At 43.8% G+C, this 265,000-nt stretch overlaps 1 long non-coding RNA gene across 1 annotated transcript; it reads left to right on the top strand.

Annotated features, from left to right (window-relative positions):
* The first annotated feature begins 59,062 nt into the window (after nucleotides 1–59,062).
* Nucleotides 59,063–213,570, top strand: LOC147017489 (uncharacterized). The gene is made up of 4 exons (XR_015049527.1): nucleotides 59,063–59,168; nucleotides 108,695–108,801; nucleotides 190,358–190,479; nucleotides 212,568–213,570. It is a non-coding gene; the product is annotated as an uncharacterized LOC147017489 (long non-coding RNA).
* The last annotated feature ends 51,430 nt before the right edge of the window (nucleotides 213,571–265,000 follow it).

The following is a 265,000-nucleotide window of genomic DNA, read 5'->3' as shown; positions in this document are numbered from 1 at the left end:
CATCCCAACCAATGATGCAACCAGCAGCCACAGGCTGCACTCGATAGAGAAAGAGGGGGTATTACAGTTAAAAGTGGGGAATTCGTTTTCCAATGCCAGACTTCGCTTTGGATGTTTGCTCATATTGTGTTTGCATATCCTCTACGAGTTTGCAAACAGCTGTTGCTAATAAGTGGGAGTTATTGGCTGCAGCTGCCATCATAGGTTTGAAAGATGTTATGACAGTTGAGTTTATATATTAGGGGAGGACTTTGCATTCATTTTGAATGCTACAAGACTTTGGTACAGGCTTAGAGCCCTGCAGGTCTCTCGGGTCGACACAGATTCTGGTGATGCCCCAATAAAGGTGACACCAGCCAGTCTATTTAGGTCAGTTAATTGGAGTACATGTTCGGTCAATGTGTTTTTGGACTGATGCTTTCAGAGATTTGTATTAAGTTGTTAAAACTGTTTTGGTAGAACAGCTCTGAGGCTGCACGTTCAGTCCAAAATGCTCCAAGCTCTTTGGCCAGCAGCTATAACTGACAAGGGAAGCTTTTATATTTGTATTCCCAGTTGCAAAACAGTTCTGCTCAATCAGCGAATCAGTAGCTAGAGCTCCCATTATGGGTGAAAAACTTGATTGCCAATTAATGAATTTGCCCTCACTGATTACGAAGGTGGTGGAGGGAATCACCCGTGTTTAAATTACGTTTTCACCCCTGTTTGTCTGTCTGTGAGCAGGATATCTCAAATATTTATGGATGGATTAGCACAAAACTTGGTGGACAGGTTGGGTGTGTGACAAGGATGAATTGATTTTATTATGTTGAAGATCTGAATCCACATCCAAGACTTTAAGTGATTCTTCACCATTGAGAGACAGGGCCAAAAAGGCTATATAGCACAGTATCTCAAAACGTCGTTATGACAAAATTTAGTGGGTGTGTTGGGTTGGTGACAAGACCAAGCCGATTATATTTCGGTTTGGGTCCTGTGGCAGATGTGGCCTATCAATGGGATACAAAACGCAAACTGTTGAGCCTGGTGGAGGTATGTGCTTGTGCCGTTCTAGTTCCCTATGCCTTTGCAAGAAGTAGTTCTCCTTCTAAAGGGATTTTCCCAATTATAACTGGCACACAGACTATAAATAACACACTAGAACTTAATTTGATGTTCTGGAGCTCAGCAAATGGGATATAATTATGCTGTGTTTCCATTTACTATTTATGTGCAAAGCTTCCCGAGAGCTCAAAAGTTGCTTTGAATTTAAATCTCATCGAATATGCCATGGCTGGTCATATATGTGCTGCTGTGTGAAAGAATCATGCATGATTATGTCATGGGAAGAGGGGACAGCAATGTCATGGCAGCAACACTGCATTGGCGCATTAAAATATGTAGATATTAAGAATTTGGATTGTAAGCATCTCAAAACCAACCCCATCTCACAAGAATTCCCATTTCGCTTTTGGGTTGTCAATAAAACCTAGTAGGCTCGCTAATGATCTAAAAACATAAGAATACAATGTGTAGAGTTACCACTGTGAAGGTTTACAACATGCTGACGTCTCATGCTTTACTCTTTGTCGGGGAAAAAGTTGCTCTGACGAAGGATAATGCCCGAAATGTTAGCGCCTGGTAATCCTTCATGATGGATAACGAACCATTATTACCTTGCTCCCGTGCAGCGCGAAGCAGGGTTAAGCAATTGGTTCATGTCTGTCCGTCCTGCTGTCTGTCTGTCTCACCTTGGCTCAGAATTTGTCTCGATCGCACAGCGCAGAGAGTAGTGAGATAATTTTTTCTCTGTCTGCCTGTCTGGCAGTCAAACAAAATTGAAAATCATTCTAAACAGGAAACTTACTGTTTTTAAGAGTGACGTAAAGGACACATACAATAACTTACTGTTTTTAAGAACGTCATAAAGTACACATACAACAATTAGTTTTTAAGAACGTCATATAGGACACATACAATAACTTACTGTTTTTAAGAATGTCAGAAAGGACACATACAATAACTTCCTGTTAAGAACATAAAGTGCACATACAATAACTTACTGTTTTTAAGAACATCATAAAGTACACATACAATAACTTACTGTTTTTAAGAACGTCATAAAGGACACATACAATAACTTACTGTTTTTAAGAACGTCATAAAGGACACATACAATAACTTACTATTTTTAAGAGCATCATAAAGGACACATACAATAACTTACTGTTTTTAAGAACGTCATGAAGGACACATACAATAATTAGTTTTTAAGAACGTCATAAAGGACACATACAATAACTTACTGTTTTTAAGAACGTCATAAAGGACACATACACTAACAACGAATAACTAATATGATGTGTTGTACAGGGTGATGCAATAGGCACTGTGGAAAATGGCTGTAAAAACCGGAATTTATTGATACGACTTTTACAATCTTTATTTTATTTAAATTCAATGATATATTAAACACTGCAGGCCACAAATCGCTTTCATAATACCTCCAAGAACCCACAGTTTTGTAGTACAGCAGGCCCACCCCGTAGGTGGGTTTCCGCATCGCGGTTTCGCTCTATCGCGATTGAATTATTGTGGTAAAATGTGCCGATCATGGCATGGGTCCCTAGTTCGATTGTGGTCTGGTGCAGAGGAATACACAACCCTGCATCTCCCTTTCACCTCAGAGCCCCATGCAGCCCTCCATCACAAACTCAGTTGCTCTTTCGATACCTTGTTGCACGGACTGTGATCACATGATTTCGTGTGAATTAGTTTGTTATAGCGTGATGTTGCATGATTTAGTTTTCGCTCGTCTTCTATTTACATTGTGGGGTGTTTGTGACAGTAAATAGTTATGATGAAGAAGAACATGTGAGGTTTTAGTGGAATAAGGCAAATGAAACATGATAAAATGTTATTAAAAGCTTTTAAAGGAAGAAGCAAATTAATTAAATTATGAGGAATGTTGGTTCAATTGGGAGGTAATGAGAAAGGAAGAAATAAAGAATGAACCTAAGAAGCAGAATGAGTTCGTGATTTTTTTTTTTCGAGTGAAAATATTTATGTGTTTGTTTGTTTGTTTTTAAGCAAGTAGGAGGAAATAAGATAAATGTGAGGAGCATTTAAGAGAACACTTGGGATATAGCAGAATGAGGCACATATGTTGAGAGGTTTTCCCTTGTCTTCACATAGAGATGCTTGAAATTCAAGCGTGAGATGGATGCTGTCATTTCACCTTATACAGAGGTCTATAAGAACATGCAGAACAAGGCAAAGCAGACAAAGATCACCTCCTTCTTCAAAAAGTCTGATGACCCTGACCATCCTAAGCCAGTGACATTGACGTCATCTCAATAACCTCGAATGCCCTACATCATCATCATCATCATCATCAACGTAAGTTCAATTTTAAATGTTTTTCATTTTTACTGTATAGTACATAGAGTACGAGTTTAGGCAAAAAAGTCGATAAATTTTAGATTTGGTTCCCCTCACATAAGGTTTTAACTTTGCGCATCATGAGGTTTTTCAAGAATGTAACCCCCGCGAACGGGGAGATTCTGCTGTACTTAAATTTAAACAAGTAAAAAAGACATAAGATGTCATAGCCCCTGTTGCTTTAGTAATTTTGCGACATGGGATGAAAGGGCTAGCCAATATTTATGTACAACTAAAATGGCCGCTGGTCTACCAGTCGGGCATCTTTGATCAAATCGCAAAATAAAGTGAGGTGCATGTGTTTGTCATCATGTACTGTGCTTGTGCCAAGTTTGAACAAAATTGGACCATGCATGTCTGAGAAATGATTGGGGACACATTTAAGTAACAAAATGGCTGCCAGTCGGCCATTTTGGATCTGATCTCGAAAATAAATGACAAGCATATGTAAGCCACCATTTCTCATCTGTGTGCCAAGTTTGAACAACATTGGTAAATGCATCTCCGAGAAATGGTTGAGGACGTGTTCAATACTGGGTATTTGTTTTTTACAAATAAAATGGCCGCTAGTCTACCAGTCGGCCATATTTGATCAGACCACAAAATAAAGTGAGGTACAGGTGTATGCCATAATGTACTGTGCTTGTGCCAAATTTAACCAAAATCGGACCATGCATGGCTGAGAAATAGTTGGGGACACATTTAAGTAACAAAATGGCCTCCAGTTGGCCATCTTGGATCTAATGTTGCAAACAATGATATACATATGTAAGCAGTTATTCCTTATCTGTGTGCCAGGTTTGAACAAGATTGATAAATCCATGTCCGAGAAATGGTTGAGTACGTGTTCAACACCGTTTTTTTTTTTTTTTACAATTAAAATGGCCGCCAGTCGGCCATCTTGGATCTCATCACGAAACAAAATGATGTGCATATGTTTCCCATCATTTGTTGTCTTTGTGCCAAGTACGAATATAATTGGTTCTTACATTACTGAGATATGGTCATGGACACACGCGCACACACAAGCACGTATGCACGGACACGAAAATCGAGACCAAATCCATAAGCCCCCGTTTCGGACTTAATCCAATAGGGGCTAATAAAAGTTCAATGGAGTGGTTTATAAGGGTGGTGTTTGGGATTGCTTCTGGACTACTTCTACACCACTAAATTTTCTGATTATTTTAACAATCGTTAAAAACATTTTATTAAAATGGAAGTCACACTGCATAGGGAATCATGTTATCTGAGCTCTCGAGTATTCTTATGTTTCGCTCACCTGGAACGTAGTTCTGGGGAGCTTGTGGGATGGCGCATCATCAGTCCATCCATCCATAAATAGTTGCAACTTCTTCTCTGAAACTACACACACAATTTTGATGAAACGATACCACAACCTTCATCACCCTATATGTACCAAAGTTTGTTCATGGCATTAAAATAATCGGTCACTAAGATGGTCTTTGGGGATTGCCCCCCAAAAAAGGTATTTCCTTTCATCTCTGAAACTACACACCGAATTTCGATGAAACTTCTCCACAACCTTCATCACCCGTGTGATGTACCAAAGTTTGTTCAGACCATTAAAAAAAATCTGGGTCTAAAGAGTTCGATGGGGGAGGGGTGGGGGTTTGCCCCCCAAAATAGGTATTTGCTCTCTTCTCAGAAACTATGCACACAATTCTGATGAAACTTGACTACAACCTTCATCATCCATGATATTCCACAGGTTGTTGATGACATTCGAAAAATGGTGGTCTAAGGGGGTCTTGACCCCCAAAATAGGTATTTGCTTTCTTCTCAGAAACTACACACACAATTTCAATGAAACTTGACCACGATATTCATCGCCCATGATGTACCAAAGTGTGTTCATGCTATTTGAAAAACAGGGTTGAAGGGAATTTATGGAGGGAGGTGCCCCCCAAAATAGGTATTTGCTATATCATTGGTTCATTGGTACATTTTGCTGAGTCCATCCGATGTTGACTTCCTCCTCAGTATCATTACTCTGACAGGTAAGCGCCCTGGGGTATTACCCCTCTTTTTTTATTCTCTTGTGCCACCAATACAAACCACTAGTTTTATGCTGGAATTTGCAACTACATGTTGTTGTGTCTAGCCAGTTAGGTGATATCCCACTCCTGACCCAGATGTCATGTTCGGTCAGGTTAACACCGACCTGTATGGATAGCCGAACGGTTCTACCTTGGCTGCGAACAGCCGAAATCCTTGGAGATTATGGCATGTGCAGGATGGAAGGTAGCAGACATGCCCACCAAAATGGAGGCACACAGGTTTATCCTCGAACCCACAATGAATAGACAAACCAAGTAATTTAACAAATTACAGTTTAATGAACATGAATCAAAGAGCGATAATGAAAAGTGAGGTAAACTAAAGCCTAATTTTGGATGTCTCCACTCACTCACAAAGACAGACAAGGGGAAAGATAAAAATAACAGAAAATCCCCCTTTTATGCCAGTACTCAGCTTTGTGTGCATAGATGACCTTTTAGGAGCCTCACAGTCATCGAGCTGCGTAGCTACCGCACAGGAAAATGCACCAAAAATGGCACCAAGTCGCTCTCTGCGGTCACATACGTGAGGTGTGGTGTGGACCGTCCTCAATGCCAGGAACCTCGAACTGCCATACAGTTTCTTCTCATGATCGAGATTGCCACATCGCTCCTTTCTCAGCACCACGTCCACTCATACCAAATGGCACCGTCTTTCTCCTTGATCATACAGCAAGGCAATTGCTGAGGCTCTGGGATAAAGCCAAGAGACGTGTTCTTCTTCTTTCCTTCTCAAAAACGTGTAAACTTCACGACCCAGCTGAACAGTCAATGGCTAGCGTCTTGCTCCAGCATGCGAGCAAATTCACATCAGCATGAACAACAAGAATCTGGCAGCTTTCTAGTCATGCAGAGAAGAGCCCAGAGCCTCATGCTTTTCTTCCAACCACCCTCTTGTCTCTCTAATCCCTTCTCCATCTGTCCTCCTTCTCAAAGCCAACAAACTTCGCAACTCAGCTGAACAGACAATGGCCAGCATCCTGTTCCAGCATGCGAGCAAATTCGCACAACATTACAACGAGAATCTGGTAGCTTTCTTGTCGTGCTGAGAAGAGCAAGCAAGAGATGTCCTTCTCTTCCAACCGCCCTCTTGTCTCTCTAGTACCTCCTTCTTCTCTCCTTCTCCTCAAAGTATACAAACTTCATGATTCAGCCGAACAGGCAATGGCCAGCATCCTCTTTCAGCACGTGAGCAAATTCACACAGCACGAACAACAAGAAGTGCACTGCTATTTTGTCGTGTCAAGAGGGACCAGAGCCTCACGCTTTGCTTCCAACCACCCATGTCTCTCCAGCACCTTCTTCTTCTCTGACGTCACCCCTACCAATCATCATCCTCGGGGGCATTGCCTGCCGGTACGAAGCCGGGAAGGCAGGGTTTTTGCCTGTTCAGAAACATTTGGCTCTGTTGTTGTTGTTGTTGTTGTTGTTGTTGTTGTTGTTGTTGTTGTTGTTGTTGTTGTTGTTGTTGTTGTTGTTATTGTTGGTGTAAAAACGTTCTTTTTTGTAGCCGGCTTTGTAAATGCAAAAATGTAGGGAAAGGTCACAGGGGGCAATCACATACTGGGAGAAACTAGTCTTACTTAAACCCGACCTAGTTAACACAGCACCACCCCCCCCCTCCTCCTCCCCCCGGGTGGTGATGTAAACAACTTAAGCTCACAGTTTCCCTACTTAAATTACATCATGATATCTCCTGATTGTCCACGGACCATGTTATACGATACAATCCTATCTTTACGATGAAATTCCTCCATCTACCACAAAAAAAATAACAATATTTGATCTGCCTGCCCCCTACCTGGTTTGGCCAAGAGGGATGACCAGTCGGCACTTTGTGAGTGTCTCCTAAATCCCTTTTGCAATCACAATGGGGAAATTTGGGATAGGCTACAAATTCTGCCGATAAAGCAGTTGTGCCCACATAATTTACCAGCTTCGGTGGTGTAATTGTTAGAGCGTCCGTCTGCTCTGAGTCTGTGAGGTTGATGGGTCGATCCCTGTCTGAGTCATACCAAAGACTTTTAAAATGATATGTGCAGCTTCCTTGCTTGATGCTCAGCACTTAAAAGGATAGAGCATGGACAAACAGTCAAAGGTTGGGAATAATAGCGCAGGCTTTGATGGGCCTAATGGCCTCCTCTTGCATCAAATGTTCCTTGCAAGGCAGGGGTTCCCAAACCCAGGGTCGCGACATGAACTTGAAAACCCCCCATCAAAATCCTGGTAAGGGTGGTTTTTTTGCATCGAAAGAATTTTCTCTGCCAATTTTTTTTTAATCGTAGGTACTGGTACCAAGAAGATATCGGTACCACTTGGGTCGCAAGGTGAATGTGATTTCAAATTTTGGGTCGTGGACAAAAGAGGTTGGGAACCACTGTTGTAAGGGAACGTATTATTATTATAAGTGAGTTGAAAGAGTAATGACTTGCACATGCAAACAAATAAATTCGGTTTTTAAGAAATACCCAAATACATGGCCTTCACTGTCATCCCAACAATCCACACTCGCAAGTACCTCTCGACCCCTCGCTCACATGCAATGAAATAATTAATCATTGTTTCCATCATCCATTGATTAATTGGTGAAATGTTTATTCGAGCTATGACAATGAACTATTTTTAATGGATAGTAAATTCCCACCCCGATAAAGGCGCTGTCACACCTTGAAGTTTTAGCCAGCAATGGCAACGTATAAAAATGTATATAAAACGCTGGCTTACGCTGAACTTTTGATGTTTTTTTAAAAGATTCGGTCGTATTCATAACGTGTTGGTCGTATGCATAACATATAAGTAACGGGCACAGAACGTTTCCTTGTCTTATAGATAACTTATACCAACGAATGCTTAGCCTGTTGTCGGCGTTCACAACCTATGCCCAACGATAGTTTAACTTAGGCATAGCGTGCTGCACGTATCGCCGACGAACTCGTGGCGTTCTTTGTTAAAAACCTGCCGCACGCCGATTTAAATCATAACCGCCGGAGAAATGTAAGTGTCAACATCGCAGTCACACCTTGGCGATCTTGCCAGCGTATGCCGACCTCTGAAAAATGTGTCTAAAACGCTGGCATACGTCGAATACGGTATGGGTAAGTTGTGTATGCGTTAGGAGCACGCTGAAAAACGATGAAGTACGCTGTCATATTCCGTGGTACCTCTCGTACGTCGTGAAATTTCAAGCATGCTGAAAATTTTACGACGTACTCGACGTATGGCTCACAAGTTCCGCATACGCTGGCATAAGTTCTCGGCACGCTCCGCGATCGTTGACACACGTCGGACACACGTTACTTGTAAGTTACTCATAAGTCGAAACACGTCGAGGTAATGTTTAGCATACCTGAAACTTAATTTTTAACCTACGAGTAACGTGCTTTAAACCTATGAGTAGCATGCTTTGAACCTATGTGTAACGTATCTCAAACGCACATTGTCGTATGTAGACGAATTTGATCGACGTCTTCCGGACGACCACAGAACTTACTGAACATGTTTCTAACTTCCATCTACCGTATAATGGCGATTTGGCAGCGTTTAGGGGAATTGGTATATACAAATGGGCTTCACAAGAGGAACCCGTCAGTGTTCCAGACTCCATGTTGAGTAGATGTCAATGTCAGTAGTATCAGTAGTAGTAGTAGTAGTAGTTCCATGTCAGTAGTAGTACGTGAGCGTGATGGGGAAGGTGTGGGTGATGATGGATCCTCGTTGCGTCCACGAATAGGAGACTACTTTGCACCATTGTTCGATGTTCTTTTCGGCTAATTTTTTTTTCTCATTCCCATGATGAACTATTTTTTTTGTTTCAGTTTTTAAAGTATTCAAAACGACTTGGACAAATGCATAATGTACTCGTAATGAACACAGAACGCTTCGATAACTTATAGATAAGTTATACGAACAATTGATTAGCGTGTTTTAGGCGTCCACAACCTATGCCCAACAATAGTCTAACGTATGCATAGCGTGGCAGCGTATCGTCGACGATTACGTGAGGTTTTCTATTCATAGACTGCAACTTCACTTTTAATAAATGGCTGTCACTCGCCTATTGTTTTTGGACGCTGGTGCTCGGCAATTGAAATCGTTTTCATTGAACGAGTTAAATCGCTTCCACAGCACTGCAGTCACGGCACCAACAGCAGCAGGCTCAGTGCCAGCCTCATGCCAGGCTCAAGGGGATCCCTGTAGAAGGTGTACTGCTTGGTTATCCTTGGACCCACTCTGGCTAGCAGCTCGTCGAACATTGCTGGGGGCATTCGCAGGAAGTTGAAGGATGCATGGTCCTCGTTCCGGAGTTCCACCATGAGCTGGTCATATATGCCAAAATTGCGTCGCCTCCCGATCCATGGTCTGATCCAGTTCCTTCTCCTCCGTTCACGTCTTCTTCTCCCGGCTCTATTGGCACGCAAATGGTACCAATTCCCCTAATCGCTGCCAATACGCCATTATACGGTATCTGTAAGTTAGAAACGCGTTCAGTAAGTTCTGTGGTCGTCCTGAAGACATCAAATACGTCTACATACGTATTTGTGCGTAGGACATGCTTTACAAATAATTTTCAAGCACGTTATTCATAGGTTATAAATAAGTCATGGGTACCCTAAACATTACTTTGACGTGTTTCAACGTATGAGGAACTTTCAAGTGATGTGTTGCGAAGTGTGAACAACGTTCGTGTAGCGTGCTTACAAAACGTTACTCATAGGTTAGAAATGTTTCGGGTACGCTAAACATTACCTCGACGTGTTTCGACTTATGAGTAACTTACAAGCAACGTGTGTGAACGATCGCATAACGTGCCTACAACTTATGCCAGCGTAGTGGAACGTGTGAGTCATACGCTGGCATACGTCGTTAAATTTCAAGCATGCAAAAATTGAGGACAACCCAAAAGTACAACGTTTAAAGCCAGCGTACTACGACGTATGGCAGTGTTTTTCAGCGTGCTCTTAACGTATACAAAACGTACCCATAACGTATTTGACGTGTGCCAGCGTTTTAGACAAATTTTTCATAAATCGGCATATGCTGGCTAAATCGTCAAAGTGTGACAGGGGCTTAACACCCGTCCTCCCAAGTTCAATGATCATGAACAAAATGATGAAAAAAAAGAGAGATTGAGATGACAAAGTCATCATTCCTTGTCGGACCAATATTTACCGAGTCCATCGAAAACAGTTTGAGTGAAAATGAAGTAATATTGCTCCATGGGGGTAAATATATCTCAAATATTTTGTGGTTATTGTATAATACATTGTAAATTATTCATTAAGCTCCATTCAGGTCACCTGCATTCTTCTCCAAATCCACACCTTGTTATCCTCCACGTGTCTAAGCTTGGTGTTCACCATCCCACTATTCTCTCATTTGTGGAACCTTGCCCCGATGACTGTTGTCTCGTGCTTTTCCCTCTAATCCATCAAGACGACTGCCCCATCACTAACTACCTCAAGGATATCTCCACACTTTCCTCTGAGCGTTTTTGCACTCACCGACTCTTTCTCCTTTTCAATCCTGCTAGCACCTCCACATTGTATTGTGTATCTGCATTTTTGTCTCTTCGTGTCTCCTTTGCACCTTTGTCACCCTGTTGACCTGTTTAACTTTTCCATAAGCGTGAGAGTGGGAGTTGGAGAGGAGTGGGTTCTGAATAAATCTGCTACTTCACTGACTGCCTGCTGCAATGGCCATTTGGATCTTCAACAGGTTGAATCCTCACCATGGCTTGGATCCATTAATCCGAGAATTAAAAGTCCAAGAAACTAGAATCAGACTGACAGGTTCACAATGTTATCAGTTGGATCAGAATGGAGATTATATATATATATATATATATATATATATATATATATATATATATATATATATATATATCTTCTTCTTCTTCTTTCGGCTGCCCCCGTTAGGGGTCGCCACAGCGGATCATCCGTTATGATCCGCATACTGATTTGGCACAGGTTTTACGCCGGATGCCCTTCCTGACCCAACCCTGGTCACCTCTTACGACACAGGGATGAGGATTGGGTTTCGCCATGATTCCGGGATGCCCCACACCCTCTCATAGCGCGGCCCAGCGCAGAGCTCTCGTCCTCAAGCGATCCTCCTACCCAAGCCTCCGAGTAGCCGGATTACAGGCGCACGCCACTACGCCTGGTATATATATATATATATATATATATATATATATATATATGTATAAAAAATGTATATATGTATATATATATATATATATATATATATATATATATATATATATGTATATATATGTATATATATATATATATATGTATATATATACACATATATATATACATATATATATATATATATACATATATATACATATATACATATATATATATATATACATATATACATATTGTTGTGGTTACCAGATTCGCAAACCACCATTCAGGTCCCTTAGGTGAGGTATCTCGGTAAGTGCATGTGTAGTTAGGCCCAAACCCGTTGTCTAGTGGGAATACATGTCATTTATGCGAGCTGCGACTCTTCAGGATAGCCGTTTTTCTTTTACTATCTTTATTTTGGACCAACCGCCATGATCACAACCACAACATCAACCACCGACCACAACCACCGCTTCACCACAACCGCCACGACCTTCACGCACATCTCACAACCGTAGCATCGCCACCGTTCTTGCCCCGCTGTGGGTACCGGTGTTGGACTCATGCAGAACGCGCGTCGAACAGCGTGTACAAAATCACGGATTTTGTGCTTCAAAAACGGATCAAAAACGACACACGCCCACTTTTTGCCGTCCAATCGGTGAGCGAGGGGCGATTTGGCCCCGCCTCCAGAACGATCGATATATGCAAATTTGTGGATCAAAAAGCCTTCACGCCCACTTTTTCTCGGGCCAATGGGGAGCGAGGTGAAAGGTCAAAGGGAGGGGGTCAAAGGCGAAGTTACGGGGGGATAAAAGGACGGTGTTTGTCAGTCAGAGAGAGTCGCAAACGAGAACGAAAGAAGTCTGGAGCCCGAAGCCTGCAGTGGCTGGAGAAGCTGAAGAGAGTCGGACGAGGGGGTGCTCGCGTCGGTGCCAGGAACTGCACGCCCGAGGGAGGCCGGCAGCGCGACCTGGCCGAGGTGGAGACGCACACCAGGGATAATAAAGATCCTCTATACCCCGAGCATCAGCAACCCCCTCCTGTTTCCCCCCGCGCTGAGATAGTGCGACCAAGGGGGCCCCGTTCCCACCCCCAGCCAGGCACTGTCCACGAGGCCCGCGGGTTGCGGGGCCATCGCCGCTCCGCGTCTCATCACCAGACGGGTAGGCCCGACCCGGTCTCGGCCTCAGGCCTACCTCATTCTTGGGGGATTTCTTTTCCTTGGTTTTGGGTATGTGTTGTCGGCGCCGTCTGTGAAGTAGAATTGTATAAGTGTTGCCGTGTGCTCGGTAGTCGGTATTAGCTCTGCACTGTGTTTTCACTTTTATGTTTGCTTTTTGTGTAAATGGAATTGTGTTTTCTTTTTTTGTGTGCATTTGGTGGAATTGTATTTGTGTGCTTTCCGTTCGTCGCGAATAAATGTGCTTTATTGTTGAACTGTTCTCCCGCTTCGCTTCGTCTTTTCCTCCATTGAATCCCCATCTTGCTTCACGTAAAGGGTTGGTAGTGGGCTGAATACGCCCGATAATTAATCGAACCGTCGAGGTCGACGATAACACCGCTCGGTTATTCTGATAGTACGGAACGGGTCGCTTAAGTGGCCCGTGTCCGAAGTCGACCTGCGGCGAGGTGCGATCGCCCGGTCTACCCTCCGCGTGGGTACTTAGGTAGTTCGAATTTGGCGAGCAACCCTATCCCACGCGGGGGCTGATTGGCTCGATCGCGGTGAGACCGAAAGGTCCACCCGTGACTGGTTCCCGGCGTTAGTCCGAGAGGGTCACGACTGGATTGTCCGTCCGGTGGGCGACGTGCCGCGATTCGAGTTACGTGGCCGTTCGCACGCCGGCGGGCGCGAAGACCGCAACAATATATATATATATATATATATATATATATATATATATATATATATATATATATATACATATATATATACATATATATATACATATATATATACATATATATATACATATATATACACATATATATATACATATATATACATATATATATATACATATATACATATATATATATATATATATATACACATATATATATATATATATATATATATATATATATATATATGTACATACATATATACAGACATATACACAAATATACATAATACACAAATATACATATCCATATATATATATATATATATATATATATATATATATATATATATATATTGTGACGTCCACGGGACTTGAACAGTCCCGCCAACGTAGAATGAGCCGAAACGATGGAGGCGGTTTATTTATTTATAACCCAAACATGGCGGTTCTAATCGCTCTACCGCAAACGGGACGAGGAAGGTGGCACGAGTCACTTTTCACTGAGTTGATGATGTTTATTTGTTTTTATTATTAACCAGAAATAACAAGACTCGGCAAGAAGAGGGATCCGGGGCGATTCGACGGGATGGTGTGGGATCGGGCGTGGGGAAAACACAGACAATTCCAATGAATATACAATTCTCAAACCCTCTAAGGCGCCAAGTACACACACACACACACACACACACACACAAAACGTAGCTACTTCTGGTGGTCAGGCTGAACCGTGGTGTGGACGCAACTGTCCCTGGATCAGCGTCGGACGAGCTGGCCTTGCTCTCGTCAAGGGGGGCAGGAGAAACCGTGGTGCTGTCGACCTCCTGGTCCTGGCCCAAGTCCGCTCACAGCCGCCAGGGAACCAGTTCTGGCGCTAAATTTCGAGCAGGAGAGGAAGGCAGGTCCGCCTGCCGTTCGACCCCGTACTCCGAGTCAGCAGAACCCCAGAGCCGACCAAGGTGAGGCACGAGGCTCAGCAAGGCTCCAACACACGATGAAGAACACGATCGAATCAGCACAACAACAAGTATGCTTCCCGCGCAACAGCCTCCACACCAAAAAAACACGATCTTTTTGTCCCGATCTTCTTCTTCTTCCCTTTTCGACCCCGAACAGAACCTTTTTATCCTCCCGTCCTCGTCACTTCCAATCGAGCCGTTTATTGGCCCACCGCCGTCGCCTTCCGCCAATCGTGATCACGGGGCGGAGCCATCCGCTGCACTGTCCTGTGACGTCACGGCCAGCCTCCAGGGACTACGAAAAGGGGTTTACGCAGACACACTTACCCTATCCCGTGTCCCTATCTAATTACGTGACAATTATCATTTCCTCCTTGAAGAAATGACCATTTACTAGACAACTTGTCACCACTGAATCGCTACTTATTACATCGAGATCCTGGTAAACTCGAACAGCATGGCATACCTAATTAAACATCCTAATTACCCTTTGAATGCATACCCCCCCCCTCAAACGTAACACATATATATATATATATTTTTTTTTTCAAAACACACCTGGGCCACAAGTGTGCCTTGCTGACCGGGTCTTCAGTCGAAGCCCTCATCATCATTCCGTTTCGGCCCTTCAACCTCGATACGGTCAGGCAAAGTGGCCCAGCAGGAGCCCATATGCCTCCACATGCAGCAACTACATTTTGATGCAAACGTACCCCCACCCCCAGTCGGCTACAACACACAGCACAACAACACAACAACAGCTTCCAAGCTCAGAATCCACAGCACCAAGAATATATGTTGTAGCAACTAACGAGCCATCTAACTTTACAACATACACCATTCAACAGCGAAACACACACACACACACACACACACACACACACACACACACACACACACACACACACACACACACACACACACACACACACACACACACACACACACACACACACACACAAAAACCCACACACAACCAACCAACTAGCCTCATGACATACAATGCTCAAATCAACAACCATATTCACATCTCCTCATCTCTTCCACATTCAGTCAATACCCCTTTTGGGGCTGAAAGAACCACCACCCAATCAACCTCAAGCGACACCATTCAACTTGCCTCCATAAACTTCCTCCAGATCCATAGTGAGCTTTTCAAGGTAACTTGCACCACTCTTTCACACAACCTCCTTTCCGTTCCACACACTCCAAGTTGAGCAAGAAATGCATAAAAGGAATTGCCAATATACCCTCTCCCCGCACCTCAAATGGTTGACAAGAAACTTGCCAACCCTTCTCCCGACACTGCACTTCCAACTCATCATACTTTTCTCTCTTCCTCTCGTGCACCTCTATGTTCTCTTCCCAAAGTACTGACAATTCCCCAAAGATGACATGCCGAGTTGTACCTGACCATGTAAAATGTCAGGCTATAACCTTGTCATGCCGATCGTCTTGGGGAATTCCATTTGTGGCTTTAGGACTGCCACCACCTGCCAATCACACACATTTGGCAGACCTCTTGCCTTCACTCTCCTCCTCCTCCTTTTGCCTCTTACCACTTAGCCCAATTTCACAAACAACACCTCTCTCCCACCACTGCCTGCACTCAATTTTACCACTGCCTGCACTCACTGCTCCCTCACCACTGCCTGCACTTAAGGCACTGTCACACCTTGACGATTTAGCCAGCAATGGCAACGTATAAAAATGTATGTAAAACGTTGGCGTACGCTGAAATTTTGATGTTTTTAAAAAAAAATTTTGGCGTATTCATAACGAGTTGGTCGTATGCATAACATATTAGTAACATACACAGAACGTTTCATTGTCTTCTAGATAACTTATACCAACGAATGATTCTCGTGTTGTCGGCGTTCACAACCTATGCCCAACGATAGTCTAACTTAGGCATAGCGCGCTGCACGTATCGCCGATGATCATGTGGCATAGCCTATTAAAAAGCTTCCGCTCACCGATTCAAATCATAACCGCCTGAGAATTGGAAGTGTCAACATCGCAGTCACACCTTGACGATTTAGCCAGCGTATGCCGACCTCTGAAAAATGTGTCTAAAACGCTGGGACAAGTCAAATACGGCATGGGTAAGTTTGGTTTACGTGAAGAGCACGCTGAAAAACGATGAAGTACGCTGTCATACGTCGTAGGACTTCTAGTACGTCGTTAAATTTCAAGCATGCTGAAAATTTTACGACGTACTTGCCGTATGGTTCACACGTTCTGCTACGCTGGGAATAAGTTGTAGGCACGTTATGCGATCGTTGACACACGTCGACACAAGTTCCTTGTAAGTTACTCATAAGTCGAAACACGTCGAGGTAATGTTTAGCGTACCCGAAACTTATTTTCTCCGTCAAGGCACATTTTCTTTTTTTTCTCCTTGGCGCCGTGAAGGCACGTGACGAAATATCTGAAGTTGTTATTGTTGTTATTGTTGTTTTTCTTATTTTTTTTAGTCTCACGAATTTTAAAATATATTCGGACATTTGCTTTTAAGTTTTGACGTTGACGTGACAATATCCTCAAACAGAAAATATTCACAGAGGAGGAACTAAGAATAAGACATGAACAAACTGAAGAGGCAATCGGACGTGACGTAACGGCACGTGACGAAATATCGGAAGTTTTTTTTTTTAATCGCTGCCAATACGCCATTATACGGTAGATGTAAATTAGAAACACGTTCATTAAGTTCTGTAGTCGTCGGGAAGACGTCAATCAAATACGTCTACATACGTCAATATGCGTTGGAGGTACGTTACACATAGGTTCAAAGCACGTTACTCATAGGTTAGAAATAGGTTTTGGGGACGATAATCATTACCTCGTTGTGTTTCGACTTATGAGTAACTTACAAGTAACGTGTGTTGACGTGTGTCAACGATCGCATAATGTGCCTACAACTTATGGCCAGCGTAGCGGAACGTGTGAGTCGTACGCTGGCATACGTCGTAAAATTTCAAGCATGCTAAAATTTGAGGACAACCGCAAAGTACAACAATGAAAGCCAGCGTACTACGACGTATGGCTGTGTTTTTCAGCGTACTCTTAATGTTATCAAAACTTACCCATAACGTATTTGACATGTGTCAGCGTTTTAGACAATTTTTTCATAGGTCGGCATATGCTGGCTAAATCGTCAAGGTGTGACAGCGCCTTAACCTAGGGCGTAGCCAGGCTGAGGCAGACGAGGCAGTTTCCTCGTCGCTCGTTTCCTGAAATATGGTCTGGCCTGAGCCCTCTGGCCATCTGAGCTCCCTGGGGAGTAAACTATCAAAGCTACCTGGCATTGCTCTGAATACTCTTATCACAATACCTAAATAGGACAGTTCACCTCTTTTTCGCCTCATCGCTTTTGGACCTCTGGCTACGCCCTTGTTTACTGCACCCTCACCACTGCATGCACTTTCTGCACCCTCACCACTGCCTGCACTCACTTTCCTCCAACACTACATGCACTCACCACACCCTCAGTACGACCTCCACTTTCCACACTCTCACCACTGCCTGCACGCTCTTCACCCTCACCATGACCTGCATTCTCTGCACCCTCACCACTGCCTGCACTCACTTTCCTCCAACACTACATGCACTCACCACACCCTCAGTACGACCTCCACTTTCCACACTCTCACCACTGCCTGCACGCTCTTCACCCTCACCATGACCTGCATTCTCTGCACCCTCGCCATTGCCTTCACTCGCTACACCCTCCCGACTGTCTGTACTTGCTCCACCCTCCCGACTGTCTGTACTTGCTCCACCCTCACCACTGCATGCACCCCCTGCACCCTAACCACTACCTGTGCTTTCTGCACCCTCACCATTGCGTGTGCTCACTACACCCACACCACTGCCAATCTTCTCTGCAAACTCACTCCACAAACGGAACAAACTTTTCTCGCCAAATTCCTCACATTCTGCAAACTGTTGAACAGTATCTATCCCTTCTTTCAATGAAGTAATAACTCTCCTCATGTGGGCTATTTCCTCACACTTCCTACAACGATGACTACCCACTACTTGCAATATTCCTGAAATGGCCCACATCAAGCATCCATCATGCTGTAATCTTCTTCTCTTCTCCTTATCTCCCTATTACCTCGCTCTCTCTTTCCATTTTTCCCAACCATATCCCCAATTGACTTAACTACTAGACAAAGAAGAAGAAGATGATTTTCAAACAGGCTTTTTGGGGTCTGTCCATTTTGCTTCTCAGCGATACTGTTTAAGAGTTTCATGAGTGTTGTTGGACTTGAAATCGTCTCCAGATGATTGGTTTTATAGGTTTATAAGTTTGTATCTTGATATATATTTTTTGAGGATTTGTATTGTATTAAATCTATGGGGTGTCCATGCCAAGTCCTATACCGACTTCTTGATATCCTGTTGATGGTCATTGATAGCGCCGATGGTCATTCAATCATGTACTCAAGCTGAAGGAATTCTTCAGATATACTTCAGATATAGGTAGTGGACAAAAAAATGGAAACACCAATGTAAAGTCACTTCATAGGTTGTTAGGCCACCACGTGCGGCCAGTACGGCCTGTATGCACTGTGGCATAGAGTCCACCAGCATCTGCAATTCTGCAGTCAGGATGCGGCACCATTCTTCCACGAGAAAGTCAATCAACTCACACCTGTTCGATGGAGATAGAAAACACTGTCTCAGGTGTTGTTCCAGAATACCCATAAATGTTCCATTTGGGTCAGATTTGGTTACTGAGAAAGCCAAGACATGCATAATGTGAGTGTCATACTCATCAAACCATTGGGCAACCACACATGCTCTGTGGTTGGTGGCATTGTCATCCTGAAAGACAACCTGCTGCAACATGGAGTGAGGATGATCATTCAGTACAATTAAGTGGCGATTGATATTGATCTTGCCTTCTCATGGAATAACGGCACAGAAGCCATGTCAGTAAAATGTGCCCCACAACATTACAGAACCACTGGAACCCTTCACTGTTGGAACCAAGCACTCAGGGTTGTAGAGTTTTTTTTTAAGTTGGCATCACATGTGCACTCTTCTGTTTGTCAAGAACATGGTGAAAGATGATTCGTCTGACCATATCACATTTCTCCACTGCTCGGTAGTCAATTGCCTGTGCTCTTTGCACTATTGGAATTGCAAACATGCATTGCAAGTTGTGATGAGCAGTTTGTGCACAGCAACCCCAACTCTGGTATCCCGCTCTGTGCAGTTCTCGGAGGTCGACCGTTTCTTAATAAAACTGACTACTTGCACCACAGGTTTAAATTTACAGTCAGTTGATCTGCAGTTGCTCACCTGCTTTGCCTTGCACTTCAATTCAAATTAATGCACCGATATCACGATCCTTGAGTATGCGCTTTAGCCAACTGTTGCCCTTTGCTGATGATGTCTTTCCCTCGGAGTTCCATGCCGACATCACCTTAGACACCATTGCTCATGAAACATTCGGAAATCGAGCTGCCTTTGTCACTGAAGCCTCTGCCTAGTGCGCCCCAACAATTACCCCTCTTTCAAAAGTCACTGAGATTCCTCTTGAAACCGTGTTTGCCATAATTATAGACAACCAACCATGTGCAGCATTTTCATCCATGACCCTTAGCATGCTGGTATGTTATTTGGTTAATTAACACATGGGCCACACCTGTGTGGAAGCCGTTGCTTTCAATATACTTGGTGTCCCTCATTCACCAAGGTGTTTTCATTTATTTGCCGACAACCTTTATACAGCACTTATAGAAAGTCTACACCCCTTTTCAAAATGTTCACCTTTTGTTGCCTTATAGCCTGCCTGGAATTAAATTGCATTAAAATCAGACTTTTTCTACTTTTATTTACACATCAGAACTCTCAACTTCCAAGTGAAAAACAATTTCTACAAATTTCAGAAAATTAATTAGAAATACAAAAGCTGGAATATCTTGGTTGGATAAGTGTACACTCCCCTGAGAATAGCAATTGCAAATTAGCTGAGGTGTAACCAATCACCTTCAAAATCACACACCAAGTTAATTGGCTTCCATCTGTGTTAAATTCTAGTGATTCTGATTATTTCGGAATAAAATAAACTGTTCCTGTAGGTTTCCTTTGCTGTGGAGTGCATTTCACAGCAAAGACTCAACCATGAAACCAAGGAGCTTCCAAAAGACCTCCGGAAATAAAGTTGTGGAAAGGAATAAATCGGGGGATGGGTATAAAAATATTTCAAAGGCCTTGAATATCACTTGGAGCACAGTCTAAGACAATCATTAATAAGTGGAAGGCATAGAGTACCACCATGACCCTTCCTACATCAGGCTGTCCCTCCAAACTGGATGACCAAGCAAGAAGGAGACTGATCAGAGAGCCACCAAGAAACCATTGGCAAATTTGAAATAGCTACATGCCTTTATGGCAAAAATTTGTCACTGTGTGCATGTGACAACAATATCCCAAGGACTCCACAAGTCTGGCCCGTATAGTAGGGTGGTAAGAAGGAAGCCATTACTCACAAACGCCCACCTTGAGTCCTGTTTGAGGTTGCAAAAAGACCACTCTGGAGATTCTGAAGCCACGTGACAAAAGGTTTTGTGGTCTGACGAAACCAAGATGGAACATTTTGGCCTAAATGCAAAACGTTACTTTTGGTGCAAACCCATCACAGCACATCAGCCAAAGAACAGCATCCCTACCATGAAGCATGGGAGTGGCAGCATCGTGTTATGGGGATGTTTCTCATCAACAGGGACTGGGGCACATGTTCGGATAGAAGAGAAAATGGATGGAGCAAAACACAGAAAGATCCAAGAGGAAAACATGCTGCCCTCTGCAAGAAATCTGAAATTGGGACAGAAATTCACCTTGCAGCATCACGACCCAAAGCACACAGCCAAAGCTACACTGGAGTGGCTAAGGAGCAAAAAGATAAATGTCCTTGAGTGGTCCAGTTAGAGCCCTGACCTAAATCCAATTGAAAATCTGTGGCATGACTTGAAGATTACTGTTCATCAATGCTCCTGACTGAGCTTGAACAGTATTGCAAGTATTGCCCAATCAAGGTGTGCAAAGTTGGTAGAGGCCTGTCCCAACAGACTCTCAGCTGTAATTGCTGTAAAAGGTGCTTCCACCAAGTATTAACTCAGATGGGTGAACACTTATCCAATCAAGATATTCTAGTTCTATATTTTAATTAATTTTTTGATATTTATAAAATTTGTTTTTCTCTTCGAAGTTATGAGTTTGATGTGTAATTATTATAATATTTTTTAAATAAAATAAAATATACCTTGTCGAGGCTCGTATGAGAGCTAACACACAACGCACATCGGGGGGAGGGGGGCATGAGACAAGAGGGGAGGGAGTGGGAAGGACAAAACAGTTGGGAACAGAGACATTAGATCTGTGGAAGGGAGAGGGATGGGATGGGGAAAATGGGGAATAGAAGATGGACATTACAGGGACTTTCAGGACGGAAAGCAGGGAATTTGAAGGAAGTGGGCTTGGGTGGATTATCGGGGGTAGAAAAGATCGAGGATTTGGATGGGAGATGATAAGAGGTGGTGGTGAACTGCTGTTTTGAAGGCCAGGAGGGAAGAATGGGAATGAATAGAGTGAGGGAGTTTATTCCAAAGGCGGGAAAAAAGAGGAATGAAAGAGTGAAGGTGAGCAGTGATTCGTGATTTTGGTAGTTTTACCAGAAGGGGGTTGTTGGCGGACCTTGAGCACCCTGCGGAAATGTGGTGGGGACAAATCGCAGAGAGAGCAGGGGGGGCGAGGCTGGAGAGGAGACGGTAGAAGACAGAAAGACCACCGACCAACCTGCGGTGATTGAGTGAGAGGCCCAAAGACTCAGCCTCATTGTGGGAGATGCCAATGATCCGAAATGCCTTGGTTTCTACAGCATGAAGCCGAGAAAGGTGGGAGGAGGGAGCACAAGCCCAGTGGGGAGAGCGGTACTCCGTCAGCCTGCGGAAAAAAGCTTTGTAAGTGGTCAGGCACTCAGGTGGGCCGAGGAAGGACTTTGCACGACAGAGGATTCCCAGTCGGCGACTGGCTTTGGAGGCCAGGTTAGAAATGTGGCTTTCCCAGGAAAGGTTATGGCAGATAGTGAGACCCAGAAGCTTGAAATAAAGGACTTTTTCCATCGGATTGTTGAGGAAGTGGATGGGGGGGATTGTTGAGGAAGTGGATGGGGGGGATTGTTGAGGAAGTGGATGGGGGGATTGTTGAGGAAGTGGATGGGGGGGATTGTTGAGGAAGTGGATGGGGGGGGGGGGTTCTAAACGGTCCTTTTGAAGAGACATAGTGAGAGTGTGAGATTTGTCCGGATTGAAAGACATGTTCCACGTGTTGGACCAGTTTGTGATTTTACCCAGATCTGCAGTGAGCGAAGAAGCTGCTGCTTGCCGGTCTGAGGGATCACCGATGGTAAGGCAGAGGGTGGAGTCATCAGCAAAGAGATATAGAGGATTTTCCAGAGAGTCGGAGAGATCATTGAGGAAAACTAGAAAAAGAACAGGGCCCAGAACGCTACCTTGAGGAACTCCAGCCTGGACAGGAAGGGGGAATGAAAGAACTCCATTTGGGCCACACGGTGACTGCAACAGGAGAGAAAGTCTGTGACCCATGAGTGGAGATAGCCTTGGATACCATAGGAAGAGAGTTTGGTGAGCAGGTCAGGGTGCCAGACTGTGTCAAAAGCACGTGATATGTCCAGGGGTACGGCTCGGATTTCCTGTCTGGCATTGAGGACCTCCATCCACTGTTGGGAGAGCAGAAGCAGCATATCCAGGGTAGAGTGACCTGGTCTGCAACCAAATTCATGATCAGAAATCAAGCCATTGGTGAAGAGGAAGGATTTGATGTCTGAAGCGATGATGGATTCTATAACCTTGCTGATGATTGGGAGAAGGCCGATTGGTCTGTAGTTGCAGGGATCTGTTTTTGCACCTTTTTTGTGCAGGGCAGTGATGTTTGCTGATTTCCAAGCAGATGGCAGATGACCTTGATCAAATGAGAGGGTGAGCAAGAGCAGAAGAGCAGGCTTTGAGGACACGTGGGCTGATGCCGTCTGGACCGGTTGCAGAATCTGAGTCAAATTTGACAGCAAGCTCTCCACCTTGTCAGGAGAAAAGGACACAGAGTCCAGGGACAGTTGGGTGTGACTGGGTAAGGTGGGTCGAGAAAGTGATGGGTTTTGGACACAAGATTTAGATGTAAACACCGAGTTTAGGCATTCAGCTTTTTCACGTGTGGTATCAGCAGTGCGGCCATTTGAGGCCAGGGAGGGGATGGAGGGGGAACATAAACCAGAAATAGATTTGAGTAGACGCCACCAGGATTTTGAGGAGGGAGAGAGGTTTGAGAGTTCAGACTTGAGATGAGAAAGATGTTGTTTTCTGGCTCTCCTGAGGGTGGATACACACTTGTTCCGAGCTTTATGGAAGGAACTGAGATTGCCCTGAGTTGGGTTTTGCTTTCCATGAGGCAAAGGCAAGTTGTTTCAGGACAACTGCCTCACCACAAGCTGCAGTGAACCAAGGGTAGCAGGAAGGGTCGGACAACTGAACACGAGAGGGGATAAATCTGTGCATGGAGGAGAGCAAGTTTCTTTGAAAGAATTCCCAGGATGAGTTGATGTTGGAGAAAGTAGCGATAGGAGACCAGTCTAGAAGTTTGAGGGCTGCTTGGAGACCCTGCCAGTCGGCTTGAGTGAAATGCCAGACTCCACGGCGGTGAGGTGGTTCTCTGATAATAGCCAGAGAGATGTTCACTTTGACAAGGACATGGTCAGAAGAACCGATTGAAGCGGAGGATGAGCAGCAGATATTGTCAGGGAAATTTTTCAAAATCAGATCTCGAAGAGATGGAGTACTATTCGTTGAGATCCGGGTAGGGAAGTTGACCGATTGAGTCAGTCCCAATGAGTCGCAGAAAGCTTTTGCTGAGGTGCCATGACAGGTGAGAGAGGTACCCACACCCAGCCAACTGGCATGATGACAATTGAAGTCACCACATTTGAGGAAGAGAGAGTTTGGAAGAGAAGATAGAAGTTGGTCCATGCTTTCGGATAGTGAGGTGTAGATGGAGTCATCATTGTTAGGTGGACGATACAGTACACATGTAAACATGAGGTTGGAGTGGAGGGGAAGCCATAGCCAGAGGTATTCCTGGGGGTGTGGGGGAGTGAGGCAGTGCATGGAGAGTGAGGAATAGAGTCTTTGATGAAGACAGCAACTCCTCCACCAGGACAAGGCTCTGGTCTGTCATACCGGAGGAGGGAGTAACCAGGGAGAGATACTTGGGAGTCAGACACGTCTTGGGGGAGGAAAGTTTCTGTTAGGCAGATTATGTCTGGTTTGTCAGTGGCAACCTGTATGGAAAGATCTGAAAGGTTTGTGCGAAGGCCCTGGATATTTGAGGTCCACAATGTTCATGAAGAGGGAGGGGAGGAGGCTTTGGGTGCAGGGGGTGAGGGGGGAGGGGGAGGGTAGGACAAGGGATGAGGAGGGTAGGTAAGGAGGGTTGTTGAAAGAGTGTGGGGGATTGCATAATAGCTCGGGGAGGGGGCCAGATGAGGAGGGGAAAAGGCTCTGTGGTACTGGGGGAGAGGGGGACAAGAGAGGAGGAAGAAGGCAGTTGAGGATTTGAGGAGGTGGAGTGAAGAGATGGAGGTGAGAGAGCAGTGGAAGGAGGCAGCTTTGTGGATGAGAGGGTGGGGGCAACTTTGACAAGGATGAGTGAGGGGATGAATGGTGTGAGAAAGGTGAGGGGGGAGTTTTTGAGAGAGGTGAGAAGGAGGCTTGGAGGGAGAAGAGTGGGATGGTTGCTTTGAGAGTGAAGGGCGAGAGGGGTGAGTTGGCACTGAAGTTGGAAAAAAAGAATGGTTGATGGAAAGCAAACATTCATAGCAAACTGGGGTTTTTAAAAGTTTTAGGTCAGAGATGCGATTTAACACAATTATTGATAAATGCAATAAAGGCGAATCCAGAGAATGGAAGGAAGAAACGCTCTAACAGTTGGATTTCTTCGGTAAGGTATGAAGGAAAGGTCGAATTGAGAGCAGTCTGTTTAAATAGTAGAAGAGTAGTGCATTATGATGCATTAAAGGGTACTACAGTGTGAAAGAGGAAGATGAAGCATTATAAGCGATCATTTTATTATTGTTATTAATGTTTGAGAGAGTTTTCAACAGATTAGGTCATGGAAGTGTTGAAGAAAAAAATCGAGGAAGAAGAAGAAGAGGAGAAGAAGAGATGATGAAGAAGAAGAAGAGGAAGAGGATGAAGAAGATTCGAGAGTCATGAGTGAGGAAGGAGAAAGGTGGGGTTTTTTTGTTTTTTTTATTCAAGATAAGAAATAGAGTGATTAGTTGGGAGGGATGGGGGACATGAGGAAAGTGGGGAGGATAGAAATTGAAGGTAATGGGGAGAAAAAACAAAACATGATTGTACACCGAGGGGAACCGGTAGGCCTCGAGCCTCAAGGGTAGGCCTCAAGCGTCTGGTAAGACAAAGTCGACAAAATCTCACTAAATAGCACGATTTTTGAAATAAAACCGAACTACGAACACACAGTAACATGTAAGCGAGAGAATAAACAGTTAAAACGGGACAGATAACGACTGGAAACTTAACTTTGAGATCGTCAGCAGAGAACCCTGAAGGAGACCTGCCAACGCTCCAAACCCAGAACCGGAAGTGATGTGGTGGGAAGGTGGGAAATTATTGGTGGGAAAACTCTGATTTGATGCAATTTAATTCCAGGCGAGACGGCAACAAAAGGTGAAAATTTTGAAATGGGGTGTAGACTTTCTATAAGTACTGCACATGTCACTATTTTCTTATCCTCCCTTCTCTTCCTTTTCTCCATTTATATTTTGCCATTTCTCCCACACCCCTCTGTCCCAGTGCATAAACAAATCGGTCGATGTCCTTTCACTCCATTCTCCCTTTCGTTTTTCATCCAAAACTTGAATGTAGCAAAGAGCTGGTATGACAGGAAAGGAAATTGAGTGAAGCCAAATAATTTATTTTTCATGGCACTGGCAGGTGTGCTATAAAATAATATGCTTATTGTACAATAGTTATAGCTGCACTGACTCAAATGCTCAGTTTGTCGAAAGTTGCTGGGTTACCTTTCTTCACATGTCATGACATAAAGGATACACCTCATTTAAACATGGTCACAAAAGAGAAACAATTTCTTCACTTTGCCTGCTGTTAATTAAAGCTTAATTGCATTGCAGTGTTATTACATTCAAGCGCCCTTGATGTCAAGTTCCTCAAGGGGCAAGAGATGCAGTGTGTTTAAACAAAAGGAAAAAGTTAAGCTTTCCTTTTGCTTGCTTTATCATCACAGCATCACGTTAATGCTACTTTGTTCATTTTTTAAAAAACAATTCTTTCTCATGTTCATTTGCATAATGCATGGACATCTCAAAAATACAGAAGAAGTTTCTGGCATTGAGAATCAACAGTGTTTTGACACCACCAAACCACTATTCGATATTATCGCAAATGCTGGAATATTAAAGTTATTCATCATCTTGTGCAGCGTTAATGCCACATGCCCGAGACGTATAACAGGGGCAGTGAATATCCACAGATGGGCTCAAATATGTCATTAACCCAGGGCAAATTATACAGAAATATAATTAATGCACATTAAATAACACTCGTCTGTGCATTGTCCCAGACAGATAACAGCAAAGTTAGAAGTGTGCAGCAAAGGTGGCCATTTCAAAAGCAATCAGTCATTTTCGTTTTAATTTTCTGTTCAGAGAAATCTGGGTTCGAAGAGGAGCTGAAGAACAATGGGAAGCAGGTTCACAGGCCAATAAAACATAAGAGAGAAGCAGGAAGACAAAGACATCCTATATGAGCGGATGAGTGGCAGAAAGGAAAGTGGTGGGAAGGGGTCAGTTAGACTGGGTTGAGTGTCGGATAAAGTATGAGGTAGCCATTGGCAGCACTCTGGAGTGAGTGGCATGAGACAATAGACACAAATATTCAATTCCACAGACGAAGGAGCACAGGGGTGAAGGAATGGAGGTGAGCATTTAGCTTAGAATTAGGTGGGTAATCTGGAAGTACGCATGTGACTCTTGCAATACGACGATACGATTTGAAATGATGGAGTTAGTGTTACCTGCTTGAGGGATTTGTGGAGGTCACAAAATAATATGAGGCTTGTTTTGAAATGGCGGAATATACGAGGGGTATTCAAAATGTTCCGCGTACGAGATACAAATAGTCCAAAACCCGACAAGGTATTTTTTTTATAACTCATTATATCAACATTCCTCTATTAATGCAAGTTGCACGTATTATGTCCACACCGAGTAATACCGAGGCTGGACGGATGGACCGAAACTAGCTCTTACTCCCTTACACTGCGTTTGAATAATGGCGGCCTCGCGTGCGCATGCGTTGGGATCGCAGAAGGACACAATGATCTGAACTCTTATAAAATGGGGCTTTATTTCCAAACAAATAAATAAACAGGGGGTGATGAAATCACGACGGAGGAGTACGCCGGCAGATTTTGGGCGTGGGGAGAAGAAAGGGGGAATGGGGGACGAGGACAAGGTGAGGCCTTGCAAGATATCTCAAAATGTTGTGGACGGATTCGGATGAAATTTGGTGGACAGGTTGGGTGCTTGACAAGGACGAACTTGATTACATTTTGATGAGATCTGGATTCGGATTCGGCAAGACGAATTTTTCATGTGATTCTTCACCATTGAGAAATGGAGCCAAAAACGATATGTAGCATGATATTTCAAAAAATTTAATGGGCCCGATATGTTTTCGTGGATCAGGCATTACGTGGCAGAGGTGCGCACTCTACCAAGTGCCCTTCTAGTTTTGCGATGTTTTAATGGTTAAACATTACTTGCAAGCCTTTTCACAAGATCTCCAAGTTGCGCTGAAGTCAGTGCATGCAGTGTGCTAATTACTGTTATTCTCAATGAAGTGACTTTCTTGAGTTCCAAAGTCTGAATCCAGGAATAAAAAGCCTGGTTAGTTCATAAAGGCTGTAATTATCCACACAGGAGGGGGTTTTGTCATTAAATATAAATGTGACTTTCATTATGTGCAAAATATGGCCACGTTGGTGCGTTTTGGGATGGATCACATTGAAGTCAAACAGTGATGCCACTTCAATTGTATACTAATTACTACAAACCAGGCACTTACTGGGCAATTAGTCCCTTCATCATCTTAATTATTTAGTTTCAAAAAATTCCGTTCTTGTCGACCTTACGTTTGGAACAGGCCTTTGAATTTACAGCCGTTCTTCAATAGGCCTAGTGTGGAAGCCATGCCAGTGAGACAATGGGCTAGCAAGATAGCCGAGAGGTGTGCACTCAAGTCGGTGTGCTATCTAGCATTGGTTTGAATCTTGAGCCAGCTGTAAACTATCATGCTGGTGTTTCACATGCATTAGTCTGTGTGTTCTCCATCGGAAGGACGTCAAGCCATGTTTCAGCAATGGTCGCTGGTGGACATTTTAGATACCATGATATCTTTCGTGAGAATAGGTGAGTTATCGAAGATACCATGAACAAATTACAAATTCCACCTTAATTTGAACTTCAGGCCTTTCCAGCCGGTTCATGAAAGACAGAGCAACTACGTTATCAGGCCAACCCCACAAAAAATGGTAATAATTATGGCCGTTGAAGAAGTAGGAGTATGCCAGTGAGACAATGCCTCGAGCAAACAATATTAGCAACCCTCCTCATTAGCAAAGACAAAGCTATTCTAGAGGCTTTAACTGGTGAAATGACTGGTTGTTGATTCGTGAGGTTTTATTTGAATGAGAAATTTCCCCATACATTTTCTTGGCACAAAGCTTGTTTTCATATCGTTCACTTTTCTTCATTGTCAAACTGGCAAACAGAAGTTGACCTTCAATCTCACAAGCTACTGTTTCCCCGAATCCACACTTCTTGTTATTTCTGTGTTTCGGGATGTGGATTTTGCGTGATGCTGTCTTTTCAGAGGGAGCACTTTCGTGCCCATCTCGAGTCGACCAGAACGCATTAAGAATCAATCATAAAGTATGGACTGGCATCACATGTAGATCAGATAATGGTGGAACAGGCAGATGACCTCATACCTGAAGGTCATTCACGAACTGGGTGGATTTTTACAAACAATCCGACAGTGACGTAGTGATTCTCCCGAGATAAGCTCGATTTCCAGAAGCCTTGAATCAATGTCTTTAATATTGCTGCCTTCGTGTGGATTTGAGCCCATGTGGATTTTGATGCCAGTCTTGGATCCTTGCCAGTTACCCACCATTGTGCCAGCGATGATGGGTTTAACCTGTGGTCCTCAGGCTTGGCTCGATTCAGTCAATAGGTAAAAGATGTTGGTTTTGTTGATCATTAAAATATGTTTTCCTCGAGATCGTATCTACTGGTACATATTACAGGTGTATGCAAAGGGTGGTGGAGCAAGGGGTTGTATATTGAGATAAAGTAAAATGATGACCCCGGCACCCATTTTTATGCACATGGACCCCCAGCAAATTATTTTACTCAAGCACATACACTCAACATATATCATATATTTTATAGGTTTTGGGTTTTGGAATATGTCTGACCTTACCTGTATAAAATGTCGTGTATATAATGCACTCCCAACAAGAGAATTCTCGACAATACAATAGCATTTAATTACTATGGGAATAGCCTGGTATTGGCTTTACCAGTTAAAATGGTTTGCTTAAGATCTTAGGGTCTTGAGTTCAATCCCCTGTCAAACCATTGAATTTACACCAGGCAGGTTTACTGAGCCTGCCATCCTTTTGAGGTCGGCAAAATGAGTACCAGCTTACTGGTAACAGGGGGCATTGTATCAGCGGCATAGCCATGCCCCCACAAAACGATGCAGCCAAGCAGCCACAGGTGCATACAAATAAATAAAACTATGTGAATCAAACATGGCACTGAATAAGATTTGGAGATCTCATGGGTAATGCGAGTGACAAAAATGCAGATAATGCACACACACATACAGCGTTTGCCTGGTGTTGGCTTCATGGTTAGGTTGGTGGGCTTGGGATCCTAGCATCCTGAGTTCAAATCCCACTCGGCTGTTGAATTAATACCAGGTGGGGTTGACTCTGCCTGTCATTCTTCCGAGGTTGGCAAAAATGAGTGCCAGTTTGCTGGTACACTGTGTCGGAATGGTGACCTGTCCAGGATTGTACCCAATAGCCAAGGAGACTGCTTAGGCAGCACCAACGCTCTGAAACAGAGCATGGTCCCAATGGATGGATATGCCGTGTGCAGATGGAGACACGAGACAACACCGAACTTGACTTCAGAAAAAAACACAACCAATGACTTTAAGGGAAGTGACGGAACTTCTCGGTGCTCTCTGGGTGCAGGTGACATCAACGTGACGTCGCTTTTCTGTCAACAGTTAGCAGGGCGATTAAGAAGAAATTTCCCTCTTTGCCACTGCCCCCCAACAGGATTGCAAACCACATGATTTGACCATACTCTATCCTCAAGCTGTTGAGCATTAAGAAGTCAAAAGTTTTCAGTATGACTTGGCCAGGGTCCGATTCAAATTTCCGACTTCCCAGACTCTCACCATCATCCCTCGTTTGATCTCCTCAAAGTAATGTGTGTATATATCCACCTGAAGGCAGGAGCATTTAAAGACACGTAGTCCACGCATCTAGCAGCTGTGATTGCTCTCAGCAGAATTGCTTTGTCAATAAAAACCCAGTTGGCTCATTTATGACCTGCAGAGATGACATAATATTCTAGTTTTCCATGGACCGATTTCAGTGATAGAGGTCCAACGATTTTCCTTTTTTCGAACATGGCTGCCACACCACGTGACCCATGACGTCACAATTATCATTTAACGATTCTATATGAGTCGTTGCACCGATGGTGAAAATTTTGTCTCTATTAGATAAGCAGTTGCAGAGAAAACAGAGAAAACTAGAAGGGCACTCGGTAGAGCACATACTTCCGCCACGTAATGCCTGATCCATGAAAACATATTGCGCCCAATACATTTTGAAATATCATGTTATATATCGTTTTTGGCCCGATCTCTCAATGTTGAAGAATAACTTTAAAAACCAAATAATTCGCGTATCCAGATGCGGAGTTGGATCTTCACCAAAAAGGAAACAATTTGTCGTGGTCAGACACCCAACCTGTCCACAACGTGTCATCCGTATCCGTCCACAACTTTTTGAGATATCGTGCTATATATTAGTTTAGCCCCATCTCTCAATGGTGAAGAATCGCTCAGAAAATTATCAGATCCGGCTCTGGATTCGGATCTTCACCAAAATTGAATCAATTCTTCCTTGTCACATACCCAACCTGCCCACCAAATTTCATTCAGATCCATCGAAAACCTTTTGAGATATACTCCACACAGACAGACAGACAAACAGACAAACAAACAACAACAAGAAGACGTCACGCATTGCACAATACTTGCAAAATCCATAAAACAAATTTGACCTCAAAAATAATTGGTGGTTGAATTCAATGAGAAAATATACAAATCCTCTTCAAATTTCAAGTCAATCGGATGAAAATTGACAATTTTAGAAATTCGGCCTATGTTGTCCTTTTGGCCTATGTTGACCTTTTGGTCGAAGTTGACCTCATAAACATTTGGCTGGTTGAATTCAGTGACCTGAAATATAAATCCTCTTCAAATTTCAAGTCAATCCCATGAACATTGAGGATTTTAGAAAGACCACCTTAGTTGTTGACCTTGGGCATATGTTGACCTTTTCATTGATGTTGACCTCAAAAACAATTGACTGGTTGAATTCAGTGTCCTGAAATATAATTCCTCTTCAAATTTCAAGTCAATCGGATGAAAATTGAGGATTTTAGAAACACCACCTTTGTTGTTGACCTTGGGCCTATGCTGACCTTTTGGTCCATGTGGACCTCAAAAATAATTGGTTGATTGAATTCATTGACCTTAAATATAAATCCTCTTCAAATTTCAAGTCAATCAGATGAAAATTGAGGTTTTTAGAAATCTCACCTATGTTGTTGACCTTTGGCCTATGTTGACCTTTTGATCTTTTGACCCCAAAACAATAGGCTCCTTCCTAATGACAAACTCTCCCATGTGCTGAAGTTTCGTGAGGATCGGTTTAAAATTGTGACCTGTACGCGATAAGCAGACAGACAAAGAGACAGACAATAACAAAACCAACTGACCAATATACTTGAAAAATCTTCGATTTTGCAACTCACAAACAGACAGACAGAAAGAGAGGAGTGAAAACATAACCTCCTTCCACCTTCGGTGGCGGAAGTAATTTGCATGGATGTACAGTCGGTACGGACGGACGTACGGAAGGACAACCCGAAAACATAATACCACCGGAGACTTCGTCAGCGGAGGTAGAACACCGATCGCTTCTCACGGGATGGGAGGGGATTAGGGAGCGCACGCCTGCCACACAACCCCCCCCCCCATGGATCCACCTCTGCTAATTAATTGTATTCAGGGCCGGATTTAGGCATGGGCAAGCTGGGCAGTTGCCCCAGGGGCTCCACAACCAGGGAGCCTCCACAAATTTCATGAAAAAAATATTGTAAGGAAAAATATATTTGTGAGTGCCTGAATGGTAGTTGGTAGTTAGTGGAACAGATATAAGATATTCATCTTATTTCATTCTCTATTTTATATAGAAGTTCAGATTCTTTGTTCTTGAAAAATATATTTCATGGATGACTGTAAATATGTCTTGTCACCTTTTTAGTATTCTAAGGTAGGGTGGGCCTCCACGACAGAAGGTTGCCCAGGGACCACCACATGTCTAAATCCGGCCCTGATTGTATTTCTCAGTGATTGCTGATTTGAGCCGAGAGGCTTGGGTCACAGGGAAGTTTTGGACGGGCACGAAAATACCACCTATATGAAGAGGAGGTACTAAACCCCCTATAAAACCGATTAGTAAATAAAACACATCAAGGCATATTTATTTGAGTTTCCAATCGAAGCAATACGATCAATGGCTTTTGGCACTTAATGAAATTCGGTAGGTCATCTCAATTTTTCTTTATTCTCGTATTCCCAAGCTCACCGTAACTAACAAAAACAAAGTTAGCATATAGGGCCAATCAATCCAGCAAGCACGCATTTCTGCGAACGCGTGATGGCAGAAACCATTGTGTGTAATACACAGACAGATGGTGAGATTACCTTTCCATCATGATGCAGACCATACCCAGGAAAGCAAACCCTGAGACAAATCGGGCAGCCAGCTGCACACATAGCCCATCAGACCAAATATTGTGAATTTTTAGATGTGAAGGGCTGGTTAACTTCCAGAGGATTGCGGGTGGTGAAACGAAAACTCACACCATTATGTTTTATATGAGGATGTCAACAGTAATGTATACAAAAGATTTGGAAAAACGAATTGGTGTAAGTTAATAAATCATGGCAGGTGACAGATGATGATGTCAATGAAATGGACGTTCTAAGCTATGGGTTTGCAGTGACTTTTATGGTATAGATAAACAAATTTGGCATTTCTGATTTGAACAAAATGGATTCCATATCAATTATTTGCTGATACACGAAGTATAATGGAAAGGACCATTGCACCATGTAAGGTTCCAAATGACATCGGCAGTGCCTTTATTACGTCCACAACCGAAGGTGGACAGAGGTTATGTTTTCATCCTTGTCTGTTTGTCTGTCTGTCTGTGAGCAAGATATCTCAAAAGGTTATGGATAGATTCGGACACAACGTGGTGGACAGGTTGCGTGTGTGATAAAGATGAATCGGTTAGATTTTCGGGAAGATCTAATTCCGACGACTAGAATTTTTAAAGGGATTTTTCACCATTGAGAGATTTTTTTCACGAAAAACGATATGCAGCAGGATATCCCAAAAAGTGGAAGACGGGTTCGGACAAAACTTGGTGGACACGTTGGTTGTGTGATAAGGAAGAATTGATTCAATTTTGGTGAAGATCCGAATCCTGATACGGATCTGATCATTTTTAAGTGATTCTTCACCATTGAGAGATACGGCTAAACTTATATATTGTCGTGTCCAAGGGGGGTTAACCCCTACCTGGACGGATAGCCAAACGGTTTTCTCCCTTGGAGGCTTGCAGCCGAGATTCTCAGAGATTATTGGCACGCGTGGGATAGGAGGGAGGCAAAGACGCGTAGCCGATGGAAGCACGAGGGTTTATACTCGAACCTACAACAAATAGACAGACACAACAACTTAAATAAATATGGGTGTTTTATGAAAATAAGTCATATATTTACAATGGTAAATAATTCAAAATCTGATCATAAAAACAGAATGCGAGATAAACTTAATATAATTTTGAGGCACCTCCACACACAAGGGGACAGAATAAATAAAAGAAAATTCCTCCCTTTCTCCCGGCACTTATCTGTGTACCCATAAATGAGTTTCTGAAGCATGGGGTTTGCCAAACCACGTCGTCACTGCATGGGAAAACGTGCCCAAAATGGTGCCCAGACACACTCTGGGCAGGAAACATACAGTTAGCAATTCAGGCAGTGATACTCACCACCGGGGCTCAAAAACCACCGTGCAGCTCCTTTTCACGATGACACATGCCGACGCCGCTCCTCTGCAAAATGGCGCCACCTCCTTCCTCTGTGACACTACATGAGGCTTGGAGGCACGGTTTCACACAATCCCGCCAAACAGTCAATGGCCAGGCCAGCGTCTTGCGTGGGCAAATCTGCCTGAGCACCAACACGAGAATTGTGCAGCCTTCTTCATCGTGTCAGAGGAAGCCAGCCATAATGTCCTTCTCTTCCACCCGCCGATCCTGCCTCACTTGCTTCTGTCCTGCTCCTTCCTCATGTCCCAACTGCGATCCTAACTCCCCTCCTCCCTGGTGTCATGCCCATCAATCCTCCACTGGTTTGCAAGTTGTCATTCCTGGAGGCTGGGTTTTCTCCTGCTTGGAAATGTCCGGCTCGGTTGTTGTTTTAAGGACGTCAATCCTTTTTATCGCTGGTCTTGGAAATGCAAAGACATAGGAAAAGGTTAGAGGGGGAAATCACATACTTGGATACATTATCCTTAATCCCTACCTAATTAGCACAGCACCACCCCCCATGTGGTGACACGTAACACTTAAGCTTAGTCTCCCTACTGAATTTACATCAAGATGTCTCCTACACGTCCACGGACCAAGCTACTCCATACTATCCTACCTTTTCTTTGAAATTCCTCCATCTACCCCACAAACATAACAATATAGCACTATATCTCAAAAAGTTGTGGACAGATTCGTATGAGACTTGGGGGACAGGTTGGGTGTGTTACCAAGACGAATTGATTCGATTTTGGTGAAGATCCCAATCCGGATCTGGATACGAGATTTATTTAATTTTAAAAGTGAATCTTCACCTTTGAGAGATCGAGCCAAAAACGATGTATATCATGATATTTCAAAAATGTATTGGGCCCGATATGTTCTCGTGGATCAGGCATTATGTTGGGGAGGTATGCGCTCTGCCGACTGCTCTTCTCGTTTTTATTGTTTTTCTCACATTCAGAAAAGTTTTTGTTTACTGCCTTTGAAACGTTCCAGTGCTTTTATAAATGCTATGCCTCGAGTTTTCGACTGATAAACCTAAACTATGAGGGGTAGATAGTCCAAAGGTGAGGTGGACTTTTTATTTTCGAAAATCAAAAAGTACAGACTCGTTGAAACCTCACCTGTTTCTAAAGGTGTACTTCTGCCGACAGGTACACGCTTCTCCCATCGATTGGACAGGGGTATACGAAGGAATGTTATCAAAAGTGGGGGGGGGACCCAAGTCGCAAATAGGTTACAATCACTACCACATCCACCAGAGGGCTGTCCTGCTAGGGAGCTCTGGGGCATGCCCCTTCCCCCAGAATTTATGCCGAGTAGTCATGTGCCGAACTCAAGTGGTGCCATTCTGTCTTTTCAATGTGAACGGCTTTCATTATATACTGTGTTCCTACCAATTATTTATTAATCGTAAATAGCGTATTATAAATTAGGAATCTTCAACTTTTTCAAAGAGACTGCATGTTTACATTCGTGGGCAGTTGAAAAGTGGGGGGGGGGCAACATGGTAGTACCCGTCCACACACACTTTTGAAAGTGGGGGGACCCCCCCATCCTGCTTATTGTGCTATTGTGTGGTAGCACCTTGATACCATCTGTGGGGACATCTTTGGGACTGGTACCCAGTCTTTCCAGGACACGTGCTTTGACGTCTGCACAATTTGTAAACTTAATGTCACTCGGATCAGTCAGATGTAATCCGAGTGGACCAAATAGATGAAAATATTATCTGAGTGGTCAAAAGAAATGAGAGTTTGCAGCTGTATCCATCTTGTCCACCCCCTGTGTCCTCCCCTTGCCCTCATTCATCCCTCCCATCTCATATTTCTCCAAGTCTCCCTCTATTTTGTCTCTCAACCATGCTGTCTTTCTACTGCTCTTTTTGGTATGTTACATCCTGATCTGCTCTGTGTTCTCGCTCCTCCACGAGCCTCGACAATGTGTACAAAAAATATTTGCAAGGTCACAAATCTGAACTGTATGGGCCTACAAGATGATTTACAACCTCCCAAGCCATCTCCATTAGAGTAGCCATTATCGCATTTGTCGTATGTGGATGAGCATGATCGTGCATTGAGTGATGTCACAAGCTGAGACAGCACACCCGTCCATCGTCTGTGTTTTGCTTGTCTCGCGTCACTTTATCATAAGTAACTGCGCATTGATGGTTTTTCCACGTTTTAAAAAATGACACCTGAATTAATCCATAAACTTCTACCTTACAAGGAACTTAACGATAAACTTAGACAGTTTCACAGCACACATAAATTAATTATATTGATCACCACATTGGTTTTACTCAGAATGTTTTTTTTTTTAATTATTATTTTTTTTACCAGTGTTGATGTCACTTTCTGTATCACTTACTTAGGAAGACAATGTAATTGCACAAAATTTCAGCATTGAGCTATTATTTTTACATCTTCTGTATTAAAAGTCCACATCATCCTTGAACCTCCCTCGTATATAAATATATAAACCACTTGCTGTGACCAGAGAGAGAGAGAGAGAGAGCGAGAGAGAGAGAGAGAGAGAGAGAGAGAGAGAGAGAGAGAGAGAGAGAGAGAGAGAGAGAGAGAGAGAGAGAGAGCGAGAGAGAGAGAAAAAAAAAAAACCGCATGCTGCTGGCCACCAATTACTGGCCTGTGCACACCGCACATTCCCATTAATATCAGCATTAGATGAGACATTCTCTGACGCGCCATTTTCCAGTTATTATCTGCTCAGTGTGCTGCACCGGATGATGGATGTGCCTGGACCACGCTGGGCGCCACAAGCTATTCCTCATTTGTCCATGCGTGCGCTACCTTGGCAGCCCTGCCACGCACTCATTAGGCCCGAGTTTCAGCCAGGTGGTTTTGGGGTGTGCGCTTTGGTCCAGAGAATGTGTGGGAACTGCTCGGCCGTCTTCCCAATTGAGGAACTGACTCATGTAATGAAGAGGGAAAGAAGAGGATATGGTAATTGCCTTTATAAAGAGTGTATCTCTATAGATCTTGCCCTGATCTTTTGCCATTTGTAGGAATTGGGAATTTTTAATTTTTTTTTGGACAGAGTGAACCAAGACTGCTGTTTTCAGTGTAAAGGTTCTTCCCAGCAATTTGCAGTACAGTAGAAACGCTCTGGACTAAAACATCGGGAAATGCTCTTGGGTTGTAAAGAGCCTTCCAATCATTAAGTATGCAAGTCATCATTGCCAACATCGAGAAGGAAAAGAGTTGGGCTGGAAAGGATATGTGGTGCGAAGAGGTGAAGCGGCTGAGGGGGTTATTTCCAAGGAGCGGTTATTTCCCCTTTCATGGCAGTGAAATTTTATAAACATAACCAAAAATTTGTACATTCTAAGATACTGAATGTTTTCAAAACAAATGTTTTCTTGATGTTTTTTTGTTTTTAAACATCTAATTACCCCATTCACTTGTGTGATCTGAGTGGACCAAATGGATGAAAATATTATCTGAGTGGTTCAAAGAAAAAGCAGGGTTAAGCAATTGGTTCATGTCTGTCTTTCCATCCGTCTGTCTGCCTTCACAGTTTCTGATTGTCAGTTTTTGATCGAGGAACAGCTTTGTAGATCGAATGTTATATTTTTAACATCAATAGGAACATGACTAGGAAGACAAGTCTGTCGTTTCACCGTACCTTGGCTCTTAATTAGTCCCGGTCGCACATGTGCAGAGAGGCGTGAGATAATTTTTCTATTCTGTCTGCCTGGGTGGTGGTATAACAAAATTGAAAATCATTCTAAACAGGAAACATACTGTTTTTAAGGATTTCATAACCCTAACAGGCATGAAGAACTAATATGGGTGATGGATTGGGTGATGTAATAGACTCTGCAGAAAATGGCAGTAAATTCCTGAATTAATTTGTTAATATGCCTTTTACAATCTTTATTTTATTTAAATTTTATTATATACTTGAACACTGTTGGACACAAATTGCCTTATAAATACTTCTTAACTTCCAAGAACCTCCAGTTTTACAATACTTGGATATGTTCATATGGTTGTGTATAAGAGTGGTGTTTGGTAATGCTTCTGGACCACTTCAATCGCACTAAAATTTTGGATTTTTTTCACGATAGTTAAAATCATCATTTTATTAGGATTGTAGGTGCATTGTATGGGATATTGTGTTCTATGAACTCTCTAGTTCCTGAATATGTTTTGGACTTTACATTGTATTCACATGTTGTAATAAGTAAAGTATAAACTCAAATTTAAAGATAAACTTGTATTTGGCCATGCCCTACTCTCCAATACAGAGTTATGGTATATCTGCTGTGATTACCTCATGACACTGGGATGCTTTGGACTTCGCACTAAGATTCGTGACTGTACTGTGAAGATGACTGGTGCATGTGGGTTATGGCTAACGCAGCACAGGCGTGGTTCTCATTGGCACAATGTTTGACTCTGAGTTACATCATGTCAGTCAACCAATGAGAAACATCCGATGTTTCATGAGTCAAAAGTGCTTTAAATGGGAAATCATTTGTTATTCGCTGTCGTGTACTTTGAACAGTAGCTGTTGCCAATCAAATGTGATGAGATTACGGATATGATTTTTCATGTACCGTCGATGGAAACCTCAAGGTCGACAAACCTTAGTTGTCCCACAATGAAATTCGATCAAAAACTTCGATGAGCTAAATTATTTTGTGAAAGCGGTATTTTTTTGCTCTTATTGGGTGAAACAATCTGTACGCTATTCGAGTTTACAAAAAACGGTAGATTACTGCCAAAAGCAGGAGAGTTGGCAACTATGGCAAGTAGGAAATGTGGAAAGGGTAAAGCTGAGAAAATAATTTTGAGTAATGGAAAGGAAAAGGCAACGATATATCTGTAAACACAAAGCGACCAGGGGAAGTGTAAACCGCAGCAATCGCCCATGACTTACCCTTGGCTCATGATCCAATGATGGCCATATTTTTTTCGGACCATCATATGACCTTGAACTTCAACATTTATGGATTTAGGGAAAATAAATGAAAATGTGTCTTCATCGGCAATCTAGCCACAAAACTCAACATCATGAAAATCAGAGGAAAATTATTGAAGTTATGATCAAAATGGTGTTTTTTGTTAATTAGGTCACAATCCAAAAAAGGTCAAGGACACCAATACAATATCAGGTGCACAACTTCAGTAAAGGTACACCATTATAATGCAAGAATATCTTGCACGGTTAAGTGGTCTTTGTGATTCCGCATTGGCAAAATTGAGCGATGACAAAAGAAAGGCATTTTTTTCAGACTGCCATATAACCTTGACCTTTAACCCAGAAGGGTATGATGTAAATTAAGTTTAAATGCACCTTGCTCGAGGCTATCTAGAGAAGGCAATTTTGTTCTGATCTGACAAACCTCAGTCAAATTTTGGTGAAAAATGTTAAAATGTCTATAATTGGGTCATGACCTTAAAATTTTGTCAGCATCAAAAAATGGCAAAGCGGCATGCTTTGTATTACTTTTATTGAGGCAACATTTCATTCCAAAAGTCCTCGGACATTGGCATAAAGCCGCTGTCACACCTTGACGATTTAGCCAGCGTATGCCGATTTATGAAAAAATTGTCTAAAACGCTGGCACACGTCGAATACGTTATGGGTACGTTTTGTATACGTGAAAAGCACGCTGAAAAACACTGCCATACGTCGTAGTACGCTGGCTTTAAACGTTGCACTTTTGGGTTGTCCTCAAATTTTGCATGCTTGAAATTTTATGACGTATGCCAGCGTATGACTCGCACGTTCCGCTACGCTGGCCATAAGTTGTAGGCACGTTATGCGATCGTTGACACACGTCGACACACGTTACTTGTAAGTTACTCATAAGTCGAAACACGTCGAGATAATGTTTAGCTTACCTGAAATTTATTTCTTACCTATGAGTAACGTTTTGTAAGCACACTACACGAACGGTATTCACACTTCGCAACACGTTACTTGAAAGTTCCTCATACGTCAAAACACGTCAAAGTAATGTTCAGGGTACCATTGGCTTATTTATAACCTATGAGTAACGTGCTTGGGAATTATTTGTAAAGCATGTCCTTCGCCCAAATACGTATGTATACGTATTTGACGTCTTCTGGACGACCACAGAACTTACTGAACGCGTTTCTAACTAACAGATACCGTATAATGGCGTATTGGCAGCGATTAGGGGAATTGGTATATAAAAAGGGGCTTCGCAGGAGGAACCTGTCTTTTTTTTAGACTTTGTGGTGAGTACATGTCCATGTCATTCCGAGAGATGGAGGATACGGCAAGGCTGAGACGCCAATACCAACCTGTCCTCGAACATCAACATGACCTCATCGAGTTGACACTGCACCAGTTGCGTGCCAATAGAGCCGGGAGAAGAAAACGTGAACGAAGGAGAAGGAACTGGGTCAGACCATGGATCGGGAGGCGACGCCATTACGACATATATGACCAGCTCATGGTGGAACTCCGGAACGAGGACCATGCATCCTTCATCAACTTCCTGCGAATGCCCCCAGCGATGTTCGACGAGCTGCTAGCCAGAGTGGGTCCAAGGATAACCAAGCAGTACACCTTCTACAGGGATCCGCTTGAGCCTGGCACTGAGCCTGCTGCTGTTGGTGCCGTGACTGCAGTGCTGTGGAAGCGATTTAACTCATTCAATGGAAACTATTTCAATTGCCGTGCACCAGCATCCAAAAACAATAGGCGAGTGACAGGCATTTATTAAAACTGAAGTTGCAGCCTATGAATAGAAAACCTCACGTAATCGTCGACGATACGCTGCCACGCTATGCATACGTTAGACTATCGTTGGGCATAGGTTGTGGACGCCTAAAATACGCTAATCAATTGTTCGTATAACTTATCTATAAGTTATCGAAGCGTTCTGTGTTCATTACGAGTACATTATGCATTTGTCCAAGTCGTTTTGAATACTTTAAAAACTGAAACAAAAAATAGTTCATCGTGGGAATGAGAAAAAAAAATTAGCCGAAAAGAACATCGAACAATGGTGCAAAGTAGTCTCCTATTCGTGGACGCAACGAGGATCCATCATCACCCACATCCTCCCCATCATGCTCACCTACTACTGCTGACATGGATCTACTACTACTGAAACGCTCACCTCATACTACTACGACTGATACTACTGACATTGACATCTACTCAACATGGAGTCTGGAACACTGACGGGTTCCTCTTGTGAAGCCCATTTGTATATACCAATTCCCCTAAACGCTGCCAAATCGCCATTATACGGTAGATTTAAGTTAGAAACACGTTCAGTAAGTTCTGTGGTCGTCCGGAAGACGTCAATCAAATTCGTCTGCATACGACAATGTGCGTTTGAGATACGTTACACATAGGTTCAAAGCACACTACTCATAGATTCAAAGCACGTTACTAATAGGTTAAAAATTAAGTTTTGGGTATGCTAAACATTACCTCGATGTGTTTCGACTTATGAGTAACTTACAAGTAACGTGTGTCCGACGTTTGTCAATGATCGCGGAGCGTGCCGAGAACTTATGCCATCGTATTCGGAACTTGTGAGCCATACGTCGAGTACGTCGTAAAATTTTCAGCATGCTTGAAATTTCACGACGTACTAGACGTACCACGGAATATGACAGCGTACTTCCTCGTTTTTCAGCGTGCTCCTAACGTATACACAACTTACCCATCCCGTATTCGACGTGTGCCAGCGTTTTAGACACTTTTTTCATAGGTCAGCATATGCTGGCTAAATCGTCAAGGTGTGACTGCGATGTTGACACTTCCAATTTTCAGGCGGTTATGATTTAAATCGGCGTGCGGCAGGTTTTTAACAGGCTACGCCACGAGTTCGTCGGCGATACGTGCAGCGCGCTATGCCTAAGTTAAACTATCGTTGGGCATAGGTTGTGAACGCCGACAACAGGCTAAGCATTCGTTGGGATAAGTTATCTATAAGACAACGAAACGTTCTGTGCCCGTTACTAATATGTTATGCATATGACCAACACGTTATGAATACGACCAAAACTTAAAAAAAAAACCCATAACTTCAGCGTACGCCAACGGTTTACATACATTTTATACGTTGCCATTGCTGGCTAAAACGTCAAGGTGTGACCGCCTTAAGAAAGGGAGAAAAAAACAAATGGTGGTTTAATACTCCTAAGGGTGTAAGATATTGGCCTTTAACCCAGAGAGGTATGAGGTAAAAAAAATATATGAATGTGCCCTGCTCTGGGCTATTTAATGAGGGCAATTTTGTTCCGATCGGAAAAAAACTATAGTTGAGTTATGGTGAAACATGTTAAAATATCTCTAATTCGGTCATGACCTTAAAATTAGGTGATGGTCAAAAATAGGCTAACTCTGCATACTTTCTATTCACATTATTGATGCAAAATTTCATTCCAAAAGCCACAGTAGGCTCCAAGATACAGCTTGGAAATTGATACGGTTTGGAAACTGATAAAGTTTGGAAATTGGGAGTGCTGAGATTGCAAGAAGAAGAAAAAATTCTAAATAGTGGTCTAGTACTCATCGGGGTCTAAGAAACTCTGTGGTGCCATTTAAAATTGGGGGCGTCAATTCTAGAAAGAGATTTTTTTTTTGTCCTTTGTGCCCATGACCTGACCCTGGGTACTTCCAACACGGATGCAAAATTTGGTTGAAATCGGGCCAGCCTTTTTTTTATTCTATGATCTTCAGATATACATACATACATACAGGGAATGTACATACATACACACGTACATACAGATGCACATACACATACATACATATGTACATACACATACATACAGAGAATGTACATACATACACACGTACATACAGATGCACATACACATACACATACATACATAGAGATGTACTTACACCTACATTCAGATGTACAAATACACAGACGTATATAGAATTGCCTTATTTAACATAGTATAACACTTAGCTTGGTTGCTGTTTTGCATTTGTATATGGTCCATACCTGTTTTGTATACAAGGTCCAGGATTACAGATGAGTGAGGTCTCAAGGACATAAATGCCACGTCCTGACAGTGGGGCAGTTGGAAAACGGATGGATGCAACTAGCTTGGGAATGGAGGAACAGAAAAAGAGGACGAATGAGGAAACATAGTAACCTGCAAGTAAGAAGGTTAGATGGATGGGGAAAAAGGGAGGGTGGGGACGGAGGTTAATGGGGATAGAAAAGATCATGGGGTGGGCTGGAGGATGATGAGGTCGTGGCACATGACCGACTTTTCATCTCGGAAGAGACGAGTTGGATTGAACTAACTCAGGAAGGTGGCTCTACAAGCGGGAGAAAAGAAGAACAAAGAAGTGTCAGTGAGCAGTAAGCCAAGATTTTGGCAGTTTAACAAAGTGGAGGCAACTGGAAGAACATATGCTACCTGGAGGGTCAGTGCTGGCTGAAAGAGGAGAGGGAGTAAGATCATAGAAGAGGCAGTAAAAATTGAGGGACAACCAACCTGTCTGTGTTGAGAGAGGAGTAGCTCTCGTGAGATGAAAATCATGGTGAAAGCTTCAGAATACACAGAATCCAGGAGAGACAGGTGTGAATTGGGGCACGAGCCCGGATGGCAAAGCAATGACCTATGGTCTTATATGTTGTGAAAATCAAATTTTATAACAAAGGACTTGGTGTAAAGAAGAATGCCTAATCTCCAACTCACTTTGGAGAGCAATTTTGATACATGTTCTACCTGGGAGGGATCATTGCTGATGGTGAGATTCTGTTGTCCAAGAGAATGAACCTCTTCCAGTTGCTGTTTATGGAAATAGAAAGATAGGTTCATTAGCTGATCCTTCTGGAAAGACAAGGTGAGATTTTCCTGGATTGAATGACATGTTCCATTTGTCAGACCAGCATCTGATCATTTCCAGGTCAGCAGAGAGTGAAGCAGTTGCTGTCATCCTATTGTTTGAATGGGGTTCCATATACAGTACAATGTGAAGTCATCTGCAAAGAGGAAAACGAGGTTATCTATGGCAGTGGAAAGGTCATATATGTAAATGAAGAACAAAACTGGGCTCAAGATACTGGGCCATCATTTCAGGCTCCACTAGGAGAGGAGATTAAAGGATTTTGCGAATGAAGCAGAGCTGGTGTAAGTTTGGCTAAAATTGAAGGGTAAGAAACAGGTAAGCACCTCAAAAAGTTATACACAGGTAGAGAGAATTTAAATAAATTATGGCATAATCACAGTCTCATATCACGTTTATATGATGAAATTTTCTTCTGTGTATTGCGATAGAGAAGCAAAACTAATTTGCAAAGCTTATTGTGTATCATTGCAGAATGGCTTTGTCTTTACTTGAGTTTGCAGAATGTCCCTCTCTCTGCTCGTACGAAGTTATCAGGGTGCTTGTTTTTCCTTTCGTCAATCTTAAGACTGCGTTCAGCTCTTCTCCTCAATAGGTAGCTTCCATGCACAGTTTTACCATGATGGTATTATTCCCGTGTGTGTATATAACATATTTGTGGCGTATGCTTACACATTGTGTAAGCATACAAACCGTGCTTCACCTTTGTCTCAGGTCACTCACCTGCATTAGATTTTTTTTTTCTTTATTATGTATATTTTCAATGTTTTCCGACAGTTCTGTGATTTTTCTTGGTGTATCGGCTTCAATGTCCGTCGGCACACAAAATTACCGTGCTTCCCCATTTTCTCGGGTCACTCACCTGCATTTTTTTCATGTATTTATATTTTCATTGCTGGATGTTTGACGACGGTAGTTGATGCAGTCCTGGCAATCACTCTTCCCTTTCCAGAGAGGGACAATAAGGCCCCTCTTACAGTCAGTTGGGATGATGCCTGTGTTCCAGGCAGAGCACAGAACTGCATGCTATATCAGTGTACAGCATTTCCACCAGCCTGCATTTCCACAAATGAAGATGGATCACCAATGGTTAAAGGGTCAGCAATAGGGGTAGTAACACACTTGACATCTAAGTCAACATCTGGTGGATCAGACTGGTACTACCGCTCAAACTAAACGGCCCAGCGGGCCTTCACTTCGGACTCCTCTGTCAAGAGCCTCCCACCCTCTTCTCTTACTGCAGTACTCTGAGGGATGTGTTTGGAGGAAAACAATGCCCAAATTCCCCTGTAAGCGGGACGAGAATCACTTAACCACAGGTTTTGCTCTACCCCCCTCACAGAATCCTCGCACATAGGCCTCCTTGTCCACCCTCAGTGCACGTGCAGTTTTATGCCTCAACTCCCGAAACAGCTCAGCTCTGCCATTAAGCCTGGTCCTTTGACTGTGGTCAATGGTATCCAGTGTCCCTTGAGAGACAAAATTATTCTTCGCCCGATGGTGAGTTACAAGACATCCACCGGCAACATCAAGGATGGTTGTCTTGAAGGCGCTCCACAACTCTTCAGGATTCCCCAAAGCACTCAGACCCTCAAAATCCCCACTCAGCCTGTTTGCAAACTCCTCAGCTACCCTCTCATCCTGGAGCTTGCCAACATCCAGCCTTGGCTGGGATAGTTCCATTCTCCCAAATTTAAGCTGCAACTTCAGAGTTTCTGCCACAAGGATGTGGTTGCTATTGAGGAACTGAGCACTCCGGTAGACCCTGCCGTTCTGGATCATCCTCCAGCGACCATCAACAAGCACATGGTGAATCTCCTTTGCCACACCACCAGTGTTGGAATACCAAGTCCAGCCACAAGCCTGTGGGTGCTGATACCATGATCTCGTCACCCTAAGTCCATGATTTCTTGCAAAGCCAAGGAACTTGGTACTCATCTGGTTCACAGTTCCAGAACCATGGGGACCAACCCATGTGACATATCCATCCCTATCAGTTCCCTTCGATGCATTGAAATCTCCCAAGACTAGAAGAGTGTCTTGCCTGGGGCAATGATCAACCACAGACGCGAGCGTGGCATGGAATGTGTCCTTAACGGTGAGATCACTTGCCTAAGTCAGAGCATATCCAGAGATAAAGGAAACAGCAAGGAGTGACGAATCCTGAGTCTCATAATACGCTGCTTGACCGGTCTTACCTCAATTATCATTGGAGTCATCTTATTGGATACAGCTACAGCAACTACTTGGGCATGGTAACCATCAGAGCGACCAGACCAATAGTAGGTGTAGCCACCCACGATAATCTCACTGCAATCCAGTTTTCGAACCTCAGAGAGTGCTGCAATACCTATGTCCAAACTCTTGAGCTCAGATGATAACAGAGACAGGTGATCATCGTCTCTTAAGGATAGGACATTCCAAGCACCCACCACAAGGGACCACCTCAGGTTAACCCAAGGAGACCGCCGTCTGGTGGACGACACCTCAGCTCCACCCCAACACACATTAACACAATCTGACCCTGGAAGGATACTCAGTGGTTTTCCTCCTATCATCAAAGAATGAGGGCCACGAAGGCTTTGCCCCAATCCCATCATCCAGTGAGCTGCCCTGCGAAGGGCAGCTACACAGGAGGTACTCCCAAGGAGTGAGTTTTCAATTTTCTTTTCTTGTGTCTTGCAGAATGAAGGGTTTTATGGTGGCGGGAGTGCAAATCCTGCCCCAACCTCCTAAAAAAACTTAACCCAAATGCAGGAATACATCCGGAGGCACAGTGGGGTACGAGAAATGGATGGCCGTTGGCTCACAAGGAGCTCCTTCGCCCTTTGACAAGTTTTGTTTTTAATCCTGATGGGTGTTTATATCATACACCCTCCTCACCAGAAAACCTGCTGGGAGCGACGGTTTCATCGCTGACATCCCGATCATGAAACAGGTTCGTACAGGTTTACATGGTACCTGTAGCAAGCTACAGAGCTGATCTGGCCTGACAATATCAGTAAGTCATGAAGTCAGTGGTTAGAAAGATACATATGTATATGTGTATATATATATATATATATATATATATATATATATATATATATATATATATATATATATATATATATATATATATATATATATATATATATATATATATATACACACTTCGGTGACTCCTCAAATTTCTACACTTTCTGCTATCCTCAGCACAAATTTTATGAATCATGCATTGCTTTATTCCACTATTCTGCCTCCATTGTGCATGCAATCCAGATTACACTGAGTTACATTCTGCTGAGGCTACACTGCAAAATCGGTGCCACCTTCTAAAGAAATGAATGGAAAACGATTATTTCGTTTTAAATTATGTTTAGAATATTTAGCAGATTGCAGCTCATTATTTCACTCGTACAAAATTTACGTCGTCTTCTCATAAAATTTATTAAAGTGGACAAACCGCTTCGAACTGTTATTCTTTGTAGAAGAGATGCTGTTATTTACCATGACAACAATGTTAAATATTTAAAGCAACATCTTTTCGAAGAAATGAAGAAAGATAAATCTTGTGAATTTTTTTTCTTTTGCATTTGATGGAAATGCATCTCTCTTTAATAACATATATTTTTTTTCCTTTTTTGCCACGTTTTTGTCTTTTTTTAATAATACAGTTTGTATCCAAACATGCGGCCCTCCTTGTGTGCAGAGAATGTGAAACGTAGTCAGCCCGCTGTGCTATAACTTCCATCTCAAGGCCATAATGATCTAGACAAAACATTGTGTAATAAATATGTAAATGTTTTGCCTGCACCTGGCCATGGCTGTGTGGGAACCGTGGCAAACGCAGGTTGCCTTATGATTGCCTTCGAGTTATGTTTCACTGTCTTTCCAAATATGAATACACTAAGAAGCAGAAGGAAATGAAACTTTTTGAAAATGTATCGTATTTATGACGTGGGGTCGTGTGCAGAGACCATATCTATTTATATAATGTTTATATCTCCAAGTTGATGCCATCATGTGAGATGTTATTTGTGACGTCAGGGTGCAGAGCCAGAAGCATGCCTCCGCTTATCCACAGACAACTCATTGTCTCACCATGCAAACGACACCATTTTCGAGCCTTTTGACCGATTTTTATGAGACACAATTACGGTTGTAGGACAATCTGTAAAAACGTTTAGATATAAATGGAGGTAGTTTGGCGGCATCAAGGCAAGCAATGAAATCTCGACATGGGGCAAGCAATAGGGCCATCATGCCTGTGCTTTGTCCACCACCCCTTTTCCCCCCACTTCCCAACTCACCCAAACCAGCCCCCCCACCAGCTCCATCACTCCTTGCTCCAACCCCATCACCAAATACATGAACACACTCACTCTCCACGACACCAACTCCACCCACACCACAAACCCAATCCGATCTGACATCCACTCAATAAGAAAGAGGAAGGCAAATGGTGGGGAGAGAGCAGGGACGAAGTTGTGCAGCACAAACAGGACATCAACATTCATAACACATGGGGATAAAAAAAAATTAGGAGGAAGGAAAAATGGCAGATAGGTCAACAGAGTGGCTGCTCTAGGCTGGTGATGTAATGGTTAGAGTGTCTGTTCTGAGTCCGGGAGGTCATTGGGTCGGACATCAGTGGTTCAAACCCTGGCCAAGTGATACCAAAGACTTAAAATTGGTACATACTGCTTTCTTGGTTGATTTTCAGCATTTTAAAATGATAGTGCACGGACAAATAACCATAAGTTGGTAATAATAGCATAGCTATGCTTTGATGGGCCCAATGTCCTCCTCCTGCATCGAAGTTCCTTGTAAGGGAACACACGTCATTATTTATCGGTGAGGGCTGTGTTAACATAGACAACATTGTGAGGTTTGACAACACACACAGCTCAGACAATCAGTATCTCAGCATACTTAAACATCGTAACATGCACACAACACCCACAGAACACCCAATCCAGTCTCCGTCAGTCACATAGCATAGCTTCGTCTATCTTGCCCTAAAATCAATCTGTGGCTCCACCCCGAATGCCTTCAGTGGCAGCAGCTATGTTGTTCCTCAATTATGGATTTGGATATTAATTTACCTTTTTTTCATTTACAAACTAAGTAATCACTCAATGTATGCATATACTGATGCAAGTTAACTTTGCAGTTTGGGATAGTTGAAACATTGACAGGGTTGTGACATCTTACAACTTCAAAGGGGTTATTTGAAAAAAAAATGACATCAGAAGGCCCAACTTACCTGGAGTGTTCTTGCTCAAGGATCATCCACTGCTGATTTAATTTTTCGACACTCTAACATCATGAGAAGTAGAGTTAATGCAATCTGGATCAAAGATGCAATTTTTCACCTGAAAATGTGAGGAATGTTTTGTTCGGTCGTTGCATGGGAGTCATCCGTATGACAAACATCAGTGTACCTTCCTTTATGGCAAGGTATAATGAAGAATGGCAATAGCAACATTTTTTTTTAATGAAATCAGCAAGATGTTCATTAAGGTATGTAGTATGTTGATCACTGTGGGAAGTAAAGAGAAGCTGATGTTTCACATTTTAACTGTTCTTCAAAGTAAACAAGCCTGATGTTGGCTTAACGTTTAGGTTGCCGGCTTTAGATCCTTGGGTCTTGAATTCACAGCCCTGTCGGGCTGTTGAATTAACATCAGGTAGGGTTGACTCAGCCTGTCATCCTTCTGAGGGTGGAAAAATGAGTACCAGCATGTTGGTAACAGGGGCATTGCATCAGCAGCACAGCTTTACCTCCAGGAAATGATGCAGCCAAGCAGCCACAGGCTGCATGTGAATGAATACAAATAAATCGAAGTAAACAAAAGGTTAATGCCTGACATGTGTCAGCTTCTTGCTTCCCATGGCAGTAGGCACACCTCAACCAACCTCCTGTTGATTTCATCCATTGTTTTGCTTGTCCGCTACCGTACATCGACACGCCTCCTCCAGAAAGACTAGGTCTTCATTCTTCAACACCAAAAAGTACCTGTGATCAGATTTAGTCAAAAGGCAGTCTTTCAGTGGCCTGATCTTATCTGCTTATTATTTTCAGAGGAACTTACACTTCCACTTTATGGAAGTTTCCATGAGATTTTCATGTCTTTACAAGATGCTTCATGTCCCATGACTGGCTTCCAAAAGGTATTGAGCAATAACGAAGCTTGTTGACAGGTTGTCAATAATCTTTTGCAGACGTGACAGAATTATTCATCGGTGCTGAAGCACCGTACAAAGCACAATACGGAGGATGTCATCTGAATTGGCATCCTGATATCCCTCTGCTGAGAGTAGATGCATTGGAAGTTTGCTGGATGTTAAATGGGTGATAAACCGCCACCTGTTTGCCAGAAACTTCTTGAACACCTCCAGTCAGCAACCTCGAGCATCAGTGGCTGGCCATTGAAACCACTCCATCTTCTCAAACGTATACACTTTAATCGAGAACCCTGTTGTCACAGATTGAACGACCAAGAAGGTCCGTATATCTGTCATAAGAGCCTATTTCCCCTGATCCCACTTTCCTAAAGGGGAAAAAGTTGAGGGGCAAGAAGTAATCTATATAGTTCAGGACTATCGTCAGTCCTGAAAATATGTTGATCACTGAGATACAGATACGGTGGCACTTCTCGAGAGTTTGTTTTATGAAAAATGGCGTGCTAAATTTACTGGTTTGTGGTGTCAACTCAGGTGACAACTTGGCAAGTAAATAAAAAACCCTCAACTAATGAACAATTTGAGTGGCAGGATAACTCCGTTTTTGGTCTGCTCACCTTTGAGTTGTATAGTTTGCATCAGATTTCTGATGATGTCAGACTTGGTAAGACAAAAGGCAAATTTCAAAATTGCAAATTACTAGATATGATATTTATTGGATATGATCAGTTTGCATCCTTACCATGACAGGTGCCATGAATTAGAAATGTAACCAGTATACAGTACCTCCGAATAATGATTGTGTTGGCAGTCATGTTTTGTCTTTATTGATCCCTGATTGCCTGTGAAAACATACATGTGATTTGGCAGATGCGTTTCCACCAATAGTGGCCAATATATCACTTCATTCACAGAAATTGAGGAATTCATCGTTTCATTTGCCACTAAATATCATCATCATCATCATCATCATCTGCATGGTGTTGGCTTAATGCTTAGGGTTGCTGGCTTAAGATCTTAAGATCTTTGGATCTTGAGTTCCAGCCCCTGTCGTGCCTTTGAATTAATACCAGGCAGGTTGATTCAGCCTGTCACTCTTCTGTGGTTGGCAAAATGAGTACCAACTTGCTGGCAACAGGGGGAATTCCATCAGTGGCACAGCAGTGCCCCCAGAAAATAAAGTAGCCAAAGGCTGCATACAAATAAGTAAAATATAATAATCATCATCATCATCATGGCATCCTCGATGGAAGTCAACAGATGACTCAATGGACTCACTCTGATGCAGATTCCCCCAATGGAACTTATGTTGGTGTGCTTTGAGTGCAGGATGGTAACCAGAATGGAGTCTGGCTGGTGTTGCTCAGGAAAAGAGTGGAAGAGTGTGTTCTGATGTGTAAGGATCATAGAGTGTGTTAGTTGAGTATTTTATTGTTCTGTTGCTGCAAAGCTGTGCTGGTGATGTGATCGTGAATGCTTTTCCAGGATGTTGTGTTTGAGGGTTGAGGTGGCAGGTTTGAGAATATGTAATTGTAGTAATTTGCTAGTGAGGTCTTTCCGTGTCTGGGAAGAGGTGGGTAATTGAGCAAGTGGTGACATGGGTGTTCTGGTATCTGTGTGGCATCACTGAAGTGTGTGACTGATGTCAAAGTGTTGTTGGAGAAGTTTTTATGTATCTGTGTGAAAGTGGTCTATGTAGGTGAGTTGATTCGAGCCTGTGATGATCCTGAGTATTTGTTTTTGATATGGTAGGAGCCAAACTGGAGTTGGCGTAGTTGCTCGTGCTTCATTGTGGTTCGGGCTTCATTGTGGTTAGGGCTATTGAAGCTTCATTGCTTCAATAAATTGTGGTTAGGGATTATTTTTGTTGACCAAAACTAATGTTAGTTAGTGATTTTAGTGTGTTGATTTTGGATGACTTTGGCTATGGTTTGTTTGTATATGTTGAGTGAAAGTTACGTGAGGGTCACATGAGGGTCAAATCTGATTCCAAGTATTGTTGGATTTTTTTTTAATGCAAAGTTATTAGTTATACATTGTGATTGATGGATTCGAGCTTGTCCAGGGTGAGAAGAGTGATTGTTTATTGAGTTGGCAAGACATTGATTTTGTTCAGTGAGTGCCAGCATTGGTATTATCCATCCATTGGGACCATACTGCATACAGAGTGTTTGGTGCTGGCAAAGCAGTCACCTGGGCTATTGGGCACAATCCTGGATGGGTCACCACTCTGACACGGGATAATGGAATGGCTCAATCACCCCAGCAAGCTGGTACTCATTTTGCTGACCTCAGAAGGATGACAGGCTGAGTCAACCCCACCTGGTATTAATTCAAAGGCAAAGCGTAGCCTGGTGTTGGCTCAGTGGTTAGGGTGGTGGGTTGGGATCCTTGGGTCCTGAGTTCAAGCCCCATCGGCCGCTGAATTAATGCACCAGGGGTTTGACTCAGCCTGTCATCCTTCCGAGGTCAGCGAAATGAGTACCAGTTCCAGTGTGTGTACTGGTAGAGGGGCACTGCATCAGCGACACAGTCGCACTTCAAGAAATGATAGCTACCCTGGCAGCTAAGCTGCCATACGACCACAAAGGCCAAACAGGATTTGAACTCGGGACTCTAGGATCCCAAGCCTGCCACACGAACCATTAAGCCAACACCAGGCATGGGTTGGTATTTATGGTACGTACAGTATTGTTGCAGTAAGTGAGTGGTTGCATTTTTGGTATTTTTTTGTGTTGCTATGGAACACAAAAATGTTTTGTGTTACCTGTGCAGTTGAGGGTTGTCACGTGGGTTGGGGGTTCTGGCATGTCACGGAGGAAAAGGTTTAAAAGTGCTGGGAAAGAACGGCTCTCTCAAAGAGACCATTTTAGGGGGTGTTGTAGTACTAAGCATTGTTGAGTGCAATGCATGTGCTTGTCTGCCAGAGAGCGAAAATTTGTCATTGTCCAAGTGCGTTGGAAGAATCTTTTGGATGAGTTCGTGTCTGAGTACTGTATCGAAAGCTTTGTTAATGTCGATGGTGGTGAGTGGGGTGCATTTTGGGGATTTGGAGTAATTTAATCCATATAGAGTGAACTGCTTTAAAGCGGTGAGATATGTAGTAGTGGAGTGGAGAGGTCTGACCCCTTGTTGATGGCGGGCCAGGGGGATATGAAGGTTGATTAGGGAGAGAATGAGGTGCTCAAGCATTTTAACCACACAGCACAGTAATGATATGGTGCAGTGAAAGGAAAGGATGGAATCTTAGTTCGATTTTACAATTGGAATGATTATGGCCTGTTTCTGAATGCTGGAGACAATGCTGTGAAGTCATAAATGGGTTGGAAAATGCTTGGTGAGCACTTGGAAGGTGTGTCCACTGAGATGTTTTGAGGTGTTTGCTGGATACGTGGTTTGGACTTGTTGCAGATGAGTTTTTAAGCTACATCATTACCTCTGCCACTTTAGGTGAAAGTGGTTATGTTTTCACCTGTTTGTTTGTCTGTCTATTTGTTTGTGTGCAGGATATCTCAAAAAGTTGTTTTGAATGAAATTTTGAAATTTTGTGAGCAGGTTGGATATGTGACAGTAACGAACTGATTAGATTTCGGTGAAGATCTGGATCTGGATCTGACTACTAGAATTTTTTAAGCGATTCTTCACCATTGAGAGATAGGGCCAAAACCGATAAATAGCACGATATCTCAAAAATTCGGATGAAACTTGGTGGACACGTTGGGTGTGTGACAAGAACGAATTGATTCGATTTTGGTGAACATCCAGATCCGGATACGAGAATTTTTTTCAGTGATTTGTCACTATTAAGATATCAGGCCAAAAACTATATATATATATATATATATATATATATATATATATATATATATATATATATATATATATATATATATATATACATATACATATACATATATATATATATATATATATATATATATATATATATAAATACATACATACATATATGACGATGTTGTGGACGGGTTATGACAAAACTTGGTGGATGAGTTGGGTAGGTGACAATTATAGGCCGATTAGATTTTGGTGTGCGATAAGGACGAATGGTCCAGATACAGATCCAGCCTATGAGTGCGATACAAAACATAAACTGTTCAGCCTGGTGGAGGTATGTTCTCTACTGAATGCCGTTCTAGTTTTGCATATTTGTTTAGTTACGAGAAACATCTTCTCCCTTCAGGAGCAATGTGGTTGTGCCCTTGAGCTGACTGGGTACTACCAACACGTATGTAAAATTTGTTGGAGATCAGGCCAGTCCTGTTTTTTCTATGATTTTCAGATGTACATGCACACTTACAGAGAATTTCCTTATTACATATAGTAGGATACATCTGTTGATGCGCAAGTGGGTGTGTAGCTTATGTATGAGTAGTTTCATGAGGGGTTTGGCTTGTTGTTTGTTGGTGGGGATGGATGCTGTATCAGTTAGTGCTTTGTGGGTTGGGGTTTGAGTGGTGCTGGATGCAGGAATTTATTTAGTTGTTTGCAAAGTTGATGGATTTGGTTTTGAAATCAATGTAGTCTATATATTGTTGCCAGTTTTGTCGCTTTTGTTGTTATGTTAGCAGGGTTATGTTATTAGCGTGGGGGATGCGGTTGTGTGTGTGTGCGTGCGTGCATGCGTGTCCAGACCAATACTTTTTTTCACCATTTGAGCTTTTGTCATCATATTTCCAACAAACCTTTATTACGAGAAGAGAGAGAGGGGGAGAGAGGGAGTGGGAGAGAGAGGAGGAGGAGGAGGAATGAGGGGGAGAAAGAAGAGGGAGGGCAGAGTGAGGAGAGAGAGGAGGGGGGAGAGAGGAAGGGGGAGAGAAAGGAGGGGGCGAGGAATGGGGCAATGAAGGCAAAATAACCCAGGGTTGCTGGACAATATCCTGTCCCTTTTCTCACCCCTTGCCCTGCTTCCTCCCACCCACTTCCCTCTTTCCTGTCACCCCATCCCCTCCTTCCAGACTCCCACCTAACCCCTTCCACTTCCTCCTCTGACCCCACCATTTCCCTCCCTCTTCCCTCTTCAACCTTTCCCTCCCTCTTCCCATCCCATGTTCTTCCCTATAGACCCCCATCCCATCCCACCCCTCCCTCCTCCCTCCTCCACCCATTCCCTCACTCCTCACAACTCCCCTCCCTCTGCATTCCAACCTCACTCATTCCCCTGCCTCATCCCACCTCTACCTTTTCCCTCCCTCCTCCCACCCCGTCTTCTCCCTCCTCCCACCCCGTCTCCTCCCTCCTCCCACCCCGTCTCCTCCCTCCTCCCACCCCATCTGCCTCCTCCCACCTCCACCCTTTCCCTCTCTCCTCCCACCCCTTCTCCTCTCTCCTCCCACCACTTCCCCTCCCCCTCCCTCCTCACTCTTTCCAGACTCCAAGCCCACCCTACCCATTCCCCATCCCTCCTCCCACCTCCACCCTTTCTGTCCCGCCTCCCACCCCTTCTCCTCTCTACTCCCACCACTTCCCCTGCCTCCTCCCACCTCCACCCTTTCCCTCCCTCCTCCCACCCCTTCTCCTCTCTCCTCCCACCACTTCCCCTACCTCCCACCCCACTCCCTCCAGACTCCAAGCCCACCCCACCCATTCCCCTCCCTCCTCCCACCTCCACCCTTTCTGTCGAGCCCTCCTCCCACCCCTTCTCCTTTCTCCTCCCACCCCACTCCCTCCAGACTCAAAACCCACCCACCCCACCCATTCCCCTCCCTCCTCCCACCTCCACCCTTTCCCTCTCTCCTCTCACAAAGGTACCCCATGTTGCCCAGGATCTAACGTACATCGATTGGGCTCCCACAATTAACCACATATTTAGAGACAAACATTTCATTTATCAAGCTGCAAAATATTGAACAGAAATGTCAACAAACTGAACACATTAGTGTGATGATTTTGGGTAAGACACCATTGAAAGTTTTTCCATCAAAGGCCAGAACAAAGAAATTGTTTTGCGTTCAAACTCTTGAGCAGCCATTATTTAGTCAACCATGTAAAAAAGATATTCAAATTTTGTTTTGGTGTCAGACAATGGGAATGCACTCTCGAAACAACTACATAGGTGTACGGATCAAACTCACTTGTTTTTAACTTTTCGCAGGGTGATATTTCAATAAGTTAGCTCAGGCAGTAACCTTTTTTCAACAAACTCTTCCTTCACCATTGAGAATTACGTGTTAGATGAGCAATAAAATTGCCTTGAAAGCGATGTATAGGTTGTGTTTGTACTATTTTAGCTTTTGGAATAAGATGTCACATGATTTCTTCGCCAATCTTAAGACCCTGTCACACCTTGACAATTTAGCCAGCGTATGCCTGACGTATGCAAAATTTGGCTAAAATGCTGGCACACGTCGAATACGTTATGGGTAAGTTTGTATACGTTAAGAGCACTCTGGCATAGGTCGTAGTACGCTGGCATACGTCTTTGTATGCTGGCATACGGCGTAGTACGCCGAGGTGTTAGACAAATTTTCCATGCCTGAAATTTTTCGACATGCCAGCGTATGTTCCGCATAATGCTGGCAATAAGTTGTAGGCACGTTACGCGATCATTGACACACGTCGACACACGTTACTTGTAAGTTACTCATAAGTCGAAACACGTCAAGGTAATGTTTAGCGTACCCGAAACTTATTTCTAACCTATGAGTAACGTGTTGTAGGCACGTTACGCGATCGTTGACACACGTCGACACACGTTACTTGTACGTTACTCATAAGTCGAAACACGTCAATGTAATGGTTTGCGTCAGTGTTCCAGACTCCCTGTTTTTTTGTTTTGTTTTTTTGGTATGACGGTGATGGTAACACTTCAATTTCTAGTGCGGTTATAATATAATATAATTAATAGGCTGCCGCTCAACGATTTAAATCATAACTGCACTAGAAATCGAAGTGTCAACATCACCGTCATTCCAAAGAAACCCCCCCCCCCAAAAAAAACCAGGGAGTCTGGAACACTGACGCTAACCATTACATTGACATGTTTCGACTTGTGAGTAACGTACAAGTAACGTGTGTCAACGATCGCGTAACGTGCCTACAACTTATGCCAGCGTATGCGGAATCTGTGTCATACGTCGAGTACGTCGAGAAATTTTCAACATGCTGAAAATTTCTCGACGTACTCGGCGTATGACGACGTATGCCAGCATACTACGACGTATGCCAGCGTGCTATTAACGTATACAAAACTTACCCATAACGTATTCGATGTATGCCAGCTTGGTTCTGCAAATTTTTCATACGTCGGCATACGCTGGCTAAAACGTCAAGGTGTGACAACGGCTTCACACTTCGATGTCTAGGGCGGTTATGATTTGAATCGTCGAGTCGCAGCCTATGAATAGCCTACGCCACATGATCGTCGGCGATACGCTGCCACGCGCTATGCATAAGTTAGACTATCATTGGGCATAGGTTGTGAACGCCGACAACACGCTCAGCATTCGTTGGTATAAGTTATCTATATGTGATTAAAACGTTCTGTGTACGTTACTAATACGTTTACATACGTCCAACACATTATTATACGCCCAAATTTTTTTTTTAAACATCAATAGTTCAGCGTACGCCAGCGTTTTACATACATTTTGAGACCTTGCCATACGCTGGCTAAAACGTCAATGTGTGACAGGGCCTTTACTGATCATTGTAACAGTTATTTTTCACATCTGAAACCATATTTGATGATCAGAGCTCACCATCTCACCAATTCTGTCGGTGTCCGTCACTATTAGCCTTGGGAGCTCAGTAGGAGTAAGTTCACAAGCACGCTAGTAAATCCCCAACGCCGCTTCACAGAATATGAAGATGGGAGCTTAGCTTTCCTTAAATACATACGCTTACACACTTCGTTATAAGAATCGGTAATTTCTTAACATTTTAATATATCATTCTAGATTTTGACACTGATTTAGTCCACAAGATCAGATCCTGAAATCCGAAATCATATTTCGATTATCCACTTTAATTTGTCTGTGAGAGTAGATCGTTTTTCCAAGGCAAGGCACATTTAGTCGGCTGAATCAAAATGGTGGCTAAGACCCCGACAAGGTGAAGTTGGGCTGATCAAGGATTTGCCTTTCAACAAGGTAAGCCATTAATTTTCTTCTAAAAGGGTGTTTAAATTTACTGAAATACCCAGTTTTCATTCATGAACTCCCTTGGCGTCCCTTCGTGTGCATGCAAAGTTTTGGGCCGCCAGGTTTCATGGTTTTGGAGGAGACACGACATACTGACTGAATGATTAACAGACACACACTAACATTTATTATATGTATAGATTTGAGCTGACACACTGACAGTGTGTCTGTCCAGGTCATAACCTTCTTACCAACGGAACTTTTGTCTTCAAATTTCCAACAAACCTTTATTATCACAATAAGAACACCAATTAATGAATCTAGAAGCACCTGCTCCCAACAGGAGCCATCAAGGGGGTCATGTTATTATATTTATGCCTATTTTACTCCAAGGGATCCCAGGATTACACACCCAAAAAATGGTTGCCATCGGTTCAGCCGTTTTTGCGGTACCTGGGAACAAACAGACAGACAGACGTGAATTACAGTAAGATTAACATTTTTTTTAGCTGTTGTTTTCATCAAGTTCAGTTCAAGTTTAAAGCGGACATGGACGAGCTTTGCATTCTTGGGATGCTTTTTAGTTCTATTAAGGTTGTAAATTTGCTTCAAGTGTTCAGCAGTATTTATTACGAAGTGTGTGATGAATATTTACGAAGTGTGTGTCTTTTGCGGATGAGGTTAGTGCATTCTTCAAACAATAATGTGAATTGAACAAGTTAATCATGATTCGATACTCGTACATGTAGTAATTCTCACTTTTCCACATTGACCTTGTACGCCATTTTACGAGTACTGCAAGATGGTACAGAGGTAGTGCATTTTCCTAAAGCTGTCTGATGTGAGTTCTATTCCCAACCAGACTATAAACTTGGATATTTGGAATTTAGAATTTTAATGAATTTGTTTTCCTGAATATGGCAGATTGGACTGTTAATACATACAGTATTAGAATTCACAACCAAGTATACATATTTAAATCAAGTCATATATATATATATATATATATATATATATATATATATATATATATATATATATATATATATATATATATATATATATAAACAAAAACATAAACAAAAGCAATTCATATAAATAACATATGGACACTTAGCAAATCAAAAATGAATCACATTTAACATCTCCGAATGATAAAATATATATATATATATATATATATATATATATATATATATATATATATATATATATATATATATATATATATATATAATATAAAGTAACATAGCTTTCACAAATCCTCGACAAAACATCTAATATAACTCCCCTTTCCCTTCTGCCTTTACCTACTTGTTAAAACATCTTATCAAAAAGGGATTGATGTGTTTTGAAACCTGCTCATTCTGTGTTTCTCAGTTTGGTATCTGCAAGTATTATGAAGCTGCACTTTTGTGAGCACTATCGCATGGAGAGACCATATGAGGATGGTCTCTGAGAATTATCCTTATATCTCTTTTGTATGTTCTTGAGATAATTTGTTTGCTTGCCAAAATCCCGAGGACCTAATGGGAGCAGCACACTTAAGCATTCATCACATGTACAATTTGTAGATGGAGACAAGTTTGGGGCACTTTGAACTTTTTAAATCTACTCAGCACAGGTACTCTTCTTCCACTCTTTGAAGTGGAACAGATAGACAAAGGGAGATTGTGTCAAATTATCCTGGATCAAAATTTCCTGCATCTCCTTCTCCTTCACAGCATTCTCTCCAAATCTGAGATCAGGTGGTTTGGGAGAGGTTCGCTTGAAGCAGATCTGCATCTGTTTTCACTTCATCTGTCTCAGAATGAGAGAATTCTCGTTGACCTATTTCTTGAGATCATCCACAATTTCTTGAGAGTATTAGCTGATGCGAAGGTAATTGACATACTTCCAACTTTGCAGTTCTCAAGAAACCACGACATCATTGGTCATAGCAAGGAAAACAAGTGAACCAATCTATGTGCCTTGTGGAACATCACAGGATAAGGATTCCAAATTGGATAATTAACTCTGATACTTTACTCTGCCATCTATCAATAAAAAGTTTACGACCCATGGCAGGAGTTCTCTTATGACTCCAGGATTAAAGAGTTTGGTTGCAGAAATTGTATGCACTATGGGATTGAAAGCCGTGGAAATGCCTGTGTGAGCAAGATCTTCGACAATATCTAGTTTATCAGAGCCTTTATAAAATTCATGCAGCATTTCCAAGAAGCAATGTGTGGGTGAAGACCCCTTAAAACCCCTATACTGACAACGGGCAATGTGAGGCGATATATCTTCATGTCAATTTAGCAACGAATCTCCCATATACCTTTGTGCACTGAGATTTTAAGGAGATGGGAATCAACATCTCCTGAACATCTCAGTGTGCAAAGGTATAATTTTCTCAAGAAATTAAATCTCTTACCTGTCTCCCTCCTCCAAATCCTGGTGGCATCTGTTTAATTCTGTGCCTGCTGTATTTCCCCCTCGATCCTCTCCCTTATTGCAAAAGACCACACTGCTGACATGACACATGACAAGGCTGAATGCCTAAACTCCGTGTTTGCTTCTAAATCTTGTTTCACAAACCCATCGCTTTCTGTAACCACCTTACCCAGTCGCACCCAACTGTTCCTGGACTCTGTGTCCTTTTCTCCTGACCAGGTGGAGAGATTGCTGTCAAACCTCGACTCTGACTCTGCAATCGGTCCAGACGGCATCAGCCCACGTGTCCTCAAAGCCTGCTCTTCTGCTCTTGCTCACCCTCTCTCTGTTCTATACACCCTCTCATTTGCTCAATGTCATCTGACATCTGCTTGGAAATCAGCAAACATTACCGCTCTGCATAAAAAGGTGAAAAAGCATCTGTGCAACAACTGTCCAATCAGCCTTCTCCTTATCATTAGCAAGGTCAAGGAATCCATCATCACATACAATATTAAATCCTTCCTCTTCTCCAATGGCCTGATTTCCGACCATCATTTTGGATTGAGACCAGGTCACTCGACCCTGGACATGCTACTTCTGCTCTCCCAACAAAGAATAGAGATGCTCAATGCCAGAGGTCAGAGACATGAGATCAGAGCCATCTCCCTCGACATGTCGCATGCTTTCAATGTGGTTTGGCACCCTGCCATGCTCACCAAACTCTCTTCCGATGGTATCCAAGGCAATCTTCACTCATGGCTCACAGACTTCCTCTTGTTGCAATCAATGTGTGTCCCTTTCTGAAATTCTTTCATCCCCTCTTCCTGTCCAGGCTGGAGTTCCTCAAGGTAGCATTCTGGGCCCTGTTCTTTTTCTGGTTTTCATCAATGATCCTTCCGACTCTCTGGAAAATCATCTTTATCTCTTTGCTGATGACTCCACCCTCTGCCGTACCATCTGTCATCCCTCAGATCAGCAAGCAGCAGCCTCTTCATTCCCTGCAGATCTGGATAAATCACAAACTGGTCCAATACTTAGAACATGTCTTTCAATTCTGACAAATCTCACACTCTCACTATGTCTCTCTGAAAGGACTGTCTAGAAAACCCCCCATCTACTTTCTCAACAATCCTCTTGAAGAAGTCCTTTCATTCAAGCTTCTGGGTCTCACTATCTGCCATGATCTTTCCTGGGAAAGTCACATTTCCAAGCTGGCCTCCAAAGCCAATCTCTGACTGGGCATCCTCCACTGTACAACGTCCTTCCTTGGCACACCTGAGTTCCTGACCACATACAAAGCTTTCATCTGCAGCCTGATAGAGTACTGCTCTCCCCTCTGGGCTGATGCTACTGCCTCTCACCTTTCTCGGCTTCACGCTGTGGAAACCATGTCAATTAGGATCATTGGTATCTCCCGTGATGAGGCTTAATCTTTGGTTCTCTCACTCTCTCTCTCACTGCAGGCAGGGCGGTGGTCTTTCTGTCTTCTACCATCTCCTCTCCGGCCTCGCTCCCCTGCTCTAACTGAAGTATCTCCTCCCCCCCCCCCACAATATTTCCGCATGGCACTCAAGCTTCACCAGCAACCCCCTTCTGGTAAAACTACCAAATCAAGAATCATTGCTCACCTTCACTCTTTCATTCCTCTATTTTCCTGCCTTTGGAACAAACTCCCACACTCTTCAATCCCCCTCTTCCCTCCAAATCATAAAACCAGCTGTTCACCATCATCTCATCTTTTCCCATCCAAAATCTTGATCTTTTCTCGCCCCGTTAATCCACCCCAAAACCGCCTCCTTCAATTTCCCTGCTTTCCTTCCTGAAAGTCCCTGTCGTGTGAGGACCTGAAAGTCCCTGGAGTGTAAGGACTTGAAAGTCCCGTAGCATCCATCTTGTTTACCCTGTGTTCCCTGCCCCATCCCTCTCCCTTCCACAGATCTCCCAATGTCTCTGTTCCCCACTGTTTTGTGCTTCCCTCTCCCACCCCTCTTGTCTCCTGCTCCCATTGTTCTACATTCTATGTGTTGGCTCTCATACGAGCCTCGACTTTGAATAAAAAAGACATGCCAATAACAGTAGGTTTTTCCTTTGGTGCAGGACATCTGCATCCTTCCAGACTTGAAGAAGTTTTCTTTCTCTCGGAGATGTATTAAATATGTCAGTAACAGGAATACTGAGTTTGCATGCAAACTCCTTGATTACTCTGTTGGGTAATTCGTCACGACTGATGGCCTTTCTCATGTTGGTTATGCTCAGCTCACGGTACATTTCACACACTTCTACCTGAAGCGGCTCTTTACGAGGAAGGTACTGCATGTGGAAGTTCCTATGCATCAATAGGTAGTCAACCTTGAGACATGGAAATAATTGGTCATTAGCAGCGTTATCTATTTCCTCATCAGTACCTTTGGCTAGTGATGGCACAGTGAATAGAAAAAAGGCACCTGGAGGTCATTGGCAAGAAGTTGGATGCCACAGTGCCACTTTGAAGGGTCAGTGGTTCGTAAGTCTTGAAGTGAATTGTCATGAAGGTTCGCCTTTGCTTGAAGGTTCTTCTTGTTTGCCAGATTCCGAGGATGGCACCATTGGGTCATAAAACCACGAGCAAATTTTGCTTGCTGATGATGTTCTATAGACCCTTCACTTCAGCCATCATCCAGGATTTATCAACAATGGATCGGTGCTTCATAGGGAGGTTCGGAGGACATTGCATCACAAAGTACACCTTCCCTTGTTTGAACATTAAGTTTGGTTTCCCATCTGATAACTTTAGTTGGCAGATATGAAAGATCCCACGGTATCATTTATGAAGAGTAGATGAGTTATTGCCGGCACTCTGAATAAATTAATATTTTCTGACTTGACTATGGCTGGAAATGCAAAGGCAAACTACCCAGCGTAATCCTTGCTGTGGGACCGCTTCAGCAGCACTGAACTATCGAAGATGAGGAAGCGGAGGAGGGGGTTTTGAGGAGGAGGAAGAGGAGGAGGAAGATGAAGTGAAGATGGGGAGGAATGTTTGGAGGGGGAGGATGAGGAGGGTTTGGAGGGGGAGAAATGTAAAGAGGAGAAAGGTTTACAGGAGGAGGAAGGTTTGGAGGACGAAGAGGGTGAGGATGAGGAGGAAGGTGTGAAGTAGGAAACCCTTGTCTGGTTAAGTACCAGCAGGGGGCATTTCACACCAGAGCATATTGTTCTTCGAACTGGACTTAAACCCGGCTGTCACATCTGCAGTCAGATAAGGGACATTAAACCACAGTATCTTTCAATTGAAGTAATCTATTTTGCATGCTGTAACCTTGTTTAATTCTTAATTGAGAAGGGGAGGGGGGGGGTGTTGGAGCATGGTGGGCAAAATGGCATTTCCCTCTGTCTTGATTTCTGATATCTGAAACCATTGAGGTTGTGGAGTACAATGTAATTTAAAAGACATGAATGCAAATATCTATTGAGCTCATTGTTCCTTCCTGAATACTCTAATATTCTTCTGTCGTTCAGTAATGTCAGGTCAGGTGAGATCTGTGACCTGCTACAGGTATCATGTAAACCTGTACGAACCTGTTCCATGGTCGGGTTGTCGGCGACTAAACCGTCTCCCCCACCAGGTTTTCTGATGAGGAGGGTGTTTGGATATGGACACCCAGCAGGATTAAAAACAAAACCTGTCAAAGGGCGGAGGAGCTCCTTGTGAGCCAACGGCCATCCATATCTAGTGCCCAACTGTGTCTGCGGACGTCCTCCTGCAGTTGGGTTACTTTTTTATTCGGAGGTTGGTGGCAGGATTTGCACTCCGGCCACCGTAAAACCCTTCATTCCGCAAAACACAAAAATGCAAAAAAATCTGAAAACCCTCTCTGTGGGAGTACCTCCTGTGCAGCTTCCCTTCGCAGGGCAGCTCACCGGATGACGAGATTGGGGCAAAGCCTTCGGGACCCCCAATCTTTGATGATAGGAGGGAAACCACGGGGTAACATCCCTGGGTCAGATTGCGGGAGAGTGTGTCGGAGTGGTGCTGAGGTGTCGTCCACCAGACGGCGGTCTCCTTGGGTTAACCTGAGGCGGTCCCTTCGGGTGGGTGCCTGGAATGTCCTATCCCTAAGAGAGGATGATCACCTGCCTCTGTTATCATCTAAGCTAAAGCGTTTGGTCATCGGGATTGCAGCTCTCTCTGAGGTTCGGAGACCGGATTGCGGCGAGATAATGGTGGGTGGTTACACCTACTATTGGTCTGGTCGCTCTGATGGTTACCATACCCAAGGAGTTGCAGTAACGGTGTCCAATAAGCAGACTCCAATGACAATTGAGGTAACACCGGTCAACGAGCGTATTATGAGATTAAGGATTCGTCACTCCTTCGGTGTCATTTCCCTGGTCGCTGTTTATGCTCCGACTGAGGCGAGTGATCTCACCGTGAAGGATGCATTCTACGCCACGCTCAAGTCTGTGGTTGATCAGTGCCCCAGACGAGATACACTTCTCGTCTTGGGGGATTTCAATGTATCGACTGGAACTGATAGGGATGGTTATGAGGTGTGTGTTGGTCCCCATGGGTCAGGAACTATGAACCAGAATAGCACTAAGTTCCTTGACTTTGCAATAAGTCATGGACTTAGGGTGGCTGGTTCATGGTTTCAGCGCCCACAAGCTCATCGCTGGACTTGGTATTCCAACGCTGGCGGTGTGGCAAAGGAGATTGACCATGTCCTCATTGACGGTCGTTGGAGGATGATCCAGAACTGCAGGGTCTACCGGAGTGCTCAGTTCCTCAATACTGACCACAGGCTTGTTGTAGCAACTCTAAAGCTGCACCTTAAATCCTGGAGAATGGTTCCCATCCCAGCCGAGGCTGGGATGAGAGAGTAGCTGAGGAGTTTGCGAACAGGCTGAGTGGACACTTGGGGGGTCTGGGTGCTTTGGGGGGTCCTGAAGAGTTGTGGAATGCCTTCAAGACCACCGTCCTTGATGTTGCCGGTGGATGTCTTGGAACTCACCGCAGGGCAAAGAAGAATTTTGTCTCTCAAGGGACACTGGATACCATTGACCAGAGTCGCAGGGCCAGGCTGAATGGCAGAGCTGAGCTGTTCAGGGAGCTGAGGCGTAAAACTGTACGTGCACTGAGGGTGGACAAGAAGGCCTATGTGCGAGGAATCTGTGAGGGGGTAGAGCATCACCTGTGGACAGGTGATTCTCGTCCTGCTTACAGGGGAATTCGAGCATTGCGTTCATCCAAGCCCATCCTTCGGAGCACTGCAGTTAGAGCAGAGAGTGGTAGGCTCTTGACAGAGGAGTCTGAAGTGAAGGCCCGCTGGGCCGGTTACTTTGAGCGGTTGTCCCAGGCTGATCCCCCAGCTGTCGAGTTGGACGTCAAGGGTATTACAATCCCTGTTGCTGACCCTCGAATCAACTGTGGTCCACCTTCGCTTGTGGAAACACGGGCTGCGGTGAACCGTTTGAAACGGGGCAAAGCTCTAGGGATCTGTGGCATCCATGCTGAACTTCTCAAGGCTGGTGGAAATGCTGCACTCGTGTCGTTGCATGCAGGTTTGTGCTCGGCCTGGAACACAGGCATCATCCCAACTGATTGGAAGAGGGGATTGTTGTTCCTCTCTGGAACGGGAAGGGTATTCGCCAAGACTGCAACAACTACCGAGGGGTGACGCTGCTCTCAGTACCGGGCAAGGTCTTTCCTCGGATAATTCTTGATAGGGTTCGCCACCATCTGCTTGAGCACCAGCGTCCAGAGCAGTCAGGCTTTATACCAAAGAGGTCAAGGATTGACCGTATCCTTGCTCTTCGTGTCCTCACCGAACGCAGACGAGAGTTTCGGCAGGGGCTGCTTGCTGCCTATGTTGATCTCTGTAAAGCGTTCGATTCAGTGAATCGGGATGTCCTCTGGAGGATTCTTGGTCTTCGTGCGGTTCCACCAAAACTGATCGATCTGATGTCTGAACTCTTCTCTGGTACTGAGAGTGCTGTGAAGTGTGGTGGTACCATCTCTGACTTATTTCCAGTTGTTACTGGAGTTCGTCAGGGGTGTGTACTGGCCCCCACACTTTTCAGCACTTGTATGGACTGGATTTTAGGGAGGATTTCGGAGAGATCGAGCTGCGGTGCATCGTTTGGGAATGTCAAGATCTCGGACTTTGATTTTGCAGCTGATGCAGTCATCTTTGCAGAGACTTTAGATATCCTTTTGGGGGCCCTCGAGGTGCTGAATGAGGAGTCGGAGCCGCTGGGATTACGGGTTTCTTGGGTCAAAACTAAGATCCAGGCTTTCGGTGACATCTTGGATGCTGCTGTCCTGTCTGTGTCTGTTTGTGGTGAGGATGTTGAGGTCGTGGAGAGATTCACTTACCTTGGCAGTGATATTCATGTCTCTGCTGGCTGTGAGTCAGAGGTCAATAGACGTCTGGGTCGGACCTGGGGAGTCATGGATTCACTGGATCATGGGGTGTGGCGCTGCCGGTACCTGTGCGGGAGGACGAAAGTCCGAGTCTTCAGGTCCTTGGTCCTTGCAGTCTTGCTCTATGGATGCGAGACTTGGACTCTGACCAAGGATCTGAGACGGAGACTTAATTCCTTTGGTACCAGGTCTCTTCGGAGAATCCTTGGCTATCGCTGGTTGAATTTTGAGTCCAACGAGCGGTTGCTGAGAGAGACTCGGATGAGATTTGTTACCTGCATAGTCCGTGAGCGTCAGTTGCGGCTGTATGGACATGTGGCTCATTTTCCTGACGCTGATCCTGCTCACCAGATTCTCTCAGCCAGTGAGTCTCAGGAGTGGAGGAGGCCAGTGGGCCGACCACGTGCCTCGTGGTTGCAGCAGGTTGACCAGCATCTCAAGGAGATGGGGATGGGCCTGGCATCTGCCTGGGGGATGGCCAGACGGAGGCCCCTGGAGTACCGGTGGAAAGTGGACGCCGCGACGCGCTGTTCTGGCACATGCTCCCATACCTGACCTGACCTGTTCACTCAGCCTCTTGTAGTGGGGCAACTTAGCATAACAATTGTGCATTTTGTGAGGAAAGCACCAAATTTGGCACACTAGTAGCCTATCATATTATGAACAGATTTGGATATTGGGCCATCTCAAATTCAGCTGCTGATGGCTGTGGCAGCCATTTTCCACTGCCATCAAAAATTTTGAGATGGCCCAATATCCAAATCTGTTCATTATATGATACGCTACTTGTCTGCCAAATTTGGTGCTTTCCTCACAAAATGCACAATTGTTATGCTATATTTAGCTGAGTTGCCCCTCTATTATAGCTGTGTATCTTGGCACGTGATTTGCGGAGTCAATCGATAACTGATGTAATTAATTAAGTGTTTTAAGCTGTGGTGGTGATTCCTATAAATTTATAAATATAACAGTATTACTGTAGTAAATTCAGTGATGAAGAAATCTCTCATTCTTCCATTAGTCTTCAATATAAGTTTATAAATATTTATTTATTTATTTATGTAGGCCTGGTGTTGGCTGAACAGTTAGGGTGACTAACTTGAGGTCCTAGGTTCTTGAGTTCAAGCCACTGTCAGGCTGTTGAATTAACACCAAGTAGGGTTGATTTAGCCCATCGTTCTCCAAGGTTAGCAAAATGAGTGCCAGTCTACTGGGGTAATTACCATTTGGGGTAACCTGTGTTGGAGTGGTGACTTGTCCAGGACTGTACTCCTTGCCAATGAAACTGCCTCAGCACAAAAGGAATGATATATATAGCATGCTTACACATTGTGTGAGCATACAAACCATGTTTTCCCCATTGTTCGGGTCGCTCACGTGCATTTTTTTCATTTTTTTTTCATTTATTTATATTTTCATCTATGGATGTTGTCCAACGATTCTGTGATTTTGTTCTGGTGTACTGGCTTCGATGTCCATTGCATCGCAAAATCTTCAATATCACTCAATCAACCGGTCAGTGGTTAGAAAGAATTGTATATTCAAGATATATATTGTAATGCAGCATTATTCCTTGGGAGCACAGCTCCATCACTGATGCACTGCCCACTGAAGGTTGAGGCAGGAATGTTTGTAATTTTTTCAGGGTGATGGTGATAACTCGCCTATACTCAACATTAAAAGATATTGTGAGATCTTTATCATCCACAAGCTCATGCCAGCAGATGGGTCCCCAGCTTAATGTCCATCTAATTACATACAGTGCACTTTGTGATGCAATTTCCTGCCTTCCCAAGCACCAATCCACCAGTTTATAGCCAGGTCAGGATTCACACCCAGACAGACATCTCAAAGCTCAGTGTGCTATTTCCACACTATCCTGTCAAGACATCATATATCTATGAATTTTGAAAAATATATGTTGGCGTGTCTTTGAGCAAACGTGTGAACATTATTGGCCAATCAGTGAAGTCCTTCCAGAGAGCCAACTAGTATGGTCGATATGAGTGGCAACACTCATACAGAGAGCTCGTCTGACGACATGATTAGGAGCTCAGAGCATGCTTTACCTTGCAAGACTTTCATTGATTTTATTCACGAGTCACACAACATGTCAATATTAAAGAGTGACTTTTGCTCTACACCAACAAGAGCATTGAGTGAAGTGGATTTCGTTTGTTTGGCTGAACAACCATGGCGACAACAAACGAATCCTCTCTTCTGTTTGTATCCGACGCCATCTTAAAGCCGTGATAGCTCGACACCAATAAATCTTTCGTTCCTCAACCAACCACTGGAGAGACGATAGAAGGAGTAACCATCAACCAGACTTCATTTACCACATGTCATTGAGTTTTAAATGTATTTATTTTACTCTGGTTTAAACACCATCATTACCTGGTTTAAACTGCATCGTCACAAGCAGTACACTGAAAGGAATTATCATCACAAGCAGTATAAATACATTAGCTCAACTTGACAGAATGCTAGAAGAAAAAATCTTTTTTAACAAAGAGTTATGTTTCAGCTCTCAGAGAGATACCAGGGCAAGATGGTTGAGAAAGCCAACACAGAACTTACTACAACAGATGAATAACTGGTTTTTTCTGCCTTTCAGGGCTTTATCAAAATCTCTGTTGTTCCCCTGGCTTTCACTGAATGAGAAAGAGCAGCTTTTCACCTTTAATAAATTGAAAGTTGAGTCTGATGCTTCATTATCTTTTTCATATTAATTGTAGAAATATTTAATTCCTCTTTCTCCAGATCTCTTCCACTTCTAATTCTATTCTCTCTTTGTATTTTTAAACTTAATGTTTGCTAACTGTCTCATTAATTTTTTTTTCCTTACTTTCATTCTTGAACAGGATGTTTTGGATATAAATGGGTGTTTTTTTTAGCCCATCTCCCACTGGTCTTGCAATTGTGTGTGTGTGTGTGTGTGTGTGTGTGTGTGTGTGTGTGTGTGTGTGTGTGTGTATGTGTGTGTGCGCGTGTGCGCGTGCGTGTGCAAGTTGCTGTTGATGGCTACTATCTCCACACATGGGTGGGTTTCATGAGAAAGAGCCGAGACCTGCCAAGTCTGCCGCCCACAACTTTTGGAGATATCCTGTACACAAACAGACAAACAAACAGACAGACAGATAAACAGACAGAAAGGGGTGAAAACATAACCTCCTTCACCTTCAGTGGCAGAGGTAACAAGCAAAAAGCAAAGATGGAGTCATCATGAGGAACCTGGATAGGATTCAGGTTTCAGCTGATACTCTCCCTCAATCCATTCCAGGCACAGCCAAATGAGCCTTCTTCAAAAAAACAAAAAGTAAAAAGAACCCTGATTCAAAAAAATTCATAATTCTGGTTGCCACTCCATGCATTTAATCAGGTTGAAATTTAACACATATATCCCCCATCACTACGAGATCACAGTTGGGAAGTTTCACATCAATTGATAACGTGGTTCAAGAGAAATGATTTTTTTCAAAGATATTCACTCAATCCAATATGGCTGCCAGACAATGTGACATCAATTATTCGTAAATCCTGGTATCCCCAATGCTTGGAGAACCTTTGTGTGAAGTTTCCGCTCGATCTGTCCAGCCATTCTGGAGAAGGTTTTTTTTTAATAGGTTTCAGGGTAAATTCAATATGGCTGCCAAACCATGTGACTTATGATGTGATATGTGTGAACCTTTTGTTTCTTGTGGATAGGCGGTCATATGTGTGAAGTTTTGCCTCGATCTGTGTAGCCGTTTCAGAGAACATTTTTAAAGGTTAATTTTTTTAAACAATATGGCTGCCGAATCACGTGACCGATGACGTCATCATTTTTTTTCTTTGGACCAATTTATCCTGACTTCTACTTATACTACTACTACTACTACTACAACTACGACCACTACGACTACTACAACTACGAATACGCATCCAACTTGGGGATGTCGCGACCCCACAACTGCCAGTCTTCTGCCTTCTGCTGACATTCATGTGGGCTAAGACTAAACTCGTTGGCTCACTGGCGTAACCAAGAAAGTCTTGGGCGTCCTCGAGGACGGTGCCAGGTTGGATCGGGTCAGTGACTATGGTAAAGATTGGTGGCAAATTCCAGGGAAATATGAGCCGGTACATGTTCATTTAAACAGCGGATGTGTCGAAACAGAGAATAGCGTCTCCTTGCAATGTCGAGTGTGATGGGGCATCGGCTTGTGATCTCACAAATAGTCTTGTTTGAAACTCAGTCATGTCATCATACCCCAAGGATGTGACGTTGACATCGTGTGTGGAAAGCTTGTAAAGTGTCTCATTCCTTTTTCAATAGTCCATGTCTCACAACTATGGAGGAGAAGAGGTAGGACGCTTGTTCTGTAAATGCGGAGCTTTTATGGTAAACTAAGCTGGTGCTGTTTCCAGACAGCATCGACTTGCCCCATGACAGAGCCAGCCATGCTGATTCGTCTACGTGCATCAGAGCTGCATTATCCAGATGAGTGAATGTTGTAGTCCAGGTAGGTGAAATGGTTCACTGACAACACAACTACACCAGAGATAGGTACTGGCAGGGGAAATGGACCAATGGCAACATTCTGCATTTTGTTTTTTTTCCCATGATGGCTTAAGGCCTAGGCTTTTAGCAACCAATTCAAAGTGGTTGAACACAGCCAGCCAGTAAACAGGGTCTCATAAATAGGGCAGCATCATCTACATAAAGTAGCTCAGTGATGATTTCTCAACTGACATCGATTCCAAGCTGATTTGTACTCCTTGACATTATCCAGTCCATGGCACAGCAGAAGAGGGAGGAAACAAGGATGCAACCCTGACAAACTCCAGAAGACAGTGGGGTAAGGTGATGATAAGTTGGTGTCTACTCTAATGTGGGCTGTTGTATGTTCAGAGAAGTCCCGGATTAGGTTGAGAAGTGATTATGGAACTCCATTGCCCTCAACGACTTGCATCGGGATGCTCGGTCAACAGAGTCAAATGCAGCCTTCATGTCGATATATACCACATTTAATGGATGCTGAGATTCCCGATGAAGTTCTGCAAGAATACGGAGGGCTAGTCTGGCATCCATTGTAGACATGTTTCGGGTGAAACCAAATTGCTGGGGATGTCTACGTTGTCGCATGAGGGGGTGAATACGGTTCAAGAGAACATGAGCAAAAACCTTTCCAGGGACTGAGAGCAAGGTGATCGGGTGATAGCTACTGCAGTTGGAGCGGGGGCCTTTATCTTTGTCGATGGGAATTATTAGCCATTTTTCCACTCGGCTGGAACATGTCCAGAATTCCAGACATTTATAAAAAGCCAGTGTAATACGTCACAAATTGGAGTCTCCACAGATTTCAGCAGTTCTGTGGTGATGTTATCACACCCAGGAGCTCGACCATTTTTGAGTTTCCTGACTGTGCGTCGGACCTCAAACAAAGATGGAGGATCCATATGCATCGCGACATCATCGACAGCTATGGATGCCTCTTCCTCCAAGTTGGGGAAGTGTGCACGGGGGGGGGGCGTGGGGGGGGAGGTTGGGCACCTGATCAAAATGTTCTTTCCAGCAGTTGAGAGTTTCCTCATTCGTATGGTAAGGGGTTCCGCTTGCCTTCATGATCGGAATGCTGCTTTTGTTTTTATTTGAATTTTAACCAATATGCATGTGCTGGATTGACCGGAAGGCAGGACGAAGGTTGGTTGTGGAGTTTTCTGCAGTGTAATTTAATCCTAGATGATCCTCAAAATTTTCATCCTGATCAGATATAATTATGACATCATTACGAAGGCACCTATGACATCATTAAAGCACAATTATTCGCCATGAGGAGTACATGAGAAGTACAACTGATCATTCTGAAATTTTCAGAGATTAATGTCACTGATCCTGCGATGGTCACGCATTGAAGTTTCGTAAAATTTGGTCGACTGAAAAGGCCCACATAGGCCAATTGTCCAGTTTAAGCAAATTTTCTAAAATCCTCAAATTTCATCCGATTGACTTGAAATTTGAACAGTATTTGCACATCCGGTCAATGAATTCAACCACCTATTATTTATGCAGTTATGATTGGCCAAAAGGCCAATTTGGGCCAAAATTGGGCCGAATTTTCTAAAATCCTCAATTTTCATCCGATTGACTTAAAATTTGAAGACCATTTGCATATGCGGTCGCTGAACTCAACCATCTATTAATTTTGAGGTCCACATCGGTCGAATTTATAAAATCCTGAAATTTTATCCAATTAACTTGAAATTTGAAGAGCATTTGCATATCAGGTCAATTAATTCAACTACCTTCTAATTTTGATGCAAACAAATAAAAATAAGCTAAAAGATCAAAATAGGCCAAAAGGCCAATTTGGGCCAAATTTTCTAAAATCCTCAATTTTCATCTGATTGACTTGAAATTTGAAGAGCATTTCATTGTCAGGTCGCTGAATTCAAGTACCAATTAATTTTAAGGTCAAAAAGCCAACACAGGCCTAATTTCTAAAATTGATAGATAGGGTCAAAAACTAAATTTATTAATATATCTCAAAAAGTTGTGGATGAGTTATGACAAAACAAGGTGGATGAGTTGGATAGGTGACAAGAACAAGTGGATTGGATTTTGGTTCAGATCCAGCCCATCAGTGGGATACAAAACGTGTACTCTTCCACCTGGCAGAGGTATACGCTTTACCGAGTGCCACTCCACTTTGTGCTGTTTTGCCAAGTTGTCACTGAGTGATTTTTAATTTGTTTGTTCGTCAATCACCTACAAATCACAATTCTAAACCGATTGTCATGAAACTTCACTAAGATGTCGAGGTAGTCTCAATTGATGCGGGCATCCCTTGCGGGCACCTTGCGTCTGCCTTGAAAATTCTATCGCCGCCGCAGCGACGCCCTAAGGTCACCGTGCGACATCAAATCAAAGACCGTACGGCACCCCCACGTTTTCGTTCTCCACAATTTATAAATACGCCGTGCAGCTCCCCGAAAAGTAAAAACATATGTGACTGCTACATTGTGTGACCATGGAAATACTGCGGCCGCTGTATAATTGCTGGTGGCCGCATATTTTGGAGACCCCACGGCCGCCGTGGCAAATGTGACCTTTGCCTTAGTTGTAATCTAAAGTGTTTCTTTATTTCCAGCTAATTCGCATTTTATTCCATTCATTAATTTTGATGCATATTCTACATATTTATATGATTATTATTTCTCTGTACATTTAATTAGTAAGTTTTATGAAACACTTTTATTATTATAAACTTGACAAATATCAGTCTTCGGACTGCCTTGTCTAGTGCTTTGATGTTCCCAATAAATGAAAATGATGATGGTGATCCATCCATCCATTAGGACCATACTCTGTACAGAGCGTTGGTGCTACATCAGCAGTCTCCTTCAGCAAGGTCAGATCCTTGGCTGTTGGGCACAAATCTGGATAGGTCGCCACTCCAACACAGTAGGTGGCACTCATTTTGTCAAACTCGGAAGGATGACAGGCCGAGTTAACCCCACCTGGTATTAATTCAAGCTGTTAGGGTTTGAACTCAGGACCCTAGGATCCCAAGCCTACCACCCCAATCATTAAGCCAACACCAGGCATGATGATGATGATGATGATGATGATGATGATGATGATGATGATGATGATGATGATGTTTGTGTCTGTAATATGTTGATTCCAATTATTATTTTTTTGCCAGATTCTAATTTTACAGCCACTTCCTGAAAATGAGCCACTTTCATAAGTGCTGGGTTGTCCATTCGTGTGAAATTACACCTGTATAAGGATCATCACATAATAAATTAATCAGGCAGCAAGAATGACCCAAAACCTGGGCTTTTGTGTGTGCAATCAAACAGAAACTTGAGATTGCATAAAGCAAAACAAAACACTGAAAGGCTCTCAAATTGCACAGTGGAAGGGGTAATCAAAGTGTAATGGTGAGCTCCTGAACAGCAAAAGGAATTCCAAAGATTACATAATGCCTTGTAAATTTTCATTGAAAATGTTTTTTTTTTTTACTTAAATTTCTCATGGTCTGGAGAATGGTCAGAGATTAGTGCAGAGAGAAAGAGAAACAAGGAAAGAGCTTTTTAGTTGAGTCTACAAAGACAGTGTTGGTGAGGTGGAGATGCACATTCTGATTAAAATAATGGTTGCTGTCATACCTACTGAAGCTGCTCAGTGTTATGAAAGCCTTTAAATCATTGCATGGTGGTGTCAACACAGGCACTTTGCTCACCACTCAAATAACGTAGATATGTATGTATGTATTTATTTATTTATTTAAATGATCCCTTTAAATCACTTTTTGCCCTTGGTATGCAAAGTTTGTGACCACTTTCAGACTTCATGAATGAAAAGGCTCACATGTGACGTGATGAGATTGCACCTGCAGTACAGATAGTTTAATTTGTTAGGACCTTAGCAAAAAAATTTACATGCATTTTGTTGATTATTTTAGAACCATCCAACAGGGCACAGTTGTACAATGTATGTTTTTACTTGGGATGCAATCTCCCTCTCACCACTCATTTAACTGATCATGGTCCACCACAGGACGAATGCCTTCCTCAGTACACATTGAAGGGTGCTTGGTATACTCGCCATACTTGCCAGGTGTGGGTTGGAGAGAGCGAGCAGCCATAGCAATTGAACACAACAGGCAGTTCCAAATTAAACTAGTCTTCAACCACTTGGCTCAACAGCAAAGTGGGCCAAAAATATTTCATTTCAATCTTCTGTTTGGGGTGTTTATAATGATGAGCTAAGACAGATGAAACGAAGAAATTTGTAAGCTTCATTGTTATCAACTCAAGAACACTTTCTGTGTTCTCAAGAACAAAATATCAACTTAAGAACAATTTCACTTGCTTTGACATGTCAGAATGTCAAAACAAGTGAAATTTATTTAAAATTATGTTCTTCATTATCCACCTGAATCGACAAGCACCCAGAAGGATGTGACATAATTTGACCTTTAAAACCCGAAAAACTTGCATCACACTATGGAAGAGCAGAGTGATGTGGTGGTGGTGGTGGGGGGGGGATGTGGTGGGAGTGGGATGAAGGGGTGACGAGGGATCAACAGAGAAAATGGCACAAAGGGAAAACAGTGGTACAAAACCAAATTGATGCACTTCGCGAAAAAGAGAGAAATTGTAGGAGAATGACGAGAACAAGGTCTCAGCAGGTTCAGTAAAGCTCCAAAGTGGAAATGGGATGGATCATGTGGGAGTAGTGGACAGCAGACTTTGATGTCCTTGATGGGAAGAGCTCGAGACATTGGACTCAAGAACACAGTTCCACTGACGAGAAAAGATTCCCATTGAATACTCAACCCAGGCAACTGTTGGTTTTAAAATGCCACTTAACTTTTTCCAAAACAAATAAAACGTGAGCAATGTCTTCAAAACATCAAAATCTTTTTTTATTTCTTGAGTATGAGGCTTTCCAAAAGGTGACCAATCATTGCTCAAGGCTCATGCTGAAGGCTGAATGCACATTGCTTGCCAGCTTTGACCCTCCAAGTGCTGAATACACGTTCTATAAATCCTTTGCTCTTTGTTAAAGAGTAGTCCTTCATGTCTGCAGTGATAGCATCCTGCCACTTCCCAGCACCTAGGGAATGAGCTCACTGGAATGCCTTCAGACCAGTTTTTAGTTGTAGGTGCAGTGACCATTCACTAGAATGAGGGTGGAGGGGGGGGGGGGTGAGTGAGGACTATGCAGGAAGTCTTTGATTGTGGTTTGTTGTGAGTTCTTTTTTTCCTTTGATTTCTTTGATGTTGTTTGTTTGCATTTCTAAGCACCTCTGGACCATGTAGACTTATGGTTTTACTCGCTTTATGTAAGTCAGGTGTAAAAAAGCAGTTGTTTCCTTATTTATTTATTTTTCGTCAAGATATCAAATAGGAAGTGGTGACTTGTTTGAACAAATAACCTTTGAGATGAATTTTAATGAGATACTTTTTCCTGTTTATTTTTATATGTTCATATTATTTTATCAAAATTAATTTCGAAGGCTATTTAAGTTAATAGGTTTGCTGTACCACCCCATGGTGCACCCAAAATAACAATTACAAAGTATGGACGGTTTGCACATTGACATAGGACATTGAAGTACAAGCATAGATGAGAAAGGTTGAAGAGATTTTTTTAATCATTGCAGCAATGTAACTCATTCATCATGAGGTGAAACATTTTGCTGGCCGAGGGGGGTCGGGGGGGGAGGGAGAGGGGTGTAGCTGTATCAGATCAAAGGTGAAATGAAAATGCAAGATAGGGCACCCAAAATTAGAACTTGAATTCAATCAGAATTGGCAAGATCTTGAGCTTCATTTGTGCATACATTCATGTCACATTATGGTTAAAATCAAAATACAATTATTTATTTTCCATAAACTATGGAATCATACAAAACACAAAAATATGGTATGTGCTGCTTCCTTGCTTGACCTTCAGCATTTAAAAGGATAAGAGCACGGACAATCCCCTTTCGTTGGTATCCATACCATTTTTAAGTCTGGTATTGCTAGGCCAGGATTTAAACCACCAGCCTCTCCAACTTGGAGTGGACACTACTATTACACCATCAAGCTTTCATGACACCACCAAAAAAACCAATATATATATATATTCATTCTTAACAGACAAAGTTTCAGGCACCAAATATTTTAAAGGACTAATATATAATAAACTGCTTTTTCTTCAAGATAAAAAAAATAACCCAGCTACTTTAACCACAGATACTCCAGTTGCTCTCACTAACAAGCCAGTAAGAAGTGATTCAATTTCCCAATTTTGGAAGAGAATTTTAGATGCTAATACTAACATAAAAATTATACAAGTCAATCTGTACAGCCATATGGTATGAAATAAACAGGACGTTCATTGATTGAGGTATGCTAACCACCATGAGCAGCAAGAAGAAGCTGACGTTTCGGGTGTTAACCCTTCGTCACTCAGCTTCTCCTTGCTTCCCATGGTGGTTATCACACCTCAATCAACATCCTGTTAATTTCATCCATCATTCTGCATGTATGCTGATGCAAATTGATGCTATCCTTCACTTGCAAGACCAGTTTTTCAAATCTACATTCTACGACCATATTGTTGTGCCTACAGGTTGATGCAGAGGTCGCACCCTTACCTTTCAGTAGTCTAACTTTGGTTCGATTCCTGTCCCGAATATGCATTTTTCAGATCGGTGTTTCACAGGAAAAATGTTGTATTGCAAAGCATGTTGCCCCTCAAAATATCTATTAAGCTGAGTATCCCAATTGGTAGCATGAGTTGTTGGATGTTAAAGATCCCATGGTATCTTTGGATAAAGGGTGTGCAAGTTACCCTTTATCCTTGAAAATGCTCTGCCTGAACCTACAAGGGGCATTTATTGCATCAGTTGTATCATCACACCTTGAACTGATGTGACCTGCAAGCTGAACCCTTAAATGAGCACATGTGATAACTTGTATAAAGTCTCATAAATGTCATAAGAGCAATGAAACTAGCAAGAAGGAGATCTGGGAAAAAGAGGTTGGAACGAGGGTTGTGTTAGGGGGCAAGATATGCAGGTGAGGCATTTATGGACAGATATGATTTGTATAATAACTGTAAAACTAGTTCAGTGAAACATAGACCAAACAGGTGATTTATTGTTTCAAGTTATCAAGTGATCAGCTTTTTATGAATAAAATAGTTTAAAAGTTGAATCTGATGTAAATCTGACACCAGCTTATAAAAAAAATTCCTACAAAGATTACTTTTCTGGGTGAAGATGTCATTGATGGCTGAAATTAAAAGCAAACTTTCACTCTCAAAAACATTCTGTTTTAAAAGTTTAAACCAGAATTTTCGAATCATACAAGCTTTCTTTGTGCAGCACGTCATTCTTCCTCTCATTTATTATTATGGGTCCTCTCATGTCATGTATGAACATATAATAAGGTACAACAGTGATTCTACACAATTTACAAGGAATTAAGGAACAGGAGGAGGCCATTCGGCCCATCATGCCTGTGCTACAACAATAGCAGAATTAATCAATCCGTCAATACCCCTTCCCTTCGTGTGTAGCCTTTTTTTGTTGTTGGGCTGCTACACTGGTGCTCATTTCGCCGACATGGAAGGGTGACAGGCTGAGTCAACCCCCTGGTGTTAATTCAGTGGGAAATGGGGCTTGAACTCAGGACCCTAGGATCCCAAGACAGCACCCAAACCACTAAGACAACACTAGGCTAAGATTGTTCCCCCACCATCTCCTCTCCTACTTCAAATGGCTGCACAGCTGACACCACACATGAAAAGGCTGAATGCCTAAACTCGGTGTTTGCTTCTAAATATTGTGTCCCAAACCTTATCGCTTTATACACCCACCTTACCCAGTCCTCGACTCAGATTGACCTTGACATTCAACTCAGAGGGGAATGATGTAAATGAAGCGTAAATGCCCCTTCCTCGAGGCTATCTAGAGAGGGCAATTTTGTTCCGATCAGACAAACTTAAGTCGAGTTATGGTGAAATGTGTTAAAATATCTATAATTTTGTCATAACCTTAAAATTAGGTCAAGGTCAAAAATTAGAAACATCAAAATTTTTCCATCGTTCCTTTGTCATACTCCCTCTCATGTGACCTTTAATTGCGATCAAACGTAACAGTGGGAATTGACATCAATGTAGTCGAAGGCATATCTATTGACCCATTCGTGTCAAATTCCATTAAAAGAAACAGTATACTGTCCTGCTCTATAATATGTGTATCCCTCTCTACTATTCCCCTCAATTCGTTCATGTCTCCTACATGGCATTCTGGTACATTTAATAATCACTTTAACTCGAGTGTATGCAAGTAACTGATTAATTGTGAAGCAAATCAAGTTAACTAAAATCTCTCTCTCTCTCTCTCTCTCTCTCTCTCTCTCTCTCTCTCTCTCTCTCTCTCTCTCTCTCTCTCTCTCTCTCTCTCTCTCTCTCTCTCTCTCTCTCTCTCTCTCTCTCTCTCTCTCTCTCTCTCTCTCTCTCTCTCTCTCTCTCTCTCTCTCTCTCTCTCTCTGTCTGTCTCTGTCTCTGTCTCTCTCTCTCTCTCTCTCTCTCTCTCTCTCTCTCTGTCTCTGTCTCTGTCTCTGTCTCTGTCTCTGTCTCTGTCTCTGTCTCTGTCTCTGTCTCTGTCTCTGTCTCTGTCTCTGTCTCTGTCTCTCGCTCTCTCACAAAAGGAAATATTCCTTTCCACTTGAAGCAGTGAGGATAGTTTTTCATAGAAATTTGGAAATAGTGATCCAAAATATTGTCATGTGAATTATGACTGAGAGCTCAAGGTGAACAGTTAAACTGTTCATGTGAATTATGAACAGGTGAACAGTCAAAACCAGTTAAACTCCTTCCAGGGATGAAGACCTGTAAAAAAAAAATATATATATATCCATCGTAAAAGGTACACACACACACACACACACACACACACACACACACACACACACACACACACACACACACACACACACACACACACACACACACACACGTAAGTTATGAACTTAAGGTGCATATCAAGGGAGGAAATCTCTTGCGGTACAGCGTGCAGTGATTGATGACCCATACACATTCCCCACCCCTGTATCTGTTGTCTTGTGTTTCCCATCTCCAAGTACCTATCTAACTTCCTTATAAAAGCAATCATCACTTGAACCTTAAATACTTTCCGAAAATAAGTGACATTTATTAGTGCATTTTTTGAAGAGCGTCAAGACGTGAGGAAAAACTTATAACACAGATTTGACCAAAACATAAAAGGACAAAGAGAATATTGTGGAAAGGCAGGACACACCAACAGCAAGGTAGAGGGACATGCAGAGGGATCCTTGGTGGAAGAATGGGTATGAGAGAATTTGATCAAGGGAAAGTGGAAGAGGTCACTTGGGGTGAAAAAGATGTGTACAAGCTGAAACAGATCAATAGCAGGAAAGGGAAATCAAAGAGGAAACTGAAATAGGACAAAATAAGGAAAAAGAAGATGAGGGAGAGGGGAGAAAACACAATAAATTTGAAAGGAAGAGGTGTGCTTGGATATGGTTAATGTGGGTATAAAAAAATGAATATGGAGGGAGGTGACCTCAAGTGGTGGTTAACAGTTATCTCGAAGCTCCGGAGGGAAGAATGGGAATGAGCACACTGGGGAAGTTGGTTCTACAAGATGCATGAGATATGAGTGGAGGTGAGTGGTGAGCTTGGATTTTGAGTTTCACCAGAAGTGGGTAACTGGCAGAGCTTGTTACTCTATAGAAACCTGGGAGGAGGGGGGTTGAGCAAGGAAAATAAACCTGGAGGGGGGGCAGAGCAAAGGGAGGACAGAGATGGCAAGACCAGAGAGGAGGCAGGAGAAGACAGCGAGGCCACTGACCTGTCTGCAATGTGAGATGAACAGGCCCAGATACTTATTTTCATCGTGGGAGATTTAAAGATATTGAGAGTGTTGATTTCGACAGCATCAAGCAGTCCTCAATTGAGCTGTGGATGAAGGCTTTGTTAGTTGACAAAAGTTCAAATTTTTCAAGAAATACTTTGCACAATGTGGATGCCCAGTCATTGGTTCCTTTTGGAGGATGACTTAGATATATGGTTTGCCCAAGAAAAATTGTGGCTGTTGATGAGGCCCAAATGTTTGAGTGTTTAATTTCTTCTAGAGGTTTGTTAAGGAATTAGACAAAATGATTTGGCAGTCTTTTTGGAGAATAACAATGATAGTCAGGTCAAGCCAGATTAGATGTATGACTTGCTGCAGGTACCACATAAACCTGTATGTTTTCTCTCTCTCTCTCTCTCTCTCTCTCTCTCTCTCTCTCTCTCTCTCTCTCTCTCTCTCTCTCTCTCTCTCTCTCTCTCTCTCTCTCTCTCTCTCTCTCTCTCTCTCTCTCTCTCTCTCTCTCTCTCTCTCTCTCTCTCTCTCTCTCTCTCTCTCTCTCTCTCTCTCTCTCTCTCTCTCTCTCTCTCTCTCTCTCTCTCTCTCTCTCTCTCTCTCTCTCTCTCTCTCTCTCTCTCTCTCTCTCTCTCTCTCTCTCTCTCTCTCTCTCTCTCTCTCTCTCTCTCTCCAACAGGGTTCAAACAGCTCAGGACCCTAGGATCCCAAGTCAGCCACCCTAACCGCTAAGCCAACACCAGGCTTAAGCTGCACTAACCTGTTTCATGGTCGGGTTGTTGGTGACTAAACTGTCTCCCCAACCAGGTTTTCTGGTGAGGAGGGTGTATGGATATGGACACCCAGTAGGATTAAAAACAAAACTTGTCAAAGGGTGGAAGAGCACCTTGTGACCCAACGGCCATCCATTTCTAGTGCCCAACAGTGTCTGCAAACATCCGCCTGCTGTTGGGTTACTTTTTTCAGGAGGTTGGTGGCAGGATTTGCACTCCGGCCACCAAAAAACCCCTCACTCTGCAAAAATACTAAAAACGCAAAGAAAACTGAAAACCCACTCTGCGGGAGTAGCTCCTGTGTAGCTGCCATTCGCAAGGCAGCTCACTGGATGATCTAATTGGGGCAAAGCCTTTGGGGCTCCCACTCTTTGACGATAGGAGGAAAAACATGTGGCAACCTTCCCGGGTTGGATTGCGGTAGTGTGTGTTGGGGTGGTACTGAGGTGTCGTCCACCAGATGGCGGTCTCCTTGGAGTTAATCTGAGGTGGTCCATTTGGTTGGGTACCTGGAATGCCTATCCTTAAGAGATGATGATCACCTGTCTCTGTTATCATCTGAGCTAAGGCATTTTTGATTTTTGCTGGACTGGATTCTGTGGACATCGCTGGACTCGATTCTGGGGAGGATGTCGGAGAGATCAAGCTGCGGTGCATCGTTTGGGAATGTCAGGACCTTTAGCCTTGATTTAGCAGATGATAGTCATCTTTGTGGAGACTCTGAATATCCTTTTGGGGGCCCTTGAGGTGCTGAATGAGGAGTCAGAGCCACTGGGATTATGGGTTTCCTGGGACAAAACTAAGATCCAGGCTTTCATTGACATCTTGGAAGCTGCTATTTTGTGTGTACCTGTTTGTGGTGAGGATGTTGAAGTTATGGAGAGATTTGCTTCCCTTGGCAGTGATATTCAAGTCTCTGCTCACTGTGAGCCAGAGGTCAATCGACATCTGGGTTGGGCCTGGGGAGTCATGGAATCACTGGATCATGGGGTGTGGTGCTGTCATTATCTGTGGAGGAGGACGAAACTCTGAGGCTTCAGGTCCTGGGTGCTCAAAGTCTTGCTCTATGGATGTGAGACTTGGACTCTGACCAAGGATCGGAGATGGAGACTTAATTCCTTTGATACCAGGTCTCTATGGAGAATCATTGGCTATCGCTGGTCAGACATTGTATTCAACGAGCGGTTGCTGAGAGAGACTCAAATGAGATTTGTTACCTGCATAGTCCGTGAGCATCAACTGTGGCTGAATGGACTTGTGGCTCATTTTCCTGATGCTGATCCTGCTCACCAGATTCTCTCGGTGAGGGAGCCTCGTTAGTGAAGGGGGACAATGGGCTGACCACGTGCCTTGTGGTTGCAGCAGGTTGATCAGCATCTCAAGGAGTTGGGGATGGGCCAGGCATCTGCCTGGGTGGGGGGGTGGGGTGGCCAGATGGAGGCCCTGGAGTTCCGGCAAAAAGTGGATGCAACGATGCTCTGCTCCGGCACATGCTCCCATACCTGACCTGACCTGAGAATGATAGTGTCAGATGACAAATGCAGATGAGATGAGATAAATTCATATATAAGTAAAGCAGGCTTTTGTGGAAGAATTCCCAGGTGGCATTAATATCAGAAGAGATGGAGATGGAAGAACTGTCCTGAACAGTCCACAATGAGGCAAAATTATATGTACACCTTTTATATCATGGGCAAGTCAGTGGCCTCTGTGTTTTTGGGGGGTTTCTTTTTACTGCCTGTCCTTTTGCTTATCTTCCTCTGCTCTCTCTCATCCCTCCAACCCTCTCCACAAATTGCAGGATGTATGCATTCTTCCAGTTACCCCAACTTGGTTGTTGTTCCAAAATCCAAACTCAACACATCAACTCTTTTATTCCTCGCTTCTCCCATTTATGGAACCACCTTCCAATGGCTGTTCTGTCTGACTGTTCCCTCCAGAACTTCAAGCAGGTAATGCACCACCATCTCATGAAATGTCACCACCTCGTCCTTACCCATAATTTGAATTACCCACCTCAACCCATCCTAACCCAACCCTATACTTGCAGGTTGTAGTGTTTCCTTCCCTCCCCTCTCTCCTTTATTCTTGTTTGTCCATTCCTTTGCTTATTATGTCCAAGAGTTGTGCTACTGCTCTGTTGTCACTTCATACCCTCCACCACCTTGCTTCTCCATGAAACACGATTTTTTTAGACAAAGCAAAAAAAACCAAAAAGGAAGGAGATCTGATAAGCTGAATAATTCCAGAATATTATAGTCCCATCCACATTAAAAATATATATATTTCATGCATTTCAACCCTTTCGTGTATTGTAGAATTAACAATAGAATCTACTTCTATTCTACTATTTACTAAATAGAGCTTGTGTGGCTATAGCTATGTCAGCAATACTCACTCATTGATTGATTGCAGCACTGACCAATCGGGTGTGCCCAGTTTTCCCTTCATTCGTCGATTGGTCTCGGCCCTGAGATGATTACAATATTGATGATTACAGCATGGTGTCTTTATCACACGCTTTCATCACCTTGTGATTCCTTGACAATTTTATGTTTCTTTGACTCCCCGGACACAAAGCGGCCATCCGTGTTCAGTGGGCCAACATGGGTACTCCCGCCCGGAGGGTGAGGGTGCCCGCAAGTAAAGAACTGTGTTTAACTTTTATCAATAAAGTCTAAATTTGGGTTCTTAATTGTGTGCAGGACATATATATATATATATATATATATATATATATATATATATATATATATATATATATATATATATATATATATATATATATATATATTTGCAGTCCCAACGATTTAGCTGATATACAAACCCAAACCACACTGTTTTGCTTTTCTAAAATGCAGTCATTATCTTATTCTCTTTCCTTCGATGCAAAGGAAGGTTTCACCGTTGAAAATTTAATGGAGTTTGCTGCAACCAATGTAGAGTTATAGCTCAAATAAAATGACCATAAAAATTTATTTCAGCCATTGTGAAAAATAGCGGGGGCCATAAAATAGAGGAGGGGGTAAGGCTGCACCATATTCTTCTGGAGGTGGTCTTTTTAACTGTACTCTTGATGGCTCATTCTTTTTCTTCAACGGCCTTTTCATTCACACCGATTCTGAAACTTCAAAAAATTCTGAAAATCCTCCTGCAAAATATCTGCTCACAGTGAGATAAAGGGCCATTGAAATAGCACAGTGCAAAAATGATGGAATTATCCACACTCTCACCCTCCACCACCAACACCCCTCCACACTCATCGGTCCCATACTTTTTCCCTTTGATACTCTTAAGGATCCCATTTCCTCCCAATCCTATCATCTCTCTCTCTCTCTCTCTCTCTCTCTCTCTCTCTCTCTCTCTCTCTCTCTCTCTCTCTCTCTCTCTCTCTCTCTCTCTCTCTCTCTCTCTCTCTCTCTCTCTGCCTCTGCCTCTGTCTCTGCCTCTGCCTCTGCCTCTGCCTCTGCCTCTGCCTCTGCCTCTGCCTCTGCCTCTGCCTCTCTCTCTCTCTCTCTCTCTCTCTCTCTCTCTCTCTCTCTCTCTCTCTCTCTCTCTCTCTCTCTCTCTCTCTCTCTCTCTCTCTCTCTCTCTCTCTCTCTCTCTCTCTCTCTCTCTCTCTCTCTCTCTCTCTCTCTCTCTCTCTCTCTCTCTCTCTCTCTCTCTCTCTCTCTCTCTCTCTCTCTCTCTCTCTCTCTCTCTCTCTCTCTCTCTCTCTCTCTCTCTCTCTCTCTCTCTCTCTCTCTCTCTCTCTCTCTCTCTCTCTCTCTCTCTCTCTCTCTCTCTCTCTCTCTCTCTCTCTCTCTCTCTCTCTCTCTCTCTCTCTCTCTCTCTCTCTCTCTCTCTCTCTCTCTCTCTCTCTCTCTCTCTCTCTCTCTCTCTCTCTCTCTCTCTCTCTCTTCCCATAGCCTCTGTTTTCTCCCCCTTTATTATCTCAAAAATATTTTCGCAATTTATTACCAACTCCTTGATAATGATATCAATAATAATAATTATTATTAGTACAACGAATCGCTGGGTATACTCTACCATTCAAAACTTTTAGAACACCCCATTTTTCCAGTTTTTACTGAAATTTAAGCAGTTTAATGTTTCTATGTACTCTGAAATTAAAGCACAGAACAAATAAACAATTGCAGATAAAACAGAAATCATGGAATCGTTTTGTTGAACAAAATTTAATCTAAATTTTTGACTCATCAAAGAAGCCACCTTTTGCAGATAAAACAGCCGAACATACTCGTGGCATTCTTTCCACAATGGAAATCAAATATTGTTGAGAAAGTTCTTCCCAACACTTGCAGAAGTTCCCACAAATGTGTTGCACTTGTAGGTTGCTTTGCTTTCACCCTTCTGTCCAGTTCATCCCAAACCAGCTCGATGGGGTTTAAGTCTGGAGGCTGTGCTGGCCATTCCATGAGTTGAAGCCTACCGTCTTGTTCTTTTCTTCTAAGGTAGTTCTGACATAGCCTGCAGGTATGTTTTGGGTCGTTATCTTGCTGGAGGATGAACCCCTAAGGCCGAAGTCACATTTGCCACGGCGGCCGTGGGGTCTACAAAATCTACGGCCACGAGCAATTATACGGCGGCCGCAGTATTTCCACGGTCACACAATGTAGCAGTCACATATGTTTTTCTTTTTCGAGTAGCCGCATGGTGTATTTATAAATTGTGGAGACAGAAAACGTGGGGGTGCCATCCGGTCTTTGATTTGATGTCGCACAGTGACCTTAGGGCGTCCCTGCGGCTGCCATAGAATTTTCAAGGCAGACGGAAGGTGCCCGCAAGGCGAGCACAACGCGACCGCAGGGGGACCACTGGGGGGGGGGGGTCCTAAGGCGAATGTGCAGCCAGACGAACGGTAACGAGTGGGTTCTTTTTTTACCAGTTCTTTTGTTTCGGCTTGTCGAATTGCTATGGCGAACGTAGAAATTTAAAAAGTTATAACTCCGCATTATAATTCCACGGCGACCCCTACGGCCTGTAAAAGATAGCCAAACGGCGTAGGGCCACCCTGAGGCGACCGCAGAAACTCTGTGGCCGCCACACGTTTCAGTCAATTCAGAGGGCGTACGGCCGCCGTATCCTCGCCGTCGAGCAAATGTGACTTAGGCCTAACCAACTCGGCATCGACCAGAGGGTATTGCATTGCACTGCAAAATGCTGTGGTAGCTCTTTTGGTTCAGGGTGCCAGTCATTCTGTGCAAGTGGCCGACTCTGGATCCAGTAAAAGAGCCCCATCACGCTTCCTCCTCCATGTTTGACAGTTGGTGTCACACACTGATGAACCATCCTTTCACCGACTCGACGGTGTACAAAAACCCTGTGTGATGAACCGAAGATTTCAAATTTTGATTCATCGGTCCATGAGACCTTCCAGTTTTCAGTAGTCCACTGGTGGTGCTTCATGGCCCAGGCAATCCTTTACTTCGACCCGTGTTAAGCTGTGCTTGAAGGTGCTGTCCTGTGAGCCACCGATCACACAAGCTGTTGACTCTCAGAAACTTGTCTTCTGATTGTGTTGTCCCTTTGGGTCTGCCAGACCTCTTCCTGTCAGAGTTTCCTCCAGTTTCCAAGTGACTTTTGATGGTGTAGGAAACTGTACTCACTGACACCTTGGCCTCTTTGTAATATCTCGAAAAGAAACACCTACACTTTTAAGGGTTATAATGGACTGTCTGTCAGGTCAGGTCAGGTATGGGAGAATGTGCCAGAGCAGCGCGTCGCTGCGTCCACTTTCCGCTGGTACTCCAGGGGCCTCCGTCTGGCCATCCCCCAGGCAGATGCCAGGCCCATCCCCATCTCCTTGAGATGAAGGTCAACCTGCTGCAACCATGAGGCACGTGGTCGGCCCATTGGCCTCCTCCACTCATGAGACTCCCTCGCTGAGAGAATCTGGTGAGCAGGATCAGCGTCAGGAAAACAAGCCACATGTCCATACAGCCGCAACTGATGCTCACGGACTATGCAGGTAACAAATCTCATTCGAGTCTCTCTCAGCAACCGCTCATTGGACACAAAATCCGACCAGCGATAGTCAAGGATGCTCCGAAGAGACCTGGTACCAAAGGAATTAAGTCTCCGTCTCAGATCCTTGGTCAGAGTCCAAGTCTCGCATCCATAGAGCAAGACTGGAAGTACCAAGGACCTGAAGACTCGGACTTTCGTCCTCCCACACAGGTACCGGCAGCGCCACACCCCACGATCCAGTGAATCCATGACTCCCCAGGCCCGACCCAGACGTCCATTGACCTCTGACTCACAGCCACAGAGACATGAATATCACTGCCAAGGAAAGTGAATCTCTCCACGACCTCAACATCCTCACCACAAACAGACACAGACAGGACAGCAGCATCCAAGATGTCACCGAAAGCCTGGATCTTAGTTTTGACCCAAGAAACCCGTAATCCCAGCGGCTCCGACTCCTCATTCAGCACCTCGAGGGCCCCCAAAAGGATATCTAAAGTCTCCGCAAAGATGACTGCATCATCTGCAAAATCAAGGTCCGAGATCTTGACATTCCCAAACGATGCACCGCAGCTTGATCTCTCCGACATCCTCCCTAAAATCCAGTTCATACAAGTGCTGAAAAGTGTGGGGGCCAGTACACACCCCTGACGAACTCCAGTAACAACTGGAAATAAGTCAGAGATGGTACCACCACACTTCACAGCACTCTCAGTACCAGAGTAGAGTTCAGACATCAGATCGATCAGTTTTGGTGGCACCCCACGAAGACCAAGAATCCTCCAGAGGACATCCCGATTCACTGAATCAAACGTTTTACAGAGATCAACATAGGCTGCAAGCAGCCCCTGCCGAAACTCTCGTCTGCGTTCGGTGAGGACACGGAGGGCAAGGATACGGTCAATCGTTGACCTCTTTGGTGTAAAGCCTGACTGCTCTGGACGCTGGTGCTCAAGCAGATGGTGGTGAACCCTATCAAGAATTATCCGAGCAAAGACCTTGCCCGGCACTGAGAGCAGCGTCACCCCCTCGGTAGTTGTTGCAGTCTTGGCGATCATTCTTCCCTTTCCAGAGAGGAACAACAAGGCCCCTCTTCCAGTCAGTTGGGATGATGCCTGTGTTCCAGGCAGAGCACAAAACTGCATGCAATGACACGAGTGCAGCATTTCCACCAGCCTTGAGAAGTTCGGCATGGATGCCACAGATCCCTGGAGCTTTGCCCCGTTTCAACTGGTTCACCACAGCCCGTGTTTCCACAAGCGAATGTGGACCACAGTTGATTCGAGGGTCAGCAACTGGGATTGTAACACCCTTGACGTCCAACTCGACAGCTGGGGGATCAGCCTGGTACAACCGCTCAAAGTAACCGGTCCAGCGGGCCTTCATTTCAGACTCCTCTGTCAAGAGCCTACCACTCTCTGCTTTAACTGCAGTGCTCCGAGGGATGGGCTTGGATGAACGCAATGCGCAAATTCCCCTGTAAGTGGGACGAGAATCACCTGTCCACAGGTGATGCTCTACCCCCTCACAGATTCCTTGCACATAGGCCTCCTTGTCCACCATCAGTGCACGTACAGTTTCATGCCTCAGCTCCCTGAACAGCTCAGCTCTGCCATTCAGCCTGGCCCTGTGACTCTGGTCAATGGTATCCAGTGTCCCTTGAGAGACAAAATTCTTCTTTGCCCTGCGGTGAGTTCCAAGACATCCACCGGCAACATCAAGGACGGTGCTCTTGAAGGCAGTACACAACTCTGCAGGACCCCCCAAAGCGCCCAGACCCCCCAAGTGTCCACTCAGCCTGTTCGCAAACTCCTCAGCTACTCTCTCATCCCTGAGCTTGCCAACATCCAGCCTCGGCTGGGATGGTACCATTCTCCAGGATTTAAGGTGCAGCTTTGGAGTTGCTACAACAAGCCTGTGTTCAGTATTGAGGAACTGAGCGCTCTGGTAGACCCTGCAGTTCTGGATCATTCTCCAACGACCGTCAATGAGGACATGGTCAATCTCCTTTGCCACACCGCCAGCGTTAGAATACCAAGTCCAGCGATGAGCTTGTGGGCGCTGAAACCACGAACCAGCCACCCTAAGTCCATGACTTCTTGCAAAGTCAAGGAACTTAGTGCTATTCTGGTTCATAGTTCCTGACCCATGGGGACCAACACACACCTCATAACCATCCCTATCAGTTCCAGTCGATGCATTGAAATCCCCCAAGACTAGAAGTGTATCTCGTCTGTGGCACTGATCAACCACAGACTCGAGTGTGGCGTAGAATGTGTCCTTCACGGTGAGATCACTCGCCTCAGTCGGAGCATAAACAGCGACCAGGGAAATGACACCTAAGGAGTGACGAATCCTTAATCTCATAATACGCTCGTTGACCGGTGTTACCTCAATTATCATTGGGGTCAGCCTATTGAACACAGCTACAGCAACTCCTTGGGTATGGTAACCATCAGAGCGACCAGACCAATAGTAGGTGTAACCACCCACCATTATCTCGCCGCAATCCGGTCTCCGAACCTCAGAGAGAGCTGCAATCCCGATGTCCAAACGCTTGAGCTCAGATGATAACAGAGACAGGTGATCATCCTCTCTTCGGGATAGGACATTCCAGGCACCCACCCAAAGGGAGCGCCTCAGGTTAACCCAAGGAGACCGCCGTCTGGTGGACGACACCTCAGCACCACTCCGACACACTCTCCCGTAATCTGACCCAGGGATGTTACCCCGTGGTTTCCCTCCTATCATCAAAGATTGGGGGTCCTGAAGGCTTTGCCCCAATCCCTTCATCCAGTGAGCTGCCCTGCGAAGTGAAGCTGCACAGGAGGTACTCCCACGGAGTGGGTTTTCGGATTTTTTTGCGTTTTTGTGTTTTGCGGAATGAAGGGTTTTACGGTGGCCGGAGTGCAAATCCTGCCACCAACCTCCTAATAAAAAAGTAACCCAACTGCAGGAGGACGTCCGCAGACACAGTTGGGCACTAGATATGGATGGCCGTTGGCTCACAAGGAGCTCCTCCACCCTTTGACAGGTTTTGTTTTTAATCCTGCTGGGTGTCCATATCCAAACACCCTCCTCACCAGAAAACCTGGTGGGGGAAACGGTTTAGTCGCTGACAACCCGACCATGGAACAGGTTAGTACAGGTTTACATGGTACCTGTAGCAGGTCACAGATCGAACCTGACCTGACATAACTGTCTGTCTTCGGTGGTTAATTGTCTTTTTCTCGCCTTTATGATAGCAATATACTACTTCCTGCAGTGCAATATTGTCCAAATAATGCTTCAGAGGGTGTCGCAACACGGTCTGTTCCAACACATACAGATAGAGGGTTTGTAACTAATCAAAAAAATTTGGGACACCTGTAGGAATTGTTTGTATCAACTTTCAAGGCTTAATTTACTTCCATTGCTGCAGAACAGCTGCAGTTGCCAACACATTACTTGTTCCCTGAAAAGGGCCTTTTTTAACAACTCTGAAATTTACATTATTTTGCAGTTGTTGGGAACTTAAACTTTTGTTTTTTTTTAACCTCTGGCAGTTTATCACTTAGCTTTGTACCATTTCAAGTTATTCACTGGACTTGAACTGCTTAAATTTCAGTAAAGATTAAAAAATGGTGGTGTTCTAAAACTCTTGACCAGGAGAGTATTGCAATGCTTCTGAACACCCGGATATGTCAGCTCTGGGAGGTGTATGTTAAATGTGTAGCTAATTGTGTGCCAAATGAGCCGTTTCTTCTCAACCATTTCGTTGGAGTGCTTGCTTGAGTGCTTTAGCCACTTGGCGAGTGCTCTCAAAGCTGCTTGGTTGTTCGTTTTGGTAAAAGTACCCGTGCTCTCAATGGAACATCGATTCGACAGATGTACGTTTCCACCTGTGTTGGGTTGTGTGATGCCGTGCAGTTGGTGCCTCGGGAGGTGTCTCATCCGCAAAAATGTGCAATTTATTTTTCAAGGATATTGCTTTGTTTAACCTATTGTGTGATCTCCTTATATAATCCACCGCTCAGTTCGATACATATATATAAAAACAATAAGGTCCATCCGACCACGTGTTTGCCGTGATCTGGTTGTGAAGGCATCAAGCATAGATTGTCATTTTGTGTTCTGTGCCTTGATATATTTTTCAGTTGAATTTTGCTAATTTCCCACAAGAAGAATTCCTTTTTCCAAGAACTCTGTTTAAAGGTAAATCTTTGTGTTTGTTGTTTTGATGTATTTTAAGTGTGTGTGTGTGTGTGTGTGTGTGTGTGTGTGTGTGTGTGTGTGTGTGTGTGTGTGTGTGTGTGTGTGTGTGTGTGTGTGTGTGTGTGTGTGTGTGTGTGTGTGTGTCATTGATTGGTATCTACATGTATGAGCTTCAGAGTGTGGAATGGAGTCCTCCCAGGGCAGGCTCAAAGTATCCACCTTCATTTTGTTCATGGGTCACGATTCACAGACGAAGCTGTGAAGTTTTCTGTTTTCAAAGTTTTGTGCCGAGGGCTCTCTTCAGGATCGTTACTGAGCCCCGGACCACTTCCAACTGCAGTTCGTTTGGCGTGATATTCCCAGGGATGGTTTTTAATATCTCTGTGAGGTTCTTCTTCATCATTCCCATGAGGTTCTTCGTCATCACTGGTACAACGTTGACATTCTTCAGCTTCCAGGATCTTTTCACTTCGTGCTTGAGGTCTTGGTATTTGGTCATTTTCTTGATTTCTGCATCGTTAGTCCAAAATCACTGGTATTTACACCTCAATTAGCAATGCCTTCTTCTCTCTTTTTTTTTTGTAGCTAAGTATGATATCTCGTCACAATGCTTTGTTTTCGATTTTGACGCCCAATGGGATCATTAGGTCATACGTGAGCGGTACTTCCATGTTTTCAGTGATTGCTTTTGGTTCATGTTCCCACAAATTTTCTGGAACTGGAATATTAAAGTTTTTTGCAGATTTGCCAGTAGATTACTTTTCAAACTCTGTTGTGTCGTTGTGTGTACAGCTGTTCTGACGTATTTATTTATTTTTTTTCGTATTCAGTCATTAAGCATCACATATTCTCTTTGCTAACCTGACCTCCACCCCTCACCTGTCTTTTTTTTTCTTCCGTCCCCCACCCATCTCTCTCACTCTGTAGCCTCCTCACTCCCCCTCCTTATAAAATGCAGCACTCTCCTCTCACACCTCTGTCTCTCTCTCTCTCACTCTGTTGCCTCCTCACTCCCCCTCCTAATAAAATGCAGCACTCATCTCTCACATCTCTCCCCTCTCTCTCTCTCTCTCTCTCTCTCTCTCTCTCTCTCTCTCTCTCTCTCTCTCTCTCTCTCTCTCTCTCTCTCTCTCTCTCTCTCTCTCTCTCTCTGTCTCTTTCCCTCTCTTTCCCTCTCTTTCCCTCTCTTTCCCTCTCTTTCCCTCTCTTTCCCTCTCTTTCCCTCTCTTTCCCTCTCTTTCCCTCTCTTTCCCTCTCTTTCCCTCTCTTTCCCTCTCTCTCTCTTTCCCTCTCTCTCTCACACACACACACACACACATGCACCTTCCCTCCCGCAGTGAATAGCAATGTTTTGTGAGGTGTCGCTCTCTCACCTCCCCCCAAGCTCCCCCTTCTTCATCCTCTCTGCCTTCCCTCCCCCTTTACACCCTACACCTGCCTCCCCTCCCCCCCACACTTAATTGGGTTGTATTTGCTCGTTGGTAAAATAATACACAAACTCCTTTCGGAAAAAAATATATATTTCAATACCATGGATACATACTCCATTTGCACTATTTCTTCCAGAAGCATCAATTGCATGGTTTTATACAGTGTGTACATGTAAAAGTGATGTTTATCCTAGTTACAGTATTTATATCTGATTGTACATAAATATATCTGTTCAACACGATATATGAATAAAAACACAAATCAAAGAATTTCTTGTGAACTCAAACTATAAATCATATATTATGTACGGAGCACAGTCATGCAAATTGTTCGAGATATTCTTGAAGGAATGGTTCAGAAGTCATCACCGGCCTCATCTTTGGCAGAACTGTCATCACTCTCGACAGATGTTCGCTGATTGTCATATGTACTGAGTTTGCATATGTCCGTACACTTGAGGCTATTGGCCATGCAGACCCCTCTTGCTCGTTCGCCCATTTCAGGGAGCACCTGGAAGGCTTACAGCTTTTAGGACAAGTACAAGCCAGTAGCTCCAGCACAGCTCGAGTTGCTGGTTGTCCATCCATCCAGTCTACTGCCAGCTGCACATGTCCATCCTGGGTCTCACAGCACCAGCCTCTCCTGATGGAACTAGATACCTCTGGGTTCTTCTGCAGACTCCACTGGGCACTTATTTCCATCACATTTGAAAGTTCATTGTCGCCATTATATTTATCAATTCCACCTTCTAATTCCCACCTTTTCTATTGACATTCTTTTTCAGGAGTTAAGCAACTGGTGCATAATTTTTATACCATTAGATAAGGAATTTAATATTCTTGCCAACAAGACACAAAGCTTTGGTGAAAATACTAACAAGTACAGTATACATTCTTTATACACCATAAACTGACTGTGACCCGATACATTTTAGTACTTAGATACATGTGACCCGATACAACCTCAGAAGTAGAGTTGTATATTGAGTGATAAAACAGAGAAGGCAGAGAGCTACAGGCTGCTATCACACATTTTCCATCTGGAGCAACCCTGGCCTTGCTAAAAAAAAAAAAACATCACAATTTGCCTCGCTCCCTCTGACTGATACTAATGATGAAAAGTTTGTGGTCTGGTTCAAGGGCTACATGCTTAGAATGGCTTCCACATACTTGGATTGTTCATGTGTGGTCCTGACCCACTGCTGGTACGCATGGTAATCGCTAGTGATTCCAGATAGGTTTTTGCATCTTCCATTCACCATTTGTAACTTCCCAACGTATGTCTTTTCCGATTGAGCTTACAGGTCTATTGGTTTGTGCAGAGCTTTATTTAACTTTTCCAGCTGTAACATATTTCAGGAAATTGCTCGACTCTGTTGGAATGATATCATCTGTGTTGTCAATATGGTCAACAGTTAGGGAGCCATTTGAGATGACCAGGCTTCTCATAAGTGTTGAGAATTACATGTCATAAATATCTGGCAACTTATGACAAATTATCTTCAGTCTCAAGCAGAAATGCCTGCTGCACTTGCTCTTTGCAACTTCATATCTAAGCTGTAAGTAAACCAAGTGTGCGGTAAACTTGCCTGTGATATTTTGGGAGCAAAAGGCTATCTTATCTCCAAAGGTGGGCTCCAATTTTGCTTTCAACTTCTCACTTCAACACATGGAGTTGGGAAAAGATGTGTTTTCTAAATATGAAAAGTACAGCACACATGTCATTGAGTTTAATAATTCTGTCACACACAACTTCCCTTGAAATTCTGTTGCACAACTAGTTGAATGTTTTCTTCTACTCGTGTGATTTCTCTCATTCTTCTTGATGTAGCTTTGATTTACTGTCTACACTTCTCCAATGCTGGGGGTCTTGAAAATAATTTTTCCGACAGCTTGCATGAAAATGCGCTTCTGCTACAAACAGGTCAAAGTCTCATAGTCTTGTCAACATCTTTTCATTCTTCTTCTTTTCGGAATATTTAAGAACTGTTCTCCATCCATCTGTCATTAAATTTGATGTTGACTGTTGTCGAACATCCTGACCTTTTTATTCCAATGCTCTCTTCTTCATAACAAAATTTGCAGTTTTTTTTGCAACCAACACAGTTTTACTGTCACTTGATTGCTTCCGACCCAAATGTGATTCATTTGAGCATCCTGATCTTGGTTCAGACCTGGGCAGTCAATCAAGATTCTTTGTGAAGCACCAATCGTAGTCTCAATATCCATACATGATCATCGCTGAACTCATTTGGTAAAAGCTCACATGCAGACTCCATTCAAGTCTTAGAACCAACAGGTTCTGACAATCACAATGACGCATCTCATGGAGATTATGCAATCTCTTGGCCGGATCTTTTACATTGGATAAAAAAGTAAATGTGTCACATTTTGAAACGTCATAATGCACGATACATATGGACCGCTTCTTTAAGGTGGAACCTCTGGTTTCTTCTCCCTTCCATTTTCTAGTTTTCCTCTTCGGTTCTTGCTCCATTATGTCATTGCTATTGTGCACTTGCAAGAAAAAACAGACAAACATTTGAAAAAGTACTTACTCTTGGAAGTTTCTAATTCCTGGTTACATTCTGAAATGTCAGTTTGATGTGTCATCTACAGCATCCAATGGCTGAAAAATCTTTCTTTAATGATATATCTTGCTTTTTGGGATCCACTTAGTCACATATCTGAAGAAAAAATTGAAAATCAGAAAATTAATTTTATTTAGAAGTGATGATCTCTTCCAAAGAAGAGGCCGGCTTTTCGAGGGCCATCATGGCAGCCATAGGCATTATGTTTTAAGCTAATTGGTTCTACTTATTCAAATTTCAGAGTAACAAATTGGGTATCAATGTAGTTATTTATCATGATGCAAATTAGCTAATTAACATAATGACATTGGGTATTAAAGGGAAAAGACATAACCTCCATTTTTGTACCAGTTTTGTTATCCTACCTTAATTATTTAGCGAGATATGCTCGATTTACTGATCTAGGTTCATTTTTATCTAAGTTATCCTACCAGCCCGGATGGTCGAGCGTTTTTTTTCCCCCTTATTAGGAGGCAGACACGTTGATCCCCGGAGATTATAATACGCACGGGGAGGACAGGGTGCAATGGCGGAGCAACGGATGCACAAACTAAATGTGCAGGAGGGTTTATACTCGAACCTCATGACAAATACACAGACACAGCTATTTAAAATTAACACGGTATTTAATGACAACAGAAATATTTACAAGGGTAATTATAAATGTAATAATTAAAAATGCATGAGGTAAATTAAACTCTAAGTCGAGGCACCTCTAATCACAGGCTTAAATACAGATAAAGGGGAAATGAAAGAAAAGCAAATCCTCCCTTTATTCTAGCACTTAGCTTGGTCCAGAGATGGTCTTTATGGAACATAGAATCGAGGAGCTTCTATTTGTACATGTCGACATGTGCAAAATGGCGCCAAGTCGTTCTCTCGCAGCAGGAACGTTCGCTCGGCAATTTGTTCGCGATCATCCTCACCAAGGCTCACTGATCGTATTCAACATCAAGGCTCAGAGCCCCATGCAGCTTCTTTGTCGATCATCCTCACTAATGCCGTGGCTTTGCAGAATTGCATCATCCCCTTCGGTGACACACACGAGGCCTTGAGGTTCGTCCCACAAGATCAGCCAAAAGTCGTTGGCCAGCTCCTTGCTTAGTACATGAGCCAAATCGCCTCAGCATGAATACGAAAATCGTGCTGTCTTCTTCGTGCATCAAAGGAAAGCCATTTCGTCTTGCCGTGAGGAGAGTGGCAAGATCCTCCATCCTAGCTATGGTCCTACCACGACTGTGTGCCTCCCTCACTCCGCACTCATGCGTTCCTCCTCCAAACTCTGTCTGACGTCACACCGAACCCCCGTTTCCTCCTCCAGTGCATGGCTTGCTCGTACAAAATCCAGGAAGGCGGGGCATTCACCCTTGCGGCACGTTTGGCTTGCTTCTGACATCACATCCATCAGGCATCAGCTTCGTGGGAGTGAATTCACCCGCCATCACCCATGGAGGCGGGGCTTCTTCCTACTTAGTGATGTTATAAAAACGCACTTTTTCCATGGTTTGTAATGGAAATACAGAGGGAAAAGTCACAGGTGCAATTACATTCTGGAGGAACTTATCCTTGATCCCTATGGAACTGAAACTGCAGGTCACCCCCCGTGTGGTGACACATAACACTTATGCTCACAGTCTCCCTACTTAATTACATTGAGATATCTCCTACACATCCACGGACCAAACAACTCTATTCAATCCTAACTCTCCTATTAAATTCCTCCATCTACCCTCACAACCATAACAATACTTTAGTCCTGAATCGTTCTTCCATCCTTCATATTGTTACGAATTCGCGCCCGCCGGCGTACAAACGACCGCTTTCCACTAATAGTAGCCGCTCGCCCACCGGACGGACAATTCAGCCGTGACCTTCCGGAGCAATGCCGGAACCCTGTCACGGGTGGGTCTTCAACCCCACCATGGCCTAACCAATTTTCTACCCGCGCAGAATAGGGTCAATTGCCGAATCTCGACATACCTAAGTACCCACGCGGATAGCCTACCGGGAGACCGTACCTCGGCGCAGGTCGGCTTGGACACGAACCGCCCAAGCGGTTCATTCCGTTCTGCAGTGATAACCGAGCGGGTATTATCGCCCGACTTCGCCGGATCCGATTCTATTTAACGGGTATTTAAAATCCAACTAATATTCCGATATGCAATATGGTATTCCATTAGGGGGAAAAGATACGTCAAACGGGTTACATTCACACAAGCACATTTATTATTCCCAGCACATATACAGTCATGCACGTATGCATTCAATAAAGCGAAAGCACTTCAACTGACTATAAGCAATTTATGTACAGCCACTAAAACAGTTTTACTTCGCAAGGACACGGCGCCACCAACATTCATTCGAAAGCAAAACCCAAGGAAAATAAAAGACTACCCCCACAGACAGAAGAGTCAGACAGGGTCCGTAGACCTTTATGGCGTGGGACTTGGCAGACCGAACGAATCCCACGAGACCATTGCAGGTTACCTGCACCCTCGTCATGCGATGGTGGGCAAGCTTTCTCCGGCGCGCCTTGCACGAACGCGCAGGTCCACGCGACACAGCTGGCAGAGCGGCGCCTCCAGTCCGCGTCCCTCCGCGACGCCCGGACTCTCCACCGACTGCAAGCTCCAACGAGCGGGTCACTCTACGGACCGCTTCTCCAAGACCCAGACGGGCAGAAGACCACGAACCGCCGACTGACACTGACACTCTGACCGACCGCCCCCGACCTCTCAGCGGCGCCTCCGTGCGCCCTTTTATTTCCCCGGCGCCCGCCCCTCCCTTCGTGGCGCGGGGGGGGGGGACATTCCAACAGAGATCGGCTGGATCAGTTGTTGTTTCCGATCCGTCATTCTTGTTTACCAGAGAAATCAGGGCGGGAGTTGAGTTCCAACCGTCATTCTTCTTTATCAGAGAAATCGGGCCGGGAGTTGAGTTCCAACCGTCATTCTTGTTTACCAGAGAAATCGGGGTGGGAGTTGTTTCCAACCATCATTCTCGTTTACCAGATAAATCGGGGCGGGAGTTGTTTTCGTTCCCCTTTTGTATTTGTGGAGATGTTGACGGTTGCTGGCAGAGTGGTGAGGATGGCATGGTTGTTGAGAGGCAGGTGTGGTTGTGATTGGTCCAAAATAACGATAGGAAAAGAAAAATACTATCTCAAAGAATCACAGCCCTGTGACACGAATTATCCCATTAAACAATGGTGGGGAAATCTAACTGAACACAGACTTACCGGAATAACTGAACTAAGGACCTTTATGGTGTTCTGCGAATTTCCACAGCCGTAACAATATTTATAATTTTGTTAATTTTTGAGAGATTATTTTCTGCTTTATTTCCTTCTTTTCCCACTTTCTCAACTCTCGAAAGGCTGTTTGTAGTAGTTGCAGAACCTCAAAAGTTCCTGGGAATATGGGACTCTTGAAATTATGCAATCTCCCCCAGAATATCTGCATGCATCTGCAGAAACCCTGAGAAACAGCGGCCATCGGTGCACGCTAAAATATATCGTGTGTGCAAGATAAGGGTTATTAGGTAAAATGGCTTGCACAGCCTCTAAAATAAGTCAAATATATGTGAAAAAGTATAAGCCTGGTGTTGGCGCAGTGGTTAGGGCAGCGGCTTGGGATCCAAGAGGTCCGGAGTTCAAGCCCCGTTGGGCCACTGAATTAATACACCAGGGGTTGACTCGGCCTGTCATCCTTCCGAGGTCGGCGAAATGAGTACCTGTATACTGGGCCGGTGTATACCCCGGTTAAAATAGGTGTACCATATCCCTGTGTCGTAAGAGGCGACCAGAGTTGCGTCAGGAAGGGCATCCGGTGTAAAACATGTGCCAAATCACTATGCGGATCATACGGATGATCCGCTGTGGCGACCCCTAACCGGAGCAGCCGAAAGAAGAAGATGTGAAAAAGTACCTGAGAGAAAGGGGTGTGCCTCTAGATAACAAAAGAGTTGTATAACTTTCCCAGCTTGCCAACAGAGTTGAGATATTACATCTGCCTGTACTCCAGACTCCATATGATGTTAACCAGTGCGAGGCCAGAATGTGCAAGGTTGTTTAAATGACTGTGGCAAAGGAAGACTCCACAATAAAGATCCTTTGCTCAATTGTCCACGCCATATTCAAAATTAAAAGTACGACTGATGTTTGCATTTTTCCTCCAAACGATGTTTCATACAAGCCTGCATTATCAATTATTTTATATTAAATAATAAAAATTTCACATAACTTTAATCAGGTTGCAATTTTTTTATGAAACACCTTGTATTTCTCTTAATCCCTATATTTTAGTGATTATAATTTACATCCAGGAATACAGCAATTATGGTTAACCATTATGATTATATTTATTCCCCTCGCTGGAGGAGAGGAAATTACATTTGGGTCCGTTTGTTTTTGTTTGTTTGTTTGTCCACACAGAACTTTAGTCGCTTGTCTCCACTTGTTGCTTGCGCTTGTCAGATTGAGACAAAATTTTCACGACAGGAGCGACGACTTGTGTGGAATGTTTTAATCACAATTATGACACCATAGGTCACGTGATGTGGCAGCCATGTTGGAAAAACAGAAAAACTTTGGACCTCTGTATCTCTGAAACCAGACAAAGGAAAAAGTTGAAACTTGGCAAATGGCAAGTACTCCTCATGGGGAATAAGTGTATATTCTATGATGTCATGATTGCACATGTAAAATGCTACATCTGTTCCGAATTAAAATTTGTGATGGTCAACGAGGGTTAAAATGGTCCACAGAAGAAAAAAAAATGATGACGTCATCGGTCACGTGATTCGGCAGCAATATTATTTTATAAAAATAAACCTTCAAAAATCTTTTTCTCTGAAGTGGCTGAACAGATTGAGGCAAAACTTTACAAGTATGACCGCCTTTCCATGAGGAACAAGAGGTTCACACATGTGATGTCATCGGTCACATGGTTTGGTAGCCATATTGTATTTACCCGAAAAGCTAGAAAAAATCTTCTTCTCCAGAACGGCTAGACAGATCAAGGGGAAGCTTCAAACGAATGTTCCCCAAGCCGTGGGTGTACAAGTTTGTTTAGGAATAATTGATAGGTCACATGGTTTGGTAGCCATATTGGATATAAGAAAAATATTAAACAAGATTTTCTCTGGAACTGCATAATCAATCGACCTGAAACTTCACAATTGTGATTGAGTCGTGATGGGGGGATACATGTTTTAAATTTCAACTTGATTGGACGCATGGTCTGGCAGACAAAATTATTTTATTTTTATGATTAAAGTTATTTATGATTTTTTTTTGATTTTTTTTTTTTTTTTTGAATAAGGCTCACTTGGCTGTGCCTGGGGGTAGAGGAGTAGCAGCTGTTTGAGGGTAGAGAAGTAGCAGCTGAAATGCGAATCCGATTCAGGTGCCTCCTGATGACTTCATTTTTGCTTTTTGCTTCTTTGGGCTCCTGATTACTCCAATGCAGGACTGTCCGGATTTGGTCTTCCATTTGATTTTAATTGAATAAATTTTAATACATGCTGAATTCAATTGAATAAAAATGAAAAATACATCATGGGTCAGGGTCAGGTGTCTAATCAAAGCAGGGTTGCATCAAAGCGGAAGATCTTGGTACCTGGTCATCACTTCCAGCAGTTATAAAGTGGTAATTCTAATTATGTCTCATAAATTACGTAACACATCAGTACACAAACGTCTCACAAAATACACCACACAAAATGACACAAACACCACAGAAAACAAGTCCTGCTGAAGGTCTGCAATCTCTGAATGCTCTTTTTCTTATTTACCAATGATTTATTTCCTCCCCTCCCCAACTCTTCTGGTTCCGGGTTTTGAGCGTCGACAGGTCTCGTTCGGGGCTCTCCACTGACGATCTCAAAGTTAAGTTTCCAGTCGTTATCTGTCCCGTTTTAATTGTTTATTCTCCCACTTACATGTTACTGTGTGTTCCAACTTCAGTTTTGTTTCAAAAATCATGCTATTTTGTGAGATTTTGTCGACTTTGTCTTACCGGACGCTTGAGGCCTACCCTTGAGGCTTGAGGCCTACTGCTTCCCCTCGGTGTACGATCGTGTTGTATTTTTTCTCCCCATTACCTTCAATTTCTATCTTCCCCACTTTCTTAACGTCCCCCATCCCTCCCAACTAATCACTCTATTTCTTAGCTTAAATTTTTTTAAAAACAACAAAAAAAAAAACGCTACCTTTCTCCTTCCTCACTCATGACCCTCGATTCTTCTTCTTCCTCTTCTTCTTCTTCATCTCCTCTTCTTCTTCTCCTCTTCTTCTTCTTTCTCGATTTTTTTTTTTCTGCAACACTTCCATGACCTAATCTGTTGAAAACTCTCTCAAACATTAATAATAATAATAAAAACGATCTCTTATAATGCTTCCTCTTCCTCTTTCACACATGTGGTACTCTTTACTGTATCATAATGCACTACTCTTTGACTATTTAAACAGACTGCTCTCAATTCGACTTTTCCTTCATACCTTGCCTAAAAAAATCCAACTGTTATAGCGTTTCTTCTCTCCATTCTCTGAATTCGCCTTTATTGCATCCATCAAGAAACGTGTTAAATCACATCTCTGACATAAAACTTTCAAAAACCCCAGTTTGCTATGAATGTTCACTTTCCATCAAACATACTGTTTTTTTTCCAACTTCAGTGCCAACTTACTCCTCTCACCCCTCACTCTTAAAGCAACCATTCCACTCTTCTCCCTCCATGCCTCCTTCTCACCTCTCTCAAAAACTCCTCCTCACCTTTCTCCCACCATTTATCCCCTCACTCATCCTTCTCAAAGTTGCCCCCCCCTCTCATCCACAAAGCTGTCTCCTTCCACTGCCCTCTCACCTCCATCTCTTCACTCCACCTCCTCAAATCCTCAACTGCCTTCTTCCCCCTCTCTTTGCCCCCCTCTCCCCCAGTACCACAGAGCCGTTTCTCTTCCTCATCCGGCTCCCTCCCCTAGCTATTCTGCAATCCCCCACACTCTTTCAACAACCCTCCTTACCTACCCCCTCGTCCCTTGTCCTACCCCCCCTCCCTCCCACCCCCTGCACCCAAAGCCTCCTCCCCTCCCTCTTCATTAAAAGTGTAGACCTCAAATATCCGGGGCCTTCGCTCAAACCTTTCAGATCTTTCCATACAGGTTGCCACTGACAAAAAAGAGATAATCTGCCGAACAGAAAGTTTCCTCTCCCAAGACTCCTACGTATCTCTCCCTGGTAACTCGACATGTGCAAAATGTCGACAAGTGCAAAATGGCGCCAAATCATTCTCTCGCAGCGGGAACGTTCGCTCGTGTCTGACTCCCAAGTATCTCTCCCTGGTTACTCCCTCCTACGGTATGACAGACCTGAGACTCGTCCTGGTGGAGGAGTTGCTCTCTTCATCAAAGATTCCTCACTCTCCATGCACTGCCCTCACTCCCCCACACCCCCAGGAATACCTCTGGCTATGGCTTCCCTCCACTCCAACCTCATGTTTATATGTGTATTGTACTGTGCACCTAACAGTGATGACTCCATCTTCACCTCACTATCTGAAAACATGGACCAACTTCTATCTTCTCATCCAAACTCTCTCTTCCTCTTATGTGGTGACTTCAATTGTCATCATGCCAGTTGTCGAGGTGTGGGTACCTCTCTCACCTGTCATGGCACCTCAGCAAAAGCTTTCTGCGACTCATTGGGACTGACTCAATCGGTCAACTTCCCTACCCGGATCTCAACCAATGGTACTCCATCTCTTCTGGATCTGATTTTGACAAATTTCCCTGACAATATCTGCTGCTCCTCCTCCGCTCCAATCAGTTCTTCTGACCATGTCCTTATCAAAGTGAACATCTCTCTGGCTATTATCAGAGAACCACCTCACCGCCGTCAAGTCTGGCATTTCACTCAAGCCGACTGGCAGGGTCTCCAAGCAGCCCTCAAACTTATAGACTGGTCACCTATCGGTACTTTCTCCAACATCAACTCATTCTGGGAATTCTTTTAAAGAAACTTGCTCTCCTTCATGCACAGATTTATTCCCTCTCGTCTTCAGTTGTGCTCCCCTTCCTCCCGTCCTTGGTTCACTGAAGCTTGTGGTGAGGCAGTTCTCCTGAAACAAGTTTTCGTTGCCTAATGGAAAGCAAACCAAACTGAGGGCAATCTCAGTGCCTTCCATAAAGCTCGGAACAAGTGTGTATCTACCCTCAGGAGAGCCAGAAAATAACATCTTTCTCATCTCAAGTCTGAACTCTCAAACCTCTCTCCATCCTCAAAATCCTGGTGGCGTTTGATCAGATCTGTTTCTAGTGTATGTTCCCCCTCCATCCCCTCCCTTACCTCAAAAGGCCGCACTGCTGATACCGCACGTGAAAAGGCTGAATGCCTAAACTCGGTGTTTGCAGCTAAATCTTGTGTCCAAAACCCATCACTTTCTCTGCCCACCTTACCCAGTCACACCCAACTGTCCCTGGACTCTGTGTGCTTTTCTCCTGACAAGGTGGAGAGCTTGCTGTCAAACCTCAACTCAGATTCTGCAAGCAGTCCAGACGGCATCAGCCCACGTGTCCTCAAAGCCTGCTCTTCTGCTCTTGCTCACCCTCTCTCTGTTCTATTCACCCTCTCATTTGCTCAAGGTCATCTGATATCTACTTGGAAATCAGAAAATATCACTGCCCTGCACAAGAATGGTGCAAAAACAGATCTCCGCAAATACAGACCAATCAGCCTTCTCCCAATCATCAGCAAGGTTATGGAATCCATCATCACTTCAGACATTTAATACTTTCTCTTCTCCAATGGCTTGATTTCCAATCATCAATTTGGTTTCAGACCAGGTCACTCTACCCTGGATATGCTGCTTCTGCTCTCCCATCAATGGATGGAGGTCCTCAATGCCAGACAGGAAATCCGAGCCGTATCCCTGGACATATCATGTGCTTTTGACAGTCTGGCACCCTGTCCTACTCACCAAACTCTCTTCCTATGGTATCCAAGGCCATCTCCACTCATGGCTCGCAGACTTCCTCTCCTGTCACAGTCACCGTGTGGCCCTAAATGGAGTTCTTTCATCCCCCCTTCCTGTCTAGACTGGAGTTCCTCAAGGTAGCATTCTGGGCCCTGTTCTTTTTCTGGTTTTCATCAATGATCTCTCCGACTCTCTGGAAAATCCTCTATATCTCTTTGCTGATGACTCCACCCTCTGCTGTACCATCTGTCATCCCTCAGACCGGCAAGCAGCAGCTTCTTCGCTCACAGCTGATCTGGATAAAATCACAACCTGATCCAACACGTGGAACATGTCTTTCAATCCGGACAAATCTCACACTCTCACTATGTCTCTTCGAAAGGACCATTTAGAACCCCCCCCCCCCCTCATCCACTTTCTCAACAATCCTCAGGAAGAAGTCCTTTCTTTCAAGCTTCTGGGTCTCACTATCTGCCATGACCTTTCCTGGGAAAGCCACATTTCAAACCTCGCCTCCAAAGCCAGTCGCCGACTGGGTTTCCTCCATCGTGCAAAGTCCTTCCTCGGCCCACCTGAGCTCCTGACCACTTACAAAGCTTTTGTCCGCAGCCTGTTGGAGTAGTGCTCTCCCCTCTGGGCTGGTGCTCCTGCATCCCACCTTTCTCGGCTTCACGCTGTAGAAACCAAGGCATTTCGGATCATTGGCATCTCCCGCAATGAGGCTGAGTCTTTGGGCCTCTCACTCAATCACTGCAGGTTGGTCGGTGGTCTTTCTGTCTTCTACTATCTCCTCTCCAGCCTCGCCCCCCTGCTCTCTCTCTCTCTGCGATTGCTCCCCACCACATTTCCGCAGGGAGCTCAAGGTCCGCCAAAAACCCCCTTCTGTTAAAACTAGCAAAATCACGAATCACTGCTCACCTTCACTCTTTCATTCCTCTTTTGTCCCGCCTTTGGAATAAACTCCCTCACTCTATTCATTCCCATTCTTCCCTCCAGGCCTTCAAAACAGCTGTTCATCACCACCTCTTATCATCGCCCATCCAAATCCTCGATCTTTTCTACCCCCGATAATCCACCCAAGCCCACCTCCTGCAAATTGCCTGCTTTCCTTCCTGAAAGTCCCTGCAATGTCCATCTTCTATTCCCCATGTTCCCCCGTCCCATCCCTCTCCCTTCCACAGATCTCCTTATGTCCCTGTTTCCCACTGTTTTGTCCTTCCCACTCCCTCCCCTCCTGTCCCATGCTCCCCTTTTTGTGCGTTGTGTGTTAGCTCTCATACGAACCTCGACAAGGTATACAAAAAATAAACAACCCCAGTTCTTCAGACTCCTCTAAACGCCCATCCCCCTCCCGTCTCAAGTCTTCAACCGGCTCCTTACTCTGCAAGTCTTGAACTCCACCAATCACAAGTCCTCAATCGCCCCCTAAAGCCTCAATACCCCTCTCTGAACTCGCTGCCCCACCCCCTCCACCTCAACTATCTGTCCTCCCCTCCTTCTTTATTCCCATCCTTCAGAGCAAGAGGGCATTCTTACATCATTACATATTATTTCTTCATTCCCTCATTGAAATGCCTGAATAGTTAATTCTTTCTCCTCCCTATCCATCTTCGTATTATGCCATTACAAAGTTCGCCTCTTTCTACCTCCTCACAACCTGCTTTTCCACCTTGCCAACTTCTATTTGCACCCTCATGGACTCTCTCCAGGTTCCCATTGACAATTTCGTGAGATATGTCCCATGGAATTTCCGGGGAATGGCCACTTTCAATTGATTGTGTGTACCGTAGCAAAAATTGTGTTAATAAATTATCCTAATTTAATTATCTTCTGAATGATGCATAAATACATCATAATGATAAAATAATGACGAAACAACATTTAATTCACAATTTTGTGGGATTTATGTGAAGGGGGAGGGGAAGGGAGAGACAGACAACCGTGACAAGCGTATTGTTATTATAAAGCATGTCTATTAATTATGGATGAATATGTTGGTTGTGGATTATCGACAGAGTGAATGAAGATAACAGAGCGCAGTGAAGTTATCAGAAAGGGACTGAACTTGGCAGCTGAGACTGTGCAAGCAAGGCGAATGAGGGTGACAACCAGCAGGTAGTTGTCCGAGCGAACTTGTGCATGCACAGATGAAGGAACTGTGTCAAAACCAACCTATTCATACTACTGATACCCATTCTCCAATTACGCTATGGAAGGAAGTTTGGAGACAGAAATTGCTATTGTGCCAATGAAGACTGTCACCAATTAATGCAATGACTTGTGTATCTATAACTTGAGGCAAGATGAGTGCAAGTGTGTCATAAGGTTTTGAGTCCCACATGAATCAGTACGTGTCTTTAAAATGTTTCCTGCCTTTACAGAAAAACTTCTGTCACAGTAACGATGCAAGACCAATCTTCATTGGACTGCTTCTGCATCCTCAAGTGTCACTCGCATGAATCCATATCAATGACTTTTACATTATCAGGTTTTTACTTCAGTTTACTTCTTTAATCACTTTTTATTTTGTTTCGATTGATTGAACCTTTAATTTGTGAAACATTTAGCTGCTGTAACTTCTCTGTGCTGCTTTTTATTTCTTTTTTTGTTTTTAAAAAATTTTTTGAATACCAAGTCGAGGCTCGTGTAAGAGCTAATACGCTGAAACATATAACAAGGCAGGAGACAAGAGGAGTGGGAGAGAGAAGCACAAAACAGTAGGGAACAGAGACAATAGGAGATCTGTGGAAGGGAGAGGGATGGGGGGTACACGGGGTAAACCAGATGGTACTACAGGGACTTTCAGGAAGGAAAACAGGGAATTTGAAGGAGGTGGGTTTGCGGTGCATTAACGGGGGTAGTAAAGATCAAGATTTTGGATGGGGGAAGAAATGAGATGGTTTTGAAATTTTTTTATAACAGAGCAAACAAAAGCTGTTGTGGGGTTTCTTGCGCCACTTGGAAAATAGTGCAGTGACTTCCATTGTTCCTTGACATTCATTTCCATCATTCTCCAGAAAGTTCTGATGTATATATATATATATATATATATATATATATATATATATATATATATATATATATATATATATATATATATATATATATACACACACACACACACACACACACACACACACACACACACACACACACACACACACACACACACACACACACACACCTCATGCATACTTATGCAGACAGTATTGAACATGAACTGAAAGTGAACAATTTGAGAGTGCCAGGAGCGATCATTTACATTGATAGGTGCTTTTGTCCTGCAAAAGAGAATATTACAGGGTGGACATGGACATTGACTGATGTCTGCATTTCCACTTTTCCGTGACGCTGCTTTTGTCGAAAGCAATTTGACTACTGATAATGCTTAACTTTTTGTTCGAAACTTGTAGTAGACTTCACTCCACTGAAGATAAATAACATTTCCTGGTAGTAGGGACTTCTCTGTCATTCGTAATTGTCAAAAAGGTCTGAACTTTGGAGGAAGGTTAGGGGGAGAAGTGTCGTGTGGGGTTGTTCTGAGTTGATAGCTCAAGTGCATATATCAGATTTCGCTGCAGCAACCAGATTTTTGAGTTCCAATGGGCAAAACAATAATCAGGGAGAAACTCCACTCTGAAAACGAGCACTTTTTGTCATCGTAAGGGTGATGAAATGTTGATATCATAATCATACAGCTTGTATGAGTGGACACGAAAAGTTCATATCTCGTAAATGCCCCTCGTGACTGTGCATAAAGTATGTATCAGAACTATTTAGAGAATGATGGGAATGAATGTCAAGGAACAATGTAAGTCACTGCACTATTTTCCGAGTGGTGCAAGAAACCTCACAACAGCTTTTGGTTGCTCTGTTTTGAAATTCATGTTTTCACCCATGCTACAAAGTAGCTACTGGGTAAACACGCACATAACTTAATGCATTGACACGAAAGTGTTCCAAGCTCTTAACCCAAAGAAAAAAAGCAGAAACTTCTGCACACATGATCAAGAGTTAATCCAAATATAACTTCTTTGTAGTCAATTAGGGTGAAAGATCAGGACTTGTGGTACGCTTCTGATAATATCGACATTCAGTATCTGTTTGGTAATTCCTCACAAACTCTGGATTATTTTGCTGAAACATGAAAATTGAATTTCTTACATACATTAGAGAATTTATTGCATGTTACATTTCTATGGTCAACTGAGACTGCATAAAATTGAACAATTTATTTGTGGGTGTCCTCCCACCTTCTCCCTCCATCCCTCTCCCCTAGATGCATTATCTTCATACCCTTTGGATAGCTTGCAGTGTTACGAAGAAAAAAAAAAATCAGCAGAAACAAAAACTTTTTGAGATATCCAGTACACAAACAGACGAACAGACAGACAAACAGACAGAAAAGGGTGAAAACGTAACCTCCTTCACCTTCGGTGGAGGAGATAACTAGAACAGCACTCGTGGAGTGCATGCCTCCACCAGGCTGAACAGTTTACGTTTTGTATTCCACCGATAGGCCGGATCTGGATCTGGACCTGAACCAAAATCGAATCGGCTTGTTCTTGTCACCTAACCACCTCATTCACCTTGTTTCGTCTGAATCCTTCCACAACTTTTTGAAATATCGAACTATATAGCCTATCGTTTTTGGCCCCATCTCTCAAAGGTGAAGAATCACTTAGAAAAAAATAATACAAAATTCTCGTATCCCGATCCAGATCCGGATCTTCACCAAAATCAAATTGATCTACCCATGTCACACACCGGACCTGTCCGGCATGTTTCGTCAATAGCTTTTTGAGATATCGTGCTATATATCGTTTTTAGTCCTGTCATTCAATGGTGAAGACTCACTTAAAAATACTAGTCGTCGGATCTGGATCCGGACCAAAATCAAATCATTTCCTTCTTCTCACACACCAAACCTGTTCACCAAATTTTGTCTGAATCCATCACAGCTTTTTGAGATATCCTGTTCACAGACAGGCAAACAGACAAACATACAGACAAAGAGACAGAGGTGAAAACATAACATCTGCCCACCTTTGGATAAACAGAGCATGTTCTAAAATGCTGTCATCTGCACCAAACTCGGTGAAGAGGCAGCTTGAATTTGTGAGACACTTCACAAACACAAAATAAGGAAATGAGGAGAGAAAAGGAGAGATCTACAGAACTCTTTCAGCTTACTGACTGCCTGATTCAACAAACGACATCATCAGGTGGGCACCATCATCAAAGTTTCATCTCATAAATCCCAGAACCGCTCTGAACTGTGAGACCACAACCTCAGTTGTGTCTGAAAGTAACCCTCAATAAGGAGGAATGAGGAGGATGGGGTGGAGGTTAGAGAGAGAGAGAGAGAGAGAGAGAGAGAGGATGTGAGAGAGAGAGAGAGAGAGAGAGAGAGAGAGAGAGAGAGAGAGAGAGAGAGAGAGAGAGAGAATGAGAGAATGAGAGAATGAGAGAATGAGAGAATGAGAGAATGAGAGAATGAGAGAATGAGAGAATGAGAGAATGAGAGAATGAGAGAATGAGAATATTGGGAATAAAGAGCAGAAAAACATTTAATGTAATTAATTTACCATGACTATAAAAGTTAGCATAAACTGGAATTGCCTCGTGATAATAAACCATTATTTCTGGAGAGATACGAAGAATTCCTTCAGTTTACCAATGGCCTGATTCAAAGGTGATCCAGATCATCCCCTGAGCAACATTCATCATTGAGGTTTCGATCTTTCAATCCCAGAACCGCTCCAAAACTTTGGTTATCCAAAGTGCACCCAATAAGGCAGGGAGAGAGAGAGAGAGAGAGAGAGAGAGATAGACAGACAGAGACAGACAGACACAGAGAGAGAGAGAGAGAGACAGACAGACAGAGAGACACACAGAAGACAGAGAGACAGAGAGAATGTTTGCACAAGACAGCAATACTGGATGTTAGAATCAACATCAGAGATGGTAAATTAACTTCCATCTCCATAATGAATTTGACAGGTGTCAGAGACATGAGTCTATCTTAATGCGCTCACAAAAGACACTAGAGGGATCTTGCTGAAGACAGGCCCTGAAATCTTTGCACTGTTAGCGGGTGAGCATGGGGAGTTTTATCACACAAAGGAAAGCAGACAAAGTTGGGAAAGGTTTGTTCTGCAGCCACTAAGGCAAGCCACAGCGATTTTTGAACCATTTGCTCTTATTCTGCATCAGCGCCTGACCTGGAAATGGCTACCATGACAACTGGGAAATGGCTACTGTGGTGTTCGTGACAGGTTTAAGGGAGATGCAATTTAACCTCATACACATCGTGGTAAAAAAAAAAGGCAGAAGTGAGAGTTAAGTTGGACATGTGCTTTTCTGCCATTGACGAGTTAAAGAGTTTGAGGTATCTTTTTCCTTAACTGTCAATTACTTTTAAAATGTCTGAATTAATCAATAGTGCAAGAACCAAAATGCCAAATTAATCAATGCCACAATGAAGGCTCCTGGTAAAGGAAAGACTCATGCAATCTGTTTTCAGTTTTCCTATTCACTTTTGGCATTAATGGTGGTCCAATATAATTTGAGGCTTGGAGGACAGATCGAAAATGGATTCTGACACAGGCAATTCCGTGTCTTCACGATAAGGGAACTAAAGTTATGAACATTCATTGTTTGGGAATGATTGTGATCAATGTAAGGCTAACTTGTGTAGTTCCTACATGGTGATGTTTTACCAAGCTGAGTGTCCCTGCCATCCCAGTGCAAATGTGGTCAAAAAAGCCTTTCCTATTGGTACAGTTCAGTGATAGACTCGTTCTCACAATGTGACTGAATTAAAGGAAACGGAATTCACAATGTAAATGAAAGAAAACGGAATGCAAAATGTGAATGAAAGGAAACGACAATTTCGTGGACATGTTTTGGATACATATATGATTTGTTTCGAAGTAATATTCATGCTGAGCAGAATCAGAATGCTTGTGGGGAACTATACAAGTCAGCCATACATTGTTCATACTCCCTCCTCTAAAACCCGGTGGTGCCTTGTAAAGTATGTCTCTGGAGCATGCTCCATCTCCATCCATTCCTCCTTCAAATGGCATCACAGCCGGCTCCGCTCGTGAGAATGCCGAATGCCTCAATTCTGCATTTGCGTCCAAATCTCGTGTCCCCAACCCCTCGCTCTCTCGTACCCACAATATGCAATCGCACCCATCTGCTCCTGGATTCTGTGTCTTTTACACCTGAGAAGGTGAAGGAGTTTCTGGGAAACCTTGACTGATTCTGCAGCTAGACCAGATGGCATCAGCTCATGCATCCTAAAAACTTGCTCTGCTGCTCTTGCACTTCCTCTTTCTGCTCTTTTCACCTTTTCATTTGCCCTAGATTATCATCCATCTGCTTAGAAATCAGCCAACATCACTGCATTACATAAAAAGGTGCAAAAACCGATCCCCTTAACTACAGACTCATCAGCTCACTTCCAATCATCAGCAAGGTCATGCAATCGATCATCACAGTTGACATAAACTCATTCCTATTCTCCAACAACCCCATCTCAGATCAACAATTTAGATTCAGACCATGTCACTTCACCTTGGACATGCTGCTTCTACCCTCCTAAAAATAGATGGAGGTCCTCAATATCAGATGTGAGATCATAGGGCAGTCTCTGCAGACGTATCTCATGCTTTTGATGCAGTCTGGCATCCTGCCTTCCTCTACAAACTCTCTACTTATGGCATCCAAGACCAACATCACTCTTGGGTTACTGACTTCCTCGACTCTCATAGCCAACATGTGGCTCTCAACGGAATCCTTTCATCTCCACTTGCTGTTAAGACTGGAGTCTCCCAAAGCAGTGTTCTGGGCCCAGTCTTATTCCTTATCTTCATCAAAGATCTCTCTGACTCTCTGGGAAGGCATTGTAGAGAAATCAAATGGAACTAGAAACAGCAATAAGAGATTGCAGACCATTGCTAGGACTTGTTTTGTGTGGTGTTTTTGTAGTTTTGTGTTGTGTGTTTTGTTTGGTGTTTGTGTACTGGTGTGTTACATAACTAGAAAGAGACAAAATTTGAACTGTCACTTTATAACTGCTGGTGGTAATGGTGTCACAGTGGTGATGGTGGTGGTGATGGTGATGGTATAAGCTGGTGTCACAGTGATGACCGGATACAAAGACGTCCTGCTTTGATGCAACCCTGCTTCGATTGAACACATGACCCTAACCCATGACATTTTTCATTATTATTCACTTGAATTTAGAATGGGATTAAAATAAATTCAATTCAAAACAAATGGAAGACCAAAAAGGTACAGTCATACATTGGAGTCATCAGATGGAACCCGAACAAGCAAAAAGCAAAGGTGAAGTCATCAGGGGGAACCTGGATCGGATTCACATTTCAACTGTAACTCCTCCACCCTCAAACCCATCCAGGCACAGCCAAAGTGAGCCTTATTAAAAAAAAATCAATCAAAAAAGCAAAAATAACCCAGCTCAAAAAAATAAAATAATTCTGGCTGCCAGACCATGTGTCAGATCAAGCTGAAATTTAAGACCTTTATTCCGCATCACTACTACATCATAACTGTGAAGTTTCATGTCGATTGTTTCAGCAGTTCCAGAAAAAACATTGTTTAATACTTTTCAATCCAATATGGCTGCCAAATCATGTGACCCATAAATTATTCCAAAACAAACTTGTACAACTAAGGTTTGGGGGATAATTTGTGTGAAGTTTCCCTCAATTTGTCCAGCTGTTCTGGAGAAGATGGTTTTCATAGGTTTTTGGGGTAAATCCAATTTGGCTACCAAACCCTGTAACCTATGACATCATACATGTGAACCTTTTGATCCTCATGGATAGGTTTGTAAAACATACGTGTAATGTTTCTCCTCGATCTGTTAGGCCACTTTAGAGAGGAAGATTTTTGATGGTTTAAAAAAGAACACAACAAAAAAAACAATATGGCTGCCAAATCATATGATCGATGACATCATCAAATTTTTTTCTGTGGATCATTTTATCCCTAGATAACCCTCAAAAATTATCATACAGATCAAATGTAGCATTCTACATTTGCAATTATGATGTCATAATGAAGGCACCTATGATGTCATAACAAAATCACACTCATTCCACATGAGGAGTACTTGCCATGTGCCAAGTTTAAATTTTTTTCATGGTGCAGTTTCAGAGATACAGAGGTCCAAAGTTTTTCCATTTTTCCAACATGTCTGCCACACCACATGACCTCTGATGTCATGATTATGATGAAGACATTCCAGATGAGTAGTCGAACCGAAGGTCAAAATTTTGTCTCAATCCGACAAGCAGTTTCAGAGAAAAACACAAAAGTTATGTGCAGACAAACAGACAGACAAACAGGTCAGGTCAAGTCAGGTATGGGAGCATGTGCCAGAGGAGCATGTCACTGCGTCCACTTTCCGTCAGTACCTAAGGAGCCTCCATCTGGCCATCCCCCAGGCAGATGTCTGGCCCATCCGCAACTCATTGAGATGCTGATCAACCTGCTGCAACCACGAGGCTCATGGTCAGTCCGTTGGCCTCCTCCACTCACGAGGCTCCCACGCTGAGCAAATCTGGTGAGCAGTATCAGCGTCAGGAAAATGAGCCATGTGTCCAAACAGCTGCAGCTGACGCTCACGGACCATGCAGGTAACAAATCTCATTTGAGTCTCTCTCAGCAACCGCTCGTTGGACAGAAAGACTGACCTACAATAGCCAAGAATTCTTCGAAGAGACTTGGTATGAAAGGAATTAAGTCTCCATCTCAGATCCTTGGTCACAGTCCAAGTCTTACATCCATAGAGCAAGACTGGAAGCACCAAGGACCTGAAAACTGGGACTTTCAACCTCCTCCACAAGTTCCGACAGTGCCACACCCCATGATCCAGTGAATCCATTATTCCATTGACACATTGACAAGAGTCATGGATGCAGTGAATCCATGACTCAATGACTCTGACTCCCCAGACCCGACCCAGACGTCTATTGACCTCTGGCTCACAGCCAGCAGAGACATTAATATCACTGCCAAGGTAAGTGAATCTCTCCCTGACATCAACATCCTCACCACAAACATGTACAGACAAGAAAGCAGCATCCAAGATGGCATGGAAAGCCTGGATCTGATCTGGATCTGACACAGGAAACCCGTAATCCCACTGGTTCAGACTCCTCATTGAGCACCTCGAGAGCCCCCAAAAGGATATCCAGAGTATCTGCAATGATGACTGCGTCATCTGCGAAATCAAAGTCAGAGATCTTGACATTCCCAAACGACGCAGCTTGATCTCTCCAATATCCTTCCCAGAATCCAGTCCATTCAAGTACTGAAAAGTGTGTGGGGGGGGGGGGGAGTACTCACCCCTGAAAAACTCCAGTAAAAACTGGAATATGTCAGAGATGGGATCACCACATCTCACAGAACTCTCAATACCAGAGTAAAATCCATACATCAGATTGATCAGTTTTGGTGGCACCCCACGAAGACCAAGAATCCTCCAGAGGGCATCTCCATTGACTGAATTGAATGTTTTACAGAGATCAATAAAGGATGCAAACAGTCCCTGCCAAAACTTTCATCTGCGTTTGGTGAGGACCCGAAGAGCAATGATACGGTCAATCGTTGACCTCTTTGGTGTAAAGCCTGACTGCTCTGGGCGCTGGTGCTCAAGCAGATGATGACGCACCCTATTAAGAATTATCTGAGCAAAGACCTTGTCCAGCACTGAGAGCAGCATCACCCCTTGGTTGTTGTTGCTGTCTTGGCGGTCACCCTTCCCTTTCCAGAGAGGGACAAACAAGGCCCCACTTCTTAGTCAATTGGGATGATGCCTGTATTCCAGCAGAGCACAGAACTGCATGCAATGACATGAGTACATCATTTCCACAGCCTTGAGAAGTTCAGCATGGATGCCACAGATCCCAGAAACTTTACCACATTTCAACCGGTTCACCGCAGCCTTTGTTTCCACAAACGAAGGTGGATGACATTAGATTGGCGGGTCAGTAATGGGGATTGTAATACCCCTGACATCCAACTCAACAGCTGGTGGATCAGCCTGGTACAGCCACTCAAAGTAACCATCCCCACTGTCCTTCACTTCGGACTCCTCTGTCAAGAGCACACCACCCTCCTCTCTAACTGCAGTACACCGAGAGATGGGCTTGGAGGAAAGCAATGTGTGAATTCCCCTGCAAGCAGGATGAGAATCACCTGACCACAGGTGATGCTCTACCCACTCACAGATTCTTCGCACATAGACATCATTGTCCACCCTCAGGGCACGTGCAGTTTTACCCTTCAACTCCCTGAACAGCTCAGCTCTGCCATTAAGCCTGGCCCTGCGACTCTGGTCAATGGTATACAGGGTCCCTTGAGATACAAAATTATTGTTCACCCTACGGTGAGTTCCAAGACATCCACAGGCAAAATCAAGGATGGTGGTCTTGACGGCACTCACAACTCTTCAGGATTCCCCAAAACACCCAGACCCCCAAAATCCCCACTCAGCCTGTTAACAAACTCATCAGTTACCCTCTCATCCTTGAGCTTGCCAACATCCTGCCGAGGCTGGGATGGTACTATTCTCCCGGATTTAAGCTGCAATTTCAGAGTTGCTACTATAAGCCTGTGATCGGTATTGAAGAAGTGAGCACTCTGGTGGACCCTGCAATTCTGGATCATCCTCCTCTTCAGAACAACCACTCCAATAATAGATGTAACTTCCTGCCATGATCTCATCACTATCTCGTCTCCAAAGAGAGTGCTGCAATACCGATGTTCAAATGCTTGAGCTCAGATAACACTGAACAACAAATTTCAAAAAAATTGTTTTACTGGAGATGTGTAAAGTGATTAAGACTAATTTGGGTACGCTGATTTCAAAAATCATAACCGTTTTGCTGTATCACGTCAGGATTTTCAGGAACAGAAATATTCCCATTGCCTAGAAGTCAGGATTTCAATGAAATTTACATATGTCTTTAACATGTCTATTTCGTACAATTGTTGTTAACTTGTGTTATATTTCTTTCTTTCAGATAAAGATGAGTAGGCGTTCCTGTACCAATCATCCTGACAACTTCTGTTATGTCTGTGGTCGGTATACCAAAAAAGATCAACAGCGAAGTATATCTACAGCAGTGAAAATGAAGGCCGCCTACTTTCACTACTTCGGGTGCAAGGTGGGGGACCAAGAACAGAGCTGGGCACCACACATCTGCTGCACAAGCTGTCACACAACCTTGACTCAGTGGTTGGTGGGCAAGCGCGCGAGCATGCCATTTGCGGTGCCCATGATATGGCGTGAGCCGCAGAATCATCATGATGATTGTTATTTCTGCTGCACAAGCATCGCCGGCTTCAACAAGAAGAATAAAGGTCACATCAAGTACGCTAACTGCGTCTCTGCTCGTAAACCTGTGCCTCATGATGACGAGAACCCCGTTCCAACACCTCCAGCTGATCAGAACATAGCTGTAAGCAGTGGTGAAGAGGATGGTGATGATGAACCTTTTGAACCCGACACTCAAGAATCACACCTTCTGAACCAGGGAGACTTAAATGATCTTGTAAGAGATCTCTCGCTGTCAAAGGCGAAGGCAGAGCTGCTTGGATCAAGGCTGCAGCAGTGGAATCTACTTGAACCTAACACCAAGATATCCTTGTTCAGAGCACGTCACAGAGACATGGCTGAGTTCTTTGAGATGGAAGACACGATGACATTCTGCAGTGACATCAACGGTCTGTTGAAAGAACTTGGGTGTGATCACGATCCTGCAGACTGGCGCCTCTTCATCGACTCGGGGAAGAACAGCTTGAAGGCTGTTTTGCTCCACAATGGCAACGAGAAACCATCAGTCCCACTGGCTCACGCGTTCGGCATGACAGAGACCTATGAGACTATGCGGCAGCTGCTTGATTCCATCAAGAACAATGACTTCAACTGGCACATCTGCGGAGACTTGAAAGTGGTGGCGCTGTTGTTAGGGCTGCAGTCAGGCTACACGAAATACATGTGCTTCCTTTGTCTCTGGGATAGCAGAGACGACAAGAATCACTGGACGAAGAAAGATTGGGAAGAGCAAAAAGAGCATGTACCTGGTCGACACAACGTGAAGCATGTCGCCCTTGTCGACCCAGCCAAGGTTTTCCTTCCACCACTCCACATAAAGCTCGGCTTGATGAAAAGTTTTGTACGGGCAATGGATCTGAATGGGCGTGGGTTTGATCTGAATGGGCGTGGTTCCTCAAGGAAAAGTTTGGCAACACCTTGTCGGAGGCCAAGATCAAGGCTGGTGTCTTTGTTGGACCGCAAATCCGACAGATTATGAAGGACGAAACTTTTCCGACAACTCTAAACCCCAAAGAGCTGGCAGCGTGGAGGAGCTTCAAAGCTGTGACGGACAACTTCTTGGGGAACGAGCGCGCGGACAACTATGAATAAATAGTGCAGCAGCTGCAGGAGTCCTTCAGGAAACTTGGCTCCAGGATGTCCCTGAAAATCCATTTCCTACACCAGCACCTGAACTTCTTCCCTGACAACTTGGGAGCAGTCTCGGATGAGCACGGCGATCGATTCCACCAAGAGATTTCACTCATGGAGACGCGTTACCAAGGGCGGCACAACCCGAACATGATGGGCGATTTCTGCTGGTTCCTGCATCGTGAAACTGACACAGAGCAGCACAAACGCAAAGCCAAATGCCTAAAGCATTTTTAATTACATTCTAGTGGAGTTTTTCTGTAATTTCTATAATTTTGAAGCATTCATGATGAAATAAATGAATAAATGAATTTTTGTAAATTTCATTGAAATCCTGACTTCTAGGCAATGGGAATATTTCTGTTACTGAAAATCCTGACGTGATACAGCAAAACGGTTATGATTTTTGAAATCAGCGTACCCAAATTAGTATAAATCACTTTACACATCTCCAGTAAAATTTTTTTGTTGTTCAGTGTAATAACAGAGACAGGTGATCATCCTCTATTTGGGATAGGACATTCGTGGCACCCACCTCATGGGACTGCCTCAAGTTAACCCAAGGAGACCGCTGTCTGGTGGATGACACCTCAGCACCACCCTGACACACACTACCGCAATCTGGCCATGTAGGGTTACCCCGTGGTTTTCCTCCTATCATCAAAGAGTGGGGGTCTCAAAGGCTTTGCCCCAATACCGTCATCCGGTGAGCTGCCCTGTGAAGGGTATCTGCACATGTCGTACTCCCATGGAGTGGGTTTTCAGATATCTTTGCGTTTTTCTTGGATTTTGCAGTGGCTGGTGTGTAAATCCTGCCACCAACCTCTTAAAAAATGTAACCCAACTGTAACATGATGTCCGCAGACACAGTCGGGCACTCAATATGGATGGCTGTTGGCTCACAAGGAGTTCCTCCACCCTTTGACAGACAGACAGATAGACAGAAAAACAAACAAACAAATGGACCCAAACACAATACCCTCTCCTCCGGCGAGGGTAATAATAATTATGCTTAATGGACACATATGCAACAATAATCACAATAAAATTAGTACAATTCCTCATGTTAATACCTATTGATATTGTTTAGGAAATCCACGCTGCAGTTTATTTTACAATCACAAAACAACTTCTTATTCGTGAATGCACTAACTCATGCAACACGGCGGAATGTTGCAGTTTTTTAAAAATCAGAGCACCTATCCCAAGGATGAAATGGAACTACCCCAGCGGTGTTAAAAACTGAAAATAACTCAACAAAAGGCGAAAAGGCTTGAAAATCACTCAAAATTAACTTTTTTCATGACACAAGTAGCAGAACCAGAAAAGGGTCCTCGGCCGATCACATGTGCTGGGGTATGTTCCATTACCAATCAGCTTGTAGAGAGCTCACCAAGTGAGTCAAGCACTGAAGCAAGCACTCCAACGAAACCGTTGACAAGGAATGGTAGGCAATAGCAAGGTAATGGGACACACCCCTGGATCAGCTTTTTGTGTGAGTTTGTGTTTACGACTGGTGGTGTTAGGGAGATATTAGGTGGGGGGGAGGAGGAGGTAATAAAACATTGAAATTTTTCTGGATTTTTTGCAAAGGAGGATAAAGCAACATCGGCTAAACGAGTGTGAAAATAACACAGAGGCCTCTCAGTCGTAATACAATTGAGGGTTCTGAGGCGTCACTGGTAACACCCTCTCCCACCACCATCGGAGCGGAGCTGAATGGCACACATCCACAAAGAGAATTGTGTCACCTCACCTTTAGAACTCCTGGTGGGGGTCAAATGAAGAGCGCTACTGTGTTTGCCATAGGACCCATAGTCCCCTTGGCAAGTTTAGTTGGTTGAGATTGCAAAAGTAACGACCGAATACATCGACGTTGAACAGCCGGACGTTAAATTGTGTATTTTAGTGTGATGACAGATTGACAGTTGGGCCACTATTGCATTTTGCATGGGGCCCCCAAATGACTAACACCTCTTCTGGGTGTGTTTCATTAGCAATCAGCTTGCGGAGTGCTCACCAAGTGGCTCGCTTGCTTTTAAGTACTCAAGCAAGCACTCCAACAAAACCGTTGATAATAAGGAACGGCTGGCTTGGCAAGCTACAGCAAGTTGATTGCTCATGGAACACCCCCCTCCCTCCCCCCCCCCGATGGATAGGGTGAAGGCTGCAACTAAGCAGTCTCTACCAGAACTTCGGAAAGCCGTGCAGGGTAGGAATGTTTAGAGACATCTGATCATGAATGTCACCAGATGACGGTCACCACTTGACGGAACTGGATAACTGGTGATAATATTTTTCAATTCCTATAGGTGTGAGGACCAGCATCTGCTTGCCAATACACCGCCCACGCATAAGTATGTCCAATCTCCTCCAAATTTCCCTCTGGACAAGTATGAAACAATGTTAACGAACCTAAGGAAGATGGTTATGTATCAAATAAAAGTCACAATTTGGTCATCAGGGTGTTGGTGGCAATATCGCATGTCATACTTGAAACAATGGCTGGGCCAAATCACATATGAGGCCCAAAGATATGTTCTAAACAATCCATAAACAGTCCAAATATAATCTGAGAGCTGGAAAAATTGGACAGGCAATGGGATTCATCATTCAATCGTAAATACTCATTTAAGCAGCTTTGTTAGCTAAAGATCATCGCTGCTTACCTGGGCTTAGCAAGTCGAGACATCGATCTCATCCAGTCGTCTGTGGGGGATGCGATAAGCATAAAACGCCCTAAGCACCTCGGGTTTTCTCCAAACTTCTTCCATTTTAGTAGGGACTGTTTCAAAATGTTATTGTCCGTTGGACAGAATTGATTGAATCGTTTGTGGTTGTCGTAATTTTTCTGTCCAGAAGGTGTGCTCCACGAAGCGGTATGAGCTCGCATATGTGAATATCTACATACACATTCTTGCCGCCAAGTAGAACACCGACATTCTCAGGTTGGTTGGCAAGAACGAGCTGTTGTTTTTTGTCACTATATCAGAACCTCATCCACCAAACATCACAAAAATGCTGAAAGAGCGAAAAAAATGCATTGCAAGTAGATTCTATATAAGATTCAAGACTTGTCTCTCATAGGATACCATCCGCAAATGAAAGAAGATAATATGGTTGCAAGCAATTATAAGGGAACACTGGGAACAGAAACACTAGTGAGCATGTATGTGGTTTATATTTTCTATCTGGTGTGTCAAATTATTCCATTGGATCTCGTTCATCATTACTCATTGCTCAGCAGTGACTCAATATACCTTCATTATGTGCACCAAATGTTATCACCTGAAACCTTATTATGTTTCGGTCAGTGACAAAGGAATGCCAAGGAAGGCTGTTGTTCTTTCGAATCGTGTTGACCCAAAAGGAAAATATTGTGCAATATACTTTGCTGTTCCAGGAGAAGCATGGCTCTTTGGAATATCTATTTTTCGCTTGACCACTTTGAACCAATTTGCACTTGTAATCGTAATAGTGCTCGGCGAAATTTGTTTTTGAAACTTGATGAAAGCCAATTTAGCAGAAATTAAAGTACCCTTCTCATGGTTACACCTGAAAATGGAGAATAATATAAGCTTGAAGCGATTTGAGTGCTTTTATGAACTCCATTAAAATATCGAGAGTGATGACCAGGGGCAGGTGTGAGTAGATATCTCCTTGCGTCAGGCCTGGCCATCTTGCAGGGTCTTAACTGCACCCACGCGTATCTGGCAATGAATATACACCCCTTGTCGTCTTTAAGCTTCACATCATATCACTGTCTTGCCTTAAGGCAGTGGTTTTTCACAGAGCTAAGAACAAATACCAGTTATCATTTACTTGCTTTTTTGTCCAGGTTGATAATATATTCTAGTTCTTCTTGTCAACAAACCCTAATCCAACAAGAGAGGATATATATATATATATATATATATATATATATATATATATATATATATATATATATATATATATATATATATATATATATTTACGATTGTAGGGAGAGATGGAGGAATTTAATAAGGAATATAGCATTGTGTGGAGTTGCTTGGTCTTTGTGGGTGTGGAGGAGGCATCTTGATGTAATGTGAACTTAAGTGTTACGTGTCACCACATGAGGAGGTGGTGTCATTTTAATTAGCTCGGGTTTAGAAAAAGTTTCTCAGTCTGTGATTGCCCTCTGTGATTTGTTTTTATGTTCTCATATTTCAAGATCAGCAATAAAGGAGAGGAACACATCCTAAAACTTCCGGGTTTGGACTTCCGGTTCCGGGTTTAGAGCGTCGACAGGTCTCCTTCAGGGCTCTCTGCTGACGATCTTAAAGATAAGTTTCCAGTCGTTATCTGTCCTGTTTTACCTGTTTATTTTCTCACTTACATGTTACTGTGTGTTCCTAGTTCGGATTTGTTTCAAAAATCGTGCTATTTTGTGAGATTTCGTCTAAGGGGTCTTACCGGGTGCTTGAGGCCTACCCTTGAGGCTTGAGGCCTACCCTTGAGGCTTGAGGCCTACCTGTTCCCCTCGGTGTACGATCAAAAATGGTGTACGTTTTTTCTCCCCATTACCTTCAATTTCTAGCTTCCCCACTTTCCTAACGTCCCCCATCTCTGCCAACCAAACACTATTTCTTATCTTAAATTACAAAACAAAAACAAAAATAAACAAACAAACAAAAAGACAAGCAGTCATAGACTGGTACTTACGAAATCGTCAACTTGACCTCTGACCTTGTCTAATAAAAGCTGTCTCTAGAGAAGGTAGCGAAGCAAACCAGAAGTTTCTACGATGATTCTGTACCAAACCTCTCATAAAACATCCGATTTTTACCAGAATTTCGACAACCGAGTGTTAAGCATACTTATCCGTTACCAAAATTGAAGACAGGATTGAAATTTACTTTAAAACGAGCGCGTAATGCCGTGTGTTACAATCCCCCTCATGAGCATAATCTTCAGTTAAGCTTCAGATACGACACCCGACATAAATCTCATAAAACATCCGATTTTTACCAGAATTTCGATAACCGAGTATTAAGCATATTTAGCCATTACCAAAAGTGAAAACAGGATTGAAATTGACTTTAAAACGAGCGTGTAATGCCGTGTGTTACAATCCCGCTCATTAGCATAATCTTCAGTTAAGCCTCAGACACGACACCCGACATAAATCTCATAAAACATCCGATTTTTACCAGAATTTCGACAACTGAGTGTTAAGCATACTTAACCGTTACCAAACGTGAAAACAGAATTGCGATCTGAGTTAAAACAAACTCGTAACTCGTAAACAGTGTTCGAGAACCCTCACGACTCTCCGAGTCCCGCTGCCCTCCGGACATTACTGACCGAAGCAAAAATCTCCATTTCTCCACGCAATTATTTAATATTATTTTATCAAAGTCACAAAACCGTAATATTCGGCCATCCACCAACAATCTTTACATAATCCGACGGCTTAGCGAGTCAGGCAAGCGACGATAACCTTTATTGGGATAAAAAATGACTTTTAAACACCATCTTTATCGAAAACACCATCAGCGCGTTGCACCACATGACGAGCCGTGACGCAGCGAGTGAAATATTTTTTATACAATCTTAAAATGTCTCCAAATCATCCTATTTTACTAGAATTTCGACAACCTAGTGTTAAGCGTCATAAGGGATCGCAAAAACCTAAGACAAAATTAAAATCGAAGTTCAAACGAACTCGTAACGTCGACCGAAGCAAAAATACTCCATTTCTCCACATGAATTTACGGAATTATGTTTGACCTCACTGTGACCTTGACCTTTGACCGATTTTGACCAAAATCTAATCAGCATGAGCAATCACCCTCCTGAATCACGTGGTCTAATTTGACATTCGTAGTTTCTTCCGTTCTCGAGTTATCATGCCTACAAGCAAACAAACAAACACACAAACAGAGGACGGAAGTCATCAATATACTGACAAAATCTTTAGATTTCGTAAGTAAAAACACTACCTTTCTCCTTCCTCACTCAAGACTCTTGATTCCTCTTCTTCTCCTTCATCTCCTCTTCCTCTTCTTCCTCGATTTTTTTTCTACAACACTTCCATGACCGAATCTGTTGAAAACTCTCTCAAACATTAATCTATAATTCCAGCAATGTGTGTGTGTGTGTGTCTGTCTGCAACCGCCGTTTCTCGACAACCACTGGTCCGATCTGTTTAAAACTTGCCAGGAATATTGCCGGGGACCCGTGGATGTGCCTTTTCAATGTTTGATATCAATCGGACGAGCGGTTCCCAAGTTACGGCCATTTTATTGCTTTACTTTAAAACGGCGGTTTTAAAATGCTTTAAAACAGCTTTAAAATGCTTTAAAACAGGATGCTTTAAAACAGCATCCAAAGGCCATTTTATTGCTTTTTTCAGTGTTGGAAGGGTGTATATATCGCAGCTGAAGTGTCGTTCCACCTTATCATGCCATTTTATCCCAAAGATAGCTAAGAATAATGATAACAGCAAATTCAGAATAATAATAATAATAGCACAATAATTGGCAGTAATAAAAATATTAACGTGACACAATGACCAATGTCTGTCAACCAATAATGACCAATAACGTCTGTCAACCAATGACAGGACACGGTGCTATGACGTGACGAATGACGTCACGATTAATGTTTATTTTTTAAATTTTTTTAATTTTTTTTTTTTGCACGATTGACGTCACAATTCTTCTTCTTCGTTTGGTATGATGTCACAATCGACGCTGGGGACCTGAGTATGTGCTTTTTCAAGGTTTGATATCGTTCTTCATTCCCTGCTTTCCTTCTATTCCTGAAAGTCCCTGTAATATCCATCTTCTGTTCCCCATGTTCCCCACCCCATCCCTCTCCCTTCCACAGATCTCCTCATGTCTCTGTTCTCCACTGTTTTGTCCTTCCTACTCCCTCCCCTCTTGTTGCATGACCCCTTGATGTGCGTTGTGTGTTCGCTCTCACACGAGCCTCGACAAGGTAAAAAAACAATAAAAACAACAACAAGCGAACAGAAAGCCCCACCTTCAAAGGGTGACAACAGGTGAAGTCATGCCCCTGAGGCTGATGATTGATGGGCATGACGTCGGAAGCTAGTCGAGCAGGCAGAAGCCGCGCCTTCCCTGGTTTCGAGCGAGCAGGCTACGCCCCGGAGGCTGAGGATATTTTGGCGTGATAATGAGGAAGGTTGGATTGCGCTTTTTGGGAGAGGGGAGAGGAGAGAGGAGATTGGGACTATACTCTGTGCAGAGCATTGGTGCTGCTTTAGCATTCTCCTTGGCTGTTGGGCACAATCCCGTCCAGGTCACCACTCCAACACAGTATAACTGTATGCTGGCACTCATTTTGCTGACCTCGGAAGGATGACAGGCCGAGTTAACCCCACCTGGTATTAATTTAATAGCTGAGCAGGATTTGAACTCAGGACCCTAGGATCCAAAGGCCACCACCCTAACCATTAAGCCAACACCAGGCATACTAAATAGAGAGCCGTGAGCCAGCTGTACATTTTTTGGAGAGCCGTGATTGAAGAGGAAGGGTTGCGGATTTGGAGAGGCAAGAGTGGAGGGTGAGCGCACCCCGAGGAGGATGGCATGATCCTTGTATTCTTGTTTATGTGATTTAGCTCACGCGATGAAGCAAGACGCTGGCCTTTGGCTCTTGTTTGGAACGGTGAGGACGATCGGCGCACGAAGCCACTGCATTGTGTCTCTGAGCTTTGGTGTGGAGTGCCGCTCATGGATTGCCTGGTGTGCATTTGTCCCGCTATGAGAAAAGCACAATTTTGTGCACGTCTGCACGTGCGAATAGAAGCATCTCGATTCCAAGTTTCACAAAGACCAGCTCTGGGCCAAGCTAAGTAAAAGAATACTCGAAAGCAAGAGTTATCTTTTTATTTTATTTTCCCTTTGTCTGTATTTAAGTCTGTGTGAAGAGGCGCCTCGTCTGTAGGATTTATTGATTTAATTATTATTATCATTACCCTTTCGAATTATTGTCCTTTGTAAATATTTGTTTATTTCCATTAAATGTATTCCCTTTAAGAAGCTGTTTCCATATATTTGTAGTGGGGTTCGAGTATAAACCCCCCTTGTGCTGTCCTGGTGCAGCGCCCCTGTGCTGTGCTCCTCTGCCCCTCTGCCATTGCACCTCCTTCCTATGTGCGCATTAATCTCTGAGTCTCAGCTGTAGGCCTTTAAGGGAGAAGCTTTGCCATCTTTCCAGGTAGAGGTTACATCACCTGGACATGACAATATCCATATATAATGACAAAAAGTCATTGGTTGGCAAATATTGTACAGGCTTCAATGGTCTCTTTCTATTTTGAAGATCCTTGGAAGGTATGTCATCTATTATATATTGTGAACGTTGGTGTCTGTCCATGCGTTCGTCTGTCTCCCATTTCCACCAGCCGCTTCTCACGCTGAATTGAAATGCTCAACATTCAATTTTGAAACGATGGGAGAACAGGCATGAGCAATGTTGATACCTAATTTTATTTCGCAACCAAGATATTTTGCCCTCTTTTTAGACAAATGCAACCTCTGCCACCATTTGTTGCACCACCATTTTGTGGTGGGTGGAGTAAGTAGCTCAGAGCTTTGGCTCTGAGCGAAACCAAGAGTGCAACACAATTCACTTTTTTTGAAGTCCATGAAATATGATTTCAATTCGTAAATTAACTGAAACTTTCCCGTCACTCAGACGGATACTTTTGCTAGCTTTCACCCATGTTCCTGGTCTTGGCTTAATGGTTAGGGTGGTGGGCTTTGGATCCAAGGGTCCTGAGTTCAAATCCCGCTCAGCTGTTGAATTAATACCAGGTGAGGTTAACTCGGTCTGTCATCCTTCTGAGGTCGGAAAAATGAGTGCCAGCATGCCGTATACTGTGTCGGAGTGGCGACCCGTCCAGGATTGTGCCCAATAGCCAAGGAGACTGCTTCGACAGCACCAATGCTCTGCACAGAGTATGGTCCCAATCTCCTCTTCCTCCTTTCACCCATCACTTGTGATGGGTACTCTTCCTCATGTATATATTGTCATTCAGCAGCTGATTACACATTCTGGACTTGTCAATGGAATATATCCTTCAAGACTTGAAAATCGCAGTCTCAGCCTGTGGATCTGGAAGTGAATGTTCCCTTTCAAAGGTGGACTGATCTATAAATTGAGAATTAAATTCTCTTCCCGGTATTGGCTGCAGTACAATCATACGGAGATGTAGGGGGTAGCTCCACTATCAAGCTTTGCCTTATTGACGAATCCGATGCAACTGTTTAGCCAGAAAACCTTTTTGCACACACACACACACACACACACACACACACACACACACACACACACACACACACACACACACACACACACACACACACACACACACACAGAGAATCATACAAATGCCATCATAGTCACAGAATGTCTGGTTCTCACGCCATTCTGGTGGAAGTGCACAGGACGAACCCCCAAAACAAGGCATCAGGTTTCTCATGCTCCCTATGGTTCAGGCGGTGAACGAGCTGAGTGGTGCCAGATGTGTATAGCAAGAGCATTCTCTCTAGAGCCAGCTGTGCAGTCTGTTTTCTGGGGATAATTAACACGCAGTGTCTTTGACACATGTCCAGCAGAGCCGTTGCTTGAAGTTTGGACAGCTTGCTGTTACCGTGCCTCGCAATTACAGACGACTGTCGATGTGTCTCTTCTGACCACTAGACAGCTCATTAATAGCCAGCTGCTTACTGCTTATACAAGCATAATGGATCCTGAGTTTAGGCTTGGTGAGCGCATATACTGACCTGATTCTGCGTGAGGTTTTTGACCTGTATGGAATACTCACAGGACATTTTCGTCCTTGATTTGAACTGCTGACCTTGCACTTTCAGGGCATACGATCACAGTGAGACTTGTGCAAATACATTTGTTGTTGAGGGATGCTGCCATGCCATCGACTTCAGATAAAGAGAAAAACTTTCAGAAAGTATAGGTTTGTTTTGTTTCGATTTTATTTTATTTTTTTACACCTGTCATATATTATTCCAATTGTGGTATTTCCTGGAAATATATTATTTTGAGACAGGATCCTGCTGAAATTATGGGTTCCTTCGATGAGTTGGTGGGAGGTTCAACTTCTTTAACTTTTAAGTCTAACTAGAAGGCACAATATCTACTTGGCTGACCAGAAAGCAAAGCTGACCTCCAAAGTCAACTGAGACTGGGAATCCTCTGTCATACAGAGTAATTTCTTGCTAAATCATAGCTACTCACAGTTTACAAGGCTGTTGTCATAGCTCAATGGAGTATTGCTCTCTGCTATGAGTTCGATCCTCGACTTCGCATGTCTTTCTTGGATTCTGTATCATGTAAAACTTAATACTGTTGCGAGACCATGATCCATACCCATGATCATTTCCACCTCCATTAACCCTACCTCACTCTCCGTTTTCTGGCATGGTTTCCCCTCTCGCTCCTCATTCATTCCATTGCTTGTGTCCACCTATTGCCTGACTGCCTCACTGTCAATGCATTGCCTTTTTTTGCTCTGTCTCTTTGCTCTTCCATGCGCCTAAATATGTGTAAACACATCGTGTTTGCTTTGCGTGAAGGACACCAAGGGATCTTTCTGTCCAACTGCAAATTATCCAGATCAGTCTCCATTGTAACATCTCATTGGTGTAGCATCCTGCCTGCGAGGCTCCTGAGTGATGATCAGGCTTGGAATCAAACCAAGACTCGACAGCTCAAGGGCAAGTGCGCTCCTTCTGAGAAGTTCTGAAAACCCCTATTGGGTGTTGATTCCATGATCAAAAATTATGGAGTCATCAAAATAATACGAGAAGTAGTTTAGCTGCATTATACAAATTTTTTTTTAATATGAATGGACAGTAGAAAATGGAATGTCGTTTTAAATTGATCACATTAGCTTGTGTGAGTTGGAGTGTATGAGACAAAGAGGTATTCCCGATAAGAGCACGTGAGTGATGGAGAAATTGGCCAGAGGACTGGAGAGTATGGAAAGGTTAGTGCATGCAATGAGTTTTTATCATTTATCAGGTGTTTAAAATGTGAGGCCATCGTAGGTTAAAGAGGGCAAATGTCCGAGGTTACTGAACCAACGAGATCTTTATACGAAAAAGGAAAAACGACGTTTAAATTGACCTATAAATTGAAGGCGAGTGAAGGCATCTCAATCGTCTTGTGCTTCGAGTGGAATGTCAAACATATGACATTTGGAGTCACTTCAAATCAGAAAGCAAATGCTGGAAATGCTCATTGATTCCAAATGGCAGAGTCTGCTTAGTAAAAATTTACAGTGTGGGTCAACGGGGCCAGGGAGCTCTATATTGCTTTGGAGTGATGCAGATCTCTTCGACATTCATTGCAAGCACATCAAATGGTCTCGGTCATTATTTGAAAGTTAGCTCTTGCTTTGCTGCCAAGGTTAAATTCTGTGTGCAAGTAATCAGATTTAGGTAACCTTTTGTGCAATTAAGCATAATTATAATTTGCTGAATTGTCAGTGTCGGTTAAGGTTGGCGCTCCTCGACCTGCAAACTTTCCTGGTCTGTTCGATATTCTCGGATTCCTTATTGCAGGGACTGTAATACCATCCACAAGCATCCACACCTGGGTATTCTTGAATACTTTGGTAAAAACTTTTTAAATGCAATACTTCTCCCCACAAATTACTTCATGCTTAAATCCGTGAACCAGTGCTCATTCATTGCTCGAAGGGCGTTTAGGGCCCTTGTTATCTCTGCCACGGAAGGTGAAGGAGGAGATCTTTTTACCCCTTTCTGTCTGCTTGTTACTTGCAAAATCGAAGATTTTTCAAGTATCTTGGTTGGTCGCATGCGTTTTTGTGTCTCTCTGTCTATTTGTCTGTTTATCGCCTCGAGATCACAATTTTAAACAGATCTTCACGAATCTTCACCACGTAGTAGAGTTTGTCATAAGGAAGGAGCCTATTGTTTTTGAGGTAAAAAGGTCAAAAGGTCAACATAGGACAAAAGTCAACAACTTTGGTGAGATTTCTAAAATCCTCAATTTTCATCCGATTGATTTAAAATTTGAAGAGGATTTATATTTCAGGTCACTGAATTCAACGAGCAATTATTTTCGAGGTCAACATGGACCAAAAGGTCAACATAGGCCCAAGGTCAACAACTAGGGTGGTATTTCTAAAATACTCAAGTTTCATCCGATTGACTTGAAATTTGAATAGGATTTATATTTCAGATCAATGAATTCAACCAGCCAATTATTTTTGAGGTCAACATGGACCAAAAGGTCAACGTAGACCCAAGGTCAACAACTAAGGTGGTGTTTCTAAAATCCTCAATTTTCAACCCATTGACTTGAAATTTGAAGATGATTTGCATATCAGGTCATTGAATTAAACCAGCCAATTATTTTGGGGTCCAAAGGTCAACATAGGCCAAAGGTACACAACTTTGTTGAGATTTCTAAAATCTTCAATTTTCATCCAATTGACTTGAAATTTGAAAATAATTTATATTTCAGGTCAACTTGAACCAAAAGGTCAACAACAAAGATGGTATTTCTAAAATCTTCAATTTTCATCCGATTGACATGAAATTTGAAGAGGATTTTCATCTGAGGTCACTGAATTCAACTAGCCAATTGTTACTATGGTCAACATGGACCAAAAGGTCAGCATCGGCCCAAGTTCAACAAATAAGGTGGTATTTCTAAAATCCTCAATTTTCGTCCGATTGACTTGAAATTTGAACAGGATTTATATTTTAGGTCACTGAATTCAACTAGCCAATTGTTTATGAGGTCAACTTCGCCCAAAAGGTCAACATAGGCCAAAAGGACAACATATGCCAGGCATGAACTGATTAGGACATGAACTGATTATATTTTGGTGAAGATCTGAATCCGAATCTGGATACGAGAATATTTTAATTTTTATTAAGTGATTCTTCACCATTGAGAGATAGGGCCAAAAATGATATATAGCACGATATCTCAAAAAGTTGTGGGCAGATTGGGATGAAACTTGGTGAACATGTTGTGTGTGTGACAAGGAAGAATGATTCAATTTTGGTGAAGATCCTAATCCGGATCTGGATACGAGAATTATTTAATTTTTTAAGTGATTCTTCACCATTGAGAGATTGGGCCCGAGATGTTCTGGTGGATCAGGCATTACATGGCGGAGGTACGCGCTCTACCGAGTGCCCTTCTAGTTTTGTTCAAGGAAATGTCTAAATACATATTTGGACCTTCTCGCCTGTTGTACTCTCAAGTCTCAACCAAGATTTATTACCTCCCATGCCAAAGGTAGACGGAGGTTATGTTTTCAATACTGTTTGTTTGTTTGTTTTTGATTGTTTATTTGTCTGTCTATGAACATGATATTTTAAAAGTTATGGATTGTTTCTGACGAAACTTACTGGACAGATTGGGTGTGTGACAAGGACGAATTGATCAGATTTTGGTGAGGATTCGGATCCACATCCGGATCCTGAAATTTTTAAGGGATTCTTCACAATTGGGAAATGTTGGGTAAGTGACAATAACAAGCTGATTCGATTTTGTTTCAAGTCCGGATGCAGGTCTGGCCTCCTATCAGTGGGATACAAAATGTAACTATTCAGTCTGATGGAGGTATGCGCCCTACCGAGAGTCATTCTAGTTTGACTCTGCTGCGGGGCATACTTCTCACATAACAAATTCCCCCTTTTTAAATCACAATTTCTCCATTCATCAATTTATAGAGTTTACATTATTACTGTATTTTAACGTGAGCTTCAAAATTATGGGAATAAGTAAAATCCTGTGGAACTCTGAAGGGCTACTTCATCAACATGTCTTCTCTTACCACGTGACGCTTCTTTGAAAGGATTTGTAATATGTAACAGATCTGGCATGGCGGAGAAAATGGGGCACAGATTGGCATAATTATTTCAGAGTGCATGTTAGAATAACTGGAATGAAATCTATGTAATTAAATAAAAAGTATTGGGCACTTGTTTAAAAAGATGTAGATGCCTCGCGCAAGTGTTCATCTCGATGCTGTGCCTTTCCCCCTGTCTGCATCCAAGAACCTCCCCGCGATGCTATCTGTCCTATGATGGTCTTTTGCTTCTGAGTTACAGCTAATTAGTGTGGCCCCGATCATGACCGTAGGTTTAGCGGAGGGACATGAGACAGGGCCCAGACCACCAGACAGCCCCATTTGTGGGCACCATCGGGCTCCAGGTCAATGGACAGATCACACGTAATGTGGGATATCCCCCAACTTTCCATGCCAATTAGAGAGGGCCATCGACCATGGCCTTATGGTCGCATCAGCCAAGGGATATGCACCACAAAGGGGGTGTGGGGGAGGGGGTGAGAAGGGAGGCTTGTCAGAGATGGGGTCCTATGTGGCCCACAGAACTCAATATGAGCCTGCACACTGCACTGGCTGTGGGTGTGTTGGAACCTATTCTTCTCCGCAGGTCCTACCTGCTCACCTGCATGCTGATCCTCATGGTGCTGCTACTCGCTGGGCTCTCCTTTGTGCTTCTTGCCTGCTGTGTTATGATTCCTGGCCGATCCTGCATAGTTTTATGGAGCAGGGTGGTTCGCTTTACAGTTTATGGCATGAATGCTGGCATGAACAGGTGCAGCTGGGGAGACAAGCATGGCACCGCGAGGCTGGATCAACCGATACTCACCCTGCATGCCCAAGCATCAGGCGGGAAGTAGGTTTTATCTTCTCTCTGTCTCATCATTCCCAAGTGAAAGAAATGAGTTATCTGTTTAAGTCTTTCAAGGTCCCGAATGTGCACCATAGTATTGGTTCACGAGTCAGTAATTGGTTCACGAGTCAGTAAGTGACCACTATATTCGTTATGGGTGTCTGTCTGTCTGTCCCGAGCATTGCTCCATGGGTTTTGATCCGATCTTGATAAAATTAGGGTGCGAGGTTTCCATCATGATTTAGTTGTGTTTTCCGGAGAATGGGCTTGCTGTGTCCATTATGGACGGAGCCACGCCCAAAAAAACATGTGTTTTTAGGGGGTAGCAGGTTTCAAGTTACATCTTGTCCGAGGGGGTTTGTCAAATGTGGCAGGGGTCTCGGTATTTGGTGAGCCCAATGACTCCTCCATAGCCCCACGGAGCTCGATTTTTCATTTTCGTCCCAAGGTCAAGGTTACAAGGTCACGAACTTAGAAAATGTCAAAAAAATCAATAAATTGGCATCGATCTCCTAGGGTTTTCAACTGTTTCGAATGAAAGTTGGTATGCAAGTCGTGCTCTTTGAGTACTACAACTTTCATCATTTACGTTTTTCCCGATTCCCGCCACTTTGCATCCCCTCGAAGGTCAAAAAATAAAAACGGCGAACCGTGTACATTGCTCGTGAACCATCGCCGTCTCCAGACTTGTTTATTTATATAATTACTTTAGTCTGTATTTGCCACTCCTCGACATGCTCTTCTTCTTTCCTTCCCATTTTTTGGGGAATAAATTCCTTCTTAATGTGAACCTACAGTATGTTGTCATTGACAGTGGGTTCCATAGTGAATAACAAATTTGCAAATATACTCATTAGATAGCCACAGACAGTTTGGGGTTCACACTTAAGCTTTTCAAAGGCTAATTGCTTGACGGTTCGCTCGGCCAATTCTATCAGGAAAATTTGCCACAGTTGTGCGTTTTAAACGCCGATTTTTAAACGTCGGACGCGAAGACCTTTTCACAGTATCCTTAAAGAATCGCGACCATAATAATATAATTTATTCTGCTGTAGTTGATTCATTTTGACTTTCCTCAATACCTTAGCACCATACTATCCATCAGGCAACTCTTCGGCATGTCCAAATCGAAACTCCAGATGCCTCAGTTTGTTGGCTCGCACCCAACCCCCACCTGTGTATGCACTCCATCTCAGATGAAAATTTCAATCTTATATCAATCCTCATTTTCAAGTTCATGATATTAAACTCTTGCCAGTTGTGCAACATTAGAATGTCTCCAATGTACTCAACCTATGTTGTCCTTTGTATATCCATCAGATCATGATTAATGTAAAAAATACCTCAAAATAATTATATTGTAACCGTGCTCTGTGGTGTAATATTCAGTGTCGACTTTGAATATGGGAGGTCGGCAGTTCGAACCCCGGCTGAGTGATACCAAATACTTTTAAAAGGGTATGTGCTGATGCCCCCAAGATTAAAAAGGATAGAGCACAGATAAAGAATCATAAGTTGGCAATACAAGCTCAGGCTTTGAGGAGCCTCATGACCTCTTCTTGCATCAAAGTTCATTGCAAGGGATTTTATCTTTATTTATCCATCCATCCATTGGGACCATCCTCTGTGCAAATCGTTGGTGCTGCCTAAGCAGTCTCCTAGGCTATTGGGTACAATCCTAGACAGGTCACCATTCCAACACAGGATACCAGCAAGCTGGCACTCATTTTGCCAACCTCAGAAGGATGACAGGCAGCGTCAACCCCATCTGGTATTAATTCAACAGCCAAGTGGGATTTGAACTCAGGATCACTCACATCCCAAGCCCACCACCCTAACCGTTAAGCCAACACCAGGCATAATCTTTATTTACGACATACAGTATTTATATTGTGATCACGAAAGTTACATCAAGCCATCATCTCACACGCTCATTGTCGAGCTATGATGGCTGAGCATGATTTATGTGATTTTGGATTCCATATAGTTAAATATTTTATTTATAGTTGCAGCTCTGTACATGTAAGTTCTAGGTTGCCTGAATTCTTAGACAGAATAATTTCTGTTGGCATTCAAGCAATTCCTTAAGACATGCATCAGAATGCGTGCGCGCATTCAGGATGTGTTGAACCTGAAAAAGGCTTAATAAGTCTCACTTGTAAGCCATCTCTGATTTTTACAACCACCAGTTCCAAAATAACCAGCACATGTATGAAGCAACAACACATACACGATGCATTTACATAGGTCTCTGTAATAGTGCAAATAACTTACATAGGCTTGCTCATTAGAACAAATAATATATGTAGGCCTTGCTATTAATACAATAGCTCGCCTACTGTCATAAATAATTTACATAAAAGTCTGCACATAATTACAAATCCTTCAAATAGGTCCGCCCACTGCTCGGATTGATTTACATTGGCCAGTCCATTAGTGTGAGTAATTTACATAGGACCACCCACTGGTATGGTTCATTTGCATAGGCCCTCTCACAAAATCTAATTATTACAAAACATATGGTACAATGTTTATAATCGAGCAAGTATACTCTCGTGTTATAATCAAAGCATTGGGACAGCACACACAAACAATAAATGGATTGCATGCATTTTTCCACAATGAAAGGCAGCATGCTCTTTATTAAGGTTTCTTATTGTGACATTTTGGACAATGCCACACTGTGATGCAAAGGTGACAACTCTTGATCTACAAGAATTGACAACACATCTTTCACTTCTGCAGTGTCTGATAAGGATTGGTTCAAGGTACACCACATCAACAATCTATGGGGTCCTCTGTACGGTTTTGAAAAAGAAAAGGGTCAAAATCAATCAGGTACAACCCACCATTAAACTTGCACTTAGTCTGAAGGAGGATTTATACAATATTACACGTGATATTGACCAACATTTGGTTAAAAAAAAAACTTTTGGTGAGAACAATGCCCTGTTCGAAATTGATGCTCTTTCAGAAATCAATAAACATTAATGAATTGTGGCGACAATTAATGACATGTCTTGTCGAGGAATAGTGTGTGGTTGGTGTTGTATATTTCTTCCCAAAAATCGCCTTCGCCACCCCTTCCTGAAAAAAAAAATATATATATATATACATACAGTATCTATACTATGACAGCCGTTTGTCTGTCTGTTTGTGTGTGTGTCACCATTTTTCTCAGAGATGGCTGAACAGATCTTTATCAAACTTTCAGAGGTTTATTGGTGAGTGCCACGAAGTGTTTTAGGCAAAAAAAAAATGTTTTTGAAATTTTGAAAAAAAAAGTTCGATTTTGTTTGGATTTTTTGTTATTGCTCTCTAGTCTATAATGCCAAAGTCTTTTTGATTAATGACAGTTATGTTCAAGTACACATACACATTAGTAAATAAAAAACAATTACCAGACATTTAAATACAAATAAACCTCTTCTGAAAGTGGTCAAAGTTGGCGTTGCATCTTCTTCTACTTCTTCTACTTCTTCTTCTTCTTCTTCTTCTTCTTCTTCTTCTTCTTCTTCTTCTTCTTCTTCTTGAAATGAGCCATACTTCTAGATCTGGAGAAAACTTAACCTACAAACATCAACGGCACATTCACGAGCATCCATTTGAGGAATAACATCTAATTCCACTTCTAAGCTAGCACTTTTCCAATATGCTTCGCAACCAATAATCTACAGGGTGTTTACAAAGTCCCGTTATGCCCTCCGCAGAACCTGATAAGTGAATATAATGAACACAAGATGTTGACATGTAAACAATGAAGACAAAACTTTATTGTCATAAAAAACAAAATAACAACATTAACATGAATATATATATATATATGAAATGTACCGGGTAGATGATGATTATTGGGGAGTGGGGGCGGGGGGGTGGTGTAGTGGGACTTTGTAACCACCCTGGACAGTACAGTACATTTCTCTATGTGTGAAGTTGATTTTGCAATCTCCCAGTTTGGGGTCTCATGGATGACAGTCACAATTCCACGGGGTTTCAACAAATCTCACGGGAGTGCGAGATAAACAAGTCGCAATTCCACGGGGTTTCTGCAAATCCCATGCGATTGCAAGTTGGACAGGCGACCGTTACGGGCCATTTTAATATAATTATATTGTGCCTAAGCTTCTGCAGCTATGTGAAAGGTAATATTAAATGACCCCTGACCCCATTCCTTAGTGGATGTAGCGAAGTGTCTTAGTCCCCCACAAAATATAGACCGGGCAACGCTGCTTGTTCGTACACAGTATAATAATAAAAAAAATTAATCATTAAAATAAATATATTTCCCCATTTTTTATTGAGCACCATTGGGATATTCTTGAGCATGCCACATTCTTCTCATCCCCACTCCTCCCCTCATTCCCCCGATTAAATTTCGTCATTTCAATGGCATGGTGTTAGTGTGACGCAGCATGATGACCTGAATGGCCTCCTCCTGCATCTAGTTTCCTTGTACTTCCTTGTTAATGTAATCAAGATGGGACAATTTACTAAGCTGTCTGAATGAGGGACCAGGACATTTCAACAAAACTGTTTTTTACCGTTTCTTTTATTTCAAATTCTTACAATATCCCTCAATTTACAGTACATTACATGATGGCACTATAATCTTCATGTGTATACAGTGCTGTAATATTTGTATTCCTACATGTCAGCCATCGAGACGAAGTACCATTTATAGTGCTTGCTAGCATTGGGTAATCATGCAAACTAAGTACATGAGATTCAGGAAAAAAAAACCCTGATGTAATCACTTTGATCTTATCCGATCACTTGTTATCAATACTGTTTGTCTGAGTGACATGATTGGTGATAACACAATGTCATTTAAACTATCTTTTTATGATCTGCATGCAGTATTCCATATTCTTAATTTCTTCTCCCATATACACTACTGACCTCTAGCTGCTTCTCTCTATGACAATGAATAGGGCGCACAAGGTTGTGGATCATCGGCAGCATGGGACGTCGAGAGTTCTACTCAGTGTCACACAGACTGGGACAAATGTTCTCTTTGTCAGGAGGACACATCAGAAATACTCCATTGTCTAGCAAATTCAACACATGGTAGTAGATATGGCAGGTTACACGAGCATAGCTGACAACCTCTTAGATTTCAGTAAGCTTGATTGTTTGCCGAAAACAATACAGTAGTCATGATTGGATGATGGTGAGGGCATGGAGGCAACATTCCGGCAGCAGAAGGCTGGATATCATGATTCATGCAGACTGTATTTTAACAAAACCAAACTACAATGGGCAGATAAAAGAAAATCATCTGGTGCTAACAGTGCTGACGTTTTAAAGAAGAACACTCATACGAGCATTGGAAAAGGTCCATCTGCTCATCTGCTGCTGCAACATGTTTTTTTGTGGTGAATCGGCAGCTGGAGACTCATTGTGTGAAGCATCAACATTTGAGCTTGATTTTCGTGTCAGACAGTTTGCTCTCAAGTTGCAGGATAACCTACTGCTCATGAAACTGAGTGCTGGTGACTTGATTGCACAAGAGGGCAAGTACCATATATCAAGTGCTTGGTCTCTCTGTACAACAGAGCGCATGGAACAAAGTCACTTGAAGAATGAGATGTCAATATTATTAACCATGACATCACATTTTCTGCACTGGTGTACGATATTGAAGAAACCCGCATGGACAAGCTTGTGGCACCAGTTTTCAAAATGACACAGCTGGGAAATCTGTACAACAACAGATTGAAATATCTTGGAGCTTAAATTACCAAACGTGTTCACTCAACGAAGCTGAAGAATGGAATCTTCACCTACTTTCCTGACATGGAAGCCCACAAGCGAGGCCATGATGTGAAACTCATTAGCAACCAAGATGTTGTCTCTGTTTAGAAAAAAAAAAACATGAGCATAATGTGGACAGTGGTGGTGTTCATCTCATTCGGGCTGCAAAAATTGTCTGTTGGGACATGTTCAAAATGAAAATGAGATAGAGGACTGGCCAACGTCACTGGAGCACTTTGTGATCTTGCTGTATGACCATACGAGCAGTACTCCATCAAGATCGCAAACAACTCTTCACTCAGAAGTGTAGAACACTGGATTGCCTTCCCTCAACAAAGGCAGCACTCATACAGCAAATGAAGAGGGCTGCATACTCGGCGAGTAACTGCTGGACCCAAATGATGACTGCTACTGCAAAGCTTCCACCTCCAAGTGAGCGGGGTGGAAGAAGAAGCAAGATCAATGTGAATGGGACATACGCTGGACAACTCTTCCAGAAGCTACAAAAGCTTATCGAGGACTGATGTGATGCAGCTACGAGAAGGGCTGACACGGGACAGTGAAAATGCTTCAAGGTAGCTCTCCAGTACACTGCCCTGTGTGGTTGGGGTGGAGAATATGTGCTACAACCTGATACATGAAAACTAAAACAATATGTTTTATGGGAAATGTTCCATGGAAAACCCATAATTTTGTTTACAATTTGGATTACCTTGCGCATACACACATTCTTCCAGTGAAAAAGGACATTGTTCGCTCTTTAAAAATCAAATAGATCTTTAGCATTATCTTGTGTTATTACTGCTCAGCAGTATGATTGTAAATGAAGCGTAAAATGCAATGAAATTAAGTTTTGATGCCTCAACTCTTTGTAGTAAGATGCAGTAAACGCAACAATGCCGCTCAATGGAGTACATACCTCCACCAAGCTGAACCGTTTATAATTTGTATCCCACTGAGAGGCCGGATCTGCATCAGGACCTGAACCAGAATCGAATCGGCTTGTTCTTGTCACCTACCCAACTTATCCACCAAGTTTTGAAATAATCCGTCCACAACTTTTTGAAATATCGTGCTCACAGACGTACAGACAGATAAACAGACAACCAACAACCAGGAGTGAAAACACAACCTGGGTCCATCTTCGGTGGCAGAGGGAACGAGAATGGAATTGTGGCCATTTTGAGAAATGGTGGCCATTTCCCTCACAGGAATGATCTGTGATGGCCTAAAGTTGAAATCTTCCTTGAGAGATGCCCTATCTGTGTGTCAAATTTGATGCTTGTATCACCAAAGCAACAATGCTTTCAAATGTCTGCTGAGCTATACACATTTTTGTAATACAGTAAATATTCATTCCACAATTGGCACATTGTCAAATTCAAACCACAACGAGGTGTCACAAAACTTCCTTTTCTGAGAACACAGTCAAATGGTTCCCAGCAACCCTGAGAGCTTAAATGGTGGACCGTTGTGAAAAGATGCTTTGAAGGTCACTTTTGTGATTAATGCCCAAGTAATATCAACGCGATAGACCTCAGGTCTTATCTCCTTTCCAATAATCTAATATCTGGCCATCAGTTTTGCTTCCTGCTTGGCTACTTGAACCATGAACATGTTGGTTATTTTAATGCAACAATGTATAGATGTAAGTACTGAATCTCAAAAGAGGGATTCGGTCCATCTCTGGACTTCTCTGGAGCTTTTGGTCCTGCCTGGCACCCAGCCTTTCTTTCCAGTCTGATAACAGTATTCAGGAGCACATCCGAGAATGGGTATTCATTCTTCTCTGCAAAGTGCAACAACAAGTTGCTATCGATGGCATTCTGTCTCGAGAATTTCCTTTTGTGGCTTCTTCTTATGTGTTTGTATGCAGCACAAGGCTGCGGGGTAGCATCACTGGCTGAGGGTGTGGCTGTGCCACTGATACAATGCCCTCTGCTGGTTAGGGCAGGAACTTGGAATTTCGTCATGGTGCCAGCGATAGCTTGCCTACTCTTCGCGAAGGACACCATGCAATCATTAATGTCCACCAACAAATGTCAGGAGAAGGGATTCACATTTAACGTCCATCCGTGGGACGGCACGCACATTGTTGAATCATCCTGCCTGTAAAACACCAGGATAACAATTTATAGCTGGGTCAGGATTCAAACCTAAGCTATACAGCTTTGAGGTGGGTGTGCGTATCTCGAGGACATCCTGTCAGCCCCTTTTGTGGCTGGTGTCCTTTAATGGAGGAAAATCTCATGCGTTGACTCTGTCCCTCTGGAAGAACCCTCCAGTTTACCTCTCTGGCTAACCCCAGGAAGAGGTGTACTCCCTGGAGAACCTCGGTCTCACAATCTGTTACAAAATCCACATATCCAAACTTCTTCTTTCATGTAGTCCGATCGTCAGCGATTCAAAATGTAAAACCAGCAGATCTCAACCCTTCTTGGGCCTGCTGATGAAACTGTGCGAGAGTGTTGCAACTTCCTCCCAACTAGTGGATGGGACACTCTTCCACCAAGTATTCCGCGGTTTGTGGCTCTCCACAATCGCAGCTTGCTGTGTCAGACAAGTTACAGATATGCAAGCCTTAAAGTGTCCGATGACTGTATGCAGTCTGTTCACGTGGCCCCACTCCTTTCTTGGAAGTCTGCAGCCAGCTGGAGAGGTTGAATTTGGTGGCAGTTGCTGCACTCGCCTTCAGGTTGCCTCCTTTTCCTCTCTGCGCGGAGCCACTGTTGTCTGCTCTCTGAGCTGTCGGCCTCGATGTAAGACTGGGCTGCTCTGCTGAAAGGTTTCTAATGCTTGAGTCATTGAGTTTGCAGTGGTTCATGCATCTTGTTGAAGAGGGGATGGACTTCAGTCAGAAGCTTTAAGTGCAGCATCACATACTGATGATAAAGTGTACATATCCATACTTGTTTCTTTCAAGGACAAAGTCATTAAATTTTGGTGAACATCCGATGTATAAACTGCATCTTAACTTGCTTCAAAGACTGGTCGACTTCTCCGTATTCCCTATAGAGCTAAGTCCATTCTGAGCCACTCAGACCACCTTAGGCCTTCGTCCGAAGTATCATGGAGTATGGGTACCCACTCTGAGTTGGTACAGCTCCTTCCCATCATGCTCTCCTGGAAGTGATCGAGCCCAAGGCTCCATGTTTTAGATATATCTCACAGGATGCTGAGTGCCAATGTCTGCTCATGCACCACGGGATGGTTGATTGGCTCTGTTTTCTATACATCCTCACTTCTTGCCTCAATGCCCAACTACCATCATCCTTTCCTCCTTGCCCAGGTTGCATGTGACCTTCCAGAATCCCACACTTGGTTAATTTCCCCAATTCTATCCTAAACGCTCACCTCCGTGCATTACTTATAAATCCTCCATTATCTCATCGTTGGAATCAAATTGATTGATGTCTTGTCTCGTATCCTTTTCTCCGGTCCTTAACTAGTGCTGCTCATTGCACTTCATCCTTCCTCCCAATCCTATCTCTGCTTTCTCCTGCTGCTGACCTTGACCTTTCTTTTTCTGCCACTCACCCACTCATGCGTGATGTCTTCATCTTCTTCTTCTCCTTTGATCCTTTGTCAGCCGCTCTCTCTCTCATTTAGATACTAAATAAGTCAAAATTTACATTAAAAAAACCAAAAATGGCATTTCCAACATTCAAGGTGTATAATCAAGGTCCATAACGACGTGCAGTACCTTTATGCCATACAGGAGCTATGGTTTTGCTAAGAGAAGAAAGCGGCAAGTGTGGAACAGATATTCTTTAAAATGGTTCACTAAATCCGGTGCCAGTGTCAGTTATCTTTTTTTTTTTCCCCTTGAAAGCCTTCCCTTTTCTCCAGTAGTACTTTTCTGGGATTACAATGATCCTGACTTCATCCATTAGAGATTGTTCTTTAATCTCCCAGAGACTCAAACACCTTCTCTACAGATGTGCTTTGTGCCCTCTCGACTTTCACACTGATAGTTTGAACATACACCCCCCCACCCCAACCTCAGAGTTCAGGAGCCATGAGATCATAATGCTGATCTCTTGAGACCCCCCCCCCCCTATTACCATCTTCTATGATGGCCCTTGAGTACACATCCCACATTTGGTCGACGTTGCACAAAAGCTGGCAGAGGACTTGGCAAACAAACAAGGTCGTTAAAGCATCGATTTTCCAGATGGCACGTCTTCGTAACTCTCAAAGTACATTTTTACAGTCTAGCTACAGCGATGCGTGTCACTTGTATGTAACATGCGGATGTTGAACAATGGAATGTTGGAGGTCACTCAGTGCTTTTGGCAAAGCGTGCAATTTTGGTTTGAAAGCATTCATGCCATCGTAGTTATAACACAATGGAACACGCTTTCATTCATGCAAATAGGCACTCTAATGTGTGGGAACAGGACCCATCCACCCCCTCGCCCACCACTACCCTCGGTTTGAGAAGGTTCAGAGAGCCCACAAAGTCATCAGGGTCACAAGTTGATTGAATGCTGACCAGTGCGAGATCTTAAATATGATGCTGCAAAGCCTTGGTGAACCAACTGATTGTCTCATCGACATGAGGGTTTCATGATGGGCCACCGTGAGCACACATTAATATTTGAGAGGTATACCCTCGGAAGTTTAGCTCCGGCTAAAAGTAAAATGGAGATTAAAGATTAGCAAAAAGTGAATCCACTCATAAAGAATTTTGAAATTTCTGATATAATCTGGACCTTTTTTTTATTTTTATTATTATTATTCCTTACAACCGCAGAGTGTACATTGGATGGGATTACAGAATTGCTTTGCTATGGATTTTTGTGTCTCCTTGAAATACAAGATTCCGTGATGCTTTTGAATGAAGGTGACTCACAGTGGCATTATGTTAGGTTATGGTAGGCCCACATACAACTGAAAATGGCATGGGCAGACAAAAAGAACTCGAGTTTGATTTATGCCCTTATGTGCACGATGTGTGGATTGATTCGGAATTGTGCGTTCCGTTGTTTTCTTCACACCGAACTGTCTCCACCAGAATATTGCATCCGCCACCGAAGGTGGATGGACGTCATGTTTTCACCCCTGTCTGTCTGTTTGTCTGTGAGCAGGATATCTCAAAAAAGTTGTGGACGGATTCGGACGAAATTTGGTGGAAAGGTTAGGTGTGTGACGGGGACGAATTGATCAGACGTTGGTGAAGATCCCGAAACAGATTGAGACTATCGGTGGGATACAAAACTTAAACTGTTCAGCCTGGCGGAGCGGGTATGCACAAAACCGGTTGTCATTGTAGTATGTTAATATAATCTAACTTGTGCTATTTCATGAGTTACGTTTTAACTTTAGTTGTGTTATATGATCTAACTTGTGCTGTTTCATGAGTTATGTTCTAACTTTAGTTGTGTTATATGATCTAACTTGTGCTATTTCATGAGTTACGTTTTAACTTTAGTTGTGTTATATGATCTAACTTGTGCTGTTTCATGAGTTATGTTCTAACTTTAGTTGTGTTATATGATCTAACTTGTGCTGTTTCATGAGTTGTTTTAACTTTAGTTGTGTTATATGATCTAACTTGTGCTGTTTCATGAGTTATGTTCTAACTTTAGTTGGGTTATATAATCTAACTTGTGCTTTTTCATGAGTTATGTTCGAACTTTAGTTGTGCTATATGATCTAACTTGTGCTGTTTCATGAGTTGTTTTAACTTTAGTTGTGTTATATGATCGAACTTGTGCTGTTTCATGAGTTATGTTCTAACTTTAGTTGGGTTATATAATCTAACTTGCGCTATTTCATTAGTTATGTTTTAACTTTAATTGTGTTCTATGATCTAACTTGTGCTTTTTCATGAGTTATGTTCGAACTTTAGTTGTGTTATATGATATAACTTGTGCTGTTTCATGAGTTATGTTCGAACTTTAGTTGTGTTATATGATCTAACTTGTGCTGTTTCATGAGTTATGTTCTAACTTTAGTTGTGTTATATGATCTAACTTTTGATGTTTCATGAGTTATGTTCGAACTTTAGTCGTGTTATATGATCTAACTTGTGCTGTTTCATGAGTTGTTTTAACTTTAGTTGTGTTATATGATCTAACTTGTGCTGTTTCATGAGTTATGTTCTAACTTTAGTTGTGTTATATGATCTAACTTGTGCTGTTTCATGAGTTATATACTAACTTTAGTTGTGTTCTATGATCGAACTTGTGCTGTTTCATGAGTTATGTTCGAACTTTAGTTGTGTTATATGATCTAACTTGTGCTGTTTCATGAGTTGTTTTAACTTTAGTTGTGTTATATGATCTAACTTGTGCTGTTTCATGAGTTATGTTCTAACTTTAGTTGTGTTATATGATCTAACTTGTGCTGTTTCATGAGTTGTTTTAACTTTAGTTGTGTTATATGATCTAACTTGTGCTGTTTCATGAGTTATATACTAACTTTAGTTGTGTTATATGATCTAACTTGTGCTTTTTCATGAGTTATGTTCGAACTTTAGTTGTGTTATATGATATAACTTGTGCTGTTTCATGAGTTATGTTCGAACTTTAGTTGTGTTATATGATCTAACTTGTGCTGTTTCATGAGTTATGTTCTAACTTTAGTTGTGTTATATGATCTAACTTGTGCTGTTTCATGAGTTGTTTTAACTTTAGTTGTGTTCTATGATCTAACTTGTGCTGTTTCATGAGTTATATACTAACTTTAGTTGTGTTATATGATCTAACTTGTGCTTTTTCATGAGTTATGTTCGAACTTTAGTTGTGTTATATGATCTAACTTGTGCTGTTTCATGAGTTATGTTCGAACTTTAGTTGTGTTATATGATCTAACTTTTGCTGTTTCATGAGTTGTTTTAACTTTAGTTGTGTTATATGATCTAACTTGTGCTGCTTCATGAGTTATGTTCTAACTTTAGTTGTGTTATATGATCTAACTTGTGCTGTTTCATGGGTTATATACTAACTTTAGTTGTGTTCTATGATCGAACTTGTGCTGTTTCATGAGTTATGTTCTAACTTTAGTTGTGTTCTATGATCGAACTTGTGCTGTTTCATGAGTTATGTTCTAACTTTAGTTGTGTTCTATGATCGAACTTGTGCTGTTTCATGAGTTATGTTCTAACTTTAGTTGTGTTATATGATCTAACTTGTGCTGTTTCATGAGTTGTTTTAACTTTAGTTGTGTTATATGATCTAACTTGTGCTGTTTCCTGAGTTATATACTAACTTTAGTTGTGTTCTACGATCTAACTTGTGCTGTTTCATGAGTTGTGTTCGAACTTTAGTTGTGTTATATGATATAACTTGTGCTGTTTCATGAGTTGCTTTAACTTTAGTTGTGTTATATGATCTAACTTGTGCTGTTTCATGAGTTATGTTCTAACTTTAGTTGTGTTATATGATCTAACTTGTGCTGTTTCATGAGTTGTTTTAACTTTAGTTGTGTTATATGATCTAACTTGTGCTGTTTCATGAGTTGTTTTAACTTTAGTTGTGTTATATGATCTAACTTGTGCTGTTTCATGAGTTATGTTCTAACTTTAGTTGGGTTATATAATCTAACTTGCGCTATTTCATTAGTTATGTTTTAACTTTAGTTGTGTTCTATGATCTAACTTGTGCTGTTTCATGAGTTATGTTCGAACTTTAGTTGTGTTATATGATCTAACTTGTGCTGTTTCATGAGTTGTTTGAACTTTAGTTGTGTTATATGATCTACCTTGTGCTGTTTCATGAATTATGTTTGAACTTTAGTTGTGTTCTATGATCTAATGTGTGCTGTTTCATTAGTGATGTTTTAACTTTAGTTGTGTTATATAATCTAACTTGGGTTGTTTCATTACCTCCACCACCAAAGGTGAAGGGGGTTATCTTTATACCCATCTCTGTATTGTCAGGTCAGGCCAGATTAGATCTGTGACTTACCATGTAACCATGTAAACCATACAGATACCATGTAAACCTGTACTAGCCTGTTTCATGGTTTGGAGGTCAGTGACTAAACCATTCCCCCACCAGATTTTCTGGACATCCTCCTGCAATTGGGTTACTTTTTTAGGAGGTTGGTGGCAGGATTTGCACTGCGGCCACCGTAAAACCCTTCACTCCACAAAGCACAAGAAAAACACAAAGAAATCTGAAAACCCACTCAGTGGGACAACCTCCTGTGCAGCTGCCCTCCGGAGGGCAGCTCACCGGATGACCAGATTGTGGCAAAGCCTTCAGGACCCCCACTCTTTGATAACAGAACAAAAACCATGGGGTAACTTTCCCAGTTCAGATTGCGGTAATGGGTGTCGGCGGTCAGACAGCCACCACCAGATGGCGGTCTCCTTGGGATTAAGTGAGGTGGTCCCTTCGGGTGGGTGCCTGGAATGTCCTATCCCAAAGAGAGGATGATCACCTGTCACTGTTATCATCTGAGCTCAAGCATTTGAACATCCCTCATTGCAGCACGCTCTCAGGTTTGGAGACCGGATAGTGGCGAGATCATGGCGGGTGGCTCCACCTACGATTGGTCTGGTCGCTCTGATGTTTACCATACCCAAGGAGTTGCTGTGGCTGTGTCCAATAAGCTGACTCCAATGATAATTAAGTTAACACCGGTCAACGGGCATATTATGAGACTAAGGATTCGTCACTCCTTAGGTGTCATTTCCCTGGCCTCTATATATTCTCCGGCTGAGGTGAGTGATCTCACCTTGAAAGATTCATTCCATGCGATGTTCGAGTCTGTGGTTGATCAGTGCCCCAGGCAAAATACCCCAGGCGGATGGTTATGAGACATGTTGGTCCACATGGGTCTGGAACTGTGAACCAGAATAGCACGAAGTTCCTTGACTTTGCAAGAAATCATGAACTTAGGTTGGCTGCTTCATGGTTTCAGTGCCCAGGGGTTCATCACTGGAGTTCATATTCCAATGCTGGCGGTGTGGCAAAGGAGATTTTCAAAGCCTTCAGGTGTTTCAAGGTGGTTTTTTTTATATCTCAACTAGATATATTAAACACAACCACCTGGAGTGGCAAGTGTTTCAAGACCATGTGCTTGTTGATGGTCACAGGAGGATGATCCAGATCTGCAGGTTCCACCGGAGTGCTCACCTCTCCAATACCGACCACAGGCTTATGGGAGAAACTCTGAAATTGCAGCTTAAATACGGAAGAATGGTAGCATCCCAGCGTAGGCAGGATCTTAGCAAGCTCAAGGATGAGAGGATAGCTGATGAGTTTGTGAACAGGCTGAGTGGGGATTTGGGGGTCTGGGTGCTTTGGGGAATCCTGAAGAGTTGTGGAGTGCTTTCAATACCACAATCCTTGATTTTGCCGGTGAATGTCTTGGAACTCACCATCAGGTGAAGGAGAATTTTGTCTTTAAAGGGACAATGGATGTCATTGACGAGAGTCGCAGGGCCAGGCTTAATGGCAGAGCTGAGCTGTTCAGGTGGTTGAGGCATAGAACTGAATGTGTGCGAAGGGAGGACAAGGAGGCCTATGTGCAAGGCATCTGTAAGAAGGTAGAGCACCACCTGTGGTCAAGTGATTCTCATCGTGATTACAGGGGAATTGACACATTGTATTCCTTCAAGCCCGTCGCTTGGTGTACTGCAGTTCGAGTGGAGGGTGGTGGGCTCTTTAACAGAGGAGTCCGAACTGAAGGCTCGCTCGGCCGGTTACTTTGTGCACTTGTACCGGACTGATCTACCATCTGTTGAGTTGGATGTCAGGGGTATTACTACCCCTATTGCTGACCCTCCAATCAACTGTGTTCCATCTTCTTTTGTGGAAACACAGGCTGCAGTGAACCGGTTGAAATGGAGTAAATCTCCTGGGGTCTGTGCCATCCTTGCTGAACTTCTCATGACTGGTGGCAATGCTGTACTCTTGTCATTGCATGCAGTTCTGTGTTCTGCCTGGAACACAGGCATCATCCCAACTGACTGGAAGAGCAGCCTTGTTGTCCCTCTGTGGAAAGAGAAGGGTGATCGCCAGGGGTGTAACAACGACTGAGGGGTGACGCTACTCTCAGTGCCGGGCAAGGTCTTTGCTTGGATAATTATTGATGGGGGTTTCCAACATCTGCTTGAGCACCAGCACCCAGAGCAGTCAGGCTTTACCCCAAAGACGTCAACGATTGACTATCCTTGCCCTTCGGGTCCTCACCGAATGCAGATGAGAGTTTCAGCAGGAGCTGCTTGCAGCCTGTGTTGATCTCTGCAAATCATTCAAATCAGTGAATCGGGATGCCCTCTGGAGGATTCTTGGTCTTCTCGGGGTACCACCAAAACTGATAAATCTGATGTCTGAACTATACTCTGGTACTGTGAGTACTGTGAGATGTGGTGATACCACCTCCGACTTATTTTCCAGTTGTTACTGGGGGTATGTCAGAGGGATCAAGCTGCGGTGCATCGTTTGGGAATGTCGAGGTCTCTGACCTTGATTTTACAGATGATGCAGTCATCTTTGCGGAGAATCTTGGATGCCCTTTTGGGGGCCCTCACGATGTTGAATGAGGAGTCGGGGCCATTGGGATTATGAGTTCCCAGGATCAAAACTAAGATCCAGGCTTTCAATGACATATTGGATGCTGCTATCTTGTCTGTACCTGCTTGTGGTTAGGATGTTGAGGTCACAGAGAGATTAACTTACATTTGCAGTGATATTCATGTCTCTGCTGACTTTGAGCCAGAGGTTAATAGACATCTGTGTTGGGCCTGGGGAGTCATTAATTCACTGGATCGTGGGGTGTGGCACTGTCTTTACCTGTTCAGGAGGATGAAAGTCCAAGTCTTCAGGTCCTTGGTACTTCCAGTCTTGCTCTTTGGATGTGAGACTCGGACTCTGACCAGGGATCTGAGACAGAGACTGAAATTCCGATGGTACCAGGTCTCTTTGGAGAATCCTTGGCTCTCGCTAGTCGGGCTTTGTGTCCAACGAGCAGTTGTTGAGAGAGACTCAAATGAGATTTGTTACCTGCATAGTCCGTGAGCGTCAGCTGCGGCTGGAAGAACATGTGCCTCATTTTCGTGAGTGGAGGAGGCCAATGGGCCAACCATGTTCTTCGTGGTTGCAGCAGGTTAATGGGCATCTCAAGGAGATGGGGAAGGGCCAGGCATTTGCCTGGGGGATGGCCAGACGGAGGCACCTGGAGTACCAGAGGAAAGTGGACGCAACGACGCGCTGCTCCGGTGGATGCCCCCATGCCTGACCTGACCTCTCTTTATTTGTTTGTCTGTTTTTTTGTCTTTGTGCAGGATATCTCAAAAAATTGTTGATGAATTCGAGCAAAACTTGGTGGACACGTTGGGTGTGTGACAATGAAGAATTGATTCAAATTTGGTGAAGATACAGATCCGGATCCGATAATTTTTTAACTGATTCTTCGCCATTGCGAGATCGTGCTAAACGAATATTTAGCACCATATCTCAAAAAATTGTGGACGGATTTGGATGGAACTTGGTGTACCGGTTGGCTGTGTGACCATGACGAATTAGTTTGATTTTGGTGGAGATCAGAATCCGGATCTAGACACGAAAATTATTTATTTTTTAAAGAGATTCTTCACGATTGAGAGGTAGGGCCAAAACGAGATGTAGCATAGTACTGTATTGTATAATATTTCAAAAATATATTGGGCCTGATATGTTCTCGTGGATCAGGCATTACGTTGCGGAGGTTTGTGCTCTACCAAAGGCCTTCCAGTGAATTATGTTTTAACTTTAGTTGCGTTGTATAATCTAACTTGTGCTGTGTCTTTGCCTATTCAGGTTCCTCCTGATGGCTCCAATACTGTGCTTGGTCTTTCATTTGATTGCTATCTTTTGAAACATTGCGAATGAAATTTAAAACTTCACAATAGACAAACTTAAATGCTTCATATCTTTGACAAAGCCAAATCTAGGATTTTAAGAGTCACGGGGGTGACGGGAGGGGAGGGGGTGACGGAGGGAGGAAAAAGAGACTGAGTTTACGTGTCATACTAAAATGGAGGCAATCCTCAGTATGTATGTATGCACTGTATATATATATATATATATATATATATATATATATATATATATATATATATATATATATATATATATATATATATATATATATATATATATATATATATATATATATATATATATATATACATATATACATATTGTTGTGGTTACCAAATTCGCAAACCACCATTCAGGTCCCTTAGGTGAGGTATCTCGGTAAGTGCATGTGTAGTTAGGCCCAAACCCGTTGTCTAGTGGGAATACATGTCATTTATACGTGCTGCGACTCTTCAGGATAGCCGTTTTTCTTTTACTATCTTTATTTTGGACCAACCGCCAGGATTACCATCACAATTACAACCACAACCACCGCTTCACCACAACCGCCACGACCTTCCCGTCACACCTCGCCACCGTAGCATCGCCACCGTTCTTGCCCCGCTGTGGGTACCGGTGTTGGACTCATGCAGAACGCGCGTCGAACAGCGTGTACAAAATCACGGATTTTGTGCTTCAAAAAACGGATCAAAAACGACACACGCCCACTTTTTGCCGTCCAATCGGTGAGCGAGGGGCGAATTGGCCCCGCCCCCAGGGCGATCGATATATGCAAATTTGTGGATCAAAAAGCCTTCACGCCCACTTTTTCTCGGGCCAATGGGGAGCGAGGTGAAAGGTCAAAGGGAGGGGGTCAAAGGCGAAGTTACGGGGGGATAAAAGGACGGTGTTCGTCAGTCAGAGGAGAGTCGCAAAGGAGAACGAGAAGCAGAACGAGAACGAGGGAGAGTCGCAAACGAGAACGAAAGAAGTCTGGAGCCCGAAGCCTGCAGTGGCTGGAGAAGCTGAAGAGAGTCGGACGAGGGGGTGCTCGCGTCGGTGCCAGGAGCTGCACGCCCGAGGGAGGCCGGCAGCGCGACCTGGCCGAGGTGGAGACGCACACCAGGGATAATAAAGATCCTCTATACCCCGAGCATCAGCAACCCCCTCCTGTTTCCCCCCGCGCTGAGATAGTGCGACCAAGGGGGCCCCCGTTCCCACCCCCTGCCAGGCACTGTCCACGAGGCCCGCGGGTTGCGGGGCCATCGCCGCTCCGCGTCTCATCACCAGACGGGTAGGCCCGACCCGGTCTCGGCCTCAGGCCTGCCCCATTCTTGGGGGATTTCTTTTCCTTGGTTTTGGGTATGTGTTGTCGGCGCCGTCTGTGAAGTAGAATTGTATAAGTGTTGCCGTGTGCTCGGTAGTCGGTATTAGCTCTGCACTGTGTTTTCACTTTTATGTTTGCTTTTTGTGTAAATGGAAGTGTGTTTTCTTTTTTGTGTGCATTTGGTGGAATTGTATTTGTGTGCTTCCCGTGTGCCGAGAATAAATGTGCTTTATTGTTGAACTGTTTCCCGCTTCGCTTCGTCATTTCTTTCTTTGAATCCCCATCTTGCTTCACGTAAAGGGTTGGTAGTGGGCTGAATACGCCCGATAATTAATCGAACCGTCGAGGTCGACGATAACACCGCTCGGTTATTCTGATAGTACGGAACGGGTCGCTTAAGTGGCCCGTGTCCGAAGTCGACCTGCGGCGAGGTGCGATCGCCCGGTCTACCCTCCGCGTGGGTACTTAGGTAGTTCGAATTTGGCGAGCAACCCTATCCCACGCGGGGGCTGATTGGCTCGATCGCGGTGAGACCGAAAGGTCCACCCGTGACTGGTTCCCGGCGTTAGTCCGAGAGGGTCACGACTGGATTGTCCGTCCGGTGGGCGACGTGCCGCGATTCGAGTTACGTGGCCGTTCGCACGCCGGCGGGCGCGAAGACCGCAACACTGGTGTCAGGAGTGGGATACAAATTCATCGCCCTCCTCGCGGCACTGGTATCGGAGAACAGGAAAACGGGCTCTCCTGTCTCCGGCTAAATTTACGGGAATCGGTCCAGGGGTGAGAGAGGAGACCCCCGATTCCCTCCAAATTACGAGCGAGCAAATTGGCCCTTCGCGAGAGGCGGGATGGCGTCTCGGGGCGGGCGGGAGCCGGGGGTATTAGAAATGTATATGTGTAATAATGTGGAGTCCATGGTCCAGGATGGAATCCCCGAGCAGGAAATGTTGATTGTGCAGGAGCGCGGACTCGCCCAGCTGAACCCGGGGCCCGGGGTGGGTGCGGCGGCGGCCGCGGTGTATGACACCTCCCCCCCCCCTCTCCACCAAGACCCTTCCCCAACCCTTGCCGGGGCGGCTCAGCTGAGTGCATCCGACGTGGCCCGGCTGTGCGCCATGCTGGCGGCAATGAACGAAAAAATGGATGCAAACACAAATGAAATGAAAAACGAAATGAATGAAGTGAAAACGACGATGGATGCGAATGCACAACAAATGAACGAAAAGATGGATACAAAGGTGAGCGGAGTGGAAACAAACGTGAGGGGGGAAGTGAGGGGGCTGCGGGGTGAGACGCAGAACATGGGCCGAAGCCTGCAGGCGGGCATGAAGGCCGTGACAAAGGAAATAATAATAGTGGAGACAAGGGAGGTAAAGGGTGAAGAGTTGGCAGTGACGGTAGCCGGGAAGGGAACCATAGAGGAGAGACTACACGAGGAAGACGGGGTAAGTGACGCACACACACACACAGAGGTAGTGGAGGCACCGCGGGTTAGTGCCCCCGCGTGTGTGGGTGAGGCACCGTGTGTGGAAGAGACCGCGTGTGTGAGTGCCCCCGCGTGTATGAGTGAGGCACGGTGTGTGGATGAGGCACCGCGGTTGAGTGCCCCCGCGTGTATGAGTGAGGGACGTTGTGTGGAAGAGACCGCGTGTGTGTGTCGCCGTGTGTATGAGTGAGGTACCGCGGGTGAGTGCCCCCGCGTGTATGAGTGAGGCACGGTGTGTGGATGAGGCACAGCGGTTGAGTGCCCTCGCGTGTGTGGGTGAGGCACCGCGGGTGAGTGCCCCCGCGCGAGTGAATGGAGCACCACGTGTGAGTAGTATGGTTTGTGTGAGTAGTGAGGCACGCGTGAGTGAACGGCCGTGTGCAAGGTCGTTGTGTGCAAGGGAGACCGTGTGTGTGAGAGAGCGGTATGTGAGGGAGATGTCGGTTGGCATGCGGGAGCACGCAGCCGCGTCTCCCCGTGTGAATGTGATGGAGTGGACTGTGTGCGTCGTAACACGCAGGTATGCGTGTGTGGAATGGCGACGACGAAGGCGACAGAAGAAAGAAAGCCGGGTAGCGGCTGTAGCTATTTCGGGGACCGTGCCGGGTTCACCCAGCAGTGAGCACGCGGTTCGTGCTGTGCAACGCACGAGACCGCCACGTGCTCGCTTGCGGGAGTGAAGTCCCGGTCCGGAAACGCACGCGGTGGATTTGCCGATCCCGCGGACGGACAAAGTTTAGGCAGGTAAATGGATTTGGACCGGACGGGTTCTCCACGCGATCGTGTGTGTTAAGCTCCAATGGGCAAAGCACACGTGTTCGCGTGGGGAACCCCTCGAGACGTGGGGCTTGTGTTTTTTTTTATGCGCACGGTGACGTCATGGCTGCACGTGGGGTTGGAATCCGGCAGGAGGGGTATCTCTGCCGAATGGTACCGTCCAAGGAGGGACGAGGTACACGTGCAGCTGCATGACGTCACGGGCAGGTGCGAAATGCGCGAGTTGCCGCGCGGGTGCTGCGTATAAAAAAAAAAAAAAAAAAAAAAAAGAGACAAGCCTCACTTTCGGGTGCACAGGATTCCTGGGTAAGGGGTGGAGGACCCCCTTAACCTGGGCACAGGATGGAAACTAGTTAGGGGGAAGGGTTAGCTTAGTTAGACCGACTTCATGGGGCAGGGGTAAGTCCTCATGGAGTCCGTGGAATGGATTAGTTAGAGGGATTGTAGCCAGATTTAGGTGGGGAAATAAAATGATTTATTTTGGAGACAGTGACAGACTTGTGGATGTGTTGAGGGGACGTAGCTTAGCTACGTAGTGTTAAAAGGAACGTGCTATAGTATAAGGGACGACGTGGGAGCACGAGTTAGTTAGGGGATGTAGTTAGAAGGATGGCAGAGTTCAGTGGTGTGTGTGTTGAAGAGAGTCGGTGAGTGAAGTGGAAGCATGTGCTTGGTGAGTGAGTGAGGCCAGCGGGTCTGTGTGTATGGAGCGAATGGGGAATGCATGGTGCGATGAGTGATTGGGGGGAGGAGTGACTCCCGCCCAAGGGACCCCCGGGGTCAGTGTAGAGTGAGTTAGCTGGGTTAGTCAAATTGAAAAATGGAGGTCGTTTTGTTGTTGGTGGGAAAGTAGGCTCGAGACCCATTTGGAGGGGTGCAGGAGCCCTGTTGACAGGCTTGGGAGCGTGGCTGCGAAAGGTGAGTATCGCTGAGTGGGTACCCCGGGCACCAGGCTAGTCGGCCGCGGTAGGCCAAGGGCCCATGGGGGGCCGGGATAGAGTAGTGGGCACGGGTGCGCCTGCTTGGTGCGGGGGCCCGGGGCGCCATTAGCCGCGTGGGCAGTGTAGTGGGCACGGGTGACCCTCGGAAAGGGGCCCGGGAGGCTGGCCTGCCACGTGTGGGTTTCAGGGAGGTGCCATGGGGGCACTCCCGGTGTTAGGGAGCTGGTAGGCTCGGAGGCAGTGTAGTGCCCGGGGGTGCCATAGCGGGAGATTCGGCAGAGGGTCGTGCCTGCCAAAGGGAGCCACGTGTCCCAGCCAGGAGACCGTGTGAGGGCACGGAGAGAAAATTGGGGGGCGAGGCCCGAAATTGTGAGGACACCAACACAGGCGACGGGAATCTGGGTTGTTAGAACCAATAGTTTAAGCGAGAGGCGCTTGTTGAAAGCCCCGGGGTAGTTTAGCAGTTAAATGGTTAGGGTAGATTAGGAGATGTACCCCTCCGCACCATCCATCCCCTCGCTGTCGTTGGGGGCCGCTGGACCCACTTTGGGTTTGATCGCCGAACTCTGGGGAGGCCATTCTGAGGCTTCGTTGGGCCTCGACACAGGACGTTAGCTCTCCCTTATTCCCCTCCGGGAAGGGAACGTAGGGGTTGGGAGTAGGCTTGGTGACAGAATAGGTTAGCCGAACAAGGACGATAAAGGGGGTTAGGGGACGATTTATAGTGGGGAAGTAAAAATAAAAACAATAAAAAAATAAGTTGGGGCTAAATTGGGGTTTGACAAATTAAGGGAGTGGGTATGTACAGTGACAGGCAAAGGCGATAGGTGGGAGGGAGACAGGAAGGTAGGTCCGAGCCCGCCTTCCAAGTGGCCAGCACCACCGCACTCCCTCCACCAACCTCCACTGAACGGCAAAGGCTAGCCAACTCCATCGGCTGGCCGTGTTTTTCTTCAAGGCGGAGGCCGGCCAACTTCATCGGCAGCTGTGTGCTGCAAGGCCTGGGCCGGCCAGTTCATCTGCTGGCTGTTTTTCTTCGAGGCCTGTGCCGGCCAGTTCTTCTGCGGGCTGTGTTTGCCTGCAGCGGCCTTCTTCTGCGGGCTGTGTTTGCCTGCTGCCTTTGCCATGCCATGCCCACTGCCCACGTTCACCGGCCCCGTTCAATTTTTGCTTTGCCCCCCTGTTCATTTCCATGTGCGCCAGGATCCGCAAGGCAACAGTTTGCAAGCTGCAAGAACTGCCCTGTTGGCAGCTACAACACGGGCCTGCAGTGGCGGCCCGTGCACCGTGTTTGTGTTCATGCATCCATTCGTTGTGCTCATTGCGTGTGCCACTTGAGCTGGCACGGAGACTGCGTTTGTGCAGCCCAAGCACCGTTGTGGTTCACTGAGTTCAGTTCAAAAGGGAAGGCCTTGGACTGCGTGTGAGCAGCCAGCCACGTTCCCTGTCACCTGCATTGTTTGAGCCAGAGACTGCATGCGGGCAGCCTGGCTCCCTGCTAACTGCTTTCTTTTGCAGAGTTCAATGATCCTGGGCCATGGTTTAGTGTAAAATTTGTAAGTTAAGGTAAGATGTTCTGTAAATATGAGTGCGCCCCCGGCATGTTTGTCTTAGCGCCGGCAATTTTATTTAAGTCGTCCGTGTGAGTGAGTTTGTTTAGATAGTTACGCAGCCCTTAGGTTATTTATTTTGGGGACACGAATACCATGAATGTCGCACTCAGGGATCCGTAGGTAAAATGTACTAGGGGAAAACTACACATGATGGCACACGAAAATTTGACGACTCGGGACGAGTCTGTAAAAAGGGGAGGGGGTAGTGTTGTGGTTACCAAATTCGCAAACCACCATTCAGGTCCCTTAGGTGAGGTATCTCGGTAAGTGCATGTGTAGTTAGGCCCAAACCCGTTGTCTAGTGGGAATACATGTCATTTATACGTGCTGCGACTCTTCAGGATAGCCGTTTTTCTTTTACTATCTTTATTTTGGACCAACCGCCAGGATTACCATCACAATTACAACCACAACCACCGCTTCACCACAACCGCCACGACCTTCCCGTCACACCTCGCCACCGTAGCATCGCCACCGTTCTTGCCCCGCTGTGGGTACCGGTGTTGGACTCATGCAGAACGCGCGTCGAACAGCGTGTACAAAATCACGGATTTTGTGCTTCAAAAACGGATCAAAAACGACACACGCCCACTTTTTGCCGTCCAATCGGTGAGCGAGGGGCGAATTGGCCCCGCCCCCAGGGCGATCGATATATGCAAATTTGTGGATCAAAAAGCCTTCACGCCCACTTTTTCTCGGGCCAATGGGGAGCGAGGTGAAAGGTCAAAGGGAGGGGGTCAAAGGCGAAGTTACGGGGGGATAAAAGGACGGTGTTCGTCAGTCAGAGGAGAGTCGCAAAGGAGAACGAGAAGCAGAACGAGAACGAGAACGAGAACGAGGGAGAGTCGCAAACGAGAACGAAAGAAGTCTGGAGCCCGAAGCCTGCAGTGGCTGGAGAAGCTGAAGAGAGTCGGACGAGGGGGTGCTCGCGTCGGTGCCAGGAGCTGCACGCCCGAGGGAGGCCGGCAGCGCGACCTGGCCGAGGTGGAGACGCACACCAGGGATAATAAAGATCCTCTATACCCCGAGCATCAGCAACCCCCTCCTGTTTCCCCCCGCGCTGAGATAGTGCGACCAAGGGGGCCCCGTTCCCACCCCCTGCCAGGCACTGTCCACGAGGCCCGCGGGTTGCGGGGCCATCGCCGCTCCGCGTCTCATCACCAGACGGGTAGGCCCGACCCGGTCTCGGCCTCAGGCCTGCCCCATTCTTGGGGGATTTCTTTTCCTTGGTTTTGGGTATGTGTTGTCGGCGCCGTCTGTGAAGTAGAATTGTATAAGTGTTGCCGTGTGCTCGGTAGTCGGTATTAGCTCTGCACTGTGTTTTCACTTTTATGTTTGCTTTTTGTGTAAATGGAAGTGTGTTTTCTTTTTTGTGTGCATTTGGTGGAATTGTATTTGTGTGCTTCCCGTGTGCCGAGAATAAATGTGCTTTATTGTTGAACTGTTTCCCGCTTCGCTTCGTCATTTCTTTCTTTGAATCCCCATCTTGCTTCACGTAAAGGGTTGGTAGTGGGCTGAATACGCCCGATAATTAATCGAACCGTCGAGGTCGACGATAACACCGCTCGGTTATTCTGATAGTACGGAACGGGTCGCTTAAGTGGCCCGTGTCCGAAGTCGACCTGCGGCGAGGTGCGATCGCCCGGTCTACCCTCCGCGTGGGTACTTAGGTAGTTCGAATTTGGCGAGCAACCCTATCCCACGCGGGGGCTGATTGGCTCGATCGCGGTGAGACCGAAAGGTCCACCCGTGACTGGTTCCCGGCGTTAGTCCGAGAGGGTCACGACTGGATTGTCCGTCCGGTGGGCGACGTGCCGCGATTCGAGTTACGTGGCCGTTCGCACGCCGGCGGGCGCGAAGACCGCAACACTGGTGTCAGGAGTGGGATACAAATTCATCGCCCTCCTCGCGGCACTGGTATCGGAGAACAGGAAAACGGGCTCTCCTGTCTCCGGCTAAATTTACGGGAATCGGTCCAGGGGTGAGAGAGGAGACCCCCGATTCCCTCCAAATTACGAGCGAGCAAATTGGCCCTTCGCGAGAGGCGGGATGGCGTCTCGGGGCGGGCGGGAGCCGGGGGTATTAGAAATGTATATGTGTAATAATGTGGAGTCCATGGTCCAGGATGGAATCCCCGAGCAGGAAATGTTGATTGTGCAGGAGCGCGGACTCGCCCAGCTGAACCCGGGGCCCGGGGTGGGTGCGGCGGCGGCCGCGGTGTATGACACCTCCCCCCCCCCTCTCCACCAAGACCCTTCCCCAACCCTTGCCGGGGCGGCTCAGCTGAGTGCATCCGACGTGGCCCGGCTGTGCGCCATGCTGGCGGCAATGAACGAAAAAATGGATGCAAACACAAATGAAATGAAAAACGAAATGAATGAAGTGAAAACGACGATGGATGCGAATGCACAACAAATGAACGAAAAGATGGATACAAAGGTGAGCGGAGTGGAAACAAACGTGAGGGGGGAAGTGAGGGGGCTGCGGGGTGAGACGCAGAACATGGGCCGAAGCCTGCAGGCGGGCATGAAGGCCGTGACAAAGGAAATAATAATAGTGGAGACAAGGGAGGTAAAGGGTGAAGAGTTGGCAGTGACGGTAGCCGGGAAGGGAACCATAGAGGAGAGACTACACGAGGAAGACGGGGTAAGTGACGCACACACACACACAGAGGTAGTGGAGGCACCGCGGGTTAGTGCCCCCGCGTGTGTGGGTGAGGCACCGTGTGTGGAAGAGACCGCGTGTGTGAGTGCCCCCGCGTGTATGAGTGAGGCACGGTGTGTGGATGAGGCACCGCGGTTGAGTGCCCCCGCGTGTATGAGTGAGGGACGTTGTGTGGAAGAGACCGCGTGTGTGTGTCGCCGTGTGTATGAGTGAGGTACCGCGGGTGAGTGCCCCCGCGTGTATGAGTGAGGCACGGTGTGTGGATGAGGCACAGCGGTTGAGTGCCCTCGCGTGTGTGGGTGAGGCACCGCGGGTGAGTGCCCCCGCGCGAGTGAATGGAGCACCACGTGTGAGTAGTATGGTTTGTGTGAGTAGTGAGGCACGCGTGAGTGAACGGCCGTGTGCAAGGTCGTTGTGTGCAAGGGAGACCGTGTGTGTGAGAGAGCGGTATGTGAGGGAGATGTCGGTTGGCATGCGGGAGCACGCAGCCGCGTCTCCCCGTGTGAATGTGATGGAGTGGACTGTGTGCGTCGTAACACGCAGGTATGCGTGTGTGGAATGGCGACGACGAAGGCGACAGAAGAAAGAAAGCCGGGTAGCGGCTGTAGCTATTTCGGGGACCGTGCCGGGTTCACCCAGCAGTGAGCACGCGGTTCGTGCTGTGCAACGCACGAGACCGCCACGTGCTCGCTTGCGGGAGTGAAGTCCCGGTCCGGAAACGCACGCGGTGGATTTGCCGATCCCGCGGACGGACAAAGTTTAGGCAGGTAAATGGATTTGGACCGGACGGGTTCTCCACGCGATCGTGTGTGTTAAGCTCCAATGGGCAAAGCACACGTGTTCGCGTGGGGAACCCCTCGAGACGTGGGGCTTGTGTTTTTTTTTTATGCGCACGGTGACGTCATGGCTGCACGTGGGGTTGGAATCCGGCAGGAGGGGTATCTCTGCCGAATGGTACCGTCCAAGGAGGGACGAGGTACACGTGCAGCTGCATGACGTCACGGGCAGGTGCGAAATGCGCGAGTTGCCGCGCGGGTGCTGCGTATAAAAAAAAAAAAAAAAAAAAAAAGAGACAAGCCTCACTTTCGGGTGCACAGGATTCCTGGGTAAGGGGTGGAGGACCCCCTTAACCTGGGCACAGGATGGAAACTAGTTAGGGGGAAGGGTTAGCTTAGTTAGACCGACTTCATGGGGCAGGGGTAAGTCCTCATGGAGTCCGTGGAATGGATTAGTTAGAGGGATTGTAGCCAGATTTAGGTGGGGAAATAAAATGATTTATTTTGGAGACAGTGACAGACTTGTGGATGTGTTGAGGGGACGTAGCTTAGCTACGTAGTGTTAAAAGGAACGTGCTATAGTATAAGGGACGACGTGGGAGCACGAGTTAGTTAGGGGATGTAGTTAGAAGGATGGCAGAGTTCAGTGGTGTGTGTGTTGAAGAGAGTCGGTGAGTGAAGTGGAAGCATGTGCTTGGTGAGTGAGTGAGGCCAGCGGGTCTGTGTGTATGGAGCGAATGGGGAATGCATGGTGCGATGAGTGATTGGGGGGAGGAGTGACTCCCGCCCAAGGGACCCCCGGGGTCAGTGTAGAGTGAGTTAGCTGGGTTAGTCAAATTGAAAAATGGAGGTCGTTTTGTTGTTGGTGGGAAAGTAGGCTCGAGACCCATTTGGAGGGGTGCAGGAGCCCTGTTGACAGGCTTGGGAGCGTGGCTGCGAAAGGTGAGTATCGCTGAGTGGGTACCCCGGGCACCAGGCTAGTCGGCCGCGGTAGGCCAAGGGCCCACGGGGCGCCGGGATAGAGTAGTGGGCACGGGTGCGCCTGCTTGGTGCGGGGGCCCGGGGCGCCATTAGCCGCGTGGGCAGTGTAGTGGGCACGGGTGACCCTCGGAAAGGGGCCCGGGAGGCTGGCCTGCCACGTGTGCGTTTCAGGGGAGGTGCCATGGGGGGCACTCCCCGGTGTTAGGGAGCTGGTAGGCTCGGAGGCAGTGTAGTGCCCGGGGGTGCCATAGCGGGAGATTCGGCAGAGGGTCGTGCCTGCCAAAGGGAGCCACGTGTCCCAGCCAGGAGACCGTGTGAGGGCACGGAGAGAAAATTGGGGGGCGAGGCCCGAAATTGTGAGGACACCAACACAGGCGACGGGAATCTGGGTTGTTAGAACCAATAGTTTAAGCGAGAGGCGCTTGTTGAAAGCCCCGGGGTAGTTTAGCAGTTAAATGGTTAGGGTAGATTAGGAGATGTACCCCTCCGCACCATCCATCCCCTCGCTGTCGTTGGGGGCCGCTGGACCCACTTTGGGTTTGATCGCCGAACTCTGGGGAGGCCATTCTGAGGCTTCGTTGGGCCTCGACACAGGACGTTAGCTCTCCCTTATTCCCCTCCGGGAAGGGAACGTAGGGGTTGGGAGTAGGCTTGGTGACAGAATAGGTTAGCCGAACAAGGACGATAAAGGGGGTTAGGGGACGATTTATAGTGGGGAAGTAAAAATAAAAACAATAAAAAAATAAGTTGGGGCTAAATTGGGGTTTGACAAATTAAGGGAGTGGGTATGTACAGTGACAGGCAAAGGCGATAGGTGGGAGGGAGACAGGAAGGTAGGTCCGAGCCCGCCTTCCAAGTGGCCAGCACCACCGCACTCCCTCCACCAACCTCCACTGAACGGCAAAGGCTAGCCAACTCCATCGGCTGGCCGTGTTTTTCTTCAAGGCGGAGGCCGGCCAACTTCATCGGCAGCTGTGTGCTGCAAGGCCTGGGCCGGCCAGTTCATCTGCTGGCTGTTTTTCTTCGAGGCCTGTGCCGGCCAGTTCTTCTGCGGGCTGTGTTTGCCTGCAGCGGCCTTCTTCTGCGGGCTGTGTTTGCCTGCTGCCTTTGCCATGCCATGCCCACTGCCCACGTTCACCGGCCCCGTTCAATTTTTGCTTTGCCCCCCCCTGTTCATTTCCATGTGCGCCAGGATCCGCAAGGCAACAGTTTGCAAGCTGCAAGAACTGCCCTGTTGGCAGCTACAACACGGGCCTGCAGTGGCGGCCCGTGCACCGTGTTTGTGTTCATGCATCCATTCGTTGTGCTCATTGCGTGTGCCACTTGAGCTGGCACGGAGACTGCGTTTGTGCAGCCCAAGCACCGTTGTGGTTCACTGAGTTCAGTTCAAAAGGGAAGGCCTTGGACTGCGTGTGAGCAGCCAGCCACGTTCCCTGTCACCTGCATTGTTTGAGCCAGAGACTGCATGCGGGCAGCCTGGCTCCCTGCTAACTGCTTTCTTTTGCAGAGTTCAATGATCCTGGGCCATGGTTTAGTGTAAAATTTGTAAGTTAAGGTAAGATGTTCTGTAAATATGAGTGCGCCCCCGGCATGTTTGTCTTAGCGCCGGCAATTTTATTTAAGTCGTCCGTGTGAGTGAGTTTGTTTAGATAGTTACGCAGCCCTTAGGTTATTTATTTTGGGGACACGAATACCATGAATGTCGCACTCAGGGATCCGTAGGTAAAATGTACTAGGGGAAAACTACACATGATGGCACACGAAAATTTGACGACTCGGGACGAGTCTGTAAAAAGGGGAGGGGGTAGTGTTGTGGTTACCAAATTCGCAAACCACCATTCAGGTCCCTTAGGTGAGGTATCTCGGTAAGTGCATGTGTAGTTAGGCCCAAACCCGTTGTCTAGTGGGAATACATGTCATTTATACGTGCTGCGACTCTTCAGGATAGCCGTTTTTCTTTTACTATCTTTATTTTGGACCAACCGCCAGGATTACCATCACAATTACAACCACAACCACCGCTTCACCACAACCGCCACGACCTTCCCGTCACACCTCGCCACCGTAGCATCGCCACCGTTCTTGCCCCGCTGTGGGTACCGGTGTTGGACTCATGCAGAACGCGCGTCGAACAGCGTGTACAAAATCACGGATTTTGTGCTTCAAAAACGGATCAAAAACGACACACGCCCACTTTTTGCCGTCCAATCGGTGAGCGAGGGGCGAATTGGCCCCGCCCCCAGGGCGATCGATATATGCAAATTTGTGGATCAAAAAGCCTTCACGCCCACTTTTTCTCGGGCCAATGGGGAGCGAGGTGAAAGGTCAAAGGGAGGGGGTCAAAGGCGAAGTTACGGGGGGATAAAAGGACGGTGTTCGTCAGTCAGAGGAGAGTCGCAAAGGAGAACGAGAAGCAGAACGAGAACGAGGGAGAGTCGCAAACGAGAACGAAAGAAGTCTGGAGCCCGAAGCCTGCAGTGGCTGGAGAAGCTGAAGAGAGTCGGACGAGGGGGTGCTCGCGTCGGTGCCAGGAGCTGCACGCCCGAGGGAGGCCAGCAGCGCGACCTGGCCGAGGTGGAGACGCACACCAGGGATAATAAAGATCCTCTATACCCCGAGCATCAGCAACCCCCTCCTGTTTCCCCCCGCGCTGAGATAGTGCGACCAAGGGGGCCCCGTTCCCACCCCCTGCCAGGCACTGTCCACGAGGCCCGCGGGTTGCGGGGCCATCGCCGCTCCGCGTCTCATCACCAGACGGGTAGGCCCGACCCGGTCTCGGCCTCAGGCCTGCCCCATTCTTGGGGGATTTCTTTTCCTTGGTTTTGGGTATGTGTTGTCGGCGCCGTCTGTGAAGTAGAATTGTATAAGTGTTGCCGTGTGCTCGGTAGTCGGTATTAGCTCTGCACTGTGTTTTCACTTTTATGTTTGCTTTTTGTGTAAATGGAAGTGTGTTTTCTTTTTTGTGTGCATTTGGTGGAATTGTATTTGTGTGCTTCCCGTGTGCCGAGAATAAATGTGCTTTATTGTTGAACTGTTTCCCGCTTCGCTTCGTCATTTCTTTCTTTGAATCCCCATCTTGCTTCACGTAAAGGGTTGGTAGTGGGCTGAATACGCCCGATAATTAATCGAACCGTCGAGGTCGACGATAACACCGCTCGGTTATTCTGATAGTACGGAACGGGTCGCTTAAGTGGCCCGTGTCCGAAGTCGACCTGCGGCGAGGTGCGATCACCCGGTCTACCCTCCGCGTGGGTACTTAGGTAGTTCGAATTTGGCGAGCAACCCTATCCCACGCGGGGGCTGATTGGCTCGATCGCGGTGAGACCGAAAGGTCCACCCTTGACTGGTTCCCGGCGTTAGTCCGAGAGGGTCACGACTGGATTGTCCGTCCGGTGGGCGACGTGCCGCGATTCGAGTTACGTGGCCGTTCGCACGCCGGCGGGCGCGAAGACCGCAACAATATATATACATACATATATACACACATACATACATACATATTCCTGATACGTGAAACATCCTGCAACGCATGCCATGCATACCGCAACCCATGTATGTTACGTCTGATCATTATAAAATCGAAAATGGCTGAGCCAGTCTCCACCAAATTTTGCATACATTCTCTGGATATCAAGGGTCAGGTTACGAGTACAAAATAATCCATCCTGACCCCCCCCCCCCCACCACCAGGTAAGAATAGGAGATGATTTGCGATTTTCGCGTGGACACAGAGAATAGTGCAAGTCTTTCATTCACTGACCCCTGCGGGAGGGAGTGGGTATTGACCTTTTTTCTCGACCCCGGAGGAAACACATTCCTATTCCTAAAAGGAGACGCGTCCATCCATCCGTCCATCCGTCCATCACGCGAAGAAGAAAGAGGACCTCGCGCAGAGAGACGATATTGACACCATACTCCCGGTGGTAGTGGCCATTACGAGTTCTTTAAAACGTTTGAAAAACTCTCTCGTACCATTGATGTGGAGTGACAAATGAACATCTCTGCTCATATTTAATGGTTGAAATCAAAAGGATGTTGATCGACGTTTGCAAACTGCCCTGGAAAGCAAGGAGAAGCTGACGTTTTGGGCATTAACGTTTCGTCAGAACAAAAGTCTCTGCTCATAATCTTGGAGTTAATGTTAGAATCCTTTTTTTTTAATAGGAAGGCTTAGTTGGAGAATTAAGGTATAATAATGTATGCTTGTTTTCCAGAAATGTTTGCGTGGGAAATGCAAATCCCCTGGAAAGCAATGGAAAGAGGTGAAAAGGTTGGGTGGGAAAAGAAAAGAGATCTGGACTGGAGGAAGAGGGTAATGTACGCCGAAAGAGGGTGACATTGCATGCATTTTGATTTTTATCTGTTCGTGACCATAGATTCCTGGTGAGTGAAATACCCCACAACCCACGCCTACAGAAGACAGACTTTTTGGAACGCCGACCGCATTTTCCATCCAATCATGTAACTTTGTTTAAAACTTCTCCATGGGTAGGTGCTCCTATTTTGAAAGTTTTGTGTCAATCGGTCAAGCAGTTGTGGAGAAAACGAATTTAAATGGGAATAAAGGTGAAAAAGTGAGGGCCTCGGTCGACGATCAATAACATGGTCAAGGATTGAATAACTTGCATACGTGCTTCAGGAACGAACAGTAGTGGATGCCTATCACTGGTGGAAATTAAATGATAAATGTATTTTGAACCAAAAAATGGAATTAGTATAATCAGAACACAACAGAAACAGATGCACAAAGTCTGCTGCTCTCCCATTCTGTCAGTGTTGACCTCTCCCATTCAGATTTTGCTCCCTCCGCTCTTTTATCCATCCGCTCATTCCCTTGTCCCGATGCTCCCCTCCTTTGTCCATCCTGGTCGCACACACCTTTCCAGAAATCTCCTTCTTGCGAATCTCCCAAAAATCCAGACTCGATGGTCTCCAACAATCTTCTCCCGCTCGCGGAACCTCCATTCTCATTCTGTTCCATCCCAATCTTCCCTTCCGGGCTTCAAATTGGCGGTGTATCACTATGTCAAGTCATCTTTCATCCCTTCCTATGATCTTTTCTTTCCTTATTAGTCCTTCCCATATACAGTACTTGCAAGATGCTATGTTTCTTTCCTTATTTTCTGTCATCCTCATATTTGTTAATCCCCAGTTGTCCCACTGCTGCCTCTTGCACGTATTGTCCCACTGTCGGTGTTGACCTTCAACTCATGACCATCACGTTTCTCTTCCATGACCCAAGGCTTTTTATCCAAGAACACTAAGGAAGTCATAATCGGTGTATTTCACACATTTCCATTGCAATTGTCATTTTTCACTTTCTTAGCACCGAGGGTGTGGATTGATAAACTTGCTGCAACATGATCTGCTATCACTAGCTAAGTGTGTGTATCACTAGCTACCAAGATTGGGGAATCCTGTGTTATCACTCATTATATTCATTGCTGTTCCCTTAATTTTTGTGAATCATCAAAATCAATTTGATTTGTAAATGATGCTGAAACATGATTGTGGTTCAATGCTGTGGAAGCATCTACTTAAAGCAGAGTGACTGGATGAATTCCCAATGGACCTCAATTTGAAAAGGTAGTGAAACGAGTAAATCAGAACATTTGACCTTCTCCCCCAGAATTCTCCCCCAGTCTGAGCTTCTCATTTTTTATTGAGAGGATTGAGGCTCATGGAAATAGCAAGGTAGAGCTGACAGTGGGAAAAAATATCAAGGGAATGAATGAATAGGAAAAGGGGAAAGGGTGGAATGGGAGGAAATGCTGAAACCAGCAAGGTTAATGTGGGTAATAAAAACCATGTGTTTGAATTGCGGATGACAAGAGATTGCAGTGCACTGCTTCGTTTTAAGTGCTGGAGGGAAGAGTGAGACAGAACAATCACTAGGAGGTGGTGATATAGATGAGAGAAGCAAGGAATAAAGAGTGAAAAAAGTGTGCGGTCAGCCTGGATTTTGGGAGTTCAATCATGAGGTTACTGGAATACTGCATTCATCTTGGAGTAGATGGGGAGGGTCGGAGGACTGAAAGAGCAGAGGGAGTGATATTGATGAATAGACAGTAGAACAACCCCTGTGTTTCATCCTCATCATAAGCCTGGTGTTGGCTTAGCAGTTAGGGCGGCTGACTTACGATCCTAGGGTCCTGAGTTTGAGCCCTGTTGGCCACTGAATTAATACCAGATGGGGTTGACTCAGCCTGTCATCCTTCTGAGGTCAGCAAAATGAGTACCAGTGTACTGGTAATATGGACACTGCAGTGGCATAGCAGCGTCCCTAAGCAATTATGCAACCAGCAGCCAGAAGGCTGCACTCAAAAGAGCGAGAGAGCCTCATCATGGGAGATTCCAATAATTTTGAGTACTTTAAATTCCACAAAATCCAGGAGACACAGATGTGATGCTGGGATGCCAGCCTAGAGCAGAGAGCAGCACTCCATTTAGCTACAGATGAAGGATTTTATAGACTGGGTAGCTCTGCTTTCCCATGGGAAGATTTTTATAAACAGAGGATGTCCGGTCTGTGGCTGGCTTTGGAAGCCAGCTTTGCTTGTGGGTCAGCCCAGGAAAGGTCATGGCTGATGGTGAAGCTTAGAGTTTAAAGATATTGAAGATTAGGTAATAGGTACTAGATTAGTTTCACAATCCTTTCAGAGTGATATCCTCGAGTAGGTGGATTCTGAGATTTTTACAGGATTGAAGGACATGTTCCCTTTGTCTAGTCATCTACAGATTAGCAGAGGCACAGAGAGAGATGCAGCTGTTGTCTGCCTAGCATAGGAATGGGGTGCTGTACGATATAATATTGGATCATCTGCAAAAGGAAGAGAAGGGTTTTGCAGAGCATCAGGCGGGTCATTTATATAGAAGAGGAACAAGTCCGGGCCCAAAACACTGCTTTGGGGAACCCCAGCCACCACTGGGAGAGGGGTTGAGAGGATTCCATCGAGGGCAACACATTTACTGTGTGTATTGGACGTCAGAAATCCAGGAAGATCGTGGAAATGAGAAAACATGATTACTCATACCAAGCTGGAATCCCAATGGTCATGACTGTTTGACGACCAGTGCCTTAATTTTTTTAATCTATATTATTGAAAGGATTCTGTATTTCCTCCATCACATTGACTTGGATAACCCGTATCATGCCCACCCAACATGCATTTGATTGAAGGTGACAGTGTCACCCCACAAAAGTTTACTAAACAGATTTCTGATTATTTTCTCAAAAGAATCAGTTGGAGTGAAGTTTTCCATGATGGAATATCCATGAACAGGGAAATGAACTGATCAGTCCACAGGCCAGATGAAATAACCTCCAACCGGAGCTCCATAGTCCAATGAACGACAAGTTTCCCTCGGGTGGACATGGGCAAACACAATGGCTCAAATCAATTTGGCTGAATAAGTCAACAATGTTATAATTGCCTTTTTGTTCTCTGAAAAGTTAAAACTCGCCGAATGATAACTCAACATCTTCAAAGCCCTACAAATTCATGATATACAATACGTGCTCCACATCAGTCTCACGGAGACGTGTCAACTTGTTTTTTCGGGAAATGGCAAATATTTCTATGAAAATAGAAATAAAGTACAAATTACATTTTAACATCAACGGGTCATCTTCATATTACTTACAAAGAAATGCCAGAATGTTTTACCTACTCCTCTTCCACCATTCTCAGACAGACATCCCTAACCCTCCCCTTCTCACTGATTCTCTCTTCTTCCTTTCTTTGTCTCATTGTAAATCTACCACCTCTCCAGCTCCTGTCCACCTTAGGCTGTCCATCGATGTCCAACGATGACAAGACAATGACTACATCATGTGCCGATGGACCTTTCCAATGAAATGAATCGACTCGGTTGAAGGATAATAATGCATACTCTGCACAAGGCTCGGAAGTGACTGTCAATTATTGACTGGATCTTGAAAGATGGCCACACAAAAATCGTGACCGCTTCGTAAAACCGAAAGAACTGACGGTTTACCGAAAACACCCCTGCGTCACCGATAACACCGTGGTCACCAGGGTTGCCTATTTCTAGATGAGTATCTCCTCCTGTTTGTTGGGATTCAGCAAATTCTCCTGACTTTTTTTTCTTTTCTGCAGATTTTGTACTGACATTCGTGTGCGTTATTGCATGAGACAGGTAGCCTTTGCTGAATCTCACACTTCAGCTCTTCTGAAGCCTCGGTGCATGTGCAGGTGACAGTGAGAATTTTCATGCGGTTTGGGAGTGCTGCGGGAGCTCTGAGCGGCTGCCATGCCTGCCGCAGTGCTCATTGCTTACCGAGAAGCTAGCGAGCGACAAAGTTCCTCCCCAGCTGTAGGCCGTCGGATAAGGTAGTCGTGATGTGCTAATAGGGAGCCATTCTCAGTTTAAAAGTTTCTCAGGTTTCAGCAGAAACTGAGCACAAGATGCAATCATGTGATAAATAGTTCCAACAGTTCTTTTTCTTGCATGTTTCACTTTCTATACAATGCGTCAATGTTAAAAAGTGTTTCTTTAATTGATCGATGCAAACTACAAACAAGTGGCATTTACTTTAGTGGATATGCAATTGCTCGTTTGGATCTATTGTGTGTAACTGTAGTTATTCCTGGGAACGTGTATTTTGTTAATAGCGAAGGAGCTGCTTCCCAGACAAGAACTGCACTCTGATATAGCAAGCACTGTAACCTGGTGAGGCTTGTGGAAAAGCTAGAGCAGAATGAAATGGAACAAAATGGAAAGGGGGAAACACCAACAGCAGAGCAGAAGTGATCAAGGGGAGGGAGAGAAGAGCACATGGAGGTGAACAAGCTGCGCACAAGCTGAGTGAAGCACAGCAAGAAGAGGACGGAGGAATCGGGGATGAAACGGAAAAGGAACAAACCAACTGACAACGAACAAACGAAAAGAAGTGAGGGATGGGTGGGGGGGTCACAACACCCTGGAAAAGGAGAGTGCTCAGGAATGGGATAATTTGGAGTTGAAGAGATCATGTGTATGGATGGGGGGATGACCTGAGGTAGTGTTGAACAGCTGCCTTGAAGACCTGGGGAGAAGAATGGGACTGAATAGACTGGGGAAGTTGATTCCACAGGTGAGAGAAAAGAGGAACAAATGAGTGGAGGTGAACAGTGAGGCTGGATTTACGGATTTTATCAAGAAGAGGTTCACTGGCAGACTGTGTATGCCTTGCAGAAGCCTGGGAAGGATAGAGCTAACAGAGGGGAGAGGGTGCAAGACCAAAAAGGAGGCAGTATAAAATAGAGGCAACGAACCGGTCTGCAATGGGAAAGTAGTGGGCCTCGACTCTCAGGTTCAACGCAGGAGGTTCCAAAGATTTTTAGGAGCTTGCGTTCCGTGTCATCAAGAAGGGCAAAGTGTGAGGCAGGAGTGCCAACCCAAAGGCGAGGGCAGTGCTCCATCAAGCTGCAAATGAAGGCCTTGTATGCAAGTTGTCAAAAGTTCAGATTGGCTAAGGAAAGACCTTGTATTATGGAGGATGCTCAGGTGGTGGCTGGATTTGAAGGCCATCTTGGAAACCAAGGGTGTGCCCAAGAAAGATCATAGTTGGTGGTTCTGCCCAGAAGTTTGAGTTACTTCACCTCTTCAAGTTCTTTGTTTAGGAAGTAGATAGGACAGTTTGCCAGGCAGTGTCAAGGGATAGCCCAGAAGATGAAAACAGTTCAGGCAGGAATTTGTAATTCATTCAGGGTGCCAGTATTAACTCACCTGCTCTTCATGGAAGACACCGCAGGATCTTTAATATCCACCAATTAATTCTGGTAGACAGGACTCACAGTTTAACATCCATCCGAGGGACGACACACATTGATTCCGTGCGCTGCAGGCAAAACACCAGGATGACGGTTTATAGCTGGATCGGCATTCAAATCCAGGGTAGACAGCACGTAGGTGAGTATGTACACCTCGAGACTATCATGCCAGCCTGTCTATTATTTCTCACACACAAATACACCTAGGTAGGGGGAGAGTGGAGTGGGAACACATGAAAATGGCGAACTCGAAACAAAAAAAAAAGATTCTGAATGCCTAAACAAATGAATCATTGACAGCAATGTGAAGTCTGTCCTCCTATTTGGATGTGAATCATGGAAAATCACCAAAGAAATATCATTCAAACTGGAGTCTTTCATCAACATCAGCAAGAAGAAAATGTTGAAAATCTTCTGGCCTGACATGGCTCGAAAGAAAGAGGTTGAAAGGTTAACAGGGAGGAACAACATCACGGAAGCAATCAAAATTAGGAGGTGGAGATGGATCGGTCACGTGTTGCACAAGGAGGATCAATACACACTGAAAAGAATAATATGCTGGGCACCTGACGGAAAGAGAAGGATTGGACTGCCAAAAGATACACCTAGCGACATACCATCGAGAAAAAAAAAATGAAAGGAATAAAGGTCACCTGGAATAAAATTGGAACGTGCGCCAAGACCGACGAAAGTGGTGACAGTTCATAAGAGGCTCCATATGCCAGATGCCATGATTGGATAATAAGCAAGCATAAGCAAACAAATGAATAAATACATACAGTATGGCTTAAAGGTTCAATAATAATATGAGATGATAAAATGTATTACATAATATAATGAGCATTTTGCTGATTTGATTACATTTTTGTGTTGTCTCGTAAAAGGATGTTTACGTCGTGCAGCACACTTGGACAACATTTTTTTGGCTTTTACGTGAACACATGCAATGGCGTTATATACCCTGTGATCACATTTTTGTATGGTTAATTCAGGAGGAAGTTCAGTCTTCTTCTGGAGGTGATGAGGTTAGCATTTGAATTGTATCCCATAATTTGAATCCCTTGTGCCATGTTCGTTTATTCTTTGAGCCCTCGTGTCTTTCTCCATCGTCATCATATCGAGTAAAGCCATGACCATTCACCCATGATGGACTGTGATTGGAATAAATGGCTTAGTTGGTACAGTCATCTTGAGATGCTGGAAAGTTGCTTCCAACCTTGCTTTTCCACCTGGGTTTTGTAACCCGGGTTGGCACAATATAATGGGGGGGGAAAAAAGGGAGAACCAATGAGGTATATTGTGCATAATCACCTCCGCCGGAGAAGGTGGATTGAGGTGATGTATTCACCTCTGTTTGTTTGTTTGTCTGTCTGACTGTGAGCAGCATATCTCGAAAGGTTGTGGACGGATTTGGACGAAACTTGGTGGAGACGTTGGGTGTGTGACGACAAGAACAAGCTTATTAGATTTTGGTTCATGTCTGGACCAGATTTGACCTTTCAGTGAGATACAAAAAGTAAACTGTTCAGTCTGGCAGTATGCGCTCTACCGAGTGATGTTCTAGTTGTTTCTTGTGATCCAATCTTTTCTGGCCAAATCACAATCTCTCTTCCTCATCCAATCAAAGGTCTTACATATAGGAGTGGTTCTAATGAAGTGACACTTTATAAAAAAAAAAAAATTAGCCGTGAAGAGGCATCAACCATGCCATTGCCCATGTCATGGAGAATTTTAGTGTCCATTGGTAATGGGAGCATGTAATCAAGACTTCACCCCCAGCATCTGCTTATATTAAAGTGTGTAAAGGTAATTTTTGCCGGTGCCATGCTTTTAGATTAACGATTCATAATATCATGCATACTTGAAATGTTTAAGCTGTCATTCCTGCCAAACATTGTTCATTCCATTTCAATAATTTTGTGTCTTTCATTGAATTTTGAATTTTGCTCAAAACTGCATGCACTGTACTCGTATTTGAGAAGGTCCAGTTTCAAAAGTGAAAACACTATCAACAGGTATGGCTGACCAGAAGGCAAGGCTAAGGTCCTGGAACACGATGCCTGCATCAAGTTAGATCTCACCATCTGCATATTGCAGTCACATGATAGCTCCATCCCAATTGGGAGAGTACTTAGCACAACAGTCTGTGCTTGTACAGTCCTGGGAGCATGAAGACCACTTGATGGTCGACATGGAGGACCTGAGCTTTGCCTGCTGGCCAACTATACTAGTTAGTGTAGTGGTTCATTGATTTTTGACACATTGTGTCATATGTCTGATTTATAATATCAACATATAATTCTTAACCTTGTTAATTTATTATCCAAGCTGCCTTTTTTTTTTTCCGGCATGCAACACCGGTGTGACTTGAATTGCACTAATATGAGCAAATTAGACATAATGATGACATATCTGTTGATTGAATACCATTGATTTTGTCCTTCATTTGGAGCTAGAACAAAAAGGCTCGACAAATATTGATTATGAAGGCGAATGCCACTGTCCCAGATGCATCTTCGCTTCGCGACCTTATGAACCTTTCAAAGTGGCACTTGGACTTTGTTTTCAAAATTTCCATTCAAATTATTTTTACAGGAATTCAAATGTTCGAATTGATTTAATAATTGAAATCTGACGTCGGGTAATTGATAAAGCCAGGACCCAGTAAAGAATGTGCATTCATGTCACTGTGAGTGGATACGAGCAGAAGGTTAAGCAATAATTGAGGGCCATTATTCTCGAAGCCTTTTGCAATTAAAATGATATGATTAATAATTGCTTCAAAATATTGCAAAATTGCAAGTCAAAATAAATGATTTATCCGCTGATTTACAGGAATGATAATATATCACTTGCCTGGGCCATGTAATTATGACTGTGGATATTTCCTTTTTTATTGTATAAAAATAATAATAACATGGTCGAAGGCTCATAATGGAGCTGCCACGCACGCACACGCACACGCACACACACACAAACACACACACACACACACACACACACACACACACACACTGATGAGACGAGTACTGAACTTGGGGGAAGTACCGTCACTTCCCGGGATGCTCTGGGTACCAGCAATGTCATAACAATGGAGAGCGACGTCACAACAATTGTGCCACTTTTCTCACTGCACTCAATGGGACATTTCCTCAGGAGGAATTGCCACCTCCCCATGGATGCCAACCGATGGGGATTGTCCATACTCAATCGTGTAAAAATTCTGATCGTCAAGCAAGGAGGCAGCACATAAAGTCCCATTTTTGAAGGCTTTGGTCTGACTCAGACAGGGTTCTAACTGCCAACCTCTCAGACTCAAGCGGATGCTCAAGCCATGATGACACCAATTTTGGTCAAAGCATGTGTGGGTATACTGATGTGTCCAGATGAATGTGTGGACTCCCTTTATGCACCTTCTGCCCTGTGTTTCCAGTTTTACCATTCCCACCTTGAGGGTCGAACTCCCATCCCATTGTACTTGTCCTTTGTGTCAGAGTTGTTTACCATATTTCTATCGGATCTCATGATAAATCGTTGGAGATTGTTGTAATGGATAACCCCACAGCCCTTACTATTCAAGTGTCCCCTTATAAAGACTAAACCTCATCTCAAACTTCTTAAAGTGTTTTTTACTCCTCTCTGCTTCCTCTCTGAATGACTGAATTCACAGCCACGTTCAAGATCTCACCTCATTCATGACATCATATTATCCAATATTTTCTATCATTTCTATGAAAATTTGCATTTGTTATAAGAAGTCGAGGATCCTGTAAGTGATAGAACACAGAACAGAGTGAAACATCACAGAGCAAGGAGAACATAGTGTAAAGGGGGGTAAACACACCAAGAGTAGGATAAAGGGACACAATAGAGGGACTCTTTGAATAAGAATTGGCATGAAGACGAATGAGGTCGTGGGAAGGGATGGGAGGAGGACACATGGTGTAAAGAAGCTGTGAAAACAAGCTCAAGCACAGCAAGAAGAGGAATGGAAATCTGGCAATGGACCAGCAATGGGGGGGGGAGCATGCGGGAGAGGGGAGAAAGTAAAAAAAACTGAAAATTAAGGGGTGTGCTCAGGGATGGTTATTGAGGGTAGAAAAGATCATGAGTATGGATGGGGGTTGACCTGAGGCGGAGTTGGACAGGTCGCTTGATGCAGAGAAGCAAATAATGTGTTTGAACAAATAGTAAATAGGTTCTACAGGTGGGAGAAAAGAGGAATAAATGAGTGGAGGTAAGCAGTACGCCTGGATTTTGGGAATTCATAAGAAGCAGGTTACTGACAGAAAATATAGTTTACCTTGCTTGAAGCTCAGCATTTACAAAGGTGAAACCTGAGATGACAGAGCAAAGAAAGGGCAGAGGGTCAGGTCAGGTCAGGTACGAGAGCATGCAACAGAGCAGCGTATCGCTTCGTCCACTTTCCACCGGTACTCCAGGGGCCTCCGTCTGGCCATCCTCCAGGCAAATGCCTGGCCGATCCCCATCTCCTTGAGATGCCAATCAACCTGCTGCAACCACGAGGCACGTGGTCAGCCTATTGGCCTCCTCCACTCACGAGGCTCCCTCACTGAGAAAATCTGGTGAGCAGGATCAGCATCAGGAAAACGAGCCACATGTCCCTACAGCTGCAGCTGTCGCTCACGGACTATGCAGGTAACAAATCTCATTTGAGTCTCTCTCAGCAACCGCTTATTGGGCACAAAGTCCGACCAGCGATAGTCAAGGATTCTCCGAAAGAACCTGGTACCAAAGAAATTAAGTCTCCATCTCAGATCCCTGGTCAGAGTCCAAGTCTCACATCCATAGACCAAGACTGGAAGCACCAAGGACCTGAAGACTTGGACTTTCGTCCTCCCGCGCAGGTACCGGCAGTGTCACACTCCATGATTCAGTGAATCCATGACTCCCCAGGTCCGACCTCGATGTCTATTGACCTCTGACTCACAGCCAGCAGAGACATGAATATCACTGCCAAGGTAAGTGGATCTCTCCGTGACCTCAACATTCTCGCAACAAACAGGTACAGACAGGACAGGAACATCCAAGATGTCATTGAAAGCCTGGATCTTAGTTTTGATTCAGGAAACCTGTAATGCCAGTGACTCAGACTCCTCATTCAGCACCTCGAGGGCCCCCAAAGGGATATCTAAAGTCTCCACAAAGATGACTGCATCATCTGTGAAATCAAGGTCAGAAATCTTGACATTCCCAAACAATGCACCGCAGCTTGATCTCTCCAACATCCTCTGCAGAATCCTGTCCATACAAGTGCTGAAAAGTGTGGGGGCCAGGACACACCCCTGACAAACTCCACCAACAACTGGAAATAAGTTTGAGATGGTATCGCTACATTTCACAGCACTCTCAGGACCAGAGTAGAGTTCAGACATCAGATTGATCAGTTTTGGTGGCACCTCACGAAGACCAAGAATCCTCCAGAGGGCATCCCGATTCACTGAATCCAACGCTTTACAGAGATACATATAGGCTGCATGTAATCACCCCCTATATATATATATATATATATATATATATATATATATATATATATATATATATATATATATATATATATATATATATATATATATATATATATATATATAGACATATTCCAAGTGATTGATCAGCGTGTGATTTTTTTTTTTCAAGGTCTGAAGAGAGGGAAGAGGATGCAGCCTGCCTGTCTGAAGGATGAAGGATGTCACGGCACAGGATAGAGTCATCAGCAAATAGATAAAAAGTATTTTCCAGAGAGTCAGAGAGATCACTGATGAAGTTCAGGAATAGGAATGGACCCAGGACACTGCCTCGGGGGACTCCAGCCGAGAGAGAGAGAGAGAGGGAGAGAATGAAAGGATGAAAGGATTCCATTGAGTGCCACACATTTGCAATGACAGTAGAGGAAGTCAGGAAGCCATGTGTGGAGTTGCCCTTGGATGCCAAAGGCAGAGAGTTTGGAGAGCAAGGCAAGATGCCAGACTGTATCAAAAACATGATATGTCCAGACAAACGGCCCTGATCTTGTGTCTGACATTGAGGATCTCCATCCATTGTTGCATGAGTAGAAGCAGCATGTCAGAAGTGGAGTGACCTGGTCTGAAACCAAATTGTGGATCTTGTGGTGTATTGGCAGGGAGCGTTGAGGGGGCTTGGAGGAGTTGTGATGGTAGTCACGTGTCTGCAGGGCATATAGCTGTTCACGTCCGCTAGAGGATCGTAGTAGTGTACATCCGGACATGCAATAAACAGAGTTACGGCAACCCTCACGACTCTACGTGCCTCACTGCTCTTCGTACATTACATTGGCGACGAGGCTTTTTCGGATCGACGTGTGCGGAGTGCCTGTTTTCCTCGGCATTGACTTTGAGTTGGTGCCCGGACAATTAGATTGTCAGGCGCTCGGAGTGCCGGGAGAATTAGCGCAGCTCGCGCAGGACGAGTTCGACCACCTGGCGAGGAGCCCAGGGAAGCGCATCGCGAGTTTCGCCGCACGGGTGAAACGTCTCGCCGTCGCCTGCGAATTCACGTCGAGTGAACGGCAGGCCGGGCTCGGAGATCGTTTTATTTCTGGTTTGCAAGCCTCGGAAATGGTTTCTGCAATGCCACGGCTAAAGGACGAGGACATTACATTCAACTCAGAAGCAGCGTCGGCCGTCGCACAGACTCTGAGGGATGTCCGGAGCCTCGATGGCCAGAGCGCGACAGGTGATCCGGAGGTCCGCGCAGTGTACCAAGCGCGCACGGCCGCACGCACAGTCTTCGGTGCGGGTCGTGACCGAACGTTGCAATGCGGTCAGTCGAACGGCGGTCTGAACACTCAGGGACATCTACGGTGTGTGCCAAGTGTCATTGGCCATCATACCGGTCATGGATGGCGGTGTGTGAAGTGACCCCAACGCCCTGGGTCGAGACCTACAGCCGGTACGAGGTTTTGTGGATGGAACGCCGATCGTGTTCTGAGTTGAGACCGCAGCGGCGGTGTCGATCATAAGCGAGCGCACCGCTCGTGCACTCCCCGGTCTCTGCCTTTTCAGGTCTACCCTCGCATTGCACACGTGTACTGGTGAAGCGCTACCAGCGGTTGGCAGGGCACACGTCTTGGTCGCCCATCAAGGTCAGCGGGTTGCGCTCTCGCTGTTCGTCGTGCAAGGGGAGGGCTCGCCCTGTTGGGTCGGAGCTGGTTGGCCCGCATTCAACTGGACGGGACGGCGCCAGCCAGTGGCCTTGGACGTCCCGTGCCGAGCCGATTAGAGGGTCGGTGGGAGGAGGTTCCTGTTTCGGAGTTTGTACCTCCAGCTGCACCTGTGTCTCCTTCGGGCCCCGTACCTCTGTTTGTGCCCAGGCCTCCCTCGAGACCCGAGGGCGAGGTCCCGGCGGCAGGGGCCGCGGCGATACAACATGGGTTTCCATTCATTGCTTCCTGCAACTACGATATACGGTTCCGGAGCAACGGGGGGGCAAGCCAGCTGCGACGGGCTCTCGCGCTTGCGCTGCACTCATGATACAGTGCATACCTGTGTCGTTCAGGCGATTTCAATGGGGGATTGGAGCAAGCCGGTCACATTCAAGAAGTTCGCGGAACGTGACCATCGACGGTGGCCTCTTCGACGTTCAGATGAGGACCTGCATGCAAGTCGCCTCAACGTCGTTAAAACCAAGAGGCTTGCTCACAGCGTGGTTCATGATTTGTTAATTGTTGTGTGTTTGATTCTCGCAGCACGAGTGATTGAGCATGAATTTATTAAAACAAATGCCGACAGTCCGCGTGTGAGCAAAATGTGTTTGATTGGGGTCAATGCTTTCTTTGATGTGAAGAGCTTGCGGACGATCGTTGCGAATAAAGGCATCTTCCAGATCCTGGTCTTCGATGACAGTCCGCAGTTCGCTGCAGTCGCATGTGTTGGGATTATACTGTGGGAACGCGCTGTACGTAAAGGGAAGTTTGCATCTGCGCAAACGATATTCCTGTTGCTTTATGACGTTGCTGTGCATCCAGGCTACGCTGATCATCCATTCGGACGTGCATTGAGATCTCGACTGGATTTGGTGCGTGGTTTTGTTATGGAATTGGTGGTACTGCAGCCGGCTAATTGCCGGTTCGACTTGCACGTGGAACGACGGCGCTGTTCAGCGTCGCCCCCTCCCGTTCATCTCGCGGGGGGCCTAGTGTTATCTCGCCAAGGCCGCCCTCCCCACTGCTCCCGCCAGCGCCGGCACCCTCGCATCTGGCGGACTCAGCGTGTTTACCTGTTTCTGTCCGTGGGGGACGAGCGATCTTGGCGGCCGCGCAGGGGGTTCGTCTGAGCGTGTCACCTCGACCGAGTCAGGGGACTTGTAGGTGGGCTGTCTGGTGGCGTCTCTGCTGCATAGTTATACTGTGCTCCCTGACTTCCCTCTTTATGTCTTTGCATCGGCCATTGTTATTAGGGTCTGTTAACACCATTGACTTCGTCGGGCGACTCAGTACTCGATCACTCAGTCCACTGAGTTTGGATTCCACCTCACTCGCGAGGTGATGGGGATGGAAGAGTGAATTATGTACCAGCTTAAAACAACGGCATTATTGAAGCAGATTGTGAAGATGAAGCACGTTTTCTTTTGTGCCGTCTCATCTGGGTTTGTTTCTCAGCCCGACAATCACCCCGGGGTTAGGTCGAGTGCCGTGGTATTTGGAGGGTTTTACATGGTTGATGTCATTTTTGTTCCTCTTTGCTTTTGTGTCGTAGTATTCTTTGCCATTTCTGCTTGTCGTTATAATTGTCATTTTATAATCGTACTTTTAGGAGGGAGGAGTGTGGTGTATTGGCAGGGAGCGTTGAGGGGGCGTAGAGGAGTTGTGATGGTAGTCATGTGTCTGCAGGGCATATAGCTGTTCGCGTCCGCTAGAGGCTCGTAGTAGTGTACATCCAGACAAGTAATAAACAGAGTTACGGCAACCCTCACGACTCTACGTGCCTCTCTGGTCTCCGAACATTACAGATCTGAGATGAGGTTGTTGGAGAAAAGGAAGGTTTTCATTTCAACTTCGATGATGGATTCCATGACTTTGCTGATGATTGGAAGTAAGCTGATGGGCCTGTAGTTGAGGGGATGAGTTTTTGCACCTTTTTATGAAGTGCGGTGATGTTGGTGGATTCACAAGTAGATGGAACATGACCTAATGCAAATGGCAGGGTGTGTGTGTATGAGAGAGAGAGAGAGAGAGAGAGAGACAGACACAGACACAGACACAGACACAGACACAGACACAGACACAGACACAGACACAGACACAGACACAGACACCTGCAGAGCAAGTTTTTAGGACATGTGCACTGATGTTGTCCAGTCTGGCAGCAGAGTCAGAGTCGAGGATTGAAAGAACCTTCTACTTCTCCACCTTCTTAGGTGCAAAAGATACAGAATCCAGGAACAGTTGGGTATGACAGGGAGGGATAGGTATAGAGAGTGAGGGGTTGGGGATACAAGATTTGGAAGCAAACACAGAATTGCACATTCAGCCTTCTCACAAGGGTAGTTGGCTGTGATGCCACTTCAAGGTGGAGGAGGTATGGAAGGGGAGCATACCCCAGAGACAGATTTAACAATGTGCCACCAGGTTTTAGAGGAGGGCGACAAGTTTGAAAGTTATTTTCTGAGATGTTGTTTCTGTGCTCTCTTAGGAGTGGACACACACACTTGTGGAATTTTTGGAAAGCACCGAGATTGCCTTAGGCTGGATTTGCCTTCCAGGAGGAGAAGACAAGTTGTTTCAAAGCAACTGCCTCATCACAGGAATCGGTGTACCATGGGCGGGAAGATGTGTAGGATAACTGATGATGAGATGGGATGAATCAATGCAAGAGAGAGATCAGGTTTCTGTGGAAGATTTCCCAGGCTGAGTTAACATCAGGGGCAGTAGATATGCGAGACCAGTCCTGAAGTGAAATGGATGCTTGCATTCCCTGAGAATCTGCTTGAGTGAACTGAAAGTCCCTGTAATGTCCATCTTGTATACCCCGTGTTCCCCACTGTTTTGTCCTTCCCTCTCCTGTCCTTCTTGTCTCCTGCCCCACCTTGCTGTGTGTTGTGTGTTGGCTCTCATAGGAGCCTCGACAATGAGTACAAAAAAAAAACTGCCAGACTCACCAGAGCTGAGCCAGCTCTCTGAAAATAGGCAGAGAGATGTTGACTTTCACAAGCACATGATCAAAAGATTGCCAGCAATATTGTGAAAAATATTGTATTAAATAACACCAGTGTGACATCATCGGCCACACTTCAGACACTTTTTGAGAGCCATACCCCACCAATTCAGTGGCCTGTAGAAAAAGTTATATCACAATCTGGAGTGATACTTACCCTAGAAATGTTCAAGTAGGGTTGCCCTTGCAGAATATGCCACCAAACCTTGTATGTGATGTGGATTGAGCGAGACCTTTTTCACAGGCCTTGCTTCTGTTCAAGTTGATAAAAGTTTGGATTTGCCAAGAAAAGACTGCGTGACCGAGGTATAATTAGCAACTGACTTTGGAGGCCAAATTGCATATAAAGTTTGCCCAAGAAAGTTCATGGGTGACAACTTCTTGAGGAGGTTTGTTAAGGCAGTAGATGGTTCACCAGACAGTCCTGTTGGAGAGATATAACGAGACTATAGGATGTTCCTTGGTTTAAAGAAGCATTCTAAGTGACATACCAGCAACTGTTTCTGTCATGAGCTACATAAAGGGAACAGGTTGTGGCCTGCCTGACTGAATGATGAAAGATGACACAGCAGAGGGCAGTCATCAACAAATAGCTGAGCAGGGTTTTGCAGTGAATCGGAAAGAGCGTTGATGAAGATGAGGAACAGGACTGGGTCAAAAACTGCCTTACGGCTTCGTCAGGGAAAAGGACACGAGAGGATACTGCTGAAAACTACAAGCTGAAAACTGAAAACTGAAAACATGTGCTGACTACAAGCGTCAAGAAAGAACTATGTGCTGACCATGAAATGAGGTGGTCTTACATGCCATAAGCAGAGTTTGGACATCAAGGTGGGGTGCTCGACTGTGTCAAATGCCCAAGATCTTGTGTATGAGATTGAGGACTTGCATCATGATGTTCAGGATGGAGTGACCTGGTCTAAATCTAAACTGATGGTCTGATATCATGCCATTGAACAAACGGAAGGATTTGATGTCAACTGTGATGATGACTTCCATGGCTTTGCTTACATAATTGGGAGTACAGTAAGGTCTGTCTTTAGGAGTATCTGTTTTTGCACCATGTTTGTGTGTTGCAGTGAGGTTGGATGATTTCCAAGTAGATGAGAAAATTACAGTGCAAACACAAACACAAATTGCAGGAGGATGAGTAAGAGTGGTAGAGCAGGTTTTTAGGACATGTGTTGATGTCGTCCAGGCCTGTTGTTGAATTTGAGTTGAGGGTTGCCAGTAACCTCTCCACTTTCTCACATGAGAAAGACACAGAGTCCAGAGTCATTGTATATGAGAGGGTAAAGGAGTTTTGGGTGGTTACAGGGAGTGCTGGGTTTGGTAACCAAAATTTGGGAGCAAACACGGAATTAGGGCATTCAGTCTTTTCATGAACAGAGTCGGCTGTGGTGAAATTTGAAGTGAGGGAATGGATCGAGGGAGAGTACACAACAGAGACTGACCTGACAAGGGTGTGTGGTGGCAGGGTGTGGGATGAGCGGAGAGAGGAGAGGACAGGACGGGGTGGGAGATTGGAGTGGGTGGGATATGGGGGTGAGGTGTGCAGAGGGGGAACATTGGGGGACACAGAATGGGGGATATATAACACGGGTGGTAGCAGAAGAATCAGGAGCGGATGTGAGGGGAATCATGAAGGAGATAATGTTGGGAAGGGGACTGATGTGAAAGGGTTTATCTCCATAATTCCACAGTCATTACAAAACTGGTTTTAGTTGACAATTCCAAGGGTAGATCAACAAAAAGTGACAACAGGATTGGAATTGTGGGAAGGATGTCTTCAGGTATGAAGAAAGATAGCACTATATGAATTTGATGGGAGATGGGAAATGGGTTTGTGAGCTAACCAAGAATAAAACAGGAGGGAACAGAAGATGAAGAAGCAATTGAAAGACAAACTTGGAAATGAGAGTGTAGGAAGATTAAACCTTTTAGAATTGTCATTTAACAGAAGCTAAGAAAAGAGGAAATGGTTTTGAGGCAGAGGTGTCAAAAAGGACGAGTTTAAAGAAAGATACATTTCGCAAGGAGTGAGTAAGGAAACAACCTCTGTGAAACAAGATGGACCATCAAAACGTCAGGTGATGGTTTTTTTTGTTTGTTAATTTTTACTAAATGTATAAAGGAGTTAGAGCGAGGATGGGAATTGTGATTGAGAGGTGATTGGAGGAGTTATGACAAGTGGGTGTGTGAATTGGGGGGGGGGTGGGGGGGAAGGCATCAAAGACAAATCCAGAACAGTTTGATTAACTTTGGAAGCAGGTCACTCAAGGAAGAGAATAAAAGCTGTCACCACCAGAAACTGGCATTAACATGAAGCACTCTCTCATCTTCTCCTTCAGTGTGTATAACCTGTTTCTTTGTCTGTTCCTTCCTATGAGAGATTGATGGATGTATTTGTGGAGGAATAGTGTATAGACATGAGGGTATGTCAGAGATTGAGATAAGGATGGCCAACTTGATGTATGGGCATCTTTAGCAGCAGAATGTTCAGAGGAGCAAATTCCTTTGAGTTCTGTGATGTAGTACAGGGTGGGCCAAAAGTCACTGAAGGTTTTGTTTTCTTTTTTATAACTTTTTTATTTTTGATTAATTTGTCTTTTTTTTTTGCTTTTTTTTTACAGATTAAAAAAAAAGACCAGGGAGATTCATTATGAGTAAATTTGCTAATTAATTACCAGCCCATGAAAATTGTTGAATTATATGACTCCAGTGGGAATTTCAAACTCAAAGAAAATTTCGCAATCATTTTAATGTTCGAGAACAACCATTGGAAAACATGATTCGGAATATTTCAAGATGCCACAGACACTATGGGAATTTAAAAACAACACTTCCGAGGAAATTGCAGCGATTGATCAAGGAGTTTTGTCCTCTGTAATGGATCACGTTTTGGAAAGATTAAGACTTTGCGAAGAAGCCAATGGGTGCCATTCGCAGGAGGTTATTTTTCACAATTAATCTAAAAAAAAAAAAACAAATCCCATGAATTAAACAACCATTTGCAATTTATTTTGTTAATTTTTATTTAAAAATAAAAAAGTTATAAAAGAAAGAAAACCTTCAGTGACTTTTGGCCCACCCCGTATAAACCTGGATTTTCCAACACATTTTTCAAACCTAACATCAGGGGAGTTTTCAGTACAAAAGATAGAGTGGTGCCCACTCCCAAAAAATAAACCAAAAGCTTGGCCAGCATGAATCGCCAACACATTTGGAGCCATTTTATCAGATTTAGCCAAACAGCCCCCTTTGTGATTTTAATAGTGTTGCTTTATCATAATTTTCATCAAAAACATTGCATGTGATTGTTTTATGACCTCATGACCCATTTTATTCAGTCATTTTTTTTGGTGGCACTTGGCTCCAGAGCAGCTGGGAAACGTGATCACAGAATGCCAGCAAATAGCAAAAATTTTAATGGGTCAACTTATGTTTATCATTACCAGATTCACAAAATGCCAGACCAACCAAATCCATGAAATGCCGACGCAGATACTGTCTGATAAGACCCTGTTGGCTGATTAAAACCGAAGTTTCTCACTGGTTGAAAAACTACAACCTGCTACTTATATATCCATCATCAGAATATCCTTGTGCCAACAAAAACAACAACAACAACAACCAGATGCACCAGCCTGGAGCAGCCATTGTCATACTCATACACTATTGTGAGTGTGCTTCAAAACTATCAAGCAATCGCACCACCCTGCTTCTAGTCTATATGCAGCCTTTGAAAGCAGGGATATTGTTCTATCAGTTTAGTCAAGTATATCACTCACAAATTAGTTTAAAATAACATAGTGTGACAGCACGAGTAATTTTGCCGAGGCTGAGTGAACCGAGGTTGAGGCTGTTTATTCCTGATATGTGAAACACCCTGCACACACCTACAGAAAACAGACTTTTTGGAACACTGGCCACATTTTCCATCCAATCATCATGTCACTGTTTTCAAAAAAAAATCTCCATGGGTTGGCGCTCCAATGGTGAGTCTCCAATCAATCACTCAAACGGTTGTGGAGAAAATGAATTTAAAAGAGAAAAAAGTGAAAAGTGAGGGCAGAAGAAAAAACAATTAAGCTTTTGTATATTCCAACTATTAAGGAGTTATTTTCCAATGGGAAAAACTAAAAGTGAAAAACTAAGCCAACTAAAAGTGTTCAAATAATAGAAACTGTTTTATTGTGAAAAAATATTCAAAACATGTAGAAGTTGAACACTGCTTGAAGGTATAAATACTTTATATTTCATCAATGTATGAGTATAAGGCCACAGATTGTTGTTTCATGCCAACAACTGGAAACATACTTGTGCCTGTAAGTATGTAAAGTCCCACATCACTGTGCCTGTCTGTCATGAAAAGTCAATATGCCTTCCTGTTTTGATGCTTGGATGCAGTATGGGGGCTTGTCTTATTGGCATCGTTCACCCTTTAATCAGTTTATTCTGTATCCTAATGTCCTCTGTTCTGGCCTTCATATTTATGTCCCCAGCTGCTGCTCTCTTTTTGAGGGGGGTTTTACCTGTCAAATGCAGGAGTGTTGCAATGGGAATATATGAATATTGTGTTATGTGGAATGGAGAGTGGAGATCAGGAGCAAGATCGATGTGTCCTTGTATGGTCCTTGTGATCCTCAAGTATAGCATGGTCCTTGTGATTCGCAAAGCAAAGATTTACTCTTGTAAACAGGGAAAATGTTAGAGTAAGCCATCTTGTTGAACTGCTGCTTTGGTATCTATTATCGGAGGAGAGAGCATTTGTAATTTGTAGACAGTATGGTAATGGATAATGCCAGGTGAGGAATTGCGGCCACAAAGAGGGTGCAATGGAAGTGATTTGCTATTCAACACCACCGAGCACGCACTATTCGGCTGGCGTTTACAAGCCGTGGCAGCATAGTCAGCTGTAGGGTCTTGGAGAGGGGTGGGATGCCGGGGCACGTGGCACTGACACCAGAAGCGGTGGCCAATGATGGCCCGCCGTATGCTGCCGTTGGGCCAGATGACCTGATGTGCAGAAAGATGGGGCCTCTGTGGAAAAACTATAGATAGTGCCAGTCGTAGGTGGAGTGGAACTTGGTGAGAAGAATATTTCACTGTATACATATACTGTATATATATATATATATATATATATATATATATATATATATATATATATATATATATATATATATATATATATATATATATATATTGTTACGGCTGTGGAAATTCGCAGAACACCATATAGGTCCTTAGTTCAGTTATGCCGATAAGTCCGTGTTCAGTTAGATTTCCCCACCGTTGTTTAGTGGGATTTATCCGTGTGGACAGGGATGTGATCTTTGAGTTAGCCGTTTTTCTTTACTATCATTATTTTGGACCAACCACAACGCCACCCACCAACCATCATGCCAACCACCAACCACCTTCTCCATGCCACCCACTAACCACCACATCAACCACCAACCACCCTCTCCACACCGCCTTCATAACGGCATCTGCCCACCATCTCCTAAACCGCATCTCCCCCAATAGACCAACCCGAATAACATCGCCTCACCTTCATCCCCGAAGCGACGCCATCTTTGCACCAGCCGTGGCGAGTCCGCATCGAACGGCATCGCTGCAGGCACATGCGGGGGGTTGCTCGCCGCGCAAGTTTGGTGATCTCGCGCACGTCCGCTCACCGAGCAAGTTTGGTGATCTCGCGCACGTCCGCTCTGTGGAAGCTTCGCCTTGGAATTCGGATCAAAAGAGAGAAAGGAGCGGGGACTGTGGGGGTCGAAGGTCGAAGAGCCGAGGTCAGATCTCGTCTCTCAAGCCCTATAAAAGGCCGAGCGGAGCGCCAGTTCGCAGTCGTCAGTCGGTGGAGTCAGTCGGTGAAGTCTGAAGTCTGGAGAACACAGTCGGGGGAGAAGTCCAGGAGAGCGGAGGACATGCGAGCTGAGAGGGTGGCCAAACCTGCTATGCCGCGCAGACCTACGCGTTCGTGTGGAGAGAGCCGGACAGAACTCGCCAGCCAGCGCCAAACGGTCTGAGGTGATCGGGCTTCGGGACAGTCCAAGCATCGCTGAGGAACGGACGGGTTCTTACAAAGAGCATCAACTTTGGAAGAGCATCAAGACACGTTCGTTCCTCTCGACGCATCGCCGGCTGAGGCCCGAATCACCCGGCCGCTTGGCAAGGCCTGGGCTCAACTGCAGCTATGCTAGCTACCATGGGGATGGGACGTCGCGGGTCGCCCCTTCGAGGCACCACGAGGGTGGAGGTAACTTGCAACGGTCTCGTGGGACTCCTTCGGTCCGCCAAGCTCCACTTTATAAAGGCCTACAGGTCCAGTCTGACCCCGTTGTCTTTGCGGGGGTCTTTCCTTGTTTATTTGTGTGAATGTTGTGGCGCCGTGTCCCGCAAGTAGAACTGTTGTTAAGTGCTTGTGAATAATAAATAATTAATAGACGGTTGTAGTGCTTTGTCTTGCTCGCGTCTTGTCCCATCCCACCAATTCATTGCATGATTGATTGTATACGTGTAAAAAAATTAATGTGCTTGTTTAAATGTCACCCGTTCGTTGTGTCCTCTTTCCCCAATTGAACTGCTATCTTGCCTTCGGAATAATTACGGGCTTTTTGATAGCCGATAAAAGAATCGAGTCCAGCGAGGTCTCGCGATAATACCCCGCTCGGTTATCCCAGAACGGAACGAACTGCTTAAGCGGTTAGTGTCCAAGCAGACCTCGCTGAGGTATGGTCTCTCGGTAGGCTGCCCACACGAATAATTAGGTATATCGACAATTCGGCGATTGACCCTGTCGCGTGTGGGTGGAATATTGACTAGGCCGTGGTGTGCGCTTGGAGCACACTCGGCGTTGTTCCGGAAAGTCGCGACTGAATTGTCCGTTCGGTGGGCGAGACGGCCGCCATTGGCTAAAGCGGCTGTCCGCACGCCGGCGGGCGAGAATTCGTAACAATATATATAAATATATATGTATATGTATAAATATTGTTACGGATTTCAGAATCCGGTCTGATGAATGCATTCACACATCCAGGTCCTCAGACAGTTATTTCCTTAAATGCATGTTCAGATTAGCCCCATCCCCATGTCTAATGGGATTTTAAATGCAATGCGTTGAGAAGGGTGAAGAATAGATCCCCTCTCTTGTGGGAAGCTTTTTCCTTTACGACAGACAAGTTTACACACATTTCTTTCGCGAGCTCTGACACCCGCCCTTATTTTTCCTCAGCAATGTTTATGCACATATTTCCTTCATCAGGGCCGATGCCTGCCCTTTTTTGAGTGCATGGGTTGTCATGGTAAAGGTGCGCAAGTGGGGCGGGGTGAGCTTGGGGGGGGGGGACTCTGCTCCCGCCGAGACGGGCCACAGATATAAAAATAATTGGAGGTCCGTACAGAAGGAGAAGAAAGTAAGAGGGGAAGCGCGCGAGAAGAGAAGCGAGCAAGAAGCAGACAAACGAGCCAAATAGAAAGCGAGAGCTGAAGCGAGCGAGGGAAGAAGCAAGCCAGAGAGGAAGCGTGCAAGCGAGCGTGTGGTGTGCATGTGGGTGTGAGCAGCGCCAACAACGAGTGAGGCACGGGTCGATCACCAACGAGTAAGGCGCGAGTCAGTCAGCGATGGACCGTGTGGGTCACTGGACATCACCAGTTTTGTGAAGTGTGAGGAGCTGCCCGTGTCACAGCACCAGGGTCTAAACCCGTGACAGACTATCTCGGTGCCTCCCCCCCCCCCAGACATCGACTGGCATACAAGGCTATTGGCGAGTGGGTGCACGGCATGGCTGGGTGCTGGCGGTGGACGGGACACGCACGCGCACATTTCAGGACGTTTTTACTTCACGGACAACTACTCTCTGGTGAGCGAGATGACTCTTCCCCCCCCCCCCCTGAATGATTGGCTGAGTACCCTTGTCTGTGTCTCCTTGTCAGTAAGTCAACCTCAGATAAGCATCTTCTCTCTGTCTCTTTCCTGTCATTTTGATTGATTTTGCCTGATTAACTGTTCATTTCGATTGCTTTGGAATTTATTCATTTATTTACCTCAGAAAATAAAAAGTTATTTTCATTTATATATTTTGTTATTAATAAATAATTTGTTGACTTCCAACCTGTCCATGTTTGTCCTTCCTTCCATTGGTCTAGCATTGTCCGAACCTAGATAGAATGGGAGGTAATTACCACAGATTTGACCAAAAATCGTCGGCATGCACCAGCGGTTAAAACGCTCGGCCGCCCTCATTAAAACCTAATGAAGATATAAGATTGGTGCTTTGCCGAGGGCGCGCTCCATGCTCAGGTAACCACGTCACCTCTAGCTAAACGGCATAATTAGAGGGTGGACACTGGAACACGTGGTTAACTGGGTGGCGTTCGTGGTTCATAAACACCCACCGTGCCACAATGTTAATTGTGAGCGGTGGTCCCAGGTCCGACTCTTCCGAGAACAACTGGGATTAATCCCCCTGAGTGACAAACTGGTGTCTCGGTACCCTTGAACGCAACAATATATATATATATATATATATATATATATATATATATATATATATATATATATATATATATATATATATATATATATATATATATATATATATATATCCTGATGGACTGACTAATTCCTTGTCATGGAGATTAAACCAGGCCTGTTGGAGTGGTGCTCTGCACCATCCTTCCATTATCATGCCTGTGCCTTTTTCCGAGGTCAGCCATGCCACCGGGTGTTTTACACCATCGTCCTGCACATCATAAGGATTGTACCTTGTTCAGGCTTCGCCTGTTTTCCCCATTGTTGGAATGATTCGGTTTTCATTTGCATCTAGCGGGGATAGGATTATTTATTTCATTCCTTGTATATAAGCTGCATATTCCCCCTCTCCCTATATGTGTCTGTTGTGTCGCTTGGTTCGTTCTGTCCCACACATCGCATCGACCTCTATTCCCTGTATCTCTTATTTTATTAAAACTAAACCCTTGTAAAGGTAAGAGTCATTTCCCCATCTTTCACTGAACATGCACATTCTGCCTCCAAATTTGGCTTAATTGGGAATAACCTTGGGGAATTCTAAGGTGAATCCGAGCGCATGGTAATTCTTATTTGAATGCAGTTGAGCTTGCTACATTTCAGCTGTGCGTGGGATCAAAGATCCCGGCACCAAGGTAGGTCACATTCATGAGCCTCAGATGTGACTATCTATCTTGTATACATATATATGTATATATATATATATATATATATATATATATATATATATATATATATATATATATATATATATACATATATATATATATATATATATATATATATATATACATATATATATATATATATATATATATATATATATATATATATATATATATATATATATATATACATATATATATATACATATATATATATATATACATATATATATATATATATATATATATATATATATATATATATATATATATATATATATATATATGTATGTATATATATATATATATATATATATGTATATATATATATATATATATATATGTATATATATATATATATACATATATATATATATATACATATATATACATACATATATATATATATATATATATATATATATATATATATATATATATATATATATATATATATATATATATATATATATATATATATATATATATATATATATATATATATATATATATATATATATATATATATATATATATATATATGTATATATATATATATATATATATACATATATATATATATATATATATATATATATATATATATATATATATATATATATACATATATATATATATATATATATATATATATATATATATATATATATATATATATATATATATGTATATATATATATATATATATATATACATATATATATATATATATATATACATATATATACATATATATACATATACATATATATATATATATATACATATATACATATATATATATATACATATATTAATATTTCGGCACGCCCCTTTCTTTGTTCCACCATCAGATTTTTGTTACTGCATGAAATGAAACAAGATTTGGCACATATACTAATGATATTATTGTCTTCCTTAAGAGGCCCCTCAAAATTCGTTTTGATGCATTTTCACAAACTCCAACGGATTCCATTCAAATTCGGTACGATTATAGCTTTTGGTCCAACTTAGGTCATTGGCTATAAAAAATTTTTCCATAATACTTCCAATATTCGAAAAAATCGATAAATCGATATCCCTTATGGGATTTTCCATTCAAATCCACTCAAGTTTCAGGCCTACGGGGGACGCAAATTTCCACTTTGCCCCGGGCGCTGTTTACCTCCGCCACGCCAAGCTGTGAGGGTTTGGGTTAGGGTTAGGGTTAGCTACCCTAACACTAACCCTAACCCTAACCCTAACCCTAACAGCTAACCCTAACCCTAACCGCTAACCCTAACCGCTAACCCTAACCCTAACTGCAACCCTAACCCTAACCGCTAACCCTAACCCCTAACAGCTATTCAGGAAATTTGCAAGAAAGCCCCGGCAACACCGGGCATTACTACTAACATATATATATATATATATATATATATATATATATATATATATATATATATATATATATATATATATATATATATATATATATATATATATATATATATATTAGCGGGGTATATACTTACACATTGTAAGCAAGAATGAACCATGCTTCTTTGTTTGTCTCAAGCGGCTTACCTGCATTTTTTTTTTTTTTAGTTTATTTATATTTTCATTGATGAATGATTTCCAACAGTTCTTTGATTTTTCTCACTGTATTGGCTTCGATGTCCATTGGCACACAAAATTACCTTGCTTCACCATTGTTTCACTTCACTCACCTACATTTACTTTTTCAGTTTTTTTTAATTTATTTATTTTCATTTATTTATGTTTTCATCTACAGATGCTTTCCAACACTTCTGTGATTTTTCCTGGTCTAAAGGCTTTGATGTCCATCAGTGCTCAAAATTGCAGCTTTCTATGTCACCTGGAAGATACCGAACATTAATATCAGTGAGTGAGTCAGTGAGTGTTTAGAAAGAGCTTGATATATTACGTATGTTATATATATTTTGCATGTCAATAGATGTATACAAATAAATATTAATGTGTGTGTGTGTGTGTGTGTGTATGTGTCAGTCGGTGTGTTGTCTCCTCCATAACTCCAAAACCATAAAACCTAGCAGCCTGAAACTTTGCCCGCATACAAAGAAAACTCTAAGGAAGTGCAAGAATAAAAAGTGGGTGTTTGAGTTAATTAAAACACCCCTTTTGAAGATAATTAACGGCCTTAATTAATTATATCCTTAATCAGGCCATCCTCAGTCACCGCTCTCGATGTGGTCTTAAGGCACATCCTTGGTAACATCGCTGGGGTCTGAAACCACCATGTTTTTTGGCCTGCTAAACCTTGCCTTGACTTGGAACAGGCCGCAACGATTTCTGAACAATAATATGTTTTTTCACTTTCATCACTCATATTATTTATCGAATGCGTGTTCATCATAGCTATGAATCGCTGGGTACATTACAATGATTATAAACTCCCAGAGACGTCAGCGTTTATAACTTTATTTCATTTCCACACATGCGAATCTCATCACCATGAGAATCTCTTAATCTAAGCATAATTACAAAATTTAAGCTCCACAATCGAACTTACAAGCACTTCTGACTCCTAGAAAAGTATGCATTTGTCCGATTCAGACATATTTGACATTTTGGGGATCTCCGGGAGGTGTTATATTTTTACAGGACACCATTTTGTTTTATCTTTTTGTGCGATCTCCTTTAATATAATACACCACTCACTTCGACATCGGCACATATATAAAAACAATAAAGTCCATCCGACCAGATGTTTGCCATGGGCTGTGAAGGCATACAGCCATGGTGTGTGTGTGTGTGTGTGTGTGTGTGTGTGTGTGTGTGTGTGTGTGTGTGTGTGTGCGTGCGTGCGTGCGTGCGTGCGTCTCTCTCTCTCTCTCTCTCTCTCTCTCTCTCTCTCTCTCTCTCTCTCTCTCTCTCTCTCTCTCTCTCTCTCTCTCTCTCTCTCTCTCTCTCTCTCTCTCTCTCTCCCCCTCACTCCCACAGTGTGTAGCAACATTTGGTGAAGTGTCGCTATCCCCACCTCCCCCCCCTTTCTCGCTCTTCACTCACCCTTCCTAGCTCCCCCTTCTTCAACCTCTCTGCCTCCCCCACCGCCTCCTCTCCCTCTCCCTCCCTCATTCTCCCCCACCCCCCTCCATTGTCCCCATCAATGAAACGATGGGTTGTATTTGCTAGTGTCTAACATATGAAGCTCTTTCTAACCACTCATTGACTGAATGACTTTTATTATTGTTCAGACTGTCTGGGTGATGTAGAAAGCTGAAATTTTGCGAGCAGATGGATACGAAGCCGATGCACTGGAAAAATTCACAGAACCATCAGAACGCATCTGTAAATGAAAGAAAAAATGAAAATAAATAAATGAAAAAAAAGCAGGTGAGCAACTTGAGACAATGGGGAAGCAAAGTAGTTTCGCATATCAACAGACATTGAAGCCCATACACTGGGAAAATCACAGAACTGTAAGAAAGCATCCAAAAATGAAAAAAAATTCAAAATATTTAAAAAATGCAGTTGAGCGATCCCAGAGAATGGGGAAGCACAATTCGTTATTACTTCTAATGTGTAAACATACCTTGAGAGTATATATATATATATATATATATATATATATATATATATATATATATATATATATATATATATATATATATATATATATATACATACACCACTACTCAAATGATTAATGTTTTATACATTTTTAAATTTTGGGTTGCATGCACTAGCCCAGAGACAAAGTAACTTCCTCGCGTTGGAATCACCATCATACCTTCAGTAGTTATTGAGGTAGGTCAGGCTACAGTTTTACATTGTTTCGAGAGGGGAAGAAGCAGATGAAGAAGTACAAATTGGCGTTTTAGCCGATGTGGTACTTTAGCGATGCCTTCTGGCATCTTTTTAAGTCTTAGTAGTTCAGAAAATGCTCGAGAATAAAAAGTATTGCTTTTAAATGCTTATGACTTCACTCTATAGTAGTTTATAACCATATAATTGCATACACATTTTAATGGGCAGCCGTTTCTTTCTCCGTATCATCCTTCTAGATGGAGTACTACTATACTCCATGATAAAGCTCTTAAAGCTCTTTCTAACCACCAGCTGTACTAACTGATATAAATGTTTAGTACCTTCTAATTGGGGAAGAAAGCTGAAATTTTGTACATTGATGCAACTCAAAGCCAATATCTCAGGAAAAAAAATCAAAAAACAGGTGGAAAATTCTGTAAACGGAAATATTCAAGAATAAATGTCAGCCGATGCAGGCTTTGTCTGCTCACTGCAAGTCACGTGATCCAAGACAATGGAGAATACACCAGAACTGGTTGCTAGGCAATGGTAACAAGATTGCGGCAGTTGGGATTATACATTTTTAAAGGAAAAAGTTGCAAAAAACACAGGGAAAAAGCCAATTATTTGTGAAGTCCCCAAGCCAAGGCTTGCAGTTAGACATGGAGGAACCGATGATATACCTATTGACCCCTGTTCTATACAGCACCGGGAGAGCTGATGGATTTCTCGGAAAGACAGACAAATCAAAATGTTTCCAGTATCTGAACAAAGAGTGTGAAGATGCTCCAGTACCATCAGTGGAGTCTACACTTGTGGTCCATGATGGGAATGCTTACTTCCACGACATGAAGGAGATACCAGCTAATTTCAGTCTGATTTGCCCCAATATTTTTTGACATTATATCATAGACAACAGACGAGGTATTGGCATAGATGTGTATGCAGTACTGTCAGTTCCAATGATTTGATGGAATTGGCAGTACTGTATCCATCTGGATCAAAAGCCCAGAGAGCGATGTGTTCTTCATCCTGCTGCACCATGCATGCCCTCACGTTGGAAAATGTCATTCTCTTCGATGCTGGCATGGGAAACAAGCAAAGACTGATCAACATCACTGAGCTCACAGAGGGATACACACAGCAACACTGCACAGCATTCATGTGCATCCACACCGACACTGGATGTGACACAACCAGCACCTTCAAGGGACTAGGAAAGATCAAACCCATGAAAACTCTCCAGAAAACTCCAACGTTTGCAGCTGTACTGTGCAGGTTGGGAGAAACGTGGGACGTGGCAGTAGACCAAATTGATAAACTGGAGGTGTTCACTTGTGCCATCTATGGTGGCACTCAAGTGCGTACGTTCAATGGACTGACATATCTGCATAAAGGAGCAATGTGCCAAGGAGGACCAACTCAACCCTTCAAAGAATGTGGATCTGGGAACACTATCACCATGTCGAAGAAGTCTAGAGCAGCACATAACGCAGGTGAACTATCAGATTAGAATCTGGAAGAGGGCTCATGATCACTAAACTGGATATTCCAGATGGAACGGTTGGCCATGGATGGGAGATGAGGGATGGCAAGCTAGAGCCACTGTTGTATGCAGAAAATGTTCCGCCACAACAACGCATCGATATTATCGATGAACAATGAGATTCTGACAATGTGAACTCGGATAACTCGGATGCAGAACTGCCAGATATCCCATATCAGATTGGTGGAGAGAGCATTGACAGTGATCAAGATCGGCAATGTTCAACAGTGAATAAACACTGTGCCCGTTCATTATATTGAATACATTATCCAGTCGATCTTTCTTGGTGGTAGCTTGTTCATTTGTTAATGTGCATGTACATGCTGTCAGGCTGGTTTCACACTTCATAATGTTCGTTATGTTTATGACCATATGTTACATCAAAGAAGCATAAAATATAGAATTGGTACTTGAGTTGTTCATGTGTTGAATCCCACGAATGTATGCTCGCTGCTTTGCTTCCTTCTATTAATTATCGAGTGCCATTTTTGAATTTGCCATAACTTTTTCAGTTTATGTTACAGAATGATAATTGTAGTATAAAATATTAGGAGTATGGACACAGTTTTTTTTTTTTGTATTCCTTGTCGAGTGAGGGCTAACACACAATGCACAACAAGGGGGGACATGGGACAAGAGGGGCAGGAGTGTGAAGGACAAAACAGTGGGGAACAGAGACATTTGGAGATCTGTGGAAGGGAGAAGGATGGGGCAGGGAACATGGGGAATACAAGATGGACATTACAGGGACTTTCAGGAAGGAAAGCAGGGAATTTGAAGGAGGTGGGCTTGGGTGGATTATCGGGGGTAGAAAAGATCGAGGATTTGGATGGGGGATGAGAAGAGGTGGTGGTGAACAGCTGTTTTGAAGGCCTGGAGGGAAGAATGGGATTGAATAGAGTGAGGGAGTTTATTCCAAAGGTGAGGAAAATAGTGGGGGCTGATTACAGCAATTTTTGAGAGGAATCGTGCAAATGATGATACAAGCATCAAATTTGGCACATTTGTTCTCCAGGGAATTCTAATGAAATCTGCCTGTACTGATTGGCCATTTGAAAATCCAAATTTTGAAAAATTTGAAAAAAAATTAAAAACTTCAAAAAAGTCAAGATCACAAATCAATGTTGGATGCTGACTGAGATTGGTGAATGTTTCAGAAACATCATCAAAGACGTTCCAAATCTGCCATGCAGTTTTCTTCCCTTTACCGCGGAAGGCAGACACGACGTCACATCCAGTGAACGCATGGAAGTATGGGATTCCTCTCGCTTTCTCAGGCCCATATGCAGAAGCTACCTCATGGACTGGAATCCATCGCACATTGGCTCCTTGGCCAAAGGCAATCCACATGTTCTCAAGAGCTAGTTCCTGTAAGGATGGCAGTACAGATATTGCTATGACTAGTACGTCCGTGTCATTAGCCTTAATGATAATGGACTTGCTACCATCCGCCGTTACATCCCTGGCGTGTACAAATATTCGAGTGTCAGCTTCTTCATGACAACATGGAGACACAGCATCCAGTGACTTCCTTGTGTTGCTAATGGCATCTTCTCCTTTTGTGACAATGACTGTGCTTGTCGTCTGTGCTTCACACATCTTTTCCGCAAGGAAGTGAAACAGCTCAGTCTTGTTGTTATCATCTCGAAGAAAGCTTCTCCAGTTACTTGGGGTCTTACTGGTTCCTGTCACTCTTCTTCTGATTCCTTGCCTCCTTTTCAACCTTGCCTCAGACTTCAGACTTTACTTCTTGTACACATCAAACACTACGTCCACCCTCTCGTACCTGGCACCATAGGATTCCACCTTTTGGGATGATGTCTTCTTTAGCATAGTCATCAAATATCTTTGAAGTGTGTGGAGGTAGGGCATTGATAAGTGCTGAGCCATCAATGATGACTGCATCTCCCATTGGTTCTCTGTCTGGGATGTTCACTTGTGCTTTAAGAATTTCAGCCAGCTGTGACTTCAAATTTTTTTGAAGTTTTTTTTTTTTTCTTTAAATTTTTCAAAATTTGGATTTTCAAATGGCCAATCGGGCAGATTTGATCAGAAAGCCCTGCAGAACAGAAACGCCAAATTTTATGCTTGTATCTTAATTTGCAAAATTTTTCTACTTTCTACTACACTAAAAAGGAGGAATGAAAGAGTGACGGTGAGCAGTGATTCGTGATTTTGGTAGTTTTACCAGAGGGGGCTTGTTGGTGGATCTTGAGCGCCTGGCGGAAATGTGGTGGAGACAAATCACAGAGAGAGCAAAGTGTGCGAGGCTGGAGAGGAGACGGTAGAAGACAGAAAAACCACCGACCAGCCTGCAGTGAGAGATTGAGAGGCCCAAAGACTCAGCCTCATTGCGGGAGATGCCGATGATCCGAAATGCCCTGGTTTCTACAGCGTGAAGCCGATAAAGGTGGGAGGCAGGAGCACCAGCCCAGAGGGGAGAGCAGCACTCCATCAGACTGTGGAAGAAAGCTTTGTAAGTGGTCAGGAGCTCAGGTGGGCCGAGGAAGGACTTTGCACGATGGAGGATTCCCAGTCGGCGACTGGCTTTGGAGGTGAGGTTTGAAATGTGGCTTTCCCAGGAAAGGTCATGGCAGATAGTGAGACCCAGAAGCTTGAAAGACATGTTCCACGTGTTTGACCAGTTTGTGATTTTACCCAGATCTGCAGTGAGCGAAGAAGCTGCTGCTTGCTGGTCTGAGGGATGACCGATAGTACGGCAGAGGGTGGAGTCATCAGCCAAGAGATATAGAGGATTTTCCAGAGAGTCTGAGAGATCATTGATGAAAACCAGAAAAAGAACAGGGCCCAGAACACTACCTTGAGGAACTCCAGCCTGGACAGGAAGAGGGGATGAAAGAACTCCATTTAGGGACACACGGTGACTGCGACAGGAGAGGAAGCCTGCGAGTCATCAGTGGAGATGGCCTTGGATAGCATAGGAAGAGAGTTTGGTGAGCAGGGCAGGGTGCCAGACTGTGTCAAAAGCACATGATATGTCCAGTGATATGGCTCTGATTTCATGTCTGTCATTGAGGACTTCCATACATTGTTGGGAGAGCAGAAGCAGCATTTCCAGGGTAGATTGACCTGGTCTGAAACCAAATTGATGATTGGAAATCAAGCCATTGGAGAAGAGAAAGTATTAAATGTCTGAAGCGATGATGGATTCCATAACCTTGCTGATGATTGGGAGAAGGCTGATTGGTCTGTATTTGCAGAGATCTGTTTTTGTACCTTTTTATGCAGGGCAGTGATGTTTCCTAATTTACAAGCAGATGGCAGATGACCTTGAGCAAATGAGAGGGTGAATAGAACAGAGAGAGGGTGAGCAAGAGCAGAAGAGCAGGCTTTGAGGACACGTGGGCTGATGCCGTCTGGACTGCTTGCAGAATCTGAGTTGAGGTTTGACAGCAAGCTCTCCACCTTGTCAGGAGAAAAGGACACAGAGTCCAGGGACAGTTGGGTGTGACTGGGTAAGGTGGGTGGAGAAAGTGATGGGTTTTGGACACAAGATTTATCTGCAAACACCGAGTTTAGGCGTTCAGCCTTTTCACGTGCGGGAGCAGCAGTGCGACCATTTGAGGTAAGGGAGGGGATGGAGGGGGAACATACACCAGAAACAGATTTGATTAGACGCCACCAGGATTTTGAGGAGGGAGAGAGGTTTGAGAGTTCAGACTTGACATTAGAAAGATGTTATTTTCTGGCTCTCCTGAGGGTAGATACACACTTGTTCCAAGCTTTATGGAAGGAACTGAGATTGCCCTCAGTTGGGTTTGCTTTCCATGAGGCAAAGGCAAGTTGTTTCAGGACAACTGCCTCGCCACAAGCTTCAGTGAACCAAGGATGGGAGGAAGGGTCGGACAACTGAAGACGAGAGGGGATAAATCTGTGCATGAGGGAGAGCAAGTTTCTTTGAAAGAATTCCCAGGAAGAGTAAATGTTGGAGAAAGTAGCGAGAGGAGACCAGTCAAAGGTTTGATGGCTGCTTGGAGACCCTGCCAGTCGGCTTGAGTGACATGCCAGAGTCGATGGCGGTGAGGTGGTTCTCTGATAATAGCCAGAGAGATGTCCACTTTGACAAGGACGTGTTCAGAAGAACTGATTGGAGCGGAGGAAGAGCAGCAGATATTGTCAGGGAAATTTGTCAATTTCAGATCCAGAAGAGATGGAGTACCATTGGTTGGGATCCGGCTCGGGAAGTTGACCGATTGAGTCAGTCCCAATGAGTCGCAGAAAGCTTTTGCTGAAGTGCCATGACAGGTGAGAGAGGTACCCACACCGAGCCAACTGGCATGATGACAATTGAAGTCACCACATATGAGGAAGAGAGAGTTTGGAGGAGAAGATTGAAGTTGGTCCATGTTTTCGGATAGTGAGGTGTAGATGGAGTCATCACTGTTTGGTGGACGGTACAGCACACATATAAACATGAGGTGGGAGTGGAGGGGAAGCCATAGCCAGAGGTATTCCTGGGGGTGTGGGGGAGTGAGAGCAGTGCATGGAGAGTGAGGAATAGAATCTTTGATGAAGAGAGTAACACCTCCACTAGGACGAGGCTCAGGTCTGTCATACCGGAGGAGTGAGTTACCGGGGAGAGATTCTTGGGAGTCAGACACGTCTTGGGGGAGGAAAGTTTCTGTTAGGCAAATTATGTCTGGTTTGTCAGTGGCAACCTGTATGGAAAGATTTGAAAGGTTTGAGCGAAGGCCCCGGATATTTGAGCTCCACACTGTGAATGAAAATGGAGGGGAGGAGGCTTTGGGTGCAGGGGGTGGGAGGGTAGGGGGAGGGTAGGACAAGGGACGAGGGGGGAGGTAAGGAGGGTTGTTTAAGGAGTGTGGGGGATTGCAGAATAGCTAGGGGAGGGGCCGGATGAGGAGGAGAAAAGGTGCTGGGGGAGAGGGGGTACAAGAGAGGGGGAAGAAGGCAGTTGAGGATTTGAGGAGGTGGAGTGAAGAGTTGGAGGTGAGAGGGTAGTGGAAGGAGGCAGCTTTGTGGATGGGAGGGGGCAACTTTGAGAAGGATGAGTGAGGGTGGTGAATGGTCGGAGAAAGATGAGCAGGGAGTTTTTGAGAGAGGTGAGAGGGAGGCTTTGAGGGAGAAGAGTGTGATGGTTGCTTTGAGAGTGAGGGGTGAGAGGGGTGAGTTGGCACTGAAATTGGAAAAAAAAGAATGGTTGATGGAAAGTGAACATTCATAGCAAACTGGGGTTTTAAAAAGTTTTAGGTCAGAGATGCGATTTTAGGTCAGAGTTTTAGGTCAGTTTATTTCAATATATGACTTGGATGAATGAATTCTCACATATGCAGTTCAAATAAAAGTAAATGCAGAAATGTTATCATTTTTGTGATGCACCGGATATGTATGCAGGATGCGGGCAAATATAGTCCAAGACCTCATATGAAATAGTTATGAAACATGATAATATTGATTTTAGAAGAACCAAAAGAAGCTGAACTTTCATTTGGTACTTCGTTCGTATGTATTTCTGCTGTAATGACCCCACATATTACCAAAGTATGAAAGATGGAAATGGAGTGTGACGAGAATCAAACATAGTAGCGTTTTGAGGGTACCTCTAAATATTGAGCCAAGATGACAAGAGTTCATCCCAACTTATGCAACGTTAACATTTGATTTCATGTTCAGGATACTCTAGGCCTCTAGTGCATCAGAGAAACAGTGTCAGAGGTTTATGGGGGGCAGGGGATGCAAGGACAACTGTAGTAGCCCATGACCTACTATCTTTCTTTCCACTTGTATCACTTCCTTAAGCACCTTGGGGGAGGGGGGCACAAAGTTATGTTTTGCCCCTGGATGCCAGACACCCTCAGTATGCCACTGGTTTGAGCAAAGGGCAAAAGTGAATACAGGCTTTACCACCCACACACATCATTAGAACACTAGATCACGACATTTACAACACAGGAAGGAGCAGTAACCCAATGATGATGACATGGCCTTCTTTGTTTCTTTTTTTTGTCTGCAATGTCGAGGCTCGAATGAGAGCTAACACGTATAATGGAGAACAAGGTAAGCAGGAGACAAGAGGAGCGGGAAAGGGAAGGAAAAAAACAGTGTGGAACAGAGACAGGCGACGATCTGTGGAAGGGGGACGGATGGGGGCAGTATACACAGGGTAAACAAGATGGACACGACAGGGATTCCATGTTTCAACACCAAAAGGGGTTCCATGTTTCCACACATGATCGGAGGTGGGTCACTAGTGGTCTATAAAAACGGACGCATGCACCAGCTGGTTCTCTTGGCTTGATAAAGTTTGTGGATGACAAGCGACACATTGCCTGAGGTGGACCCTGCTCATTCCTGTTTATAAAAAATTGGAGAGGAGTTTATTTCTAATAATTGGTTGGTTGTTGTTGTTGTTGTTGGTGTGTGTTGTTCAATGCATAATCCCAACCATATGCACCTCAAGTCACATACTGTCGTACCCCTCTATTCACGGATTCTCTATTCGCGGACACTGTGCATTCGCGGGTCATAAAGTGTGACCTGCCTCGACGTTTGTGCTTCGTGTATTTGCATTTTTTTTTTTACACTTAAGTACGGGTCTCCGATATCCACCTGGGAAATATGAAATCGGCCAACATCACAGCCTTACATAAAAAAAGGTGCAAAAATGGATCCCCTGAACTACAGCCCAATTAGCTTATTGTACTTCCAATCATCAGCAAGGTCATGGAATCCATCATCACAGTCGACATAAAATAATTCCTTTTCTACAACAGCCTCATTTCAGATCATCAATTTGGATTCAGACTTGGTCACTCTACCTTGGACATGCTGCTTCTACTCGCAAAACAATGGTGGAGATCCTCAACATCAGACATGAGATCACGGCCGTCTCTCCAAACATACAGTATCTCGAGCTTTTGATACAGCCAGGCATCCTGCCTTGCTCTCCAAACTGTCTGCTTCTGGAATCCAAGGGCAACTCCACTCTTGGATTACTGACTTCCTTCACTCTCATAGACAATGTGTGGCTCTCAACGGAACCCTTTCTTCTCTCCCTGTCAAGGCTGGAGTACCCCAACACAGTGTTCTAAGCCCAATATTATTCCTAATCTTTAGCAGTGATCTCACTGACTCTCTGAAAAATCCTCTTTATCTCTTTGCTGATGACTCCACTCTCTGCCGTGACATTTATCATCCTTCTGACAGACAAGCAGCAGCCTCTTCCCTCTCCTCAGACCTTGACCACATCACAAACTGGTCAAACACAATTTTGCTTATGTATCCATATTGTCCACCCTTTGTGTTCTCCTTTACCCCTCATCGTTATCTGCATCCCTTGTTTGTCCATCTCCAACTACCTTCTCCCTCCGCCCTGCTGTTGGTGTTTCCCCTTTCTCCTGTTATTCCTTTTGTTATTGGTTCACGGGCACCAGCAGTGACCACTATTTTCGTTGTGTCTGTGTGTCTGTGTGTCTGTCTGTCTTTGTTTGTTTGTCTGTTTGTGACGTTTGATGCGATCTTGATGAAACTTGGACACAAGCTAGATATCATGGTCTGGTTGTGTCTTTTTATATGAGGGGCATCCCACGCCCCTTGTGGGTGGAGCCACGCCCACTTGAATATTTTTGTTTTCATTTTTTTCTCGCAATTTCATTTCCTAGAAGCTGTGCATAATGTCCATCAGTACAACATATAAAAATCCGATTTCATTTGGTCAATTTTGACGTTAGCGATAAGTTTTTACGGTAGGGCTTCCTCAAAAGCTTCCACGAACTCAATTGTACTTATCGTGGCATTGTTCATTAATGCCCGCGAACCATTGTCGCCTCCCGGCTAGTGTTGTGTCCTGATTTGTTCTGTGTAATCACTCTTTCACAAGCCGAGACCAAGTAAAAACAAAACAAAAAAACTAGAATTGCCACTTTATAACTGCTGACAGTGATGACCGGGTACCAAGATGTCCGGATTTGATACAACCCTGCTCTCATACAACATGAGATTGATGAGTTACGGACTAAGTAACATGAAGTGTTCAATCTAATTGTTACGTATGCAGTTAGCTCTTTTTCCTCGGGGACATCGGCGGTATCAATTGAATTGTTTTTTCAATTACCTGAACACAAAGTAATAAATGTGTGGGAAATGTCACCATGGGTCCACAGGGTAAACTGGAACTCCCCTGAGTAATACGAAGCCCCCCACACATCTCTCTTATATGCGGGATTAATGAGTTATGGACCAATTAACATGCCACATTCAATCTATTAATTACTTCGGCAGTTAGCACTTTTACCTGAATACAGTCAGTATCAATTGAATTGGTGTTTAAATAACCTGAACACAAAATAATAAATGTTGACAATAATAAAAAAAATGGGGCAGAGGGCAAAGCAGGATTACCCTGAGTCTAATGAGGTCCCACACATTTCTCTATGACACGGGATTCACAAATTATGGACCAAGGAACAGGCCACGTTCCATCTATTTATTATGCACACAGTTGACCATTTTTCCTGGGGCCATCATTAGTATCAATTGAATTGCTACTCCTATACCCTCAAACGTATGCAGGCACAGCCAAGTGAGCCTTGTGCATAATAATAATAATAATAATAATAATAATAATAATAATAATAATAATAATAAATTCTTGAAGTTCTCAGTTTCAAATAATTAAATAATTCTGGCTGCCAGCAATTGTGGCTGAGCAAGATAAAATGTAAAACCTATTTTCCGCATGTCTGCTGGATCATAATTTTGAATTTTCACAATGATTAATACAGCAGTTCCAGAGAAGACATTATTTAATATTTTACTTTAATCCAACATGGTTGCCAAACCATGTGACCTATGTCAAAAGGAGCTGAGAACTTTTTGTTCATCATAGATAGGTGGTTACACCTGTAAAGTTTTGCCTCGATCTGTTCAACCGATTCAGAGAAGACTTTTTAATTTTTTTAATTTTCAATCCAATATGGATGATGAATCACATGACCTATGAAATCATTCGCTTATATTCTGCCTTTAATGAGGCAGGGAATCATGCTTGTTAATTTTTGTGTAAATTGGATAAGATGTATTTTTCTATCCAAGATGGCCACCAAACCACATTAATTGTGATGTCATAATTTTTACCCTATATGCAGCATGGCATTAGATGACAGTTGCAAAGCTTTGCTTCAATAGGATATGTGGTCCCAGAGAAAACATTATTTAATATTATTCTTAAATACAATATGGCTGCCAAACCATGTGACCGAGCAATTATTCATTAACAAACGTATATCTGCTATTCTTGGAGAATGTTACTGAAGTTTCCCCTCGATCTGACCAGTTTTTCTGGAGAAGATTTTTGCAGGTTTTCAGGTAAATTCAATATGGTCACCAAACCATGTGACCTATCAATTAGAAATTAACAAACTTGTAAAAGGATGTCATGGGGAACGTGTATGTAAAGTTTCGCCTCAATCTGTCCAGCTGTTCTGGAGAAGATTTATTTATTTATTTATTCAAAACAATATGGCTGTGTCCTCCATGTCAAATTTTCACTGGGATACCACTTCACAGATGACCATGAAAAATCGCACTTCACCATAGCGAGTTCTTGCCATGTGCCAAGTTTTCATTTTTTCCTTTGTTTCAATTTTGGAGATACAGAGGTCCAAAGTTTTTCGGTTTTTCAAAGATGGTGCCCGTACCACGTGATCTATGACATCATAATTATCACCGAAGTATTCTTCGAAAAATGATACATACGATCGTGAAAATTCTGTGTCGATTGGACGAACGGTTGCCGAGAAAATGAATTTTAAATAAAAAAAAACCCCCGAAAATTGCCGGCGGAAGAATCTACATATTAATACTGAAGGACCAATTTTGTGCTCTTCCTAGCGGTCGCGTCACGTTTTTCTCGGTACTGTGACCTGGACTGAAAGAAACTTCGTACCTGTAAGAGTGCATCGCACATAGTGGCAATAGTCAAACTTCAACTCTGAAGCAGAATAAACACTTTTCGTTTTACATTCGTTTACATGGCGACGTGTGACGTCACCGCTGAGAGGCGTCAGGACATCATGACATCATCGGTCATTCGCTGACGTCATTACGTCTGTCGTCGACAGACCGTTACCGCTGAGAGGTGTAATTCCACTCCTCGAAAATAGCGTCTGCAATGTAAAACCCTCTTCTGCACATGCTGACTACCTCAGAATGTGAATTTCACACAAAAATGTAACAAGAAACATTGTATCTTCTATATATTAATACTGAAGGACCAATTTTGTGCTCCTCCGAACGGTCGGGTCACGTTTTTCTCGGTACTGTGACCTGGACTGAAAGAAACTTCATACCTGTAAGAGTGCATAGCACATAGTGGCAAGAGTCAACCTTCAACTCTGAAGCAGAATAAACACTTTTCGTTGAGACGGGGGCGAGGAGTGAAGAGGAGGGGGCGGGGATGAAGAAACGGAGGCAGAGAGTGAAGAGGTGGGGGTGGGGGATGAAGAGACGGGGGTGAGGAGTGAAGAAGCGGGGGTGGGGGATGAAGAGACGGAGGCAGAGAGTGAAGAGGCGGGGGTGGGGGATGAAGAGACGGGGGTGAGGAGTGAAGAGGCGGGGGCAGGGGATGAAGAGACGGGGGCAGGGAGTGAAGAGGCGGGGGCAAGGTAAGCAAATTTTTGGGCGGGGGTAAGCAAATTGAAAGCGGGAGATGGGGGGAAATGGGGTGGGGGTTGTGTGAAGAAGTTGAGTGGGCGGGGTCTGGGGTGAATTAGGCGGGGTTGAGTGTGAGGGGGTGGATAGGGGCGGAGGCCCAGGGGCAAGTGGGGCGGGGAATCAAGAGACGGGGGACGGGGAGTGAAGAGGCAGTGGCAGGGCTGGGTAATTAAATTTTTGGGCGGGGGTAAGCAAATTGAAGGCGGGGGGTGGGAGGCGGGGGGGAATGCGGCAGGGGCGGGGGATGAGTAGGAGGGGGCAAGCACGCCCTGTCCAGTCCATGTCCCTCGAGTATGGGTGAGCTGGTGAGGATGGTTGAATGAACGGAATCCGTCTGTGATGGGGTTTTTGCTAGTAATAATAATAAACAGAAAGAAAACAATAGGTTATCCAGCCTTGTAGGCTTGGTACCCTAATTATATTTTTTCAAAACATTGCCTCGACATTCATGGATCCCGACATTCACAGCATTTTTCAGAAACGTACGCCCCACGAATAGTGGGGTCCGACGGTACATGTGTGACTTTTGATGTTGAGAAAAGGAAGATATGTCATATATTTATGCTTGCTGGACCTATGAACACGTTTAATACCACTCACAAGTTGATGTGTTTTGTCAACAAAGTGAAACCCACTACCACCAACACCACCACCACCCTCGGGGACTCCATCTTGAAAGACTGTGAACCACAATGGGTCGCATGGGAGCCCTTGTTGCCCCGGGGTGCTTTGCAATTGCAAGGGTTGCATGGCCCTAACACCGCCACTGCTTAGACCAAAGGTTCCCAATTGGTGGTACACATGGTATTTCCTTGTGATACCTGACAGACAAAATAATTTCAGTTATTTTCATATATTAGTCTCTTTTATAGATTTGTGATTCTTTGATTTATGGTGACAAATCATATTCGAATACTTGCATCTTACAAGACTGCCCTTTGCTTATAATGAAAATAGATTACAGAATTTTAATTGCTGTATATTTCCCTCACTATTATATTTGACAAACGATAGGGGCAATACCCCTGGCCACCCACCTGCTAGTGGCTGGATAAGATAACCAGGGAACCACTGCTAGGCACGGTTGCCCCCCAAAATATGTAATGGAGAAGAAAGTAAATGCTGATGGATATTTTTTTAATGCTGTGAACAAACTTTGGTATATTACGGGTGATAAAGGTTGAGGTCAAGTTTCATCGAAATTGGGTGTGTGGTTTCAGAGAAGAAAGCATATACATATTTTGGGGGGACTGGGACACCTCCTTACCCCCCCCCCCAGAACGTCTTTGACCCCAATTTTTTAATGGTGTGAACAATCTTTGGTACATCACGGGTGGTGAAGGTTTTGGTGAAGTTTCATAGGAATTGTGTGTGTCGCTTTTGAGGAGAAAGCAAATATCTATTTTGGGGGGGAACCCCCCTTACACCCTGATTTTTCTAATGTCACGAACAAAGTTTCGTGCATCATGGGTGATGAAGATTGTAGTCAAGTTTCATCGGAATTCTCTGTCGTTTCCGAGAAGAAAGCAAATACCTCTTAAGGGGGGGGGGGTTCCCCCACCCTCGTAAACTCCCTCAGACCCTGGTTTTTTATACCATGAACAAACTTTGGTACATCATGGGTGATGAAGGTTGTGGTCAAGTTTCATCATAATTGCATGTGAAATTTCTGAGAAGAAAGCAAATACCTATTATGGGGGGCATGGGGGGCTGACAATACCTGACTATGGGGGCAACCCCTATAGACCCCCTTCGGGACCGATTTTTTTTTTTAATGCCATGAAAAAGCTTTGGTACATACTATGTTATGAACGTTGTGGTAAAGTTTCATCGAAATCGTATTTGTAGCATCAGAGAAGAAGCTTCAAGTATTTGCGGACAGATGGATGTTCTTCCTGAATTGAATGCAAAGCTAGTTTGAAACCCATTTCAATTTGATGACCTGATGGAGCTACCTGGTCCTGTTGAGGAGTCTCATTGATCATGGCAAAAGACACATTTCTGAAATAGCAATGAATTCTGACTAAGTAACTCCTTTTGCAGTGATTTTGCAAACGTTAGGTCTCCCCCAGCTGACCCCACAAGGTGGAATAATTGAAGAGCCTTGAAATGGTCGTAATAAAATTAACTGGGCTCGAGCTCAGAGTCTTTTGCCATATACAGTCTTCGATAAATCTCAGCAAAGGAATTTGTAGTCTGCGGATCAGGCACACTGAGCACTTTGTCCGTGTCATGAATGTGATCAGAGAAAATATTGACAGTGAAATGCCTTTTTGTTTGACAGGTGATTATGAATCGTAATCAGTGTATTAATGTTACAAAGCGCCGTTTGCATTGACATTGATTTCAACTTGTACCATCACGCATCGAGGCTTCTGTGGAATGTATTATCTTTTTCCCACAATTCTCGATTCACTCATGGATGGCAGATGTGAGCTGCTTAATAACCACACTCCAGTTGATCTGACAAATATTTTAAAGAAGTCTCTCTGCAATTGCGTGTTCAACAGATCAAAAATGAGCAAAGGGAAAATAGTGCAGCTCCAATAATTGTAATGAGAGTGACTCAGGAAAGGATTATAGGAACAGGCTTTGGGCAACTTACTTCGAGTGATGTCTCCCTTCCTGCATGCTCTGCATGTCTGTGCCTCATGTACCTACCTGAGTATAAGATTTGTTTAACACTTCCATGTGCAAATTGGACTGAAATTTCATGGCCTGGTTGAAGTTCTTTATCTTAAAAACAACAAAAAGAGCAATCAGAGATTGCAGACTCTCACCACGACTTGTTTTGTGTGGTGTTTGTGTACTGGTGTGGTATGTAATTAATAAGGGACACAATTAGAACTGCCACTTTATAACTGCTGGTAGTAATGACCGGGTACCAAGACATCCCACTTTGATGCAACCCCGCTTCGAATGGACACCTGACCCTGACCCATGACGTTTTTAAAATTATGATTCAAATTAATTTGGAATGAGATTACAAGCCGGGAGCATTATTGAACAATGCCACGATAGGTACAATTGAGTTAGTGGAAGCTTTTGAGGAAGCCCTACCGTAAAAACCTATCTCTTCCGTCAAAATTGACCACATCAAATCGGATTTTTTTATATGTTGTACTTATGGACATTACGCACAGCTTTGAGGAAATGAAATTGCGAGAAAAAAAATCGAGAAAAAAGAAAAAATAAATAAAAAGTTCAAGTGGGCGTGGCTTCGCCCACAAGGGGCGTGGGACGCCCCTCATACAAAAAGACACAACTAGACCATGATATCTAGCTTGTGTCTAAGTTTCATCAAGAATGCATCAAGTGTCATGGAGCTTTGCTCTGCAGATAGTCACAAACAGACAGACAGACAGACACACAGGCACACAGACACACAGACACAACGAAAATAGTGGTCACTGCTGGCGCCCGCAAACCAAAAGTAAATTCGACTCAAATCAAATGAAAGACCAAATCGGTACAATCCTGCATTGGACTCATCAGAAGGAACCCAAACAAGCAAAAAGCAAAGATGAAGTCATCAGAAAGAACCTGGATAGGATTCACATTTCATCTGCTTCTCCTCCACCTTCAAACCCATCCAGGCACAGCCAAATGAGCCTTGTTCAAAAAAACAAAAAAAGAACCCAGACCAAAAAATTAAATTATTCTGGCTGCCAGACCATGTATCCGATCAAGTTGAAATTTAAAACATGTATTCCCCATCACTACAACATTGTAAATGTGAAGTTTCACATCGATTGATTAAGTGGTTCCTGAGAAAACATTATTTAATATTTTTCTTCAATCCATTATGGCTGCCAAACCAGGTGACCTATGAATTATTCCTAACAAGGTGTAAACCCATGGCTTGGGGGACATTTGTGTGAAGTTCCCCATCAATATGTCCAGCCGTTCTGGAGAAGAAGATTTTTTTGTAGGTTTTTTGGTAAATCCAATATGTCTGCCAAACCATGTGACCTATGACATCATATATGTGAACATTTTGTTCTTCATGGATAGGCGACCAAACATGTAAAGTTTCACCTCAATCTGTTTAGCCCCTTCAGAGAAGAAGATTTTTGAAGGTTTTTTTTCTTTTAAACAATATGGCTACCAGTGACATCATCAATTTTTTTTCTGTGGACCATTTTATCCTAAGATGACCCTCAAAATTTTTTGCACTGCTCAGAAGTAGCGTTCTACATATGCAATTATGACATCATAAAAATTATACTCATTCTCCATGAGGAGTACTTGCCGTGTGCCAAGTTTCCATTTTTTTCCTTGGTGTGGTTTCAGAGTGCAGAGGTCCAAAGTTTTTGGGTTTTTCCAACATGGCTGCTACACCACGTGACCTACAACGTCAATTATTATTAAAACATTCCACATGAGTATTTGTTCCAATGTTGAAAATTTCGTCTTAATCCGACAAGCAGTTGCGGAGAAAAACACTAAAGTTCTGTGTGGACAAGCAATCAAACAAGCAGCAAACAGACAAATGGACCCAAATATCGTTTTCCTTTGGAGAGGGTAATGAGTGAGGAATGTTGAGCAGTCAGTCATCACAAAGATACCGAGTCATGGATAAATGTCGCAGTGGCTTCACATGCTATTTTACCTTGTTCCCTCCTATCATATATGGTCCACATAACATACCTAACAATAATATTCTAGTTGACTCCACGATGAGTTTGAAAACTATCTTTATCTCTGCTCTTTCCATGCTTTGTCTCTCCCCCCCCCCCCAAGGTTCTGCAGGACACACAGAGGCCACCATCAACCCCCTTCTGGTGAAACTACCAAAATCCAAGATCACTGCTCACCTCCACTCATTCATTTCTCTTTTTTTGACACCTATGGAACTGTGGAAGAAAATAATTATATTAATGTACTCTCAATTTATAATGGTGGGTGGCGCTTTATAAATGTAATTTTGATGCTATAAGTCGAATTGGCTGTCAGTTATGCTTTTGCACTGATCAGATTACCCAAGAGTCTTTTGACCTAAATGTTGATAAAAGGAATGTCTTGCGATGGAACAAAGTGACCTGGTTGATAACACCAACTTTTGCCGTAATTATGTCATTCGCTTTTCACCGAGTGGACACGTATTGCAGTTGGAGTTATTTTGCCTCATGCTTATCAGCCCCCTCCACTCCCACAAAAGCATATAAATGCCAGGAAATGTAATCTTAGCTTAGTGCAAATCATTGTGGATGTGTACCATCTCAGTGGTTTGGACTCCATGGTACCATGTTAATAAAAATTATCTGATCAAATGTACTTCCCATTGTGGACAGTGAATTAATTGTTTCAAACAGATTGAGGGACAGGATTTACATCGAGTCAGTTAACTACAAAATTCTACAACAATTTGGTGCCGTGACTCGAATGTACTAAATCCCTGGAGTAAGTCCATGGTCCGGAGGGATGGCGAATGCCAATGAGATGCCATCCCTGATGGTGGGGCTGTTCTTAACGGGTAACGTACTTCGAACAAAGGAAAGTACATGTCACATAATTCTTATTGGAGGCCTGGGAGGATCCTGCAGTCACAGACCACTTCAGCCGTCGGGGCTGAACAGAGATCAATGGATCTCTTGACGGGAAGCTCGGGTCTTCGCCGTACCTTGAGTGAGTTTGGTACTCTGCTCACTCTGCTGTACTGGGTACAGCAGTGGCATTGGGGAAAGGCCAATCCCCTCTGGCCAAAGGGAGGGGGGTTGGAATACCACCTCCGCGAGGGGTTCGAGACCCAGCTCGCTGTGTAGTGTGATTGTTTTGTGGATTGAGGTTATTAAGTGCATACTATATGGTATTTATGACCTGGTAATGGTTTGAAAGATGGGGAATGCTGTTGGATGAATGTTTGTTGAGTTACGTGTTTAGATTCTGGTTTGTTCATTGTACTCACTGGAAGTTTGCTTGCTGTGAAATTGTTGCATTGTATTGTGTGGAGGTGTTACGGATTCGTAAGGAGTTACCTCTTTGGACGGATTTGTGAATGCAATGTGATTGGAAAGGTTGAGTTTTGTGTTAAGAACGCAAGTTGAGTGTTCCAACCTGGAACTCTTGTATATTTGTATTCACATCTGATTCGTATGCACACTGATTTTTATTGATCTGCATGTGGTGCTGAGTGAGTGTTGAGGTGGAGCGTGTGTGGGTCCAGTGGATTTCCCTGGAATAAAATGTGCTCTATTGTGTATTGTGAACTGTGAAGCTTATGGGAATGCATGAGTATGGAAAATGGAGATAGAGATTGGTCATCACCATAGATTGTGAAGACTCTGGATATGGTGAGGTGCACACACCGAATCCAGAGGAAAACGATGACGACTGACTCTTCATGCGTTGTTGATTCATTGTGCGGGGCAGATGTCATTGAGAGTGTTTTGGGACCGGATCGAGAGGTGTGTGTGTGAATTCAATCTTGGTGAAAATCTGAATTGGAAGCGATTGTGAGCTCAATAAGGAACTGAAGATTACTGTATGATGTCATACATGAATGTCTTGTTAGAAATGATATTGTAACAATTAAAGAAACTTCAGGCAGGGAGTGAGAGCAGCCTGGCTGTTCGTGGTTTGGTGCTGATAAAAACCAGTCACGTATCTCCCTGAATGGGCTTTCTCACTGTTTGATAACTTTGTATGCTATTTTGGCTTTGAACACTGTACGTTACATACATAATAAATGGATGGTCTCCTCGGAGTATCATTTGAATACCTGTTATAATAATAATAATAATAATAATAATTAAAAATGATGATGCATGCATGATAGTCTTGGGGTAACATGTTAAGTCTCGAGGCCACTTTGGCTTGTGGCCATTTTGACTTGGTGCTGATAACGCGAAGGTCGCGAGATCTCTCCCTGTACGGGTCAACACTCTCCACTGAGACTGTGTTTGAATCTCAGCTTAGCTATAGAGGCTCGCTATCGCCGGCATTATGAGGATTTATAATTACTCAGCCCGGCAAGCTGAGTGAAAGCAGCTGTTCACACTGCTGGTAGAGATTTATGGGTACTGAACCCTCCATTCAATTCATATGCAGATTCAAAGGGGGGCGGGGGGGCGGGGGGGCTATTGTGTCGAAATGCACATGCCGTTGGCAATGAAGGTAGAGAAATTTTTCCAAAATTCGATTTGATTCGTACTTAAAATGTGATCAAAATGTAGAAATGTGATTTGGAATGATTTTAAAGTGATTTGATGATGTTTAGCACATTGGGCGATTCACAGATGATGCATGATCCCTCGGATGGACATTAAACTAGGCGTGCTGTCTTCATTAGTCTGTGAATGTTAAAGTTAATAAATGACATTGGTTTATGAATGTTAAAGACAAATTCCTGCCAAAACTACCGCTGGGAAGGCAATGGCAAACAACCCAGTGTAACCCTTTGATCGATTCAGGCAGACAAAATTTGGTAAGGACCAATTTTGACCGCAGGCAGGCAAAACCAATCAGGCAGGCAAAAAAAATTCAGGCAGGCAAAAAAAACAGTTGGCAAAATTCATTGCATATATGAATGAAATCATGTTACCTCTTAGAATGATTGATCTTCTAACCTGGTGCACAGTGTACAGACTGGCTGCTAGTGTACAGACTGGCTGTCCGGTGCTTCTTAAACAACATTCCAAAACTTTGCCTGCCAAGGTCGAGCTTTCTGTATGGGAAGCGGACAGAAAAACATGTCTGTTGTCTTTATATGGGCCTCTATCTCTCAGGGTAAATTCATTAGATTTAATTGGACAATTTTATTTATTGTCACAATGATAGACCATAAAGCTGTTTAAGCGAGATTGGAAGGAATGTACTCAAAGGTGGAGTTTGAGAAGCACCAGCTGAGTGAGGTGCAGGGCACAGTAACACCAAACAAACTGGAGAAACTATTGCAAGACATGCGAGCCAACCGAGTCGCTACAAAAGGAAAACTGAATGCTCCGATGGAGGTCAAAGGGGAGTTGAATTCGTATGAGATGGAACCGCGGCGTCAGATGGACTTTTTGCGAATGTGGTTCGCTGTAAGTCTCTGCTTGGCAGTGCAACACATCACCCCAACTTGGACTTGGTAGTCATCAGGGAGCAGACAGAGGGAGAGTACAGCTCTCTTTAGCATGAGGCTGCAGAGGTACTGGTGGAGCTTTACCAGCTGGGAGTTAAATGCTATTCGCCTGATGACTCAACTTTGACAAATGATTTGCACAATTTTTGTACACCTGTTTAAAAACGGAGGTTTAAACTGTATTTATTTATTTTGATAAGAGAAATGGATAAGATGGACAATGTCAGAGATTTAAAATGTTGATGGAATTCTGAATAGTGATGAGAGAGGTTGGTTAAACATTATTTTTCCAAGATATTTCAGCTCCATTGACCATGAAAGAAATGGATGCTCATCAGGTTAATTAAACGACGTTAGCATTTGGTATTGTTTAAACTGTTTGGAGAAATTTTGGAACCATGTTGTCAAGCTTTTGATCCCAAATGAACGCTCTGCAGCCAAAGTGTCGTCTGCAGCTGGGCAACTCGAATGATGCCATACCGACAACAATGACAGTGGAACTCTCACCATGGGGGGTTTGCAGAGCTGAGAGCCTGAGAAAGACTTCCAAAAGAATCATCCTGTGACGACAATGATAGCCGTGCTACTCTTGTTTAATTACTCCTGTGAATTAATGTAAGAATGTGCAACCTAGCTTTGAATTATTTTGGGAATCTATTTTGTGAATTATAATAACCTAGCCACACCAGTGTGCTTTGACCTGTATGGTCGTGATGGGGATACTCTTATGGTCAAAAGGACCAACAAGTGACACGTGTGGTAATGTCTACATGTAAACATGGGAAACAGTTGGTAACTCGTGGAGGTTGTGTATGGCAACTGTGTTAATTACTTTCAGACTAAGCTCATTTAAAAAAAAGGAACTCATTGAGAACGAACCATCATGTTTCTTTTAGTTATAATTAATATAAACTTTTGTTTTGAGATTACAAATTAAGAAACCTTTCATCATATAAGTCTCGTAATCCTAACTTAAATGTATTGGGGTCTTCAAGTGACAGAGTAATGATTGGTTACATCACAGTAAGGTTATTATTAACTTGTATTTATTGATTAATATATTGTCAATCACTGTACATATGGACCTTGTTGATCTGTTAATTGATGATAGGGAAAAGTTACTGAGAATTGAATCAAGATAATATATTAAGTTGAGGTACTTACATAATATTGGAGGAGGGTCTGCGTAATTAAATTGATCGACAGATTGGTCAACATTACATATTAGGAATCATAAGTTAACTGCAAGGCAAAATCAAGTTATGAGGGAAAACAGCATGGTATTTACATAACCATAATGCAAAATGACTGGAAGAGTGGCTAGACCAACAGCAATTATGATATCAATTAAATGGAATTAGGAATTGTACCATGTATTGTAACTGTATTGCTCTCACTGATTAGGATCTGGTACTGACCTGACTGTAATTTGAGTAAAATGCCTCTACAATTTGTAGAAAGACAAACAAACGATAAACAAGAATTATGCGGAGTATGAAGACATGACCATGTGAAATGTCTGTTAAATCGGTCAGAATATAAGAATTATATTATTGAAAAGAGTGCAATGATGCAACAAGCCAATTTAAATATTACCTGTGTTATCTGTCTTCTCATTAATGAGACAGGTGCATGATTTTGATTAGGTGGTACTTCTTGTACGTTTACTTAAGTAAGTTGAGGTATTTGTAACACTGACTTGACCTTCTTTCATCAGTACGGAAGTGCTAAGTTAGCTGGAAATAAATAAATAAATAATGGCAGTTGCTCTGGAACTACTTGTGAATGAAACTGTGAATTGCTTAGCAGATATGAATGTTAAAATGGTAACTGTGCAAAATCGACTTGAAAGAAGTAGCTCTAACTTTCATAATTATTGCACAGATGATGGAATATTTTTGGTGAAAAGAATTATTGATTACAAATTGGAACCCTGATAAAGACTGTTGCCTTTCTACATGGAAAATAGCAAATGAGATGAATGTTTTTAAGTGTACATATGACTGAGATTTTTGTATATTTTAGCATGTCGTTTAGGTGCGAAAAAAAAATAATAAGGAAAGGGACAAAATATTGATATAACATATAATGCAAGTTGAATGCTTCTGTAAGAACCTTTGTCAGTCTTGTTGAAATACATGAGCCCATGACGTTTATGGATTGGCATGTTTAATCGATGCTTAACCTTAATTTTGTTTGTTTCGGAGTGTTGAGAGAAGTTGAACTATGTAGTGTACAATTTCGTCTAATGAAGCTTTGGTTGAACTTCCACCGAAAGATTGGATGATGGGGGAACCCAGATTTGGGTGATTGGGTATTCAACACGTGATCATGAAACTACCCCCTTCCTGAAGAGATAAGATGAGCATGTTAGAGAGAAAAAATGAAAAAAAACCCACTGAAGAGAAGGTTGGACAAGTCAAACCACAACAAGGCAAAGTCTTAACGTTGCCATTGCATGGTGCCAGGCAGGCCAGGCCAGCCTGGAGGAATGTCCTCAACCACACTCACAAATTGTTGCTCTGCAAATACATCGTGAACTTGCCGTGGTTGCTTCAATGCACGACGAAGGCCCTGAAGGTCCACATGGCGAGTCATCTGCAATATGTGTTCAATGGTGCGGGTGGGGCTCGTGCAGCCATCGCGGCTGCCTCCAACATGCACAGCTCGCTTGGTGAATCAAACCTGATTGCACAAACTGCTGCTACAAGGCCCCAAACTCTGCTGGGGCTGGATCTCTGGGTCACCTCTCAAGTCCTTTTCATCTCCTTCAACCCAGTGTCGGGCCCAAGCTCGTACCTGCCAAGATATACCTTCTCTGCAGCTCAAGGAGTGCCTCGACTGTGTTTCCCGTTGGGTGTTGCTCTATCTACACCCTGGCCTGCTTATCTTCTGACTTCAGGTAGCATGTCTTTTCGATTTGTGACACATGATGATGAACAGGCCATGAATTAAAAGAAAACACACTCACTAACCCGGCTAGGACACTATTGAAATGGTCGTTATCCAGCATTCTTCTGATATGAGCACTCGCTGCCATTGTTGATTGAACGTGTGTAACGGATATCTTTTCTCTTCCAAGAACAGGATATGGTGATCATGTGTAATATAATTATTCAAATTTTCCTGATAAGGAAAAAGGGGGCAATTGTGGAAGAAAATAATTATATTAATGTACTCTCAATTTGTAATGGTTGCTGGTGTTTTATAAATTCAATTTTTATGCTATAAGTCAAATTGGCTGTCAGTTATGCTTCCCTTTACCCCAAGAGTATTTTGACCAAAATGTTGATAAAAGGAATGTCTTGCTATGGAACAAAGTGACCTGGTTGATAACACCAACTTTTGCCATGATGTCATTCACTTTTGATCTAGTAGACACGTATTGCAGTTGGAGTTCTTTTGCCTAATGCTTATCAGCCCCCCTCCACTCCCACAAAAGCATATAAATGCCAGGAAATGTAATCTTAGCTTAGTGCAAATCATTGTAGATGTGTACCATCTCAGTGGTTTGGACTCCATGGTACCATGTTAATAAAAATTATCTGATTAAATGTACTTCCCGTTGTGGACAGTGAATTAATTGTTTCAAACAGATTGAGTAACAGGATTTACATCGAGTTGGTTAACTACAAAATTCTACAACAAAACCAACTTCCACCTCTTTTCAATCTCATTCTTCCCTCTAGGTCTTCAAGACAGCTTTTCAACACTATCTTAGATTGTCTCCAATCAAAAACCAGGAAATTTATGATCTGTCTACCCTCGTTAACACCCCCCCACCCCAATCCCTCCTCCTTCCAAATTTCCAGTTTGTCCTCCTGAGAGTTTCCTTCTGCATCCATCTTGTCCACCCCATGCATCCTCTCCAGCTGTCCCTCTTTCATCCGCACATCCATTGATTGTCCGCCTGCCCTTATCTTGGCCTTGAACTCTGCTGTACATGTTTCCCCCTTCTCTCAACTGTTACTTTTGTCCTGTTGCATCCTGATCAATTCACTGTACTCACACTACATGTTGTAACTATATACACACAAAAAAAACATCTTTCGTTAATGCTTTCATTCAATTTCCCTCATTGAAATGAAACGATCACAAATCGTATTCCTGTGTTATAATCTCCTCTCACATGCCCTTGCTAGTGTTGAGTAAATCATCTGAAACTTACACCTGTGTATAGAAGTCCAACCGGCTCTGTGTTACTGCAATGAAATAAATAAATAAAATTACAAGGTGATCTAAGAGGAAGAAACCAATTTTAAACTCCAGAAATGCCTGCAGTTTAACATTGTACCATTGTATGAACCATCAGCCATCCATTACTACTCCAATAACAAAATATATTTTAAACGCATTTGATCCTTGGAAAACCTAAAACATGTTTAGCACATGAGGTTGAGAACTTTTAAAATGCCCTTCATGTCATACATTGCTCAGAATGAACTGTTCAGTAAGAACAAGCAGAAACAGGATGGCCTCGAAATGCACGCTTCGGTCGAGCCATAATGAATGAGAACCAATTCCTCTACTCCGTATGCCCTGCAGAATGGCCTTTACACATTAAACAGCTACACATCAGGTACTAATAGTCTCTATAAATGTATTGTAGAAAGTGTAGAACCTCCACCTGATTCAAGGTGATTTTCCACAAAGTTAGAAAAACATTTTCGATTCTATGGTGTCCTTTGTTATTTATTTTAGACAGGTGAGTGCATGTCATGCTTATTCCACTGAGGATTATTTCATCTTCAGAATACAGCATTAAGGTCTAATGACAATACTATCAAATGCTCCAGTGTGCTGAGAACCTTCAAGGAAGGTCACTCTTGCACTGGCACATACTTAGACATAAAGTAGAAATTCCAACAAAGCAACATGCCCTTTGCAGCCTGATGAAGAGGACACTCATGTGTTGAGAATACTAAGGAAATCCAATGATGAAAAAGATTCAGCAGAAACATTTGTGATACATTATCCGTTACCATCATATTATAATATTGCCAAACCAACACTGTGCACCTCTATTTCTAATCCAGCAGGGACCTCCATAACCCAATTTACAAGGGAATACTTGTCTTTGTGAAGACTACAGTAGTCCTTTGCATCATCAGACAAGTTCAACTGGAGCAAAATCAATGGCACGTCATCGCACATCGCCATGCTACCCACCTAAAGCAAAGATGAAAGATGGCACAAATTTACACCGAGAATGACCCAATATCAAATTTTGAGTTAAAAAAAGAAAATTCTTCCCGTTTTGAGCCCTGTGACCCAAGGTCCCCACCCTCTGAGGCATGAAAAGGGGGGTCAAACGCAAAAGAATCATGACATATTTCATGCGTCCTCCAATGTTGATAGCATATGCAAAGTTTCATTTTAAAAAGTTTTAAAATGTGCCACTAATTGCATTTTTTTGGTGTTTGTCCTTTTGACCCCACTCCAGGAGGCGAGGCCAAAATGAATCTGCTCTTGCACCTTCATGCCGTGTGGTGATCTTAAGCACCAAGTTTGATGAATTTTGGCCGAACCGTTTAGAACAGACAGACAGACAGACAGAGATAGATGGAGCCAATTACAACGATCCCCCAGTTTTTTTTCCCCAAAAGGCATGGGGATAAAAATGGATTTTATCAACTGCAATCTGCTTTTTAACATACTTTATCAGCTTTCATTTAGTAAAATCCATTCATACAATTTACACCCTGACTGCATTTTGGCTCTTCTGTTGCAAAAAAAGAGACATGGAATAATATTGGTAGAGTATTGACGTAATAAACAAGCTAGAATGGCACTCGGTAGAGCACATACTTCCACCAGGCTGAACAGTTTACGTATTGTATCCCATCGATAGGCCGGATCTGCATCCGGACCATTCGTCCTTGTCACACACCAAAATACAATTGGCTTGGTCTTGTCACCTACCCAACTCATCCACCAAGTTTTGTCATAATCCGAGCACAACATTTTGAAAAATCATTCTAAACAGTATTCAATTTTTGGCCCAATCCATCAATGGTGAAGAATCACTTAAAAATAACTAGAAGGTCACTCGATGGAACGCATATCTCCGCCACGTAATGCCTGATCAACGAGAAGATATCGGGCCCAATACATTTTTTGTAATATCATGCTATGCAGTACAATTTCGTTCTTGGCCCTATCGCTCAATGGTGAAGAATCACTATAAAAATTAAATAATTCTCATATCCAGATTTGGATCTTCATCAAAATCGAATCAATTCGTCCTTGCCACACACCCAACCTGTCCACTAAGTTTCGTTCAAATCCGTCCACAACTTTTTGAGATATCTTGCTATAAATCAGTTTAGTCCGATCTCTCAATGGTGAAAAATCACTGAAAATTCCAGTAGTCGGATCCGGATCCGGATCCTCATCAAAACCTAATCAGTTCGCCCGTGTCACACACCGAAGCTGTCCACAAAATTTCATCTGGATCTGTCTGCAACTTTTTGAAATATCCTGTCGACAAATAGACAGACAAACAGGGTAGAAAACATAACCTCCATCCACCTTTGGTGGTGGATGTAAGAATATGGAAGGAGATTGAGGTAATAAGGGGGGAAAACAAACCTGGGAGAAGGTACGGACACATAGCGGTCGTGCGGCACATGCATTCATCTACCTGCTTTCTCATTCAAACCATCCCGATACGTCTTTTCTGGCTACTTCGAGGTATTTATTCAACTCATTTTAATTGATTAACTGTCCTTTCTCCAAATACTTTTCCTGGAAAATCATTCCACATACCAACTACACTGTTGACAAATTCCTGTCTCGCCAACGGTTTTCACACACTTTTCCTTGATCTCTTATACTTTTTCTTTTCTTTCCTCTCTTTTACTCTTTATTTCGCCTTCTTTATCTATCTGTCCAGGGAGAAATGAATTATTGCAGAAATTTTTTTTCTGGAAGGCTCACTTGGCTGCACCTGGATGGGTTTGAGGATAATGGAGTCATGGCTGAAACCAGAATCCTATCCAGGTTCCTCCTGATGACTCCATCTTTGCTCTTTACTTATTCGGGTTCCAACTGATAATTCCTGCGCAGTATTTGGTCTTCCGTTTCATGACGTTTGTGGCATATCCTGATGCTACATGGACTATGCGTCCCTGCTGATGGGTCTTTGGTGGCTTGCGTCTTTTGCTGTGTTTGAGCCTGGGGAGCAACTGCTGAAATCTATTTATCCAGGTTCTTCCTGGCATCTTTGTTCCTTTCACACTTCATTTTACTTTTTCACATTTCTTATTATTCATTCTAATTGTTGCTTTTTCTTTTCTTCTCTCTTTTACACTTTATTTCTCTTTTTTTATCTGTCTGTCAAGGGAAAAGTGAATTTTTGCAGAAATTCCTGTGTAATGCTCTCTTGGCTGTGCCTGGATGGGTTTGAGGGTTGTTGAGTAGTGGCTGAAACCAGAATGCTATCCAGATTCCTCCTGATGATTCCATCTTTGCTCTTTACTTATTCAGGTTCCCACTGATGACTCCTGCGCAGCATTTGGTCTTCCGTTTGATTTTCTTGATCTTTAAGCTATGCCACCTCGAGTGCTACTGCCACCAATATTCCAAAAATTTTACTTAAACTGTATTTACTTTGTCAATTCACTTTAATATCTGAAATACTTTGATCATACCCCCCCCACCCCACCATAATTTTCGCTTTTCGAATGTAAACAGCCATGCTCTTTCTAATCTCTCCCCACAACACAGAACTGACAGCTCTGTTGCTCTTGTGGTAATCCAAGGTGTGGGTGCTGAGGACCATGTAATTACCATAAAGCAATCTCAAATACAGCTGAAAAAGGCAATCATTTTGGATCAACATCAGAATAGGTTTGATTTTGAGATAACTAGCCGGTTGGCCACACTTTCACCCAAAAAATTACAATACAACAGCTAATGAGGGAATAATCTTTAAATATTACCATATTGTCATGCTGATTTGATAAGAACAACCCCCTGATGATATTAGCTGCATGCAACATGGCTGTTTGTACCTCAAGGCATTTACCACCATCTGTGGTCTGGTTGTAGACAGGTTTGGTTTCATTTTACTCCTGCTGCTGGTGGGACAGCCATCTGTCTTAAGAATTGGAAAAACCAGTATATCTCTTTGAGTGGTGACATCTTCATCCCTCTGAATGAAATGTTGTTGTTTTTATTTATTTCAGTGGGGTGAGAATCTCGTTTGGACCTCCAGAATGTTTTAGAGCCATGGGCTTCATAATCAAATAATGATCTCAGGGACCATTAAAAATAAATTAAGAGGAGATAAAAAGGTGGCAAAGTTGATTGTGATGCAGCCAGCAGATGGGATCACACTCTGCCACAAATGAATATTTACCATAAAAATCCCTTATTTCTGATCCATTGGTTATTTATTCCTACAATAGGTTGGGACCATCTATTTACTCCCGCAAATATTGCAGTAATTGAACCCGGTACCCCCAAACCCTTAGCCATACACAACATGGCAGTGCACACCACTTTAGAACCCCTCCCTACACACTCCTTTACCTCCATTATATGAAGAGTGCATTGGAACTATGTCTCCACCTTACCACAATACCTGCAATGATTCATTAATTTTGCTGGTTGCATCACGACTGTGGTATGGAAATGCTGTCGATGCAGACACCCTGTAGATAAAGACAAATAATTTGAATTTGGCAGGGATATCGGCACACAATGGTCGACCTTTTTTCAAAAGGGCATTGTATGATCTTTAGTGTCCACAATTGAATGCAAATGAATGAGACAGAAATATTACATTGCAAAGAGCATTATGACAGCCAAGGCTAGGCAAAAAGTGCTTCTTTCCAATCACAGGACAGAGTACCAGGTAGGTTGGGAATTACATTTACAAAATCAATTTCAAATTCAAGATCCAGGCTCATTGAAGAATGAGGTTAGAACATGAAAAGGCAACAATGTCACTGTAGAGTGTATAGCAATGGGGCCACAGTTGTATGGAGAGAGAGAGAGAGAGAGAGAGAGAGAGAGAGAGAGAGAGAGAGAGAGAGAGAGAGAGAGAGAGAGAGAGAGAGAGAGAGAGAGAGAGAGAGAGAGAGAGAGAGAGAGAGAGAGAGAGAGAGAGAGAGAGAGAGAGAGAGAGAGAGAGAGAGAGAGAGAGAGAGAGAGAGAGAGAGAGAGAGAGAGAGAGAGAGAGAGAGAGAGAGAGAGAGAGAGAGAGAGAGAGAGAGAGAGAGAGAGAGAGAGAGAGAGAGAGAGAGAGAGAGAGAGAGAGAGAGAGAGAGAGAGAGAGAGAGAGAGAGAGAGAGAGAGAGAGAGAGAGAGAGAGAGAGAGAGAGAGAGAGAGAGAGAGAGAGAGAGAGAGAGAGAGAGAGAGAGAGAGAGAGAGATATATATATATATATATATATATATATGGGTAACCTGCAAGTAATAGAGTTGGCCTCGGTAGGGTTAATGGAGGTTAAGAAAAAGATTTTGGATGAGCATAGGAGATGACATGAGATGGTCATGTACTGCTTACTTGAAGCCCCGGAGATAATAATGGGATTGAACAGCCTCAGGAGAGTGGTTCAACAAATGGGAGAAAAGATCAAAGCTTTCCCTGGATTTGGGGAGTTTAACCAGAATGGGGTTACTGGAAGAACAACTGCATCCTGGACGAGTTTTAGAGGATCAGCAGGCTGAGATAGCAAAGGGAGCAATATGGGTGGGGGGGGGGGGGAAATTATATATATATATATATATATATATATATATATATATATATATATATATATATATATATATATATATATATATATATATGTGTGTGCAGAGAGGCCACCAACCTGTCTGTGATGTGACAACAACAGGTCGACCTTGTGCTTTGGCCACACCACAGAAGATACTGATAATGAATGTTAAGAGCTTCAGATTCCACAGAAACCAAGAGGGACAGATGTGGTGCTGGGGTGCCAGCAAAAAGGAGAGAGCATTGTTCCATTGAACAATGTACAAATAAGGCCTTGTACGCTGTATATAGTTCTGAATTTTGAAGGTATAGCTTGAAATGACCAAGGTTGCCTCGTCTGCAGACTGCTTTGGAGGTCATCTTTGCTATATTTTACATATTTAATGAAACTACCACTTTCCCTGATCAATGTATCATTTAACAATGCTGTGCACTATCCACAAGTGTTTGATCGGTAACAAACATGCATTGTCAAATGCATGCACGCAAACCTACCATAAATGTTATGCTACCCCTTCCACCATTACCTCCATCACCACCATCCCAAGCAACATGATTCATATTTTTTCCACTCCAATCAAATTTTGAAATAGTTTCTTGGTTTTTGAAAGTGAAAGTTCCAATATAGAGCTGACTTAAAGGTCCACAGAATAAAATAAAAAATAATGTTTGGTTGAATGAATAGATATGGCTTCACTTAACACTAAATCGTTCTTTTCTTGAATAAATATCTTGAAACGAAGATTTCAATGTTTTCTGGTGTCCTTTTTCTGCTTGATTGGTCCGCTCCCCCCAAAACGGCAATCACATATTGCATAACCCACCACGTCATCTCGACCTTTGGTTCATACCACTGATCTAAATTAACTGGATCACTAGTTTGCTAAAAAAACTGGTCACCGGCTGCCATCTTGGTACTCACCGCAACATGAAAAAGCCATATTGTAAAATAAATAAAAACTCAGTTTATATAAAAACCTGCTCATCTTTGATTTTTTTTCCCCCACGTTGTTTATTACAGAACTTTCGGTCAGTCGTGAGTTCCAATATGGTGGCCGTGTGGTTTCATCAGCAAACGCACTCTCATCGGCCAGTAGTTCCTCCATGTTCTAGAGTTCAGTGGTTCATACATGTACAGTCTGACAGCACCTTCTGCAAAATGAATTTGACACTCGTCTTAATCTGAGGATTATTATCAGAAAATTATTCGTCAAACTGATGTGTCTGCAGATCCATTGCATGCTGAGAATTTTCCCCTTGATTGCGTCATGGCAGTTTTCTGGAAATTGTTCGTTGCAGAACCTGCTTTTTTGCTTTTTTAACTGTAATACCTCAAAAAATTATGAGCATTAAAAAACATGTTCAGGTCTTTGTTTATTACTTTTAAAAAAAATCTATGTAATCTCATCAAAAAAAATTATTTAGCTTTTCTGATTTTGTGGACCTTGAAAACTCAACTCAGATTCAGGCATACCCAAGTACCCCAACCCCAAGCTAAAGGTTTGAGGGTGACCTCCACACAGAGGTGGTTTTTCAGGAATTAAACGTGGGTTGAATTATGAATGGTGATGAGGGAAGGGTGGAGGACTGGTTTATGAATGGTGGCTGGAGAGGGGAAGGCTTTGAAGGAATATGAAATGGTTTGTCTGTTATTACTTTTTTAAATTGTGAAAATTTTTGAACAAGAAAGTTAATTGCATGACTGTTGGTGACATGAATGTGACATGTTAGTTGATTAGGGGTTGGAATTATAAAAGGATGTACATTTTAAGTTATATTAAGTTAACACTGACCTGTAAGAATTGGAATGGTGAATCAAATATAAGTAAACTCAACCAGAGATGAAAGGCATCTCCATACTTGCAGAAAAGTGCCTTTCTTCAAAGAGACTTTTCTCTGCGCATAATTCGCTTTGAAGAAGGTGCATAAACATTTGCGAGTATGCATTATCAGGAAACTGACAATTCCTTTAAAATCCCAGCTTCAATGGATACATCAGGGTTGTTCAGGCTTTCAGAGGAAAAGAAAATGTCACATCCCAATATTACAACATGCTCTCAGTACCTCCCTCTCTCCTCCCCCCACTCCTCACCCCTCACAACACCTCTGACTGCCTTTCTCTGCATATGTCCGAAATAGTTGACCTGTAACATATTTTCACATCTACCAAGCAAAATTGCAGTGTAAAGTTCTGTTGTGGAATCAAAATTGTTCTTAAATTATACTTGAATTGTCAAAATTTAGATGTGTGTCTGTCTCTCCCTCTCCCTCTCCCTCTCCCTCTCCCTCTCCCTCTCCCTCTCCCTCTCCCTCTCTCTCTCTCTCTCTCTCTCTCTCTCTCTATCTCTCTCTCTCTCTCTCTCTCTCTCTCTCTATCTCTCTCTCTCTCTCTCTCTCTCTCTCTTCCCTCTCTCCCCCCTGCTGGCTGTGTGGTCTTTGTGAGCTGTGATCTGCCCTGTTTTTCACCTTTCTATCCCCTTCCGCATCTTTTTTCACCTCCCTTCCTTTGTTTCCTTCTACGCATCGTTATTTGTGCTCCCGCCCTCCCCTCTTCGTTAGACCTCGCGCCCTCCCCTCTTCGTTAGACCTCGCGCCCTCCCCTCTTCGTTAGACCTCGCGCTTCGGCCTTCCCTCGCGCCGTCGTCACCCCACCCCACCCATCAGTCCTTGTTATTTCACAGTTTGCCCTTCGGTTCATCTCTTCCCCTCCCCTTCCCTCCACATCCCCCTGTTTTCTCCTCACATACCTTTTTCCCTGAGATAGAGAGAGAAAGAGCCCACAGCTTCTTGTGGATTGCTTTTTGTTGGCGGCCCGTCCCGGCCCTTCAACTGATCGTTTTTCCCTCACTGTAGCTGTGTTTATTTCCATTGGAAACCTGTCTCGGCTCGTATTTAATTACTGCACGAGAGCAATCACCCTTCCTCCCCCCTCCTAAACATGACTTCGTATTCCCGTTACTCGGCATTTGAAGCATCAACAAGAAAACATGTCGTCATCTGTGTCCCGCCCGACGACGTCAGCGTCGAGGATCTCGTTATCGCTACGGGAAACATTGGTACTGTCGGTACTGGCAAAGTTCGTGCAGCCTCGCGAATGAACAAACGTGTGGTAATCTTCGTGTCTGAGACAGAACTGGTTCACGAAATCGGATCGACTGGACTATCAACAGATGACGGACATTTCGTGCTCGTCTCCCCTCTCGACACTCCGGCCGTGAAGGTCATGATCTCGAACGCTCCTCCTTTCCTGAAGAATCAGACGCTGATCTCCGAACTATCTCGTTATGGTTCTGTGGTTTCTCAGAACACCATGTTACCTTTACGTGGCCAGGACGATCGGACGAAGCATGTGATGTCTTTTCGGAGACAAGCTCATGTGGTACTTTCTCCCTCGAACGCTGAAAGAACCTTGAACATCGTTTTAAAACTCAAAATTGATAATCATTATTACCAAGTCTACGTAACCACTGACACCTTAAAATGTTTCGAATGTGGTAATTTCGGACATTTGAAACGATCTTGCCCAAAGGCGACTTCGTCAAACGATGAAACAAACCTCGTCAACAAGAATACGTCTTCTTCTTCTTCCTCGACCGTGAAGGAAGCGAATCCCGTGTCCGGTAATAAGGCCCAGGCCTCCCAACCCGATAGTCTAAACAGCAAAACGAATGTTTGGGATGGATTCACCATCGTCTCATCAAGGAAGAGAAAGACTTTACCTGATGGTCGTTTAACCCAGAAGAAAGGAGCATTTACAAACGAGGAATCTGTCGGTAATGTTCCCGCAGTTGTGACTGATGTCACTCCACAAGGCCTACCCGGAATGGACCTGGAATAGACCCGGAATGGGCCCGCGATGGACCCTGAATGGACCGGGACTCCGGTACCTACGGAATGGACTCGGAATGGACCCGGATCCCGGTACCTACGGAATGGACCCGGAATGGACCCGGACCCCGGTACCTACGGAATGGACCCGGTACCTGCGGCCAACAAGTTCAGCCTACTTGCCGGTGAGGACAGAGACGTCTCCCTTACAGAGACAGCTTTACCTGATATAGCAGTAAACAAAACTGTTTCACTCGTTAAAAACTCTCCTATTGGAAAGTCCATTGACGGTGATACACAGACCACTAGTGATGATCCTGCTGTCACTTCGGTAAATGTTAACCCTGAATCCTTGTCAGCAGGAAATAGTGAAACAAATGTTAACCCTGTTACTGCTCCCAGTCCATCACGTGGTAAAGCTGGAAACGCAGGAAACGTTAAAATGGATGTTTTACGAGAGACCCCCAAAGTACTGTATACCTCCACGCCGTTGGAGGTCGATAACGGTCGAGGGAAGCGATATCGCTACATCCGCTGATGGTCTGCTGATCAGCGGATCCATCCTGCCTTAAACGGAAAGGATCCGCTGATCCATTTCCGTTTCATCAAATCTCCCGATTATTTCCATGACTTCACCAGGAGATGTTTGTTCCCACAATGGAAGAGCACATAGACATGGTAACCAGTACAGATCCGTGTATCAATACTGACGACAGTATTGATATGCAGGACTGGACAAGCTTGTGTGACTCGGAAACTAAAACTGACTCTGACGAATCTGACCTGGAGGAAGCAAACAGGAACAGTCAGGTGGAAACGGTGGCGAAGCTGACCAGTCACGGTCCTACCCCCCCCCCCACCCCCCTGAACAAATAAGACTCTTCTTGCAAAATACATACAGGAAACGCAATATAAACCTGACGGAATACTTTCCAGATCTACCGTCCTTCCTTGAGTGTGCTCAGGCTATCGTACGTAAGCCTGACTTATTCGGTTTCCACCAGACACACTGTCACCGCTTAAAAAAACTGATTGCCAAGGCGAAAAGGGATCCTAATCAATTATCCCACCTCTGATCTTATTCTTCGAAGCTATTATTTTCCTCATGGCCAGTTTCAAGATTGGAACAAAGAATGTTAATGGTGGTGGGAGTCCGCTCCGCAAGATCCAAATTAAACAGTTGGTAGAGGTCAACGGTCTCGACATAGCTTTGTTACAAGAGACCCATGCTGTCCGATCTGTTCAGGCTCAGTGGCAACTATTTATGGACAAGGAATGTTTCTTCAGTAACAACTCCACGTCGAAGGCAGGCATCATGTTTGTCTTAGGGAAACATTTCCATCCGTCCTGCCTTAAATGTATGAGTATTATTGATGGACACCTTGCCTCCGTGACCTTCTCTATTGATCAGGTCAAGTCCACAATTCTTAATGTGTACGCTCCAAGCAAAAATGACGAGCGGATCTCCTTTTTTGCCGAACTGAGAAAATTCCTGCAAACACTGGATTTGCAGACTTGTCTAATTATTGGTGGCGATTTTAACTTCTGTTAATGCTTTATTTGACCGGAACGGGCTGGAACCCCAACCATGTACCACAAAACATTTTGCAAACATCATTGCGAAATATAATCTTCATGATGCTTGGCGCGTGCAGCACCCTTCTGATCGGTCTTACACATGGTGTCGTTGTTTAAACAACCACATCTCACTTGCGAGGCTTGATCGCATCTATGTAAATTCTCATTTATTACATGGAGTTTATAAATCCGATATCGTGCCTTCTGGTTTCTCCGACCATTCCTTAGCTCGAGTCTTTATTCAACTCTCTAAACCATGTCCAGGGAGCTCTCATTGGAAATTCAATAACAGTTTACTAGAAAACCTCATCTTCATTCAGGCCTTTGAATCCTTCTGGACGGCTCTCCTAGAACAGAAGTTAAGCTGTCCTGTTAACCCGTTGATATGGTGGGATTTAGTAAAAACCCAAATTAATGGTTTCTGTCAACAATATCAGTTTTTCTCAGCAAGGGCTGACCATGAAGTTAAGAAAATATTACAGTTGGAGATTTTACAACTCCAACGGGTCATCGCACAAAATAATAGTAACATACAAAAAACCTTAACTGAGAAACATTCCTTATTAAAGGAAATAACCGAGAGGAATGCACGTGGTGCCTTAGTTCGGATGAGGGTGCGACACCTGAATGAGGCAGACGTACCAACCAAGTACTTCTTTTCCTTAGAGAAATGTCTTCCCAGTAAACAGCTTTCTCAGCTGCGATTAGCAGATTCATCCATTACCTTTTTCACAATCAGAAATCAAACTTTTTGTGAAGATATACGTTTCGAAAATATATTCAATGGAACAAATAAATCCTGTCAGTGTCGCTTCGATCTCCGTAGGCCTGCCAGTGTTGTGTGCAGATGGTCGTTCCCAACTGGAAAGACCCATTACTTTGGATGAACTTGGCACTGCCCTGCATGGCCTTGCCATTGGGAAAGCACCTGGATTGGATAGACTTACAACCGAATTTTACAAGAAGTTTTGGCACTTATTGGGTCCAGAACTCATTAACACCTTGAACGCAAGCTGCCAGCTTAGAGAGCTACCTCGGAGTTGCCGGTGAGCTCTTCTTACCCTCATCCCCAAAAAGGGAGGCATGCTGCGTTTTGAAAATTGGCGTCCTATCTCCCTGTTATGTACGGACTATAAGATATTTTCAAAAGCCCTGGCATCATGACTTACTCCTCATTTATCCTCATTGTTGAAGAAAGACCAATGTTAATGTGTCCCAAAACGTTCCAACTATGACAACATCTCCCTTGTGAGAGACATCATTGAAATGTGCAAGGAAAACCCAAAAGATTTAGGACTTCTTCTCCTTGATCAGGAGAAAGCCTTTGACCGTGTTGACCATCGGTACCTTTTCGAAGTACTTGAGCAGTTTGGACTTGGATCAACCTTCATCTCTTATATTAAAATACTATACAAAAATATTTATAGTGTGCTTAAGATAAACAATGAACTTGTTGCACCTTTGTCTATTAACAAGGGAATTAGACAAGGTTGCTCTCTCCATCGAACCCTGATTTATTTGCGCTGTAGACTAACAGGGGTTAGTCTGTCCCAGCTTGAACGGCCCATCAAGGTACTGGCATACGCTGATGACGTGTGTGTATTCGTACAAGATATCAATGACGTTAACATCGTTCGTTATTGTTTATCCTTATTCAAAAAGGCTTCTTCAGCCAAAGTAAATTGGAAACAAAATGAGCACCCTTTGGCTCGGTCCGTTGTGCTTCTTGGCGCCAATATTTCCTGCTCCACTGTCATTGGCCAATGATGGTGTGAAATACCTTGGAGTGTTCTTAGGTAATAATACCATAGTAGCAAAAAATTGGGCAGGTCTGCTCGAGTTTGTTGAGGGTAAACTGCAAAAATGGAAAGGTCTGATCACACAACTGTCATATCGTGGAAGGGTATTGGTCATCAACACACTGGTGGCCTCCACCTTATGGCACAGGTTCTTCGTGCTGCATCCTCCAGCAGTGTTGCTTCAACAGCTCCAGAAGTGCTTCGTGTCCTTTTTCTGGGACGGAAAACACGGGCTGCGACCTGGGGTCCTCAGTTTACCACTGACAGATGGAGGACAAGGCCTGGTCGACATAAAGAGCCGGCTAATGGCCTTTCGACTCTCGGTTGCTCTTCACATGTTGTACATGCGACCCTCTCCACCATGGGTCAACGTCGCTCGTCACCTTTTGCAACAGGCTGGGAGGCTCGGCTATGACCACTCTCCTTTCCTGATGGACCTTTCCAAAATCGACACATCCCCCCTCTCTGGTTTCTATCAGAGCATGCTAAATGCGTGGCAAGCTCTGACAATAACAAGAGCTACACATTCTTACCCGAAACAGATGTTTCTGGAAGAACCTTTGTTCAACAAATCCCTTTTCCATGATATGCCAGCTGATAGGTGTTTTATTCAACGCTTTACCGACAAGGGCGTTAAATCTGTCACAGATCTTCTCAGCCCAAACGGCAGCTGGATCGGAGCTGATGCATTGGCAAGACTGGTCGGTGTGCGATCCTCTCGAATCGTGGCACGCATATTATGTAGTATGCTTCGGACATGCACACAGCTTGCACCTGCTTGGGAGCAGGACCACCAAAGCAATGAACAAAATACACATCGAATACCTTCTCTCTCTACCTTTACTGAACTCGTATGTGCTTTTTCTCTTGCCAGCCCTCTTCCTTGTCCCCCTTTTAACGTAGGCTTCAATGGCCTTCCCAAACAAAAAGACCTTTATTTGGGTTGTGTAAAATTTATTTCGCAATGGCAAATAACACAGCAGAAGGTTCGATGGAGAGACCTCTTTACATTGTTCTCCCCCTTATTTTCCTAACTGGAAAGGTTTTTATCACCCTCCTGTACCACCACGACATGGTGACCTCCAATGGAGACTAGTACACTGGATCCTTCCTTCTAATCACTTATTACACCGTTTTTCAAATCTGCTTGTAGATTAATGTCCTTTTTGTAAGGAATCTGAAAACCTTTTTCACATCTATGTTGAATGCCAACGGTTGGCACCTTTATTTATTTTACTTCAGAATTGTTTTGTGAGGTTTGGTTTGATTTTAACACTTGTGTGTTCATCTACCGATTGGATATCCCACACAAAAATTCCAATTCTGTGTTTGCCAATTTCCTGCTTGCTCAGCCAAAGATTGCAGTATATAAATCAAGGAAAAGAAAACTTGACAGTGTTGGAGTAAATGATGAAGATGCTTTGTTCTTGTTCCAAAACCTTGTAATAAGTCAAGTTAAATTGGATTTTGCTTTCTTTTCAGTAACTGGAAGATTACCATAGTTCAAATCAAAATGGTGTATAAAAGAAGTTATTTGCAAAGTCCGAGAGGGAATGTTTATCCTTTTGAGAAATGTTTTGAATATAATCCACCCGATTCATCCTTTCCTTTCTTCAGAAATTGTTTCTTGGTTTTCCTTCTTTCTATGAAATTAAAATGTAACTCCCATTTGGGGGCTTTATTTTCTATTTTTATAATAAAAAGATACAAAAGTCAAGTATCTCTCTATCTCTATCTCTATCTCTATCTCTATCTCTATCTCTATCTCTATCTCTATCTCTCTCCTTCCACTTTGCACAGCTGTTGCTCGCTTGGCACGTGTGTGCAATCGCGAAGACCTGTTGCTCAGTTCCTGGCGGTACGCGCGGAGCCTGTGTTGCTTTCTCCTTTCCCTCTTCTCATCGTCTAAATGTTTTAGTTTTTGTTTTCTCTTGACCCCCTTTCTCCTTGTTTTCTCTTTTCCATTGAGCGAGAGAGAGAAAGAGAGCGCGCACGGTAGGTGGAGTTCGGGTTTCTCAGAACCCCTCCCAGTTTTGAGGCCTGGTTTCCATCCGACGTGTTTTGTTAGTTTTTGCCATCGCTTTGGCTCCTTTAAATGATTCTTGGACCGCGTCCATATTATTATCATTAGTATTATTATTATTTTCCTCCATTCGCCAGCGTCGCTTGTGTATTGGTTTTTATTATTATTATTATTATTATTATTATTATTATATATATATATTTTTTTTAATACCCCGAGGCATTGAGTGTTATTGCGCCTAAATCATGGCGACCGTTGAGCTGTTAGAGTCTTTAAGTCGGAAAAATGGGTTTTCGTGTACGCCACCACCCGAAATCTCAGTTGAAAAAGTTGTTTTGTGTGTCGGAAAATTAATCGGCATGCATCGTGTAATAGCTGCATCGAGAATGAATCAGCGTGTGGTTATCTTCGTCGCTAAAGAGGAAATGGTGGCGCAGCTTGTGGAGTCAGGACTGACTGTGGAGCCAGATATATTCCTCTTCATATCACCCCTCGATGTTCCATCGATGAAGGTACTCCTGTCAAATATTCCTCCCTTCATAAAAAACGAGCAGGTGAAGGCTGCTTTAGAACAGTATGGCACTGTGGTTTCAAAAATAACTTTCATTCCTGTTCGCTTTAAGGACCACAGTACAAAACATATTCTTTCCTTTCGACGTCAACTATTTATTATTCCGAAGCCAAACATTCGTGAGCTTGACGTGATGTTAAAAATTGAACATGAAAAGTTTACTTACCGCATCTTTGCCTCATCTCAGACTTTAGTGTGTTACAAATGTGGACAGTATGGTCACATGAAAAATGAATGCCCAAGGGGCATTGAAAAAGAATCAAGTAAAGTTGAAAATGTAAATGAACCTGAGGTCACTGGGGTGTCTACTAAGGCAGGGGAAAACTCTGAAAATCAAACAAATGGAAAAAATGAGTCTGGTTGGGTAACACGAGGAAAACGGAGGCACCAAAGTGCAGTTTTAGTCGAACCTTCTTCATACGCGGAAGCGGTCGCTGTGAAGAGATTTTCACTCAATCGGAAAGAGAGTAACCAAAATCCTTCAGATGTTTATGCCTGCCCTCTCACATGTGATGACGAGGAGACTATGGAGCTTCAAAACAAACCATCAGTAGATGTCCCAGGCAGAGACGAAACTTGTTCTGGACATACAGTGGGTAGTCATACACTGAAGCAGGATGTTCATGCGGAGATTGTGTCTAACACCGAAGAACCAACTGTTGAAACCATAGTCGTGCCTAATACCTCAGAACCAGCAGTTCAGACTACAGTAGAGCCTAATAACTCAGAGCCATCTGTCCAAACTATAGTTATGCCTAACACCACAGAACAATCTCACCAAACTGTAATTGCACCGAGTACCATAGAACTGCCTGTCACATCTACAGCCACACCCATTACCTCAGTGACTTTGAAGCAGACACCTGAAAAGTTAGAAGGAAATCTGCTTCCTGAGGATTCCTTTTTCGTGAAACCATTTCCAATGTCTGCTATATCTGTAAAGAAAAAGGATGCTGAATTTGAACACGAGTCGTGTGATTCCGATGATACTTGTTCAATATCAGATTCTTCTGAGTTGGATGGTGCAGCTGGAGATTCACAAGACCACAAGGGCTTAAATGCCCCTGCTCCTGCGAAGGTGATCAAGTTCCTCCATAACACCTTTCGGAAAAAAATTAAACTAACCGATTTCTTTCCGGAACTCGATAAATTTATGCTTACCGCATCCCTTATTACTAAAAATCCGGCAGCCTATGGCGCCAATGAATCCCACGTACACAGATTGAGGAAATATGTAACTCTGGCAAGGAAAGAACTTCAGTAGCCAGTACCCACCTATAAAATACTAAAATGGTTCTGTCTCTTGCTTGTTTAAACATAAATGGGGGCCGCGCCCCTATACGTAAAACACATGTTCGACTGTTACTTGATCAAAAGCATATTGATGTAGCTCTTCTTCAGGATGTGCGTTGTGGACCGACTTGTTCTGCAGAGTGGCAAACCACAATAAGGGGTTCTTGGTTTTTCAGTTCCTTTGATTGCTGCAGTGCAGGAGTTGCTTTCTGGTTTCGATCAAGTCTTTCATCGGACCAAATTGTTTTTCACGAATTCATGCAAGGTCATTTGGCTTTTGTGGTTTTTTTTCTTATGGAGGCTATAAAATCACACTATTAAATGCTTATGTCCCAAGTAATCCTGCAAAAAGAAACGAATATTTTTCCATTCTTGATGATTGTTTATCCCAGATTGATTTTAGTGGTCTCGTGTGCCTCGCTGGTGATTTTTAATTGTACCTTGGAGCCAGCTCCTGACCGTAATGGCTCAGAACCTCACCCTGAGAGTGCAAAAGGGTTTGCGACCATTTTAGCAAAGTATAATTTGGTTGATGGTTGGAGATTGCAGAACCCCAAAGTTAAGCAATATTCGTGGTGTCAAGCTTCCAATAACAGGGTATCGTTCGCTCGCTTAGATAGATTTTATGTTAATAATGATTTTCGGAACTTCATATTGTCTACGGCAATTTCTCCCTCTGGCTTTTCGGATCACCACCTAGTTTCTTTAAAATTAACTTTTCCCTATCTTCAACGTAGGAGTGCCTATTGGGCTCTAAATGTTAGTCTTTTGGAAGACATTGTTTTTTGCAATGCTTTTAGGATCTTTTGGACTTCTCTTTACAGAAGGAAAATACTTTTCATAGCAAGCTACAATGGTGGGATATTGTAAAAATCCACATCAAAATCTTTTGTCAGCAGTATAAACTTCATCACTCTCGGGATAGTCTTTCAAGGATAACGATTCTAGAAAAAGAGGTTTTAGAATTGCAAAGAAATCCTCTTGAGTTGAACAGAAATCAAGGGTTACGTAAAGAATTTATAACTAAAAAAGAACTTCTTCACAGTCTTGTCAACGAAAGGGCTAAAGGGGCTTTAGTGCGGCTTAAGATTAAAAATTTGAGTCTTTTTGACACTTCATCAAAGATTTTCTTCTCTTTGGAGAGGAAAACTAAAGCTCAACAACAACTATTATCTGTACAATCACCTGAAGGAGAGATAGTAAGTGAACCTAAGATGATTAAAAGAATTGTAGTCGATTATTTTTCTTCTTTATTCTATGCAAAAAAGATTGATTTGAATATTGCAAAAGCCTTTATTGAACCTTTACCCAAGTTGTCTGAGTCACAGCGAGCCTCTTTGGAGAGGTCCATCACGCTGGAGGAGTTGGGTCTTGCTCTTTCCAGTATGGCGTCCGGGAAAGCTCCTGGTCTGGATGGAATCCCCTGTGAATTCTACAAAACCTTTTGGGACATTATCGGACCCGAACTTTTGGAAGTACTCAAGGAAAGTTTTCAAGTTGGGAGCTCCCCCTAAGTTTCCGGCGAGCCGTTGTTTCCTTGTTACCAAAGAAGGGAGACACCCAGTTACTCAGAAACTGGCGTCCTGTCTCCTTACTGACACCGACTACAAGATTTTTTCAAAGGTCCTTGCCTCTCGCTTAAAATTGGTAGTCCAATCTTTGGTGCATCCTGATCAAACCTGTTGTGTGCCTGGATGATCAATATATGACAATCTTGGCGCTGTTCGTGACATTGCTGATGTGTGTGATCTTCTGCATAAAAGTACTGGCTTAATCTTTGTTGATCAAGAGCATGCCTTTGATAGTATAGATCATAGTTATCTATTTGCTATCCTAAAGGGTTTTGGTTTTGGTCATATTTTTGTATCATATATTCAGTTGTTGTATCACAATATTTCTAGTTTATTCAAAATAAATAATGAGTTGATTCCTCCCTTTACTGTTACCAGAGGAATAAGGCAAGGGTGTCCCTAATCCGGACTCCTTTATGTTCTTTCCATTGAACCCCTTTTAGTTAAATTGCGTGAGAAACTTGTGGGATTCTCTGTCGCTCCGGACATACCTGCTATAAAAGTTGTTGCTTATGCAGATGATATCTGCACTACAATTCAATGTCAAGAAGATGTATCTGAACTACTTAAAACTATGAATAATTTTACCCTTGCTTGCTCAGCCAGAGTAAACTGGACAAAGAGTTATGCCTCCTTTTTTGGATTAGCAATGCATTTTTCCTTCCCAACACTACCTGGCAATTTATCCTGGAAGAATAATAGTGTTTTACCATTTGGGTGTACACCTTGGTGATGCTCAAAGTATTCAGAAAAACTGGGATGGACTAACAGACAAAGTCTACTCCAGACTTCAGAGATGGAGGGGCCTTCTGTGCAAATTATCATATCATGGAAGAGTTTTAGTTATTAACAATTTGGTCTCTTCCATCTTGTGGCACAGGTTTATTGTCTTGCAGCCACCTGCATGGCTAATTAAAAATATTCAAAAACACTTAATCGATTTTTTTCTGGGGTGGTATGCACTGGTTTCGACCAGGTGTGCTCAGCCTTTCTCGGAATGAGGGGGGTCAAGGGCTTGTTGACATCACCAGCAGGATCATGACTTTCCGCATTCTTTTTGTGAAAAAGTTGCTTTATAACCACATGCCTTGGGAGAGTTTGACCCTTTGTTTGCTAAAGCAAGCGGGCCGGCTAGGATATGGCGGTGAGCTTTTTTTGCTCGACCTCCTGATATGAAGATCGACGTGTCACCACTTCCTCTGTATATGCAGAGTGTGATCAATGCTTGGCAAGCTTTATCTACTGCAACGTGAGGTCACTTCCTTTACTGCCTCGATGTTCTTAAATGAACCAGTTTTCTACAATCCCTGTTTTACAGGAATCCCATCCTCTAGGGCTTTTGTGCAACATTTTGTGGGGTCCAATATACTTCTTGTGCACAACCTGCTGGATTTTTCAAAAGAAAGATGGAAATCTGGTCATGAAATCTCCACCATTACTGGGTTGAAATCAATTCGGATAATTGGTCAGCTTTTTTCTGCTATCTTAAAGGCATTAATGAGTTATGGAGTGGGTTTCAGGAGTCTTTTTGATATTGTGGATTTTCCCAATCAATATGCCTTCCCTGTTTTGCTTTTGGACTGGGATGGCAAATCTGTACCTTTAAATTCCATTGAGAAGGGGAACCTGTATTCCTTTTGTATTCAGTATATTTTTGCTGATTCAGTTAAAAGTCCTTTTGGGATTCAATGGAAAGAACATTTGCCAACTTCGACCCCTCTTGTCCCTGCATGGAGAGGTTTATATACCCCCCCCCCCCAATTTCTAAACGTTCGGGCGACCTGCAATGGAGATTCAGTGCATTGCATCCTCCCTTATAATATCTTATTGCACAAGTTTTCCAATGAGATCCCGGAATTGTGCCCATTTTGTGAAAACAATGAAACGCTTTGTCATGCATATGTAGATTGCATAAGACTTGTCCCTCTTTTTCAGTTTTTGCATGATATTATTTTAAAGATGGGTCTTTCTTTTTCCTTGGTGAAATTTATTTATGGTTTCCCTATTTCCTCTAGTTTCAAATCTGAGACTGCTTTGGCCAGGTTTTTGGTTGCTGAAGCAAAAATGGCAATTTATAAGACAAGGAAAAAGAAGGTGGAATCTGCGGATGCTTGTTCTTGTGTTTTATTAACCTTTAGAACTTTAGTTGTGTCTCGCATTCAGCTTGATTTCTTTTTCTGTTGCAAGTATGGGAGAATGCAGGATTTTGTTGACAAATGGTGTGTAAAAAATGTTCTTTGCTCTGTTGTAAATGAATCACTTGAATTTCCTTTCTGATTTAAAATGTATGAATCAACCTAAAATGTTTTTTAATAATTGGTTGTTCATCTGTTTTGGTAAAATAATTTTTTTTGCCTTTAAAAATACCCTCTTGTTTGTTTAAATATATTTTGTTTGCTTGCTGTAAAAAACGGTAAAGTGTTGTGCTGACGCCTTTGTCTCATTGGTGAGACACCTTTTTATACTTGAGTAATAAAAGAATATAAAAACTCAATCTCTCTCCCTCTCTCTCTCTCTCTCTCTCTTTCTCTCTCTCTCTCTCTCTCTCTCTCTCTCTCTCTCTCTCTCTCTCTCTCTCTCTCTCTCTCTCTCTCTCTCACACTCACACTCACACTCACACTCACACTCACACTCACACTCACACTCACACTCACACTCACACTCACACTCACACTCACACTCACACTCACACACACCCTGTTGGCCATTGGTACATGTGTGTACTGTCATGGCGGCTGCTTACTTCGTGTCGTGAGTACCTGTCCTCCGTTATGCTGTTGTTGTGTTCCCACATTGCCCATTTCGTTCCTCTGTGTTCGTGTTTTTTGTTTGTGAGGTTTTCCCGTGTTTCCCATCTGTGTAGAGAAGAGAGAGCTCATCACAATGGCCGTTGGTACATTGTGTGTACTGTCATGGCGGCTGCTTACTTCGTGTCGTGAGTACCTGTCCTCCGTTATGCTGTTGTTGTGTTCCCACATTGCCCATTTCATTCCTCTGTGTTCGTGGTTTTTGTTTGTGAGGTTTTCCCGTGTTTCCCATCTGTGTAGAGAAGAGAGAGCTCGTCGCGGTGTTAGTCAGGGTATCGTCGGTTCCTGGGCGGTTCCCTGTAAGTCGTTTCAAAATTCAAAAACTTTTCGCTTTAAACCTTTATTTTCCTTTTCATTTCGCTTATCTTTCCTCATTTTGTTCAGTTTGCACTCCCTTTCCCAAGGTTCAGTAAAAGTAGGAGTGTATTGGTAACTTCCTCTTCCTGAGTGAGGAAGACGTCGGTCGTCGTGTATTGAAACATGGCGGCCACTCGCTTGCAGTGAGATGCCGCGTTCGAACGGTTATCGCGGAAAAATGGAATCACCTGCTCTCCACCCGAGGGCGTTTCGGTGGAAGCGATTGTTCTCGCGATCGGGAACATTATCGGGTTCGGTGAGGTACGAGCCGCGTCGCGGATGAATCAACGAGTTATCGTGTTTGTGTCCGACGAAGAGAACGTTGCTCTCATCGTTCAACAAGGCCTGTCCCTCGACTCTGGACACTTTGTGATGACGTATCCTTTAGATACTCCTGCTCAGGAAGTGGTTATCTCAAATGTACCGCCATTCCTGAGCAGTAATGTAATCCTGAAAGCGCTGCAATGCTATGGACACTGCGTGTCCCCTCTAATAATGCTCCCTTTGGGCTGTAAAGATGAATGTGCCAGTCACGTGATGTGTTTCCGTAGACAGGTATTTATGGTACTCAACAAGGATTATCCCTCTCTGAACGTCATTTTAAAGTTCACTGTAAATAGTCACGACTACCAAGTATATGTTAACACTGATACGCTAAGGTGCTTTGGTTGTGGTGCAGTGGGACACGTGAAACAGTTTTTACCTCTTCAAAAAACGCAGCCTTCCACGGCCGAACCGAATAATGGCGACTCACAGATTAATGTTAACGTTTCCCTTTCATAGAACGTACAGGATAAACCGGCTGAACAAGTGGACACTCCCCCTCCCAATGAGCCAATGGACAGTGCAAGTGATGGGTTTATTACCATCTCAAAAGTTAAAAAAACGTAAATCCCTTGCACCACGTGTGTCACCTTCTGGTAAAAGGCAAATCAGCGAAAATGTAATTACTGCAATTTCATGTAATAACAGATTTGCCTTTCTGGAAGAAGAAAGTAATCCAGAAACGTCCGCTTGTACAAATGTTATCAATGAAACACTCGTATCGAACTTGCCAATCCCAATCAGTGTTTCTAACCCCACAGAGAGCGTCCTCTCGTACAAGGACGTTCCTTATGTAGACTGCTCCCATATCCAACAGTCACAGGAGGAAGAGAAACTTTTACAGTCTCTCTCAAATAAAACAATAAATGAGGCAAATAAGGACACTAAGGGAACAATGGAGGATAGTTTAAATCCTCCAATGGAGAATGACACTCATGATTCGAGCACCGTGGCCGTGTCACGGACAAGCTTGGAGTCCTCTCTTACATTTCGAAGAATCCCCTGACGTAACTCTGATATATAAGAGGCCGAAGAAGATTGTTTCATTGAAACCGAGCAATCATGTGATTCTCACAATGAAACTGAAACACCAATCGATTCCCCATGTGAGGAATCTGATGGTGAAGGTCAAGATGAGTCCTCTCAGATTCTAAAGGCTGAAAGCAGACCTTCGGATGACGAGCTTTGGGACTTCTTGAGGGATTCTTATTGCAAGAGAAATATTGAACTGAAAGATCATTTCCCTGATCTTCCGATGTTAATTACGAAATTGAAAGAAATTGTACGTAACCCTGTCACCCCAAACTTCACTGAGGCTCAGAAGCACAGGTTAAACAAGGATAAATGTGTCCAAGAGCCACGTCCAGAAGAAGAACAACAAGAAGAAGAAGAACAATGCGGGGCTCTCTTAGAGCCAGCGTTCGCAACGCGACGCGGCTAAAAAAAATGATCCAGAAAGCTCGACAGGAGCTTCTTAAGTGAGGTCCTTATGGTGTGTTTCTCTTATTTATTTATTTTTCTTCTTTCCCTTTCTAAGCACATGGACGTCAATTTCGGAAGTCTAAACATTAACGGTGGTTCTCGTTTAGAACGCAAAGTTCAGGTAATAGATCTGACACGGCGTTTGCACCTGGACGTCTTGTTATTGCAAGAAACGCATGGAGATCTGACTGCCCAAGCCCAATGGAGAAGGCTCATGAAGGGTCAGTGGTTCTTCAGTGATATAAATTCCTTCACTGCCAGGATTGCCTTCTTTGTCTCTCCTTCATTAACACTCTCGCAAGTTCATTATAATGAAATAATTCCTGGACGTCTGGCTTGTCTTCAGTTCATTGCCAACAATCAAATCTTTATTTTTGTAAACATTTATGCCCCCAACGAGAATGCTGAAAAGTATTGTGGTGAATGGAAGGTCGTGACGTGTGATCACATGATGCCCGGCTCGAGCACAGAAGAGATAAAGCTGAGGGTCGGCTCGGCCGCGGGGTTTTGTCCCTGGGGCATTGCCATTGTATGTCGCCGGCTCACTTGGTGCTCATTGAATGGTGAGAACACTGATTGATATATAATACTGATTTATTTTGCGGTGATTAGTTGCGCGTGTATACCTTACTGCTTGTACTCCATGCTGCGCTTGTATTTCCTGGTGTGCCCGTAGAAGCGGCTCCAATCAAATGGAATAAAGCCTAAACTCTGAAGGTTCTTCTCTCGCTCTCATTTCAATTTATTCCATTTGGTTTTCTCGGCTCTCTCAACCAACGATGGACAAGATCTACAAACCAGAGAGGTTCGACGCAGACCCAAACGCGACTGACGCAGAAATGAAATGGTCGTATTGGTTCTGTTCCTTCTCACACTATCTGACCATCATCGAGGAGCGAGCTGACAAATTTGCCGCTCTCGTGAATCATGTCTCGCCCAGCGTATACAGGCTCTTCTCGGAGTGCGACACTTACAAAGCAGCGATTGACATGCTGCAGGCGCTCTACGTGAAGCGCAAGAACAAGGTATACATACGACATCTCAACACACGCAAGCAAGCAGCCGGGGAGACAATCGATCAGTTCCTGCAAGCTCTGAATCAGCTGGGAAAAGACGGCAGCTTCCGGGCCGTAAGCGCCGAGGAACACCGAAAGGAAGCGACACGGGAGGCATTCATCCAAGGACTCAGATCAGCCCACATACGGCAACGCTTACTAGAGAAAGCGCAACCCACTCTTGACAAGGTAGTCGATCAGGCACGAGCGATGGATACGGCTCAGCAGCAATCTGAGTCATTTGGGACACCGATGCTGCTAATGAATGCTGCTACGATGGGAACCCAAGGAACCCCACTGGCACAGACACAGCCAGACATAGGGGATGGAGAAACACCCGAGGAGCCGGATACCCAGGCCACGTCAAACTCCTCAGCAACTGCTCCGGTTGGTAAATGCTTCTTTTGTGGGTACAAAAGGCACCCTCGTCAAAAATGCCCTGCCAGAGATGCCACATGCATGAATTGCGACAAGAAAGGGCATTATGCCAGGGTATGTAAATCTACTCTAAGGAGAAATAAACCCACTTCTGCGGCTCTCTACTCACAAAATAAATTAACTGCAGCCTCCCCGGGGAATCTATCCAAGGCTATCATCAATGTTCGAATTAACGGGCATATGGCTGAGGCACTGATTGATACCGGTAGCTCTGAAAGTTTCGTCAACAGCAGCTAGTAAAGGGCAGGAAATGGATAATCCACCCGACAGACAATACGGTATGCATGGCCGCCACCTCACTACAATCCCGCGTACGAGGGTACTGCAATGTTGAATTGGACGTAAAAGGGTACACGCATCGGGATGTAAGGGTACTGGTGCTTCGTGATTTGTGCGCAGACGTAATTCTGGGTCATAATGTCCTCAAGCAGCACACGAGTGTCGAAATACCCTTTGGAGGAAGCAAGCCTCGTCTAATTTTAAATGCGTTGACCACCGCGGAGGTGACGTCCCCCCAGCTGTTCGCTAACTTGTCGCCAGTCTGCAAACCGATAGCGATTAAATCGCGGCGATATACCACTGCTGACATGAATTTCATCACCTCAGAAATCAAGCGATTACTGGAAGAAGGAATTATAGAACCGAGCGATTCGCCATGGCGCGCACAGGTGTTAGTAACCAGCAGTCAGAACCATAAGAAACGAATGGTTGTCGATTATTCCCAAACGGTCAATCGCTTTACCCAACTTGATGCCTACCCCCTGCCGCGCATAGACGAGATGGTCGAACGCGTGGCCAATTATAAGGTATTCAGCACCATCGACTTGCGAAGCGCCTATCACCAAATTCCCATCCGAGAGGAAGACAAACCTTACACCGCATTCCAGGCAGGGAGGCGCCTCTACCAGTTCAGAAGGATACCATTCGGTGTCACGAATGGAGTAGCTTGCTTCCAACGAGTTATGGACGACATCATTTCAGATGAAAACCTCAAAGACACTTTTGTTTACGTGGACAATGTCACAGTGTGCGGTAGGGATCAGGGGGAACATGATATGAATCTGGACAGATTCTTGGGCATTGCTAGAAAATATAATCTGACTCTCAACTATGAGAAATGCGTATTCTCGGCAAGGTCAATTGACCTTCTCGGCTACACAATAGCCGACGGCACAATTAAGCCTGATTCTGAACGATTGCGCCTGCTCCGTGAGCTACCACCACCTCAGGACTTGCAGACAATGCGCCGGGTGATCGGCATGTTTGCTTACTATGCGAGATGGATTTCGCAATACTCCGAGAAAATACATCCCCTAGTGCATTGCAAAAACTTTCCACCAGATGCCGCTGTTGTGACAGCTTTCCACAACCTCAAAGACGATATCAGTAATGCCGTGGTTTTATCGATCGATAGCTCGGTGCCCTTCGTGGTGGAAACCGACGCTTCAAATCACGCCATAGCTGCTACGCTTAATCAGTCTGGGCGACCCGTCGCGTTCTTCTCGAGAACTCTCTCTGGAAGCGAGCAGAGACACTCAGCGATAGAGAAGGAAGCGTACGCCATCGTCGAAGCGCTGCGTAAATGGAGACATTATTTGCTGGGAAACCACTTCACGCTCGTTACGGACCAACGATCCGTGGCATTCATGTTTGATGGGAAAAATAACGGGAAAATTAAGAATGAAAAAATTATGAGATGGCGGATAGACCTAGCTTGCTATAGTTACGACATTGTTTACCGGCCCGGGAGGGAAAACCCTGCTGCAGACACCTTCTCTCGGGTCTACTGTTCGGCGACAATCAGTCGGGCTTTGCAAGACCTCCATGTGTCTCTGTGCCACCCGGGGGTAACCAGAATGGCACATTTCGTACACAGACAGAACCTGCCCTATTCTATTGAAGATATTAAACAAATGAATGCTTCATGCCCTGTTTGTGCTGAACGAAAACCCAGATTCTATGGTGCGGCTCCTGGCAGACTGATCAAGGCCACTTCTCCCTTCGAGAGACTAAACATTGACTTCAAAGGGCCCCTGCCGACCGAGACAGACAACAGATATATATTCACCGTTGTTGATGAGTATTCAAGGTTCCCTTTCGCGTTTCCGTGCTCGGATATGACCTCGGGCACTGTCGTGAAATGTCTGTCTGACCTCTTCGCTATGTTTGGGAAACCTTCGTACATACATTCAGACAGAGGGCCGTGTTTCATGTCGGCCGGGCTAAAACAGTTCCTATTAGAGCACGGCATCGCAACTAGTCGAACGACGGGTTACAACCCACAGGGTAATGGTCAGGTGGAACGTTATAATGGAGTTATTTGGAAAGCCGTAACTCTGGCGTTGAAATCAAGAGGACTGGGCCCCGAGCGGTGGGAGGTTACCCTTCTCGACGCTCTGAATTCCATACGCTCTTTGCTCTGCACGTCCACCAATGCGACTCCTCACGACCGAATGTTTACTCACCAACGACGTTATGTTGACGGCCAATCGGTGCCCGACTGGCTAACCCAACAATCGGTGCCCGACTGGTGCCCGAACAGTGTTCATGAAACGCCCGGTACGACAAAGCAAGTATGAACCCCTGGTGGAAGGGGTCGAGCTCATCGATACTAATCCAGAATACGCTCATGTCAGACTCCCGGATGGCAGGGAGACCACCGTGTCGGTTCGTCATTTGGCTCCCTCAGGGACTCCCCCCGCCGGTACACCACCATCTGGCACACCTCCCTCTGACATTCCCCCCCCAGGTGTTTCTCCCCCAGGGACTCCACCCGAGAAGGGAGACGGCGGAGCTACCGCGTTCCACCCGGGGGCGATCGGGGAGTCATCTACGGCACGAGTCGAGGCTCACCAAAAGGATCGGAAGCCTCCCTCAAGTGAAACCGCCATCTACTCCCGGAGAGGCCGGCGAATAATACCCCCTCGCCGACTCAATCTGTAAAGGGGATTATCGGCATCCTCGATGCTCATGCTCCTATATGCTCGTTACATAATATATCGATGCTCATTACCATGCTCCTACAACTCACAATAATCCTCACTGCTTGGCATGTATGCTTCTGTAGTTTAGATAGTTCGCGTTGCTTGAAATGTATACTCCTGTAGCGCTGAAGTAATCATGGTGCGTTAGCTGGGCCTCTAGTTACATTTTAAAGGCGGGGAGAATGTGGTGAATGGAAGGTCGTGACGTGTGATCACATGATGCCCGGCTCGAGCACAGAAGAGATAAAGCTCAGGGTCGGCTCGGCCGCGGGGTTTTGTCCCTGGGGCATTGCCATTGTATGTCGCTGGCTCACTTGGTGCTCATTGAATGGTGAGAACACTGATTGACATATAATACTGATTTATTTTGCAGTGATTAGTTGCGCGTGTGTACCTTACTGCTTGTACTCCATGCTGCGCTTGTATTTCCTGGTGTGCCCGTAGAAGCGGCTCCAATCAAATGGAATAAAGCCTAAACTCTGAAGGTTCTTCTCTCGCTCTCATTTCAAGTATAACTTCTTCCTTAAACTAAAGGCCTTTCTAAGCACAATTTACTTGAACTGTTGCTTTATAATGAGTGGTGACTTCAACTGTACCCTTGACCCTGCTTGAGACAGAAACAGTGTGGAGCCACATCCAAAATCTGCCAAAACTTTGGAAAAAATTATAAAAACTGTGGGACTCATGGATGTTTGGCGTATCCAACACCCCAGACAACGTCAGTTCACCTGGTTAAGATGTGTGTCCCAGAGACACACTCGAGCCCGGTTAGACAGAATTTATGTCAATGCTACAATGCTTGATAAAATATTAAAATCTGATATCGTGCCTTCTCTTTTCTCTGATCATCTGGTGACAACATTCTCCTTTAAGCTTGCTCTGCAGCAACATGGCCGTCCGTATTGGAAGTTTAACGTCATGTTACTTGAGTTTAACGTTGAGAATTACTTTTTGTGAAGCCTTTAGAGTGTTTTGGAATAGCCTCATCGAACGAAAGAACAGTTTAAGTAACCCTAGATTATGGTGGGACTACGCAAAGGCACAGACTGCCGTCTTTTGCAAACAGTTCAATCACCTCTCATCTTTTAGTGTAAAAAAGGAAAGGATTGTACGAGAAAAAAGAAATACTGAAATTACAATCTGATGTTGCAAACAACCCCAGTACAACAAATATCCATATGCTCCTGGAAAAAAGGCCCTTTTAAATGATCTTGTTGACTACCAAGTGAAAGGTGCAATGATCCGATTACGGATGGATCAGATTTATAACTTTGACTCGCCAACAAAATTTTTCTTTCATTTTGATAAAAAGACCACCCATCAAAGGCAAATTGAAACACTAAAGCTCTTAACTGGGGACATTGTCTAAACACAAGATAGTATAAAGAGGGAGATCTATAACTTCTTCTCAGACGTGTTTATGGCAAATGATGTTGACAATGATGCGAGACGATATTTCACACCTGATCTACTCACGTTAAGTGCTGCTCAAAGGGATCAGCTTGATTCCTTACCTTCCTTGGAAGAACTTACACTCTCGCTGGCTTCTCTGCCGACTGGAAAATCTCCTGTACGAGACAGCCTCACAGTCGAGTTTTACAAATCCTGTTGATCTTTATTAGGTCCAGAGCTTCTGGAGGTCTTTACTAGCTCTTTGCAATGTGGGAAATTGCCAATGAGCTGTCGTAGAGCAGTAATTAGTCGATTGCCTAAAAAAGGGGACCCTCAGCATATTGGCAACTGGCGCCCAATCTCTCTTTTAACTTCCGACTATAAAATATTTTCCAAAGCTTTAGCTCGACGCATCTCCCCTCTTCCCGACTCTGATTCAAAGTGATCAGTCCTATTTTATCCCTAACCGACAGATACATGACAACATATTCCTAATAAGAGATCTTTGGGATGTGTGCAAAGCTAAAAATGATAATCTTGGTTTGATTTTGCTCGACCAAGAGAAAGCTTTTGACCGTGTTAGTCATGCATATCTTTTCAAGGTTCTCGAGTGTTTTGGACTTGGTCCCAGGTTTACCAACCTTATAAAACTTTTTTATCATGGCATTTCCTCAGTACTCAGAGTGAACTCTGAATTGACTTCACTTGTAAAGGTTGGAAGAGGTATCCTTCAAGGATGTCCTTTATCTGGTATTTTGTACTCTAACTATTGAGCCTCTCCTAATCAAAGTGCACAGCTTCTTAACTAGATACACAAATCTTCAAGTAAAACCTGTGAAAGTTTCTGCCTATGCTGATGATATTTGTGTCATTGTACGCACTCGCAAGGAGATCAAGAAACTGGTGGACTGCTTGAACTATTATGGTTTAGCTTCTTCAGCTGCAATACACTGGCACAAGTGCCAGGCACTGTGGATCGGCCCATGCCAGCTGCCCATGCCTGTTCTTCCGGAACGCCTCACCTGGTCTTACAACTGAATGAAGTACCTTGGCGTTTTCACCGGTGATGCAGCAACACAAGCAAATAATTGGGAGGGTCTCGCTGAAGCTCTCGAACAAAAACTGCTGAAATGGAAAGGCTTACTCGCTCTGCTCTCTTATCGAAGCCGAGTCCTGGTCATCAACAACTTAGCAGCATCCCGATTGTGGCACAGGATCAAAGCCATACTGACTCCTGAACATTTTCTGTTGAACATACAGAAAACCTACATACAGAACATACAGAAAAAAAGTCCATAAACTTTTTCTGGAGTGGAAAATACTGGCTTCATCCACAGATCCTGAATCTTCCCTTGGAGGAAGGTGGACAGGGTCTTGTGGACATTGTGTGCAGGGAAATGGCCTTCGGCGTCGCCTCAATTTGGCGGCTTCTCTGTGGTCCGTTGGACTTAGTCTGGAGGTCCGCCGCCCTTCTCATCCTTCATCAAGCTGGTATGCTTGACTTTTCATCAGAACTAGCGGAAACCCCGTCACAGATGGATTCCGTTCATTCAACCACCCTCACCAGCTCACACACACTCGAGGGACATGGACTGGACAGGGTGTACTTGCCCCTGCCTACTCATCCCCCACCCCTGCCCCATTCAATTTGCTTACCCCCGCCCAAAAATGTAATTACCCCAGCCCCACCTCTTCACTCCCCACCCCCTGTCTTTTGATTCCCCGCTCCACTTGCCCCCGGGCCCCCACCCCCTGTCCACCCCCTCACACTCAACTCCGCCTCATTCAACCCAGCCCCCACCCCATTTCCCCCTGTCTCCCGCTTTCAATTTGCTTACCTCCGCCCAAAAATTTGCTTACCTTGCCCCCCGCCTCTTCACTCCTTGCCCCCATTTCAACGAAAAGTGTTTCTTCTGCTTCAGCATTGAAAGTTGACTATTGCCACTATGCGCGATGCACTCTTACAGGTCCGAAGTTTCTTTCAGTCTAGGTCACAGTTCCGAGAAAAACGTGACGCGACCGTTAGGAGGAGCACAAAATTGGTCCTTCAGTATTAATATATAGGTTATTTTGAATGAATGTGAAATGTATTGATTTGTCCTTGCTTCCACCTTTTTAGGTCAGCTCTTCGAGCATGACCTGATAATATGGGTGTCGATGTCCTTCGATCCGTCCGTCCATCCGTCCGTTCACAATGAAGTTGAAGCGGGAGATTTGGTCATTAGTGATCCTGATAGAGGTCGATGAGACTTACACGATGGTATGACTTTCAAGGTCACTGAAGGTCAAGGTCAAGGTCACGAGGCCTTTGAAGTTGCGAAAATGATGATTTTCAAATTCTATCTCCTCCGCCATTTCTCAAGCGATCTTGAATTTGATTGTGGCATATGAATGTATGGGACAATATCTAAATTTGGTCAGGACAGATTTTCGAATTTCGCTTTCGTTTTCGCGTCACGTAACTTCAAAGATTGCAAAAACTGCCCTACCTTCAGGAGGCAATATATTCTCTACTGGGCATGGTAAAAGTTAGTGAATGGTGTCATTGCAGAGTAGCTGACCTTGTATATTTATACATTTTCCGCCGAAGGTGAAAAAGTTTCAAAACCCAAAATGTAAACGTCGGCATTTATTTTCAAAATATAATTTCGTGCTCGAGCGCCAAAATGCCGAGTCATCTTTAACCAAACTGCGCAGTTCGAGCTGTGCAGTAGAACTGCGCAGTAGTCTTCGGTCATAACTGAACATTGAGAACTTGTGGTGTTATAGAGATGACCGTCACCCCCACACGGGGGTAATTTTTATAATAACATTTTCAATGCTTGGCATGTTTTTATGATCGACCATGATTATCTCTTCTCCACCAAAGATATGTTTTTGAACAAACCTCCGTTTTACAATTCTCTTTTTTTAAAAGAATAGGAATGGAGCATTCTTTTATCGATCATTTTATTCAGAACGGTGTCCATTGCGTTTCTGATCTAATGATTGACAACATGAGATGGTTGAGTGCTGCAGCACTAGCAACCAAGGTTGGCATACGGTCCAGCTGTATAATATCCCTTTTATTATGTGAAGTACTTCAGGTGTACCGCAGAGTTAAGGTGCATTGGGAGAGATCTCCTCGCACTGGTGATGACTCAACCATAAGCGAATCAAATCCTCTCTTCCCAAATCTAGAACTCACTCCCACTGTCATGATTTCCGGTTCAGTTGTAAAATATATTCCAAAAATACATTTTGGAATCGCACCAGAAGTGGGTCTGAAAAAACGTCATATATATACCAGGTCTGTGTGAAAGCAATTCGACCTTCTTTAGGAACTTGGCAGTCAAGGAAGTGGCACAACTACCTGCCTCCAGAATACCCCTTCCAACCAAACTGGAAAGCCTTTCACCATGTTCTCATCCCAAAGAAAACTGCTGACCTATCTTGGAGGTTGGCACATTGGGTATTACCTACCAACAAACTCCTGCATGTTTTTTCTCCTGAAATACCTGACCAATGTCCCTTCTGTGGAACTCTCGAGACCTTGTCACATGCTTATGTTGAATGTGCACGCTTGATCCCTTTGTTTGGTTTGCTTTGTCAATTGTGCTCCAAGCTTTCTTTGAACTTTACTTTAAAAGTTTTTATTTTTGTCTTAGACTCCAAAACACATCCACTGGAAGTAATTTTGACCAATTTTCTCATTGCCACAGCAAAGAAGTCGATAAATCGCACAAGGAGAATGAAATTGAAAATATTTCAGGGTGTGCTGATAACCTTCTGGCTTTGTTTAAAGGAATCGTTTTTGCCCGTATTAAAATGGAATTTTCGTTTTACACTTCCATAAACAAAATGTGCATTTTTAAAAGTGTGTGGGCTCTAAATGATCGCACTGTACTGTTCAAAATGGTCTTATAATCACAGACTGATCACTTTTGTTAACATTATGTAACCTTGGATTCTTGAATATGTAACTTTTGTGTCTTTATGAAAAATGTTTTTCCTTTATAAATTGTTTTTTTATTCTTTTGCAATAAAAGTCAAATCTTTATCTCTATCTCTATCTCTATCTCTCTCCCTCTCCCTCTCCTACTCTCACTCACTCTCACTCACTCTCTCTCCTTCTCTCTCTCTCTCCGTCTCTCTCTCTCTCTCTCTCCTTCTCTCTCTCTCTCCGTCTCTCTCTCTCTCTCTCTCTCTCTCTCTCTCTCTCTCTCTCTCTCTCTCTCTCTCTCTCTCTCTCTCTCTCTCTCTCTCTCTCTCTCTCTCTCTCTCTCTCTCTCTCTCTCTCTCTCTCTCTCTCTCTCTCCTTCTCCCTTTCTCTCCTTCTCTCCTTCTCTCTCCTTCTCTCTCTCCTTCTCTCTCTCTCTCCTTCTCTCTCTCTCTCTCTCCTTCTCTCTCTCTCTCTCTCTCTCTCTCTCTCTCTCTCTCTCTCTCTCTCTCTCTCTCTCTCTCTCTCTCTCTCCTTCTCTCCTTCTCTCCTTCTCTCCTTCTCTCTCTCTCTCTCTCTCTCCCACTCTCCCACTCTCCCACTCTCCCACTCTCCCACTCTCCCTCTCTCCCTCTCTCTCTCTCTCTCCTTCTCTCCTTCTCTCCTTCTCTATCTCTCTCTTTCTCTCCTTCTCTCTCCCTCTCTCTCTGTATGATATGGCAGTCAGGAAATTCTAAATGTACTTTAGCTTAATGCCGAGGATGAACTGCAAAAAGGAAAATGATGAAAAACATCAAGTGGGTAGGCAATAAATCATTTCAAAATGGGAATACTGTACATTGTTGGTGGTTGCAGAGAACTTTGTGGGCAGATTTAAGAAAAATGTAAAAGCATAAAAATCTGAAAGGGAATGCTGAAGAGGCTGGAAAAGTGTCAGACAGAGTAATTGAGGCCTTGCAGCCTTAGACATGCTGTAAGGTGTGGATTCTTACCAGCCCTAGCTGTTAGCATTTTTGTGAAGTTGTAAAATGTAAAGCAAGCCTGGATTGATGATTGGGGCTGACGTCGAATACGGGTTCTGCAGAATGGGATGCATGATGTGAATCACGACATGAATACCAGGCCATGGTGTGAATATATGGACTGCTTTCGGAAAAGGACAAAGCCATTTTCTTTTGCATTGAACAATGCAGCCTTAAATTCTGAATTCCAGGAACACAAAGGAAGTCATAAAACCAAAGTGCCTTTATTCATTATTCAAAAGGAAGCACTCATTTTTCTACATCATGACAGGGTACTTACAACACGCCTTAGTCGTGACAAAATGTCGGCATGAATACTGTATCAGGTTTAAGCGAAGAATCTGCATATTCACAGTTGATCTTCACGTGACTTGGTCCATCATTCATTGCGTTTCTGGTGACCTCCGGCCATGGTTGTTGATCATTGGACTGGAAGTCGTAAAGGTCCTTCCCTCTGGACCATCAATACGGTATACCTTCGGAGGACTCCGTGACACTGCATGAATAATGTTCTCTTTGTAATCATAATTCTCTCTTGATGTCTCTATTCTGACAGAGACAGACAGACATGTCCAGACAATAGACACAAGTAAGATTGATGTGATTTGCTGCTTTTTTTTCTAACATGAGAGTGAGCACTTAATCTCCAACGTCGATGGCAATTTTGATCTTGGACCTTCACGGATCAGCTAAAATGGGTTCCATGTGTATTGTAACACAATGTTCAACCTCATCAGGCATGATAATTGATGTTAAAACCTTTGAAAATGTCTGATGTGTTTAAAAGCTTCATGAACTGCTCCAGAATATAATGTGAAAGTGTTTCCTCGAAGCCTCAACAGTTCTTCAAACATGAATACATTATCGCTGGCATCATTACATCAAATATTTTAACCAATGTAGAATGGAGAATATCCTTTTGTATCAATCTATATTATACGTACCAAAAAGGATGGAATTTGCGGTCATTTTCCTCTCCCCAGGCTCACTCTCCGCCACTCCTATTCATCTTTTTGGCCTTTTCCTCCCTTATTCTTCTCCCAAACTCTTTTATATGATTTTTTTTTCTTGCACTCCAGATTTCTTGCCTTCCCCCACCACCCCTCTCCATCATTACCAACTCCTCCTATTGTCAATTTTGGATTTGTCAATTTACACCCCCTCTTTATAGAAAATGAAGATGAGCTCTGTATCAATTTGCGTATTGGGCTGTTTGGTTTTCCAATACGAGCACCTTGCTTATGATGCTGGAATCTCAGGTTTAAATCCAAAAAATAATGTTCATTTCATAGTTCTTGAAATTATCATAATGCAAGATGTAAGACCATTGTGTATTAATGTCCTTGTCGTTCTTGAAATAATATTATGATATATGTACAATATCCTCAGACCACTATTAATAATTGAGTTGGGGAAGAAGCTGACTATATGATCGGAGAGCTACAAAAGAGATAATGTGTACAATGTACATTTGTGGCGTTGGTTGTTATCTCCATTTGCGGGTTTCAGAAGGTGTAACTGAGCCCTCCCAGATCTCAAGTATGTGCGTGCGTGCGTGCGTGCGTGCGTGCGTGCGTGCATGCGCAATTTTATTTTGTTGCTGCTATTGTTGACTACAACACAGGAGAACACCATTAATCCTATCATTATTATTATTATGGCCGATGATTGTTTGTTTGTAAGTTTTCCGTTTAAAGGTTGAGTGTGAAACATGCAAGGTGCACGTACTTTGGTAAGACTTGGTGAGTGCTTCAACCACCAACCTCACACACTCAGAGTGGATGCTCCAACCATTACGCCACCAAGGCAAGTTAATTTTAAAAAAACTTTTTTTTTTATCACCACCACTTAGCAAATCGGCGATTTGCAGAGCTTTTCGTAATGGGAAATTAATTATCTGCATTTTTTGTAGTAACATCTCCTGTATTTATTTCGTAGCAGACTGCAAGGTAATATGAAATAAATTTACGCCACGTGATAATCTCATAGCTAAGGATGAGCTAAACAATAGAAGGCAGCACGTTCACATATTGACAGATGATCAACCAGGTGTGTCAGTGTGGAAGAACATGTGCAACCTGCACTGGTTGGGGATGGAAGAAAGGATGAGAGGGCAGGAGGAGCGTGGCCAAAAGTGAAGCGATTTAAGAAGAAGAAGAAAAAAAACAGAGTCCACCAAACTGCCTGTTGTGGGAGAGAAGCCCACCTTGGGTTAGGTTTCCTGCTGAGATGCCAATGGGGGAGTTTTTGGCTCATTCACCTCCAGAGGAGCAAGATGTGAAGCAGTTTTACAAGCCCTGAGTGGGAACCCATACTCTATGATACTTCAGATGAAGACCTTATACACTGCAATGACCTTTGAGTGATTTTGAATGGACTTAACTCTGCAGCAAACAGCAATGTGTTCAAGTGATCTAGAAGCTAGTTCGGGGGAGATGTGGTCCACCTAAGAGAGGTTGTGACAAATTGTGAGATCTGGGAGCTCCAGGGATTGCACCTCTTCTAAGGTTGGCAAGAGAAATAGAGGGATTTGAAGGCTGATGCTTGTGGAGGAACATAGTTGAGAGCATATGATTTCCCTGTGCCAAATGACGTGTTCTAACGTCCTGTTCCAGCTAATAGGATCCAGCTGATAAACGACACACTTTTTCTTTTGATCTCTAGAGATGGATGCCACATCAGCCTGTCTCTCAGAAATGTCATATTACTGTCCTGCACACTGATGGAATCATCTGCGAAAAATTGAACAGAGGATTATCCAGAAAAGTGGAGATGTCACTGATGTACACCAGAAATTAGGCCCGTCCTAAAGTGCTGCTTTGTGTGAAACCATTCTCGAGAGGAAGATCCTGTGACGGCATGTAAATCAAGAATAACCTGTTGTTTCCCAGAGTTAATCTGCTAATAATTCAAGAACCCCCGTCCGGCCCGCAAAAGCATTAACACACAGCTTTGAAAGTGAGCCTCAGTACCGGTCAGACACGATAACTGTTGAGAGAGATGAGAGATGGCCCTGAACTCTGATTTAACATTTAGTGCATTCATCTATTGTTGCGTTAAAAGATGCAAAGTGTTGTTGTTGTTCGTCTTTCGGCTGCTCCCGTTAGGGGTCGCCACAGCGGATCATCCGTATGATCCGCATAGTGATTTGGCACATGTTTTACGCCGGATGCCCTTCCTGACGCAACCCTAGTCACCTCTTACGACACAAGGATATGGTACACCTATTTTAACCGGGGGTATACACCGGCCCAGTACACTGGTACTCATTTCGCCGACCTCGGAAGGATGACAGGCTGAGTCAACCCCCTAGTGTATTAATTCAGTGGCTCAACGGGGCTTGAACTCAGGACTGTTTTGGATCCCAAGCCGCTGCCTTAACCACTGCGCCAACACCAGGCTTTAAAAGATGCAAAGTGTCAGTGGTAAAATGGTTGAGCAAGAAACCAACTATATGATGAGAGTTGCAAAAGAGATCATGTGTATGTGTGTGTGTCGTTGGTTGTTGGTTGTTATCTCCATATGTGGGTTTCAGGAGGTGGTGGGGAAACTCACTCAGTCTCAAAGTGGTGTGTGTGTGTGTGTGTGTGTGTGTGTGTGTGTGTGTGTGTGTGTGTGTGTGTGTGTGTGTGTGTGTGTGTGTGTGTGTGTGTGTGTGTGTGTGTGTGTGTGTGTGTGTGTGTGTAAGTAATATATATTCTGCTCCATGCCCTTTATGCTTGGAGATCCAACATTGAGAGAAACCTTAAGGTGAAATTCTTCCATGCAATAGTAAACTGTATGCTTCTCCATGATGCCGAGAGTAGGAAACAAACAAGGACACTTGAGAGGTGCCTTGATATCAGGTCAGGTCAGGTATGGGAGTATGCGCCAGAGCAGCGCGTCGCTGCGTCCACTTTCCGTCCACTTTCCGCCGCTACTCCAGGGGCCTCCGTCTGGCCATCCCCCAGGCATGTGCCTGTCCCATCCCCATCACCTTGAGATGCCTTGATGGATATATATATATATATATATATATATATATATATATATATATATATATATATATATATATATATATATATATATATTCGTGGGGTGTACTTGCACATTGTGAACGTATACAAACCCGTGTTTCCCCATTGTCTCGGGCCACTCGCCTGCATTTCATTTGTCATTTTTTTCTCTTCATTTACTTATATTTTGATTTACGGATGCTTTCTGATGGTCGTGTGATATTTTTTTTTTTTCCGGTGTGTCGGTTTTGATGTCCATCGACATGCAAAATTTCAGCTTTCTCCGTCAATCAATCTGATCTTTCATATCAACCAGTGAGTGAGTGAGTCAGTGGTTGGATATGTGTGTGTGTGTGTGTGTGTGTATGTGTGTGTGTGTGTGTGTGTGTGTGTGTGTGTGTGTGTGTGTGTGTGTGTGTGTGTGTGTGTGTGTGTGTGTGTGTGTGTGTGTGTGTGTGTATGTATGTATGTGTGTGTATGTATATATATATATATATATATATATATATATATATATATATATATATATATATATATATATATATATATATATATATATATACATACATACACAAACATACAGTGGGGAGAACAAGTATTTGACACACTGCCGATTTTGCAAGTTTTCCCACTTACAAGGCACGTAGAGGTCTGTAATTTTTATCATAGGCACACTTCAACTGTGAAAGATGGAATCTAAAACAAAATCCTGAAAATCACATTGTATGATTTTAAAATAATTAATTTGCATTTAATGCATGAAATAAGTATTTGATCACCTACCAACCAGTAAGAATTCCGACTCTCACAGACCTGTTAGTTTTGTCTTTAAGAAGCCCTTCACTCATTACATGTATTAACTGCACCTGTTTGAACTCGTTATCTGCATAAAAGACAGCTGTCCACACTCAATCAATCAGACTCCAACCTCTCCACAATGGGCAAGACCAGAGAGCTGTCTAAGGACATCAGGGACAAAATTGTAGACTTGCACAAGGCTGGGATAGGCTACAGGACAATAGGCAAGCAGCTTGGTGAGAAGGCAACAACTGTTGGTGCAATTATTAGAAAATGGAAGAAGTTCAAGATAACAGTCAATCTCCCTCGGTCTGGGGCTCCATGCAAGATCTCACCTCGTGGAGCCTCACTGATCATGAGAAAGGTGAGGGATCAGCCCAGAACGACACGGCAGGACCTGGTCAATGACCTGAAGAGAGCTGGGACCACAGTATCAAAGAAAACCATAAGTAACACACTAGGCCGTCATGGATTAAAATCCTGCAGTACACGCAAGGTCCCTCTGCTCAAGCCAGCGCATGTCCAGGCCTGTCTGAAGTTTGCCAATGACCATCTGGATGATCCAGAGGAGGGATGGGAGAACGTCATGTGGTCTGATGAGACCAAAATAGAGCTTTTTGGTTTAAACTCCACTCGCCGTGTTTGGAGGAAGAAGAAGGATGAGTACAACCCCAAGAACACCATCCCAACCGTGAAGCATGGAGGTGGAAACATTCTTTGGGGATGCTTTTCTACAAAGGGGACAGGACGACTGCACCATATTGAGGGGAGGATGGATGGGGCCATGTATCGCGAGATCTTGGCCAACAACCTCCTTCCCTCAACAAGAGCATTGAAGATGGGGCGTGGCTGGGTCTTCCAGCATGACAACGACCCGAAACACACAGCTCGGGCAACTAAGGAGTGGCTCCGTAAGAAGCATCTCAAGGTCCTGGAGTGGCCAAGCCAGTCTCCAGACCTGAACCTAATAGAAAATCTTTGGAGGGAGCTGAAAGTCTGTGTTTCCCAGCAACAGTCCCGAAACCTGAAGGATCTGGAGAAGATCTGTATGGAGGAGTGGGCCAAAATCCCTGCAGGAGTCTGTGCAAACCTGGTTAAGAACTACAGGAAACGTCTGATCTCTGTAATTGCAAACAAAGGTTTCTGTACCAAATATTGAGTTCTGTTTTTCTGATGTATCAAATACTTATTTCATGCAATAAAATGCAAATTAATTATTTAAAAATCATACAATGTGATTTTCAGGATTTTTATTTTAGATTCCGTCTTTCACAGTTGAAGTGTACTTATGATAAAAATTACAGACCTCCACGTGCTTTGTAAGTGGGAAAACCTGCAAAATCGGCAGTGTATCAAATACTTGTTTTCCCCACTGTATATGTGTGTATATATATATATATATATATATATATATATATATATATATATATATATATATATATATATATATATATATATATATATATATATACTAGTGTGGTGTACTTACACATCGTGTAAGTATACAAACCCGTGTTTCCCCATTGTCTCCGGCCACTCACCTGCATTTGATTTGTCATTTTTTTCTTCATTTACTTATATTTTGATTTACGGATGCTTTCTGAAGGTTGTGTGATTTTTTTTTTCCAGTGTGTCGGTTTTGATGTCCATCGACATGCAAAATTTCAGCTTTCTCCGTCAAGCAATCTGATCTTTCATATCAACCAGTGAGTGAGTGAGTGAGTCAGTGGTTAGAAAGAACTTTATATGTAAGATTATGTTTTAGTTTACCAACTGATTTTTCCAACTTGACCAGCTTGACCAACTGATGTTCAGCACTTTGAAAATAAATAAATAAATAAAATAAAACAAAAATTGGGAAAAACTTCTTTCCATTACACTTCCTTTCCAGTCCTCGTGGTTTGCCTAATTACCTCATTAGCATTACAACATGTCCTCAAATTCTAAACTTGGAGGGTGGGAGGGGGAAGAGAATCAAGCTGAATCATTCATAATGTCATTCCATTCCACTGTCATGTATAAATGTGTTTCTACATTTAATTTACTCTTGTGAGCTTTTCCTGTTCGAATTGACTTCTTCTCACATCGACTTCTCTTTGGTGGTTTTATCATCCTTGAGATTTGATTTCTTCTTCGATTCATTTGGTAAAGGTAACCTTATTCTTTTTATTTTCATGATTTTGTGAGTTTCACGAGCTTTGCCAATTTATGTGTCTTACTGTTCGTCTTATGGGTTTCCCAAACCCGACACCTGGAAAGGTGTCAAGTTTTTGACAAAGTTGTGGAGATATATTCCAAATAAAAGGATCAATGTCACTTTTCTGAGTAAATACTCATCCTTGAACATCGACCTTGATTGCAAAAGAATAACAAAGAATAAAATAACAACAATTACATTTTTTTTACATTTTTTTACGCTCTTGCATTTTCCAGGTCTCCCGGACCTTTGGACTGGAAAGGTGCAAGTTGTTGACACCTGCATCTAAGGGTAACAATGTATATATACACATGCATCAAGAAGAAGTTAAATTCTTTCAGGTCATTTATTGTCACATGTCCTTTCCGCACATACCGTGGGATTGTAAGATGGACAGGTGACCATGATTGGTGGGGAGGGGGTTTGAAGGCTTGACGTTAATGGCATGAAAAGCTAAATATTCCACTATTTCAATGAGGTAATGAATAAACTACATTTAAGTTTGGCATCGAGCACACGGACTCTCAAGATGTGTCTGTTGAAAGTTTTTCAGCATCGTTTACTCCCACACATGCATTGTATAATTGCCTTCACCTTTTGTTTATTTGAGAGTTTTGCTGATATTGAATTAGGATAATTGCCAAAATTGTGGCCACACTATGAATAGGGAAACTATGAATGGGGGAAATGCTTATGATCTCCGACACCTTTTACTTAGTTGGGACTTTTTAACAGGTGTGTGTGTGTGTGTGTGCGTGCGTGCGTGCGTGCGCGCGCGCGTGTGTGTGTTTTAGCACCACCTCTGACAAATCACCTTCCTTTGTCTTCCTCATGATATAATGGGATCTGAAAATTATGATTTGTTGTAATCAATAAAATTTCTTTCCAAATTTATAAGGTGCATTTCCAATAGTTGCCCACCGAAGATGGGCCGAGAACGGTACTCCTGCCCTCCAAGTGGAAGTGCCCACTCGTTGATTTCACAGAATTGCATTGTTTCTGCCCATGATCATCAGTGATTCATTTTTAATTTGCCTTAGCCTGTAAAAAACTATTTTAATAACATGTTTTCCCTTGTGACCTCCCTCCCCACCACCCGCAAACCACTCTCCCACTTTCCGATCCTTGATAGTGTTCTCCCGTTTGACTACCACCAGAATATGCACGGAGCTCATGATGCAGTCACTGCAGGTTCAAATGCCATTTCCTGTGTTGATTTGTCCATTGTATCCTAATTCCCTTCGAATTAATGCAAGTCCACTCAGGCATCCACGTCCTGAGTTGGTGATGTATGTACAAGTCAGACAACTATGACAGGTGGGGAGATTGTTTAAAGGCTTGGAGTGGGAAGAGGATTGATGCCTTAGGGTTTAGAGGGGATAGGTGAGGCCTTTGTTTTGGGAGGTGGATGTTAAGGACATGGGATTGTGAGAGGGGTGCGTGGAGCATTCAGGGCTTGAAGTCACATGTTGCATTCCGTGGAATTTCCACGGGTTCCTGCTAATGTGTGTGTGTGTGTGTGTGTGTGTGTGTGTGTGTGTGTGTGTGTGTGTGTGTGTGTGTGTGTGTGTGTGTGTGTGTGTGTGTGTGTACCTGACGCCTTAGAGGGTTTGAGATTTGTATATCCATTGGAATTGTTTGCGTTTTCCCCACGCCCGAACCCACACCACCATCCCGTCGAATCGCCCCTGATCCCTCCTCTTGCCGAGTCTGATTATTATTTCTGGTTAGAGAAATAAACATTATTAACTCAGTGAAAAGCGACTCGTGCCACCTTCCTCGTCCCGTTTGCTGTGGAGCGATTAAAACCGCCATCTTTGGGTTATAAAAAATAAACCGCCTCCATCGTTTCGGCTCATGTGACGTCCACGGGACTTGAACAGTCCCGCCAACGTAGAATTGATTTGCCATTTGTGCCGTCATTTCTGCCTGTGTGGATGCTCGTATGCAGCTGCAAGTTGAAGAGTGGGGAGAGCTGAGGAAGCAAGGGATGAATTTGGCGGAGGAGGTAAAAGGATTGGAGGCTCGTTTGGACGAACAAGATAAAATTATGAGCCAAGATGAAGACTTGGATAAAGGCCTGGTCGAGCCGTCTTTTGTAAGTAGAGTGTCCGGGTTGGTTGAGGAGCAGCTACAAACTCGCGACAGAGCCTTGGAGGAGGTTGTGCAGGCTCAGAAGATCCTGCGGGAAGAGGTGAATCGGTCCATTCAACGTTTGGAACAGGAGGCAAAATTGACCCATGAGACCCTCACCACAAAACATCTTTGGCCACAGTGGGCTCCGAAATTGGATACGCAGCCACAAGGGTGTTTGATCCCTGGGCTGGATTTGGACAAGGGAGAAACTGGGAAGCGGGCCACCGGGAAAGTGATCCCCCTGGTAAATTTTGACGGATCAGGGAGCGTTGAAGCTTTTCTGACGCAATTTGAGTGCATTTCCCGACTAAACGGGTGGAATGAGCGGGAACGTACAGGGAATTTGGTGGCAACATTGCGGAGACCAGCCGCAGATTTGTTTAACGTGATCGCAGAGGGGATGTTGACCAGCTCCCACATTTGCGAGGCGTTGAGCCGTCGGTTTGGGTTCGCAGCAAACTGTGATCTGGTGCGGGCCCAGCAAGGGTAATTCGGCAGTAGTTGCGCCACAGCGGCGGGGTCCAGCTCAGCCAATAGAGCAATTCGATTATGGTTGAGGGGGTCCGGAACCGGAAGAGACATTACACAGATACCCACTGGGGCCTTTTATGGGGAGTTGTTTCCGGTGCGGGCGAAGAGGACATGTGCAACGATATTGCCGGTACCCGGCGATGGAGGGACCCTCCAATAGACTTTTAGACTCTGAGAGGATGAATCCTCCTGCTGAACCGCCAGGTCTATTCGAGGTGCCCTTTCATAGGTCGAGTCCGGAGATCACTGTCGGGGGTCGGGGAGACTAGATCGGGCTGAGCATTTCGGGCCATGCTCGGCTTGTGAGATTGTGGCGAAGTCCCTCCTTTGGTGAAAATAGTGAATTGTGGGAAAATTGGCATGGGTTTGTAAGTTCTGCTGGGTTTTAGAGTGACAATAGGGACAGTGGGTAATTGGTAACAAAGCGGGCACGAGTGGCTGTCCAATGGCTGGTGCGTGGATTGGGTGAGAAGTGCTGTGTGAGTTGTTTCAAGTTAAGAAGTGAAATGTATGCTGCACACATTGATTTTTTTATTGGACATGGTGTGGTAACAGGGAAGGTCATGGGCGATGAAGTGTTAGAAATGCAGGTGTCACATGTAAGGCCAATGGGGTGGGGGGAGTCATGTGGGTTTTGTGGGTGGGGATGATGTGCTTATCCGCAGGGATTGCTGAAGCTCACGGTGAGCGGGAATTGCGACCCCCTTCAAGGAGATTCACCCCTGGTGGCTAATGGTGACAGTGTCTGGAAGCAACTGGGAGAGGGTCTGGTTGGGCGACCAAGGCTGGTAGGACCTTGGCGATCCAGGAAGGCCAGAGGAACCAGTGAGACCCCTTCCAGTGTGTTGTACGGGGTTAGAGCTGATGGCTACCAGGGGGGTGCGAATCAAAGGGAGCGGGGCGGAGAAACGTCCGGGTTGGACTAAAGCTTACCTGTGGGCATGGTTGCACCTGCGATGCCCCCATCATCTTGTGGTGACCCACCCCACGGCCATGACGGGATTCAGCCTGCATCATTAAAATGGGGACCATGACCTAGAAATGTGATGATGAGCATGGTGTGAGTGTTGTGAAGATGTGTGAGTCCCACTCGATCCCACACAACTTGACATGTGCAGCAAGGGAATGATGTCCGCATAATTTTGGGGTCAAGCAAATTTGAAAATTGGCTTCCCAGGTAACGCTGGGTCTATTAGCATCCACTGGGGGACGCGGTCAAGTGTAAATATCCCGTGAATAGTGTCGTTAAGGCTTAGAGTAGGAATGTAAAGTATAAGTGTTGTGTTT

Source organism: Eptatretus burgeri, chromosome 11 (genome assembly GCF_056783735.1).
Source record: "Eptatretus burgeri isolate ZD-2024b chromosome 11, Ebu_testis_v1, whole genome shotgun sequence".
Classification (NCBI taxonomy): domain Eukaryota; kingdom Metazoa; phylum Chordata; class Myxini; order Myxiniformes; family Myxinidae; genus Eptatretus; species Eptatretus burgeri.
Note: the sequence above shows the minus strand (reverse complement) of the source record. Positions and strands in the feature narration are given on the sequence as shown.